Below are 247,201 nucleotides of genomic sequence, written 5' to 3' on the forward strand. Positions count from 1 at the left end.
TTATTCTCTATTTAATAAAACAATTTTTTTCTTTATTTATTTATTTATTTATGTATTACTTATTTTTCTTCTGTATTTAATAAATAAAACGCAGTTCTCAAACTCCAAACCCATTGCTGGAAGTAGCCTCGACCATCCTTTTGACAACCTCTTCATAGATTTGTTTTGCTATCCTCTCAGCTTCCACCAGCTCCAGCTTTAGGCCTTTTCTTTGGATTCGTTATATAAGCCTCTGAGTCCCACTTCTTATAAACCACCTCACTATCATTATCATGTATTGAAACAATAAATTTATGTATATACATTTTTAAATATATAAATAATATATTATCATGTAATTGAGTGATTTTGAATTAAAGATAAAATAATACCTAATCAAATAATGACTCATCATCTATATATTCTTTTATGTATTAAAAAATGTGTATATGTAACATTATTTATAAGGGAAATTAGGTTTTGTCATTCTCCAATGCCCTTCCATACTGTTAGAAGAGAGTGATTTCTTTGAGAATGTAAATGGTAAGCTTGTGACGGAAGATAGACATTTTTTGACATTGAATAGTCAGAGGATTCTATTCAAAAGTGGAGACGATGAGGGGGCGAGTGATTTGGAGACGAAATTATGTGCCAGAGAGTTTGTCTAAAAACAGAGGATGATGATGTCGCTTCGTTAGATTTGCCTACGCAATAAGAGCGTGGATTGGACACCACTTTGACTGGTGATTATATTTTCAAGTGTTATATGGTTTAATTGAACAAGTTTATGATTACAATCAAATTATACTACTCAAATTTAAGTAAGTATGTAAATAATATATTATCATATAAGTGATATTTAACTATATGATGATACATCATATATGAATCTATTTATATACATAAAAATTTGTACGTATAACATCGTCTTTGTGAATATTACACAAGCGTAATATTTATATGTAATAGTTGATGTTCAGCGTTTACCAACTAATTATATGTAATGGTTAATTTTCAATAACTCTCACTTGTTTTAACCTTTCAACTAAATATGTTTAGTTTAAATCTGGCCAAAGGACTAATTTCCATCCAAAGTTTGTTGATTTCTCAAGTTTTTTACCTTTTAACTATAAAAATCTTATTTATGCACTCATAAAAGGTTAAAGTTAACGAAACTCTAATTTTAAAATTTTTTTTTTCTAAACCCTAAAAACTAACAATTTTCTCTTAAACTAAGTTAAAAAAAAAAACTATATTTTCCCCCTTAAGGTTTACTTTTCAATTTCTAATAACATTTTTAGGGTCGTAGTCGACAACCTCTCTCTCCTGATATTTCCTTTTATTGGGTTTAGATCTATTCATAATGGGTCCATTGGACCCAGTTTTAATTAACTGCCAAGGGAGTTGGAAGACAATTGGATACTTATAAATTGTCCAAAAATAGCCTCCTCTCAATAATGATAACAATAATAATAATTTTCATTTTATGCACATGAAATAGAAGCCAGGTACACCCAAATTTAATGTTTACCGAATTTACATAATAATGATTTTGACATTTTTAATTGTTCCCAACGCCTCTTCCTTTGATAGTGTCTCTCTTGTCATCTCTCTCTTCTTCGATTGGCTATATAACCCGAAAAGAAAAAGATAAGGGATCTCGTTTTTATTTAAGAAGACGGTTGTCTTCCCAAAAAAAGATAGTTATTTGGAAGAAGAAGATGACTCATCTTCTTTTAAGAAGATGATTTGTTTTCCCAAACAAGTAATGCACGATCATTGGAGGGAGAAAATATAATGAGGCAGATCATCAAAGAAAGATGATTCATTGAGAGGGAGAAATCGCGAGAGGAACTGACTAGATATTGAAATTAAACCTTAAGAGAAGAAAATTGATTTTTTAAAATTTGATATAGGAGGAAAATTATTATTTTTTAAAATTTAAGAAAAGAAAAAGAGATAAAATTTTAGTTTTTTTTAATAATATAGATAAAATGATGATTTTATCATTAAAACTAATAAACTTAATAATATATGAATAGGTAAATAAAATTTTTAAAATTAAAGAATAAAAATTTGAAAAAATACTATTTTTTATGTGAGAATTAGTCCGGTGGACTTTATTTATGTTGTTGATTTGGGCTCTTCCCTAGTGGGCTCGTCTTTTGCGGGCTCTCATCGACTAAGCTCGCCTGAAATCAACTGAATGGTCACTTTAGTTGGCCCACCTAAAATGGCTTCACACAACTTAGAGACCCTTACCTATAATTCCTAACCTCACCTACTCAGACTTGCCCCACTATCCAGAGCCATAGGCCACGTCTCCCACCATAGACCTTTCCTTTCATTTGTCTCTTCAATTTTAATTCTTACGTAATAAAATAAAATAATATTATACATATAAATATCAGACATATTTTTAAATATAAATAATAATATATTATTATGTGATTAAATATTATTTTATTTTTATTTTAAAATTATTTAATTATATAATATTTAAATTTAAATTTATTATTGTATATATAGTTTTATAGAATAAAATAACATATGAAACAAATTGCCCTCCATAAAAAGAAACCACAATCTTATTTCATTTTTTTCAGCAAAATAAAACAAATCAAAAGAAATTCATAAACTATATTCCTACGTACTGCACATAAATCTGAATGGGTCAATCCCAAGATTAATTTGATAACTAACCTACTTTGTAGACTGGACCGGAGGGAGCCGCTCAAATGATCGATCACCATCATTATTATGACTTCTAACCCTGCAAGTTCGGTTCCGTGCACGTCACCTCATCACAAACATTTGGAATCCTAAAACCCCTGCGGCCAGACCGAGTTGACCGGTCGAACCGTTCGTAGTTTAAGGGCCCGAGTCTTCCACTTCCACTCCTAAACCCCCTCCTTGTACTCCTCTCTCTCGGAAGCACCACGCAGCTCTTGCTTCTTGTTAGATTCGAGTTCATTAACTCGTTTCTTACCTCCGCCGGTAATATTAGTGTAAACCTCTCACAATTTTCACCCGGTTGAACCAACGAGTGACCCGTCGAGTGTGATCGTGGAAATAAACCGGCCAGTCTCCAACCTGTTGATTTCGATTTTCGTGGCGGCCTATTTTGATTCATCAAATTCACCTCTTGAGATTCTACGTCTCTGCTATCCTCAACCCGGGAAATTCCCTCACGATCATTGGAACTCCATTCCGATTCACCCGAACCGTTATCCGTGTCAAATACTTGAATGATGCTGGACGCAATTTCACCGGGTTGATGGACCAAATTTGCGCGGCAAACGGGACACGTGTGATGCGAAGCTAGCCAAGCATCTATACAGTCAGTATGAAACACATGGCTACACTTGGGTATTAAACGCAGTGTTTCGTCGTCTTCAAATTCGTTTAGGCAAACGGCGCATTCTAAGGAGCCCTTGCCGATTTTAAGCCCTTTAACAGTGGAGTAGAGAAAGGTGGGAAACGTGTTGATAACGGATGCATCGAGTCCGCGTGTAATTCTACGGGAAAGGTAGTTGGTTCCTCTAAGAAAGACGGCATAAGGCTCGCCATCGCTACGGTGTGAACGCCGCTGGTAACACTGTCGGAAGTAAACAGAACAATATCCCATTAAAAAGAATACACTGATCAACACCACCATGACAATAGCCATTTTCGGGTTGAATGTGGGCCCCTGTGTGTTAAACTCGTCATCCGGTAGAGGACCGGGTGGCACAGTTCTGAATTGCGCAGTGACGTACGGCAAGCCATGGAGTGTAAAAAGCAGAAAGAATAAAATGCCATGATTGGAAATGGAAAGTCTGAAAATCCAAAGACTTCGATTCTTCTTTAGGACTGCCATAGCTCAAGTAAACTGCAGTTGCTGTTTTTTTTCATATCTGAGCTTTGCTCCAAAGTGAAGCAAGGCACATCCGAGAAAGCCTAAAAAGAGAAGAGGGGGCCAAAAAACAGGCAAAGTGTTGGCGCTAAATAAGAGCCTGATAGCTAGAGAGACGATGCAATCTGGTGTGAAATATAAAGAAAGTGGGTTTACGTGAATTGACGCGCAGGTGAACGCGCTTGGTAGAGAGTTAATCAAATTTGCTTTCTGACTTTTGAGAGAACTTTGGCCCCACAACTTTACAGAGGTATATATGTTTGGTTGACTAACGATGATTATGTGGCGGCCACGTAGTAGAGTAGAGAGAAATATCAAAGAGAAAGATAAAGATAATTCGATTTAACCAATAAGCTTCTGAAAATTAGAATCTGGTGGTTCCCACGACAATTGCCCAGTTGTAAAATGGATTTATATATGTATATATGTATGGACTGCCCTGGTTCGACGCCGAAATAGAATTATATTATAAAATTAGAAATGCTCCGGTTAACTTACATTGACCGGTTCTTAATCATTTCTTAGTGCTGCTCAACTACTAAACTTGATTTGGCATCGGATTTAAGCTATTAAATTAATAAAGAGGGCCAATAAATTGGTGATTCTGGACCAAAGATAATAGCAAAAGACTAGGAAGGTCTACGTCTTTGTCTTCATGTTTTTTTTATTAGAAAATCTATTCAAACTGAATTAACTTTTTTGAGATTGAATCAATTATACAAAATAACTAAATTTTTGAATCTAAACATTAATGAATTTCGAACCTAAACCCTTTTCACTTGAGAATTCCACAATTTGCCTTAGTGAAAGCTTGAGCTCATGAACGTAGTCAGCAATGCCTGTCTCTAACTATCAATCCCCATCGCCTCCATTTAACAATGAATCCAATCCGGGGAATTTATTTCCATTCAACAACGTCTTAATTGACACGGCAACCTGCAAGACAGATTTTTGATCTAATGAAGCAGGTTCTGCAGCAGTTTGTTAACATGCATGTCAACAATAACAAGACAAACTTCTTAGCCCAACTTGACCGCAAAGACAGCTGCTTAAAGTGGAAAAATCAATGTTTTAAGATGTGTTTTGCTGAGAAGGTAGCTCATTATGATTAGTTGACGTTTGAATTTCATCATCAGATAGGATTATTATTATAATAACATTAGGTATGCATCTCTGTTTTTCTAAAAACATAGCATCTTTTAATCAAAGTGGTTCAATTTACAATTCGGAAAACCATATCTAGGACTTCTGATTTTACATAATTGAATATGAAAATCATAGTATAATGTATATAGACAAATCTCATTTTTAGAAAATGGACAGTCTTATGAAATAGTTGTAAGGGGACGTTTGGTTAGAAGAGATTAAAGATTACTCTAGTAATTTATATTTTATTATTTATCTTATTTTATTTGGTTTATAAGTAATAATAATTTTTTATTATCAATTATGATGTGATAAGTAATAGAAAAGACAATTAGATTACTACTTTTATCTTAAGTATTAAAAAATTATTAATGTAATTTTGAATTTATTATAACTATATCTTTATTTATTTTTTTAGAGCAAAAATAATCTTATTTTCTATTAATATAACAAATAACATAAAAAATAATTTAGAATAACTATATCCAAAGATATTTTAAGTAAAATAATATACTAATATTTTTTTATTATTTTTAACCAAACACAATAATTATTTATACTAATCTAGTTTTATAAAGTTTTATCAAACATAATAATAAGTTATACCTAATAATCTTTAAAATAATTCTTTAATTTTAATAATAAAATATTCTTCAAACCAAATGCTTCTTAACTATCAATAATTTTTCTTCCCGTATAAGGTATTTTGCTCATATATAATATAGTCAATTGCTATAGGTAATTCATATAGCTAGTTGCCTTTCGGTAGTGGTGTCAATGGGCGTGGCCCGAGGCCTAAACAGTACTAGGCCTTTGAGTTGGGCTAGCCCATTGATATATAAAGGCCCGCCCATATAATATGGGCCAGACTTTAATAGGGCTGAGCCGGACCGGCCAATTTAATCATTTTTTTTTAAAAAAAATTTTAAACACAAATTATTTTTCAATTATTAAAATCGAGAACAGTATTTCGAATATTTTATTTATAATCTCTCACTTGTGGAGGAAAAATACTGTAATTACATGATGAAAAATATTTGAAATTGATAACATAGTATAAATTAATTAATTTACATATTGTATAAATTACAAAACATAAATAAAATATATCTACTATATAAAATTTATTTACTCATCTTCTATATCTAAATCTCTGAATTCTTCAAAGATAAAGAATTATTATTTGTGAATTCAGATATTTTATAATATTTTGTAATGATAAAATAAAAATAAAAATAAAAATAAAATTATAAATATAAAAAATTATTATTTACGAATTCAGATATTTTTTGAAAGAGAGTTAATGAGATTGAAAATATAATAAAATAATTGAGATTGAGGGATTAAAAGATTTGTAAATAAAAGTGAAAATGAAGGAAAATAGAATGAATTTATATAAGAAAATAAAGAAATTAAAAAATTTTAAAAAAATTAAGAAGAGGCCAACGACTTCTGCCACAAAAGAAAGAAGCAGATTCTGCGTCTGCCTTGCGGTTGAAGCAAGACACTTTGCTTCTCCAAGGCTGAAGTAAACAAATTTTTTTTTTAATTTTTATTTTTTATATACAGTATTGGGCCAGGTCGGGCTAGCCCATAGGCTTAATATTAAAACCCTAAACTTGACCCGATAGCCAATGAACCTAGCCTGACATGCTATAATACCGGGTTGAGTTTTCTTGTACTGGGCTCTTTTTTTGTGCTTTAAGCCGAATATTTATTTAATCTGGTCCAATTGATGTGTCTACTTTTCGGTATCAATTTTGTGAGTTTGAGTAAGAAACAGTCAGACCACACAACACTGTCCACTTTACCAAAATCAAACTGCGTGAATATTAGTATGTTTATGTAGCTACCGCCATTTACCATAGTAGAATATCATTGAGACGCGAGGAAACTAGAAACCAACAAACGGGCTTTGAGCTTTAAATTCAAACAAGAAAGCAGCAAATGTGGAACTATGATCAGGCATATAGAGTTTGAACAAGTCCTGGGTTTTTTAAGCTTGTTTTCTCAATTATTGACCGTTAGTGCACAATTTATTACTGTAAAGTCAACTAAATTGATGTGTCATTCTCATCTACCAACCACAAAGCAATCTTGTAAGATACATTTGGTTGATAAGCTTTATAATATATCGTCTGTTTAATCAGAAATTGCAGTTTCTAAGCATAACATATTGGGGTTCATTTGGACTAAAGTCCAATCCACTCCAACTATTACTGAGCCGGGGACATTTTCAATCGGCCCACCCAACTAGCCACCTCCGCTGCTGGCTTGTGTAGTGGACGAAATCTTAAACGATTGGTCATTTTATATGGCCCTCAAATGCACTAGTTTTCCTGTGAAAATTAATAATGTTATTACGTTTAGGTCATGTCTGGCTTATGAAATAGTTTTCTGCTTTGACCGTTATATGTATGATTATGATAAGTTAACACTTCTTCTTCGAACCTGTATTTACCTTGGAGGATATCTGTCTGGAGAGAATTATTACATTAGGATTATTCTTGTAATTTGGAGTGTAATAATATTTACTTAATGTTTATGAAAAAGCCAAAAGATTTGTTCCCACTCAAGCTTAAATGTAATTTTAAACTCATACCTTTTAACTTTAAAAAACTTAAACTCTCATTTGTGAATAAAATTCTGTTAAAAAACTTGGTCAACGTTAAGTGCAAAATCATTATTTAACAAAAAATTAAAAAAACTAAAGTTTTATTATAAATCTTTCCTCAATTTAAAAATCTAATAATTTTCTCCTACCGAAAGTTTGAAAAAGTGGCAATTTCACTCTTAGGGCTTTGAAACCATAGTAAAAAATGACAAATTTTACTTTCTCCGGTCGTGTCGACTCTCTTTTCCGACCTATCTCTTTCTACTGGCTTGTTTTTATTCATCAATGATAGTGATTTCTTTTGACAAAGACAAAATCATATTTGTCGAAATGTTTTCGCTTTAGACGAAGATGTCATAAAATAATGAGTTGTTCAATTGCACAACATGAGAGGGGGGGGGGGGGGATTTTTTTGAGGTTTAAAATAGATGTTTGTACGAAATAATTTAAAATTAATTATATATTTTATACGGAATATAACTTGTGCAGACTAAAAAGTAAAAACCTAATGAACAAAATAATATCAGATGTTAATCCTCTGGGAACATATTGCATACGCCCTTTATAATTTTGGCCTAAAAATAAAGCAAGGGAATTCGTACGATCTATTTTCTCTCACAAATATATTGATATTTAATATTTATTATCTAAAATAAAATATTATGTCAAAGTTGTCTTTTGGGATTTATCTGTTTACATTTATTGGAATTTATATTAGTTTAAAAAATTTCATAAATTCTTCCAACTATTAGAGAGCTTCATATTCATTGGAATAAGATCGATGTTGAAAGAGAAGATGAACATAAATGCCTTAACTATGATCCTGACCGTAGAGAAGCTAAGCCCCAAGGGAGAATCTGAAATTCAGAAAACAACAAAAAGAGACAGTGAGCAAGTTCCCAGAATTTGAGGTCCCCGTGCATATCGCGGTTTCTTGAACAAGTCAACAAAACTCAGTTGTCTCTACAACTTAACAACTCAATTAATAAAAACTCGCCTGAAATCAAATCACGATATAGCCGATAAATAAAAATAATTAAGCCGTACGTCCTATATTCTGGCCGCTCAAGCATGCAGGTTAGAATTTCTGATGGCGTGGTTTGCGCTTCAAGCACATGCTCTGATCACGTAACAGAATGATAGTTAAGTAGATGCTAATTAATCAGTAATCACAGACTACTTTTGATGTTTTTCCTAGACTGTGAGTAGAGATAACGGGATTTCTCAGTGGAAATAGGAAAAGGGATGAAAAAAATTTCTACAATTAAGGTAGAAGAAGATTTTTCTCGTGGATACGGGAAGAAGTGATATAAAACTTAAAAAAATCATATATCAAAAGTTAATTATTGAGATGAGAGAGTTTAAAATTATATAAACTCATATTAGTTATCTATATTTTTCAATATAGAATTCAAGTCTTATACTTTATACTTGAATTCTAATATATTACCATTCTCTGCAATCCCTACACCTAGTTTTTGAGGTGAGAGAGCCTAAAATTATGTAAACTCTATGGTAGTTGTTCATATTTTTTGACGTGAGATCCAAATCCCATATTTCTCTTGGTATGCTTGATTTTTAAATCACTGTTGAAAATGAGTTGTACGAAGAATAAAATTGTGAAGCGGTGACTGTCACGAGCATATTCAAAATAGTAAATTGATTACAACCCTTCGTAGTATGACGAGTAACATTGATAATATTTCAAACTAGCTTTCCAAGGAGACCTCAAGGAAGACAATGACTGGTTGAGAAATTACATGCACTTGCCAAATTGCCTTTGTTTTAAACAAGTTACAGTAAATAGGAATCTCATGATAAACTAAAATTTCGTTGATACATTCAAAGGAATGCCAATTGGCCATGGAATTTACTTCTTTCTAAATATTTACATTGATCTTTGTTCAAAGCACAAAAATAAAGCAATTCCCAAGCATAGAACGAGTTATTCTAAATTCCAAAACAACGGTATCCATGAAAGGAAAGAGGGGGGAAAACCGTCAGCTATCATTTATTGAGTGAAATATTGAGATGTATAATGAAACCAAATTACCAATGGCATCTCATTTTCTTATTGTAAAATATTGAGATGTAGATGAAAGACAATATTGGCCTTATATCAACAGACATTTAACCGGAAATATCGAAGGAGACGACTATGATTCCCTTAAAAATGGTGCTCATTTCAAGACATGGGATATGCCTGTGGACCTACCTACCTCTTTTTACTCTTGCTATTGTTATTTTCTCTTGAAATTTTTACTTTAGTTTGTTAACCTCGAGAGCTCTTCTTAATGGCAGTAGTTGTCAGTACTTTCTCCTATTGCTAAGAGAATCTCTCTCTGTATGGTCCGGTTACTTGTCTACCATGCAATTTCATGTTCACCACGCTGTAGATTTAATTTGTTTTTTAGATTAAACATCTTTAAAGTCGATATCATGAACTTCATAAAAAAGGCTAGTTTGTTTGGTCTTTTGGGATTGTAGAGGTTTTCCTTGTCCAGGACTTACATATTCAAGTTCATTTTCGTTTTCTTCCATTTCGCAAGGTTCTTTTTGAAGGAAAAAGGCCATTAAAGCTGATCTTTATTTTCTCTAGGGTGTCTTTCGACATGTCTGTCTGCTTCAAAGTACAAAGTATCTCCCAGAAAGAGAGAGGGACAACTCAAGAAAAAGTAATAAGAGTTGATAAAGAGATGGCATTAGAGGCAGTGGCTTACCCGCAGGACCGATTTGGTTACGCTTGCAAAGACTTGTGCTCTCTGGGAGCTGGAGCTTCCGGATTTCTTGATCAAAATACAGGTCTTCATGCAAATTGGGACTCCTCATCTCCTTCAATGATGCAACACGCAATGGATTGGGCTCCTAATTCTTCTCCTGAGGACTTCACAGTTGACCAATCTCCATCTGAAGGATTACTACCGGCAACAACGGCCGGTAGGCGGAAGCGAAGACGCACTAAGAACAGCAAAAACAAGGAAGAAATTGAGAATCAAAGAATGACTCACATTGCTGTTGAACGCAACCGCCGTAAACAGATGAACGAGTACCTAGCCGTGCTTCGGTCTCTTATGCCGTCTTCTTATGTTGAAAGGGCAAGTTATGACTATTTCTTCGCCGACGAAAAATAACATTTTTTCTTATTTTTCAAATACAATATTTGAGCTACGAGTCCAAATTTATTTGATCTCAACTGACAAGGCTTCTAGACCATTAGTTTTGTAATTTATTTGAATATTTTCATCAAATTATACTTTGTTTATTTTCCTAATATGCCTAGTATAATAATCAGGGTGACCAAGCATCGATAATCGGCGGCTCCATTAACTTTGTTAAAGTGTTAGAACAGCTTTTGCAGTCCATGGAGTCCCAGAAGAGGACTGCAAAAAAACCAGGCGATAATGGCGTCTCTTCCCCGTTTGCGGATTTCTTCAATTTCCCGCAATATGCATCACTTGCAAGTCAGCACGGCAGTTCATTTGACACGGCAAGTGATTCGAGTATGACGGATAACATTGCAGATATAGAAGTGAAATTGGTGAGGAGCCATGCCAACATTAAGATACTTACAAAGAGACAACCCAGGCAGCTCCAACAGATGGTGGCCAGGTTTCAACGTCTCCGGCTCAGCATTCTCCATCTCAATATCACAACTACTATAGATCAAATGGTGCTATATTCACTCAGTGTTAAGGTTAGCCATCACCGTATAATATATACACATATATATTGTAATTACTCACATTGATCTTCATTTTAAAGCTATATTTTTCTTTGTGTAAATTGGGATAGATTGAGGAAGGGTGTCACCTGAGCATGAGCACGGTGGATGAAATTGCAGGTGCTGTGAAAAAAACACTAGTGAATTGATGAAGAAGTTGCAGCTTTTCTTTAGATAATAGCTAATCAAAATGTGAATATAATTTTTTTTTTTTTAAATTCTGTAACTGGGGTTATCTATGTCTCTGATAATTGATGAGTTAAAGTGTCACTGGTACTGTCGCTTACTTTCGTTCTAGTTATCTGTCTTCTTCGGACCTTTGAGAATCCTGTGTGGTGTGTACAAAATTTGTCCTGACCGCCCACCGGCCCCCGGACTCCTAAAATCTTATGCCGTGGGCTTTTAAGCCATGTATGATCTGCTCCGGGTAAGCAACAGACACCACTTACTTCCAGTTGCATGCATCTTCTAAGTTTTATATTTAACCAGACAAAAATGTCCGAGTCACAAACACGACTTCCCTAGTTATGTTCATGCATGGTTTAAATGTTATCTCCAGTATTGAATTTCTTTTTATTTTGGGTAATGTGTATATATATACCTTCATGCTCGAAATTCATTTGGGTTCATATATATATCCGCTTCCTGAATTATCCTCAGTGCCATTCTCAATCTGAGCATTTTCCAGGAAGCTGCAAAGAGAATGAAAGTTTCCTTTCCGCCAATATGTGATGTTCTTTCCTTTGAAAAGGCATTGCTGCTTGCTGCCACTAGCTATAAGTTCTTAGCCTAAATTCACTTTCTGCATTAAATGATAGGCAAAACTGGCTTTAATTTAAACCCTTCTGCAATCAATGGGTTCCACATGCAAATCCAACATAATTCGAAGGACCTTTGTCTTTTGTTGAATGAATCTAGGTGAAGGTGATTATAGATTATGATTGATTAATTATACATATGAATGATGGCAGAAATTGCTTCTGGAAAATGAAAATTAGACAAATGTATATTAAAATAAATTATATCACTGATAACGATCCAGGAGATTCTTGTTAACACTTTAAGGGAAAAGGAGAAGCCATAAAAGACATAGGAATTACAAGAGCTAAAACTCGATTAACAATTGGCTTTATAATTGACACTTATGTTAATTACCCTTTCAGGATCCCACGTTCAATAAATAAAGCTTATTGATTTGGGCGATAGACGGGTTCCATTCTTGACAAAAGAAAAAGGTACACTGTCCAACCAAATGACAAAATTCTTTTTCGTGGAGTGGAAGTGCATGTGAGGTGGTAACGAAGAAGTTTCCTGATTGAAATGATTGCTCATTAGATAATCAGTATGATTTTGATGGCAATAACATCACTTTAATCCTTCATATGATTGATTGAAGTGTTGATTATGTTTATGGAAAGTAATTAAGAATGAACAGAAGTATTTCTTCAAGTGTAGAGAGACAAATCTTTCTAATCATTGATTTATTTTGATCTATTTTATGGAACTAATTAATAATTAAATTTCAAGGAGAATCAATTAACTGAGTGGTGTCCCTAGTCTTAAGCTTGTTATCTTTGATGATATCCCTTTCTATTAGATAGTGGTTGAAATGCTTAAGATAAGTTGAACGTGCTGTGTTCCAGTTCTAGATCTGTTAGCTAGAAACACGCAGACTCATGACAACCAAAATGCAAAGAAATCAAGTGACAGAAAGATGATCCAACCTCAAATTTTTATAAAAAACTATGTCTCTTTAACAATTCAGTTGTCGTCAAGAAAGTAGCACTGCAAATATTCATATTGAAAGATGATCCACCACTCTCTCTTTCATCATAATCTAATTTGTCATCAACAGTTTTTGAGTCAATCAAGTCAGAGTGAAAAGTCATCCACAACAACATGAAATTGCGATGAAAAAAGAGTTGTGAAGACTAAAAAAATGTATGACAGAGAGAAAAAAATATAGCGATAAGAGAGAGAAAATGAATTGAAAAGTTGATAGTGTGAGATTCTTTCTAAAGAAGGGGAGGTGGTGGGGGGCCAACTAAAGGAAAAATAAAAGAGTTTTTATATAATTAGGATATTTAAAGTTTTGTTAGATTAGAGTTATATTATAATTTTAAAAAATAAAATAAAGGGATGAAATGACAATTTCACCTCGTTCTATTCATTTAATATTAGTTTGATTTTAAATGTGAAAACATTTGTTATGACGTAAAGTGTTTCGTCAAACCTTAGGTGGGACAATGTAATTTACTCATTTGGTTATTATTTGCTTATGATTCTAAAATTCTTTAAATGTGTTATGCCCTTGTTCAAGCATTTCTACTGTGATAGTATGTGGTTGGACTTCAATTAAGCTTATCCAGTGGAATGCCAGACTTACGTGGTCCAACTCAATATTCAACCAATTGATCTAGGGCAGCAATTTTTCCATCTTTTCTGGCCTTAAGGCCCATCTTCTTCATCGTTATCGAGCCACTGATCCCATGTCTAAAAAGAAGAGATTAAGCAGGAAATCAAACAGAAACCGGATATATAGAACTTTTTATTATAAAAAATAATAATTTAGAAAAACCTCCTTGATTTCTGATGCTATTTTGTAAATATGCTATCAGCTAACATCCACTGGGGTGAAATAGTGAGGTGGCAAAAGAAATTTGTATTTAGTGAAGAGTAGAACATTTCAATAATTGTACTAAGATTTGACGACCACACAACCCCCATCTGTTTTACTTGAGACAACACTTGCATGTAGTTCGGGGCTCAGGCTACTGCATAACTTCCAGACAAAAATTGGAAGTCAGTTCAGTCATCGATGAATTTGCCATCACTACTGCAAGTCCTTAGCCACACGCAACGCTCATTAATTAAAGGCCAAACGACTATTTCCCACCCAAGGTATGCTGTAATGACAAGTTTCCACCCTTTAATTATGGAAACACCAAACACCCACCCATGATCGGTTAGATTTAACAAAACTCTAACGGTGATAAGGGTAAAATCGTCATTTTCTCTAGAATATTAAAAATAAACTAAAATAGAATATATTTTGCCCCTCTAAACTTTAAAAACTAAAATTCCCCCCCAGCCTAAGTTTTAAAAAATCGCAGTTTCACCCTCTCGAAGCATTGCCGACGGTCTCCGGCTCCATCGCCGACGATCTCTCCCTCCCGAAGCATCCTCACCTTCCGGAGATCTCTTTCCTCCCATTTGAACTTCCAATCGGAGTCGAAGAAGCTGTGGAAGACGAAGACGAGACGACTCGTCGTCCTCTGGGAAGACGAGTCGTCTTCATCTGGGAAGACGATTTCTCTTCCCAGACGGCTTCTCTCTGCATCGGATGCGTTGAGGTCGAGTTGAGAGGGGTCGTCGGTGGAAGAGAAGCCGTTGGGAGGGGAAGACAGCCGGTGATGGCGCCGGAGAAAGCGACGGAGAAGGGTTTGGAAATTGGAAGGGTTTGGAAATAAACCCTAGGGGGGGAAATGCAATCTTTTCAAACTTAGCTTAGGGAAAAGTGTTAGTTTTTAAACTTTTAGGGGGGAAAATGAGATTAAATTTACCACCGTTAGGGTTTTGTTAAATCTAACCGGCCATGGGTGGGTGTTTGGTATTTCCATAGTTAAAGGGGGGACATTTGAGAAAACGCTAAACCTTGGGTGGGAAATAGTCGTTTGGCCTTAATTAAATATGGGCATGGCATGTGGGCTGTTAATCAGTTGGGCGTGGGGGGTGGGGGTGGTTGTGTTGTTATTGTCATGGCGTGTAAAAAAAAATTCCTTGCTACAGTCATGGTGTGGCAAATTTTAGGTAACATATGTGGTCTATGACTATGAAGCGGGTAATTATATTTGAGGAAATGAAGTCATTGTTGCCTATTGATAGAAGGTAAGCCATCAAATCAAATGGTTGGGCGTGCTTAATCATCTTTTAGACTAAAGATGAGGAGTGTAAAAAGAAATACTTGATTGGTTGGACTCTAAATAAGGAAATACTAGTTGATTGGTGGGACTCTAAATAGTTGATTTTTTTTTTTTTCAAACGAGGATTTCATTCCAGTCGAATTGTCTTTATGAGTTAAATTAATTATACTGTTTAGATAAAACTTTTAACAATTTAGAATCTAATTTTTCTTTTTTAAAAATTCTATTTTTTTTATTATTCAAATTATTATTTGAAAACAATAAAAGAATGTTACGTTTTGCTAAATATGACCTAAAGTTATAAACAGATTCATTGCTCTCTATTACAAGGTTATGGAGTGAAAATTAACATGAAATCATCATCTTCCTCAAGGAAAAATTCAGAATACCCCAAATAATCCTAAACATTCTTAGTCTAACCAATTGTTTCATCCGTGTAGAAACATTTCTGACATAACACTGCAATCTAACTAGTCTTTGTTTTTCCTTTTAATTTTTGGCTTACATAACCTCTGAAAAAAGGATGACATATTGATATGGCAGGTATCCTTGAGTGGAAATGTTACCTTTTTTACTCCCAAGGCAGTGGTTTAATCTCCTCTGTATCACACATTCACACCAGTAAACAGAACTTATTCTTGTTTTACTTTAGAACTGAAGTTGGAGCCTTTGTTTGAACTTTATTCTTCTGAAGTAGCTTCACCTTCTCCACAATCCTCTACTATCCCATAGCTCATCATCTCAAGTCTTAGTTATGTACTTGGTGCAAAAAGCAGACTTAAATGGACTGCTTACACATAGATTGTGTTCATCTTTGCATTGCAAAAATAATCTCCTCTATAACCAAATATACCAAAGACTCAAATCCTTGAAGTCTTCATAAGGGTAGAATTGCATTCAAGCTCCTATTTCGTCTAGACGACAAAAACCTTCCACTACAAGAGAAGGATCTTTTCATGGACACAGGACCCTTATGCAGATATTGCGCAATTGAAGAACTACCCGTCAGTCGAGAGGTGCTTGATTGATCACCATCTTGATTCAAAACCATAGTTGAATGATATTTGTGTGCATCTTTTGTTTGATCAACCGAACAATCTCCTGATTCAACTGGGCAGAAATCAGCCAAACCAAGACATATGGTCTCCGCCAATGAAGAATCCAATGAAACAGACCTTCTGAAAGCCTGTATTTCACTCTTAAGAACCTGAATTCCACCTCCGGCAATATTATCTATTTCTAAAACACAAGTCTCATTAAAATTCTCACCATCCTTCAATACTCTTTCAGCACCAGGCTGCAGCATGTCATCCTCCTCTGTTCCTGTCCTGTTTTCGCAAAATTCCTCACCATTTCTCTCCCGATTCTCACCCAACTCACAATCAATCTCTGAATTCTCAGCAAGAGTGTGCTCAAGTAAGTTAGAATCCCCGGAATTCTGTTCCGCAGTTACCAAAGGAGAAGCACCGGTGTCGGAGACTATGAAGGCACGACACATGGGACAATTGATATGAGAACTTAACCAAGTATCAATGCAGGAAATATGAAAAGCATGATTGCACTTTGGCAATAGCCTAACAGTCTCATCTTCTTCGAATTCATTCAAGCAAACGGAACACTCAGTTCCTTCAATCAACCCCTCACCTTTCTTGTACTTACAGACGGTAATGGAATTTATAATGGACTGCTGCAACCCAGCGGTGGTGATGAACCATATGGGGTGATCAACTCTGTTTTCATCAAGAAACTCTTCGTCTCCACCTGGTTGTTGAGAGTCATTATTTGTGCGCTCACGACTCTTCACTATGATCGCATACAAAAAAATAAAAACGAAGAAGCTGGCTACTAAACAAATAAATATGATCAAATAAGGTGAAATTGTGCTTCTATGGTGGGGAGGAGGAGGAGGAGGAGTTGGCGGCGGGGGTGGGGGAAATTCAATAACTGGAAAAGGCACACAGTTAAAAGGGCAACCAGGATCACAATAATACGTGCAATCTATAGAACTGTTAGATGAATCCGGGAAGAGTTTTCTGTGTTTCATTGCCATTAACTGTTCAGGAAAACTGAGAGAGAATTTGGCAGGAAGATGATCGTGAGAAATTAATTGTCTTGTTTGAATTGAAAGAGAAGAAATCAAGAAACTTAAGCAATGCCGGAGTCAATTTCAAAAGTTAGTGAAAAATTGTTTGTTTTGTTTGGTATTAAAGCTAGAGACTCCAAGTCTGTGGTGGGGTCTCTAGTTTCCTTTTCCTTTCCAATAAATTACTTCATGGAATATAAAATAAATTATGCTCTAGACTTTGGTAAATTGTCATAATCAGGATGACTATCTTATACCTTATCAGTTGGTGAGTTGAACATTGTCTCTTGCGAAACGCCGTGGAGTCACAGTCCGGGTTAGTAATAGATTTTTCTACTGAAGCAGACTTCAGATCATATTATTGCTATGATTAATCTTCATATGTTAAAATATTATTAGGATGTTAAAACGGAGGATTAAACAAGATAATGACTTGCTAAATTATATATATATACATTCATATTGGGAGTATTTTCTTATCTAGAATATTTGGCTGAAGTTGAAAGTTGGTCTCTCTTGATGATCCATCTTCAGGAAATGCAAGTGATTCAGGGATGGAAACATGTGGGCTGCTATTCATTTGCAGTAATTGATGAAAGAAAAGAAGTGATAAATTAAGAAAAAAAGTGCCAAATGACTCTCAAATCTATTAAACATTCTAACTTAAATTATAAGTGGAGTTCAAGTTAGGTGAGTCGACCTAACAAAAGAGATTTAAAAACAATTCCAATCTTGAGTACCCAATACAAACCAGGCACAATATACAAGTACAGGTCTGCTAGGCCTGTGCTAAGATATGCACTTCAAAGGATCTTTTAAAGGCCAAAAAACTTATCCCCACCCAAGGTTTAGTGAAAACCCAACTCATAATTGTTAATTTTTGAAAATCTAAATACCCATATATTTATTAAATTTGATTGTTATGTAAAATTGTTATTTAAAAATTTTATTTAAACTTTAATTTTAACCCTAAACTTGGGTAGGAGAGAGAGAGCTGGCGGCCAAAGATGACGAATGGGCGCTAGAGATGAGATCTAAAAATTGAGGGAGAGTAAAAGGGTAAAATTAAAATTTTTTAGAAAACTAGGGGGGTGACTATGTGAGAAAAATATGAGAGTTTGTAATTCTAGACTTAGGGGTAAGGGGGAATCAGTTTTTAAATCTGAAAAATATGATATTAGAAGACATAAATATATATTTCATTACTTAATGTAATTTTAAAATATAAATTTAAATAAAATTTTTAAATAACAATTTTACCTCTTACAGTTTCAATAAAATTTTACAAATAGATAAGTATTTAAACTTTCGAAAACTAGCAGGTGTGAGTTATGCTTACACTAAACCTTGTGTGGGAATAAGTCTTTTGGCCTCCTTTAAATAAGATTAGCTATCTGAGGGAGGGTATTGTGAGTTATAAACCAGGAAAATATCATAAAAAAGGAGGCCGGGTTTAGTGTTGTACAAATGACTCACGTAAGCCCGTTTGATAAAATTTATTATATAAGCAGATACCCCAAAGTCAGTCCCTAGCTAGTCCGAAGATATATCGAACACTGATCGTTTTCAAAGTAATTTCCACCATTTGCAAATTACAAGCAAGCTCACTGTGAAGCTTCTGAAATTAGGCACTTATCACACCAGCCACCATTTTACAATTCAGAAGCCTAGCTTTAAGCTTTTGAATGCAAGTTATTTCTCCTATTTTCAATCTAATCCCTTCGTCAAAAAGAATAAAAGAAGTCGAAATTGCAAGTTTTGGCCACCTAACACATGCGAGGTATCTTATATGCATCCAAACACCAGGAAGAGTTTCCGCACAATGAAGATAAAATGTGTGCATATAATATAGGACATAATATAATTATAGTTATGTTTCTCATCGAACTATGAATCATTTTTTTCCAATCAAGTTTTTATTTTTATGGTAAGTAGGTATGAATAGATAATGAAAAAGACCTAACCGACCAATAGAGCCAAAGCTCGCCTAAGCCACAACCGGCATAGACAACACGTCAAGTTCTTATTTCTGTTCATGTATATACATAACAACTAAACAATTATTTTTGAAGGTTAAAATGAAAAAAAAAAGGCATTCAATGAGGCAGAAGGTGTGACATTAGAAAGCGCACATAATGTACATTCTTGTTGATGCCTTAAATAATGGGAAATCTTTACTCCGGCTAGCTTAATTGGCAGGTTTTCTGAGAGTTTGAAGGTATATAAAAGGTTGAATTATTTGTACAATTAATTACATAGATTCATACATAATATTATATGAAATTAATTGATTGAATCTCAAGATAAATATAGAACTTGATTGTATAGTAATTTATATAGAATCGTCTTTTAATTTGATCAATTATCGACCTATGAGAAATTATTCTTCCTTTCTAATGATGTGTAGTAACTCTAAAGATAGTGGGATTACGTCATTTTTGATAGTGAAAAACTGTCAAAAAATTGAATTTTCTTCTAATTCTTCTTTGAGTAGTCATCAAGGTTTCAAGTTGGTTTGGAAACCTAAAACTCATGCCAATAACTTGCTTATTAAGACAATATGTAGTACATTGATAGTGATTATTATCCTAGACACATCACTGGAAATAAATAATCACTTGTTGATATTTAACCACTTAATAATGGATGAATAACTTATAAAGATAAATATAATTTTATTAGTATAAGTCAATTATGTGATAATAATTATATGTGTCTTAAAAAGTATGAGGTGGAATGACAATTGTAATATGTTGATTAATCAATTTATTTGTCATAGTACTAAAATAGATCTAGTTGAATAGTAAAATTACAAGTTGGGTCATATAAATTTTAGAAAATCAAAAGAAGTTTGAAAGGTTTGTGGACCATGCCAACAAGGTAGGAAAACAAAATTTCAACATAAACCACAGTTGCATTTATCATGGATCCTCAAGTACTCTAGATCTTTTACATATAGATCTTATGGGTCTTATGCAATAAGAAAGCATTGGTAGAAACAGGTATGTATTTGTATGTTTTGATGATTTTTCAAAATATGCATTAATGGTTTTCCTTAGAGAAAAATTTGACACTTTCTTAGCTTTCAAAAATTGTTTTAATTAAATTACAAGTTGAAACAAATTGCAAAGTACGAAAATTTATGAGGATTAGGAGTGACCATGGGAAAAAGTATTAGAACTCCACTTTTCTAACTTTTGTAATATTCAAGATATTAAATTGATGAGGATTAGGAGTGACCATGGAAAAAGAAAATTTGACACATGACTCTCCTTGCTCCAATCCTTTCTCACCTTATCTTCAATGAGCTTTCCATGATAACTCATTCTCCTCCATAATCGCAGATGTCGTTATAACTTCTATCACTTAATATGATCTGTCCACATTTTTTGTTCCCTCTGACTCCTCTCTAAACACTTGCGTTTCATACGTTATTCTTTGCTCCTCTGGGAACACCTCATTCTTAGTTTCTTCACCACTAATTATCTTCATAAACTCGCCTTTAGAATTAAACTAGAAAGAAACCTTAGACCCAAATATTGAGTCATCAAACTCTTTGTTTCCATTGAGTGAGATCACTCATATGAAGCTCTTCAATAACACTTTTGTTGTAGTTCATGGCATCCAAAGCTACATCTTACCTCTCTCGTTGTTATCATGTGACGTGTTTTAGAATAGTCATCACTATCAAAATTAAATCATCCACAACAACTACTTGTTTCAAAACCATTCATCGATCATATGGTGGATATTACACATGTGATGCTCCACCCCTCTCATAGCCTTCGAGGTGAAGTATCCAAAGCTCGTCATGTTCAACCCAAAATTTGGATTTTACACAACAAAATTGTTTGCATGAACAGCATCAAGTGCACAAGACTAGAATCAAAACCAATTAAGTTTGTTTTAGGTAAGAAGTATTTTGACTTACCAATTGATCTTGTCTCACATGCTGTTACTATTATAAAAACTGATCCCAGCCCACTTGTTTTTTTATGGGAAAAAAACTGAATTTGTAATTTGATAGACAAACAAGCTGATTTTTTTCACCAGGTACAAGCTTCAAACCTGCTCTGTCTGTGGTATTTAATCGCCTAGTGGACTGTTATTAAAATTATGCAAAGGCAATTTAAAATTTTTTGGACAGCCCTCTTTTTCTTATTGTATTTGTGGCTTTTGTCGTTGGTCGGCAGTAGCATTAATTTTAAATGCATTTGAGACGATATAGTAATTAATGTCGAACATTTTGATTTATAAATGCAGGTGGAAGATGCAGAAAAGCAGGTCGAAACAGCGATGGATCAGGACATCGACCAAGCCAATGCGAAAACCAAAAATGAAGTCAACTTTCGGACAACACCACCACTTCAAGGCTTTCTATTTCTTTTACAATTTGTAAAACCAAATTAGAAGCATTAAATGGTCTTATTGTCACCAGCCTTCATGTTAAAAGTGATTATATTGGATAGAGTTGTCTTAAAAACTAAAAACAAACAATAACAGCCGTTTGGTTTTAATTAATAAAGATTATTTTGATAATTTTTTTATTATTTATATTATTTTATTTGTCAATAATAAAAAAATATAATAATATTTTATTACCAATGATAATATAAAAGATAATATAGATGATAACCTGATTATCACATTAATTTAGGTATTAAAAAATTATCAAAATAATATTGATTTTATTATAATTATATTCTTATTTATTAACTTTTTAGGATAATAATAACCTTATTTTTAATTAATATTAAAATATTTTAAAATTATATTTAAGGGTATTTAAGTAAATTAATTTATTAATATTCTTTTATTATATTTAACAAAACATAATAATTATTTATATTAACATTTTTTAATTATATTTTGTTAAATATAATAATTATTTATACTTAATAAATTTTTAAATAATTTATCTTTAAAATAATATTTTAATTTTGGACGTTTTATTAGACTTAAGTATTTTATTTATTATCGCGGATTAATAAATAACTTGTCCCGTTCATGGAAAAAGAAAGCTAGTTTGAAAACTCAATATCTTGAACATTCGTCGGAAGGAGACCCGACACAAAGGCCTCATGGACAATGATCCATCTAAACCAATATCCGCGTCGTTCCCTCAACCTAGAAATTGCTTATGTAAATGCTCAACTCAGGAGCCAGTCTCGTTGTTCTAGCATGTCTTGTTAAAGTGTTAATTATGATGTGAGTCTATATTGACAATGTGTGTGAGATTACACCAATATGGTAATGTAACTATTTAAATATGTTATGTAAAAGTTATAATAAAATTATCATAAAGAAGGTACATGTAAAAAAAAAACACATCGTGATTAAAAAAATAATGTAAGACAAAGTTTTTAAAATAGTTTAATTGTCTAAACAAAACTTACGTTCACTATTATGTTATTACTCTTTTTTTAATGTATTCACTTGGAACAATAATTTTGAAAGACTCTAAAAAGAATTTTAAAAAAAATATATTCAAAAATGTTTTTTCTTGCTTGGGTAAAGATTGAAAAGATGCAAAAAAGAGAGGAAATCCAATCTTTGTCTCTCTTTGTTTTTATACTTGGGGGGAGAAAGCATTATTGCCAGGGGCATGTAGTGTTTGGAGCTTTTTTCAAATTTGCATGTCTATTGCACTAAGGAGGTAAGTATACAACCAAGATCTGTACATGTTAAAAATAATTGGGTGTAGCGTCATTACTTTACATTTAATGTGATGTATGTTGCATTACTAACTCTATCACCTTGTATTTAATGGGTCACCAAAATGATACAATCACTTTGCATTGAATGTGATATAGTTTGTTTGATTGAAAGGTAATAATTACGTCTAGTTTTTTGTTTTCACAATTTGTATATCTCATTCTATACTGGACTTGTCATTACAATCAAATGGTACAGTTATGTTCTTACTAGGAAATATATAACTTTTCCATTACATCCAAGTAGGAATTTTCCTATTTGCATTGTATGAGTTATCTACAAGATTATAGCTATGTAACAAATCGCATAGAGGATAGATGCACCCCAAGTATTTGTCACATGATAGTTAAGTGTTGCTCAAGGTATGATAATTAAAGTGTAAGTTTTACGTTATAACTATTTCGTAGTTTTTAAAATGTAAGGAGAATTTCAAAAACTTTTTATCTCTGATGTGGATGGATAATATGTGTACAATCACGATTGATTTATATAACCAATGATGATGAGTATTGTAATGCTTTGACCTCGCACTTTATTGGGGTATGACCGTCAGGTTTGGTAATAGTGATAACGTCTCATGGCGCAGACCGATTAAAATACTTGATCGATCTCCCAAATGCGACCATAATTTGACCATGAACTGTGAGGATTTCTTTCCATTAAAAAGGCTTTTTGCTTATAAGCTGACATCTAGAATTGATTTCTATTTGGCTCGCATAAGCTTGCAAAGAAAACCCGAGCAAACTCGCCCACCGCCTGACTTCAAAGAGAACCCACAATCTCTAGCAAATGTCGGCTTCTAGCAACATTAGTTTTAAAAACCCTAATGACGGTCCAACCTATCCGACATGCTTGGATTCATCCTCTTCAGGCAGCCGGAGCCTAGTGTTTGGGAGGGGTGAAGCTACGATGCAAAGATCTAGAGGGTCGATGTAATGACTACATAGACTAGGAATGAGCCCAACGGGGCAGTATAGAGCGGGAGGAAGACACCAATGTCCCTCTCGCTGAGGATGATTCCGCCCCTAAGATCACAGGTTGGTCGGTCACAAACATCATCCCTGCCGTAAATATAAATGATATAGCTAGCCAAGTGTTACCACATTTTGCAACAGTGAGCTGTGCGAGCTAGGAGATATAAGTTGGACGACAACCTTTGAGGCTACCATATGGTGCGACGTTATGACATGCTGCACCCCTTCATTAAAGGGGTGTTACATCATTTCGACTTGGTACCCTTCTGACTGACACCGAATTTGTACCGATAAATAGTCGATCCATCCGTGAGCGAGTTGTTTTTCAGGTGAGTAGAGAACTAAATTTTTCTTCATCTGTTACTCGGGGAATGGAAAATTCAGGCCAACCAATAAGTGTTTTCCTCATATCCACATCGTTCTCAACCTGGGAAGCCACTTTAACCAACTGTTTCTTTCCTTTTGTAGTAATTACACCTGACCTCACCTGAATCGGGCCTCGACAGAGGGAGTTGCAATTTTTTACGACTTGCCAGAGACTTAAGTCTATTGTTGTAGTATTACTATTTTTACGCTGTGTTGATGGGAAACAATTACGAATAGTATTTATATAAAGACTCCTAGACATTTTTAAAATTCTAAACCAAATTCTTCAGGGAATGTTTTTCTTGGTTGGATACATACTGTTTTCATATTACAAGCAGAGGAAATTATCAAATAACAAGAAAATAGATGCGGTGACCCACCCAAACTATAGCTTTGAGAGTCAGAAGAGGGGTTAATTTTGAGTAGGCAATACCTGTTCTGCCCCTTCAAGTAGATCTTTTAACTTCTGTTAAAATAAAATATATCCCAATAGTAGTATTCAGGAATGAGGGCAAGTCATGAGGAAAATCGAAGAGCAAGGATAAAGGAAAACTTCAGTGCTGGAGATGTCAAGAATTCAGGAATCTAAAGAAGGATTGCAGAAACAAACTTGCGAAGGGGAAGTAGAAACCTCAAACAAGCAAACATGAACCAAATGGTGACTTTAGTCGATACTATTGGATTTATTTATTGCAAAACAAGACAAAAGCATTTGAAAATTTTCGTCAGTTCAAGGCTTTGGTAGAAAATCAATTTGATAAGAAGATCAAGATCTTGCAAACAAACAATAGGGGTGAATTTTGCTGACAAATTTGAGCAATTTTGAATGGTACAAAAATTGCAAGGCAAAGGACTACACCATACATGCTTCAACAGGATAAGATGGTTGAACGTCTCAATTGGTCAATCTAAAAGGCCAGATGTATGTTGAGTGTGACAAATTTGGGTCTAAATTTTGGGGAGAGCCTACAGTATGACATGTTATTCGAAGAATCACTCGCCAATAATAGAGAAGAAAGAAAGAGAAGAAGAAAGGATAATAAGAGTAATATAATAATTTAACTTTTTTATACACGTGTCATCAACTGTAAAAAGTACTTTTAGATCAATCTTTAAGTTAAAAATGTAATTACTCAATAAAATACGATATATGCAACCAATAAAAAGTCAGAAATAAATTCATGAAATGGCCAAAAGGCTTGTTTGGCCCAAGGTTTAGTTTATTCCTTTTTTTACCTACAAAGTTTAAAAATCTAAATATCTATAATTTTGTTAAAATTTTTGTTAGGATTAATAGTAAAATCATTATTTACAAAAATTATTAAAAAAATTAAAATTTTATCTTATGTTTCTCATTAGTTTTAAAAAATTAACAATTTTTTATACTCAAAATTTGAAAATTTATCATTTTCTATTAAAGTTTTCTTTCCTTCTCTGGTCGACAACCGACCCTTTCCACCTAGGCTTTCTCTCCTGGCAACAACCATTTGTCATCCAAATGAATGATTTGTCTCTAGAAGAATCATTCATCTTTTGGACAACAAATGGTTGTTATTGGGAGAGATGACCTAGGTGGGAAGGCTTGGAATGGGAAGATGGGTAGGAAATGCTAGCTATTAGTAGAAATGGAGGTAGTCGAAAAATGAAAGAAAACCTTAAAGAAAAAAAATGTTAAATTTTCAAACTTTGAATGAAGTGAAATTGTTAGTTTTTTAAATATAAAGAGAGAAAATAAAATAAAATTTTAATTTCTTAAATATTTTTTTATAAATAATGATTTCACTTTTAATCCTAACAGAAAATTTTAATAGAAGGGTGTATGTTTAGATTTTTGAAACTTTGTCTTCTGAAAATTTGAAATTACACCAAATAGTGGGTAGAAAAAGGCTTTTGGCCTTACAAAAGCTCTATAACGGCTAGCGAATAGCCCCTCTCTCTTTTCATTCAAATTGAATTCAAACAATACACAGAAAATATCACTTCGAATCTAGGGTTCTCATCTCCAATGGAACTTCCTCAAGGAATCGATAATTACATAAAAGAATCCATTGACAACACTCTTGGTCTCCCAATTTCCGAAGAAAATCTGCAATTAAAGCTGTTGGCCTCTGAAGAATCACTTCAACGCCTTCGGAATCAATACTCTCTTTTACTCACCAAAGTAAAAGAGAAGGATCAAATCATTGATCTTGCACGGGTTTGTAGTTCCTTCAATCTAATTTTTCGTATGTGATGTGTTATTTTCGAATGCTTTTAAATTTCTCTCTCTTTTTTTGGTGATTTTGTTAGGCGGAGGCGACTATGAACGCGCAGGCTGTGAAGAGGTTTGTGGAGGAAAACCAGAGGCTCGCGGAGGAGTGTAGGAGATTGTTAAGTGAGTGCAGTAGGTGGGAGAAAGAGTGTTCTTTGTACGATCATGATCGAGAGGCGTTGATGGATTTTGGAAACGAAGCAGATGAGAGGGCTAAAGAGGCTGAAACTAGGGTTCATGATTTGGAGGTCAAGTTGGCTCAGCTGTTGGATGAATTAGAATTTTACAAGCACCAGTATGAAACTCGTGGGGTAATATCTCTCGCTTTATAATTGTTTTACATAGCACTGAGTTTTGAGAATTTACAAATGTCAAATATTGGAAACGATCTGAGAATTAAATTGCTTTCAGATTCCATTAAATGTAGTTTTTCAATATGTTATGAATTATTAGAATTTGTTGTTTTCATGAATCTTATTATCTTCTCTTGCCCATGAATTTTACTTGTGGTGATTGGCAGTGAATTATGTTCAGTTAATTGCTTACTTTGGTCATTCTGAAAGTTAAATGCTAATCTATTGCTAACACATCAACTTATCTAACAGCTAAATGTATTTTCATTTTTTGTGATTCTAAATTTTATGGACCTTATAGCTTATAGGAACGCAGCTATTTTTTGTAACATGAATGAAGGTTTCACCACCTGTAAAAGAATATTTACATAATAATATTACTGGAGCAGGTTTTGGTTTAGGCTTGCTGTGCATTGCTGAGTAACTATTAATTAGAGACTTGTGTGGGTTTTTGTGCTTGTGATTGGTTAAGAACATTCTCACTGGATACTAGTTCTCCTTTATGTACTTTATTGCATTTTCTAGTTTTCTTTGAAAATATGAAATGGCTCAATTATATGGAGTAAAGTTTGACAAGCATAATGTTTTTCTTCTCAAAGGGTGATTCATCTGGTCAGGGCACTGCTATGGAGGATAATTTACTCGAGTCTGTTTTAGCAACATTAGTTAGTAAAGATGATGTTATGTCTGGTCATGCATTCTTGGAGGCAAATAGTGGACATGAAACATGTCAAACATTGCTGAAAATGTGGAAAAGGTGAGGAGCTTCTCCCTAGTATTTGATATTGCCATTATCTGGCTGTCCAGATTAATGAGATTTTGCTGTTAAGATATAAGAAATATATTTTAATTGTTTTCTGAAATCTTTTCTTTTTCTGTGGCAGCTTGAAGCCATCAAGTCAAAAGGTTCTATCACTAGCTGCTGTAGTTAAGACACTTGAGAAGGATAAAGAACATCTTAGGGTGAACCTTGATAGAGCTGAAGAAGAGGTGAGTCTTATTATTATTATTTTGTAATGCGTACTTGCTTGACTTCACATCTTCGGTGCTACTTACTTTGATCTGAAACATACAGGTGAAATTGCTGTATGAAGAAAACAAAATATTGAATGTGGAGAACAAAAAGTTATTGAGACAACTGCACAGAGAAAGGAACCTTAGTGATTCTGGTGGAAAGCATTGCAGCAGTGCATCTGCCAAGGTAAGAAGGGACAGCAGAACTATGTACGTGTGTTATTACGTTCAATAAATTACATCCATTAGTTACATATAATAGTTGAGATGCTTCCTTCTTCACAGTCAAACAAGCGAAAATCAAGTCCTAAAATGAGTAGCCCAGTTCAGAAGAAGATCGACTTTGATCTGGATCCAGCTGCAAGACAACCTCTGTCACCATTGCTGTATAACTCTCCAGACTCAAGAATGCATAAGAAGTGATAGCAGAGATCCGTAATGTTGCCCTAATTTCTTTTCCTCCTCCGGGGAAGTTGATTAGTTCTGGATGTCAAATTAGTCTCAAAGATAGCTTTTCTGAAGCTACAAAATTTGTACCTTTTGTAAGATGTCTCAAACTAACTTGCTGAGCGAAAGGATTTTTTCTTCTTTTCACCTTATATATATTTGTCTTCTATAGATTTGTCCAGATTACTCTGACTTTATGTAAAACAAAACAGTTTCAACTAGTGCAGTGATAAGAATTTTTCAATGTCCCAAGATCTCAGTATTATTAATGGAATTTTTCAATTCATTTTTGCAATCAGGAATTGCTACCATTCTATACCATAAACTGTTGTCTTAACTGTGGGCTTTGAAATTGATGACAGTGTTGTGCATAATCTTAAATTCTTAGGTTGATTTGAATTTTGCCTTTCGCAACAAATCCACACTTCGCACTCATTCACTCTGTGAATTCAAATGGGGTATGGCACTTCTTCGTCTTCACAATTTCCCTTGAACCAGTTACATCTCCACCGAACAACTACAACACCAGTTGTATGTAGCCTCTCCATACACCACCTATTCAGTTTAATTTCAGTATCTCTCTCTTTTCATGGTCTCCTGAAGCTCATACTTTTCTTATTAAACCCAAGAAAGTTGGGCATTTTTTGTTGTCCATTTCTCTGCCACCACACAGAAGCCAGCTCTTGATTATTCACTTAATGTCTCTACTGGAACCGCAAATACTGAACAAGAAGGAGAATTTTTCAAACCAGATTGCTTACTTAGAACGTACCTTGGACTTCCATGTTTGAAGACATTCCTTCTTCAATTGACAAGCATGGAAAAGTCATTGATGTTGAGGTCTTTATTCTTCCTTCTGTACTTTATTTTGGGGAATTATGTCAATTTTCTGATATCTGTTTTGGTTTTTGTGTTGTCTTTTGATGCATAATAAGACCAGGAACAGAGGTTTGGCTTTTGTTACAATTGGTTCTCCTGAGGACGCTGCTGTTGCTCTTACTAACTCGGATCATATGTAAGCATATAAAGCTTTACTCTTTTATGATTTTCTCCTACATCCTTGAAATTCTAAATTCCGTGGATATATATTGGAAAAAATTGTGGGAATTAAACTGTATTAAAGTTTAACAAACTGACTCTCACCTGTTGGGATACAAGGAATAAGGAAGCTACATAGTCAAGTTTATATCTGTGTATAGTTCACTTTTCTGTGTTTTATGAAATTGATAACATCAAAATTTGTATGATTTAAGATAAATTTGTCTTACCAGCTTTATTTTCTTAGCAAATAATGTGTAGGCATGGCGTATTCTGATGAGTTTTCTGATAGGAATTTGAGGGTCGATCTTCGAACATCAATTATGCAAAAGCAAAAAAGAAGGCCTTGCTATCTTTCTTTCCCAAGCCAGTCCCAACTTTTAACTTGCCTATAACAAGTCTGTCATTTGAAGCCCTCGTTACATTTCAAAATTAAACTCTTAACTTATTTGGTTGTAAGGCTGGTTTCACTTGCTATTGTAGGTTCTTGTTTCCCATATTTGATATTATTTACTGGACTATGCTATTCAAATCATATTATACTGTTTTGAAGCGACGAACATTCTAAGAAGTCATTTTCATGCAGATATTTATGAGAAGACCACTTCGATTAGCACCTAGTAGACAGCTCTGAAGCAGAGCAGTGAGAAACATCCAATGTAAACTGAAAATGAAAATTTTTGAGGCCTGTAAAATTTCTCCTTTCCCTTCAAGCAAACAAAATAGAATTTCACAGCGTAATATTGACACAAAAACATTGAAATATGGTTGATCAAGAAAATAAAATACGATAAGTTGCCATCAAAAAGCAATAAAATTCTTTAACATTCATTATTGCTGGAATAACTTATGCCGTTGCGGTTGTGCTTGTGGCATCTGTTGTTGTTGCTGCTGTGGTCTCTGAACACTGGAGGCATGACTGGACTTTCCTGATTTCAGCAGATAATCTTCCAGGTTTTTCACTGAATCTTGGCGGTGGCGGTGAGTTACTCCTAATAGGGAAGGAACTTACTGCCCTATTCAACAACAGCTTGTCAAGGAAATCTGTGCACCACTGTATCATTTGGCCTGATGATTCCATCTACAATAACAAAAATCCCATTAATCTGTTGGCCTTACTATATATTTTGAGATACGCTATTGAAATTTTTGAATAATCGAATTTCAAAAATTACACAAAAATCAGTTGTTGGTTTTTTTTTTTTTATAACCGGACTACTGATATTTGTTGAATAAATAAATACAAGATATGGTAATCGAATTCATAATTATTATACTAAATAAATTAAAGTTTCATAAGTATGAGAGAGTTATTAACAAGCAATTAACCATTTCTGTTTCCTTCATATGACCTCAACAACTGCATTTCCACAGCTCATCTTGTCCCTGTTCCATCGAAAGAATAAGTGGCATATATTATATACAACATCTTATAAGATTAAAAATTACACACGAATAAATCAGTAAAGAGAATCACACTAGGCAACGACTTTGATTGCTCGATGAAAAAGTCTGGTAAATCGCTGAGCCGATAAAGTTTAGACTCAAAATTTTAAATGAGCCTATTATCATATTCATTGGAAGAATTCTTGATACAGATGGATTTTTGGCTTTTAAAAGACTACACTTGTGTTTCACAATGAATATGAAATTGGGATTTCATAAATTATATAATATCAACTCAATGACATTATCCATCTAGACCTTGGAAAGCGACTTCTAGTCAAAAAGAAAAGACAGGAAGAAGGAAAAACTCAATAACATTAGCAGTCTGCGCCGTGAGACAGTGGGACAAGGAAGCAAATCCAACCTCATTAATACATAATCTGGCAGCTAGATCTTTTATTTAATACTTCCACGCAAAATAGGGTAGAATATCATATTTGTAATTAAGGATAAAAATGACAGTGGGTTGGATCGATCCGATATCTAATCCAGGCTCCTATTTTTCATTCAAGTCCACAGACAGCACAACCCATAAAATTACAAATCGTGTCTAAGCCTGAAAAACTAGACTCACAGACCAGCTTAATACGACCCATACTATAACAAGTGGAAATTTTGATCTAACGACGACCAGGCCAGTAGTCCAACCTTCTTATGGTGATGGTAACTCAACCTTTGTAATTAGTAATCAAATGAAGAAGGTTCATATGGGTAATGTCAAGTCATCTGTTCATCTTACTATAATTTTTTGCCTTTTTTTGATGTAAATAGTGTTATACTACATTAAAATGAGAGGTTGAACATAAAACTTTTAATGATTTTCATATCCCTCATGGGTGGTGTATTTAATTGGAGGATACACTTGATGAAATTGTCCCAAGTGTAGAGTAAGACCGATCTTATAAGACTATTTCTAGAACACTTAATAAATTACTAGGCAAACACACGACCTTTTTCCAAACAACAAATATGGGGAGGAAATGTAATTAATATGGTATTCATTTACAATAAAGAGTTTATAGTTTATAGATCTAATAACTTCATTGTAACTTTGTATGTTAAATCTTATTAGCCTAAGCTTTGATCATAGTCCAGCATGAATTTTTTTTTTTCTTTTGTAAACCTCTTTGAACTATATAGGGGATTGTTGTATATATCCATTGTGAAATATTTCTAAAAGGCTTGAGTCTCACATTATTTGGAAGTGTAATTCCATTGTTATTTATAAACATCTTTGCTTCGTAGACTTGAAAAAGGCTGAGTTAAAAAGGTTGGTATTCATATGTAAATCAATAAAACTATATATACCTATTTTTGATATATAATTTATGTACACAAATAAGGTGTTATCATGTGATTAAATATTTCTTTATCATATAATGATACATGTTTTAAAATCACTTAATTATATGATGATATATCACTGTATACATAAATTGTGTATCAAAAATGGGTATACATAATATTGTTCTATGTAAATTGGTCAATTTAACCGACCCTTTCAATTAATTTTTTTTATCTTTGCAAAATAAATACTTACCTTGAACCTCTAGATTCTCAGTTCCATGACAACGTTTACTATATTGAATTAAGTTTGAATAGTAAACATTAATTTTGTTAAATTATATTTTACAGACCGATTATAACTGTTTTTATTATGGGCAACGTTTATGTCATTCAATGGTCTTATTTATCAATTATGAAAAGCTCTACTAAGTAGTGATAAACCTTATAACTAGATAAATCAAGAGTTTGATTATGATTATTCAAGTTAATCTTTAGGATAGTTTTATCGACATGTTGGCTTTACATAAGCACAATATTTTGTTGTTTTTGTTCCTAGGTTTATTGAGTCACGAAAGATTGTTTTAAACATGATTTTTGTAATTTGATCGAATTAAACTATCACCCATTAGTAAAAATGGTTGTGATTTGCTTGAAAACTATTTTTGTAATTTGATCGAATTAGATTAGATTGAATTGAATAGTTTGAACTAAATAAAAAATAATAAATTTTGGTCAACATTAAAAAAAATTATTTCTCCAAAATTCATTGTTGATATTTGAACTTAAGATTTCAACTATTAATTTCGAATATATTTATTATCAAACTAAATTTATTTTAACATTATAATAATTTAAATTTTATATTTAAAAATAAATTATATAAAATTATTTTAAATATTTTTTTAAATAATTAACCGGTTAAATGGTCTCACCATAAGTTGAACCAGACCAGCCCTCAATAGATCAACATCTTTCTGCAAACAATATATGTTTTTCCACTGTCTTCTCCTCCTCAGCTCATATCCATTCCTCGGTGGTTGTTCTTCTGTTCTCGCAGGTTGCAGTGTCTCCATCTCTAACGCTTGCCTGCCAAATTTGCAATAAAATTCATACCCCTTTTCTCTTTTTTCTTTGTTTCTCGGAAACCTGTCATACGCTTCCAAAACAATATATACTATAACAATGTTACTTTCCTTGCTTTTTTATAAGCCACACAACATCCTTCAACCTAAAACCCAAACACTCTTCCAAAATCTCAGAAAAAGTCTCTCCAAGTTCAAGAACACCCATCAAATGTTTGATTACTAATACCATCCTCTTGTTCATTCTCTTACTCTTAAAATTGGACCATCTCAAAGTTGTAAACACCCTAGATTTTTATCATTTCCAATTGATCGTAACCAGAAAGACAATGTAAATAATAACAACAATAATATTAACATTAGCATTGCAAAACTCTTTAATATTGATCAATTTTTTTATGAAAATTTTATACGACGAGAAAAATGATAAAAAAAAGAAAAAAATAACAATTGACATCATAAACACTGTTTCATAATCTCTGATAGTTGTTATTACTTTTTCATACAAAAATAACTTCAATTATGTCAAACAAGCAAAAATATAATTTCTCAACACAACATTAAAACATAGAAATATTAAACGATAAAATTATATATACCCACTTTATATATACAGATGTGTACATATTTATATGTTTGATTAATTAAGAAAAAATAAAATATGATAAGGTGTCATAAAAAAGCAATAAACTTCTTTATTATTCATTATTGCAGATAAAAATATAATGAAGCTAAGACAATTCAAAATGGGACATAAAGCCATCATCAATGTTCTTGCAATGCAGATAAAAAATCATTCAGAATAAAGCCATAATCAACGTTCATGCAATTGAAGCCAAAAATCATTCAATGAATACGGCCATCTGTCAAGAGATGAATATCCTATCATTGATATGCTTGTTGCCGTCGTTGTTGTGCTTATGCCGTTGCGGCTGTGCTTGTGGAATCTGTTGTTGTTGCTGCCGTGGTGTTTGAAAACTGGAGGCAAGATTGGAATTTCCTGAGGAAGTGATGAACTGATTTCAGCAGATAATCTTACAGGCTTTTCAGGTGAATCTTGGTGGTGGCGGTCAGTTTCTCCTAACAAGGAAGGAACTTGTTGACCTACTTAACCCTTCCATTCCCATTGAGCAACAGCCTGAATCAGAAATCTGCACACCTTTTCCCCAGACGATTCCATCTACAACAACAAAAATTCCATAAATCTATTGGCTTTGTTATATATTTTGAAATATGCTGTTAAAAATTTCAAGATCAAGGGTCTCATATTTTAAGAAATGATAAAGAGTTACTAGCAAGCAACTTACCCTTTCAGTTTCCTTCATCTGACCTCAACAGCTGCATTTCCACAGCTCATTTTGTCCCTGTTCCATCGTAAGAATAAGTAGCATATATTATATACGACATCCTATTATAAGATTAAAAATTACACCCAAATAAATCAGTAAAGAGACATCATACTAGGCAATGGCTTCGATTGCTCGATGAAAAAATCTGGTAAATCGCTGAACCGATCAAAATTTTAATTGAGCTTGTTATCATATTCATGGGAATAATTCTTGATACTGATGGATTTTTGGCTTTTAGAAGACTACACTTGTGTCTCACAACGAATATGAAATTGGGTTTTGATAAAATATATTGTATCATCTCAATTACGTTATGCATCTAGACCTTGGAAGGCGACTTCTAGTCAAAAAGAAAAAGGAAGAAGGAATTCAGAACTCAATAACATGAGCACTTTGCGCCTTGAGATGGTGAGAAGTAATACTTGAGGCCACTATTTATAGTACAAGGAAGGAAATCTAATCTCATTATTGCAGAATCTGGATGCTAGATTTTTTTTTTAAGTACTCCGCGTAAGATTTGGTAGAATATCATATTAATAATAAAGGATAAAGATGACAAAGAGGTTGGTCTAGCCTGAGACATTTTCAGCCTAGCCCATACGTGACGTGGTTCACAAATTTGCCGATTGTGCAAAGCCCATGGGGTAAGCAAGTGGTACTTGGCCTGAAAATCAGGCCTGCAGGCCACCCTGGTAGGGCCTGTTATAGAAACAGGTGAAAAAAATTTCACCAGAATGGCAGAGGACAGCAACAACTCCTTGCCATTCTAATCCAATAGCTACCAGATCAGTAGCCCACCCAAACTTCTTATAGTGATGGTAACCTAACCTATGTGATTTGAGGTCCCATGAAGAAGGTTCATACGGGTAATAACAAGTCATCTGTTAATCTTGCTATAATTTTTTTCCCCTCTTATGGTGTAAATAGTGCCAGGCTGCATTAAAATGAGAGGTTGAGCATTAAGCCCTTAATGAATTTCATATCTCTTATAGGTATTGTATTTAATTGCAGGATAAAATTGATGAAATTGCTTATGTAAGTGTATAATGAGATTGATACTATGAATCTATCTCTAGAGTCCTTATGAATTACTGGGCAAACACATGATCTATTAGTGCAAAACCATGTTGAACAACAAATGTAGAAATGAAATGTGATTAATAAGGCTTTGATTTACAATAAAGAGTTTATGGTTCATAGAACCTAATAACTTCATTCCAATTCTATAAATTAAATCTTATTGATCTAAGCTCTTGTCATAGTCCAAAAGAAATTAGATGTAAAGCATTTTTGCTAGTGTAAAATCTAGAAAGAATATTTTTTTTTTCTTTTAAAAACCTTTTAAAATATACATGGGGGATTGATGCATATATAAATATCCTACTTTATAGACTTGTCAATGATTAATTAAAAAAAAAGTCACAATTGTTTTTTTTTCGTCTCACATGTAAAAAAAATAATCAAAAACTTAATTCATACTAAATCCGAGGATTTAACCGAACCCCTAATACGTTGCTTTTATATATAATTGTTTTTTCATTTATAAACCGAATTTAACCCGATTAATATTAAATATTTTTTTTCTATTTAAAAAATTATTATTGAGATTTGAATGTAAAATCTTATTTACTAATTTTAAATATAATTACCACAAAACTAAATTCATTTTAATATTAAAATAATTTAAATTATATAGTTTATGATATAACCAATAATTTATACGAGCTGTCCATGAAACATAGAGCTCGGCAAGTAGAGTCATTGCCAAAGGCGCTGTTTTAGTATGGGGAGGAACAGGGATCCGTGTTCTGTATTAATTGGCCACTGTGGTGCCGATACTGAGCTGTATTTGCCTTATCTGCTGTTGTCTTCCTGATCTGCTACTGTCTTACTCATTCGCTACTATTCCACTGTGTTCTGTGGTAAGTAGCATCAATGGGGGAGACAAAGTTATTGAGCAGATGGCATGAACTCTGTTTTCTGTTTTCTGATATTTCTTAATCTTGTAATTGAAGTTGAAATGGATATTTGAGCATTGCCGTGTTGCCAAATCTTGTAACCTACAACTTCAGCACTTTTTGTTGGCGAATTTCTTTGTTTCCCACATTGCATACACACCTTGTTGCTTGACTAATTGTTCGGAGAAGAATCTTAACAGGTCAAAGAAAATAAACCCATTTGATCCTCCATTTTTAAGAGTAGATATGAAACCGAGGATTCACTGGTTCTACTTTAAAATTATACTGCATATAACTGACTACCTTAAAAAGCTCAATAATATTCTTCTGTGGTTCATAATTCCAAATCTCTGATATTACCTCAAGTTGTAGAATGGAGAATTTTGGATACTGTCAAAATGTTAAATGATACGAAATTTGAGAGAACCATATCTCAAAAACTAGTTATTAAAATTAAAGAGCTCAAAATTATATAAATCTCACATCATAAATCCATATTTTTCAATATGGGATTCAAGTTTCATATTTTGTACTTAGGATCCTAACAACATGCATTTGCTTTTAGCTCTTAAACCTGTAATCTTCAACAAACTCGGTTCATTTCTGGATGGTTTCACCCAAGTTAGATTCAGTATTCATTTATTTTATGGAATGACTATCTTCATGACTCCCATACATGCCATTCAATTCTCAAAACCCTCTGTCACTGACTAAGATCTCACCGTTTTATGTTCGTATCTGCAATTTTAAATGTTATGTACCCCGTAAGGCTTCTAATTTACTCAATGAAAACTCTTCTAGAAATTAGACAGCTTGCTTTCATTGAGATTTTGATTCCTTTCTCCTTTTGCGGATAAGGTTTAGGAATTGCCAAGTGCTTATTTTGGTTATTGTCAAAAGATGAATAATTGGGATTTCACATTTTGATTATAGAGACGTTAGAAAATCCATTTGATGTTGAAATTCTGCCAAAGTATTAGGTATGCCCTTGAAATGAAGTTGTTCTTTAGTTTGGATTTGATGTGTGCCCACCTCAGCCTTCGGTTGCATATCCATCTCTGACTTGAGGGATTTCAAGACACTTCAACACTGAAGTAAACCGTTTCTCACTTAATACAACAATATGACTTCAAGTGTATGGTATAAGATTTGAATCATATATTAAAAAGTATAAACTTTAAGTGTAGAGTTTATATGGTCTTAAAGTTTTCAATCTCAACAACTAGTTTTTTAGGTACAATTCTCTTAAGGTTTGTATCATTTGATATTAGAGTCATCATTATATCTTTCAGTTACAATCGTGCAATATAAGATTGGATTTGAATTGAATCAAGTTCAAGCTTAATTGATTTTGAACTCGGCTTGATTACTATTGAAACGAGCCCAAGTTTGAGTTTAGGCTTAGCGAGCCAAACAATTCAATACTTGAACTCAGCTCACTCACTAGCCAAGTTGCTCGCAAGCTCGATTTGAGTAGGCTTAATGAGCCTGATCACAAGCCGAGCTTGGCGAGCTCAAACGAGCCTATTCGTAGTCCATATACTTTTGTCTTCTTTTTAATAACTCATCTAATAAAACCAAACTATAATAACTCATCTAATAAAACCGAACTACATAGATATCATTATTTCAATCAAAATTCCCTTTGATTTTCCTTGGAAATATTAACCTAGTGAAAGCATCCAAAAAGCCATTTCTAGGTCTTGGGATTTTAATTGCTGTTGAGTAAAAAGTTCCAACAGATTTAGATTTGTCTTCACATCTGCAGGCTTGTTACCTTTTTATCTTTATAATAAAAATAAAAGCACCATGCTTAATAATGTCAACAAATAAAATGGGTTCAGTAAGATAGGTGTGCTGTTTGTTTCTTGTGTCACATATGATCAAATTTTAATATGGGTTTACTTAGACTTCATTGACAAGCAAATCATAGTGCTTGAGTTTGAATATGGCTTATTATTAATATATATCAGGCTGGACTCGAGCCGAGCCAGCTCAAGCTCGAGCTCGGCTCAGCTCGGTTTGAGCCCGAAATGAGCTGGGCTTTACTCGGCTCGATCGAGCTCGAATTGGCTCGGATTGGCTCGATAGATTTTTTTTTATTTTTTATACAAAACGACGTCGTTTTGATCCATATATATACAAAATGATGTCGTTTTGATTTGAAAAACGAATCGAACAAAGCCGTAAATGAACCAAGCTGAAAACGAACCGAATTCGAACCGGCCATAAATAAACCGAGCCAAGCCCGAGCTGGCTGCGAGCCGAGCTCGGCTCGGCTTGAATCTAGCCTTAAATATATAACTTAGGGTCCTTTTCAGAAATGAATTTAACATAAAACAAATAAACAAATGGTGTCTTTGCTATCTAAATTTAAAAGAAAACCTTAAAATAAGTCTCTCATGAATCAAAGTAGAACCCAAAAATTTATATAAAAAATATTACCAAAATGTTGTGGCTTATGAAAGTCACTAGTGGAGGCCATAACACAGGGAGAGATGATTGAAAAAACAAACTGACAAAGACGAAGAATCAAGTCGCTGAAATGGCTGTGTGCATGGGCGAGCTGCCTTGGCTCGCGAGCTGAGTTGAGCTGTTCGGCTCAAAGCTCAAACTCGTTTTTTCAAGTATATAAAGCTTAAGCTCATTTACGTGTGACTTGTTTCCAACTCGTTAGAACCGATCTTGATTGGAATCTAGCCCTAGTGCAACACGTTTGATGATGTTGGCATTGCAATGTTTGTCTGAGGTTAGTAGGAAGATAGCACACAGTCAACTTACGCGAGTGTTGGGGCGATAGAGTTTGGTGGTATATTATGATCCCAAGAGCAAGGTATAAAACTTAAATATTACATTAAAAAATATAAATTTTTAGTGTGAGATTTATATAAGCTTAAACTCTCTAATCTCAATAGCTAGTTTTTTAAGTGAGATTCTTTTAATGTTCGTATCAATTTCTTATTCCAAGAATTACAATTACAAATTTTCATGATATTATACGAGGAATGGACGACATTTGTATGAAGAGTATCATACCACTCAACCACGTGTCACCATCTCAATTTTTAAATCTCATGAACTTGCAATTGTTGCTGAACTTGACTAGCAAAAGGTGGTTGTTTTCCTAAGTAATCTTTATTCCCATCTTTGACTGGGTATTAATTTCCTGCTATTTGAATGCAACCCACCATGTCTGTGTCTCCTAAGTTAGTATTAGGAGAAAGATATAAAAAAAAAAAAAAAGAAAGATAAATGATTACCAAACTAAATTATCTTTCAAGTAATTTACTTTCTTCGTTGTCATTATTGCACATTTACAAATTGTCTTTTAGATCTTCTAGATACACTTAACCAAAAATTGTTCCCTGTGTTTTATAACAAATCAAAAAGTCATAGATTAAAAGTACACTTAAGAATACATCTCATACAATTGCTTCTAAGTATATTTAGAAAAAGTGAACCTGAAGAGGAAATAGAATATATATGGCCAAAAGACGTATTCCCACCTAAGGTTGTGTGTAAATCTAAACTCATATCGGTTAATTTTTAAAAATTAAAAAAATTTATCATCTGCTAAAATTTTCATTTTATTTTCAAATTAGCTGCCCTCAGCTTTCAAAAAAATTTCAGTTTCACCATTATCACTCTCTTAGTTTCTAGTTCTCCTCTCCAATCATCGTTTGCTGTTTTCAGCTGTAGGCTCTCTTCCTCCTACCTTCTCTCTTCTTTTGGATCACTTTCTTTATCCTTTTATTAAAGGCAAAGACGAAATCGTTGGAGGAAGACCGCTTCTCTTGGGTGGGAATGACACGCTTCACTGTGTATACACACAGAGAATGACACGCTTCCCAAAAGGATAATAAAGCATATATTGGGGCCCTTTTTACAATAAGACAACAAATACAAAAGTAGTTGCAGGGTTGAACAGAACCAATTGCCCAGCCACTCGAAATGATTTATGGCTTTGTTGAGCTTTGTCTTGTAATGGTTAGGATCAGTGATTTTAAAATTGGGTGAGATCGATTGGTCAAGTCAGTTAAATTAAAAATTAATTTTAAGTTTAATCTGATTTATATAAAAAAAATTAATTTTGTTATCGAAACAGATCAAAAATTTGATTTAACCAAATTTGATTAAAATTTTAATTTGATAATAAATTGAATTAATTGATTCTACATTAAACAAACTGATCAAATTATGAACCAATAAAATAATTAATTCGATTATCAATCCACACCTTATCGTTTTATCTCTATAATTATGGAAAGGTTTAAAGTTAGGGTAATAATTAAAATAGTTTCTTTAGGGTTCTTTACAATATTGGCTAACATTTTATTAAATATATTTATATAGATAAAGAGAATAAGATAATATTGGTTTAACCTCATTTCTAACCTCTCGGAAATTTATCTTTTTCATCCACAATTTCATTTAAAATATACTTTAAAGGAAAACTCATGTGCATGTATTTAAGCATGAGAAGACCTCTACAAATGGTGGATAGAAGGGGCAACATTCTCGTACTTTTTCTGTATAGCTCACCTCATGGAATCCTGAATCAAATTTCACACTGAAACACCTCATGGTTAACAACTAAAAGCAACCAAATCATGTGCTAATATGAGAGGGTGATCCAAAACCACCTTCCTATTAAGTTCATGGTGAAGAAAATAATGTATTGTAATCTGACAACATTCTCATCTCTGCCTTTATTCCAAGAAAATTTGTCGGCTCAAATTAGTTGGCTCTTGACATCAACATACACGATTATATATTGGTCTATGACTAAACCTCAATCTTGTCATTATGATTAACTCAAACAAGTTAAAAATTGTTGAAAAATTTAAAGATTGTAGGTTAAGGTTTTTGGTAGGCAACATAGTGAAATTCGAATGAGTAAAAAAATGTCAAACCTCCTTTGTATATTATAATGATTTCAACAAATCTCATTTTTTTAATTTCTGATTTAGGGTTAATATCTTATAAACCCCTTGTAGTTAGACCATTTTAATTAATATCTATTAAAGTTAATCCATTCTGTCTTTTTTTTTTTTTTACCCAAAGTTGTCAGGATTTCATCACCACTTGCTCTGAAAGTAAAATCATGGCTTTGAAATACCTTTTAATCCCTTGTTGGTTGGTGGGTTTTGGATCTTAATTGCGACGTCTCAACCTACTCAACTCTTGATTTTCACTAAATTGACCACACGTCCAATTAATTAATTAGCATTTAAAGCTAAAACAAATGAGGCCAAAAGACTTTTTCCCACCCAAGGTATAATAAAATTGCAAAGTCTCATCCTTTAATTTTCAAAAACCTAAATGTCTCATTATAATCAAATTTCTATTAAAAATATCAGTTAGAGTTTTAAGTAAAACCGTTATTTATTAAAAAAAATTCTAAAAATTAAAATTTTATCATATTTTTATCTCCAAGTATAAAAATCTTATAATTCCCCTCAACCCAAAGTTTGAAAATTGATAAATATCCCCTAAGTTTGTTCCTCTTCTCTTCGACACTGATTCACCATCTTCGATCGTCGAATGTCGACCTTCTGCCCTCCCACCTTATCTCTTCTTCCAATCACTCTCCCTTCCCTCTTCGGCCATCATTAGTCATCTCAAATAAAGACAATCGATCTTCATCTAAGACGAAGACAAGTTGTCTTTGTCTTGACTGAAGACAGCCAAAGAGGGAAGAGAGAGTGATCGAAGAGAGAGATAAGGCAAGAGAAAGGACAACCGACCACCAAAGACAACAAGTCAATACCGGAGAAAAGAGGGACAAACCCTAGGAGATATTTATCAATTTCCAAACTTTGAGTTGAGAGGAAAATTGTAAGTTTTTTAAACTTACGAAAGAAAATATGATAAAATTTTAAATTTTTTAATAAATAACAGTTTCATCTTTAACCTTAATTAAAATTTTTAACATAAATTTGATTATAAATGAGTGTTTGAGTTTTTAAAAATTAGAGGGTTGGAGTTTGAGATTTCATTATGCCTTAGGTGGGAATAAGTCTTTGGCCAAACATATAATGATCCATTACCCTGTCAACTTAATTTGTCGGGAGATTTTTGTTAAAGCACTTGACAAAGGTTTGCTTACAGGGGACCCCTTGCGCACATGAAAGATTCAACCTTGCATATCAGGCGTATTGCGCCAAGACAAATGAATAAACAAAAAATAAATATACGCTGTCAACTAATATATATTTTTACTTTTTCATATTTCTTCCCTTGTTAATACATAGGTTTTGCAAGTGAGTTTATAAGAAAAAAATCCGAAACATTTGGATCTAATAATTAACCCTTACAAACACGATATTAAATAAGTTAAGAATTTGATTTTAATATATTATCAATTAACTTTGAATTCATATTCTCTTATTTGACTATTCATTTTTTATCATTCGAATTACCTTTTATTAGTATCTTTTTGTTTCTGACTTATAATTTTTACGAGTTTCCACATTATAGAAAAAAAAGAAAAAGACCCTTGATTTGTTGAGAACTATGTTTCTAACATCATGCCCATGAAAATTTTGTATCAAATAAAGTTGAAAGAGAAATTTAACTCTGAACTATAAAGAACATCTTAATGGCTTCATTTACAATTCATGTATGAAAGAGAGAAATAGGAGATCTTAAAGGCATATATAATAAGACATGCCTTTTTGGTACACCGTTATGCTTATATGAACTGGCATATTATATGCTATTTCGATTTACATCATCTGTACATTACAGGGAAGACTCTTTCCCAACAACCACTCCCAATACTAAGTGAAACAACTTCAATAAAACCCTTCAGTATGGACCCACTTTCTCTTGCATTAGGTATTGAGTCTAGTTCAAGTAATCTTCATGGATGAGCCCCTTTCACAATTAAGTGGACCAAATTATACTTCATTTGCTTTATTATCATTATATAAACAACCCCCCACTGCTTTCTGAACAAAACCATATACCATATTTTCTTCTTTGTTTCTGCATCTCTCTCTAATTTTATGAAAATGGCAGGAGTTGGTGCCCCTGTTGTTTATGTATTTTTAGTCTTTTGTATGGTAGTGGTGCCAAGCTTGGCCACAGTTTACACTGTGGGAGACTCCAGTGGCTGGACTATTGGTTCTGACTACAGCACCTGGACCAGTGGCAAAACCTTTACGGTTGGTGATAGCATTGGTAAGTGATAAATTTATATATTTGCATTAATGTTGATTCAAATTAAGATGACTGATCCATAAACTTTGAATTAACAGTGTTCAACTATGGAAGTGGGCACACTGTTGATGAAGTGAGCGCTAGTGACTATAACACTTGCACCACGGGGAATGCACTCACCACAGACAGTAGCGGCGCCACCACCATCACTCTGAAGACTGCCGGGGCTCATTACTTTATTTGCGGTGTGACTGGTCATTGTGGCAATGGTATGAAGCTTGCTGTGACTGTGACAGCAGGATCGCCCACTGCCCCATCTGGATCAACACCTTCTGGCACTACCACTTCAACCCCAACTACCCCAACAACTTCTGGCAGTAACACAACCATAACCAACACACATTATTTTCCTGAATCATCTTCTGGGACAGCCTTCTCACCATTTGTGGATGCAGTAATTACTTTTGTTACAGCCTTTGTGTGGCTTCTCTCATAATTAGTAACCAGGATAGAGGCAGTGCTTTCTTTCTTTCCCTCTCTTTTTACTCTGTATCTTGTTTGTACTCATGAGTTATCTATGAGTAGGTTTGTTTTCTTAGAAAAATCATGGTGCATCATTGAACATTAAATATCTTTCTCAACTGCACACACACACACACACACTGAATCCCTCTATGGTTCGTTCGGGAAAACTTATTTTTAAGGGGAAACAGAGAAAGGGTTTAATTATTGAAAGGTGTTAAATAGTTACAAAAGTGGTTAGGCTTGATTAGATGCTGAAACAGAGTGAGTTGGGGACGTTACAGGAGTCACTGTTGGTCCCTAAAATTTGGATGTGTTGTTGGGTTGTAAAGTTGTAATTAAGGTAAAGCTGAAAGATGACGTCTGGGCTTAATGGTTTAATCAAGAAAGGATCTTTTATTACATTTTTTTTTTTGGGAGGGTAATAAAACAGGAAAGGAAAGAGTGAATATACGAAGAAAAACATTATCTTCCCCTCCTAAGATAGTTTGAATGATAAAATAGAAAATTTTTATATAAGAGAACGTGAATTCAAATCTCTTCTGATGCATATCACAATGAAACTTTTAATTTACTTAGTTCAGTAGTTATGAAATCAATTACTAAATTTGAAATTTGTCATATTCAATATGATTGATTCAATCTCAACTGTAACAATCCAGTTCGAGTGAGATTTTTCATTTAAAAAAGATAATAATAACATTATCTTGTCATTAGAGTAGACTCTTCTAAGCAAACAAGGGACATTTCGTTTTCATATTTGATAACTTTCTTCCTCAGAAGGTGCCCTGTATCTGTATCTTTTAATTTCTAAATATTTGCTAGCATGTACATTGAAGTCTTTTTAATTTAGGAAATTAACACAATGACCGACTTTAGGGGTTACATTTAAAGTTAACCACATTTTTAGGCTATTTAACTTTATTACTCAAGCAATTATCTTCCCATTTTACCCTCGTCTTCGAGGGTTTACAACACAAAATCAATATTCTTCTTATACAAGCCCCTCTACGCAAGCAACCCAACCAAGGTTTCTTTTGTAACCTCACCTCGTAAATAATCCAATTATTCAAACCAATTTTTGAATGCTTAAAGGTAGGGTGAATGACCCCAATTATGTTCAAATGACGAGCTATTTTATTTAAAATTGAAAAATAATATTTTTCTATTTCATTAAAACTTAAATGTTTGTTTTGATAGTTAATTATTTTATTTTTAATTTAAAATTATTTAATAATATAATGAAATATTTAATATTTTTATATCTAATTATATTTTTATTATTTTATTATTTTTAAAATTTAAAAAGTAGGAAGTGTTGTTAAGACAAACGGAAACCGTCATTCTCTCTTCCTAAAATATTTATGTAATCTTTCATTTATTGACTCCCAGGCCCCGACTATAGCCCAACACATATATTTTGATTGATTTAGTCACAAGTCTAAGCAAATGATTAACATGGATTTTAAACTTTGTTTTTATGTAACAAAGAAGCCCAGTTGAGTCTATTAGAGTTAAATCAATTATACCGAATAAAATAAATTTCAGAGTTTGTGGTTAACTCTATAATTAGAGAATCATATAAGTCAATAGATTTATCTTATTTGGACTTTATAATTACTAAACTAGGTAAGTCAAGAAATTTATCTTATTCAATTTTTTATTAATAAGAGAAAATAAAATATTATGGAGTATTTGGTCTATCGTTTGACTTGTACTCTTATACCATATTAGAAATATATTATGTCTATAAGTGTAGGATTGAAACTCATATTACATAAAACCAATTGATTTATAATAAAATTCAATCTCTCACACTTATATACCATTCGTTTTATTAACTTTTATTATATATGAGAATTTAGTCTCTAACACCCTCTTTCAAGTGTAACCATAATAAGTTGTTAGGTCTGTCATTCGGTTGAGTCCATTTTTGGACAAGTGTGTTAACAAGTATTTGGTTTAAGTAATATTTTATTATCAAAATTAAAATATTAATTACTAAGTATAAATAATTATTATATTTAATTAAATTTGGTAAGTATAAATAATTATTCTATTTGATTAGAGGTAATAAAGAATATTGGTAAATTATTTTATTTAAATATCTTTAGATATAATTATTCTAAAATATTTTTTATATTATCTGTTATATTAATTGAAAATAAGATTATTATTGTCCTAAAAAATTAATAAATAAAAATATAATTATAATAAAATCAAGATTATCTTGGTAATCTTTAAATACCCAAGGTGAAAGTGACAATCAAATTACCATCTATACTACCTGTCACGTCCGCATTAGTAATAAAATATTACTGTAATATTTTATTACTGACAAACCAAATAAGGGAATAAAAAATAGAGTATCAATGTAATCTTTAAATTCTGGAACCAAACGACCCCTAATAAAGATTACCTTGGTAATCTATCTTTTATTCCCTTGTTTGGTTTGTCAGTAATAATAATCTTCTATTATCAATGCTGACGTGATATGTAATATATGTGGTAATCTGATTGTCACCTTCACCTTGGGTATTTAAAAGGACAATAATAATCTTATTTTTAATAAATATAATTGTAATAAAATCAAGATTATCTTGGTAATCTTTAAATACCCAAGGTAAAAGTGATAATCAGATTACCACCTATATTACCTGTCACGTCAGCATTGGTAATAGAAAATTGTTGTAATATTTTATTACTGACAAACTAAATAAGGGAATAAAATATAGATTACCAATGTAATCTTTAAATTCTGGAACCAAACGACCCCTAATAAAGATTACATTGGTAATCTATCTTTTATTCTTTTGTTTGGTTTGTTAGTAATAATAATCTTCTATTACCAATGCTGATGTGATAGGTAATATATGTGGTAATCTGATTGTCACATTTACCTTGGGTATTTAAAAATTACTAAGGTAATCTTGATTTTATTATAATTATATTATAATTTATTAATTTTTTGAGAAAAAATAAATTTATTTTTAATTAATATGAAAAATAATATAAAAAATATTTAAAAATAATTATATTCAAGGGCGTTTAAGTAAAATGATTTACTAATATTCTTTTATTATCTTTAACCAAACACAATAATTATTTTATCAAATATAGTAATCATTTATATCCAATAATCTTTTAAGTAATCTATTTTTAAGGTAATCTCGCCTCTTTAGTCATAAAATATTACTGTAATCTTTTAAGTAATAAAAAATAAATTACAAAGATAATCTTTATTTCTTAGGAACCAAATGACCTTTTTATGTAATCAATGGTAATACAATAGGTTTATATCAAATAATTTTTTAAATATTTTATATTAATAATATTTTATTTTTGATAATAAAATATTATAAAATCAAATGCTTTAAAGATAATACCTTTAAGGGGTGTTACTAAGATAATATTTAAAATACTCTAACCAAACGACTCCTTAATGATAAGGTATAACGACACATATCAATAGCCACACAAGAAGAATAAGTAACTTTGCCTAACTTTATGATTATCCAATTTATTATTTGACTGGTGCAAAAAATAAGATCAAATCAAATAACCTTAAACATTTAAAAATCCGAATCATATGATTCCTCATCTCAGTTGTGACCACCTGACACCTGTTAAAAAGCCTTTTACTCTCCTTCAAAGGCAAAATATATATAAATAAATAAATAAATATGTTAATCCCTCTCTCCCAAAACGACAACGCACCGCTCTGGAGAAACTACAATTAAAACACCATCATTTTAAAACGAACGATAGAATAAAATAATATCAGAAAAAGTTTCATAACCAGAAATAATAATCAACCGTCAAACAATCAATCATCCATATCAACCGTCCATCACCATCAACAAAAAAATAAAAGAACCGCTGAACAAAATAAGAGTTCAAAAAGAAAAAATTCTAAAACAAAGCAGCATATCGTCATGATCATCTGTAGACCTAGATAAACAAAGCAACCATAGCGGTGACTCCGCCTAAATATCCAGCAACAGCAACTCGATTCAATGCAGCGGTGCTTGGGGCAGGCGCAGGAGATTCATCGGGAGCACCACCAGAGTAACTGGGAGGCCTGGCAACTGGAGCATGTCGACAATGAGTTGGAGCCATTGGTGGTGGAGACCATGGGGAAGGAGTTAAGGTAGGCGGTGCGGCCTTTGGAGAAGGAGTTGGTGGAGTAGCCGGAGCCTTGGGCGTTGGAGCGGGGGCTGGTGAATGTGGCCAGTGTGCAGGAGCCTGAGGGATGGCTGAGGTAGCCAAAAGAGCCAAAAGCGTGAAGCAGACGAAGGTTGAAGAAGCCATTGGAAAAGAGAGATTGTTTTGTACAGTGAAGAAACGGAAGAGAGGGAGGGGGTATTTATGGAATGGATTATTGGAGGCAATTTACTTAGCTTCCTGGTTTCGTAATGAGTCAAATGAAAATAAAACTTACAGGTTGTCTATTATTATTTTGTTTCCTATTTTAGCTTAGGAATTCTCTAGTATTTTAGGTAAAAATTAATTAAATTTGATAATATTTGGAATAATTCATTTATTGTCCGAATCAGCCCCCTAATCCTTAAATATCAACATCAGCAGTCCGATGTGTGACAACTGGAAACTCTACCGTGCTGATTTTAAAAAGATTGATGATAGAACTTTGTGATTTGATTTGCGAGAAATTTTAAATTCAGTAACGGAACCAAGCAAGTCGAAAATCTGAACTAAATATGTCGTGAAGAAGTCAAATTCCAACTCTTTAATATGAAAAACTCATTTCTTTATCACCCAAATTACCTCTTAGAAATAAAAGTCTCGAATATTGATCAAAATAAAATTACTATTTTTTCAGAAAATGTAAACTTGCATTTCATTATCTAAAATGTGAAATAATGGAAAAGCAACCTCCATTTCAGAAAAATTACAAATTCGTAAAATGTTCTATATCGGGATGCCAATGCCATGCTGCCAGCCATCGTCCAGCGAAATTTGCTGGCAACAATTCACTGGGTACGCGGTTAATTTCCTGTCACATTATTAACACATAAATATCTTGCAAATTTAGTGATGGCAAAAGGTACAGTAAGAGACAAGGCCAATGTACTAATTTCCGTTCTCGTCCCGTCCTATTCTATTGCAAACACCAATTCAAAAAACTCTTGTCACCATAATAACACAACATCAAGAATGTAACTTTAAGATGTGACTGTTTTTAACACAACATCAAGAATGACAGTAACACAACATAAGGTATCATCAAGGCGTTAGGTACTGTTTTCAAGTGTAACTGTACCGTCTTCAATCTTTTTATTGAACATGTAACTGATAGAGATACCAAATTACATCTTATTCCATTGCTCCTAGTTGGAAATTCTAATGAGTCTTTCCTTCCCACTCCCAAATACACTATAACATGTCTTTTATGTTATTTGGAAGTAGTTCTATACTTTCATTACACTTCACAGGTCATTAGAGAACTGGATTCCACCATGTTTATGATTGGAGTAGTGATAAGGTCCTCAAGTTCTAACCACAATGTGGACACAAGGAACTTCGAACATTCAACCAAAACAAAAACCAGTAACCCATATCAGAATTTGCCTATTTAGGGAATGTTCGCTCTGCATGTACCTTCAAAGGCCTGTCATGATTTAGCTTCAAGAAGAATACTTGAATATGGGGCCATATTATATGTGCTTCCAACGCCTGGAACACCTTCAGGAACAAAGTCATCAGGGGAACTGAGATTTGTGTCCACCTGAAATTCAACAACTCTGACCTTAGGGCTGGAATTCATCAAGTAATATTTGCAAAAGATGAATCAGTGATGAAATTAACTACCATGTCTATCAAACTATCAATTGGAACATTTCATTAACTTTGATGATTAAAACCAAATCTAAGGTTACTTGGGTCATGCTCTAATTGTCAAGAAGGAAGCACAAAAAGAGAAATTCTTTAAAGCGATAAACGAGACTGATAGATCAGATGCTGCATAAGGTGAAAACAGATATAACAGATGCCACTGCTTCGTTGTTCTTCTCATTTCATTTTTCAACCAAATTGCTCAAAGTTATGTTATATCACTCAGTACCATGCAATATTATACATTTACAGGCAAGCAAATAAACACAACTTCTGGGCAGTAGATGATAAAATGTAGTCAGTTAAAAAATGGAGAGAACCAAGTCCAAGACATGTTGGCTCCATAAACAGGTGAATGATTGCATAACATTTGGAAGGAACTAATATTAAGTACCAGAGAAGCTAAGTAAAATAGCATGAAAACTTACAATTTCACATACATTATAATTTGCCAGTATCATGGTTCAGTGAACTAAGGGGACAATCTAATGATTTCAAACATCAAAGCTCAGATAAGCGAATGTAAGAATATGCTCATTTTTAATTGTTCAGTCAAAGCCATATTATTAATCAACAGTTGTACACATATGCAATTAATTTACTGAAACTAAAAGACAGCAGAGACTTCAATGCTGGAATGGTATGCATATTACTTCAGCAAACAAATAAGTCAAATCCCTATAGAATTCAGAGGAACTGTAATGAAAATTTTCATGTTCAGCAAGCAGAATGGGTAAACTTCACCAAATGTATAATTTTAAAAAAGAAAAACTAACCACACGAAACCAATGCCTCTTAGATGGTGCTGGGGGTATTGAAACATTGACAGAGAAATCGTGGGCATTAAATGCCAAATAGACATCTGCTCCATCATTATCATGAAGCCTGCAAAACAAATATCATATTAAAGTTGTGGGCATTAACATGTCTGGCATTGATTGTCATCTGTCAGAAATATCATTAACTGCTAAGAAAATGTTATCTCTTACGTAAATGCAAGGAATCTGCTTTTGTAGTTGTCCCAGTTATCCTCATGCCATGTTACATCATTCTGCACAAGTTAGTATTTCATGAGCTTGTCTGTAACCGATCGCCTGGATAGTAAAAATTTTACAAGATATCATTCTTCAACTTAAAAACCCAAGCAAAAGCATATTTACATTTTCAAGAAAGTTCTCATGACTAAAAACTCCATGGGATCGCCGAAATTTTATCATCTCTGAGAAAAACCTGAAATGAGTATTCTTCTGTGCAAACAACTGTAATAGTGAACGGTTAAAATCACTTAGGCATTATGGATTAAACCTATCAAATAATAGGAAGAACCTAAACGTTACCTGGGCCCACTGGAAATTGTTAATAGCAGTATCATGTCCATAACTGTTGTTATTTCCATAACGAGTATGGCCATACTCATCCCCCATTAGCATCATTGGGACTCCCTGGTCATTTTACTTATAAAGGTTTATATTGCCACTAATTGACAGGCAGTGTAAACAAACAATTGAAATATCACAGAGGAGGCCTTAAATGCAAAACATTACACTCAGTCAGAAAGGGGTAAAGGGGACTGTTAAAGCTAGAAATTGCATATCAGTTATAGGAAGAAATATGAGATGACTAACCCAAACATATACGAAAACCAAAATGCTCCAACTTTGAGCCATTCAAGCAATGAAAATGATATCATTCCCAAATAGAACAAAATATGTGGAATTATTATGTCATTTCCAAACAGAAACAAAGTATGTGGAATTAGAATGTTGAATATGAAAACTGAAACCGTTTCCAAAATGAACATCGTCTCAATCTCATTTTATGAACAGCAGTAGGTAAAATAATGTTTTGCTTCAAAAATCTATTGAAAATTATAATGGATATCAGAAACTTATACCTGAGATACCATTAACACCAACTGGAAGTTTTTCATTTGGCGTGAGCGCAAAGCTGTAATACTAGCATTGCTAGTTTCCCCTGTCCAATGAAAGAAATATGAACAGCAGATGGTTCATCAAGAAAGGAGATTCCTAGTTCCATCTTTTTGCATTATTTATATATTTTGAATTGAGATTTATATCTACAGTACCCTGTCTAACAGAATCAAGCCACCAAAAACTAAAAATCTGTGCTGACACTAACAGAAAATGAAGAAGGCATGCCAAAACATAGTAACATTCAAGGAAAAAAAGAAAAATCACCTTCAAAACCACAATTCCAGCTAAAATTATCATTGCTTCCATCGTTTCCGTTTTCTCCATTAGCTTCATTGTGCTATAAAACCAAATATTTCATGGAACTGCAGCCATATCCCATAGGATAATATCAAAAGTAAATTGATGGCCAGAAATTTTGTAGTACCTTGTTATTATAGGAGACAAGATCATAGAGTGTGAACCCATCATGAGCAATGACAAAATTAACACTATGATAAGGCTTGCGGTTATTCACCTATACGATGAGCAAAATTGATAAGCTAATGCACAAAAGTTAATTATTTACGACAAATTTTGCCATGGAAGAAGGATAAGTTGATGCACAATTTCACCTAAATCATTACCTTTCAGAAGAATGACAACATTAGCTTAGTGTAAATGCTTAAAAAAAAATTTGAAGTTCCAAAAAACTTTAACAAGTATCCAACCCCAATTAAAAACATCAGAGGATATGACGTCAATGATGCTTACTCTGTAAAGGTCTGCAGATCCAGAGACACGAGTAGCCAAAGTCCCCTTCATACCAGCGTCACCCTTAACATGCAGATTCAGAAATATAAAATCAGTAATTAAGAAACAGAAATAGATGATCATCTTTTCTACCCGAGAATAGTATCAGATAAAAAAAGGTAAAACTAAGAAGCTATTAATGACATGAAATGTGTGACTTTCACCAGGAAAAGATAGCAAAAATAAAAATAAGAAAAGAGCAGAGTATAAGATTTTCACCTTAATAAAATAAATTAACAAAATCTAAAGGTTCAAAATGACCAAAATTTTGAGCTAAAAGAAATACAATCGCCACTTGATTCATGATCATGTTTGTGTTGAAATGTTGATTTCTGTGTTATAGCATCACACAAGCCATTTCTAAATCATGGTTAACTCAACTATTCACCCATTTAAGAACATCAGCCCATTTTAGTCCTAGCTAGTTTAGGAACCTTTATAAATCTTCTTATGTCATCACGGTACTTCCCATTCCACTCAGCCCACCTGCATAAAAGGGATATCATAAGTAAAGGAGCTAGGATGACCATGCTTCCACAAGTTGTTTGTTGCATTCCAAACAAGAGATATCAAAACAAATGACAGGTAATTTACCGGTCCCAATTTGGAAAACTTCCAACAAGATAAAGGCCGCCACAGTCCCAAGGTTCTGCAATAACTTTACACCTAGATAGGGTAGCATCTTTGGCAATTGCCTAGCATATTAACAAAAAAAACATAAGTCACTTAGATCAAACTTCCCATCGCAACAGTTATTGCACTACCAAATTACATATTTGTATGAAACAAACAATACCTTTCTAACAATATACTAAATATAATACATTCATTTCAAATCCATAAAATGCAAAAATTTCAAATTTTGTTAGTTGCCAAATTGATGAACAGTTGAAATAATACAGCAACTAGAAAAATTGTGTGCTCCCTAAGTGCCCTTTTTTTAATTATCAAACCGAAAGCAAAAATACATCATAACCTCTTAAAGCTATATCTGAAAATATTAATTAGAATCCCACCTAACATAAACTAACAAAGATATTAGAAAGTAGTTTCTTACTTTTCCCACCAAATACCAAAAAGAAAAAAAGGAAACTGTGAAGTTGACATTTACAAAATAATAAAAGTGACTTCAATTATACATTTATTTACACTAATTAAAAATAGCAGCATTACACACTAATTATGTTTACAGCAATCATAAAATTTAAGATACATACAAATCTCTTACTCTAATAAGTGGTGGAGCACTAAGTGGAGAACCATCTGAATTTCGACAAAGTACACTGGCAAGGTCAAATCGGAATCCATCCACATGATACTCAACAACCCTGAAATTGAAAAAAAAATAAAGAGAAAGAAGAGAATAACAAATCATAATTAGAATGTATATAACACCTAAAAGTAACATAACCCTATTTTCAGAAAATCCCAGAAGTATCTTTTGTCAAAACAACAGTTACACAGCATAACATCCATAGTCCAGTAATATTAAAACAGATAGAACAAAGAAGGGTCAATTCTACTCAAAATATTATGCAAGAAAATAATCTTGGGTTTTCATCCAAATAATATACTAATTGACTTGAATCCAAATGATCAAATGCCTTTTGTTAGACGGCCCATATTATTAACTAATGGATGAATTGAACCAAAAAGATTCTTAAAGCCAAATAAATTGAATATTTTTTCTGATATCTAGTTAACATCAATAAGTAGACGCGTGAATATTCCAATAATTTGAATAATTATTAACATGGTTCTTGTTGAAATGTCAAGAAAGAGCTGACCTATTAATTCAATAAATATAGCACACTATATGTTTGATTTTTTATCGGGGATGGTGTAGCTTCAGTTACTTCTTAACAATAAGGTCACCCTTCAGTTTCTGGATGAATTGTATACTTACCAGTGTCTTAAGCTGTCCAGGATGAGTTCCATGACCACAGGGTGATTACAGTTTAAGGTGTTTCCTGAAGACAAAAGATGCTGTGTCTGAAAAACCTTTAGATGTCCATAATAACTACCTTCCATGGATAATAAATTCAACAAACATGCCTCTCTTACTTTCAGCTCAATATTCAGCTAAATTATAATCCCAGGCCTCATTAATATCAACATAAAGATCAATAATAGTAAATGATGATACCACAATATTGCTGATTCCTTGAGCAGAACCCCTTCTAAAAGTCAGCTTCACATCAAAAGTAAGAGGACAGGACTAAGAAATAGTAATTGACTTCAACATGGGCATGACTAACTCATGGCAATTTTATTCGGTTAGTTGAGAAAAGATGGTCATGCATCCACAATGGGAGAAGTTGAGTGGGAGTTGAACATTAATATACTCCTATTGATTAGATGTTTAAAGCTCTTATCTATAGCATATGTAACTCCCTGAATTAGACATCCTTAAATGAGGAATAATTAATTAATATAGCACATTTAACTATGGTATAAACGCAAGAAGAAACCAAGAAGCTGTTAAATAGCTATTGAAAAAGCACACAAGCTCATGTAATTTACAAAACTTATATATTAACATTGAGAGTGCCAACAATTTTTGAAGAAAGGTATGCAGAAGAAACAGCTTAAGGTAGCCCTGATATGACAAGAATGTTATAAGTTCCTCAACACACATGTACAAGTAAAAAGTCCTGGCGTAAAAGTAGCAAGAAAACAATTGATAAGATGCTAATTACCACAGCCAGAAAAATTCAGCAACTGGCCATTGCCGTCCACCATGTAATAAACCTGCAGAAAACCACATATAAACTTTACTTGAAGGCTTCCCCTTATTTCTCATTCAACTGACGAAATATTTTTATCTAAATCATAAATATAACATTCAACCAAGTGTCCAGACACAGAATATGGCCCTGCATGACTTACATGATCAAACATAACAACAAACTGCCAAAATCACCTTATTATCAATGCCACGAAATGAAGTGGTATAAGGGTAGTTATCATCTGCCTCATTAGTATGATTATATACAACATCCAAAATGACCTGTTGAAAATAAAGCTTCAGGGAACTTAGAATAAAATTCAGATATTTAGTGAGAAAAATATGAACACGAAATACTAGCAACTGATAAAAAAGCATTCCTAACCCCAAGGTCATAAATATATGATTCACCTCTATGCCAGCTCCATGCAAGGCTTTAACCATTTCTTTGAACTCCCATGAAGCCTTACAAGGTCCTCCACCTCCGCTAGCATAGCGACTCATAGGAGAAAAGAAATTTATTGTCGAGTAGCCCCATGTATTGATCTTTAAAATACAAAATAAAAACTAATTTTAGCTTAATCAGCATATAAAGCCATCTAAAACACATGGAAATGGAAGAAATTATCTGATAGATTATTTCAACCGACATAAAGAATTTCCAACTAATTTTCAAAAGGTACAACTACACAGAGTATGCACAGGCAAGCAACTATCTTGCCCAGCGGATTGACATGGATTATGTTATCACACAGGAAAAAAGGAATAAAATGAGGAAAAATTTAGAACTTATATTGTTCATTTTTAGATTCAATGGTCAAATTTCTCACATATAGATATCCGAAATGAGCCTATAATCCCTGGAATTATCAACTATGTCCACAAATGAACAACATATGTATTCACATTCAACAAAGAAGACATGCATGAGGGCAATCAAGTAACTTAAAGGTGGGATACTAATACTTCAATTAAAAAATAGAAATTTATAAATGAGTCACAGAAAAGTTCTAAAACTTCAATAATTCAGCAAGCTCAAATATTGAGAGCTTCCAATAGGAAATATTCATGTTTTGGAACAAGTAATGGAGAAATTTATCATATAAGACTCTACAATTCTGATGATCCAAATAGTCAAGAAAGATCGATGCAAGAAGGAACAGATACAAAAAATAAGCATTGAAAAGAAAAATTTATGTTGCAAAAGCTTTTTGAAAATTTCATAACAGGTACAAGAAAAGTTGAAGGCAAGCCACAATACACATAAAGAGAAAATCTCTGCTTTACCATGTGATCCCTAGGGTTTGGGCGCCTTTGAAACTCAAATTCATCAAACTCAAAGACTGGCAGCAACTCCACAGCATTGACACCAAGCTCCAAAAGATGTGGAATCTTAAAAAAATTTGGAACACATAAGATGTTTCAGAAACATTTAGAAGGACATACATCCAACTGCTACTCACCATAAAAAAGAAAATGCATTAATCATGGATTTCCACAGTTTATAGCATACAAATAGAAAGATAAGTTTTGCAAGCAAAGCTTTTGTAGCAGATATTACTTCCATACATATTGCCAGGAAATGAACAACCGCTACTCACCATAAAAAAGAAAATGCATTAATCATGGATTTCCACAGTTTATAACGTACAAATAGAAAGATAAGTTTTGCAAGCAAAGCTTTTGTAGCAGTTATTACTTCCATACATATTGCCAGGAAATGAACATCAGAAATTGAAATTTTTGAAGTTCAGTGGTTACTTGAACCCCCTCCTATCTCCATTACTTGATCAAAGATCTTTCAGCTTTGCAAAATTTGCTTCCTTCTTTCAGTGAAATTTTAAAATCTGGCGTCATCCAGATAGGAATTTCAAGGTCTTGGATACTCATAACCTTTCAGTCCAGAACTCAAATCATTGCAGGATCAAGTTCCCTTCTAGTTCCATTCTCATAACCCATTTCAGCTAATAGTTTGTATTTAGTCTCTGAACTAAATCCTATATCCACAATGAACACCCACACCAATGTGCCATCACTATATATACCTATTAGAATTTCAAAATTAGTCCTGCTGATTAAATATCTATTGGATATTGCTTAATTTATAGGGATTTTTTTTGAAAGAATCAAATTAGGAGATATAAAATTCCAAAACAGCATTCTTAGTCACATAATAGATGAAGTGCACAAAGGTCACCAATTGAAAACTGATTCAAAACAAAATTAGTACCTTCTCTATCAAACCTAGATAGGTGCCACGAATGTCTGAATCCAATCCACTAGATTCATCAGCTGTAAATGCACGAACATTCATTTCATATACAACAAGATCTTTCTGCAAATAATTTGAAATGTACACCATCAAAACATATATATGAGAAACAGAGAGAGAGGGAGACAGCTTTACTTTTCAAATTTTAATCTCAGAGAAAAATTTGTCAAAAAAAGAACCTTCACACCACTCAAGACCAATTCAATTGACCCAGGGTACCTCTGGTATATTTGGAAGCTTGTAGTTATCTCCCCAATCAAAGGGCAAGCTATCAAAATCATAAGTTCCAAGGACTTTTGATAATTTTTCACTGCTATCTCCAAAATATCGGCGACCCTCAACTAGCTTTGCATAAGGATCAATAAGGATAATGTTTTTGTCAAATCGATGTCCTTGATTCCAACCTTGAGGACCATCAATGCGATAACCATAGAGAACATTGCTACGAGGCAGATCCTACAATTACAGAATTATCACAATAGCATTAAAAATAACAGTAGAATAGGTGTTTGTAATTCAAACAATATGGTTCTTCCCAGTTATCTCCAGTTGGCCCTTAGAATTTTGTTGATCAAGTAACCTTTTGACGGTTGTATCACTTTTCAAACTTTATTGCAAACTCAATTCAAAACATTGCAATGAACTGAAGTTACTGAACAATATAAATGCCAATAAAAATTAATATAGCTGAAACCCAATCATTTTTTGTGGGCATGAAAAACGTTTGAACATTGAAAAGCATGATTAACAGAACCCATAAAAAACAGATGATCATGTAAGAAACCCAACAGCAAGGCTACCTTGATATGCATGTGCCAGATGTCTCCGGTTTTATTTGCAAGGGGATCCAAAGGTAGTTCAATCATTCCACCATCCGAACTGTCTCCCCTACAAAAATTATTTCACAAAACAACAATATTCAACACTGTAGAACTTTATATCCAGAAAGAAAAGGTCTAATGTTTTAAAAACCTTCTGGATCAGAGCAGTCCACCACAACTATAAAGAAAATATTAAAGAAGAAAAGAGATTGCCTACACATTTATCAAAAATCTTATAGTTAAGAAAAATCTCTCTACTCATTTACAGCCTCTCTCAATTTGTTTCATGACCATTCACTGCCATGGCAAGAAAACCACGAAATAGTTGTACTACCAAAGCGCAGATGTGCACATATTTATATATTTCACAGAAGGAAAATCAATGTCAAAGATGATTAATTATAAAATAATGTTTCCAAGTCATGCATAACCCACTTTTGCAATCTAACCAATAAATCAAAAAGGAAAAGGATTTCACCTATTGGGAAGTGATAAGCAAAGCGTAACTGCAGTAGCGTGCTGGGAAAAAATAGCAAAATTGATCCCATTGTCCACTTCTGACACCCCGAGAGGAGATGCCTGGCCCTGGGAAGTTTTCAACGACGGGGTTGTTTCTGTCATTTGTGAGGCTTCTTCCTAGATAGCATGCAGAGACAAAAAAAGATTTATTGAATACATCTAAGAATCAACTATATCTTTAAGCAAGCACCTAACAGCACAATGCAATATTAGCAAAGAGAGCAATTCATCACATTATGGAATACATAATTAACATGTATTTGTAAATGGTAATTTCTAAGTACCTCAAGAACACGTCCTTGAGCTCGCTGATCATAAGCGTTAGTTGTCTTATGATTGACACTGCCTCTTGTCTAACCTATGCCAAAATTTTAATCACATTTTTAAATAAAAAAAGCAGAACTCAGATATTCTAGACACTGTAGAAAGCTAGACATGCCTTACTGAAGCGCGCTGGATTGCTGCTTAACCTGATAGGTATTTTCTTAGACAATTTCAATCTAAACTTACGAAGAAAACGAAACCAATTAGTTGACCGATAACAACAGATCTTATAAAATGCACTCGCATTCAACAATGAAGAAATAATCACGTAAGATTATGAAATTCAAAGACATTTAAAAAAGAAAGAAGAGAGAAATAAATATACCCCATGTCATAAGCAGGAGAAGGATCAAAGGTGTGTGACAAAGCTGAAGCATTGATACGGAATTTAGAACAGTTGGAATACAAGGGAAGTGGATGCTTGAGCATCTTTGTTCCTTTAGGAGATAAATTAAGTGTGTCCATGAAGAAGTGGAAAGCGAAGATGCAAAGAGATTGAAAGGAAATGCAAAGTTAGATAAAGAGAAAAGGTTTACAGTTCCATAAGATTGACATCGAAGGGTGGCATCGAAGCGGGCTGGCTTGTTTTGTGTCTGCCACGTGAAGGGACAGCTTGAGTTTGGACATTGATAAGACACGTGTACCAAACTATCATTAATTGCAAGAAATATCTCAAGTTGAAGGGATTTATTTTCGCTTCAGCCTCGCTTTATTGTCATCATGTGATAAAGCAGTAGGAGAACATGGAGGTGGTATGGTATCACACAACAAAAGCGTTAAAAATTAATTAGATCTCCAGTGAAGAACGATAAGCAATTACCAAATTATTTTACGACGAACTGGGTATTGAATGAAACCTACTAGTGGGAATCTGAATCCAGCTGAATCGTGACCGATTTGTTCATTGATAGCCTTTGTGGATATGTTCGGCCATCTGTCAATTTGCCATTTTTTCTTCTTTCTTCAATCAGAGTCGTCGATGATACATAAAGAGGAGGGGCTAAAGAGGATTTCGATCAAATCCTGTCCTTGGAAAATCATGAAAATAAATTGCAAACGTCAGCAGAAGGGACATATATCAATTTAAATTTTTAGATTAAAAATAATATTAATTTTTAAAATTTATAAAAAAAAAAGATAAAATTTTAAAAAAATAAATTTTAATAATTTTAATCAACGAATAGATATTTAAATTTTTAAAAATTAGTAAAAAGAAAAAAAAAAAAGAGAGTAATTTTTAGAAAAGGGCAAGTTTTTGGCCAGAAAAATATGACCCTAGCGCCCAGAGACCAAACCAAGTGTGAGCTTACTGTCTATCCATAGTCCTCGCAAGCCACGACAACCATAATCTGGGTTTCGGTAGGACAGGCAAAGGCGGAATAAACTGAAATTTATCCATATGATTATCAAAATTTTCCGAAGGAAACAATTCAAAAAATGAAAAAATGCCCATTTCTTTGGTCGTGTAAATATACACACTTTAAAATACGTACTCTCTCTCCAAATAAAGTAAAAGAGGAGGAAAATAGCCTATATATAAACACCAACCCAAAAGTAACATGAAATTTTTAGATGGCATCATGTTAGGACCTTCTGCAAAAATGAATATGATTCCTTGCTTCCATGTACCATGTCCAACATTGATATCTATCCACAGACTATTATTTCTCTTCTTCTATTGTGCATTGCCAGTGGAGAGAAACCTTGATCAGACAGCCATGAACCAGTTAACAGCAGGAATGATTGCGAAAACTGGCCTGATTCAGAAATAGCTAATCTATAAGTGAAGAATTATTATTATTCAAGTCAAAGAAAAGAAGCAAAAGTGTAAGCAACTTTCCCGAGTGAAACTGAAATAACATTTTGGCCTCAGCACAAGGCTTAGCACAATCTTTCCATTGCTGAACTTTCTCCTTTGTCGATCTCATGGAGAGATTTGGTTTGATCTTTAGAAATGAGAAATTGATTTCAAATCGGTGGTAATTTTTCTAGCACATACTAAAAATCTCAGCGTTTACCTTGAGACAAGCCTGGGCTCATGGACAAAACCCAGTCCTAAAGATTAAGCGGCCCAGCCAAATTTAAGTAGAAGTGGTGGGAAGGATATGATAAGCTGACAATTACCTTTGTTAGTGTTGGATAAATCCTTGTATACACATCCAAGCAAAGACTGGAGGAATCCTATTTGGTAGCAGCAGATGCAGAGGCTGCAGCAGCCTCTGCTATTAAGGAAATTGGTTGGCTAGCCTGCAGGCAAGCACCTATGTCAAAGGGGTGCAACTCTGCACCATCAAAAAGAAGATTAACTCCAGGTAATGTTACTTCTCGGCTGTCGGCTTCATCAGGTTCAGTTTTTGCCGCACTTACTGATGAGTTTTCTCCAACAGGCCTTGTGGCAGCTACATACACAGGAGTCAGAGAATAAGATCTGCAAACAATGACATAATAATGGGTCAGCAGTGCTTTAATTTTTTTTCTTAAAAAAGCATGTTTAGTCGTAAGAATTTAAGTTCCTGAAACCACATCACAGCAGAAACAAATATTAATGGAAAAATATAGATTTAGATATAAATAAGTTCATCAGCTTCAGCCCCCCCAGTCTGACTGACATATCAGTTTAGAACTCCCATTTTCCTATTGAATATTCAACCCTCCCAAAATTTCCTAATTAATCAAACATCATTAAAGCAGTTTTTTTAAGTAGATGCTTATATGACCATGTTTTGTATCTTTTGACAATCTTGCATAGGACTTATATTTGAAAATTCAGCATTAAGCCCAAAGGGAATTCACTGAGTTGAAACTTAAGTCAAGGTAGGAAGTCAGGTGATGAAGTAAAGTTTACACAGAACCTCTCTCAGGCCACCAGAAAGCCCTAGTTAGTGCACTAGTGCTCAATGACAAACAGATGGGTTATATAGCATAATCCATGGAAAGAAGTTTCAAAATCTGGAGTTTTTAGAACAAGTATTTTATGGGGAAACACCAATATTTGGAAAAGAAAAACAATATGCTGAAGGAAGCCACCTAAAAAGCAAAACATAGTGTACTAATTAAGACAGACCTCAAAGTGTTACCATCAAAGCTCAAGACTTCAGTCCAACAACGCTGACGACTAACAAGTTTTGATCTCTGATCCTCACTCGTGGCTCCTGAGATGGGAGACGAAGGGTCTACAAGTGGATTCCATCTTCCACTAGCATAGTTCATGAGTTGTCGAGGTGAATCCTTAGATTGCTCTTTCTGGTATAGAAGTTTAGCAGCAGGACCTGTTGCCTGGTATTCTGCACAAACATCACGCAACCTTTTTCTAAGGCCTTGCATTGCATCATAATGCTCAGTGAGAGAATCTGCCTGAAGTAATTCTGATGAGACAACCCTTTCGCAAATATTGTTGCATAATTTTGGACTAAAAAGTGGAATCCCAAATTCCACACTCAATAGAACCCAATCATAATTCTCATCAGGTGAAAAGTTATTCGATTCTTTTTGTTTGAGAAGTTTTAATAGACGAATATAACCGACCGTCCACAATTCTATCTTATTTGTCAAATCAGTTAACAGAGTATTTAGTTTCAAACTCTCTTCTACACCAAGTCCCAATTCGTTTCCTATTTGACCAATTGAACCATCAGAGTTCATTAGGGGCAACGGTATATCCACAGTAACAACTCTTCCAGAATTATCAAGGTCATAACTACTTAGGGGCTGCACCATGACAGCTGAATACTTAAGAAGAGAGTTTAAACAGTGTAACAGTATACCTCCCTTCACTAAATTTCCTTCAAACTTACCTCCCAAACCTCCAATAGTAGATTCATCCCACGACCATATGAGGGCTTTCTCACAGCCAGCCAATGGAGCAGGAAGCATGCGTAGACATTGTCCTTTCGTAAGAACAACAGATACAGGGCCACTTGCCACAGATGAATAGAGTACCAATTTCATCCATGGTGTCATAGATGAATGAGAGGGGGGACCAAAATGAATAGGACCTCTTGGTCCAGGAAATACAGATGAATGAGGAAGAGGAATCATGGACACAACAATATCATAGTCACGAAGAAACAAGCGATCTAAAGTTGCTGGGGCCAGAGAAGCCAAGCTTTCACATCGCAGAATATCCACTCGATATTTCTTTTTCTTTCTTGAGGTATCTTTTCCAACATCAGACTCTTCAATTGGTATCAGCTTCTCATCACTCTGGAAAGTTGGGCCTGATTTAGAGACTTCACTGGATGAACTAGTGTCTTCTGATAAAGTAGGTGAAGTTATCTCATCACCAGTTTTTCCAGGAACAGAATCATCCAAAGCAGATTCATCATGAGGCCTAGAATTCATGGAATTATCAATACTAAGTCCAGCTTCATTTTTACCTGAGTCGTCAGTCAATGTAACATCAGTGCTTGAAGTTAACGGGCCCATCTTGTCATAATTTTCCTCTGTTCTGGCATCAGTGGAGTCTCCACCTGAAAGAAGGCATTCCAAGACACAACGAAGGCTGAACGCATGATTTGCAAATTCCTGCAATTCACCCTCAAATTTTGTTCCCTCTAATGTACTCAGATCCTTGCACAGATCTGCAATGCTACCGTGACCTAATTTTCCAGCTTCATACAATGTTACGGCATGAGATTTCAAGCCTGAAAAGGCAAATATGGACATAACAGACTATTCAGACAATTAAAGAGAGATACACATGCATCAACAACATAGGTTCAGACAAAATGGATAAAACACCACATGCCTTGCACATAAGTTGAAATGTTAGAGCTTAAATACTATTGTTGGGTACCTACTGACAGCTTAAGCTTTCAGGTTGTTTTGTAACTTCAAAATAACAACATACTATTTATACGAAGTATATAGCTCTTGCTTACACTAATGTCTTCTGGTATTAACTCTTCAAGGTCATTAAAATCTCACATTCCAGTCACATGACTGTTTTGCAGTGAAGTGGCCAGAAATTTAGTTGACAGAAACACCCTAGACAACGCCGATGAGGTAAAGCCAAAAATTTGGATAAAATACGACTATACTCCACTTTAAGTCTTTAACTAGTGCCAGGTACAAATGGACGGGTGGACCAGCTTGACCCTGGATTGACTCTTAGACCCTCTTGCTTCAGGAGGTGATTCACCTGGGAGTGAACTCAACCATGAAAGAAAATCTAAGAGGATCGTCAAGAGAGCTCCCAAGAAGAATTGATTTAAAGGCCTTCTTCAACCGGAGCTGCCAGACCTTCTAGTCATATTATTGTTTCGGAGGGAAACTTTATCCAGTGAAGACTTCTATTTCATAATAACAGATTCAAGAGAGAAGATTGGCTAATCAAGTGATCCCAGCTCAAAGAAGGAAACCTCTCTGTGTTGCTCATTCAAAATCCAAACAGATACATGTTAAAGACTCTCAGCCTATATCTATTTTCTCATGTATCATGAATCTTGGAGCTTTAGATTTCAGCCGAGTGGCTGGAAGGTACCACATTCTAGACAATGGAATATCACGACAGGAAAATGTAGAAATCTGATATTCGGAAGTAAAATGGAACAGAAAAGGAAGAAGAAAAACCTGGTGAAACAGAGCCCATCATAAGATATGATGTTATATTAGCATCAACAACAAAAGCTACACGGACAAGGCCAGAAAATGGTCCATGGCTTTCCATTCCTGTGACATCTCCTAGTTGACCAATATCGCCATCAGCTGACATGTTTGCTGAGCCCATACTAGCAAGAGAAGCCTCATCATCATCACTGAGAGTGACTCTTTGAGTGTTAGGCCCACTTGTATCCTGAAGAACCGATGCGGGGTCTATTACCTTTATTGCCCATCCCAATCGGCATACAAAAGATGCAGCGGCTTGCAGCTGAGAAATATCAGCCTGTAATGTTGCTGCCAATTCAGCAACAGTGGCATTCTCGCTTGAGACAACAAAAACTGCATACAGTAACCTGAACAATGCGTTTGATAGTAATGGGATGTTAGTTTAACATTAATTAAACAATTTTCCAATGATGAATAATATCATGCACTGAAATATCTCTCTTACTCCTCAATGGGGTCTTCATAAGACTGCTCTCTGTTGGAAACGAACCCTTCAAGCCTGGAAACTAAATCATCATAAACATTATAATTTAAACTCTATAGTCAAATTGCAAAACCAGAGCAAAAAAGAAAACTCCTCTCAGTTTATTCTTAAACCTGCCCTTTCATTTCATCATGCTGGTCCCCCAAAAAAAAAAAAACACAAATCCACCCCACCTAACCTCGAGCACAAAAATAAATTCTATTAAATAGACTGTTGTTGAGGATTAAAGGATTTATCCCTTGCTTCTAGCTCCAAAGCAAGAAGTGTACCCCCAATTAGGCTTTCCCCGTAGGACAATTTAAAATAAAGATTATATTTTTTATTTGTGTTTTAAAATTTAGAAAAAAAATGAAAGAAAGAAAGAAAGTGAAGCTAGGCTAAACACAGTATGAACTATGGGATTCTTCGCATGAGACTTGCACAGAGATTTTATCACAAGATATTTAAAAAAAAGAAACAAGTAGTTTGGATTGATCCATACCCACTATAAAATTTATGTTACAGGTTCAATGAAACCATCAAGTTAAAATTCTTCATCTATCCCTAAATAAAAAAAGGAGCATCAGCCAGAAAAAGACCAAAATTTTTCCAATAGAGATGTTAAAAGCTTTATTCTGTGAGACATTTCTTAACATATCCAACTTACCTTTAATGCGGTCATCAGGATAGACAGGGACATCAAAGTAGATCAATCCCCTACGATAAAGACCCTTCAAAATGTCACCATCAAACAGGATAAATGCATTAGCTTCCTCCTTACAGACTTTATCAATTGTTGCCATTTCTTCTTCTGTGAGTTTCTATCGAAAAGGAGAAAAAAAACAGTAAGTTCACATCAATCACACAAACCTTGACATAAAATTATGTAGATGCAATATCTGTTTATGTCTGAAATACATATGTGCATAGATCCAAATAATATGTGAACATTCTTTAAATCATGAGAGAAATGCATTATGAGAGATACCTTGAATTCTTCCAGTGTAAAATCGACAAGACAGACTCCCCACCATGGTTCAATTGTAAACTCCGCAGGTTGTGTAGGTAACAGTTCTTTGGCAATTGACTTGTTCAGCTTCCACATAATTTTCTGGATAGCTCCAGGTAAGTAAGAGGTTGGTAAGAAGCTATGAAGTTTATACCATCTCAAAAGATAAATTTCAAATAGCATTGAGGCACAATTAAGTTATATATACTCTCCAAAATATAGATTCATGAAAGAAAAAAAAAAAAAAAACCTTTTCGCAGCAATACCTGTCTTCGGCCAAAACGAAATTGGATAATAGAATTATGTCTAAGGGTAATGCCAACATATAAATTGTAAAGACTGAAATCATGTGGCTGTTTTAAATCAAAAACCATCTAACGATTCTCAAGAACTATCAAAATTCAGTCACTCTGTAAATTAAAATTCAACAGAATGATAATCAGAAAAAAAAAAAAAAACAGAATTTTGCTGTAAATTGAAACAACTCAGAACTTCAAACATAAAGTTTATCACCATGGTTTCTTTTCAAGTAAAGACCGTACTCAACTTGTCTGCAGTTGAGATCTTGTTTTAAAGTCAAGGGCTCAAACATCTAAGCTCCTTGTTGGAAATCAGATGTTTTAGCCCTTCAACTCAGCTCTTAGTGATTGTATAATCAATGTTTGAAATGGATGATAATTTGCTGACATGCAGGTGTTTGTAATGGTGCAAGCAATCAGTTTTACTCATATTCTTTAAGCAAACGGATTGTGTCATTGAGTACCTTAGATTTGCACTTGTTCATGATATCAATAAATTCATTTCTCCCTATTCCTGTAAGTCGTAAAGCATCAGCAGCACTGAAGTTTGGTATGCTGTCATATGGTTGTTCTGTCAACAATAAGACATCCAAGAGAAGAATTAGACCATCAAAGTTATTATCACATCAGTGGTTGACAATGGACCAAACTTAAATTTGGTTTCTTTGGATAAGGAAAATTATACCATTTCTCATAACCTCAAAGATCATATCACAGTAATATCTGAAAGGCGATAACCTCATCACACGACAAACATACTCTGCAAGGTGATAGGGAAATAACTGCAGGAACAGAAGCCGGCAAGAAGTTAAATGAAGGCAATACAGTTATGCGAAACATAAAAAACGGTATGGAGCTATAATGGGCAAAAGGGAAAATTGACAATTTAATCCTGTGACAGAATGAAAAGCCTTCTAATGCAGAAGACTTTATGTAATGAAGAACTTTTCAGACAGTTTATGCATTAACGCACCTCTAGATTTTTTCGTAAGTAACGCATCATCTCTTCATAATAATCACCTTCTTTGCTTACTTTGCGAGCAAAACACTTATTCCACTGGAGTCTTTTCTTAATGCAATGTTCAATGATCCTACATAATGTTCAAAAAGAGTAAGAAAGCAGTGATATCAACAGCAAGCTTAATCCTTTTAAAATTGTTTCAGCTATCCGGAACTGACTTAGCAATGAATCATGCATTAAAAAACTCAATTTGATTTTGTAAGATCAACTATATTGGAAATGATATGACACAAGCTATTAAATAAAAAGCGACTTTCTAACCTTCTGCACCACTCTTCTTTAGAAGTAAGAGTAGCTTGAAGTCTTTTTGGTAGATTCTCCCACGGACATTCTTCATGGACAGCTTTCCAAATCAACTGTTCCTCAATTGTATTCGGAATATGCTGCATTTTCACCAATCACTTGATCCACTCCCTGCGCACAGATCACTAACCATCATAACTAATAAGTTGCCGCTTTCGAACAACCCAAAACGATAACTACGAGCGGTTTAACGATCAAGTCAAAGTCAAGATTACAAAAAACACTAAATCGACGATTTCTGTAGAATTGAGAATGAGAGGATTGAAACAAAACAAACTTGATCAAAATTATGTAACAGAATAATGCTGATGAATAGAATTCGAGTGGATCAAACCTGAACAGCAAAAGGATAGATCGAGAAGCCTAATGTTGGTTCAGCGGTTAGAGTTTAAATCAGCTACGAGATCTGGTAATGATGAATTGCATGCATGGCTGATGGCTGTATCTGTATTACTTTTCATCCCCACGGGCCTGATCATTTCGTTATTGGCCTCTTTGTCCTCACTGTAGTTGGACCAGTAAGTGTTACAAAACCCGTCACCTTGATGACCCAGATCCACCAATTTTATTCCCTTTTCGTCTAATTTATTAAATTAACCATTTAAAAGATTATATTTATATATAACCATCAAAATTGGGTTGAACCGGCTTTAAATAAATTATACGTACTTATTTTGAGTATATAAATTGATAAATATTTATATATTTTATTATATGATTAAATTATTTTAAATTAAAGATAAAATAATATCAAAACATATGATAATATATTTAAGTGCATACCTATTTATATACTAAAAATATATAATATATATATATATATATAATATTACTTGAACCGTTTTGCCACTATTTATAAAGGAGTTACAACAAGCAAAATGATATTCAACTCATAAAAATGACAAATCCAAAGAAATTCCACCAAAAATCATGATTTTTAAAAATATTAAAACGCCTTTAAGTTTTGAAAATATTATGTTTTCGTAAGTTCATTATAAATATAACAGTTATTTTTTATATTATTAAAAAACATATTAAAATTTTAAAACTTTTTCATGTTTTTTAAACCTTTATATTTTCAAAAATTATAATTCCACTCCCTTAAACTTTTGAAAAGGAATAATAGAAAAAATATATATATATCTATACAGATTAATCTTTTTACTATTTCATTTAATAGAAACATTAACAAAAATAGATGATAAATGATAACATGACTTTTTGAAACTTGATGGATAGAAATCAATAACAGCAAACCTTAGATGGGAAATTTATTTTGACCTCTGATATTTAATTCTCTTTCGGTTGCAGCTTAACAAAAATATACACTCATCAAAAATTGAGGGAAGGTTTGCGTACAGCTTTGTTAAGATTTTCTCCTTTTCACCAGGGTTTCTTTTTTAGTCAGTGTGTTCTATAAAATCCTGGCTTCTCCTATAACAACTATTTAATGTTCTTCCCATTTCATTTTCAGGTTTGTGTGCAATTTTCAGCAGAAAGTGGTAACTGCAAATTGTATATTCTATTATTCTTTTGTCATAACTGAATCATGTAATTCATGTCTTCCTCTGGAGCAAATTATACAATGCCAATTCTGACTAGCTAGAGTTTGTGAAACTGCATATTTTTTCTCCAATCTTTCCTTAAATTTGACTGCAAATTGATATATATGTTCACACTATTTGATAAACAAACATATTTAATCACAAAATTACTATATCAGATAAGTTAAAAGTTTAATTTTTAAATATTATCAAAGAAATTTAAACCCTTACTCTTCCACTTAAAATTTCTCTTTTTACTTAAACTACCAATTAGAGGGAGGGGGTTGTGTGGTGTGGTGGGGTTGTGTCTGTGGTAAGGGCTAGATTTGACTATCAGCTAGCATAAAAAGACGAGTCATTGAAATGTCGCATGGTTGATATTAACTTAACTACAAGCTGTTGAACCTTGTGATGGTGATGTCCTTGAATGTGTCTGCAGGAGTGCAACTCCATGGAAGTTGCTGGATTTGATATCTCTTCCTGCTGTGCTCCATTTCCTTCATCGCAGGATTCAATGCAAATATTTACAGAAGGATTTACATTAGAGAGCTCTTACACTCGGGGTTCAAAGAATTTAGCATGGAAGGAGATTAAATTTACAGGTGACAACTCTGCACTGCAGCATAAGTTTTGTAGTCAGTATGCTGCAATAATCAGGAATTAAATCCCACTGAAAAATCTCTTGTTTGTATTTACAGGTCACAACTCTGTAGATCTCGAAATCAACATCTCCGGCTAAACCGGTATAAAGTCTCCATCAAAGAGTGTGAATTCTTGAATATGCAAGGCTTTTTTTTATCTCTTTTATTTTATTGGAACACAAAGTATAAATAGTTAGCCACTGTGATGTGAGTCTAAATTTCTATGGTGTAGGAAACCCTTTTTCACCTAACAATAACCAATCTTTGAAACATGTCAATCTACCTAAACCCAAAATTTGCAAACACTTGCACAATTATGTTATTTGATTAGATTGGAACTTGGAAGCCCTTTAAAATCAAGAAATATGGTATTCCCTTCCCTCTGCCTTCTAAACCTAGTCCAGGTGTAGCTCTCCCAAAGCTCTAGGATTAAAAAAAAAGAGTGATTTACATTTTCTCAGCCATAGTTGAGCCCTAATGCTCTGATGTAAATCTTATCCTAACATTATTAAACATATTATTTTAATATTTTAAATATTTGAAAACTTATAATTTAATTTTTATAATTCAAGTTTAGAAACTTTAATTATTACAATCACCATATATCTAAACTTAAAATCCATTAAATCATCACCCATAGAAACTCAAACCCATCAAAACCAACTTCAAGAAAAAAATGGTGAAAGTAAAAAAAAAAAAAAAAGGCAAAGGTGTTGAGGACAAATTTAATATGCAAATAGCTATGTTAAAATTTTGTTAATTTGAAGTTATAAGATCAATTTAAAAAATAAATAGTTAAGATATTATGATAATTTAATTGTATTCATAATTCTTTTTCATTAATAAAATTAAGTTGGGAATGAAAAATATGGTAAAAAAATATTAGAAAATGTAAATAGCTCAAAAAATAAATATATAAAACAAAAATATTATATATATATTTTTTAATACATAATTTGAGTATATAATTACATTATCATATGATTATTTATTATTTTATTTTTAATTTAAAATTATTTAATTATGTAATAATATATTATTTATATATTTAAATTATATATATAAAAAAAAAAATATGTAGCCTATCGGCACTGTTGCCACCGTCCCAATTTTCTCCCGTCTACAACACTCACAAGCGCAGTTCCCCACCTACCCAAAACACTATTGCACTTTCCTACAGTTTGATCTCTACGGGACTTTGGTGCATTTTCTACAATGCCTGTGAGCAACAAAAGAAAACAAATTATGCATCACTTTCCTACTTCAATTATGAAAGCAGCTCCTTGATGTTACCAGATAGCATGTTTGTTATCAATCAATTCCGGAAAAAAGGTAACTTGGCAATACCCTTCTCCAAGAATTGGACAACAAACTCTTGGCTAAACCCATGTGAAGCTACTCAAATTAACTACCATGATCTTCTTATGAGATTCGGAGGTTCAATGCCGTGGACTTTGCCTTTCCTTTTTAGTTAAAAGAAATGGACGCATACCTAACTAAAGCTCCCCATCTTGGTTTTTTCTTCACTTTGAACAAGATTCCAATTCTCATATCACTGAGATTACGAATTTACGAGAACCCATCTCACAGATCTCTGTCAACGTCGTGTATTGAATGAATTGAGCAGCTTTATGGGCTGTGAGAAATGTGGGTTGCTTTGGAGGGCTGGCTGGCTGGCTGGCCATTCTGTGCGTCACAGTTTGGTTGGCTTGACTGCCGACATGTTTGTAAGTCTCATATACACGCTTGGCCTTTATTTACCATCAAACCAAAGGTCGGTGGGTGTTGAAAGGCCGTCGCCATTTTCATCTTTTTAAACTAATTAAACACTTTCTGTAACAAAGCTAAATTACAAGATTGGGTAGAGTTTATTTCACTTCTGTTTTTCCTGGTCATAGTTTTTTCATGATTGGTAAGATCTTTTAAGTGAGTGGGTGGTTTTCTTTTTAGCTTTCTTCTTCTTATAACTAAGCAAAAAATGACATGCCACAATTGAGTTTCAGACGTGATGAGTCCTCCTGTCCTTGACTATCCAAAAAAAAAAAGGAGGAAGAAGAAAAAGATGTCTAAATTAATATATAATTCACATGAGAAGAAAATTCAGGAAATTTACCAACCAGGAGGTTTTTAAAGTCTCTTTGGTATCAAGGAAATCAAGGTCTCTTTTAAAGGGTTTTTTTCTCTTTTTCTTCCCAAGTTTTACTTCAACTATTATGTGACGATTGATGACTGCAGAATACTTTTATTTAATTATGCGGCTTTTAGTATGACAATTTCACAAAATAAACAAGCTGTTAAGTGTTGCCGAGCTTTCATTGAACTGTACGGACCTGGCAGATTAACCAATTATAAACAATGTTGGCATTGCCTATTATAAATAAAAATGAAATCACCTTTTTAACACTGACATCGCCTCAGCCCAGCGTGTATATGACTGCTCAGAAGCTCAGCATGAAGCAACCGTACTAGATTATTATTATTATTATTTAGATTATTATTATTATTATTATTATTATTATTATTATTATTATTCACAGCTCTATAAAGATAAGAGGCATTTGGTGAGGCTTTGGCGAAGCCCAAACTGATCAGCTAAGTCTTTGAAAGGCTGAGGAGCTTGAACACCGTGCTTCAGCCACAGAAGGGTCTCTCAGGGTCTTGCTTTGAATTATGAAGCGTTCCAGCTACACGGATTCTTTGGATGATTTGATCTCGGTCTGTCGTTCTAGAGGTAAACGTATGCAATCCAACCTTGATATCATAAATCTGCAGTAATTCACCATAAGACCCTGTAATTAGACTCTCCATTTGGTTGCTGGGTCTACTCTTAATTTCAAGAAAACTTAATGAAATTCTCACGGTGTGTATTCACTTAACATAAATTAGTTGCAGAGAAAAGTAGTCCCAAGAGCAAGCAAGTTTACAGTAGGGAGTTTCAGAAAATGATAGACAGCTTAGAAGAAGAAGACTACAGAGAGGAAGCCAGCCAGTCTATAGAAAAGAAAAGAAGATTAACTTCGGATCAAGTTAAGGCCTTGGAGAAGAATTTTGAGGTTGAAAACAAGCTAGAGCCAGACAAAAAAGCCAAATTGGCCGACGAATTAGGCCTGCAACCGCGACAGATTGCTGTCTGGTTTCAAAACCGCCGTGCCCGTTTGAAAACCAAGGAATTGGAGAGAGAATATTGTCTTCTGAAAGCCAATTATGATTCCCTGAAGATCGATTATAATAATCTTGAACAAGAAAACGAATCATTGGCAACTAAGGTATATCACTAATCACTCCTGTCGAATAAATTGAGTTTCTTTTTGTTGAAATATTATAGCACGTTGGTGTTTGATTTGCAGATAAGAGAGTTAAAAGCTAAACTTTGCCAAGAAAATGTTGAGAGCAGTGATGCCGTTAAAGAAGATGCCTCCATTTCACAACTGAGTAAAAACCATGGATTATGTGATAATGATAACGCTCAGCCTCTAATATCTCCAGCTTCTTCTTCCTCTCTACAATTCACTGGCTCTTCTTCATCTTCACATTCATCAATGAACTGGGTTCAGTTATCAGACCCCAGAAAAATGCTGGACAATGTCTTTCAACAGCCTTATTTTGTGAAAGTAGAAGAGCAAAGCTTGTTTAATTCAGAGGATTCCTGCAATATCTTCTCAGTTGATCAAGCTTCTACTCTGCACTGGTACTTCGCTGGGCAGTAAAACCAGTGAAGATGCAAAATTTTACATCTTTAGAGAAGGGTTTTCAAGTTTATTCTCGGCAATGGCGGGAACAGTAATAAGTCAGTTAACTTTCATAAATCATTTGAAAATTGCCATTAATTCCATTAAAGCTCATATTTTATATTATCATGCAAGTATGATGAAGAAATGATCTCATCTATTCTAGCTCCTTTCCTTTCCATGTGTAAATACTAAAATACAGAGTGTGCTACCCCAGGCTTATTCATTAAGCAGACATACACTCTTTGATTGAATTATTTGATTCTGGGAATCGAATATGCGTTTCTTTTTTAAAATCAAAATTGGAGCTGGCAATGCAACAACTGTATTGACTTAATAAACTATAAAGGTTCCTATCTTAATCAAGATACGTGAATTAAGACAGTTCAAATTTGGTTTGAAAAAACTGAGATTGGCGAAAGCTGTTTTCCATGGAATTTACCATCTTTCTTTTCTGTTCTTCATGGACACCTATCAAGAATCAACCCATGTGGTTGGTAGAAAGCAAATCCTGAGTCCAAGCCAAATTGAATGGAAGGCCATAGTTGGCCAAAAGAATCGTGGAAACTGTCAATAAGAGAAGATGTTGGCAATGGGCAGATCAGAAATACGATACTTTATACTATTATTGTCTCAAATAATGACTTATTAACAATTTTGGTAATTCCCCTTAATCAAACTGGTTTTTCTAAGTCTAATCAATCATATTAAAGTAAATTTTGATTTAATAATGACTCACATCTAAACAAAATAAATTAAAGGCCAAACGACTATTTCTCACCCAAAGTATGTTGTAATGTCAAGTTTTCACCCTTTACTTATAGAAATACTAAACACTCACCCATGATCGGTTAAATTTAACGAAACATTAACCCCTGAAAATTTAATCTCATTTTTTCCCCTAAAAGTTTAAAAACTAACATTTTTTATCTAAGTTAAGTTTGAAAAGATCGCATTTCCTGTCCTAGAGTTTAGTTTCTAAACCCTTTCAGTTTCTCCGACCGTCTCCCCCTCCTGACGGTTTCTCTTCCACCGACAGCCCCCTTCAACTCCATCCCAACTCATCCGACACAGAAAGACGTCGTCTAGGAAGAGAAATCATCTTCCTAGACGATGAAGACGAGATCGATCGATCTCGTCTTCGTCGTCTAGGAAGACGATCGTCTTCCCAGATGAAGACGACTCGTCTTCTCAGAGGACGACGAGTCGTCTCGTCTTCGTCTGGGAAGACGAAGACTTCGTCTTCCCCGATAAAGTTCTTCGTCTTTCACGGTTTCTCCGACGTCAATCGAGCATTCAAATGTGAAAGAGATCTTCGAAAGGAGAGGATGTTTCGGGAGGGAGAGACCGTCGACAATGGAGCTGGAGATTTCAAAATGAAACCCTAAAGTGAAACTGTGATTTTTTAAAACTTAGACTGGAGGAAAATTTTAGTTTTTAAAGTTTAGGGGGGTAAAAGTAGATTCTATTTTAATTTATTTTTAATATTATAGAGAAAATGACGATGTTTGATGTTTTATAGTTAAAGGGTGAAAACTTGAGATTGCAGCATACCTTTGGTGGGAAATAGTTGTTTGGCCTAAATTAAAATTTTAATTTTAGTACAGCACCAATGAGTCTAGATCTTAATTCCTTCCTCCACATCTTCTGTCATTCAACTACGATCGAGCATGTTTTTGAAGAGTCGCAGAATATGAAAGCATTGGTCAGAGAGTAAAGTGGGTGTGATGTTTCCGCATGGTAGAATGGAAGCTAAGCTAGAGTCCCCGTTTTCCACCCAAGTTATAGTCCCATTTTCCACCCAAGCTTAGGTATATTCTCAAACTCACATCCACAGGTTTGAAAAATAAAAAATTTCACCCATATGTTTAAAATTTCAATTAAGATTAGGAGTAAAATTGTTATTCAATTTAAAAATCTTATAATCTCTCTCCACTTAAAGTTTGAAAAATCAATATTTCCTCCTTAGAGTTTATAAACCATTATTGGAGACGGTCGTCTTCGGCCACAATAGCGCTCTCTCTTTGCTTAAATTTCTCTGTCGACCACATCCCAATCACCAACGAAACTTATTTCCTTAGATAAAAACGAAATCATCTTTGTCGGAATGTCTTCATCTCATACGAAAATAAAAGGTCTTAGACAAAGATAACGTGATCGTCTGAGACCTTCGATGATCATATTCATCCGAGATGAAGACAATCTTGATGAAGATGATTTTATCTTTGTCTGAGGAAATAAGTTTCACCAGTGGCTGAGATGTGGTCTACAAGGAGAGTTAAACCCGGAGGAAGAGCCAATGTGGTTAGAGACGGTAAAATTTGTCTTTTCTGGTGACAATTTGCAAATCTTAAGAGAAAAATATTAATTTTTCAAATTTTAGATAGAAAGAATTATGAAATTTTCAAATTGAGAAAGGTAAAAATAATAAAACTTTAATTTTTAATTTTTTTTGGTTAAATAATTTATTTATCCTTAATTTTAATTAAGATTTAAAATAGATGGATGAAAGTTTAACTTTTCAAACTATAGGATGTGACTTGGAAATTCACCTAAACTTGGGGGGAGTAATTTTTGGCCAAAGTTGGCGTGGTTAGCGATGGTTCTTGAACAAGTGGAGGTGAGATGGGCACGAGTCGCTCTCTTCTTTATGGGTTACGGAGCGGTGGTGGAAAAGTGACAGCAAGTGAAAGAAAGAGACACCTCAAAAAAGCTGCTGACACTCACAGCATACCTAGCTGGCTCCTTTTCCAAAGTCTCGCTAGTGTCAGAGTTGTGGCACCCACTTGTCATCCATCTTTGACTCTTATCGCTCATATGGGAATCTAGGTGCAGCCCCCTTACAATGACGTTTCTTTGCCTTCACAATCATCAACAGATCACTCATGGATTTACAGTCTTCATACGAACTTTTGTATAAATTTAACCCTGAAAATCTTTATACTCTGACCTTTCTGAAATGAGGGAACAATGACCCCCTTTTGGTTGCAGGCTCATCTACATGCCACCATCGAGTTGGCTTGTTTTTGCTTACACGGGATTTTACTTATCACCAAGGGAGATTTAAATTGATTAATAATTAAATATTTTTAAAAAACTGCGGAAGATAAACAAGAAGCTATTCTGGACCAACCAGAGCAACATTTATTTCTTTTGAAATGTCACTAATCAACATTGATGTCTTATTAAAAATAATAATAATAAAATAATATATATAATTTTATATATAAATAATAATATATTTTTATATAATTAGATATTATTTTATTTTAATTTTAAATTATTTAATTATACAATAAATATATTTATTTATACAACCAAACTGGCCCCGCAAAACACTACTACTGGGCTTTATAGAGGCTTTGCACCCAGGAAGTAGAATTAGAGGCCCACTGTTGTTGGGCTTTCTCCGGTCATGAATTATTATTGTCTTCTGGGTTTCCAATTCAAAGAACAGAAACCGGAAAAAACCCTTAAACCCCTCTTGCCTCAGAGCGCTATAGTTTGTCTTCGCCGTTGTGCCAAACCTTGGAAATTTCATTTTAGCTGTTAAAAGATTGATACAAAATTGGTTTCGATTTGATATAAGCTAATTCAAGCGTTGATCGAAGTGAATAGGGAAGAAAATGGCTTTGGGGCTTATAATAGGGATAGGAAGAGCGATGCGAAGGAAACGTACATCATCACTTGACATTCTCTCGTCGAAACGCGCCCCGCGAGATTATTACAAGGGAAAGAATTGCAAGCCAACTGGTTTCCATACTCGCAAAGGTTCGATTGTTTTATTCCCATTTCTGCTGAAATGTTTAGTTTTGATAATCCTGGGCTTTAGAAGAGTAATGATACTTGTTTGAGTTCAGTGGAACGTACTGAAAAGTTATGAATAGAAAAAAAAATTTTTTTTCTCTTATTTCCTGATAATTCAACTGTTTCATCAAAATTTATAATTTTACATGCTCACAACATTTGTAGTTTTGCACTCGTTGATTTAACTGGGCAATTAATGCAGGTGGGTACGTCGTGGTGCCAGAGAAACTGCCGAACTATGTGGTTCCTGATTTGACTGACTTCAAGGTTCTCGCATTCTGATTTTTTCTTTTTCTTTTTGTTTTTTATTTACCTGTTGCATTAAGATTTGTATGTGGTGTGGATTGACATGTATGAGTTTTTCCATAGGCTGTGTAACTCCTATTTAGTTTTAGAGCGAGAAATGCTTTGCAAAAGATGGTGTTAGTTCTCTTCAGTAATTCATAGCTGTAGAGATTCAGTTTCAATAGAGTTTGTGTTTGTAATCAAGAGGTTCATGCTTCAAGCATTGAGATTTACCTCGAATTTTGAATTAGGTATAGAATCTTTCTGAACACAGTTATTGAGGATTTTGAATTCTGATCACATGAAACACTACGGATTTTCCCTCACCCAAAATTCCTTAATGGATTGATTAAGGAATTTATGCCAATGGTGTTCTCTGTTAACAGTCAAATAGAAAAGTGTAGATTTCTGTGCCATCAATTCATCTTCTGGACTTCATTTTCTTGAAACTTTGAGCAATTATCAAACCAACCCATGGCATTCATTCATATAATGCATTGTGCAAATTAGTCTCTGTATTTATTAGGGAGCTCCAATTGACACACTTGGATCAATTACCTGGCTTTCTCTTGAGTTAGGTTTCTGAAGGTGGATCTAATCCGATTAGCATGACCTATTCTTGGAAGTAGAATTAGACATTTAAATTTGATCTTGTTCTTGATGGACCTCTAATCTAAGTATGGCCTGGAAATGGAAGTTGCATATTTGACACTGCTTACTTATACTTGGAAATGGCTTTTTTTTTTCCAGCACAAGATTTGAGGTCTCATGTTAGTAAGCTGTTGGATAATTACTTAATTGATTAAGTTTGTTCATGCAGCTCAAGCCATATGTATCTCAGTGCCCAACAGAAGTCAAAACGGCTGAGGCTGCTGAATCAGCAAAATAAGTGATTGATCTTTTCTATATTGCTGCATTCCTGTGCAAGGTATTCAAGTTAGCAATGACTCTGTGAGTTGAAACTTTAAGGGACACTTGGTAGTTTCCATGCTTCTCTCCTTGTTCCAGAAATCTGAACATTGTCAGTTATTTGTTTAATTATGATTGTTTAATATTAGCTTACTATAGTGGAAACAATATAAAGAAACTTCTTGAGTTCCATAGGTCATTACGTTCGACGACATGGATTAGATTGAAGGGTAGCTTGCAACTACTTTTCTCGTTAACATAATAGCTAAGTACTCCCAATCAATTTCGTTATTTCTTTTGTGATTTAGAAATCCATATTTTACACTTGCAATTTCTGCAAACGGTTGCAACGACGGCATGAGATAAGTATTGTGTGGGGGTTGGGATGAGACGGGAGGTCATTTTCCGATTGACATCAAAACAATAATGAAGCAGTTGCCTAGTTTTTACATGTGTGGATGGGGAAAGATGTGAGCTTTGGTTAGTGAGGGTTAGGCGGATACAGATACAGATGATAGGGCATGGAGAGTTTGTGGATTGTGGCAGGGAAGGAAAAAGAATGGTAGACCAGTAATAGTTGTTCCTACCAACTTTAATGGCTTTACATGCTCTTTTATGCTATATTTCCAACCGAAACCCCTTGATTTACGTTTGAAATTGGTGGCGATAATAGAGAAAGAATCAAAGCTGTCAGATTAAAATTCCATATCAAGACACACTTTTAAGTCATTCCGTGATGGGTTGCCAGCCTTCCTCAATATTTAAAAGGGTAAATTACATTTTCCTGCTCTTCAATTATATATGACACTTTTTCTTTTGACCAAAAAACAGGGTTTAAGATAAAATTGTAATTTCATCATCTATCATATTTGAAATAAAATTATAAATAATAATATTATAAACACAAACAATAATATATCATTATATGATTGTATATTATTTTATCTTTAATTTTTAATTATTTGATTACATAATGATACGTTGTTGTTTGTGTATATAATATTACTCAATTATAAAATAACTAATTTATAATTCATATTCAAACATTTTAAACATTATAATTTAGCCATTTAATAAGTATGAAAACTTGTATTTACATCCATGAAGCCATTGTCACAATTTAATTGTAATCTCACTATCATCGATGTTGAAGTCAACGTTGGATAGAGTGGAAAATATTAATATCAGTGGGATAAACTCTAAAAAGTTGCAATCGATATTAGAGGGGGTTGGAAAGGAGGAGATCAACACATGGAGAGAGTTATTATATTTCATCAATGTAAAATAAATAAACAAAAGATGAATAGATCAATGTTAGAATTTTTTATAGAGATCAAATCAATGTTAGGAATAATTTCAAAGAAGACAAAGATACGGGTGAAAGAAAACGAGGAGAAGATGGTTTCAATGTAAATTTAATATTTAAATTTTTTTAATATTATTAATTTGTGGTGACAGAATGATTTTTAAAAAATTATATAATTAAAGATAATATAATAATTTCATATCTCAAACACTATATAAAAGATCGAGTTTGATTTTGATCCTAAAAATTGTAATTTACTTTAGTCAAAAATTTTGAAGTTTCATAATTTAGATGTTCTACTTCTTTCACATTATTATTATTTTTTGTAACAACGAATTTTATCTGAACTGAATTATGATTTTTATAAAATTGAACTAATCACACTAAATACCGCAAATTTTACAATTGTAAACTAGGTTTAGTCAATTTTATCTAGTAATCCTACTATTTCATTTTTATTAAAAATTATCTCAAACATATTGAATTTGATTATAAAATAGACAAATTTTTAACCCAATTTAAATGGATTGGGATTGTATTCTATTGTCGTAAATATAATATATATTTTGGAATATAATATATATTTTACTACATCCAAAATATAATATATATTTTAAAAAATATACAATAAAATCATCTCTATTTTATTAAAATAATTTTTTTAAAAAAAAATAATTTTAACTTTTAGATTTCTTAATAATCCATTCTCAATTGCCCTAAAAGATGTATATAATTAACGTCTAAAATTAGTTAAGTAATTTAAATGTTTTAAAATATAAAATATGAAATCGACGTGGAAGTGACCGGAAATCCTCATCCATTAACTTCCCCGCGTTAACGTTCGGTTTTCAATTTTTTTATTTAAAAAGTTGAGCTTAAATTTATGTTCATCGTAGGAAAAATTCCTTTCTTCCGTCATTGAAATATTCGTGGCAAAATTTAGTTTGTCAAGGTAGGAAAAGACTTTTTTTTAATTGATTTTACTCTGCTATAGTGTAAAGAAATTTTAACAGGAGACTACGTGGCAAAATATTATTGGTTGCACCGAAAGAAACCAGCGCATGCACTTACGTTGGGGAGGACATATTCCTTATTCCCAGAGCTTTTGCCGTGAACCGACGTCCCGTTTTATACGTTTCCAACATGCTCTTCACTAAACGCAGTCGTTTAATGTCTTTACAGCGTCCACGCCTGCCCTTTGTCCTTGTGAATGCTTGATTTTCCACGCCGCCCAACAGAAAGCTTTGGTCCCATGCTCCCCATTCCACGTTTTATAATTTACTTTTACCATCAGAACCGCCAACTTAAATTATCAACTGAGCCCCACTCAACTCTCTTTCGAATCTCAACCGTTCGATTAATCTCTGCAACCAACTTGTCAAACTTTTACACTAACCGTCAAAATAGCAATTTAAATGAAAAACCAACGAAGCTCCCATGAACTATCGTGGAAAGGAGCCCTTTCCTCTGCTATATATACTCAAACACTTGACCAACCAAGCCAAAAGAAAATAAAAAATGTCGACCCTTATGAAGAAATCATCAAAGGATGTTACTGGCAAATCCAAGTCTGATATAATTCGCTGCAAAAAGCACCCTAAACACCAGCAATCACCTGGAGTTTGCTCGCTTTGTTTAATAGAAAAGCTCTCTAAGATATCAACTTCAAGCTCTTCTCGTGTTTATAGTTCTACAATGGAGTCTTCCTCATCTCCTTCTTCATTATCGTCTTATTATTCCTCTTCAGAAGCTTCTTCTTGTGCCTCTCCAATGCATCGGTATCGTTTCACAACTGAGGGGAAGAATAATATTTCTTTGCCCACTTTGCTATTTGGTAGCAAAAATGTTCTAAAAAAGAGTAGATCATTGGTTTTTGTTCAAGGTAAAGAGGGTGATCAGCATGACAAGAAGAAGAAGAAAGGTGGGTTCTTGTCCAAGTTACTTCGGCCAAGAAGTAAGAAGGTGGAAGCAGGAATTGCACATTCTAGGACTATAAGAGGGATCACTGTTACCAGCTAATTAAACCACGAATGGTGATCTCATCATGGAGTTCTCTTGTTTTTTTTTTTTTTTTGGTTTTCTTTGATCATTCTTTTTTATCTTGATAGATTAGAATGTAGTTATAAATTAAACTTGTACAACGAAGAAAGATAAAGAGTATGTATGGATATATAGAATTCTACAAACATGTAAAAAAAAGGTATGTTTTGTGTACAAAATATACGTAGTGATCTCTTGTGGGAATATGAAGAAGGCGTTTTCACAGTTCTTGTACCTCTCTGTTAACTTGTACCTGAGAAAATGAAAATGGATCATTTTGCTAATACCTTCTAAGATTTTTGTGGGTTACAGCTAGTCTGATTCAAACTGAGTAGGGTCAAATTCAAAAGTTGAATAATTGACTTAATTTAAATTTATTTAATTTAAATATAATTTGAGTTTAAATTAAAAAGTTCAATTCGTTTTAAAATTATGTTACACTTTAATTAGAAGGAATTTGGATTGTTTAACTTACGGGTTAGATTGATTGTTTAACTTAATTCATACTTAATTTGTAATTCAATTCTAATTATGTCAAGTAATTATTAAATGATATCATTTTATTAATAAGTAATAAATTCAAATTGAGAATCTAAGTTATGTATTCAAACTATAAATTTAAATTGAATTTAAATTAAATTATTTTTATTTGAACTAAACTTAAACCACTTTTAATATTACTTCAATAAATTTGAGTCAAACAATTTTTCAAATCAAACTTAAACCGAAAAATATTCAGATTCTATTTCATTCGTGCACACCCTTAGTAACAACAAATAACATTCTATCAATAATAATATTATATGTATAAATAATAATGTATTATAATATAATTAAATATTTTTATTTTTAATTTTTAATTATTTATTTATATAATAATATATCATTATTTATATAAAAAATGGTATATATAACATTTTTCTTTCTGTCAAATGCGCATGCACATTGCCTTGACCCCCGATCCAAGAAAGTTCTTTCAGATCAGCATTATAAGTTTCTAACTTTGAAGCAGTCTACTTTGATTATCTTGCACCGCTCTTGGAGACGAATGACTTGTTAAACTTGAAAAGCATGTATGGGACAGGTGGGTGAGAGACCCGGCATGCAGGGAACAAATTCCTAGCAACTTCCTGATGAGAGCTTAAGGCAAACTGTACAAGCTGGCACACGAAATTTGAAAAATCAATTCACAGCTAGAAAATTTTAATATAATATTATTCTAATGACCATTTATGTTCAAATCTCTAGGCTTAATTTTTTTAAAAAAAAAAAAAGAGTGAAGATTCAAGAAGTTCACATGACATGACATCTGATGCTCCGACGAGTGTAACATGTTCAATCTTTTGAATGATGAAAGAAGCCACGAGGAGGCTTCAAAGGTACTTCTGCCATTAATTTGCAACCCATCTCCATTATTCCCCTCTATTTATAAATATATATATAGAGTTGTCTCCACTAAAAGTAAAACTAGGTGAATTAAATCCTTTGATGGGTAGATGCCATGCCAGTGTGCAAAGATGCAGTTGTTAGCCTGTCATTCGCGTGACACCAGTGTCTCATCATTCATCAGCATGGCAGCGATGAAATTCATCATATATCTATCAACTTTAATTGTTTTCAATACTAAAAATATAAGCTGCAGGATAACCCTATTCTCAATAAAAATTCTAAGGGTTGATAAAACTCATAGATTCAAGGAGAAGATTTAAAATTATTCGTGAAACTTTAATTTAACTGATTTAATAATTAAAATTTTGATGATTATATTTTCAATTTATTTATTTAACTAATACGAATGATATCTGATAACCCAAATAAAAGAATTCCCCTACCACAATATAACTGCATATTTACTTAAAAGGTCTGTGTATAGTCCTGACAGTGTAGAGAGTACCATGCATGGAATATATTATGCTGTGTTTCCTTTCTTAACGTTCTAGACAATACAAGAGGTTTCATGCTTACCCATAGATTTTGCTTGGATATTGCAGAAGTCCCTTTCATCGATTCACTAAAGGTGTTAAGTGGCTTTAATTAATGGCTGCCCACCTAAACCTAGTATTAAATTCCAAGAGAATATTATAAAACTAGTCATTTGTCTCGGGTTTGGCTTCCAACACGTGATTTTCTATCGCCTTGTAGTCCAAGTTTTCCCTGGTTTTAATTACAATCAATTAATATATATAATTTTATATATAAATAATAATATATTATTATATAATTAAATATTATTTTAATAATCTAATTATATGAAAATATATCATTATTTATACATAAAAATTATATACATATAACTACACTATTAATTATATGGCTAGCCCATTGGAATGTGGCTATATTCTTTTCATCACTTCATCATAAAATCATAACCGAGCAAATGTCAACTTTACTTTCTTTATATTTTTTCTAATACATGCACCAAATTAACACATTCTATGATAATATAAAAAATTATAAGAGTAGCTCATTAAACTATCTATTTTTTCCTAGGATTGACCCCCTATAACCTTCTAATTCAAGTTTGATGAAAGTAGATTCATTTATAAACTTAATTTTTTTATCACTTTTCCATTCAAAAATCCATTTCAACTTCTTCGATTCTACTTTTGGCCAAAATTTGATGACATCCAATAAATCAACTTTTTCATTTTGAAGATAGATAGGAAATAAGTTATTTGTGATTGTTCCTACTTTACATTATACAAATTTTACGATAAATACTTTTGTCAATATCATTACTTGAGGTTCAAAGATTTTAAAAATGTTGTACTTTTAGGTGTATAGGTAATTTTTTTTGAAATTATAAAAAAACCCAATTGAGGGAAAATTAAAAAAAAAACTATAACTAAAGGAAATTATATTAACCCCTATTAGGAATAGTAATATTATGCATAATATTTTCCCTAATTATAGGGGGATATTGTTAGTTTCCATAGTTTTTGGGTTTTCCTCTTTTTATTCCTAGTTCTATGGTTTTTGTAATTTTACCCATTTTACACATACTCTTAAAATCAGGTTGTTACACAATTTGTCTAAAAATCAATTTTATATTATGCAAATACATTATTACTTTTTTCGGTCCTAACCACATTTATAACTAAATCACGAAAAAGCATGCAAATAAATCATCAAATTCCACCTGGAAACTTAAAATCATAACTTTTTTTTTTTTATTTTCAAATATTTTACTAATGTAAAATAACACATATTGCTTGATTTTATTTTAAGATTGATCTTAATTATTGGATTCAATGATTTTTTTTTTTTTTTGCATGATTTCATGTTTCAAGTCAAATACAGGCCAAACGACTATTTCCCACCCAAGGTTTAGCATTTTCACAAATGTCCCCCCTTTAACTATGGAAACATCAAACACCCATCTATAGCCGATTAGATTTAACAAAACCCAAACACCTGTAAGGGTAAAATCGTCATTTTCACTATAATATTAAAAATAAACTAAAATAGAATATAATTTTGCCCCCCTAAACTTTAAAAACTAAAATTTTTCCCCAGCCTAAATTTTAAAAAATCACAGTTTCACCCTAGGGTTTGGTTTTGAAATCTCCAGCGGCCTCTCCGGCTCCATTGCCGATGGCCTCTCCCTCCCGAAGCAACCTCTCCTTCCAACGATCTCTTTCCCCCCATTTGGAGGTCCGATCGACGCCGGAGATGCCTTGGGAGACGAAGAACCGACGAAGTTCTTCGTCTTCCTCGACGAAGTTCTTCGTCTCCCAAGGCGTCTTCGACGTCGATCGGACCTCCAAATGAGAGGAAAGAGATCGTCGGAAGGAGAGGTTGCTTCGGGAGGGAGAGGTCGTCTGCAATGGAGTCGGAGAGGCCGTCGGAGATTTCAAAACCAAACCCTAGGGTGAAACTGTAATTTTTTAAAACTTAAGCTGAGAAAAAATATTAGTTTTTAAAGTTTAGGGGGGCAAAAAGAGATAAAATTTTTAGGCGTTAGGGTTCTGTTAAATCTAACCGACCATGAGTGGGTGTTTGGTGTTTTCATAGTTAAAGGGAGGACATTTGAGAAAACACTAAACCTTGGGTGGGAAATAGTCGTTTGGCCTCAAATATATTGTCAATGAAACTTTGAGTTTCATAGGTTGAGATTTATGTCATAGTTTTTTTTTTTTTAACAAGTCTCATCCGAATTAAACTGTTTCTTTGGGATCAAACTAATCACACTAAACAGATAAATCTTGGGTTCAGTAACTAACCCTATAGTCACTAGATTGGGAATAACTAGTATTAAAAATACAATCAAATCAAGCTCAGCTCAATTATTTTTGAGCCAAGCTCGAAATCAAACAACTTGAGTATTTACTTAAGTCAAGTTTGAGTAGGTTGTTACTCAACTTGGTGAGCTCATGATGTAATCAAGAAATAAGGTTTAGAAATGGCAAAGTGAAGTAACAGTACAAGCCTTGGATCCATTTGCAAAAAATCTAAAGCTTTTGAAAGATTTTCCAATGCGTTCATATAGATATTATCAACTTTGAATTGGATACATCCGCTTAATGACAATAAATTAGTCCTTAAACTTTTAACCTCACAAACCATATTGCATTGCATGGTTCAATCCATGAAGCATAATCAAAACGTTTTTGTAAAAACAAGATGTGATTTTAGCATTGAAAAAGATTAAAGTCTTTTAATAAACAAGAAATAGAAGTTTTGATCAATTTTGGAGTGGATGAAACTCTGTGAAGTTCATTGAAGAATCACTTTCTTATACAGTCACCAAGGCTTCATCAATGGTGATTTTCTCCATGGTTTCATCACCAAACGAGAAAATAAAACCATCATTTGTGGGAAAATGATTTGGCTTCTTTGGTTCTAAATTTGATAATTGATTTTGAAAAAAGCATTTGCCACAAGGTTTCATGTGTTTGGGAAATGTTTTTGTGAGGGAGATTGAATGTATTGAATAGTTTATTGTATTTTTTAGTCAGGGAGATTATGAACTTGTCTAAGTTTAAGTTTAAAATCAAATGATATTTGACTCAATTTGTCCTAAAGTTTATAAAAGGACCACATATGGGTCAGCCCATATCCTTTGCCCAATTCGGATGAACAAAGTTTGTTACTGATAGGCCATAGCAAAGTTCAGCCCAAGAGTTTCTAATTCTAACACAACAATGCCAAAATCAGCGCTTAGTTGCCTAGTTGCTTTCTATTGGTATGTGTCATTGTTGTAGTTGTAGACCGCACAGCTAACGGGCTATTTCATCCTTGTCCGGTGTGTACTGTAAAGTTATCTTAGCACCTAGTGGACTGACTGAGATTGATCACCCAATGAGCATCAAGGTGTCTAGGCTGCACTGCAGCGTCCAAACAGAAAACATGTTTTGTTCAGCGAGCTAGCCTAGCCCTGGATATTTCTTGTTAAGCAGTCAGCATTATGATGAGTTGTACTTCACCATTTCATTTAAGATCAAAAAGAGAAAACAAAAGGAAACACAAATAAATAAATAAATATAAATAATGTTTTGGGGCGATATAATTTAAGAGCTAACAACCACCCTACTCATAAGTAAAGCTAAAGAACCTTCATTAAAGGTGATTGAACATCTACTACTTGCAGAAGAAAATAATGAGCTTTTGACATGCTACAACCATTAAAATGGCTTGGCAGCTCTCTATCATTTCATTTCATTTCATAAATGGGATTGGTTGGTCGCTCATAATCTCAGTCAGGGCAACTACTTTGAATTTTGTGTTCTTGTATTTCCGTTTCAATTTTCCTGCAATTTTAGAGCCAACAACCCATAACTCGCATGTAGTCGACTTGTTCACTGAATTTTATATTTTCATTCTAACTATTTTATAATATTTTTTTTATTTTTCTCATTTATTAACTGTTGAAAAACACTCATGGAAGCCAATAAACATGAAAGTAATGATCGATAAAATTAATATTTTTTTATGATTTCTCATCATCTCCGGTAACTTTGCTTGTCCTCTAATTTTTGTCTTAATTTTTTGACTTTCCATAATTTTTCAAGGGCTTTGAGTAAACATCATAGAAAAAATTTCACTAAATATCCTTTTTATTATAGTGGAAGTGGCAACTTCAATGCCTGAAATGTGAATTGTGGGTTGGAAGAGAAACAGGAGAACGTATTTTGCTAGAGCAAGTGCTTGTGATGGTGGAAAAAAGATCAAAGAGAGATAATTCATTAGTGTTGGAGAAGAAATTGATCGAGAAGGAGAAAATAGTGAGGTGATGATGATAGAAAAAAAGTGTAATAATTCATATAATCTACCAAAGGATGACATAAATAATAATACTATAGTAAATGTAATTTTGGTTAGGACAACTAAACTTATTAATAAAACTCATTCATCTTTTTTTTTTTAGAGTAATTAACAAATTCGAACCATTAAACTAAGTAAATTAAAATTAAAATTTTGATATTATTAAAACCAATTAAAATCTATATTTTTTATATATAAAATCTTACTTTTTATCATCTAAATTATCATTTAGAAATATTGGATAATTTTGTTTTTCACGGTCTATTTAATTTTGGTGGGTAATGAAGTCTAAGCCAATACGGTTTCTGAAAATAATAAATAAATAAATAAATAAATAAATATATATATATATATATATATATATATATATATATATATATATATATATGCACACACACACATATATCTGGATTTGAATGAGATAACGCAATTACGGACCCACCAACAAATCTTACGGTAAATCAATGGATTATGGCATTTTGTTTGTCTACTAACACAAAATCAAAGTCTCAACAGCGACAACGCCGCCTCGCTTTTAGCAGTAATCACTGAAAACGCATAATTAAGACACTCTACTACCTCCTCATTTTTGTTAATGGCTTCGCGTCGTCGTTTTGCACTCGCCAAGTTTTTTTAGACACAGTGAGTGAGTGTTTAAATAACAACACGAGATGCAAAGGCGAAGGAGAAGACTGGTAGTGGTACTTAGGAAGTTGATAATGTGCGCAGTATGCGTAATATCGCTGGTGGCTCTTCTGTCCGTACACGTCCGTGTTTTTCCTTCTTCTGAAGTTTTAGACTTCTCTGACCCTTACAAACTCCCAACTGTTACTCAGGTGTCTTTCTTTGTTAACTAGATCTTGTTTCTCTTTGCAAACTGTTCTCTGTTTTTTTTTTTTTATTTAATCAATTTGAATTTTAAGAAAAAAACCTAATTTCTATTTTTGCACTTTCTAGTATAGATATTGTGATTCGATTTGATATATTTGTCAATTTTGTTTTGCAAATTCTTGTAGCATACAGAGCAAAGCTGGACTCAAGAGTTTCCTGCACCTCATTTTTCCAAAGCTCCGTTACCTTCCCGCAAGGTTTCGATATTAATATTTAGTGTTATAGATTCAATATTCAGGTCGTTACGAGTTTTTTTTTGTTTAAACAAAACAGTGGAGCAAATGAATTTTGTCTTTATTTTTTTAGTTTGGGGCTATGGGCATTGACGGAATGAATATGATTAGTAGGATTGTATATAAATGATGCGAAGCAGTCATGTTTCTTTCATGTTTTCACTCCTTTAGACTTGACAGTTGGATGGTGCTAGTGGGAGTTCGGATTTTGGCAAATTATGGAAGTCTCCTCCCAATCGCGATTACGTGCATTGTGTAGACCCTAGCCCTAATTATACATGTAAGGAAGAGGTTTTATTTTAAATGGTCTATTAGACAACTGCAATCCTGTGTGCTTATTTAAAAATTTTCTTTTGTTTATCAGCTACTGCCCCGTCTCGTGGTTTTCTTCTGGTTCATACAAATGGTGGTCTCAATCAGATGCGCGCTGGGGTTTGTATTTTGTTCTTATCTATGCCTGAATCTTATAAACTGTTTAATACTTCCAAGTATATATTCCAGTAAATAGAAAATTCTTTGCTGTGATTAGTGAACTGAGAATTTGTAAAAGACACCACATGGAATGTTCTGGCGAAGAATTTTGTTTTAAGCTATTATAAAAGCATATGTAGAGTTATTTATGATTTTATTGTGTTTTGTTTTATTTTTCTCCTTTTTGAAATTAAATTGTGGTGGTAGAGTGTAGTAATGTATCTTATAATATTCTGTTGTGATCATTTTGATTTTGTTTATTGAAGTCATGCATGTCATCCCTTCATTGTATTGAGAAGCAACGTATGATTAAATTGATGTGGTAGTGAGCTTGGAAGTGGACTTTTCCATTGTGTGGGAAAAAAAACCCATTGTTAAAAGTATGGCCTCAATTGCTTCTTCATCTTCTTCTTCTCCTTTTTCCCTTCCAAATGTTATGAGATGGAGTGTGGAAGTCTTCTCTCTTTACATGCAGGGAGATATAATCCAACTAGTTTCTTACTGTGCTGTTAACCAGACTTAAATTTATAAGTTTTGGGTCACTGAGTACAGTTTAAATTCTGAGTTACAGATCTGTGACATGGTAGCTGTAGCCCGTATCATAAATGCTACTCTTGTAGTTCCAGAGCTTGATAAACAATCATTTTGGCAAGATTCAAGGTTCCTCCCTATCTTGTTATGATTAAAAGTTTGACTGTCTTTTGCTATATTAGTTTCATCATGATCAATAACATGGTTTGTTATTCTTTTCGCTGCAGCAACTTCTCTGATGTTTTTGATGAAGATTATTTCATTGATGCTTTGGCTAATGATGTAAAAGTCATAAAAAAGCTTCCCAAGGAATTTGCTACAGCTGCCATAGCAGTTAAGAATTTTAGAAGCTGGTCTGGTATGGATTACTACCAGGATGAGATAGCTAGCATGTGGGAGGATTATCAGGTGTGTCTCTCAAAATGATTCAGTCTGTTCTGCCTAGCGGTTTAACGGTGTTCTGGATGCAGTGATCTTGTTACAAAATTACTGTATAGGTTATTCGAGCTGCCAAATCTGACTCTCGCCTAGCAAATAATAATTTACCTCCAGATATTCAGAAGCTCCGTTGCCGTGCTTGCTATGATGCTCTTCGATTTGCAACTCAAATTGAAGCAATGGGAAAAGTAAATAATTACTTTGAACTTTTTAGTCCAGTTTTTGAAGTAGCTATATTTCTGTTGTGACCTATGCAATGATCACATTTGAAAACTTTTATTTCATTGATGCTGTAGTTGTTGGTGGATCGAATGAGATCTTATGGTCGTTACATTTCTCTACATCTTAGATATGAGAAGGACATGCTTGCCTTTAGTGGATGCACACATGATTTATCATCCATTGAAGCTGATGAACTACGGACAATAAGGTCTGAGATTTCACTGTGGGTGGATTTACAATGATCAGTTCAATGCTTCTTCATTTGATGATGTGTCATTTTTTCATTTAGTTTGATGACTGAGACATATTATTTGTATTACACCCGTATAACAATTTTTAGAGAAAATACTGCCTACTGGAAAGTGAAGGACATTGATTCGGAGGAACAGAGGTCCAAAGGTTATTGCCCCTTAACACCAAAGGAGGTTGGAATTTTTCTTACAGCTCTTGGGTACCCCTCAAACACCCCTATATATATTGCTGCTGGAGAGATATATGGGGGTGATTCTCATATGGCTGATCTGCAATCCCGCTACCCCATATTAATGAAAAAGGTATTGCTTGTATCTTTTGTGCTAATGTTTGACTTTGTTAAACCTTTGGAAGGCCTTAAGAGGTTGGTTGTGCACATTGATCCGTGACACCTTGAAACTTAAAAATAACTTGATGTAGAGTGTTGAATGTGCAACTGTTAAACATGATCTGCACAGTTGTGCATTCAAGATCATATCCAGATCATTAATGAGTTAACTAATAAATCATACAAGTTCCCAGGTAATGAATATTGCTCAATTATTCTACTAGGACAACTCAGAAATCAACTTCATTCCCGGGTAATAAAAATGAATTAAAATTAGGCTATGATATTTGGGAGTTCAGAATCACTCCTCCTCCAGTGGCAGACAAACGTTCTTCTCCCTTTCACAAACACACAATAATTGATGCAAGAAGAATTAGTTTTATCTCTAATATTTTCATTTGTTGATTTCTAGACGAAGCATTAAGAAGCTGAAATCTTAAAATGTTGAATATTTTCTGTTGTTGGTTAGCATTTTGGTTCATAGACATGATTGTTTTGCAGGAAAAATTGGCATCTGTTGAGGAGCTTCAACCATTTGTCAATCATGCATCTCAAATGGCTGCACTTGACTACATAGTATCAGTCAAAAGTGATGTGTTTATTCCAACATACTCTGGAAACATGGCGAGAGCAGTTGAAGGTCATCGTCGTTTTTTGGGACATAGGAAAACTATTTCTCCAGACAGGTTAGGTATAGAGAGCATGTCAAATTAACTTCTATTGCCATTCATGCGTTGTGTATTGAAGTCTGTTTGTGTTTGCTGTGTCAGGAAAGCACTTGTTCGTCTCTTTAATAAAATTGAGAAGGGAACTATGAAAGAAGGCAGAAATTTAGCTAATCGGATCATTGAAATTCATAAAAGACGGTATGTCATGAGTACTTTTTATGAGAGCATTAATATATTTATCTTTGGGTTGTTAATTAACTGGCTAGCTTTAGTTTCTTTAGGAGACTGCTTTGCATAAAATGATTATTAGGTGTTCTATGAAGACTTCCTTTTGTTGGTGCTTTGTTGGATTATCTACTGTTTTGTTTCTTAACTTTGGGTCACGGCCTATCATATGTTGGATTGAATCACTCATGATTATGAGTAGCTGCTAAAAACAAAGCTTTGGTGGTCTTATTTACATGGTTCCTTCTTGCTGAAGTTAATGTAGATTGGCTCTCTTGGTTTGCAAAATAAGGTGACTGACTATTGAAAATGATAACTTTTTTAATTGGAAAATTGGGAGAGGTCTTTTATAATTTGTATACGTGGAGCTAATTCAATCAGGTGATGTCACACTTTTGGTCCAAAAAGTCAGTGCTTAGTGGTATTGAGCCATTCATCATTTCATGGGACATGAGCTTGATTATGGAGCCAGTGTGCATGTCATATTATAATCAAGTATTGATGTGATCAAGATTATTTATTTTCATAATACTCTAGAGTTTACGTTATGATGAGTAACTCAAGCCTTTTTTTTGTTTTTTTGCTCTTTGTGTTGTTCTTGCAGGCAAGGATCCCCACGAAAAAGAAAGGGCCCTATCTCTGGAACAAAGGGCATGGATAGGTTTCGCTCAGAAGAAGCTTTTTATGTGAATCCCTTGCCGGATTGTTTATGTCAGAAGGAACTACCAAATGTTAACTCATTTTTTAAGTAGATTAGTGGCACCTGGACAATTCCTGCAAGAAAGATCCCCTAGCTGGTTGGTTGGCAATTGGAATGGATTATCTGGTCTTATAGTTTATTCAAGACCTGCTAGCTGATTGTGCCATTTTAGATGCTTGGGGTGCAGAATGTGTATATCCGGAGTTTAGATAGATTTTGTATATCCAATCAAACTATCTGTTTTTATATCAAGCGAAATGAACACAGCATTAGAGTACTGTGTAGCGATAGGAATTGGATCATTGAAGATATGATTCCATTAAATTACAAAGGCAATATTTATATTCTTGGTGTTGGAGAAGTTGGCTAAATGTCAAAAGAAGGATAAGGAATGCATGATGTAAAAATGCCTCAAGAAATAAAGTGCTCTTACACAACTATGTATTTTGTTTGTTTGTTTGTGGCCATTGAATGCTGCTACACTGATGAGTATGTTGCTTTCTTTCTGCATTTAAACAAAGGTGCCAAACAAATCTGGAGATCTGGATATCGTTATATAAAGGCCTTTAATCTATAAACCTTTGTTAAATAATTTAAACGTGAATGACTGATTATACACTATGGTTAGACTTGAATCGAGTTTGATCTTCTCCAGATTTGAGTGAAACGAAATGAGTTTATCTCAAAGGTGATTTTGAGAGAAATTGAGTTTTGAGTTTGATTTAAATTTGAGTTTTGAGCTCAATTTGATACTGTAATCAAATAAAAATAATTAAAACGATGTTTTTATATGTATTGATCAAAATTATGTCATTTTAATAGATTTGTATTAAAATTTTTAAGGCTTGTGAGTTTGATAGGTCGATTACATGTAAAACTCAAACTTAAAAATATATAACTCTTATACTTGAATTTGAACTTAAATAAATTCGATTTAAATCCACCCTTATTATACAGCATTTTCCTTGTCTCTTGAAGATAATAATTGCCTTAAATCTGTAATAAAAATCTTTTTTATAACCTTTTTGCATGGAATGATGTAGGATCCGACCCGGGCCCATGAACATTTTTGAAGAGGTGTCAAGTCCAATATAAAGAAAGAAATTTCAGGAACCGATCCGAGTCATCAAAGATAGGATAACACATATCATGCAGAGTCCACTCATATAATCCCATTGTAGGCCCACACTTTCCAATCCCTGCACTGCATTCGTAAACAAAGAGCTTTGCCTTGCATTACTTCTGAAAATTTGAAAGAAGAAAATCAAGAGACAATGAGTGTCTCCTTCCTCTCTACACTTCCTTCTCTGGTTCCCATTGTTTCTCTCAGCACTTCCATTTCCACTACCAGACTCTCTGCACATGCTGTAAGTTTCTGCATTTTTTTAACTTTTTGGTGATTGTAAATTCTAAGTGCCTCATTTAAGATGGTTCTCCATATCTAAAATGCTGCGATTTGGATGTTTGTTTTTGTTTTAATTAGAGTAATCAGGTTGTCATTCGTTGTCATAAACTAGAGACTGATGTTCGTGAGATTGGTTTCCACAGAAGAGATGTTCTCAAATACTTTGGTGCTACAATTGGCATGGTGAGATCAATCTTTCATTTCTTTCCTCTGTTTATTGCATTTGTCCCTTTTATTTATTGAATCACTGAAAAAAAGGTGGGAAGTATTGAATTTTGTGCTTCTTATTGGCTTATCACTCATCATTCCATTGCATGATACTGAGTTCGCTTTGTTTTTCTCCAAACAATGATCAAGACGGTTCAATGTCTAAAAGCAAATTCATAGAGTCATCTGCTAACATGATAAATTCATTGGTGTTTCTCTGTTTGCAGTAAATATTTAATAGCTTTTTTTTATATATATATATATATAAACTTTTGTTTTTATAGGAAAATCTGGAATGCATATTACTTGATACATGCTGGTAACATGGCTGTAGTTCTAATTGTGTAATTTACAAAGTAGTCATCTACAAATTTACAATTTCAGGTTTATACATCATCTTTAACAATTTTGTAACTTTATAATTAACATTGATGCGATGATGAGTTTGTGCCAGTTGTGGTCCCTCATTAGGAAATAGGAGCAAGCTCTGGATCATTCATTGAAATGGCAAGTGCTGCTGATTTGATACAACGGAGACAACGTTCTGAGTTTCTCTGTAAGTTCTAAACACACCTCTTCCCTTGCTTAAAGAAGTAGGAGTCTGGTTAACCAAATTTGTCACCTTGTTCTTAACAGCTAATGTTAAGGAGATCCTCCTAACTGCACTACAGGTTCGTTTATTGTTCATTTATGTGTACTGAATTAGTATTGGTAAATATATGCAAGGACCTCATATAGATGTGCTTTAGATTCCATCAATTGGTCAACGTCCATTGTTTTCACTTGTTTGTCTGTAAATATTTCAGGGGAAACAAGATCTTATCCCTTCAATTCTGACTTTGGCACTGAATGATGCCATGACATATGATAAGGTCAGACAAAGCCTATAATTATTTTAAATTTCTTGGATATAATAGAAATTCTTAGCCATGGATGGGGAAAGAAATAAACTGATGTCATGCTGTTAAGCATGTAGGCTGCAAAATCTGGAGGTGCAAATGGATCTATACGGTTCAGGTATTTGCTTTAAGTAGCATTGTCTCAAATAGTTTGCTAAGCTATTATTGATCAAGCGTTTTGCCATCTTAGAGGAACATATGAACGGAATAATATGTTTTTATGCTTTTCGTGATGATTTTTTGAAATAACATATTTTTTACAAAATTTGGGTTTTATGAATTTTCTGTTGCTTTATCAATCAAGCTTTCTCTTTCACTGCAATACAGCAACCCTAGTTGTGGCTTACTAAGTAGTTACCTTTTTCTCTTCTGGAATTTTCTTGCCTGAAGCTCAGAGATAAACAGACCTGAAAATAAGGGGCTTTCTGCTGCTCTGAATTTAATAGAAAAAGTGAAGAAGGAGATAGATTCATATTCCAAGGGTGGACCAATATCCTTCGCAGATCTGATTCAGTTTGCAGGTTATATATATTAGATATTACCAAGTTTGAGCTGAGCACCATGCTATGATTGTTTACTTCAGTTTCTGTGGTGTGCTTAGAGTGAAGGCTACTATCCCTGACTCAGTTTTCTTCATTATATGTAGCACAAAGTGCCCTTAAGGCTACATTTCTGGCAACTGCTATCCGTAAATGCGGAGGAAATGAAGAGAAAGGGAGGTTACTATACACTGCCTATGGTTCAAATGGACAGGTTAATTTATTCTTCTGTGTGTTGTACATTTATTTTCAACATCATTCCTCATATTATATGTAGTTAGTGAAGTCTCTCAATGTGATGCAAGAGATGGGTAAGGAATGTCCTACATTAGTTCATGCAAAATTTTGTTGCTCAAATCAGTCGCTTTTTATATAGGTATGTCCTGCATAAGTTTGTGTTGACAGTCTAAGCAGAGTTACAGTGATTAATGAAATTATGGTCTTCTTTGACCAGAAGATAATATATAGTTGTCAAATTTTCTGAACCACCTGATAGTTGAGTTTCTACTATGTCATGTTGCTGCAATTACTTTTTCTCAATTTTTTTTTTTTTCCTTTTTCAGTTGCTTTGTAAGGGCATTCATGCAAAGCCATGGCCATGGCTTCTCCTTTGGCCTTAAAGAAAAGAATCATTATATTTTATTCTGCTTTCCTTGCTAAGTTTTATTACTGATAATGTGTAAGCTGTTGTGCTACAGTGGGGCTTATTTGATAAGCAATTTGGAAGGACAGATACCCAGGAGCCAGATCCAGAGGGGAGGGTGCCCCAGTGGCAGAAAGCTTCTGTACAGGAAATGAAAGATAAGTTTTCAGCAGTCGGCTTTGGTCCTCGCCAGGTAGACTCTCTGTTAGTCACAGTTGCTCTTTTATGGTTGTGAATCATCATGAATGAACTTAGGCAAACACCCCCGGAAGACATTTGCTAAGTAAAATGTAATATAGTGCATCTACAATATCCAAATTTGAGAGGATTTCCTTATGTTTAATTTATGTTCAAATCACTCAAGAGATGTCTAATGCTATTCAAACAAGTTGTGGATAGAATTCATCAGTTGCCAGTATGGTTCATCAAATAGTCATGTCTGGAGTTATAGCATGTGATTTTAGTTAATTTTTTGGCTTACATTCCGCACTTAATATAAATCATAAAAGGGGCAAACTTGAAGGGTTGCAATAACATTGATTATACATTTTGGTAGAGGAATTCCTTAACAGGTGGATGACCATTTGTAAATGGCATGCTGAATTCACCATTCTAACGTTCATTCATCTGGCTCTTTGTAAATCCTGTCTTGGGCAGCTGGCTGTTATGTCAGCATTCTTGGGTCCTGATCAATTAGCAACAGAGGCCTTATTGGCGACTGATCCGGATGTTACTCCATGGGTTCAGAAATACCAACGTAGTCGAGAAACAGTTTCTGAGACAGATTACGAGGTAAGTTTGCAGATTTCACTATTCTTTTTTCTATTAATAAAACTATGTACACAAATAATGACACATCACTATATGATTGAGTGATTTTATATTAAAAATAACGTATCACCCAATCACATAATAGCATGTCATTATTAGCACACAAATTTGTTTTTATTATTTGTGTTAGTAGTGTTACTTTTTTTCTATAGTGGAACACTAATCATGAGGTGCTAAACATGCCAACCTCCTCTCTCACAGGACAAAATTTTGTTTTATCATGTATCTCTGTGACATTACTGGACTGACTTTAATTCCTCATCTCATTTGTGGGATTGATTATTCTACAGGTTGATCTGATAACAACTCTCACCAAATTAGGTAGTTTGGGCCAACAAATCAACTATGAGGCCTACACATATCCTGTTCAGAAAATTGAATTGAGCAAACTCAAATTATAGAGAAGCAGATGATGTTGTCAAGGCAGAAGCACCAATGCATTATTTGATTCCAACAACCATTTTTTTTCAGAGATATGTTCTACAAGCTCTCAATCCGTGTAACAGGTTGATTCAGTAGGTTTTAAAATCTGAACTTGGAATGTCAATAAATCTGGAACTTACCACTGCAGACTCAAAGAATGTATGATTTCTTGTTCTACCGAGTTTCCGGGTCTGATTGGAAAATATACAAAATATGAAGGGTTGTTTTAGCCTAAAGAAGGCCAAGAAATTCAAATTCACTACAACAATCCAGCTAGAATTGGGATTTTCTTTTTGTTGTGCGGTAAGGATTTAAATAATTCTCAATTATTATTTTACTTTTAAATACATAAATAAATATATATATATAAAAAAATATATTTTTATATGATTAAATATTATTTTATTTTTAATTTAAAATCATTTAATCAATTAATAACACATATCAAATATATATTTATTTGTATACTTAAAATAAACATTTATAATTTTATTATTATTAATTTTTTTATGATGCTGGTTTATCAGTCTCTGTGGTGACTACTAATGATTAATTTCATAAGTTTCTCTTGAACCATATTGATCCATTTCTATAATTGTACCATATTATAAAATATATATTATATCGTACAATACGTTTACCATATTATATTATATTATATGTTTATTGTATTATATTAATTTAATACATCTTATAATATGTATCATTTTTTATTTATATTATATCATATCATAAGATATCTGTCATGTATTATAGAACCTGATAACTATGAATCTCAGGATTATAAAATCAAATGCAATATATATGATGCATTACTAACCGTCAAGGACTGATCTCATTATTAGTTGCTACAAAGTAGCCTGAAACCATTACACAGCAAGCAGTCCGCCGCAGAAAAATTATGATGGGTAAAACCTTTACCACTTGGTAAGCAACGACCTCTGTGTGGAGCGATACATCTCGGTATTTAGACTTGAACTAGTTCTAATTGACAAGCCAAAAAAATTTTATTAACTCATTAAATTTTAGAAAACATCTCTGAGAATTCACTTTGATTCATAATCGCAACTCAGGTTCAACAGCAGGAAGCAAATGACATCCAGGCTCGCAAAAGAAGCACTGTCTACAGAGGACCGGGGAAGGTGCCATTCTCCCTTTGCTCATTCCATTTCTCAATCTGTAAACCATACATGAATACAAAGTCAGCAAAAGATATTATAGTAATAGAAAACAGCAAGAAGTTATAATATAAGGAGGTTTTTCAACCAAAAGATTACAACATCCTGAAACTAAGCCGCCAGACAAAGAGAACTGCTATCTTCACTATAAAGTTGAAGGTAAGTGGGCGAGGAAAAGCTTGAAAATGAAATAGTGATAAGGAAAATAATTTTAGTGGCTCTCCATTCCAGTAATAGTATGTACAACCAGTATTTATATTAAAATTTTCATATGCAAGACAATCACATCAGCAGAGGTGAACAATGCTGTTTTTTTTCCTTAGGAAGTAAATACAACTTCTAAAAAAAATGAACACAATTTCTCAAAACAGAGGGCTTGAAAAAGCACTAAGAGTATGGCTTGATCAAACTGGAAAATTTCTTGAAACAGAGGGTTAGAAAGCATTCAGATAAGTGTAATCAATACCATTCCATTCAAAGTACATAACTTAGCAAAATGCAAAAAGAATAACCCCGAGATATAATGCCAAAATAATGCCATTCATGCAGCAGTACTGTGTAGTTCCGCTAATATCATGTACTAAAGGCTTATATATTAGGAATTTATCTCATTATTTTCACATCCAAAATACCACTCTCATATGTCTTGAATATTCTTGTTGGTACTTTCACCATAGAAATTAATTAGATATTACTTGTGATAAAACATGAATTTAAAGTAAAAAATTCCACTGTATGGTGACAATAATAAGCTTGATCATATTAAGAGATTTTTTTTTCTTTAATGATATATCCATATTTCTCCTAACATCTGAATGGTTAAAAAATCAAAAATAAATTTGAGAAACAAAGGCATGAATAACTTTTTGGGCTTGCCATGTGCTGGTCATACATACCCATTCACCAGGGCAAAGAGAACGATAAAATTTTGCGAACTTATCACACTCTGTGGCACCTTCTCCCTTGGCAGCTACACACCTGCAAAGATCAAAATGATATGCAGAAACTTCTAATGCTAATGACTAGCTTCAGAGTTAATTGAAAAGAAAAGGTTAACTCACCGGTGATACTCAATATAACGGGTAAAGCAATGCCTTGTTTGATTAGTAGTTGGGAATCGGTAATCTGCAGGTGCTGTCTCCAACTATACACCAACCAGTAAATCAAAATAAACAAGTCAACAGAAAGACCACAAAAAAGCAACTAGCAAACACATCACATGGATATGTGGCCAGTGAGCAAATGACAGTTATCAGTAATGATCAACCTTTATCTCAGGTGTCTCTTCAGCAGCTTCCTCCTGATCACTCAAGTTTTCATCAGTTTTGCTGCTTCCCTCAGCAGCAGTTACAGCAGTTTTACCACTGTTTTCCTCAGAAGAAGGAGTGATTTCAGCACTTTCTTCAATAGTAGGAGCAGGGGTGACTTTTGGATTTTCTTCGACAGCAGTTGTTTCCTCAGCTATCTCAGTGACAAATTCCTTAGAATCAGCAGTCACTGGGGCCTCAACCTCTTTTACTTCCGCAGTTATAACAGTCACATCTTCCTTCCTGTCTTTTTCCTTCAACAAATATGCCTATACATCAAAGCACATTCCAAAAGAATTTCACAATAATTAGTTCAAAATATTATCAGGGAAGAATAAAAATGTTGAATGTGTTTGATGCTGAATCCAGAAGAAGAATTTGCACCCTTATCAACAAAAGAATTGTGGATGTGGTTAAAGGCCAAAGTTTGACTCACGCTTGACCCTAGAACATACAGCTTACTTGCGCTATTTCACTTCCATCAAACTGAGCCCAAGATTAAAAACCTGGCAGGCTATAAGCAAGTTTCTTAAAAGTTATCATTGGGATTTGAAGCAATGCTGGCAAAACTACAGAACATCTAAATCTAAAACCCACGAGCATCAGACATACCTACATCCAAATGCAGTTCTAAATTTTCAAATAATCAAGCTCGCAATTTAAGGTTCAGTCTTCAATTGATTCATAAAGAAACATCAATGGTTTATATATCCGTTGAGCAAACCTATGGAAGATCCTGGAACCTTAGTGAACCCCAATAGTCCACATTACAATTGAAATTAGGAACATCAGAAATCACCAAAACAAACTGCAATTTAAAGAACATTATCATGCATTAAATCAGACTTAAATCTAGAGAAGAAACAAAAACTAGTGTAGAGGGTTGACTTAAATTACACAAAATAAGTCAGTGCTATTTCATTCTGCGGCATCCGAAAAAGGAGAAATCTTGCTTCACATTGCAATAGCACAAAACTTCCCCCATATTTTATTACGCATGATCAGATGTCGATAGAACCCCCAATCAACAGCACCAATATGCCACAAACTAATTAATATAATTAAAATTGTAATTATATACTACCGCAAATTCCAGTAACCGATCTGTCCAAGTCAAATCAGCTACAAGAAACACGGATCGAACTAAAATGATAATGATTGTGAATTTGTTGGACCAATTAATTTTTATGTTGAAAAAAAATGAAAATCAGTACGACGAGAGAGAAAGGGCACCTCAGCTAGGGACGGAGTTTTGTCGTTTTGGGCTTCCGCCATTGATGGAGAAAAAAGCTATCCGTGTTCTTCAATTGGTAGTCGCTTATTTCAATAGGCGGCCGAAAGCATATTATTACGTTGTAAGAGACGAGGGTTGGTCAGGTTTGCCGAGTTTTACTTTTACTGTTTTACTTTGCAGCGGTTAAAAATGTTTTAATCGATTCTGCATCTGCCACGTTTCGGTTCTTTTAGGAGCTCCGTCAAATATGGCAACCTAACAGGGCAACATTTACAATCAAGAAACTGCGATAAATGGGTAGCTAGCTGGGCCGGGCTGGGCCAGAGTTGGAGTCCATTTTTCTAGGGTCTCTTAATCACTAGCCTACAAATTATAGTAATTATCATTTCCAAAAATATTGCCGTTATTGTATCATCTCGCAAGAGTAAACAATATTTTCTTAGAATTTTTTAACTTTAAATTAGTATAAATTATATTTTTTATTTAAAATCAAATTTTATCATAAAAATTAATAGTAAAAAATTAAAATAATAATTTTATTATCTATTAATTAAAAAAAACCATTTTCTCTTAAAAAATTTTTAAATTTTATATACTCCTAAATAATTAAATATAATACAATAAATTATTATTTAAAAATTATTTAGAGTATAATTATTGTTTTTTAAATTATAAGGGTTGATTATTATTTAAAATTTTTTTAAAAGAGCTCTAAATTTTTCTTGAATTTTCAATAACTTCTTAAAATTTTTAAAAATAGTTTTAATATTTTCAAAAATTATAATTTACCTTTTCATATGTGATTTTATGATAAAAACACTCCTATATATAAAAAGTGAAAAAAAAAAAATAGCAAGAGTAGAAGAAAATGAAAATAAAAGACTTATTGTATCATTTAAATATTTATAATGTGAATTTTAACTTAGGGTTGTATAAAAAATTTAAAAAGTTAAATCGTATAAGTAAAATAATAATTTAATTTCATAATATTGTTGTTTCATCAATAAAATTTAATTTTACATGAAAAATGTTATTTATATTTTATTTTAGATTGAAAAATAATTATTTATATCAATTAACTATGGATAAGTGTTTTAAGGTCAAACCTTGGTGGGAAAACGAAAATTATTATAATGTGATGACACAATGGTTTGAAAAATATCTAATTAATTGGGTGTATATATATATATATAAAATAACAAGGTGGTATAATATATAAAAATTTTATATATAAATAATAATATATTATTATATAATTCAATAATTAAAAATTAAAGATAAAATAATATTCAATTATATAATTATTTATTATTATTTATACACAAAATTATGTTAATAATTTTATTGATAATAACAATGGTATTGACGTTTTTGCCCAACTAATTATTTGAAAATTGCTCTCTTAGAAACGGGAAATGTGGCTTGCTGATATTATTATTTGAAAAAAAACGTTTGAGAAGTGACGAAAAACGTATCATACATATGCCCACTGAATGATTCATTACCTTCGACCACAGGTGAATAAAAACCAAACTGAGTTTGAATGTTTTGATTCAAATTTAATTTAAATTTGTTGAACTAATATTGAGGGTAGTTTAAATTTGATTCAAATGAAAATAATTTAATTCGAATTTAACTCAAATTTATAGTTTAAATCTGTCAGATTCATAATTTAAATCATGATTTATTGACAAAACGATATTATTTAACAGTTACTTAATATAATTTGAATTAAGTCATGAGTTAAATTCAAACTAAATTAAACCATTGACCTAGCTTAAATTTGATTCAATCTCAAAATGAGATGAACCTTCTAATTTAAACTCAATTTAAATTTGAATAAATCAAATTAAACTAAATCAATTTTTGAACCTGAACCAGTTCAATTTAGGTCCAGCTATACCTTTAACAATTAATAGCAACAACCAAAAAAATTAAAATAAAATGCAAATAATACATCAACTTTTCACAACGTAGAAGAAATTACCAAGCATAAAACAAGTTGAGTTTATAGGAAACAGGCAAGAGAAAGGGAGAGAGTTAACGGTCCATCCATATGATGCAACGGAGACTTTTCCCTTCCAAAAGCAACTCAAAGGCTTTGTTAATATCAATGAAACTCACTTGGTGGGTTATGAAATCATCCAGATGAAGTTCCTGTTATATACAGATCACCCCGTTAACAAACATAAACAGTAAAAAATAGATAAAATTATACGTATTTATTTTAAAAATCTAAATTGATGTATTTTTTTATGATATTCCTATTTATATACTTGAAGTGATCATATATAACATTGTCAAAAAAAAAAAAAAAAACCTTGTTTAGATATTTCTGGGCAAGAAGTGGGAGGTCAGTTTTGGGCTTCAACCCTCCGAACAAAGACCCACAAACACTTCTGCCTCTAAGAAGCTCAAAGCCGCTCAATGACAATGGCGTCCCAGGCATCACCATTCCCAGTATCACTGTCTTACCCCAACCCTGATCATAGTTGATTAATTAATTTAAAGACCGATAAATAGGTGAAGATAAAGATATCCTCTCATTCTCCAAAACGTACCTCTCTGCTACTGCTGAAAGCTTCTTCTATTACAGATGCTAAACCAATGCACTCAAAGCAATAGTCGGCACCCCCAGCTGTCATCTCCTTAATAACCTTATTTACCATTGGGAATCCATGAAGATAAGTAAATTTCTGCCTTTAATTAATTGGTATAGAGATAGTAGTACTAATAATAGTTAGAGACCCACCTGGCTGACTGTTTTGTCACCCAACGCTCCAGGGTTGATGAAATCAGTGACTCCGAATTTTTTCCCTGGAAAAAGCAGATGGTCAAACACTTGATCATGGAATAAAATGGTTACATTATTATTAAGTAAGACAGCCACACCTAGCTCAAATTTTTCTTCATTTATATCAATGCCTATTATCTTTGAAGCTTTGCATAACCTCGCTCCCTCTGCAACCTGGATTAAATAATCATTACCAAATCATAAGCTACTGTCTTAGTCTGTACATAGTTTTATTCGATGCATTGTTGGTTTCAAGAAAATACCGCAAGCCCAACAACCCCAAGGCCAAAGATTGCGACAGTGGAGCCCTCTTCCACTGCTGCCAACTTGTATGCTGCTCCAAACCCTGCCTCCACATAACAATAGTGTTCAAGAACATTAATTCACAAGGCTAATTCATTCACTTTCGCTCATACTCACCGGTTGACACTCCACAGCTGAGAAGGCAGGCCTTATCGACTGGCATTTCGTGATTTAATTTGACGACGTGCACGATGTCTACTACTGTGTATTCGGTGAAGCTGGACACAAAGAGAAAGCTATACACAGCCTCACCATTCTTGTCCCTAAACCTGCTTGTTCCATCCCTTGGCATGAATCCTTGGGGGATACCAGATTTTGAGCAAGTGTTGCTTTTTGTTGACTTACATTCTCCACATTCTCCGCAGTTTGCTCGAAACACAGGAACAACCAAGTCCCCTTCCCTCACTTCTTCTACATATTCTCCTATACTCTCCACAAGACTTGAACATCCCCATAATAAACCGAATCACATTACCAACACTTAGCACAAATGAATTAAAAAAAGAGAGGGTGGAGTTGAATTACTTACCCAACGGCTTCATGCCCATAAATTATGGGAAATTTTGCAGCAGGCCCCTGATGATCATCATCCCATTAAAAATATGGAGCATTTTGAGTTTTCAAAATCTGATTAACAAATGAAATGAACAACTTACTGTAGTAAATTTCCAGAAGGCAATATCAGTGTGGCAGACGGATGTGCATAAAATCTTGATTCGAACCTCCCCAGCTTTTGGAGGGTCAACTTCAATTTCCTCTATGGAGAGTGGTTCTCCAGGTTTTCTCCCAATAGCAGCTGCTTGACATATCATGAAACAAAATTAACAAAAAATCTTATAATGTAGAAATGATTTATTAACAAATATACAGAGACAAAACCTTTGCATCTTATAATTTTTCCTGCAGTTGATGATTCATTTTTGCTCTCCATAGCTCTATTGATGGAAGATGAATCTTTTCCTTCCTGTTTCTTTCAATTGTGTTGTTGATTGCATAAGGAATGGTAGATAAATGGGTTCAATCATTCAATGTTAAAGATGTCAACGCAAGAAGCCGATACTAAACACATAATTGCTTAAGAATTAAAGGAGTGGTAGATAATTTTCTAATACTTTAATTAGATAATTTGGATGGAGTGGCACACTTGTCACTGATACTCACAGCACAACCACTACTTTTTCTGTTCTTGAACAATAAAAGAAAATGCTTATTCTCTTCTTGAAGCCCGTCTAAATATCTATAAAAATAGAGTTTAAGAGAAGAGAAATTGTAGAAATTATAATTTCCATCTTTACAATCAAAGGAGAAGGCCTGATTAGGGGGAAAAAAAAAAAACTATACCAAAAAAAATATCAAGAAAACTACACAGAAATACAATAAAAGCACCAAATTATATGGTTTGTTGGTTGTTTGATTGAGACCCATTAAAGGTTTGTTAGAACATCACATTAATTGTTACATCAAATAATGTATAAATTGGATTACATTATGAATTCTATATTTTAACATGTCATTAAACATGAGTGAGGGGAAGAAGTCAAAATTAGTGTTTAATTACATATTAATATTTATTTGTTTGCAAATCTTTAAAATGGTTTAAGAATTAGATTTAGTCAACCACCTTTGAAAAAGATGCACTACGCTTACTTCCTTTCCATGCCAACCCTTCTATTATATTATATATAAACTTATTTAATCATCTTTAAGTTAGAAATTATCCAACAAATTCATTCTAGTATATTAAGTAAAATAAAATTTTTTTATCTCATATACTTATTGCATTTTCCTTGTAAAAGTGGTAAGAGACCGGTTTCGATATCCTTTTAAAGAAATTAAAAAAAATACTATTTACCATCTCCGCTTGTTAGTTCTCTCTCTCCCAATCACTCTCATTTCCCTTCCGATAAAGATTCAAATAAAGGAGAGAGAGAGTTGACAACCAAAAATGATGAACAGTTGATAGTAGGGGTGTTCAAAATCGGTTAACCGAACCGCTTTGCCAATATTTTGAACCGAACTGAATTTTCGGTTTGGAAAAAATCATGAACCGAAACCGAATCGATTTAAAGATTAACTGATTTTAAACCGAACTGAAAATATCAATTAACCGAACCAAAATTTCGATTAACCGATTTTTGAACCGAATTTCAAAAAATTATCATATTTTATTTTTTTTCCTAATTTTTTGAAAATATATTCAATATTTTATTATATTTTATAAAAACCGGTTCGGTTTGGTTAATTGGTTTTCAAAATTAGGCAAACCAGTAACCGAACCGAAAATTCATTTATATATATTTTTGAACCGGTATCCGAACTGATTTTTCAAATAACCTATTTTTCGGTTCGATTTTTGGTTTAAAAATCTGTTCGATTCGGTTATCGGATAATTTTGAACACCCCTAGTTGATAGAGAGAAGGAGAGTTTAAACTGAAGGAGAGAAAGGAGTGAAATTGAAATTTTTGAAGAAGCGAAGGGGTAGCTATATATGAAAAAAATGAGAGTTTGCAATCCTAGAGGGGAGAGTCAATTTTTAAATCCGAAAAATATAAGGTTATGGGATATAAATAAAAATTTCAAAACTTAAGGATAATTCTAAAATATGAGTTTAAATAAAATTTTAAAATGATAATTTTATCTCTTATAGTAATAATAAAATTTAAAAGGTAAGTGAATATTTAAATTTTTAAAAGTTAATAGATATAAGTTGGGATTTACACTAAACCATGGGAAGGAATAAGTCTTTTGGTCAAATAAAAAATATGATTCTAAGTCTGGTTCTCAAATTAGTTTCAATTTTTTAACTGAAACTGAAACCTTTGATTTCACAGAAACTAGAAATAAAACCTATATGGGATTTGGTAAATTCTGGCTGGATATTTGACGATTTGGGTTTTCAGGTGGGTAATTTAATTTACTCTTCCCTAAAAATTGGTGGTATCATAATTGTTTCCTTAGAATGTCGTCAACATTTTTTCTACAAATTGCTTTGGAAAATAGGTGATACTGACTGATAGAGTAGAATGGGCACAATTTTCTCTAATAAAATATCATTTGGTTACCGTTGTAATTGCTTAAAGAATTATTGACTGGTAATGTTGTCTTGTCGGGGACTATCAGATCCAGAGCCACGTTCTTTTGACTGGAATAGTAACTTTGAATTTGCACAGTGCATGCTTAGAAACTTCCATTCAAGTTATTGTGGGTTTTTGAGAAAGAGAAAAGAAAAAGGAAGAGGAAGGGAGTGAAGATTAATAATGAAGAAGAGAAAGTGCCAGCAAAAGCACTGTTGCAGCCTTGTCTTGTCTTGAGTGTAAAGAAGAGCACAAACACCAACTAAGGAAGGGTATGATTAGAGGGAGTTTGTTTAGATTTAAAATGAGTTTTATTTAAATAAATCCAAATATGAACTTGAGAGTACGAATGAAAACGGATCTAAACTTAAACTCAAATCTGAACAAGTGTCTTTTTCAGCTTGTATGACTCGATTTGTTAATAAATAAACTTTGAAACAACATCGTATAATTGAGTTTGTCGAGTTTGAGATGTAAGCCCAAAGTCGATTAGACTGAATTTGAGAAAAAAAAAAAACTCAAACTAAGTGTGAGTCAATCACGAATACTAAAATTATAAAACAAGCTGAACACGAATACATGTTCAACAAACTTGACAAGCCCAAACCTTAACTCACCGAAAATGAGTCGGGTCATGTTTGGGCTTAGCTCAGCTCATATCTAATCTTAACCACAAGACAAGATTTCACATTATAAGGACATGCCAATTTGACCGGCATTATTATATTATATCGGCCAAAGGGTTATTTTCCAGCCAAAGTTTTAGTACATTCTCAAAAATATATATGCAACATTTTAAAAAACTTAAATATTCGTTTATGAGTTAACTTCAATTAGAATTTTCTATTATAAATAAAGGTAAAATAGTCATTTTATCACTACACTCTAAAATCCTAAAAGTTAATATCATTCTCTCTTATATTTTAAAAACTAACAACTTTACTCTCACCTAAAGTTTGAAAAATTAATATTTCACCCTTTGGGTTTGTTTGCCTTCTCAGCCCACCATCCTTTCTACCGACGACAAAATTTTTTCACCTATCTTTCAAATTCGGCCAATAAGGATAATCACCTACCACCACAAACGATGACGAAATGTCATTCAGATCTGAAAGATATGATGAAGAACGATGAAACATCAACAAAGGACGACACAACAAAATATTGTTTAGACAACAAAGAGTCATCCTTCGTCGGAGAAGATTAGCGATCAAATTCTTTAAGCCGTTAGAGTTGAAACCTATAAATAAAGGAAAAAGTGAAATTTTCAAAACTTAATTTTGAGAGGAAAATATTAATTTTCTAAACTAAAATGAAAAATGATCTAAATTTTTAGAGTTTTAGAGTTTAGTTGTAAAGTGACGATTTTACTTTTAATAAAAAATTTTAACAAAAATTAATTTATATATAGATATTTGAGTTTTTAAAAACTCAAGAGTTTGTTTTCCAGATTTAGTTTAAATTTGGGTGAAATAATTATTTCGGTGTATTATAATATCCTAACAATAAAAATAAAATAAAATAAAGACAAAAAGAGAATTTGACTCCGTCACCTTGCAGTCATGTAAACTGGACAAAGCAATGTTGACGTAAACACACGTTAGTTAATCTCAAATTAACTTATAATTAATTAACACGTTTCTATATTTATGTTACAGTCTCTGTCACTGTCCCTACCAGCCAACCAACCCCCTTAAGGCCAGTCCGCCATAAGCATAGCTTCAACTGTACACTGTTAGATCAGATATTTATATCATTACATTTAGAGAGAGAGAGTGAGAACAGTTTGTGTTTTGTGATGGATAAAATCTGTCATTCTTCTTCAGGTGACTCCAGTAGCAACTCCATTTGCAGCAATAGAGATCAATATCTCAAACAGCTCCATAAGCTTTCTCATAAGATCTCTAAAACCAACGCAATCGCCGATCCCATCATCAAGAAACCCACTCCCACTTTCGACCCGAATCAAAATCAAAACCCCCAACATCAGCCACCGGTCTACAATATCAACAAGAACGATTTCAGAGATGTGGTTCAGAAACTCACTGGTTCACCCGCCCACGACCGCTTTTCAACTCCTCCGCCTATACAACAGCCTAAGCCTCCCAGTTCTCGTCTACAGCGCATCCGTCCTCCACCCCTCGCTCACGTTAGTAATCGGCCCCCTCCTATGCTACCCTGCGCACCTCCCCCGATTCAAGCACCCAACCCAAATGCCAGTAACAGCTTCATCCCACGGTCAACGGCCCCTTTATCGCCTCTCCCGCCTTTGCCAGCGGTGCACGCAGCGGCTGAATCTCCTGTTTCGGCTTACATGCGCTACCTGAAGAACTCGACTTCGACAGTCGATCCGAACTCCAAGCCACAACTCTCGGGATTCTCTCCTCTAGCTCCGTTAGTTTCGCCCCGATGGAACAACGTAACCGATACATCTCATCAGCAGGCGATCATTCCCCCGCCGACAGCGCAACAACAAATGCTACAATCACAGCCACAGCCGCAGTTTCAACTGCCATCTTCACCGCTACCATTCGGTTGCTTTAATTCACCGCGGTCACCCTATCCTTTACTCTCTCCTAGCTTGTTGTTCTCACCTACGTCGGGTCAGCTAAATTTTCCGCTTTCGCCGACGGTGCCCGTTCCCAGTCCTACAAGGAGAGGCCTTTGAGGTAAAAAAAAAAAAAAAAAGATAGGTAAAATAGTATCGGTATCGTTGTTAGGAGTTTAGGGTTCTATTCGTTACAAGTTGTTTTTTTTTTCCCTGTATATTTATCTTTGCCAAGAAGTTATATAAATATCTTTACCAATTGTTGAATTAGGAACCATTGATCTTTCACTGGTTATTTAGTTGGGGCTTGTTTTGTAAATGTTGTCATTTTAAGACGTGAAAAGAAGAAAGACTTGAAATTTTCTTGGCTTTTGTTGGATCAATATCATAAACTATGGCGGGATGCTCTTGTTATTTTGACTCAAATGTCTGTTTATTTGTTCTTATTATTATTGTCGATAAATTTTGTACTAAGTAGTTGTTTATTTAGTAACATAACTAATTTTAAGGACAGCGAATTCTTGGACAACTTCTACTTTGAACTTGCCAAAATATAACTTTAGTAAGTTCGAAATTTACCCTATTTATAGTTCTGAGTAATATTAGTATGACAGGCAAACAAGCCTGCAAGGATTGGATATCTTGCCAATACTAGCGATTGTGCTTAATTTTGGAGCTGAAAATTATTTACTTAGCATGATCAATCTGTTTTCTAAAGCAGGTACCATGTAAAGTTTCAACTTAGTTGGCTACCGTGTACTTTTACTAGACTTTATTTGGTGCAGTTGACTATTGGCGTCACTGGTGAACTTTTATAAATACAATAGGAAATGAGGGAAAATTTTACTAAACTTCAGGTTAGTTCAGGAAAATTTTGTCTTTTGGTGGGTGATAGGGTTTGGAAAGTTTGTTTCAACTTTGAAGCATATTCTGATTGAGAGGAGAATATGGAGTTTTAAGTCATCTGGTCTATCATGGTTGTGAGAATTTTCCTTTTTAATTTGAGGATTTTTTTTCTGAAATAATGACTCTTTACTCAGATGCTTCTGCCCTTAGAATTTCCCTGTTTCAAAAGTTATAGCCTCACAAAATGTCGACCCACTAGTTTTAGTCTTCCGGTTCTAATAAGAATAAGCATATTTTGATTTCTGTATATATTTAGGCATTCATTTATATTTTTAATTTTGATGTTCATACTCATTGTGATTGGCATGCTTGTATGCATTGGAAGATTACGAGAATCTAAGCAATGTTATATGCATACACTTTAAAGTATATAATTGGATACACAAATATTGTGTTATCATGTGTTTGAATGTTACTCTATTATTAATTCAAAATCGTCCAATTACATGATGACACAACATATATATATTTAATTGTGTATTTAAAAATGTGTACAGTAGTTGGCTTAAATTTGTTAAGTCTGCAAAATGTGTAATGCTAGTTGAGAAGTTATTAGGATTTGATTAAAATGGTATATTTTATAGGGATGTTATATTTGATTAGGATAATATATGAATTTGAAAATTAGGGTATTGGAACATAAGACTAGTTGGATTGAGGAGAGAGAGAGGAAAACATTGTCTTTGAGTTTAGGGCAATCTTTGGTTGATTGGGATGCTACATCCTTTGGAAAAGTTGACATCTTTTGTTGGTAGCATTAGCGTTGTTTTTAAGAAGTACTTAACAAATTTTTATTAGAGATGCTGTGATTTTGAGGATGGACAACTTTTATTAAAAATGTACTTAACAAATTGGTATAGAGATGTTGTGATTTTAAGGATAGACAAACTCGATTTTGTGAAGGATGAGAGTGGAAGATGTTTGTTGGTTTGGTGATTCATGAAAACAAAAGTTTGGGCTATGGGAGAGAAAAAGATTTGTCTCAGATGTTGGAGCGAATATAAATCAAATCATGAATGTAAATCCAAGTCATTGGCAGTCTTGCTGGTGGATGAGGACAGATCTAATGATGACGTCATCCTGATTGTGAGTGACGAGGAGCAAGAGAAGAGAGCAGTGGATTTGGTAATTTCAAACATGATGATGGCCCAAAATTGTAAATCGGTAGATTATGTTGAAAAATCTGCTAGTTTCAATTAAGTTATTAGCTGACGATGGACGAAGAAGGGAATCGACATTTGGTTAGGATACTATTTGAATTTGAAAATTAATATATTGGAAGTATAAATAAGAGTGTTTGGATTGAGGAGAGGGAGAGAAAAATATTTGTTTTAAATTTAGGGTAGCCTTTGGCTGACTGGGGATTAAAGAGATTGACATTTTGAAAAGTACTTCTGGGGAGATTTTACTTCTTGGAAGAGTGAAAGAAAGAATCAATAGAATGCCATCTGTTAATTGGATTAAGTTCTGAATGTTTGGGTGTTGAGCCTTGTCAATAGATTATCTCTTTAGCTAGAGCACAGATGTACAGTGATGCATTGTATCATTGTGAGCTAGAATTGTCCAGAGGCTGGTATAGAGCTACTATTGGCGATTTGTTCAAGTTGCTGAGTACTTCTTATTGAGTATTTTTATCTCAGTTCTGAACCTATGCCATTTTAACAACATTGGTAACCTACTGTGAGAGTTAAGAAAGAGGACTATTTGATTGAATTGTTCAACTTCATATAGTTTTTACTTTAAATGTCTGGGGCAAGCTTCAGTATTAATTGTTTGGGATACTTGTTTTCATGAGAGTCAAGTCGGGGTTTAATTGGGAGCTCATTGGCATAGATTCTAATAATTTTTCATACCAGATTGTTTTTGCCGTGAAATAATTATAACTTTCAAGGCTCCTGTAAAATTTGGGAAATGTATTTTTGGCAATGAAATGTTTGTAAAATAGTAATAATAGTTCATGTTTGTATTATCAGAGTTCCTACAAATATAAATTCGGTTCGAGAGGATTCTGATGGTATATCTTCATTAGCATTGTATTGAATTTGCGCTTCTAATTTTCAGAATGTTTCTGACTTGGCCATTGTTTGTTCATTATCATAGAATCAGATTTGTGCGTTAGCACCTGCAGTATACTTGAAATTGGTTGAGCTTTTCCATTGCACATGTTTTCGATTCTTGGTCTTGAATTATCCGCAGATGTGTTAAGTTTGGGGTGATTTAGGCAAAGGCTGAGAGAGAGTGGCTTCTTGCTTTGAATTTAATGGATGTTGTTGTTATTATTATTAGTGTTGTTTTTGTCATAATTATTTAGAAGTTTTAGGTAAACACCAAGTTAGGGGCAAAGTCATTCTTGTCTTTGGGGGAAGTCATTGTTATTGTTGCCGTTAAACCATTGCTTTACTGTCTTTCAAATTTAAGTAGTTTTTTTCCTGCTACAGAAGTTGACGTTAAAAGCTATGAGCACAGTTTATTTTTGCACTTCATACCGGCTGGCGAAAGAAGGGCATTTCATTTTTGAGGTATAATATGAGCAGAGCAAATGCGTAGTTAGGTTGGCAGGGTGGGTGGGATTCTGCTAGGGTTTGAAATTTCTAAGTCTCCCAAAAAGAACAAGCATGTACTGGGATATGGCGTAAAGTAAGCATAAATAAAAGCAAAAGAACAAAAGCGCCTACCCACTACAGATTAGACCCATAGGTTGGACTGGCATAACTCTTTGTGGCTGGATACAGTTGGCTGATTACCAAACTGAGAAAGGGGCATCCCTCTCTCTAGTTAAAACAAAGAGAGCATTTAACTAGTAGGTCAAGTCAAATATTACGTGTTTTCTTTATCTTATCTTTGGGTAGGCATGCCCAATCCATGATGCCAAGAATAATAGCCCAGAGCAACACCTGCTATTCATTTATTCACTCCAGATTAATAATTTAGGTCAATTCAATAACAGAGTATAGAAAAGATGTCATTAATTTAGTTTCTTACTACGTTCAATTGAATAAAACTCAATTTTTTTCTTTTTATAATTTGAATAAATACAAAGAAAGAAGCAAGGGGCAAACCATCTTATAAGCTCCAGAGCTCTCACCATATCTCACGCCCACTGTATGCGTCCTTCTGAGCTCTAGACGCACATAATTTATCTGTAGGCTGTTGTATTACCACTCAACAAAAGTCAGTAAAAGAGATTCAAGGACCCACATCGCTTACAGCCAACAAATTCGTTGCATACCATTCAAGAAAGAAACAACACTGCAAACTAACCACAAACCTGCAGCTGTTCTTATCAAGGCTTTTCAAATATATCAATATACAGCTGTTGCAGACATCAATTTCCTCTATGTCAAAGGAAGAAAATTAACAAGACCATGTAAACATATCATTCAATATCTTCACGAAAAATAAACATTCATAAACACATAATTTTATGTCAAAAACTTAAAAAAAGAACCTTAGTACATCCATGATTCGAATAAACAAGGCAAGAATGCCTAAAAACCCAAGTGCATAGAAGCTAACAACAAGCAACATCTCCCATTAAAAACACAGAGGAGAAGCTGACTGAATTCTCACTGCTGTTCACTGTCAGGCTTGGTGGCTTCTTTAATTTCATCAGCTCCATCATCCTGATCCAAAACAAGCATGAATTGTTCAACAGCAATACAAATAACTTGCAAACTCTATAAATATAGTTAAATGGTAAAGGGATCTGATCTAAGACCGGTATGTCGGATGTCCAGAGAGTGAGATTATCACGGAGTAGCTGCATGATCAGAGTGCTGTCCTTATATGACTCTTCACCAAGGGTATCTAACTCGGCAATTGCCTCGTCAAAAGCCTGCTCAATAAAAATCAAAAAATAATAACATCTTGATATCAAAGGATACTTTTTTAACAGTATAAAGCAGATAAAAATACATTGATTGAAGTTCTTTCAAATTATAAACTACGTAATGCATAAATAAATCAAACTGGAAACAGGCTAAATTTGGTTTGAACTCACCTGCTTGGCAAGATTGCAAGCGCGATCAGGAGAATTCAGAATCTCATAGTAGAACACAGAGAAGTTGAGAGCCAGTCCTAGACGAATTGGATGAGTGGGAGCCAGTTCTGCGTTTGCAATATCCTGCAACAACAATCAACCACAGTTCAAAACAATTATTGCCAATTTACACTTAACTGTAAAAAATTTCAGCATATATACAACATAAACTAGAAATTTAACAAAGCAACATTATTTAATCTAGCATATAATCACCTGAGCCGATTTGTAGGCAGTGAGAGTACTCTCAGCAGCTTCTTTTCGCTCGGCTCCGGTCTTGAACTCGGCCAAGTACCTATGGTAATCTCCTTTCATCTTCAAATAAAAAACTTTGGAGTCACCAGATGAAGCCGAGGGAATGAGCCGAGAGTCGAGCAGCTTCAAGATCCCGTCACAGATCGAGGACAGCTCGGTCTCGATCTTTGAACGGTAATCTCGGATCGTAGAGACGTGGCCTTCGTTTCCACGGCTCTCCTCTTTCTGTTCAATGGAGGATATTATACGCCATGAGGCTCTACGCGCCCCGATAACATTCTTGTAGGCAACGGAGAGGAGGTTACGTTCTTCTACGTTGAGCTCTTCAGAATTCTCAGAGGAAGCTGAAACCTTTTCCATGAACTCAACCATCTCCTCGTAACGCTCAGCTTGCTCAGCAAGCTTGGCCATGTAGACGTTCTCCTCGCGAGCTGAAGGAGTGGAAGCCATTGTCGTTCGTGAAATTGAAAGGGAAATCGTTTTAGATCTGAGATGAGATGAGAGAGAAGACAAAAGGAAGTTTGTTTTAACGAGGCTCAAGGAGGAGATTAATTTGCGTGGTGGAGAGAAATTGGAAGATACAATGCAAGGCGTTGGATTTGGGCGATGAGATTTGTCCAAATATATGGCGTAGATCGAAATTTGTGAACATATATTTACCCTGTAAATATAACAAAATTTATATTACACAAAAATTAACTGAATTATATTAAGTGGGATTTCTTTTATTATATTTATATATTATTTATTTATAATTTTTTTTTATTTTCATTATCTTTTCTTAATTGTAATTACTATAAATTATTATGTTTATCTTTTTGTTAAGTTTGTTTAGACAAATTTATTATCATTTATATTAAAAAATACTTTAAATTATTATTTCTGTAGTCTGATTTATGTTTTGATATTATATCAAAAATATATTAATCTTATAAGTATAAAAAATAAAATTTATATTATATAAAATTAATTAATATATGTTAAAGTTTAATATATTATATTTATATTTAATTTATTTATGTTGATTTTATTTTATATAATTTTTTTTTTAAGTCTAACAAAAATGGCCAGGGAAAAGGACCAACAAAGCAAGCTGGCAAGGAATTTGTTTTTTCATTGAGCATAAGAGAAAATAAAGTGAAAATTTGAATTTTGAAAGGCAGAGGGACGTCAACCAGTAAAGGTTGGGCCAAAGGACTTGCTCTCATTCAAACATTAGCGTTTTTTAAAAATTTCATCCATTAATTTTTCAAAAATTTCAAATCTTACTTATTTATTAATTTTTATAGTTAATATTAAAGGTAAAATTATTATTTAATAAAAATATTTAAAAAATTAAAAATTTATTACATTTTCTCACTTAAATTTAAAAATATAACAATTTTCTCTCACTCTTTCACCCAAGATTTGAAAAACCACCATCTTCCCTATAAGGTTTTGATCTCTTCTCTCCAATGATAATCCCTAATCCCATCGTCAAAGTTCTACCTTCCGGTCGATTTATCTCTTCCTTCTAGTCTTTCCATCGCCCTCCTTCAACAATCTTTATCTCCAACGAAGACGACATGGTTTTATCTTTCAGACAAAGACGATGAGCCCTTTTAGTATGAGACGAAGACAATAAGGAGATTATCGGGAGAGACTGGGAGGGAGAGAAAAAACCAACAACTGGAGAAAGGATTGTCATCAGAGAGAGGAGATCAAAACCCTAGAAAGGAAATCGTGATTTTTCAAACCTTGGGTGGGGGTGGAGGGAAATGCGACAAATTTTTAATTTTTTAAATATTTTTGTTAAATAACGATTTTACTTCTATCATTAACTATAAAAATTAACAGATGAGTGGGTGTTTAAGATTTTTAAAGTTAATGGGCAAGAATTTGGAAAAACGCTAATCTTTGAGTGAGAATAAGTCATTTGGCATTTTATTAACTTATTTTAAATAGTTGTAAAATTATACGTACCTACTTTTAATACACAAATTAGTATATATTATATGTGTTATTATGTGATTAGATGATTTTGAATTAATAACAAAATAACATCTAATTATATAATGACACATATAAATGTGTATCTATTTATATACTTAAAATAAATAGGTATAATATTTCTTTAATAATCGGGGACCCTACCTGTATTTATTGTGTACATATTATATGTATTATTATGTAATTAAATAATTTTGAATTAATAATAAAGTAACATCAAATCATATAATGATAAATATAAATGTATACCTATTTATATACTTAAAATGGATAGGTATAGTATTTTTTTTGATAATCGAGGACCCTAACAATAATCAGACTCATAATCACTACATAAGTTAAAGTTTCATAAATGTGACAGAGACTCTAACTCAGAGTTTCACCTTATAAATTTTAATATTTCATCAATTTTGTTAATCTTTAAAGTCTAATATGTATAATATTACATTTTAAATAGAGTTCTTTACATTGATGCACTTTCGCATCTTAATCACAATATACAATCATGTTATTTTATTTAAAATTTAATTCCATTTAAAGAAATTAATGTCAATATGGTAATTAATTCCTTTGATTGGTTTAGAAAAATGTATTTAAATTCTTACCATTCAAGTTTGTAAATTATAATTATTATTACTACCACCTAAGAGCAAGCAAAACACCCAATAAGAATTAGAATCTTGGAACACTCAACTTTCTATTATAATTTCTATTTAAAAATTGGTTTATACAACAAAATGGTATTGTTTTATTTTAATTATCATACCCTAACCACCCCATATTCTTAATATAACCCTAAGTCAAATTCAAGGAGAATTGAGGTCAAGAGATTGGGATACACGAATTTCATATTATAATGATGTTGATATTTGAATACTATGATGTGAATCAGAAGAATTGATTAGATACAAACAATTATTATCATGATTAATAATGGAAACCTATGTTATTATAATGATTAATAGTAGAAATCCCATGCTGAAATTATAATGAAATAATTTCCAAGTAGAGTCATTAGACTACTTTTCATATAATCATATTTTCAATTAATAATAAATGGTAATTTTTATTTTATATTATATATATAATTTAGATAATTGCTTTTAAAATGTTTGAATTGTAAGTAGGGGTTTAGTGCGTGTCAATCGATCATAAAGATTGTATATTCATATTCGATTATTGTTCTTAAAATGTCCGTAATTATGATGTTATCTTTATTAAAAACATATAATATAGTGAGAACTATAATAATATTAAATGATCTTATTGAAATGTGATAATAGATCTCAAATGTCAAAATTGTTCGTTGATAGCTGAATACAATATATGGATGTAAGTTATAGACATGTCTATTGGACATACCTATCATAAAGATTTCATATGGATAATTATTCTAATGTATATGAAATAAATCTTTTTAGTGAACAGTGATATATATGATCTTTATATTTGAGGTTACTAGATCGTTTTGTAGAATAATCGATATAGTTTAATATCAACCCAACGAGGTCCTTAATTATAAATGGTTGCAATAGTAATTATTCATATCAAGATATGTACGAAGATAATAATAGATCAACAAAATATTCATTACTCTTTCACACGAGAGTTAATATTTTTGATAAACCTATTAACAAATGACAGCAACCACTATAAATACATAATAATAAGAAACGAAGGGATCATCGAGATACACGTACAAATATTTAACAACATATGATACTATCAAAACTTAAGTTATATTTTGTGCATTCATTTCTACTTATTTTATGATCTCCTATCGTTTTTGTTGAACCACTCAAAAAACAATGTCTTCTATTTATACTATTGTGTCCACCCATATTCTTATACTGGACTCTTCCATATTTAATATGTTTTTTTTTTTCAATATTCAAGTCAAGTGCGTTATTTTTGCACTTGAAAATGCTTTTGTCTTGACCCAGCAATTAGTGTGAAACCAGCTTCTTTTGATGTCTAATTCTAGCGGACTCTTGATGAATCACCATTCTGAGCCACCTGATTAATTCTTATCCATGGTGGTGTGATTTTGTTTCAAGTCCATGGCTTTGACAGATTTCAAGTTACGAGTCATGTAGATTTCTCTAAATATGTGTGCAAACGATTGTTACAACCACGTTATGGTCTTTCTTTTACTGGGTCAGCACCGAAAATATTTTAAATTCTTTAGCCACAAAGCATGACTTTATTATTGGAAAAATAGGCCAAATGATAATTTTCCACCCGAATTTTTGAAGAGTCTATTTTTTCACTAATCCTATATTTCTTTACAAAAAACTCTTCAATTTTTATTACTAATCCAATTTCCTCCCTTTCTTTATCATTTTCTTTTCCATTACCACCATTAATGTCACTACTTTTACCAGAGGAATCATAACTATCTCCATAACCACCGTCATTGATGCCACTATTGTCAATTCTCAAATCATCAAATATAAATTCTTCACCTTTGAATTTGTCATTAGAAAATTTATATCAAAGGCTTTTTTGAAAACCAAAGTTATGAGTTTCTTCTCTCTAAGAAAAGACTCATGACCACTTGATTGGAAAGAAGGTTAATGAGATATGATTGGTTGAATTGAGAGAGATCATAAAAGTTGAATAATTACGAAATCATAGGGTTTTATATTGGAGCCTCAATTATGAAATAGAATTATTGATAAAATCGATATTTCATTTCATAATAACCAAGGTAAAAAAAAAATCTTTTTTACACTTGCTTTAAAACATGATATTTGGCTAAATATATAAAGAAGTTCATACACCTTGGAAAAATCCATCTTGTATGTTATTAGTTTTACTAGTAGTCCTATTTACCATCTACGATAGCAAGTACCCAAAAGCCATTATCTTTTCACTTTCTCCCTCTTTACTTCTCTCTCTTTTCCCTCGACATCATTATTTCAACTTCTATTATCTTTTGCTTAGGAGCCTTCTATGTAATTTTGTAAATAATGAAGATTCGCTCGAATCTTAGAAACTCTCTCAAATTTGATTGCACTTCAAATTTACCAAAAATGAAAAATAGTTTTGAGAAATTTGGAGAAAAAGAGCAGATTGATTAAGCAAAACAAATTAGTTGCAAGCCTATTAAAGAAACAAGGAAAAAAATCAAAATGATGGTGGAGATGCTAGATGCTAATTGAGAAGGAATGGTGGGGAGAGGTGTGGGGGAGATTAGATGGTTAAGACTTGTTATGTTTTTTTTTTCTTTTACATATATTACAATTTAGGTAATTTTAATTTTGAAACAGGGTATATAACTCATTGTAATGTTTATAAAAGGGGTTTAAAAGGTTGGAAAATAATTAATTTAACCTTTTTTTTTATCATACTAAAAAGTTTAACCCAATTTTTATGCATTATACAGATATAGTCACGTGTTTTATCCTCATCTGTAACTTTAGAACCTTACCCTTTCAAACTTATTTTCATTCATATTCTCATCTAAAAATCAATTCAAAAACGAGAGAATCCTGCATCAAAATCATCTTACTTCAAGTAAATAACATTTGATCATATTGTTTAATATTTTATTTGAAGATTCTAAACTGGAATTTTGAAATTTTTTTGCATAATGATAAATCATACTTTGTTAATTCGTAAGTTATTGTGGCTTTTGTTATTATTTTATAGTTGATTCAGTTATAAGAATTGTTTAATTTATTTATATCAAATTTATATTATAATAAAAGAATGTTTAATTTTTCATATCTAATTGGTGAAATATAAAATACTTAGATTCTTTTTAAATTCAAAATTTTAAACTATTTTAGTTTATTTCCAAACATACTGGAATGTATGTAGATTTTATGATATTTTATAAGATTTTATTATAATATACTTTATGATATTTCCATAAAATTCTTGGAAATATTTTATCTTTTAAAAAATATATATTATGGATAATCCAAAACAATTTAAAATTTTGAATCGTCTAACCCATGCTTACCCGTGTAATCAATTCTACTCACCTACTTGCCTAATCCATTCTTATTGATCGATTGTTTCTAAAAAAATCGAAATATTCTATTTTCTATTTTCACTTATTCAATAGACATTCTTTTATTCTAATGTAAACTAAATTAACTATAAAATATTAACAAAAACCATAGCAACTTACAAATCAACAAATTATAATTCATTACTATATAAAAGAATCTCAAACTTTCAATTTCATATTTTTAAACAAAATATCAAACAATGTGAGGAAATGTTATTTACTTGGATTAAAATAATTTGACGCAAAATTTTTTTGTTTTTAACTTATTTTTAGATGAAAATATGAATGAAAATAAGTCTGACAAACTGAGTTTATATGGTTAGAGATGAGGATAAAATGAGTATTCAGTTGGGGTCTTGACTATATCTATATATTATATAAAAAATATATTAAATTGATAGTTAAATTAGTTAATTTTCTTGAAAATTCAATTATTAGGGAAGAAATTAAAGGGATTTAGGATAAAATTATTTTTTAATCCTTTCAAGTAATAAATTTCACTACAAATTTATAAATACGTAAAAAAATGAAGTTTTCAAACTTAAAGGTGACATTTTTTATTTCATCAAAGTTCGGGTAGGAAGTGTATCTATGTATCCTTAAAAAGATTTGACGTTAGAAAACAGCGCTACTGGTTTGCGTCATCCTCCGCCCATTTTTATTTACAACCATAGGGCAATTCTTGTGCATATCTTTGTCATAAAGAATCCACGTAAACAGATTCCAATGACAATTACCGGAGAAGCCCATTGTAAGTTAAAAGTCAAATGGAAGCCCCCTGGTTTGGTTGATATACTCTTTTTATATAAACTTATAGTTATCTTCACTTCACTTGAAAGGAAAAAACTCCATTGATAATAAACCAACAGTGCATTGCACAATGGAGAGAAGCAAAGTGCAAGTGCTTTACGATGCCTGTAATGCTGTGTTTTCTCAGAAGAAACTTCCAAGTTTCCAACAGATTCAATGGCTGAAAAGCATCCTAGGTATATATAATCTTTTTGACTAATTTTATCAGCTTAACCTCTGGGTTCTTAGCTTCGTTGTAATTCAATTTATTTGTCTGCAGATTTATTTGAAGCTGTTGATGTTGGGATAGATGAATTTAGCTTGCATGGACGGAGCATCAAGGGACTGGTTTGTGGGCAAGCAGTCTCTGAAATTACATACATTCACATTCACGAGTGTGACAGTTTCTCTGTAAGTATAAAAATATTTCTCCGCATTCATGTATTTGCACTAAAACAACCAAAAAAATGGAGATTGGAGGCCATGATCTGTCAGAATATGATGTTTTCTTCTTATGAACTAAATAATTAATGAGAAGAATTTTGTGCAGGTAGGCGTTTTTTGCTTCCCAGCAGGTGTGACTTTTCCCCTTCATGATCACCCGGGCATGACTGTTCTAAGCAAACTTCTGTATGGATCCCTTTACATCAAAGCCTACGATTGGATGAAGGTGCAGAAATCAAGCTGCCGAATAAGTAAGCATAACTAATTGTGGTAGAATTGTATTTTGGAAACATCTAAGATTCATACAAATACAATACAAAACTGACCCTTATGGGGAATAATTGAAAATACAGATGGAATAGCAGGCATGGTGGTAGATGCAATATTGAATGCACCATGTGAACCATCTATCCTGTTTCCGAAAAGCGGTGGAAACATTCATTCGTTTACTGCCTTGACTCCCTGTGCAATATTGGATGTTTTATCTCCACCATACTCTGAAGAAAGGCCTTCCACTTACTTTTCTGACTTTCCGATTCCCTCTCTTCCCGGTACGTAATTGACCTGATCAATATTTTCCAAATAAAATTATACGTCGTATTTTAATTACATAAATAAATACACATAATTATTAAATATAAAATATCATCTAATTACGTACTTGTATATTTTAATTCAGGTTATGCAATACTTGAGGAAATAGATATACCCCAAGACCTAGTTGTTTCTGGAGCACCATACCTTGGCCCTCCAGTTGATTTCGGAGACGATGAAACCGAAATGTTGGTGTGAATATATAGAAGTTTTCTTCTTAGGAAATTCTTAGGAGGCCCTGTGATGGGCTGAATGATGAATCTTAGCGTTAGCATGTAGAATATATGTGGTGTGCGTACATATATACAGTGTAATACAGTGTCCTAAATGAATGTGAACAAGAAAGATGGTGAAGCATAATGTTTGTTCTGGTTTTCTATGGACCGAATGGGCTTTGACTGGGCTCCCTTATTAGTGTCATGGGGTGGACTTTGTGATTCCAATTGCTCGTGATTGTAATTTGGCAGTGTTTATCATAATTTCATTGGACCAACCGACGTCGGGTTCACACTAAAAACGTGCGGTAACGTGATAAAAAAAATATTGGAGATATTATTTTATTTAAATATTTATTATTATTATTATTATTTAAGGATATTTTTTATATTATTTATTATATTAATAAACCTAAAAATAATTATTTTAAAAAAGATATTAAATAAAGATAAAATTATAATAAAATTAAAATTATTTTATTAATTTTTTAATATTTAAATATTATTTATAAACTGAATAAAATAATATTAGTAATAAAATATACATTATTAAGATAAATACTCTAACCAAACGCCACTAATAATTTTTAAAATAATATTATATGTATATATTTTGAGTAAATAAAATAAATATATAAATAATATGTTATAATATAATTAGTTATTTTAAATTAATAATAAAATAACATTCAATCATATTATGACACATCATTTATATACTTATTTTATGTACTTAAAGTGTTTACACACAATGTTATTATAGCTATTAAACCCGAACAAGCAAAGTTGTAATTATTAATTAATACTATGAGTATGTACTTTTTATACACAATTGATGTGTCATCATATGATTATGTGTTACTTTATTATTAACTCAAAACTATCTAATCGCATGATGACATATCATTTGTGTACTTGTTAGAGACTCAAATAAAAAAAAAAAGAGTCTCACATCTAATAAACTTAAGTAAAATGAGTGATATATAAGTGTTATAGATTGAACCTTAACACAAGCCAATTAGTTTTGTGTAATATGAGTTTCAATTTTCACATTTATAAACCCAATATATATTTCTGATATGATATCAGAGCACGAGTCAAACAATGACTTTAACAGCTGAAGTATTTTTTAATACAAATGACAATACACCTAACCAAAAATCGACTGAGCCGAAAAACAAGTTTAAAACCCTAAGTGGTTGCACTTAAGTGAGAGTATTGGAAACTCAAATAAAAAAGAAAGAAAGAGAGTCTCACATATAATAAACTTAAGTAAAATGAGTGGTATATAAGTATTGTAGGTTGGATCTTAACACAAACCAATTGATTTTGTATAATATGAGTTTTGTGTAATATGAGTTTTAATCTTCACATTTGTAAACCCGACAATACTTAAATTGTGTATAATACATATACAATATTTTATAGGTAATTATTTATTTTTTTAATGCAATATATTGAACTCATTAGGTTTAATTTGATAAAAAAACTATATGTATCCATTTTAGATACATAAATATATACACACTTATATATGTTATCACGTGATTAAGTAATTTTGAATTTAAAATAAAATAATACTTACTTATATAATAATATATAAAAATATATATTTATATATTTAAAATAGATACATATAATATTACTCTTAATTCGAAGGTGATTGATTGAAATTTTATAACGAAAATCAGCTTCTCAATTGGGCAACCTTGTTCCCACGTTATTATGCATAAAAGTGTACATTATTAGATTGTTTTCCATTTCACGTGTTTCAAAATCTATGGATCAGAAAATAAAGACAATCGAGGGAAACACAAAAGCTACTTCAAATATTTATCTACAACTTTTGAATTAACATTTTTTTTTTTAAATACAAAATATCAATTACTTTTTTTATGATAATAATTTAATATTCTAAAGGCCAAACGACTATTTCCCCCCCAAGGTTTGATGTTTTCTCAAATGTCCTCCTTTTAATTATAAAAACACCAAACATCCATCTATGAACAGTTAAAATTAACGGTGGTAAGGGTAAAATCATCATTTTCTCTATAATATTAAAAAATAAATTAAAATATAATCTCTTTTTGTCCCCCTAAACTTTAAAAACTAAAATTTTCCCTCAGCCTAAGTTTTAAAAAATGGCAGTTTCACCCTAGGATTTTATTTTGAAATCTTCGGTGACATCTCCGACTCCATTGTCGATGGCCTCTCCCTCCCAAAGAATCCTCTCCTTCCGACGATCTTTTTCCTCCCATTTGGAGGCCCTATCAGCGTCGGAGACGAAGAACTTCGTGTTCCCCGACGAAGTTCTTCGTCTCCGACGCTGATAGGGCCTCCAAATGGGAGAAAAAAGATCGCCGGAAGGAGAGGATTCTTCGGGAGAGAGAGGCTGTCGGCAATGAAGTCGGAGATGTCGGCGAAGATTTCAAAACGAAACCCTAGGGTGAAACTGTCATTTTTTAAAACTTAGGCTGGGGGAAAATTTTAGTTTTTAAAGTTTAAAGGGGCAAAAAAAGATCAAATTTTCAAGCGTTAGAGTTCTGTTAAATTTAACCGATCATGGGTGGGTGTTTGGTGTTTCTATAATTAAAGAGGGGATATTTGAGAAAACATCAAACCTTGGGTGGGAAATAGTCGTTTGGCCTTATTTTTATTTGACATAATTGGATGTGTTGTCACTTAGAAATATATTGTTCTTATAAGTGTGAAAATCGAAACTCATATTATATAAAACTAATTAACTTGTGGTCAAATCTAATATATCATACTTATATATTATTTATTTATATTATTTTTATTTGATATAAAACTTTTTAATCTCTTATACATGTTATATTTATTTTAGGCCAAGAGACTATTCTCCACCTAAGTTTTAATGCTAAAACAAATACACATCCGTGGGGTTTGAAAAACTCAATGTCCACCATGCGTTAGCTTTTGTTAAAATCTTATATTAAAGATAAAGGTAAAATCGTCATTTTACTAGTAATATTAACAAAATATAAATTTCATTAAGCTTTTTTCTCTTAAGGTTTTAAAAATTAACAATTTCATCTATATTTAAAGTTTTCTAATTTTGAAAAGTAATATTTTTTCCCCTAAAACTAGGGTGTATTTCTTACCCTCTTCGACCACTATTTCTGGCCACTAGTAACGTTACTTTCGCTTGAGGATACATCAGCAAACATCTCTCACCCTCTTCGAAGCGTGATGAAGACACATATTTATCGATTCTAAACAAATCGACAAAGATGGGTCTATTTGGACGAATTGACAAAGTCTTGTCTCTTCATTGATTCCAGACGAATTATGAAGTAACAAGGCTTTGTCGATTTGTCTGATTTGATGAAGTCTCATTGCTTTTTCTCATGCTAGAGAGATAGTGATTAGTGTGTAGGTTCAAACATTATCGTTAGTATTTAGAGATGGTAAGAAAATAAACCCTAGATTTTGAAAGAGAAATATTATTTTTTAAAATTTTAAAAACTTTAGATAAATGTAAAACTGATATTTTTTAAAATCTAAAAAATAAAACTTAATGAAATATATATATTTTAAATATTATTAATAAAATAATAATTTTATTTTCATTTTTTATATAAAATTTTAAGAGCAGTTTGCCCATAAATAAGATTTTAGGTATTTTAACCTTTATAAATTTGTGTTTATATTGACGTTAAAACTTAATGTGAAATTATTTTATTTCTACCACGTTGGGACGAAAGAAATTTCTGCACCTTCTACATCACACCGTCTGATTTTCCTCCTAAATTGCTAAAGTATGATTTAAAATCCACCACCACATTTACACGTGTCAGACATTTGCCCCCTGTCCACCCATTGTGTTTTTACCTACCGTCAAACAACGTTGGTTTTCTTCTGCATCCGAGACTTTTCTGGTGATGATGATCATGATAGTAACTTGAAAGTCACAACTAGTCTTGCCTAAACTCCTGCAAGTTTGGTTTTTTTTAGATATCTTCTTGTTTATGCTACTGGGTTTAAGTTAAAGCCTGCAAAGAAGAAGAAGAAGAAAACATCAGAGAAATCTTGTAAAAACAGAGGGAGGATTGGAAATTTTGTAGGCTTCAGGGATTAAATTCTGAAAATTTTAAAAGTGATAAGAATGGATAGGTATGAGATTGTGAAAGATATTGGGTCTGGGAATTTTGGTGTGGCCAAGCTGGTCAGAGACAAGTGGACAAAAGAGCTTTTTGCTGTTAAGTTCATTGAACGAGGCCAAAAGGTTTCCTCCATTTCATCCTCCTCTTCAATCTTTAGCTACTTCTTTAGCTTAATTTATTTTGGAGGATTAAAATTTCTTGTTCTTTTCCTTCTATAGGATTTTTCTATCTTTCCTTTTTCGATTGATTGGATAGTTTTTTTTTTTTTGGTTTTACAGATTGATGAACATGTGCAAAGGGAAATCATCAACCATAGATCATTGAAGCATCCTAATATTATAAGATTCAAAGAGGTTTGAATTTAGCCTTGTCTACTGTCCTTTAATTCCTAAAATTTGGCATATAAATGTTGTGCGGATTATCAGCTAATGTTCTGTTTGCTTCAGTAAGACAGAACTTTGCAGGGTTTTTTAAACTGCTTTTTATTCTTATCTCATGGACCTAGTTGTCCACAGAATAACATCGACAAATTTAGCCTTCCATTTCTTCATGTGGAGTCTATAAATTTGGTATTTAGAACCCTCTTTAATTCATGTTTAAAGAACGGAGCCACATATGTTGTTAACAGAAAAATGAAATGTCTAAATGGATGGTTGCGTTGCTGTTTTCCCTTTATTTTCAGCATATGAAGGTTTAAATGATTGTTATTTATAAACACCATTTCTCAATCTGTGCTAGTTTCCAATAGCATCATGGAAGTGAAGGTTTATCTCTGCTTTTTCAGACAGATGTTTCGTTATATGATTTTTGATATACCCATTGCAGGTCCTATTGACCCCAACTCATCTAGCCATAGTCATGGAATATGCTGCGGGAGGAGAACTATTTGAAAGGATATGTAATGCTGGTAGATTTGGCGAGGATGAGGTGAAGCATAAGGAAAATATGAATCATATTTATATATTTTTAAGAGCTTATTTTTCAACTAAAGTTCAATCCATATGGTTTCTCTTTTTCATTTGCATCAGGCTAGGTTTTTCTTCCAGCAACTTATATCAGGAGTCAGTTACTGCCATTCCATGGTACTAAGTTTGATGCTACTTCATTGAGTGTCGAAGCCTTTCTATCCTTCTTTCGGTTTTATTTTTTGTGTATGATTTAAAGCAATCATGTCTTGCAGCAAATTTGTCATAGAGATCTCAAGCTTGAAAATACACTCTTGGACGGCAGTACAGCACCACGTGTTAAAATCTGTGATTTTGGGTACTCAAAGGTATTCACATTTATGGGCGCCAAAAGAACTACATCAAGCTATCAGGATTGATGAATTAATCACTAACAATGTTATAATTCAAATTTGTAGTCATCTGTGTTCCATTCTCAACCAAAGTCTACTGTAGGAACCCCTGCATACATTGCACCAGAAGTCCTATCTAGGAAGGAATATGATGGGAAGGTATAATACAGTTCTTTCTTTCTCCCTCATTCTGATTAAACTTTGCTTTAAAGAATCCTGATAATATATTTCTGTGCTACTCCTGAACTCTATATAGATTGCAGATGTTTGGTCCTGTGGGGTGACCTTATACGTGATGCTAGTTGGGGCATATCCCTTTGAAGATCCAACTAATCCAAAAGACTTTAGAAAGACCCTTGAGGTGAATATTTGCCTTGGTTGTTCACTGCATTCTTTAGGTCTCCTTCATTTGGATGGAGTTCCTACTAATATCTCATCACTCATGGCAGAGAATAGTCAGTGTCCACTACTCATTTCCAGATTATGTCCGAGTTTCCTTGGAGTGTAAGCATCTTCTATCTCGGATTTTTGTGGCAAACCCGGAGAAGGTAATTAATCCTTGTGAAACAGAAATTGTTTGATATTGGGATGATTCTTATGTTATAATACCTTTTGTTAATAGCTGAGTCTGGTTTAGGATGCACCATTTTTGTTGACTCATCCATCAAACATTTATGCATTTGGATTAAACTTTGGCTCTTTCTTTGTGTTTGGCTGTTTGCAGAGAATAACAATTCAAGAAATAAAAAACCATCCATGGTTCTTAACCAATTTGCCCATCGAACTGACAGAAGGAGGGAGCTGGCAGAGCAACGATGTAAATAACCCATCCCAGAGCATGGAAGAAGTACTAGCAATAATACAAGAGGCTAGTAAACCAGTTGAGGCATCCAGAAATGAAGGACATTTGCTTGGAACAAGTGTGGATCTGGATGATTTGGATGCTGATGATCTTGACGATGTTGAGACAAGTGGTGATTTTGTGTGTGCAATGTAATCAAAGTGTACAAAAAAGGCCCAACTTCCCAGATGTATGGGCATCAGAACTTTACTGCTGAACGATTAAGAAATTTCTCATCCCATGTATAATCCTTGTCCTGCCATCTGGGACATTTATGATGTTTGTGAATCACACTTTGTCTTATTTTATAGATATTAAGATACTATCAATCAATCTGTAAAACCTAATTATCTCCTGCTGGGAAAGGCACATCTGTGATGTAGGTAGACACTGTAGAATCTCCTAGAGCCACCATTCTTATTTATTTAAGTAAAAAATTGGTCTTCCACCTAAGGCATTACGATAGCAAACAATATTAATAATTGTCACTATTGTAGGTTAAAAGGTGGATAATGAACTTCACAGGATGCACCCGAAAAACAGAAAAAGGGTGAGTGAGGATGTAACGTGGTGTGGTAGGGAAGCCGTGCAAACTTGTCATTTATGTAACACAAAAACGGAAAAACAGAAATAAAAACGTAAAAACGTATTTTTTAAAAAATATAAAGAATGGAAACAGAAGAAAACTTATAAATATAAAAAATATAAAGGTTTTTTATAAATACTAATTTTTTTATAATAAAAATATATAAACTTGTATATCATAAAAATAAATAATAATAAAAAATTAAAAAATACTATAAAATAAAATAATAAAATCTATTATAAATTGTTTTTTAGTAAACACATGTAGATATTTAAGAAAAAATAATAATATACGTCAATTAATATAACATGTTAGGAAAGAGATGAGTAACACATCGAAAAGTGGAGAGGAGATGAATTCAATATGAAATTAAAAGGCATTTCAAGTTTGAAAATGTAAAAGATGTATATTTAATAGATTTCACGATTTTTCTTTTAAAAGAAACGCGTTTCAAAAATTTTCAAAAATTTCAAAATGACCTGAAATATTTCGTACAAGTTTCCGGTCATTTCAAAAACAGAAAAACATTTCCAAAATGTGGAAATGCACCCAATTGTGAGTTTCCTTGCTACTTTGCTTGTCATCTCCTGCTTCAGGCTTTCTTCTTAATAAAGGAAATTTACAGCTCTCTTAAAATTGCTTCAAAAGACCAGAATCCCCTCTAAAGACATCAAGTCATAAATAGGATCACCTGCAAAAAAAAAAAAAACTCAATGAGATAGATCAGTACGTAAAGTTGATTTGTCTGTCTGCATTACTTCAACTTTCACATTTTAATTGACTGATAATGACTACTTACAGAGTGAGGAAAAACAGAAAATCAAACTTGTTGACATTCTGCAAAGCAGAGGAACTGATGCATATTGTATGGATTGAAGGATTTCCCTTTTTTTTGTTTTGATAAGTAATTCAAATAAAGGTTTCATAAACATAACAGAGACTCAAACTTAAGTTTTTTCTTTAAAAGTTTTAATGTTTCATTAGTTTTGTTAACATTTGATTTCTATTAAGGATTTTCATTACATCAATGTAAATTAAACAGAAATATAGATAAAATTTCAAGTTTCCCCTAATGGCAAATTTAAGGTAGAAATATCTAGGTTAAGAGGAGTTCAGAAGAAACTCTAAGGCAACAGATATCTATGACAAAGACAAATACTCCTTCTAGCCTGATAATTTATATTTGTTATTTGCTGCTCATCAGAATCAGCAGGTTTTAAGTTTTATAGCTCATGTTCTGCCAGTCTGATATTTTGTAGCCTTTTCCTTTAATCTATGTACCTTTAGGCCTTTCAGTAGATTGGCTGCTGCTTTAGTTTTTTTTTTTTTCTTTCCAGGACAGAATCATGGTTACAGCTACATGGAATAGAAATCATCAGGAATGTCTTCATCAACTTTCTCTATTAGTGTTTTAGGAGTTGGATTGCCCCTAAAAATTGCAACTTAAGGATCTCAGAGGCAACGCACAGAACCTTTAAGTGTAAAACACATAAAACATGAAGCTCTAAATTCACATCAGTAGTAACAGAGACTGTCTAACGAAAAAATGTATCAACATAAGAGAAAAACAAATTAAAAGGAATTTCGTTTTATTTATTTAAGCACTTTCAAGTATTCAAAAGTTCGCATACCAGTTAGTCAAGCGGCTTGCAACATCCTTCTTCTCAGTAAGAGTTCTGATGAAAACTTCCCATTCCACTGGAATATGTGATTTACTAAGAAAATCCTTCATACAACCATTTTCACTTCCATTTTCTGTTTAAAACTTGATAAGGTTAAGTCATTGAAAGGTGGAAAGGCAAGAGATGAAATTAATGCAGCTGCTCTCCCAAGAAGGAAGCTAAGTTAGCATAGCTTCCCATGAGAGTGCATCTCCCTGCAAAAAGAATAAAAGTGAGGATTTTGTGTCTCTATATAGCACGGAAACTGAAATGCCGAAACTTGGAAACACGGAAACAGAAACGCTGAAAGGGAAACCGTCTTCACTGTGGTTCCATGAGAAAAGATTGCACTTGCCAATCACATCAGGCAGTCCTTTGCCATCCCAGGGCACAACTTTGTACGAACCATTTTCAAGATAAAGAATTCCGCTCGCCAATATCTCAGGAATGTGATTTAACAGAGGGGAGTTGGCAGTTCGCAGTAAACTATAAAATTCAAGCAGCAATCAAGTGAAGCTTTGAAGTGTAAATAATACGTTTGGATCCTTTTCTTCATCCTAAGTTTCTAGGACTAATGTTTCCAATGCATTCTCAAATCCAGTTTTGCTAGATGATCTTTTGTATATATTAAATAATACAAAATCCATAAATCAATCCTGAAGTGTGAGAAAAATAAAATGAAAACTAAATATGTGACAATAAAATAAATCTTAAAATTTAGTAGTTTATACACACAAAAAAAAAAGGGTGGAGAGTATTATCCAATAGCTAAAGATAGATTCGAATTGAGTTAAACTCCTCTAAAATTAGTTTAAGTAAAGTCAAATTCGAGTTCGATTATAAACTAAGTCAAAATTGATTAAAAATATTTTATTTTGATATGTATTAATCAAAACAATATTGTTTTAGCTTCGAATTAAAATTTTCAACATTCGTAATAAGCCGAACACTCTCTTATCTCAAGCTCGCACTCGCGCTCAACAGTTAAAAACCCTTAGAGTTGAGTTCAAACTTGTCTACACTAAGTTTATTTTAAACTTGTTCAAATCAAGTAAACAATCAAACTTCAGCCAGATTTGCTTGAAATCACCCCGACAAATAACCCCCTTTTTAATTAAATTATAACACCGCAAACTGGGCCTCTGCCGGGTTACAAGATTAATTTGTTGAAACCTAAGTGATATTTTTGGATCCATGTGGTAAGACACATAGAGTTTATACATAGTTGTTGGGACCTTTCCCACCAGATTCAATTTATAAAATTAATGGTACATAACACAGGGCACAATAGGTAAAGCGAATAGAAAAAAAAAAAAAAAAAAACTAGAAGTAAACTCAGTGCCCAAACCATGGAGTAAAGATTCCAACCCTCAACAAAAACCTTGACTACACAGTCAGCCATGAGATAAACCTGTCTTGAGGTGTCAATGGGCCGAGCTGGCTCAGGCTCGGCCCATCGGGCTAATCGGCCAGGTAGTGCCCAAAGCCCAAACAGTAATAGGTTTTTCGGATCGAACTGGTCCATTAATATATAAAAGCCTAAGGCTCGGCCCATATAAAATTGGGTCTTAAATGGGCCGGGCCGGGCTTTAAATATTTAAAAAAAAAAATTTAAAATTTTTAAACACAAATTATTTTTCAAATTATAAAACATAAATAAATATATACTATGATAATATTCAAATAGATTGAATTCATTTGATACTTGATCCATTTGTAATATTTTGTAATAATAAAATTAAAATAAAAATAAAATTATAAACACAAAGAATTATTATTTATGAATTCAAATATTTTCTAAAAGATAATTGATGAGGGAAAATGAGATTGAAAATATAATAAAATAATTGAGATTGAGAGATTTGTAAATGAAAGTGAAAATGAAAAAAAATTGAATAGGTTTATATAAAAATTAATTAATTAATTAATTTATAAAAAAAAAATGAAGGCCAAGGCTTCTACTAAGCCTTGCTTCTCTCTGCCTAACAAGACTTCTGTTGCAACGCAGAAGGATACACAAGGCAGAAGTCTTGCTTCTGTCAGCAAAAATTTTAAAAAATATATATTTTTAAACAATATCGAGCCCGATCAGGTTAACCTATGTGCTTAATATTAAAGTCTGAGGCCCGGCCCAATAAGCCCATGGGCTTAACCCAACATGCTACAGTATCATGTCGAGCTTTCTTGTGCCATGTTTTTTTTTTTGTGCTTCGTATCGAACCTCCTTTCGACCCCCCCTAATTGATGTGTCTAAACCTGTCAAAGCAAGATTAGACCAGCCGACCAACAAAAAATTCATTTGAATAAAGTAATCAAATTTATATCCTTTTTTGAAATTAAAGGCCAACAGACACAAACCAGACTCTTAACATTAATAGCATATTCCATCATGCCAAGTTACAATGAGAGAATATGCCAAAGTAATGGAAAGTCTAAAATCTTAGGATCTCCAATGCTTTGTTGATGGTAGTACCTATTTATGTATTCAAAATAGATATACATAATATTTGTTTTAATCCATATCCATTCTCATTCAAAGAAATTCAGCTTTGTGTAGCTCAAGTTAACCTCAACATAACCAAATTTGATGAGTGCAAAAATAAGAATTTTCAAACTTTAAAGGATGAAAAATCATCTTTTAATCCGAACACAGATGGTCTCATATCATCACTTCCACTTCTAGCATACACATACATACAATACATAACAGAAAATCAAATCAAATACAATCTCTATTTATAAAAGTAACATATTTGTGGGATCCCTTAATCCATTCATTCTACAGCACCGAAGGGGAAGATGAGGGGGAAGGGACAAGAGGTTGCTGTGAATTGATTCTTCTCTTTCGAAGGCGCTCAGCAATGATAAAGGCAAGCTCAAGTGATTGTGAAGCATTGAGTCTAGGGTCGCAATGGGTGTGGTAGCGTGAACTCAAGTCATCAAACGTCACTGTTCTTGATCCACCAATGCACTCTGTTACATTCTGGCCCGTCATCTCCAAGTGTACACCTCCTGGATGGCTTCCTTCTTGCTCATGCACATCAAAGAATGCTCTCACTTCGGCCTGGAAAAATGAAGTAGGATAAGTATTTGTATCAAAATGTCTGTTATGTATCTGCTGGCGCAACGATTTCTGTTTCAATGTGCAATACTTACCGAGGAAAAGAAAATTATATGGCAGCTGCCGCCTCAAACAATTCATACCCTTCTATCTTTTTAATGGGAAAAGAGTTCATTACTCCCACGAAAGCTACTGGGGAATGCAACTACCTACCTAACAAAGAATTGTCTAACTTAAATTATCGGATGCATGCTTAAAAAATCTAGAATGGCCATTTGGACACAAAAAAAAATATTATAAGTTGTCTCTTTCTCACCAACTAAAACTCAATGCTTACCTCAGAAGCATTATGATTTCTTCGAAACTACAATATGCCAATGCTCAATTTTATTGCGTATCTCACTATCTCTTTTACTAAAGAAAAAATTATGATTTCTTTGAAACCACAAAATACCAACACTCAGGATGATTGAGTATGCTGCCCACTTCAAAAATGAAGAAGAGATCAATCAAACATGCCTAAAGAAAAATCTCTAATTGCAAAAGCATGCTTATAGCTATGAGCAATGGTTGTTGAGTTTGACACATCTACGCTCAAACAGCTCTACATTATTTGTACAGAGTAACTCTTTTTGTCAGAGTTTGAGATGAACTTACTAGAGGAAGCCATTTAATTAACCATTATTCTCATTTATCAATCTCAAATTCGTATTATTTTCCCTGTAACCAATAAAATTTCGCCAAATTCCTAAAGGGTAAAATTTTAATAGAAATTAGGGAAAGCATGATGAATTAAATTTAAATTTATGCTGATCAAGAAATTCCTCAGAAATTTAATCTAATCTATTAAAAAAATGATGAGTATTTACCCTGATAGCATCAAACGGACGAGTTTTGAGACCACAGGGAGCCTTGATGGTGTTACCATGCATAGGATCACTGACCCACGTAACAATTTGGCCTGCCCGGCGAACTGCCCTGATCAGATGGGGAAGCTTCACTCTCATGTTCTCAGCACCCATTCTTGTGATAATTGTTATCCTCCCAGGTTTACCATGAGGATTTAAGATCTCAATGAGCTTAACTAGCTCATTTGGATCCATCTTATCGCTGACCTGGAGTAGAAGAGAAAATTCATCAGTAGAGTTTAAATTTATGTTTTACCAAATCATATTAAATTATAGAGACCTCATCCTTTATTTTGTACATAACATAATTGAATCAATGTAACTAGACATGATAAATGCATATATATTGTACCTTAATGCCTAGAGGGTTCGCAACACCTCTCAGAAACTCAACATGAGCACCGTCCAGCTGCCTGGTTCGTTCTCCAGCCCAAAGAAAATGAGCAGAGCAATCATAAAAAAGGCCAGAAGTTGAATCAAGCCTGGTAAGTGACTGCTCATATGGCAAGAGCAAGCACTCGTGTGATGTCCAGAACTCAGTTGTTGTCATGATAGGATGGTCAACTGTGAGGCCGGCAGCAGACATAAATCCAAGGGCCTCATCAACCCGGTGAGCAAGTTCACGGTACCTGCCATTTCAAGACACAGACAATTATCACTTCAAGTAACATATGATAGAAGTATTAGATAAAATACTTGTTACATAGCCACAAGATAAATTAATTTCATCATCATCCAATATGATTATGTTTATTTTTAAAGAAACATCATAATTAAGGTAAAAAATTCAAACACCAAAGAGTGGGATACTTAGGATATTCGGAATAACTGATTCCAATTATACATGTGATTATCCCACACAAGGATACATTTACAATCTGACTTCACAAAACACCAGACAAAATGGTATTATAGAATACAAACAAACATACTATCTTTTAGACAAGGCTAAAAATAAGTTGAGAAAAGGTATAAAGCATCCCAGATTAAGCCATTTTTAGACAATCCAAAAAACCCCAGCAATGATGGTGATGCATATGGCATATTCTGCGTGAAAAATGTTATCCAGTCTTTACAACATATACAATTGACCTCTGAGAAACACAAAAAACATGAAAAAAGCAAAGGTGAAAACGACCAAACTTTTCTAAAGCCACCGCCAAAATTTTACAATTTAATACTTACCGATCTAAGATCGAATCAAAACGGAGTCAATACAGTACAACCACCATAAAAAATTTTAAAAAATCCAATTAAGTCATGTTGGTAATCTAAGACTAAATCAATCAAAAAAATTAAGCAGGTTACCTATCTCCTTGCTCGCTGTGTTCGGTGAAATCCAAATTCCATTGTGTAACCCTCTGCATCGCAGCATAACCACCAGTAGCAAAAGCCCTGAGAAGATTCAACGTAGCTGCGGATTGACAATAAGCTCTAATCATTCTCTGTGGATCTGGAATCCTCGAATTCTCATCAAAAGCGTCTCCATTCACATTATCCCCTCTGTAACTCGGTAGCTTCACGCCACTCTTCTCCTCAAATGGTTCTGATCTCGGCTTGGCAAACTGCCCCGCCATTCTCCCCACCTATATTTTAAAATTAAAAAAAAAACCATCAACAAAACATATAACAAATCAAAAAAATTAAAAAAAACACAGTAACAAATTCCCCTAAAAAATACAAACCTTGATAACGGGCATTTGACCGCCGAACATCAACACGGCACCCATCTGAAGAAGGATTCTGAAAGTGTCACGAATGTTATTAGCATTAAACTCTTTGAAACTCTCAGCGCAGTCTCCTCCTTGAAGCAAAAAGGCTTTACCCATTGCGGCTTCACCGAGGCGCTCCTCCAAGCTCCTAGCTTCACCAGCGAACACAATCGGAGGGAAAGCGTCAAGAGTTTTAAGGACAGATTCCAGCTCTTCCTTGTTTGGGTACTCGGGCAACTGCAAAGCCTTCTTCGATTTCCAGCTTTCAACCGCCCATTTCCCGGTACCCGCATTCTGTGTCTTGGTGATTGGTTGAGCCGCCGGAGTTGTGGAGCTCTTCACAGAGGGTTTAGCAGAATCAGCGGCGTGGACCGCGGTGATGGGAAGGACATATGATCTGGTTTTGGAGATGAAGGGCGGAGTTTGAGGCTGAATAAAGGAAGATTTACTGGGAGCAATGGAAGTGCTTCCGCCAATGAGAGCCATAATGGGATATTTGTTTAGGTTCTGGTGGAAGTTAATTTACCAGTTCGGTTTATGACACCTGACAGGAACTAGAACCTGGAGAAAATCTTGAAACATGAGAAGGGTTTTTAAAAAGAACCGGCCTGCCTGTCTGGTGAACCTCTTTGTGTTAGGTAAGGGTGTTTTTGGTAATTACATGGTCTATTTTCAGTTTAATTATCTTTTTTAAGTTACCGATGAGGAAGTCTTTACTTACCACCCAATAATGTTAGAGGCGGCGGCGGCATGGAAGGAAACTGAGCCGAGTCGACATTAGTTTATGGCCTGTAATGTTAAAATAAAAAGAAAAATGTTTTTGCATAAATTAATGACATGAATTTACTATGATCATGGTTGGATATAAATTGAGTTGAATTTGAAGGTTTTTTATTTAAATTTAATTCGAATAAAAAATAATTTAATTCGAATAAAAAATAATTTTGTTCAAATTAAATGAGCTAAAATTAGAGATAGTTTGAGTTCAAACTTAAGAGTTTGATTCGATTTAATTTAAATTCAATTTGAGTTTATAATTTGAAATTCTGACTTGAGTTCATTGACTTATTAATAAAAAAATATTATTTTATTTAATAATAAACAAAATGATATCATTTTAATAATTATTTGATATAATTCGAATTTAATTAAGTATCATATTTAAACCGAATTGAACTATTATGACAATTTGGACTAAACCGAATTTTCTCTAACTCGAGTTTCATTTATTGTCAATCATCCTAATTCGAACTCAATTTAAATTTGAGTTCAAAAAATTTGAACTAAATTAAATTAAGCCAAATTAGTTTTCGAGACTAAGCTAACTTGTTTAGAGTTTAACCATATATTAAATAATTAACAAAATATTAATATTAAAAAATTTAATAATTTCTACTTCGAATACCACTTTTGCAAGAAAAAACATTAACATTTAACTGAAATCTTCCTCATGGGTGGATGGATTCAAGCTCGATTATTAGTTTGGTACAAATAAACTCAAAACAAGTTTAGTATAGAGGAGCTCAAGAAGCTTGGGGTGTTTCTGTTTGACTTGCTAAGCTTGCAATTTTAAAAAATTTTAACTTAAATAATTAAAATAATATCTTTTAATCAATACACATCAAAATAATATATTTTCGGTTAATTTCAATTCGGTGATAATATCGAGTCAAAGTTAAACTAGATTTCTCTTAAATTGAGTTTAACTCGAGTTAACTTAATACGAGTTTGACTCTTCTAAACTAAGTTGAATTTAAATTAATCTAAATTCAAATTTAATTTAATTTAATTCGAATCTACCCTAACTTATGCCAAAATAAACAAGAAATATGAAACTTTATAAACCCCCTATCAATATTTGTCTTTAATGTATATTATATTATAATACTAATAACACACATTTCTCTAATAATCCATATGCATCATCTTAATACCATTACATATATTGAGGAATTTTGAACTCCAAAGGCTCAGGCTAACAGGAAAACTCACCTAACCAAATTAATTAGGTGAGTTTTGTCAAGATTAAATGGGAGGACCCAATTACTGGAATTACAAATAAACCCTTGTAAATTTGGCTCAAGAAATTAAACCGACGTCTAACCCATTGCACCTACCCTCGCTCCACTAGTAACTCTACCGTCACCTAACCTAACTCATTGTCATTAAAATTCTCCTAAAACTATAAAATTCGATTTTTATTAAAATTAAAAATTAATTTAAATAACCTCAAAATGATGTAACTTATCGGATGAGTTAGATAAGTATCTCTCTCTCTCTCTCTCTCTCTTCCTCACCCAATTAATAATTTGCCAAAGGGTTATTTTCCACCCAAACTATGTTGAACTCTCAAAGTTTTCTCTATTAATTTTAAAAATATCATTTATTCACTAATAGTCAGTTAAATTTAATGGAACTCTAACTCTTAAAAATTTAATCTTATTTTCCCCCTAAAAGTTTAAAAACTAACATTTTATCCACTAAGTCAAATTTGAAAAGATAATATTTTTCCCCATAGGATTTAGTTCAAAATCCGTTCACTTTCTCTGACACCATCATCGGCCATATCTCCCTCCCAATGATTTCCCTTCCTCCGACGGTCCGCCTCAACTCCACCCCAATACATCCGACGTCGAGAGACGTCATTTGAGAAGAGAAATCGTCTTCCCAAAGAATGACTAGTAGTCTCATCTTCATCTGAGAAGATGATTTCTCTTTCCAGACGACCTCTCTCAGCGTCAGATGGGTTGGGGTGGAGTTCAAGAGGGTCGTCGGAGGAAGGAAAATTGTCGGGAGGGAGAGACGGTCGGTGATGGAGCCAAAGAAAGTAAACAAGTTTTGAAACTAAACCCTGGGGGGCAATATGATTTTTTCAAACTTGATTTAGGGGATAAAAATTAGTTTTTTAAATTTATGAGCGGAAATGAAATCATATTTAAGTTTATTTTTAATATTAAATATAAAATAACGATTTGACCCTTAAAATTAACAGATTTAAATGGGCATGGATGGATAAATAAAAATTTCAAAGTTAATGGGGAAAACTTTGAGAATTCAACATAGTTTGGATGGGAAATAGTCCTTTAGCCTTAATAATTATCTAAATTAGAAGGAAACACATTTAAGATTACTAAAATTTTTTTGTATTCATAAAAACTCTAACAGAGTTAAAAATTGGATATCAAATAAATATATTTGAATAAAAACATTTTAAGTTTATTCACTAAAATCTTATCGATATCAATAATGAAAAATTTAATAAATAATATCAATGTATAATAACTGAACAAATAGCCTAATTAATTCACATTAGAGAGAGCAAATTTTTAAAATAAGGAACATATTAAATGAAAGATATAATTTTTTTTTCTTAACTAGGTTTTGTCTAACTTTTCTGAATAAAATTTTTAATTGGGTAATTTAGTCACGTCCAATGTTATTTTACAAAACATTGCAAAAATTACTATTTTTTATTTAAAATTTTCATCTCACCAATTTTTTTCTTAAGAAAGTTAATATAAATGTTTTTTAGTGGTAAAAATATAATATGAAATGTGAAAATTTTATATTTTCAGTTTCAATTTTCTGAATTTCTGTTATCTAATTTCTTTTATTATACTTACACTACAAAATCACAACAAATACCACATAAATATAACTACGTGAAAATAATATAAAAAATGTTTTAAAATAATTATATAAAAAATTTAAATAAAATAATATCTTAGTATTATTTTATTATCTATACTTAAAACAATAATTATATATATCTATAAATATTTATTAGACATTTTTATTATTAGACATATTTTAAATAATTTATTAGTTTTTAATAAAAAATTATTCAAATCAAACGCTCCAAACTTGCTTTTACATATTCTCATGGACTTAAGTTACAAAATTTGAAACAGAACTTCGAATGTGAATTTCATTGAGAAATGTTTTATTATTAATAATTAGAGTAATTTACATTTATTCATACAATATTTGACCTAAAAACACTTTGTCATTCAAAATCATATTTTGTTAATGAAAAAAAAAACCCTAACACAATGCTAGGAATTGAAAATTTTATTTTATTTCAACTATTTTATTTTTAATATTACTATATAGTCATAAATTAGCAAAAATTAAAAAAAAAACCATTAAAATAAAAATTGTATGCTAACCCTCTTCTCTCTCTTTTTTAAACCCTCATAGGCCTCACCCTCTTCTCTGAAAACCTTACTATGGGTGACACTTTTTCATCTTTATCACAATCTCACCGTTGTTATTCCCCATTGCCTTCATAGTTGTCTCAATATGAGTTGTTATTGACAACAATTTTTCTTCTATAAATGATTTGAGCGAAGTTGTCACTAGCAACCACTCATATCGAGACATCAAATGAAGACAGTGAAAACTAACAATGATGAAATCATGGTGATAATGAATGAGTGATGTTGATAGCTAAAGTTTCAAAAATTTCAAAAATTGATTTGTAAGTTTTAAAACGTTTTTGTTTTATCTAAAAAAAAGTTTAGGTTGAACTATTACCTTAAAATCGTTTAAGTTTAACACATAAAAGTGTTAATTGTCAATTTTAAAAAAATTTATGGACAATAAACACTATTAATTTTGTTAACATAACTTGATTTATGAAGAAACAGTGTTATGTAGGATTAGGGTATCAATTGAAGGGGAATAAAACTAAATTGTGAGGCTGAATATTATACATGCTTAAGGGATATCATGAGGATATTCAGTAGTAGTTTTATGGCCAAAAGACTTATTCCCACCCAAAGTTTGATGAAAATTCAAACTCATATCTACTAATTTTAAAAAATGCAAATACTTATTTTTTTATTAAAATTTATTGTTAGAGTCACGGGTAAAAATGTTATTCTATTAAAAATATTTAAAAAATTAAAAATTTATCATATTACCCCTCTAGGTTTAAAAATCTAATAATTTTCTCATCTAAAATTTGAAAAGTAACAATTTTCTTCTTATAATGTACTTTTCTTCTCTAGCCACCTCTATTCTGAGTGATAGTCGGCCCTTATCACCCATCCCTCCTTCCCAACCCTTTGTCATTGGAAAATGAATAATTCATCTAGAGACGAATCATCTTTGTCTGAATACAAATCATCTTCATCTAGACAATTTGTCATTATCCAGGCGAAGATGAAGGGTCAGATGTCATCATGCAAATTTTCAACCCTTCATCTTCAATTGGACGATGACAAATCATCTAGACAAAGATGATTATTTGTTTATTATCCAAACAAACGATTTGTTTTTCCCACGATGAATTGCTAGGGTCGGGATGGAGGGATGGGTTGTAAGGGTTGGCTATCTACTGGAATAGAGATGGTAGAAGAGAGAAGAAAATCCTAAGGGAGATATTTTCATTTTTTAAACTTTAAATAAGAGTAATTATTAAAATTTTAAATTTAAAAGGAAAATATAATAAATTTTTAATTTTTTTCATAAAACAATATTTTTATCCTTGATGATCCTATCAATAAATTTTAACAAAAAAAATGGGTATTTAAAATTTTAAAAATTAATAAAACATAAGTTTAAGATTTCATCAAACCTTGGGTGGGAATAAGTTATTTGGCCTATTTTTATATTATTTTATTTAAAATATAATAGCAGGTTGCAATGCAAAACATATTTTGAGGGAAAATTTGTCTGAGCATTCGAAATGAATGGTAAAAAATTCCCACACATCTCAAGACAAACAAGTGCAAGATCCAAAGACAGCAGCCAGTCACATGCCATGTACATCTACTATACTAATTATAGATAAATTTTAATCAAATAGTAATTATTTTAATTAATAAAAATGATTAAAAGAGGATTATCGATGTGATTAACATCCCATGTTTGGTTTCAACAAAAGCTTTGAAGACCTACTGAATGTGACTTTGTATCTGACCACTTTCAATCACTAAAAAATTCTCTGCTTTTTCCAATGCATCCAATCCAAGCCATTTGTTCTCACGTGAAACTTTTGTTCAATTGTTTCTGTTAAAAATGAGACTTTGTGTGAGTAGGCAATTATTGTTGTAAACAAACACCCTCGACCGCCCTTGGGTTGGGGGGAAAGGTATTTTTTTTATTTATAAAAAAGATAACAGGGATTTTAATTATATTAATTAAATAGATAAATTATAATTATAATTATTATATCAAATAAAAAAAGATTTCACAAATATGAGAAATATTTAAATTTAAACTTTCTCCTCCAAGAGTAAGTTGCTTGACAAAAATTATAAAAATCCCCCTACAAGCTCAAGATATGGCATGGATTCAATGTCGGTTAACAATAGAATAAAATAAGACTCTTAAATTACCTCATACAAATTGCAAACTGGTTCGAATAAGGTTCTCACACTGCTTTTAGAAGAAATTTTAAATAACAAAAGAGTGAGATTTTGAATACGAGAATAAAAATTTGGATTCCCTTTAACTATATTTCAAGAGTAATCTCTTTTAAGACATGAAAAAACTTAAAAAAACCTCACACGACAGAAACCAGGACTAAGAAATTGAGTTTGCCAAAAAGAATAACAGAATAAAAAAAGCAATAAAGGAGGCGGATTGCTAGAAAATCCAGTCTGCAAAAGGGTTTTGCAGCATCTACTCCCCCTTTGACAGCAAGGGCCAAAAGAAAATACGCTGAAGTGAAGGAATTTGCCTTTCTTTAGGGAAAGAAAGAACCTGAGATGCCTAAACATAAAAGCTTAAAGTCAAGGCCTCCTTTAGAGTGGCATGTATTTTATCATATTAAATGCAAGAAATTTTATTATATTTTTCTCATGCAGGAGAAGTCAAATTCATCCACATACTTTTGGAGGTCCAATCTTGCAAAGTGGGTGGCAGGCTGGCGCCAGAGTCACCAATGATCTGACACTTCCTTCAGAAATATCAGTGCATGATTGTGGACCAACTCTAAACTCCCATATTGCAAAATCCAGTAAAACTTGTCACAAAATGAAAGATACTAATGCGGATCTATCTTATCTATTTCAACCTCACGGGCATTTGATTTCAAGTCAGATTGTAAATTACCAACCACAATACGCTTAGGAATATGCAGACTAGACTATACAAGGAGTCTTTCATTTTGGAACTTCAGATTATGCATGACAGAAAACAGATACAATGACAAACCACACAGGTCCACTCCTTTGGAAAGATATAACACATTTAGAGCATATAGCAGTTGTTCCAAGAAAGAAAACGGTTGAAACAGTAAACAAATTGACAGGGAAGAAGCACAAAAACTAAGGTGATTGAGGCCAACCGTAGACTCCAGCATCCTCAACAATTCCATTGTAGAACCTTAGCTCAAGCTCCTCCAGCCTGCCTTCATCATCCCACATTCCATCGTAGATTTCTTCATCATCATCATCATCATAATCACCCATTCCACCAGCTAGGAATTCCCAGGCCAAGTACTCAGAACCATCTGAGTAATCTGAGCAATCATCCCAATCATTAATCTCATAGCAATCCTTGACAATGGGTCCCAAGATCTTCAAGTTCGGAAACTTCACCTTGATGAACTTGTCATCAAGTTTGACATCCCAGCACCCTCTCAAATCTAAAAATTCTAGCTGAGAGCAGCTGCAAAGTATCTTTAAAACACTCTCAGTGCTAAGATCATGGTAAGCCATCTCAAGACGCCTGAGCTTAGGCATTGTTGCAGATATGGACTTAGCCTCATCATCTTGCGTGAGCTTCCCTGTAGCTAATGGGTGCATGTTCCGACACAATCCCACCAGCAATTTACAGTTCTTTCCTATGGCCTCTAAAGCACAAGCACCAATTTTATTGCAATAACTCAAATCCAAGAAAGTGATCGCTGAGAGCCTTCCAGCAATCTGTTCAGCAACAGAATCACTCATCTCACTTCTGGGTAGGCGCAATGTTTGAAGGGAACCCGCACTAGGAAAACAGGGAAAAGAAGACCAATATCAGCAAAAATGTGCTCACTGAGTTTTTAATGAAAGGTCATTTGAAGTGGTAAATATTTGAAAAAGGTTGCAAAATCCAGGAAACTGAAAGCTTTTGAAAAGGGACCTAAGATCGAATAGATATGACTGAGACATGATGCTGTTTTCATGAGTAAATTTTGCGAGCATGTTAAAAAATAAAGAGTTTCAACTAGGAAGACAAGTTCATCACATAACAGTCTAAAACACCAGCAACAAAAGACCAAAGCATATGAAAGAAGTATCAATGCATCAAAAAATAAAAAATTGAATGAGAATGGAACAAAAAGACATGGTTTATTACTTTTCTGCAATGAAGGTGAACATCATGTCATTGTGCAGGCCAGAAACGCAGAGCTTCCGAAGAGATCCAGAACTTCTAGTGATCAACATTTGAAGCATCCGATCAAGGTGCTCAGGTTGGCAACGATTGCTCCATTCTTCAATATCTATCTCCTGCCAACAATATGGTCCTGTTACTGCTTTTCCCCATGATTTGCAAACCCGAGGTATTACTGTTAGTACCTCCTGGAGTGATAGATGTTTAAAGATTAGTCCAAGAGCATCCGGTATTAGCTCATCCCAATTCCTAAAATCACTTTCGCCATCCATCCTGTCTTAACACAACAAACACACAAAAAATGAAAACAATCTCGATGTCAGCTTTCTTTTTAAGAAGGAAGGTAGGTTAAAAATTAGGAACATCCAGTAACCAAGAATCAGAGAGATGATACTAGCAAATATCTATATCACGTTCAAAGAGATAAACAGACAAATTCCATCAACAAATGGTGAAATACTACTCTTTGCTTGTCAAAAACGCATATAAAATTGATTGAAGGACCAAAAAAGGATGCATTTAGTACTTCCTCAAAAGGGTAATAGAGTAGATATGAAAAGGAAACGAATAATAAGAGAAAACGTTACAGATTAACAGGGAAATTTAGAAGAATTCGAGCAAACTGTATGAAAAATAACAAAGCAAGGACCAAATTCAGGGGAACCTGGATGAAAAATTAAGATTTGATAATCTGGACAAGAAAAACTGACAATGGAAAAAAATTATCGCATAAAAGACACAAATAAACCAGCTTTAAAGATCTAACCAAACCCACTGAACAAATTGCAGAAAAATATTGCGTATTAGAAGCAAATAAAAAATATATAAAAAACAAGAAACTTTATCAAAGAAGGAGAGCAAAGTCATAAAAAAGTAACTGCATGCAAATTACAGAGGAATTTAACTGTATTAGAACCTCAAAATATATCAATATATATAAAAGAACTATGTTTTGTACCCGAGAAAATGTAGTAAAAGAAAAGAAAATCATTACGTGAAGTAGAGATGTGGAATCGAATTTAGTACTATGAGTAGTTTATAAGTAGTTAAATCTCATATCCAGAAGATTAAGACAACAAGTGATAATCATCCTAGTTTCAGTTTCTGTTCTTTAGAAAACTCGAGAGTAAAGGCAAAAAGAAAATTACATACATCTAAACCAATAAGTGGGTTTTTGTTCAGAAGGTAGAAACTTTCTGGATTTGGATTATGCAAAAGAACTCACCGGTTTATCCGCCACAAATGCAGGGAAAATAAGAGAAATTAATAAAAAAAAACCTCAGAGAAACACTCAAACTGAGAGAAAGGTAAAATAAAGAGGAAAGAAAGAGGGACAGCTACAAAACTGGTCTTATCCATCCATCTAACCAAAGGCTATCAATGCAACCCACAATAAGAACAAACACAGAGTGAAAAGCAAGGTTATGCGGGTTAATAAGAAAAAGGGAAAATAAAAATTAAAGAATAAAGAAGAGAGAGAGAGAGAGAAAGGAAAAAAAACTCAAAAATGGCAACCATACTCTTCAGAGAATAAGAAGAAATGGGAAGGCGACAAAATAATGTACTTTTCAATACTGTGACAATTGAGTGTCATGTTGCCGTGTTAATGAAAATTTAATAAGGATTGGTATTTGGTACTGATGAAAGATAGGATCTTGCAGTTGCGTGAAAATAGCAGCACCGACAAGAGCCGGTGCTGGAGGTGGGTGGTGTGGTGAAACACTGTATTCTTGTGGAGGCCCATGTGGGGTGCCTGCAGTTTAATTCGAAAGTGCGGTTGTTTAAAATTTTTTGAAAAAGTTTATTTTAACCATTATGAACCAAATAGTTGATGTATGATGAATTCGTCTATGAATAAATATTAACTGTGGCTATCTGAGATCTGACAAACTTGGAGAATGGGCTCCTTGAAACATACTGAGTTTTGTTTACAGTGGTTTTAAGTTGAAGTACCATTAAAAGGGTGGCAGTGGCTCGGCTTCACGAGAGATGCAAAGGTCAGGCCTACGTTTTCAAGAGAGATTTGCAGTTGTTTATTAATTGAAATTGACTCACTTTATATTACTGTTTTTCGAAAACTCTTCATCTTCTTATACACGGAATCGTCTCGGTTGGGCAAGAACCTTTATGTCAACTAATGGGGAATTGGGTTTAGACTTTGGTACTGTAACGTGCAAGAGCAGGAACTAGTGTCATACTGTCATGTCTTCAGCCACATATAATTTCCTGCCATCATGAGGTGTCGTCCATGGGCAAATAAATCACTTTCACGTATGTCAGCATCATGTCACCGAAAGAGCCGACAACATGTGATCCAATTTTCAATTGCTGGATCTGATGTGATAATGGATTACCGCAACAAAGAGGAGTAAAATTGACTTGGAAAATGAATTGGTTAAAGAAGAAAGTACTCTCTATTTCCCAGTTTCACCTTCATCCTAATTAAAGGCAACTATTTGATGTAAAAAATCTATCACTTGGGAAAAAACAGTACACCAACTGCAAAAGTCAATGGCAAAAAAATATATATATGTCACTGATCCATATTCAATCAAAGAGATTCGTGGGCTGTTGTGCTTAAATCAGCTACTTGGGAACTTTGAAATTTGTGATTGTTGGAGTGTTAAAAGAGGGCATAATGTAATCGAGTGATCAGAGGTTGCTTCTTGTAAGCTTGGCAGTGATTCCAGACTTTATACAGTGATTCCTGATAGACAGTAACAGGTTACAGCAGCAGCTCAGCTGTCCTTTTATTCCATCTCCTTTTGGGAGCAAGCGAATGGATTACCATGAGTGGAGGAAAATGAAAGGGGCAATTTTTATTTACCTCGCGTAACAATGCATATTCCCTGGCGTAGTATTTGTACACAAGTAGAAATTTATGGTTTTACCCAGATTCAAATTTTTACCAGCTCATTGTGGTTCATTCTGCTTCGAAAAATGGTTCAATTCGGATAAGATTCCTCAAAAATATGCAGATTAAACACCTTTTCCAACTCATCTCAACCACACTCTGAGATGACTCATATACTGAGTTATTTCTCATCTCATAAGTCAGAACCACGGGGCCAAGGAAGCCAGCAAAACATCCTTGACACAACTTTCCACTGTCCATGCATGGCAGCAACAAATAATTTCTCAAATTTAATTTCCGAAAAAAAAAAAACATATGCAAAGGTACAAACTTCCAGCTACCGATATTCTTATATGCCATCATTTTCCAAAGAATCCAAATGTTCATTTTATTTTTTCAATTCACTAGTTTCAGACATGGATATAGTGGCTTTAAGTCAGCTACAATGCATAACAAGCTGAGTTTTAGGAGACCACAAGCTTAACCAAAGTTACGTATGAAACAATCATAAGACCGATCTGTCTATGAAAACTTGAGTGAACTCAGCTTGTGTCACCATATTAATGCAGTATATACAACACAGATTGTTTATATCTATCATGTAAGAGAGAAGTAGAGAACCACTATGGAATGCAGGACAGAAAATTCTATACTAGTTGCTCTAACACACCGCATATTTGATATTTGTAGACAAAAGTTTTCATTATATTATTCGTACAATATAAGGCTGCTGGTCTTCCATCAAATTCAAAATATGATCAACAAAAATTTATGGCAGCATACCGTTGCACTGCTAAAGCCAAGTAGCATGGCAAACAAAAAAAGAGGGAAAACTAAACAACTTCATACTCCCAAAAGTATCATACTCCGAATAAGTTTCTACATTGGCAACTGCACATCAAACTACTCCCTGAGTGAAAACAAAGCAGAAACAAATTAGCAGAGTTTTAAGGAAAAAATTACAATCAGCTTTTCTATGACACAAGAGCATGCAACACTTACAAGCTACACATCTGTTTGAACATACATATTTTAGTTGTCAAAACCAAGACAAGTTAAGAAAACAGAATTTTATGGACAGTTTCTCAAAATATAAGGATAAAAGCCATTGGCCACGCAAACATGTAGCAAAGCTGACCAATTTCTGTGATAGCCCACAATCCTGATTGCAAGAATATTGGCACTATATCACAGCCACATGTCTAATGAAAGAATCAATTATATTGAAAATTGTACTAATCAGAAGCATTCTTACATAAACACTATAATAGGGAAGGACTAATCAAATATAAACAAAAAGATAACAGTTTTATAAGAGTGCAAACTTAGTTTGATGCAACTATAAACCCTTGTAACAACCAAACCCACTCACCTCTCTTGTTTTCGAGTCATTCCTACATTTTTATTCCAAAAACCCTTACAATTATCTGCCTGAGGTCACCTTATAATCTTCATGTTAATGACAGTCAAATTAAAGATAGAAAATTCTGATAACAAAGGCAATGCCATTAGCCAACACATGGTTTTCCATTTTAAAAGTCAGAGCTGAGATCAAAAAGGAAAAATCTAAAGAGCAAGACTCACCTTATATAGACAACAAAAAAGGACACCACACGAGAAAGGAGAAAATCTAAAAAGATATAATTTGCACAAGGCACAGACAGGTAATAGCATTTTTTATGCAAGATCTCGGAAGTCGACATATGGGACAAGGCAGTGGCAGCACCCTCCCTATAGAATTATTTTGGTTTGTGAATCAGGACACCAATCAAAAATTTAATCTGATTGAGGTCGAACAGAGAAAAATATTTCATTAAAAGATTTTCTCTTTTTTGCTTTCTATTTACCATAATCATGGAAAAGGCCCCTTATTGAGAACAGTACTATAACTACTATGTGCGAAGATATTGATAAATGAGATCAGTATTTTTTATCTGGTCTCCTGCAACAAGTAACAAAACTGAAACCCAGCTTTAAGCCAAGCAGTGATGTACTGCATCCATTATGGATTGTATGAAAGAGCTAATTCCAAACAGAGCTCCAGCTATTATTAAACAACTTGGCTTGTTAACAGCAAAAAAAAAAAAGCCCTAATATTCCCATATCCCAACTCAAAATCATAATAAACCATATCCAAATGGTTGGTGTATGCTCTTAGCTAACTTAGTTTAATTATGCCTATTAGCAGCTTGTATGATTCAAAGCAACCAGCATAGAAGTAGTCCTCCAACATGGCTAATGCAGGCATCTATATTAAGCTATTACAAACTGAGCTGAAGTAATTCTGAAATAACAAGAAATTGTAAAAACAAAATTTCAACTCAGAATAGTGCGATAGTGTGTGTATATATATATATAGTCATCATGTCCATTTCATCCTATCCTTCCAACAACCAACTCAAGAATCAAGTGTACTACATAACAAACATATATGTAATTCCAGAAATCATCTGTTACACTCAATCCTAATTCAAGAAACAGCAAATGTAACATGTAATACCAAGAAATTCATAACCAAAAGCAACCAATTATCTGTTCGATAATTAAATTCACAAATGCGAAAATGGACCATACCACCTAATGAGCCATCCGAACAGAAAATGCTGCATAATGGGAACTTTCTCGAGCACCTCAGCCTTATACATTTTCAGCATCCCACTATTAACCTTATTCCAATTAGGCACACCACTGATATCATCCAACATAGGTGAGTGCTCAGCAAATATACCCTTCTTCACCTTCTTCACAAAAGCAATACAAGAAAGATACATATACTCATTGGAAAAATTTTCCAAAATATCTTGATTATGAATTGACTTCGGCTTCATGTACTTATGATCAATCAACTGCGAGGAACCAAATATAAATGGCAAGAAATGATAATCATCCAACCCCCAAACACCATGCGATCCCGCAGGCTCCAAACAATACACCAATTGCAATTTTCTCATTAACTCTAAGTACTTAACAAAAACCCTGGACACAACAGCTTGATAATCTTCTTCCTTAATAACTCCTAATCTAGCTAAGCAATATAACCAAGCAGCGAAATTAGTTTCATGACCAGTTCCGTAATCTATACGACTCGGATTACCGAAACTGTCATTAAAATACGGAACTATTTCCACAGAGGCAGCTTGAAGTTCGTCGGGCAAAAAACGCAGCATCATCGTATTGCCGTTTTCCGTTAAACGGCTATGCCAGGTTCGGTAAGAGACGTTACCATAACGAGAAGACTGATCAGCCGGAGGAATTACGTCAATCCATTGAATCAACTCGTCAATAATTGATGAAAAGGTGCGGATTGTTTGAGACTCGTGACATTGATCGGAGATTTTGTGTCCGCGAATGGACTCGGAGAGAGCGACGACGAAGCCGAGGAAATTCTTTCCGGAATCAGAGTCAATGAAGTGGCGGATGTCATCGGGGGATTGGATTCGTTTCGAAGGAGTTTGAAAATTATAAGGAGGGGAAATTGTGGGAACTTTTTGGGATTGGGGAACGGGAGCAAGAATTATGGCTTGAGAGTAGTTGTTTGGAGGGAGGTTAATGGCTGGCGCCCGGATGGGACGGTATGTGGGAGGTGGGGATATTTCAGAGTATGGCGGTTGTGGTGGTGGTGCGAAAGTGGTTGGACAGCCACATTTGGCGCAGCAGGATGTGATTTTTGTGGTAGGGGTAGAGGAGGGCGGGCTTTCGGGGGAGTGATCATGTTGATGCGATTCAGGTTCCATGTTTGGAGATCAAGGGAAACCGGTAGCGTCCAGAAGAATGTGTTGTTATGGGCCGAATCGCAGGGTAATGGGATGTCGTTGGTTATGTAAATTTACCAACGACATGTTGTTCATTTGTTCATTGGTTTGACTGACCTGCCGTTTATCAATAAATAGTCTTTTGAGTTGAAAATCTGGGTTTCATCTCTCATTTGACGTCAATGGGTTGGGCAACAATTGCCCCAACAAAAAGCATCTCACCGCTAGAAAGGCCGTTACAACAATCTAATGTTCCCGGAAGTTTTCAGGGAGATCAAATTTTCCCGGCCCGTCTGTATCAAGAGAAAAGTTCTCACCATTTATTAAAGTACCTTTCTTTTCAGTATAATTTTTTGAAATTAGTTAACTTTTATAAGAAATCTCTAATTTTTAAAAACTCGAAAAAATTAAAAAAATATATAAATCATCATTTTTTTTTTAATTTTAAAAATTAATAACCCTACTGTACTTAAAATTTTTTAATCTGAATTTTAAATGTAACTGGTATTATGATGGGTTTGAAATTGGAGTTGGAGTTTTCTTTTTTTTTTTTAATCTTCAATTAAAAATAGAAGTTTAAACAATAAATTTTGAAGTTGGTGAAAAAATCTTTGCACATTTTTATTATACATCAGAATTGCAACATATAGATCGAAACGATGCGTTTTGAAGTAGATTTATACATCTCTAATTTAAAAAGACTTATCTACACCCCGTAACTATTATATTACGCACTACATACACACATACATACGTGTATCGTTTGTGTTGTTTGTGCTGGTATCTGCGTCATTATTTTTCTTAATCACACGAGTGTTTTGCACGTGTTTGTTCGAGGGTCCCACATTGCAGGCACTAAATACTTGCGTCCATTTAACCCATTCGCATTGTAGCTAGCTCCGGTGGTTTTGTCCACCAACACCTGACCTGGATACCCCGGATACGCCCCTTTTCCAAATATTCCCGTGCACGCACTAACTGCCTCAAGAGGCGCGTCTGCTGGCCCCTGAAAGTACCCGTTATTGAACGGATTCGTCACCATTCCCGCCAAAACCGTGGCTAGATTGATGATCATCCCGTCAACTCCGACGTCTCCGTTTGGAGCAACTAATGGCGGAGTCTGTGGCCCGTAAATAGGTTGATGAAACGGCCACGCGCACTGACCTGGACACTGACTCATGGAGTTACCAACCCAAGCATAAGCAAATTTGCCCTTCTTGTTTTGACCAGAACCATGGGTCCCGCAACGACTCATGCAGAAACCATCAACAGCCACGTCAGCAGATGTCAACAAAACGTTAACTGCATTGTTAATACCTCCTGCTTTCGAAGACAAAGCTATGAGTTGTTCGGCTGTTAGTAATTTTCCCAGCGAGTATTTTTCATCAACAATCTGATTTCCCACAACGACGGAGCGTCGACCGCCTTTGTAAGCCTCAGTGGTTTGCCACCATGAAGAAACGGAAGGCTTTGGGGCTTTATCAGAGCTTAATGAATTAAGAAAGTCAACGATTACAGACCTTTGAGCTGGAGAGAAGTTGCCATACCAAACAAGATTAACGGAGACGTTGCCGTTCAGAAGTGGACCGTTGTGATACTGCAGAACAAGTGGTTGTTGCTCAACAAGAGCGGAGAGTGTTCTGGATGTGGCAAGGCAAGTGTTAAGCAGAGAAAGAGATAGTAAGAGAAGTGAAGAGAAGATGATGAAGAGATTTGAAACAGAAGCCATTGTGTGTGAGAAAACTGATATTTGTTTAATCGGAATAGTTTGAAAATGTTTGATGAGAAAGGGGAGGAGTGGATTACGGTTTTTATATGATAAAGAAAGACGGAAGATGCCAAGATGGTGGGTGCGAAGACAGCTGGCCAATAAAGAGATAAGTGCCTCATGGGTTGCAGTTGAATAAGAAAATCATAGTAATGAGGAATATAGGAGTGTTTAATAAGGAAGGCGTACGCAGTGAAGGGAAGAAATTAAAGAAGTTTGATCTTATCACCTGATACGGTTAACTTATTAACTGGTGGGCGTCCCAGACATGAATGCTTCTGGCTTCTCTGTGAAACCATTTGTGCGTGCACTGCGTTGGGGAAACAAAGTCAAAAGAGTTATCCAAATTGGGCTTTGCAGGGAAAATACTTGCGCGGTTTAGCTGTCCCATTATTATTTATTATGTCACCCTTCACAGCTGGTCCATGAGCAAACGAACCTATGGAATCGGGGTCGGTGGACACTAGATGCTTCGGTTTCATTATGTAATTAAAGCTAACTTCAATACATTTAGTTCTAGTCTCGAAGAATGGTTGAATTTAAATAAAATATATTCTAGTTTGAATTTAAATTTTGTTTGAACATGCTTAAAGAGTTTAAGTTCAACTATAAAAATTAAATATTTTTAAACTTACACTTAAACTCGAGTTTATGAGTGTTTATCTTGTCAAATTCTTAAGTTTAAAAACTTTTAATACAAATCGATTAAAATAACATCATTTTGATTAATATTTATTAAAATAATATTACTTTAATTATTTTTACTCAATTATATTATCAAATCAAATTTAAAATTTGATTCGAACTTAAACTAAGTTCAACTCTTTTCAATATTATAATCAAGCCCAAAACGAGACATATGATTGGGTAACGTTTCTCTTAACTTTTATCCTAAAACGATGTTGTTATTATGTTACAAAATATACATATCACAAAAACTTCTTGTTTCACTTTCACCCTACACACAAATTTGTTTTAGTTTTCTACAAACCCAAAAATTGATTTCTTGATTTTCGACTTGTCAAATTTTGCTAACCATGAACTTGATTTCTCAATTTTCCCCTAAACTCAATTTGCTGGAATTTTCATAATCTCTAAAATCAATTGCTTGATTTTTCCTTTAACTTCATTTCTGGGCTTTTCCCGTAAAGCCGAAACTCAATCTATTCGATTTTTCTATGATTGCTATAATCGATTTCTCAACTTTTCTGTAACCCAATACAATTTCCCGATTACTTTTTCCCATTGACCACTCTATTCCTTCATGTTTCAATTCTCTCAACTTTCTTATTTTACATGTTGTGTTTTATGGAACTTGTAGAATTGTTTCCTTACTTTTGGATTTTCATTAATGTTCTTTCCTTACTTTATTTAACTTGTAGAATTATTTGTTTTCTTTATTTTCTTTTGGTACTGCTTGGAAATTTGTCAGAATCATCCGCAGGGTGTTGTTTTGAAAAAATTTAAGGATACGAGGGATGCTCAGAAGAAGTGTATAAAATTGATGAATGGACTATGGTAATCCTTTACAACCTAAAATTTGTTTTTAGTTTGGTTTTGGTGATGAATGGACTAAGGTCATTAACAGTACTTGAAATGCATTACTCTTCAAACCTTTAAGATATTTCTCTGTATATTATTCCATTCCTAACATTGATACCATACCATACAGAAAGAATATAAAAATGGTGTGCATTTCTCTTTAATTTCAATGAAGAAATGAATGCAGTGGATGATTCCAATTATATTGAGGCCAACAGACTTTTTCCCAACCCAAGGTTAAGTGAAAATCTTTGTTTATATCCTTCAACTTTTAAAAATTCAAAAACCCACCAATTAACAAAATTTTATTTAAAAAATTCAATTAATATTAAAGACAAAATCATTATTTAATAAAATAATTTCAAAAAATAAAATTTTATTACATTTTTTCTTTCAATTTAAAAATTTAACAATTTTTTCTCACCCAAAATTTAAAAAATAGTAATTTTATCTTTAGGATTTTGGAATTATTGTCAAGGATGACGAAGTTCATCCTCTCCAGCCTTGTTGGCTCACCCTCCACTCTTATCTTCTCCTATTGAATTGTTCTCACCCACCAATAATAAGTATTTTCTCCTCCGATGAAGATAATTCAACGAAGATAGTTTTATTTTCGTCGGAGCTCATCGCTTTAATCGATGGGTGGGGAACAAGTCAACACAGAGAGATAACCTTGGTGGGAGGATGAGCATGGTCAGATAAGGTGAATTTTGTCGTTGTTGACTATAATTTTAAAAATCTATAGATGAAATTGTTATTTTTTAAACTTTAGGTGAGAAGAAAATCAGTTTGTAAACTGAGAAGAGAATATGTAATAAAATTTTAATTTTTAAAATTATTTTATTAAATTATAATTTTAGATTTAATTTTAATTAAGAATTTTAACAAAATTTGGTTGATGGGAGGATGTTCGAGTTTAAAAATTAGAGGGGTTCTCTGATAATATTTATAGTCCAGTTGTGCGTCCCAGCCTGTCTCACTAATTATGGTCCCTATGCTGTGAGCCCTTCTAGATAAATCCTGAAACGATGGAAGGGGCAGTGTCCCGCAGAGATTCTTTAATTAGGTTGGCGGAGTTGAACAATTGAACGAATCCGCCAGCCACGCTTTAAAAAATTCCAATAAGCTGCATACATTCAAATCATGTTTAATTAGTGGAAAAGCATTATTTATATTCTAAAGTGAATCATTAGTCAACTTTCAGGCTCGCAACATTATCCTATACTCATTACTTTGGAACTATTTTCAACTTTGTCTTTATTTTTTATGCGTTGGTGGATTTTTGATAAATGGTGGCTTTTCGGTGGTGTGGTCGGCCGCGAGTTCTTAATTATGGAAAAAAACTACACATAATCTAATTATTTTAAAAAGGCCGAAAAGCTTGTTCCCACCCAAGGTTAAATATAACCTTAAACTCTCATCGTTTAATTTTTAAAAATTTAAAATCTTATCTATAAACAAAATTTTAATTAAAAGTAAGAGTAAAATAATTATTTAACAGAAAATTTTAAAAATTAAATCTCTCAGTTTAAAATTTTAATAATTTTTTTTTATTAAAAATTTGAAAAATAATAATTTTATCTCTAAAATTTTGAAACCATCATCAAAGACAATAAAAATTATCATCTCCGGTCACATTTATTCTTCCATTGGGGTTCTCTCTTTGTTGATCAAACACATCCCTTTGATTAAAGCGATTACCTTCAAATTGTTTTCGTCATCGTGTAGGAACAACTCAATAGAAGAAAATAAGTTAAAAGAGGGAGTTAATGTAATCAGAAATGGTAAACTTTATCGTCTCCAACAATAATTTCAAAACCTTAGAAAAAAATTATCATTTTGAATGGAAAAAAATTATTAAAATTTTAAATTAAAAGAGAAAAATGTAATAAAACTTTAGTTTTTTAAATTTTTTTGTTAAACAATATTTTGTCCTTAACATCAACTAAAGTTTTTTAACAGAATTTTTCTCGTAGATGAGAGTTTAAATTTTTGAATATTAAAATATATAAGTTTAAGATTATAATAAACTTTGGGTGAGATGGAGTCTTTTGGCCTTTTGAAAAATATAATATTTACCATACGTATAAAGGTAGGAGCATAGAAGAGGAAAAAGAGGCTTCACTCTATAGTCGAATGGTCGGAAAGGTGAGGCACTAACACAAAACGAAATCTCAGGAAGTGGAATTTGCGAGATGAGGTCGGTGCTTACAAATTAATTAAGTTTGCGATGAAGTGCATTCGCATGTGAAGTCCAGCGGATAAATCGTGCCATGGGCGAACTTTGCGTCAAAGTCATGGCTCTTGCTTCAACCTGCTGCATGCCTATGGAACTGATGTGTGCATATACGCGTATGGTGATCCGTTAAATGTGTTGAGTGCGTAGACAAATTCGCAATTGCGGGCTTATTGTCAGCATTGGCGAGCCAAGACTATTGGAATACGTCAGTGTGCAATTTAGGTCACGGATATTGCTATATGCACTTGATTGCTGCTCTTGAATTTAATATCAATGCATATCATTACTTCAACAATACAAGTTTGAATTTGTTTATACAATTTTTTATTACGAACTAATATATGTAATTTAGAACCTTATACCAAACGGATGATACATCATACTGAATTTGGTTAGACCCAACATGTCACAAATATTACAGGTTTGATAACATTGTTGTCCAAACTATTATATCTAGTTACTATACTAACAAACAGAATATCTAGTGAATGTTATTTTTGAAGGTCGTCGGGAGATGTTGCCTATTGAGTACTATTTAGAACTTTGGGCTTGATGATGTAAGTCTAACCTCCTTTATAGTCAAAAGAGGGCCACGACAGATTGAGAAAAGTTTGATCCTTGATTTCTACAAGTGGAGATGCCTAACCTGACAAGGTGGGAGCATTAATTATCAACGCGTTGGTTTTGTTACTTAATGGTGCACGGCTACTCATGCCTTCAAAAGAATGTCATAAACATTACCGTGTATTGCCAACTAAGTAAGAAATAGGACAACGAGAAGCCAGCCGAATGGAGAGTGAAATCCATAATTTCGAATAGGCCAAATGATTTATATATATATATATATATTTTAAGGGCATATTCGAATGAATAATAATGGGCATTCTTTTGTAGTAAAGAGGTCCGGCAAGAAACTATTCTTCTTACAGTAAGTATACATGTTATGAAAAGTAATGATGTGTGAAAATTGTTGACACAAATTGCCGTTTGAAAGAAGCAAACCAAACCAATTTGCTCTTCTATTATTGTTAATCCGCAATAGCACAACAAATAAATAACGAATCAAAGAATTGAACTATCTCCAGCTATATAATTAACTATACATTCTATTAATAATTACTAGACTTTTCCCTTCTTAGACCAAAGTTGAGCAAGACGATGTAGAAGGATCATAGAGAGCAGGAAGCAAGTATTTCCTTCCATTGATACCATTTGCATTGTAACTAGCGCCAGTTGTAGAATCCACCAACAAGTTCCCTGCATAACCAGGATAAGCCCCATTGCCATATATACCAGGACAAGCTGATGCAGCTTCCAGTGGTGCCTCTTTTGGGCCCTGAAAGTAGCCATTCCCAAATGGGTTAGTGGCGGTTCCAGCCAAAAGGCTAGCCAAGTTGATCACCATTCCGTCGAGACCCACATCGTTGTTTGGTGCAACCAAAGGTGGATTCTGCGGTCCGTAGACCGGTTGGTGGAATGGCCATGCGCACTGACCGGGGCACTGAGTCTCGGAGTTACCAACCCAGATGTAGGCAAACTTGTAGTTCTTGCCCTTAATTTGGCCACTCTTGGATCCCGGAGCAGACCCATGAGTCCCACATCGGCTCATACAAAAACCATCAACGGTTACATCAGAAGACGTCAACACAACGTTTATGGCATCTTTTTGCTCACCCTTTGAGGCCAAAGCAACGAGCTGTTTGTTTGAGAGCGATTTTCCAAGCGAGTAATTCTCATCAACTATTTGTTTTCCAAGAGAGAGGGAAAGACTGCTTTTTTTGGAGCTTAGGTGGTAGTATATCTCAGTGGTTTTCCACCAAGTAGCAACTGAAGGCTGATTAGTTTTTGCCGATGAAGAAGAAGACAGTGAGGTTATGAAATCTGAGATGATGGCTTTCTGGGAAGGCTTGAACTTTCCGTACCAAATGAGATTAACAGAAATTTTTCCAGAAAGAAGAGGACCATTGTGGTATTGCAAGAGTTGAGACCCTTGATCTTGTACAAGCTCATTAAGAGTTCTTGCAGCCAAGGAGATTTGAAATAAAGAGATAAAAAGGAGTAGTTTAGAAACAAAAGAAGCCATTTCTTGAGGAGAAAAAAGCTTAAAGAAAACGAACGCTAGAAAGTTTGATGTTTTTTTGTGTGTTGAGATGAAGAGAAATGAGCAGTATATATATAGGTATTTTTAACGTGTTTTTTAAAAAGGAATGAATTGAAGGAAACTGCCAGGAAGAGACGGCTTCGCCATTTTCGAGTCTCGACCTAGCCAGTAAGATAAATAAGACCCCGGTCACCCCGCTAAACGCGTTCTAAACAAATAAATCCCACTGGCGCCTCTACCACCAAGGGAGCGTGAAAGTCAAGCCTCATTCTCTCCTCACTCTCTCATTTTCAACTCATAATCCTTCTCCAGCGCTACAGCTGAGTCATACTTTCCTAGAATAATGACAGTTAAATACAACTTGCTAGGAACGATGGGCAAATTGAAAAAAGAGAAATATGTAAAGATTTAGAACAGGCTGGATAAACATAACTACTGGGAAGTGTGAATTCAGATAGCTGGCAAAAAGCGAATGGGCAGAAGAGGATCATCGGGGTATCCAAGATGCACCATCCAAGAGCAGGCACCATGTATACTCATGCATCATAGATGTACACTCGTATATATCATAAAATACACCCATGTACCAAGATTAATGGAACCATGCATGTCCCCATAATAAATTTGGTGTCTTTTAGATGCGTCTAGTATGCTTGTGCATCTATGTTGTAAGTTTATCCACAAAGGTATATATAATTCGGTTCAAATCATAAAATTAAATCAAACTATTTAAAAATTATAATTTGGTTCGGTTTAAATTTTAAAATGGTTTGGTTTTGGTAAGAATTTTCTAAACTGTTTTTCAGTTCAGGTTATAGTTTAAATGATTTTCAAACTAAAATCAATCTATGAACTTATTTTTTCATATTTATTTTATCATTTTCTTCACATATATATTATAGATATATTTTATATTTATTTTACATATGTTTATTATATTTTAGAAAACTATAATTTGATTGATTTTATTAAATTATATATATATAAATGTTTTTAAAATATTCAAACTATGGTAGTTGAATCGTATGTTATATTGTATATTAAAAACTTAATTTATCATATTTTGTGATAGATTAAATGATATTTTTTTTAAAATTAAAATAATAAAATATTATAATTCACACGTTATTATTTTTTAAAAATATCACAAACACCTTAATATTTTAAAATTTTTTATATACACCCTTAATGTACTATCATTTTTTCTTAAAAAATATATCAATTCATATCAGTAATATATATCGTATTACAAGATATGTATTATATTATATGAGATATTTATTATATCGTATTAATTTGATACACCTTATAATACGTATTATTTTCTATCTATATCATATCACATTGTATCATAGGATATGATATGTATCATGTATTTTAAGATATTGATAACTATGATTCAAATTGTAATCCAAATTAGACTAAACCGTATTTTTTTAATTTGGTTTGAAAATTTTTCAAATTATTATTTTTTGTTTGATTTAAAAAATTTGCCAAATCACATCAAACATGACCGTGCATCAACTTGTACATATTCATTTCTTAGGGCAAAAACCCAACCATTCAAATTTTGTTCATACTCATCGTACACGAATCTAGATTTCTAGATAACTTAAGCATGAAAGGCTACAAACAACTGTGCATAGAAAATGCACGCTTGTATAGACATTTTGCATGCCCATGAAAGGTTGTAACTTCTTCCTTATGGGCGTGTTATACTAGGCAATCACATAAGGGTGTATCTACCATACCACATGCTTGTGTGTGCATTTCTAAATCCAAATGCTCGTTCTTCTTGCCCCTAACAGACGAGAGCTATTTCTAAACTAAGACAAACAAGCACGTTTGATACTTAATATGAGTGTATATCACACTTCTACAAATTTCTCCTTCTCTTGAATTTGCATTTTTCGACAAACAAACTTTAATATACATATACATAATAAGATATCAATGTATATAAAATTTAAGTATATAATTTATTGATATTAAATTAAAAATAGGCCAAACAACTATTTCCCACCCAAGGTATGTTGTAATGACAAGTTTCCACCCTTTAACTATAGAAATAACAAATATCCACCCACGACCGGTTAAATTTAACAGAACCCTAACGCCTGAAAATTTTATCTCTTTTTGCCCCCCTTAACTTTCAAAACTAAAATTTTCCCTCAACCTAAGTTTTGAAAAATGACAGTTTCACCCTAGGGTTTGGTTTTGAAATCTCCGGTGACCTCTCTGGCTCCGTTGCCGACGACCTCTCTCTCCCGAAGAGTCCTCTCCTTCCGGCGATCCCTTTCCTCTCATTTAGAGGTCCGATCTGCGTCGGAGACGTCTTGAGAGACGAAGAACTTCGTCAAAGAAGACGAAGATGAAGTCGTCGTCTTCCCAGAAGAAGACCTTTGGGAAGACGACCATCTTCCCAGACAAAGACGACGGCTTCGTCTTCGTCTGGGAAGACGAAGAACTTCGTCTTCCACAATGAAGTTCTTCGTCTCCCAAGACGTCTCCGACGTCGATTGGACCAAATGGGAGGAAAGAGATCACCGAAAGGAGAGGCCTCTTCGAGAGGGAGAGGTTGTCGGCAACGGAGCCGGAGAGATCGCTGAAGATTTCAAAACCAAACCCTAGGGTGAAACTACCATTTTTTAAAACTTAGACGGGGGAAAAATTTTTGTTTTCAAACTTTAGGGGGTAAAAAAAAAATTATATTTTAATTTATTTTTTAATATTATAAAAAAATGACAATTTTACCCTTATCCCCATTAATTTTAATTGCTTATGGGTGGGTGTTTAGTGTTTCTATAGTTAAAAGACATACATTTGAGAAAACATCAAACTTTGGGTGGGAAATAGTTGTTTGGCCTTAAAAATAACATAAAATTTATCTATACGATGAGATATTATTGTTTTTAAGTAAAAGGTTTTGTATTATCTCACCAATTTTTTAAATACACAGGTCCATCTTGCTGGGGATAAGTTTCTGCTGTTACCGAAGAATGGGCATATCTCTTTGTGAGTAGAGAATTCAGAATTGTGTGTCAGCATTGAGGAATGATGTGTGAAAACTGTTGACACGAACTGCCCTTTGAAAGAAGCAAACCAAACCAATTTGCTCTTCTATTATTAATCCGCAATAGCACAACAAATAAATAACGAATCAAAGAATTGAACTATCTCCAGCTATATAATTAACTATGCATTCTATTAATAATTGCTAGACTTTTCCCTTCTTAGACCAAAGTTGAGCAAGACGATGTAGAAGGATCATAAAGAGCAGGAAGCAAGTATTTCCTTCCATTGATACCATTTGCATTGTAACTAGCGCCAGTTGTAGAGTCCACCAACAAGTTCCCTGCATAACCAGGATAAGCCCCATTGCCATATATACCAGGACAAGCTGATGCAGCTTCCAGTGGTGCCTCTTTTGGGCCCTGAAAGTAGCCATTCCCAAATGGGTTAGTGGCGGTTCCAGCCAAAAGGCTAGCCAAGTTGATCACCATTCCGTCAAGACCCACATCGTTGTTTGGTGCAACCAAAGGTGGATTCTGCGGTCCGTAGACCGGTTGGTGGAATGGCCATGCGCACTGACCGGGGCACTGAGTCTCGGAGTTACCAACCCAGATGTAGGCAAACTTGTAGTTCTTGCCCTTAATTTGGCCACTCTTGGATCCCGGAGCAGACCCATGAGTCCCACATCGGCTCATACAAAAACCATCAACGGTTACATCAGAAGACGTCAACACAACGTTTATGGCATCTTTTTGCTCACCCTTTGAGGCCAAAGCAACGAGCTGTTTGTTTGAGAGCGATTTTCCAAGCGAGTAATTCTCATCAACTATTTGTTTTCCAAGAGAGAGGGAAAGACTGCTTTTTTTGGAGCTTAGGTGGTAGTATATCTCAGTGGTTTTCCACCAAGTAGCAACTGAAGGCTGATTAGTTTTTGCCGATGAAGAAGAAGACAGTGAGGTTATGAAATCTGAGACGATGGCTTTCTGGGAAGGCTTGAACTTTCCGTACCAAATGAGATTAACAGAAATTTTTCCAGAAAGAAGAGGACCATTGTGGTATTGCAAGAGTTGAGACCCTTGATCTTGTACAAGCTCATTAAGAGTTCTTGCAGCCAAGGAGATTTGAAATAAAGAGATAAAAAGGAGTAGTTTAGAAACAATAGCAGCCATTTTTTGAAGAAAAAATAGAAGCTTTAAGAGACGATGAAGCCTAGAAAGTTTGGTGTTTTTTGGTGTGTTGAAGTGAAGAGAAATCAGCAACATATATATAGGTATTTTTTAACGTGTTTCTTAGAAAGGAATGAATTGAAGGAACCTGCCAAGAAGAGATGGCTTCGCCATTTACGAGTCCCGACCTAGCCAGCAAGATCAGGAAGACCCACTAAACGCGTTCCTTAATCCAAAACAAACGAGTAGATCTCATCCCACTCACATCTCACTTAACGAAGGGAGCGTGAAGTCAAGCCTCGCATACCCCATTCAACTCGTAATCCTTCTCTGGCGCTACAGCTGAGTCATAGCTTGCTAGTATAATGACAGAAATATCCAACCTGTTAGGAAGGGCAAATTAAAAACGAATAACTAAAGGTGCAGGACAGGCTGGATCGAATAATGTGCATTGAGATAGCTGGCAAAAAGCGAATGGGCAGAAGGGAAGCAAAGGGGTATCCTAGATGCACTATGTAAGAACAAACGCCACGCATGTTCCTATATCTTTGATGCACGTTCGTACATTGTGTAGCGCACGAAGATGAGCGAGACCGCGCCTCTCCTGTATTCGATTATGTAATTTTGACCACTTCTAGATATTTCAAGTATTCTCGTACACTAATGTTATATCTGATAAATGAATAGGTGAATCACGTATGAATAAAATAAAAAAATACATAAAGATTAAAAATAAATTAATTTATAAGAGTAATAATTTTTAAAATTTGTATTTGATCTTATGGATAAATATTGATCTATCAGTTATTTGTTAATATTATTTTTTATTTATATTATTTTAATATATTTATTTTATAATTTTTAATATTTTTTTCAAATAGTCTATAAAGAGGATACCGTGAAATAATGAAAATCTACCTTAAATTATAAAAATGTTTTAGATAGATTCAAAGGATTTTAACATTGAACACAAAATGAATATATATAATAAAGTATTTAATGCTCAAATTCTATAAATTTGTTTTCAATATAACAAATTCTTTAATTTATAGTGGATTTGAGTTTATTTCTTATCAAAAGAATAAAATATGTAAAATTTATGTTAAGTTTGTTGTAAGTTTGATGTAAAAAAAAAAAGAAAAAGATGACTAGGAAATAGATCACGAGTTACCCGTGGGTACGATTTACCGATTTTGCATTCTTGTACATGTCCTTTTTCAAGCCATTCACAAGGAAGAGCTTCTCGTACATCAATACTCGCTCAATACTCAAGCAAGAGTTAACGAAACCAAAGTCAAAGCTTGATGCACATGCATGCACAAGAATGTTGCATGCCTGTGCATACACAAATATGAAGAATCAATGACAAAGCCTCTTGTACATCTTTATCGTGCTGAGTCCAAGTCAAATTTAAGCTCTTTATAGTCAAAGATCCATACGTGCCCTTGCTTTCAGTGTGTGCACGCATGTGCATCTTTATATAAAGAGTCACAAGGAGATAACCCCACACATGAAGCAATTGCGTATTGTAATAAATGTCAAAGTAAAGTAAATGCACGTTCGTTTAAAGATCCTGTATGCCCATACACAAAAATCCAACTGTTCAAGTTTTCGTTCGTACTCATTGTACACAACTTTGGATTTCTAAAAGACTTAAGCATTAAAGGTTGTGTATGATTGTGCATAGAAAATGTACAGTTGTGCCTAGGGCTAGATTTGAATCGAGTTTGGTTTGAATGAGTTTGAAACCAGTTAAGCTCAAACAAGCTCAAGCCAGAGCCTGAAAGTTCAAACATTTTCGAGCTCAAGCTCAATCTTTGAGGTGTTTGACTTGTCAAGTTCGTTAATTTAAAAAATTTGATACAAAACAACATCGTTTTAACTAATATTAAAACGACATTGTTTTAGTAACAAGTTAGTTAAATGTTCAATTGTAACTCGAATCGAACTTAGCTCTTTTGAAATGAGCTAAGCTCGAGCTCATTTGAAGTAAGCTCTACAAGCTTGAGCTCGAACTCAAACCCAATTCCATGCAAATTGAGTCGAACTCGAACTCAGTTTAACTCGATTTGAATCTAGCCTTAGTCGTGTCTATGCATGCTCATGTAGATATTTGGCACAAGAAAAAATTTGACCATTAGGAAGCTTAATTGAGGTTGACTTCATTTGAAAAGTGGGTTTTCTTGTGCATGAAGCACACATGCTTGTGCATCGTTGTATTTCAAGATAAATTCATCTATTTCAAATGTCAACATATACAAATTTTAACCCAACGAATCTTTTAATGTTTGTAACACCATTTGCCTATAAATTGGAGTCATTTCATTGTATTTCAAGAGAAATTCATCTACTTCAAACATCAACAAATACAAATTTCAACCTAACGAATCTTTTAATATTTGTAACACCATTTGCCTATAAATTAGAGCTATTATTGTATCAATCTATTCTTATTTTCTCAAAGCAAAACCTTCTCTTCTTCTCTCATTAAACTCATACTAATATTCTTGAGAGAAAATTTGTACTAATTTGTGTATTCAACCTTGTAGAGGCATTTTACGTTCAAAATCTTACTTTCAACTAGGCAAAATCCTAGATAAACTAGTATAAAAGTTTCATTGATTCTAGTGGAACTTTAAACAAATTGCTTGAGAAGGTGGATGTAAGAGATTTAGAAAAAAAAACTCAAAATCACAATAAATACTAAGCACTTTCTGAACCTTTTTTTCAATTTTTACTTATATTGTAACACCCACAAGTATGTTCAATGGTAAAATAGGTTTTTTTGTTTATGCTTTGAATTATCTTGACTGTGGTTTTGAAAATAGATTGGCATTAGACAAGAATATTCAATTTCAACCCATGCACAATTATACATGAGTCTATGTATGCACTTTAAGAGAATATCAAAAGTTACTGTAAATAATCAATTCAAACAAATGACATATGACACAAAATATAAGGTTAAAGGATTAGAAAATCAAACATATGATGTATAGTGACTTAACACAATCTGGCTTACATCTACTTCTCGAAGCTATCTCTCTTGAAGTATTATATTAATTTTTGTTTGATAAAACCTCAACCAAGTTTTTCTTTATAATACAATAATTTTTGAGATACTATTAATTTCTACACTTTATAGAGATTAAATTCTCTCACTAAAAATTTCTTTTGTCCTAACAAGAGTGAAACTCGTTATTTTACAACACAAATTTATACAAATTTGAAATAAAATCTTGTAATACCCTTAGATACGTCCTAAGGGTATTTATGTCTTTTAATCCTGTTTTGAGATATTTTTAATTTTAAATATATATGTTCAGATGTATGTGTGTGTGTGCATATATATATATATATATATATATTACAAAAAAATAAAGGTATATATATAGATATATATCCATATTAAAAAGTATGTATATATATAAAGAGAGAAGACAAAAAAGAACTTTATGCCTTTTTCCATCATCTTCTCCCATCTCTTCCAGAAGAAAACAACTTTCTTCATGCTTTTGCTTTGTTTTTGAAGAAAAGTGGATGATTTGAAAGGATTTTGGAAGACAAGTAAGGAAAGAAAAGAAGAGAAAACACTTTAGAAGTCTTGGTAACCAAAAGATCTTTTTTTTTTTTCTTTACCTATGTTTATATACATTGGATGCATGTTATATGAATATGTTAGTGTGTTTTGGTGTTGATTTAAGGTGGTTTTGATGATAAAAGAAGGAAGACAAAGAGGAGAGAGTCAACTTGACAAATATTGACTTGAAACAAGGTAAGTGGAATTATTCTGGGTATGTTTCATGTTTTATGCTTTTGGTTCCTTGACTTTATGTTATAAATGATGATTTTGAAGTTGAGAAATGTTGTTTTGTCATTTGGGGTATCGATGTGTGTGATTTTGTTTATGATAGAAAGTTTGATAATATTTACAATCTTGCTATTGATTTCATTCCACATTTTGACTGTCTTATCTGATGAATCATGAGTGCTATTATAACTTGTTGAAAAATTGTTTGAATCCTCTTTTCAATTATATATAGCTTATATGAATTAGAGAGCGTTTGAACTGTTAAATTGTATGAACAAAAAGACTGTCTAATCAAATGAATAGTCTAATGAACAGTAATTTACAGTTTTTGAAAAGAAAGAAAGAAAGAAAAGGAGGAGAAAAAGAAAAGGAAGAAAAAAAGAAAGGAAAGGAAAGAAAGGAGAGAAAAGGAATTTGAGGCTCAGGATTTAGGGGTTGTCCTAAGTGTATGGTTTGGTGGGTTGTGGATAGTTTTAAATGGTAGCAAAATTAGTAAGAGATAATGTACGCATGCATGCTGCGAACTATGAGGGGGCACTTTACACTACACTGCCCATAGTACGGTCCACTTGCAGTAGAACATACTTATAGTATGACACAATTCAGATTCAAAAATAGTGTAGTGAGAGAAAGAAAGAGAGCTCAAGTTTAAAAAAGTATCAAATCTTTATAGTTAGCTTCCATAAAGCATCCAATAGACATTAGATAGGACAAAGTGTGATCCAAATAGTAAACGATGAACTAGATTATCCTCTCGATTCTTTCAGGAGGTTATAATGTGAGATTGAGTCTAAAGGTGGATTTAGAACAAGAAATGAGATAGTTTACTTACTTCTTTCCCTTTATTAAGTATTCTTATCTCTCACTTCCTTTTCTTTTATGATTGCAGGTACAGGTGATTGAGGTAGTTACTAGGCAAAGTCAAGTCAGCGAACCAGAAAATATCCAATGGACATTAGATGAGACAAAGTGTGATCCAAATAGTAAAGGATGAACTAGATTATCCACTCGATTATTTGAAGAGGTTATAATGTGAGATTGAGTCTAAAGATGAATTTAGAACAAGAAATGAGATAGTTTACTTACTTTTTTCCCTTTACCAAATATTCTTATCTCTCACTTCCTTTTCTTTCATGATTGCAGGTACAGGTGATCGAGGTAGTTACCAAGCAAGGTCAGATCAGCGAAGATAGATCCAAGTTAGGGCATGTTATCTATGATTTTTGTTACATGCATATGATATTGTTACTTTTAGCCCTATTCAGATAGTTGTATAGTTATATCTAGGGGCATGTATATGATTATTCCATGATCTAAGATGAGTTTTCATATGGGATATATATATATCTTTTTATTCACTTCTAGATTTTTAGTTTTCTTAGAGTAATTTCAGAACGTTTTTAACGACGGGTTCATTTTAAAAATTTGTTTTAAAATAATCACTCTAGATATTAATTCGTAACATTTTTTCTTTGGAAGACAACACTTCTGGTGAGGGATGTTACAAATCTCTCTAAAAAAGTATTAGTAAAATTTGAAGTTTAATTCACCCTAGAGTAAAGAAAGTTGAAATATTTTGAAGTGAATAGTTTTTCTTTCAAATGGAATGAAAATTTATAAGAATTGTTATATATATAAATTTATTTATATAATTTGATTTGATAATATCTGATTTTGATATTTAAAAAAAAAAATCATATCTGCAGATCTTAAGTTTTCACCTTAGTAAGCTATATTTCTAGGCATAGTCTTAAAAATTTATGTCACTTAATGACGTTTTGGATGAGAATTCAATTGCTTTCCTAAGGATAAGGAATGCTCGTGGTCGCCTGTAAAGCGCAAGATAAATCGGTTGAATTTACGATAAACGGAAGCAAACTTTTAGATAAATAGCTTTCAGCAAATTTGGCTTAAGGTAATTGCCACAAGGTCATGACCCTCAATGATTTCGATTCTCTACATTAACTAAAAACAAATTATAAACAGGAAGTGTTGCCCCTGCAACTACATGAAGTGTTTAATTCAAAGACTAATAAATTTGCAGGAGTGATGCAGTGACAATTATTTCCAGACGGGTCCATTTGTTGGGTCCTTGGGGATCAAGTTTCTGCTTTTGCAGAAGAATGGGCATATCCCTTTATAGAGAGAGAATTGTCTATCAGTTGGTAGCCATAAATTAGTCAGATGTGGAATGATGTGAGGAAATTGTTGACAAAAATTTTTGTTTGAAAAAAGCGAACCCAACCAATTTGCTCTCATTATCGATCCGCAAAAGCATAAAAAATGAACAACAAATCAAAGAATTGAACTATCTCCAGCTATATAATTACATATACATTCTAGTAATAATTACTGGACGTTTCCATTCTTAAACCAAAGTTGAGCAAGACGATGTAGACGGATTATAGAGAGCAGGAAGCAAGTACTTCCTTCCATTGACACCATTTGCATTGTAGCTAGCGCCAGTTGTAGAGTCCACCAACAAGTTCCCTGCATAACCAGGATAAGCCCCATTGCCGTATATACCAGGACAAGCTGATGCAGCTTCCAGTGGTGCCTCTTTTGGGCCCTGAAAGTAGCCATTTCCAAATGGGTTAGTGGCGGTTCCAGCCAAAAGGCTAGCCAAATTGATCACCATTCCGTCAAGACCCACATCGTTGTTTGGTGCAATCAAAGGTAGGTTCTGCGGTCCGTAAATCGGTTGGTGGAATGGCCATGCGCATTGACCAGGGCACTGAGTCTCGGAGTTACCAACCCAGATGTAGGCAAACTTGTAGTTCTTGCCCTTAATTTGGCCACTCTTGGACCCCGGAGCAGACCCATGAGTCCCACATCGACTCATGCAAAACCCATCAACGGTTACATCAGAAGACGTCAACACTACGTTTATGGCATTTTTTTGCTCACCTTTTGAGGCCAAAGCTATGAGCTGTTTGTTTGAGAGTGATTTTCCAAGCGAGTAATTCTCGTCAACAATTTGTTTTCCGAGAGAGAGAGAAAGGCTGGATTTTCTGGAGCTTAGGTGGTAGTATATCTCAGTGGTTTTCCACCAAGTGGCGACTGAAGGCTTATTAATTCTAGCCGATGAAGAAGAAGACAGTGAGGTTATGAAATCTGAGATGATGGCTTTCTGGGAAGGCTTGAACTTTCCGTACCAAATGAGATTAACAGAAATTTTTCCAGAAAGAAGAGGACCATTGTGGTATTGCAAGAGTTGAGACCCTTGATCTTGTACAAGCTCATTAAGAGTTCTTGCAGCCAAGGAGACTTGAAATAAAGAGATAAAAAGGAGTAGTTTAGAAACAAAAGAAGTCATTTCTTGAAGAGAAAAAAGCTTAAGAGAAGATAAAGCTTAGGAAGTAAGATGCTTTCTGTGTGTTGAAACGAAGAGAAATGAGCAGTGTATATATAGGTAGTTTTAACGTGTTTTTCAAAAAGCAATGAATTGAAGGAACCTGCCAGGAAGAATGGCTTCGCCATTTTCGAGTCTCGACCTAGCCAGCAAGATAAAGAAGACCCACCCCCACCAAACGCGTTCTTTAACCCAAAACAAATAAATAAATCCCACTCGCATCTCTCTCACGAACTGAGCGTGACAGTCAAGCCTCACATACTCCATTCAAGTATTCAACCCCAGCGCTACAGCTGAGTCATACTTTGCCAGGATAATGACATAAAACAGATATCCAACCTGACGGGAAGGCTAAATTAAAAAGAGAAACACGGAGAGGTTTAGGACAGGCTGGATAAGAGAGCTATTGGGAAGTGTGAGTTTAGACAGCTGGCAAAAAGCGAATGGGCAGAAAAGGAACGTAGGGGGGTATCCTAGGCAGGTGACGCGCCTCTTTTGTAAATGGTACACAGCAAAGCTCGTGATTTGATAAACTCAGAATCCAGCTGGATCAAGCTATTGCACTTTGACCTGACAGGTGTTCAGCCAACCGTTCTGGTCCAGATCCAAATCAGTGTGTAATTCTCTTTCTAATTTTACTGTACGTTTAAATCTCTTCCGCGCTTTCAATGTAAAAACGGCAGATGAATGGAACAAGGCGGTGAGACTTGCTCCCACTCATGGTTGGAATTCGTATTCATTAATTTTTAAAAATTTAAAAATTTATATTTTAATAAAACTTATTATTTAAGTTAAGGGTAAAAGTTTATTTTATAATAAATATTTAAGATATTTAATTTAAATTTTTAATAACTTTTTTATTAAAATTTAAAAAATAATAATTTTTCTTTAAAATTTTCTTCTCTTCTTTGTTTACCTCTATTTTAAATAATAGTTTATTTTTACTACCCATCCCTTTTTTCCAACCCTTCTCAACTGATAATATAATTCAAATTTAACTGTTTATAATAGGCTAAATAACTATTTTTCACTCACTTATAAGTTTTTAAGTTTGGAATATAATTTCTCTATTTTTAATATTAATTTTTTTAGTTATTTTAAAATCTATAATAAAAAATAGAATTTTTTAATTAGAATACATTTTATCTTTAATTTTAATATTTATTCACAAATAGGATAAGAGATAAGAAGGTTATTAGGGATGGTAATGGTAAAATGAAAAAAAAAATCAAAATAATATAAAATAATGTTAATTTATTTATATTATTAGAGGTTTGAGTGATGTTAATTTTATTATATTTTGTAAAAAAAATTATGAAAAAAATCCTTTAATTGATAAAATTGAAAAATGACTTTAATGAATTTATTTAAAAGAACTAGTGTTTAATAAAAAATCAAGTGGGAAGGAGACATTTGGCCTATTTTGCAAAGCGACAGATGTACAAATAGTTGTACATAAGCATTAAACTTGCTTTGCAAGGACACACCCAAAAGTTTATGAAGAACTTTACTCGACTATACCAGATAAGTTAATATCTGATTTTAATACAGGTTCATTAAGTCTTGAATATAAACTCTCTTATTTGAGAATTTTACTTATTTTATCATTAAAACTACTCTTGGATGCAAAAGTTTAAGAACTTTAATAATATATTATTAGAGATGATAATTTCGATCTGATTATAAGGGTTTCAATCTTTTTTGACCCTAACAAGTATAAAGATAGAAATGGGAATGAAAATTATCTCTATAATCAAGAACGAGGATATATATCTCTTCTCTGTCTTGTCTCTTCCACGTCATTGTCTTTTTATATTAATATATTTTTATAGTTTTATATTATTTATGTTTTTATTGTACATATTAAAATAGTTAATATATTATATTTGTGATATTTAAAATAATTTATTGATTTTAATTTTATTTAATTTTGTTATTTAATAAATTTATATTACATTTAAAGAATATAAAGAAGAGATTTTTTTCTTAAGAGTATGAAAAAAAAAATTTCTCTGTAAAAACAAAGAAAAGATAAAGAGAAGATTTTTTTTTTTTACAAAAAAAATAAGAAGAAATTATTTTTATTCTATAATAGAGACAAAGATTAATATTTTTTACAAAAATGAAGATGAAAATTGGGATACCCTCTCTATTGCCAATCCCTGTGTATTACCTGCCATAGGGGATGTATTTGCAAAGGTGTCCACTTACAATGCCCTCCGTTACCGATACACGCAAATGCGCCTGGGGAGAAATCCAGCTTGTCTGATGAGTTCTTCCGTTTCATCACTGGATGTCAAGCTAAGCTGCCTTGTTTGTTTTACGTATACTTGCAACCACGTCCTTGTTCCCTCGGCTATAATATATAATATAATCTTTATTTAATTAATATTATTATATGCTTTTGTTCCTTTATCATGACTGTAACCAAGCCTAATTATATTGTAATTGTCTGTCTTAGACTAGCCACTGACATGGCGTCTAGCATTAGAAATTTGACTCAATTACTTGACCATCGTGCATGGATTCTCTTTGTCCAGGATCTCAATGGCTAATATACTTATGAATTGCTGTTGTTGTCTCTGTGTTTATCAACTTCTTTTTTCACTATGTATACATATATATGTGTGTGTGTGTATCCAAAGTATTAGGGTATATATTGTATTTCTAGTTATTAATTTTTCTTATATGGGGTATTATCTTACTCTACGTAAATAAGACTCAGACAAATATGTTAAAAGCTTGCTAAAGACCCAGAGGCATGACTTAGGGCATATGCCTTGTCTTGGGCCTTTCCGGACTATAGGTCGACACACCTTGGCCTTTGACCTCTTCATTTCTCCCTCGGTTTTTGGGTGTTTTGTCTACATAATAAGAAGACTTTGTGTAAAAAACTTCATATTTTGTATGTCGTGTCTTATATAATTTTAATAAAATTATATGCATAATTTTTATACATAAATTATTATATGTTTATATACGAGTTGATGTTAATTTATCTTTTATTTTTTACTATATAATTATATAGTGGTACATAATTATTTATACATATAACATTACTTAAATAATTTTTGCATAGAAACTGTCCTGAATGGGCGTGTACTCTTTGTGTATGGTCAATCATGACTATTTAACTAATTGGAGTTGTGCTACTGAGTCTCTGAGCCAAATTTAACTAGTTAAAGTTTTTTGTACTGAGTCTCTAAGCCAAATTTTCATTACTCTGATCCCTCTGGCTTTTGTTAAAGAATTTTTTATTAAATAAATTTTAATTATATTGTTAAAGCTAATTGTTTTAATTTAAACCCAAACACTAAGAAATTTTTTTTTTATTTTTTTTTAGAATAACCCACTCCATTCAAACACATTTTCTAAATTATTTTATATTCAAACGATGTTATGTAACTTCTCGTCTCCAAAATTATAATCATTCACAGACAATTTTGGCTTCCGATCCCCTGTGATAGTCTTGGATCATTTCTTTTCAATTATATTTTTATTTTTCTGTTTTAATTTTTAGATTTAATTTTATGGGTAAAATTATAAATTTAGTGTTTAATAGAAATAACATGTTATTTTCCTTTATTACATTCATTCCTGCTTATAAATTACATGTTAGATAGCTTTACAAAAGAACTGATATACATATAGATATATATTCACAAAAATTGTTTCATTCCATTCTTAACAGGAAGTATGACAATTTACTGATGCCACAACATAGTTTAATCTCTGGTTGATAAAATGTAATTATCTGCTTGATTCATTTAATCAGTCTTGCTTTTTATATATATTTTTTCTTTGGAGAATGTGAAACAGGCAGTCTTCAGTAACAGTGAACCGAGGAAATATAGTTAAGATTAATTTATAATTTTTAAATTAATAAAATTATATGCGTAATTTTTATATAAAAATAATAATATATTATTATTATTATTATTATTATTATTTGGCTGCATGTACATGACACAATTCATTAGATGCCCTTCTGTGTTGGTTGCCATTTAACCCAGCAGGGGAAATTATATGTTTTGGCTGCCTCCTTGACTCTCAGATGCAATTCCAACTCGGCAAACTTGTCTACAGGTTATTTAATTCCAGGAAGACGTACAGCTAAAGAGCAGAAACTAGATTTCCAGAATTTAGCTAGTGTCTGCTATGTGTATAATTGACTATTTATATATGGCTTCTTCTTTTGAAAATAAAATAATCTTGCAAGTAAGAAGAATGGTAGAATGCCTTTTCATTCACATGGTCACAAGATGCTATGCATTCTTAATATGGTTCCTACAGGCAACAGCTATATGACGACTATTTGACCGTAAGCCTCTCTGACACTCCTACAGGCATGGTGAAAATTGAATATAGATTTTTAAACCAACCATATCTTTTACCAAATTAAATGCCAAGATTCATATATAAATATATATATATATATATATATAGACACAAATAATACATAAAAAGGCAGCCCATAGAGATCGTGTTTGGTCTTCTCTGCCATGCTTCTAGTCAACCTAACCACCTGCCTCCTCCAGCAACTATTGTATCAGAATTCGCTGGAAACAACCTTTGTTGATAATGATATATCTCACAAAGTCAATAAGACTGGGGCCTGAGCTCATTTTCCTGGAAGGACACAGTTGAAGTAATTAATTGCCCAGAGACGCATTGTCAAACCTCAACTTCTCCACTTGGTGATTTCACAAGTCACAGATTTGTAATATTTCAAATGAATTCAGCCAATTTCACAAGTCACAGTTTTGTAACGTTATGCTTGGAAACATGTATAATAAATATGGCATATATTATTCCGTTGGCAACTCATTGAGTTTCCTTGGATGCCACCCGCTTCCAATTAAGTCGAGCATGGTCTCTCCTGCCAGCTTGTCTCGAGGCTTGAGACTTCAGTGCTGTTCCCATACTTGCAAACATGGCCACCCTTTGATTACTTCAAATTTGCACGAGGGGTGCTTTGAAATTTCGTATCCTTACATATATTTTAATTCCAGCAGTTTAGTTAAAATTCAAGTGGCAATTATAGTTTCCACTCAGCCGAATGAACCTTGTGGAAGATGAACCCACGTCCATCGGATTTACTGTGGAAGATACTGTTGAATTAAATGTTAATCACCCGAATTCTATCATATATATTCATGGAAGTAACCAGTCGAACCATGTAATTCATACACATATAAGTTATACAAACATTAAAAATTTTTGTGACTCAGATAACTTGATGCGTCATAGTTGATGCAAAATTGCCTTTGAATCCAATCGATTCTTGTGAAATTAGTCTTACTTCCCATATGCGCCCAAGATGATAATATTTTGGTGGATAATATTTCGTGCATTAATTGAAAAAAGGAACGTAACCTCCTTTTAAAATAGTTTATTGGGTTTTTTTATGAGAAGCCATAAATTTAATAGTTTATACTTACGTTGTTATAACAAAATCGATCATAGTATACCTACAAAATACAATTTGCTGAACTATATATTTAACTTAATTTTATTAAATTAAAACAATATTAACATCTGCCAACATTGGAGAAATTTTCTGAGAGATTCTGGCATGAATAGGCGTCTCTACAAGTTTCACAGTTTATGGATAGACTGAAAATTTTTAGTTAATGTATATGTATGGAGACCGTCCTTTATTGTACGTGAGCCACTGCTGATACAGGCATGGCTATAGTAACCCCACAAGCATGGGGAGGCTTGGAGTGCAGAGTTTAATTCTTATCAGCTGATCATCAAGTCTTGGAAGGAATCCCATACCTGATGATGAAGGGTAAGTGCAGTGAACTTTTTAGCCAAAAACCTCTATAATAAACCATGAACCTACACACCAGAAGGCCATACAGATTCTTTTTTAGAGCCTCCTAACGCCTAGAACAAAACAAATGCCCTTTTAAATATCACAGCGACCTTATCAATGACGGCATTTAAAGAATAATCGAACCCAACGACCTCCCCGATATTAAGATGTTGCACTTTTAGTTAATATATGTAAACATCGATCCAAGAAAAACTCTAAAATTGATGCAGCTCAATTGCAAAGCTACATTGAGAGAAGAATTAACACATGCAACCCATATAACTCCAGCCATTATCCATGAACATAAGAAAAATAAAAAAAGCTCCGAAAAAAAGATAGATTCTTTCTTACTTTTCGTTTCTTGCGATGAAGTCTTATCCTATCTTATTTTAAGTTCTCGTGATCTCTTTTTTTATTAAAGTACTGAGAAATTGCAAACAAAAACTAATTGGGATAGTTGCTAGTGAAAGCTACTGAACAGCCCCACTAGCTCAGTTCATGCATCTTCTCAGCTATATATACTGGCACAGTTAACTCTCTCTCTCACCACTAAAATACCTCTCTTCTCTCACAAACTCTCCAAATGGCTTTTTTTCAATTGTCCTGGAAATTGTCTCTTTTGCTTTTTCTTTTCAACTTGAATTTATTCAGCTTATGCCTAGGGGCAAGAAAGCTAACTTCTTTGTATCAGCCACCTCCCATGGCTATAAATTATCACAAGGGTACTTTGCTTGAAGGAAACCTTCCTGTCTCCATTCTCTGGTACGGTGAATTTTCTCCAGTTCAAAAATCTGTTGTCGTTGACCTTCTTCTTTCTCTCAACCCACAAAATCAAGAGTCTGCAACTCCCTCCGTGTCCAAATGGTGGCTTACCATCCAAACCTACTTAAAAAAAGCTGGGAAAAAGGCGGCTCATGTTGACCTGTCAAACCAATTCTCCGATAAAAATTGCTCTTTTGGAAAAATCTTGAAGAAACATCAGGTGTTTGGGTTGGCTCAAAAAGTTAACTCCAAACCAGGTGGGTTAACTCTCGTTTTAACTGCAAAAGACGTGGCTGTTGAGGGATTTTGCATGAGCAACTGTGGTTTTCATGACTCAAACCCAAAACGAAACTCGGCTTTCGTTTGGGTTGGCAATTCAGTGAGTCAGTGTCCCGGCCAATGTGCCTGGCCATTCCACCAACCAATCTACGGACCACAGACTGAACCACTGGGCGCACCAAATGGAGACGTTGGCGTGGATGGCATGATTATTAATATAGCCGCTCTTTTGGCTGGAACCGTGACCAACCCTTTCGGAAACGGCTATTTTCTCGGGTCAGCTGACGCGCCGCTCGAGGCGTCTTCTGCTTGCCCTGGGGTGTACGGTAAAGGGGCGTACCCCGGTTACGCCGGGGAAGTATTAACAGATCCTACCACTGGTGCCAGCTACAATGCGCAGGGGATTAATGGGAGGAAGTATCTGTTACCAGCCTTGATGGATCCTTCTACTTCTCAGTGTTCAACCCTTGTGTGAGCGCTCGTAGAAGCACCTGCACCAATATGGCACTGCATTTGTTGCTGCTGTTTCTGTACAAACTTGTGATTCCAGTGGATATGTAAATGGTTCGAATATATTTTCTTCAATTTCATTTTTAAGTTAACAAAAATCATATTATAATCATGAAATTGATCAATCAAGGTCAACTCAATTCAACGATCATGATTCATCCGGTCATCAAGACACCCTGAAAAGGCCAATACAATTTAATATTGTATATATAAGCTATCAACCTTGATAAAATTTAGTTCTACTACAAAGGCGAGTGGTATAAATTTGACCTAACACTCTTAACTGTAAAACTAGCTATATTTTACTTAGAAACTTGTTTATAAATTAAAATAAAATTATGCATAAAAATAAATTATACAAATTTATTTGTGTAATTTATTTATATACAGTGGTTTCAAATGTAACACTATAAGTATGTTGGGCTGATTTTATGCGACAATGAATCATGCTACGGCATGTGAAGCCCAACTAATCATTTGGACTCTTTTAAAGGGGTTTCAATTTTTTTTACCCCCCCAACTTAAGGGAGAAAAAGATGAGACATTCTCTCCAAAAAATTGTATGTGAAAAACAGGGGTGAGAGGAGAAGTTCTTGTACAGAACCACAATCAAATGATGGTAGACATTTTGATCATTGGGTCAAAATAAGTAAAAATCATAATGTTAATCTTCATTCTTTACTCCACTTTGGCACACACATTTTTGTAAAAATTTTCAAACACATGTAATAAATTGACGAGTTTTCATAAACTCTAATAGTTGCTATTATAACTTATTTTGCATAATATTATAAATTGCATACATCTCACACTCATACTTTGACAATCATGACAATGGCCATATTATAATTAGTGAAGTTCATAATAAAATCAGATACAGTGCAAGTGAAGTGACTGGCGGAACATTTGACAAAGGTGTGTTGCTGAGTTGGGATATAAGAACTTTAACGGGTGCCAAGCAAGATATCTTCATTGAATCACGCAGAGAGGCAACGCTAAGTTTAGACTGAATATCAGATGGAGGAATGTCTTCGGGGATGATCTTGAAACGGAAAGTGCAGATGCCGCTGAGAGACTCAGGGCCTTGGGACCTCAGTAGAAGACTGTCGCTAAACTCTGTGTTCACAAAAGTGATGTGGAAGCCTTTGTAGTACAAGTTTTGCTAGTCTAAGCATAGGATGTATGTGGCCTTGACCTGGGAATGGAACACAAACTGCACGAGGATGCTAACTTTCTGAACTCACCAGAGAAGCCATTTGTCAGTTAATTGAACTCTTTTTCTTCTTTGCTTATTAACTCGGTGCTTATCTATGATCCCCAAGGTTTAATACATAGATGGAACTTGGTCCTTAAACAAAGGTTTCGACAATTCCAATTTTGATAGCTAGATATCATTACGGTGGGCTGAAAAATGCTAACCAACTTAAACAAATCAACAAGCCAAACAAATAATTGCTTTAAAACGCAGCATGTTAATCAATAACTAGTATATTGGATCTAATATTCACTAATCTAATTTATATTAGGAGTTTAAAATATCTTTCTGCTCATAATTGTAACCAAATCAACAAGCTAAAAAGAGATCCAGTAGTTGCACCAAATGCATTTACGCCTTATTCTAGTGGTTTTTGAACATTGTTCACGCAAGTACTACGGAAGATGAAGCATTTTCAAGTACTACACCATCAGATGACGGAGGAAAAGGGCCATGGCCAGAGCCAAATGCTTTAATGTGGTCTTTGAGTGATCTCTTGTGTTTGAAATCTGACCCACAAACACAAAGCCAACGCTTGCCGCAATTCTTTTCATGAGTTCGCCAGTCGCCCTTCACAGCCAAGAATTTGCCACAGTTGCGACACATGAAAGGTTTGAGTCCATGCTTCCTCTTGTAGTGCGTTTGTAAAGTTCGAAAATCTTTTAGCGGCTTTGCCTTTGGGTGGTTTATGTTGTTCTTGCACCCTTCTGCACAACAATAGCATGGAATGCCTAATATAGCTCGTGGTTGAGTTCCCTTTAGCGATTCAGGCCCTTTCCGATATTGAGATCCATGACCCCACAAGTGCATCTGCCACAGAATTCTCATAGTTACAAAACAATCTCTATTAATTATTAAAACTGACAAAAGGTTGATATTGTCATTGCATGTACCTGAAGATTGTTATAGCGATTGAAGGTTTTGAAGCAAACATGGCAAGAAAAATGAGTAAAACCAATGAGTATTTGTTCAGGAGTCGGTATCCAGTATTGTTGAGCTGCAACATTTGCTTTTCCATTTAAGTTAAGATTATTGAAGCAGTGTGAATAATTAGGAAGGCCAATGTGCAAGGCCACTGTCACATCCTCTTTTTCTTCCCCATGTGCATTCTTCTTTTCCTGTAAAGACCCTAGCAATGGCTCAGAGTCGTAAGAATTTGGTGTTGCACTTGGAAAGAGATCAAGTGGCTCAAGGGGACTGGAGTAGCTTGAAATATCTGAAGGCTCCATGACACAAGTTTACTAAGCAAAGATTATAGAAAGAGATTTAAAGTTTTTTTATATAAGATATTGTGATGATTGGAAATAAATTAATGATAACAGAAAATTAAGGATGAGAGAAAGAGAGAGAGTAGATGTAGAGGGCATGGGCAGAGAATATTGTGGTTGAATGAAAACAACCTTAGTCAAGGGGCTCATAAATCTCATCTGTTTGTTCTGTTTATCAACTTTCGGAATGGAAAAGAAATACCTTAAATTCTGTGGCCCATGCTTTCTGATTTTGGCAACAATTTCACTGCAGAAGGCTGAGAATCTATGGAATATAGTGTTTATCTTCTGTTGGCAATCAATACTTTGACATTAGATTCACACCAGACACAAGCAGGAGAGAGAGATTGCATTGCAGTGGTGATATGATAAATTGCTACATAAGGATTGTGATGATGACTTCTCATTTATATCCATTTAATACAATAAAACTCTTCGAAGATTTGCATTCAAACAAGGAATAATATGGTAATTATTCAGAGGACTTGTATTACACAGAGAAATCACCACAGTAGAAGAAACAAGGATCCATGCTCTTTACTTGGATTTTCACTATAATATCCGTGATTACAGTAAAATGCATCAAGAGACCAAGTGCGGCAGCAGGCACTATGGTTAATTGGTAAGAAAACTGTGTCTAAATTTCTATACGCCACATGATGAGAAAAAATAACAAAACCAAAACTGAACAATAAAACAAAGATTGAACACCTTAACTTATAGTGGTTCGACTACCAATGAGATAGCCTACGTCCACTTCAGGGGGCAATTAGAAAACTCCATTTCATTAAGGTTTCAAGAACAACATAAAGGTACAGATCTAGAAGAACACTAGAGAATAACAATTACCCAAAGAAAAAAAAAAACTAGAGAATATCTCTCTACAGATCACTCAAGTTCTTGTTGGAATATGTCACGGACTCGAACTAATATGAATCGCAGCGTAAGTAAAATTTGAACTCTTTTTTGTACATACTATCCATCCATGAAATTAACCAAGATCAGTTTATAGGTTATAATATGCATAACATGCGTTTAACAATGAACTAGTGTGTGTTTCGCTCCCCAATCCAATGTAAGAGGTGATCCACACGGAGCATTCAAACACAAATAGACAATAGAGGGGCACTATAGGTCTGCTAAACCCCTTAAGAATGATAAATATATTTAAAGAGTATAAAAATGACAATAGTCTGAACAATTTGCAATACGTATGTTTGTACGCAAACTCAAGAACATACACTCCAAGAGGATGAATGCTTGTTACAGGTATGATACATTCGGGACAACTGTATGACATGTCATTCAAATTATCATTACTTAGTCATCCATGACTATTTTTGTGAATCTATAACAAATCCGCAAATTATCATCGGGATATGCAATAAAATATACATTGGATATGATCAACTAGAAATAAGGATTGGGCAATCATTCCATATGAGCGCTCGTTCATCTCACCTTACATTTATTTAATATTTAAATCTTCTTTCTCCAATTTTGATAAAGTGAGTTTTCTACTGTTTTATTCAAACCACTTTGATTTTGAAGGATGTTCATTATGGTTCATTAAGTTGTCAAAGTCACACTTAAGTCTAATAATTTTGTGGCTCTTCAAACCCTTGTTCTAAATTTCGAACACAAGTCACCCTACATAACCTAAGGTCTATAGATTTCGTGATTTACATTTTTCGTATGTGACCTATAAACTCTCCAGCATGTTGATTGTGAGCGGATTTATTATGAATCTACAATCTGTTAGTCATTTGTTCATTGACTAAAGTTGACCTCTAATAATACATCATAATCACTCAAGCAACAAAATGTTGGATATAGATAAAAAACCAGTCAACAATACGATCATTTCATCAACTAATATTTCATTGAGGTTGAAACACATAATTAGTGTCTACCTTATATAACTTTTTATTTGCATTGATTGACTTTTGTAACAAAGACCATATAGCATTTGGATCGAGCAATAACTCAATCTCATTTTTAGTTGTTGACATTCGTTAGTAAACCTAATGAAAATGCTAGCAGGGTACTTATGAGCATAGGGCTCATAGTCCTGTTTGATGCTCGACTCAACATGAACCTGCAATTGTTCCTCAAAGAAATAATAAGCATTGAGTATCTACCAAAAATAGTGACTCACGGATGCAATTTTTAGCATAAAAATGATCATCTATTTCTTAGATAAGATTGTCTACTCAATACTCCCAAAAAATTGATCTTGACAAGTTAGACAACCATTCTTGTTGAAGTCAAGATTAGCTTTGTAATACCACAAATATGTTTTAAGGGTATTTTAGTTTTTTTTTTTTTTTATGCTTTTAGTTTAGGAATGAAATATGATTTGTATAAGAGATTGAATTTTTGGTCTAATATATGGTTATATATAAAAGAATGCACGCCCGTATGTCATATGCAATGTGGACAATTAAGATTTTTGTCAAAAATTTATGAGATTAATGTGTATATGACTATGCATCAAGGTGATGCACACTCAAACAATCCATTACTGATATCTTCTATTTATCCGGCCTTATTCCATGATTTTGGCACACCGGCTCTTATCAAAACAAAACAAAACAAAATGTTAAACACCAATGTTTACGGTGGCTTGACTACCAAAGAGATAGCATGCGTCATTTGAGGGACCAACCAGAGAACTCAGTATCATCAAGGTCTCAACTCAAGAACAAGAAGAAGATACATAAGAAGATTAGAGAATATCACTCTACAAAACCACTCAATCTCTCTATTTTGTAACCTAGATAATAATAATAATAAAAATTTTAAAAAAACAACCCCCTCCGAAATAAATAGTTGGATTACATCTTCTCTGTCATCTCTCTCATCCAACAATCTTCGGGAATAATTTTATTGCCAGATATATGAAATTTCAGCTATGAGCCAAACCTTTCTAGAAGGTATATTCCCATCTAAAACGATTGCGTCCATGACTTCTTTAGCACTTTCTTCTTATTTCTTCTTTGACATTTCAACAACTGATATGGCATATAAATTTTGCATATATATATATATATGATGATTTGTGAAATTTCTCTATTAATTAATGGTTTAGTTTATTATATGATGAGCAACCTTCATGATTCAAAAGTAAGATAAATCCCAAACCTTCTTGATTTATCAAAATTTATTTTTTATTGAGGGAATGTAGTTCCCAAATTTTGTTCACAGATCATACAAAGTTTGTGAAAGATGTTAAATTCTTGTTCTTAGAGAATGAAGAACTGAAATGAACTTGGAATATAATAGAATAATAATCATTTGAAGAATTTTCGAAAAAGGGAAAATTCTGAATAAGGTTGGTGATTAGTCCATCTCTTGCTGCATGCCGTGGCTAAGGAGAACACAAAGTAGTAGCCCCTTGAAGCTGTAACCACCAAATGTTACAGCTTTGGACCCAAAAAATATATTAATGGTTGTGTATAGGAGTAATATAGAGTGATAAGAAGAGCATAAGCATATTAAGATTTTACAATTGAAACTTTCTCCCCCCAAAAAGGTTGAGTTCTTAGGTATTTGGATTTTCTGAAGTAACCACTTGGACTTCTGTTTCTGCAGATGTTTGCTGTGGAGCCTGTGAATCTGAAACCAGCGTGCAAACACAGTTACCAGAGAATTACGAATCTAATTATGAAAAGAAACTCTAAAGTTGTTTTTGAAATTAAGCAAAAGAATCCTCTAACTATGATGAAGATAATACAGGTGTGAACTGATGACAATTAGAATCATTCATTACTATTCTAACCATCATCATATTTCTTCCGGGAGAACATCACCAATAACAATGGAAAATTTATTTTTGATGCTTCTGGACAGGTTGGTTATGGCTAGCCTAGAAAATGTTGCAGTCTAGCTTTAAAGACAGCTCAACTACAGCCATAAATGGAATAGAAAAGTGCATTTTCAATTTTAATTATTTGTCTCCGTCAAAAAGAAAGACAAAAGTTGTATTATTTGGTACAGTCACTGTCAAACAAAGTGTATGTCGTGAAAATAATGATCATAAATTGACAACTATAAATGCAGCATATAAATATATTTATTATTGACTGAAGAAGAGGCTCTGCGATGAACTTGACCATATTGTAATTTATAGTCCTCCTATGAAATGCAGTATGAAATATATCTATCAGCATTATTATTGTTGTTGTTGTTGTTGTTGTTGTTGATATTTCTTTTTGTTTTCACCTAAAGCAATGACAAATACGGCAGTAGATAACATCGCAGTGGGCCATTTTCATGCTTGCATCTTCAGAATCAACCATCATCTAAATACTGAAACCACATGCAGTCACTATTAAATTACACTATGCTCTTCTGTCATGACTTTCCACTGGGTCATGGCAATAACCATACAGCTCACTCACATGGTTGAGGTTGCCCATGTGGCCCCCCATCCCCTTCCTACAACACTAGCATCCTAATAAGTAATCTCCCTCTCATATATAATTAATCATCCATACATGTGTCAGTGTGCACTTGTGGATAGAGTAATACAATGATAACAAGTTAAACTAATTATGTTAATGATGAAAGAAAGGTAAGTAGTAAAATTACCAGAAGAAATAAAGGGGAAGCGATGCCTCGGGATCTGAAGGGGAGGAGGAGGAGGAGGATAATTGGCTTCCATTTGAGTAGTCTGATAGTAAAGATAGGAAGGCGGCGTTAATCGCTGGGGCTGCGGCTGTGGCTGTGGCTGTGGCTGAGGCTGTAGAGTAGCAGAATATGTTCCCCTTGAAGATTGCAAAGAATAGCCATAATAATAGGGCGAACCCATTGTGGTTGAAGTTGCTCCGTACATTTGATGATAGTATTGTGGGTGTTGAAGTTGAAATTGTGGGTTATAGAGAGCCTGCATGCAGCCATGTGCGCATTCAATTATAATGTCAATTACTCAAATGTAAAAAAATAATTGACAGAGTGAAAAAACAGAACCACTAACCTGATGATGGTAGCCATAATCAGGAGTGTAAGTTGGGTACCTGACAAGAAGCAGATTTTAATGAATCAACTGCTTTTGGAAATAGAAAAGGATTAAATAACATAGGTTGAAGAACAAATCACTAATCACTGATCAAAATTATTGTAAAGCTTTTTCTGGGTCCTACCACGAGACCTATTGTTACTATCAATTATTTTCCCTATGCTTGTCACTACATTTTAGAAGCTTTATAATATATGAATTATAGGCCCTACGTTAATTCCTCAGCTTATTAAAGGCAATAGTTGGATAGTGTTTGACCCATGTCACCATCGTTCTCTCCTGGCAGTGTGACAATTAAAACCAAAGAAGAAGAAGAAACGAAGTTTAAATCTCAAGCAAGTACTCCAAATTCTTCTGAATAAAATATATATATTTACTATTATTTGTTCTTACCTAGGCAAAAAGAAAATTAAAAATGAATCGGATTTACATTGCATTTTTAAAGGGTATGGACCATTTCCGAAAGGTAATATGAACAATATTTTTGGAAAAGGAAAAAGCAACTAACCCATAAGGTGGATAAATGATCGGAGGTGGTGGCGGAGGCAATGGCGCTGCCACTCCACCATACGACGTTGATCCTCCCTGATAAACGTTGCCACCTTGATTTCTTATTCCTGTATTATCAAACATGTCTCATATTAATAATCGGCCGATGAAGAACAATGATATGATATGTATAAATCGACCTCGGGGTGGCGAAGGTCTAGGCCGTCCTAATGAAGCAATATTACAATTTGCTCTTCTTCCATCGATCACAGGATTTGGGTTCTCACAGGCCTTCCTCGCCGATTCCGGATCACGAAAAGTCACCTGAATAAAACAATAACCGTAGTATAATGATAATGAAATTAAGCTACAGACAGAACAGACATAGAAGAATGATTAATATATTCACGTATGAAATTTTGATTTACAAATCCGTATCCTTTAGATTTTCCAGTATTCTTATCAGTGATGATAACAGCTTCAAGAATATCTCCAAATTGCTCGAAATATCTACGCATTTCTTCAGTGGGGGTCTCCCAAGCTAATCCTCCAACAAAAACCTTTGTGAACGTCGTGTCACCGAACTGTGATCGGTAATGTGGAGAAGCCATGGCATCTAAATTATCATAAAAAAGAGAAATGGGGTCTTCTTGGCCTTCTTCTACTTCTTGCTGTAAAATATGCATGAACTTGGTCGATCAGATATAATAGTATTGACAATAAAAACAAACTAAACTGGGTATCTTTCTTTTTCAGCTTTTCGCTCCATCTGCGCCTCTATCTCCATTCTTTTAAACAAATCAACGAAGAGGGACGTCAGAGAAAGAGATGAAGTTAGTTTATGTTGTTGCAGCTGTTGTTATTATTTGATGGGTTGTTTCTGAACAAATGGAGTTGGTTAAGTGAAAAAGGGAGGGGATTTTGGGGTGTATTCAGAGAAGAAAGGTTGGTTTTGTAATATCGAATGACAGCTGCTTCGCTGCAAACTTGAATTTGTCCTCCCTGTTAAGCATTAATATAGCCTCCCACCGTCCAATCATTTATCCTTTCCCATCTCTTTACTTGGTTTTTTTGTGTTCTTCTCTATGTATTCTTTTGGCCTTTCCCTCTTGTTTAAACTTCTAATCTTAGTTTTCTATATAACTATTAGCTGTTTGTTTTCATTAATAAATTATAACATAATACTTTTCCACACCAACATTTGTTTACAAGAACATATATATATATATATATATATATCTACTACTACTACTGTAATTGTTCATATATATAAAATTGATCCTCAAGAAGATTCTTAAGAATGCTTGTGATAATTTCCACATGAACCCATGTTCCTCAGCTCCTCTAATCATGAGCTGTTTCAGAGCCAACTTCTAGACAACAGAAGAAACGAATAAAACAGATATACTAAGAATCAGTATAGATAGAAAATCATGTGCTACAAAGCCGTGGGCTGGGCGGCTGAGATTGAAACAAAACTGTAAACTGCAGAAACCGTAACCATCTCCATCTGTTAATCCTTTCTCTAATGATCCAGTCAACAACATTCATTAAACAAAAGTTCAACATCTTAATGACCCAATATTAAATGCATTCTTTATAGGTTAATGGAAACCCACAAAGCTCCCCATACGACTTTGAAGGATTCTGAATGCTCCCACTGCTGATTGGAAATACGTGTTTGTCATCTACATACGAAGACATAAACAACACACGCGGTGAAGAGAGAGAAATTCAAGAGGTGTAATTAAGCTTGTTGCCGGAGTTAGGGACGAGAAGACAGCTAGAAGGAGGTGTAATTTTATGAACTCCGTGAACTGGCAGTCCTTTGCACGTGGGGTCGTATCATTCTGTGAGAACAATGAGCTGGATTTCAAATATTTTCTTTTACACTCGACAGATTACAGTGTCTTTCTCTTTGCTCATTCCTATTATTGTGAGTGAGCCAGAGCCCACCCACTACCTCCTCCATCTGCCAACTACCTCCAATCAATATGTTTATTTAAAGCTGATTTTTTCTGTGTACCCCGAATCCTTTCTTTCCTCAATTCTAGCTGTTTTGTGGGAAAGAAAATACCTTTCTCTTTACATATTTCTTTCTTTCTTCTCAAACTCTCCCAATTATGGTATACCCCTACTCCAACACCATCACTGCCATAGTGATAGCTAGCTCTTTATATGATTTCTTTATAATTTCAGCTTTACGTTTCCGTTAATTACACCAAGAATGATTTCCTCTCATTATTGCAAATATCGGTAACTATGATTATCATATATTTAATATCCCGCTTAGTCCAAATAGCTCGGTTCATATTAAAATATTATTCATTTTGAATATAATCTATTATAATTTTATTTTTAAATTTTACAATTTAAAACGCATCTTTATAGTTTAAGAAATTTACTGACTATTGAATTACTCAAATTTTCTTATTTTTAACCGATGTGAGATACATAAATAAATTTAATATTTCTCTTAAATTTTTCTAACATAAGATTTCTCGATGATGTCAGAATATATGTAGCTCCTAAAACTTCCAACACAATTTTTACTTCAACTAAGTTGTTGGAGTAAAATTGATTACCCAGTTATGCGTGACAACCAGATTTAGTGAAGATGTAATAAATTAAAGAACCTTTTAATTACTAGTCTATTGCCAATCAAACCCATATATATGTTAATTTAATTTAATTTATTTACCAACTGTGATATATGATATGAAATCATGTCAAAGCCCCACAAAACAAGTAAATCTATGTATCTCTAACTATTTTAAATACATTTATATGTACATATTTATATGTATTATCACAAAATTTAGTATTATATTATTTTTAATTCAAAATTATATATTTATGTAATAATATACATTAAATGTGTATTTATTTATATAATTAAAATAAATATATATAATTTTATTAGTAAAAAATATGTCCCACTAGAATTCTGCCTTTGAAAGTTTATATATATTGCTTTTTCACAAATTTAGTTAAAGTATAGAGAAGGGCGGGGACCAATGAGTACGTGCCCAAAATCTTATGATAAGGTAAAATAGACAAATCCAAATGAAGATCAGGCATCAAGGGCCAGGTTTAGGTCAAGTCTCTATTCCCCTGGGCAGCTTCCAGTCCTTTAAAGGTCCAGCTTTGTATGGTAAATAGGGACATATCAAGTCATCTCATTTGAAAGCTCCAGTAGATTTTATGATCTTGCACTACCCTTTTGTCTCCTGGAAAGTTGAAGAGAACCGCCTTGCCATGCCTGGTTTTTTGTCTATTCATCCCATTTCATCAGTACACTGCTTTTTTTGGATCCTTCAATCATATATACATATGGGTGCTACATTGGAACTGTTTGGGCTAAATTATGATTTTTCTGTTTATTGGTTTTTGTTCTAGTTACATTTCAAGTATAAATTTGAACAGTGGCTGTTGTGTTTGAGAACATTGTTAAAGGGAGGCTATTAACTAAAATAACTATATTTTGAGAGATATGCAAAAATAACCAAGTGCGTAAGAATTAACCCTTATAATTAAACAACTTAATTGAGTGTAAGTTTCTTGTCATCCCTAACATTTAATCAAAGACCCTCAAATCTCTCAATTATAGCTGTTGTTTTTTTCTAACTTAAAGTTTATATTCAAAATCTCATACAAAAAATATGAATTCAAACAAGGAATATTGTTAGATCAAGGAAAGAGGATCAATATTTACTTTTTAGGCATTTTCCAAAAAGTTTAACATACATGTTAAACTTCAAACTGGATCATTAAACTTTGATTTGAGAGTATTAAAGCAAGATTTTTAACTGTGGGTACCAGCATTTGCCTGGGTGGGCTACAAAATATAGAAGTTAAAGATTATTTAGAGGTTAAAGTATACACTAGACTTCAAATTGAAATGCTAAACTTTGATTTGGGGGTAATAAATATTTTTTGAACTATCAGGGTATTTAGAAAAATTTCACCAACTTTTTCAAGGGTGTATACAAGAAGTATAGAAGTTGAAGATTTTTTTAAAACATAGTGCTCCCTCCCGCTTAACCTTTTATTGGAAGGATAGAATTTTGGATCTATTAGCGTTTTAATTTACACATATACCCCCACAACAAACTTTAAATACAAAGATATTAATAAATATATGATTTGTTTATATAATTTACACATACATCCCTGTATTATGCTCACGATTGCTGTTAGAGAAAATTAAAAGAAACCTCTTATCTTATATATCTATCAGTTATTTAGTGTATGTCATTTTATTTTAAAGCTTAATACAAAATCTGGGGGTGTTTCCAACATCATTATATCAAAATTTATTTGATCCCTTATTTTTATAAAATTTTCCATACACCCCCAAATTTATATATTCTACTATCACATGAAAAAATTTCTAAAACCCTCTAGCTTTTGTCTATATAACTAACTTCTTCATTTCAATGTTTGGCTTCTACCCCAAACTTTCTTCAAAGTTTGATGTACACGTTAAATTTCAAATTTTAGGCGAAATTTTATAGACCTAGGATGGGACTAAGCCTAAATCGATCACAGAAAAGGGCAAGCCAAGATTGGGAAGGGCCTAGGCTTGGGCCTTGTCCTTAAAGATTGAGCCTGAGGGATAATGGGTTTGTTACTCAGTCCAACTATTAAAAATAATAAAAATTAAAATTACCATAATACCTTTACAATTAAAATTTAAAAAATTTCCATAGGTCGAAAGACTATGTTGAAATTCGGTTGGGGAAAATGGGAATAAAAAAAAAATTCGCACCTTTCACCTCGTACCCAACAATTACAAACACAACTAAACCCCTATCATTTTATGCAAACATTATAATCTCACTTCTAGTATATGACCAAGAAGTATTTCAAATGGATATGTTGTATATAGGACTAGATTCGAGGCGAGCTTTTTCGGACTTGAACAAGCCCGAAACGAGCTTGTTATAAACGAGCACGAACACGAACACAAACACGAGCTTAAGCAAAAATCAGAAAACGAATACGAGCCCGAACCTGAACAGGGTAGTACTCGGCTCGGTCGACTCGGCGAGCTGAGTTGGGCTCGCTATTAAGCTGGCCTTCATTATGTTGAGTTGGGCTTCTATTATCCACAGTGATTGTTGTTGAAAAGTTAGCTTTTGATGGCCTTATATTGCATTAAAAAATGCCACCGTTTGAGACTAATTAAACTACACTAAACCCCAAAAGAACCTAACATTTTCTTCTCTTCTTCTTCCCATTTCTCTAGAACTGTTGCTGCCGTTCAGACTCTTACATTCGCTGACAGTTTAAACCGTTCAGCCACCACGATTGCAACACCGTTTAGCCGCCGACAGCTAAGGAAACTTCCTGATAGTTTTCTTCTCTTCTTCTAATTAAACCCCAAAAAAACCTAACATTTTCTTCTCTTCTTCTTCCCATTTCTCCAGAACTGTTGTCGTCGTTCAGACTCCTACATTCGCTGATAGTTTAAACCGTTCAACCACCACGATTGCAACACCGTTCAGCCGCCAACAGCTACGGAAACTTCCTGATAGTTTTTGTTTTCGGTTAATTTCTTAGCTGAATATTCTTTCATCTTTCTATTATTGAGTTGGTTTCTTCTTTGTTTCATTTTGAACTTTTTTTTAAAAGGTTAATAGTTGGTTGTGAAGTTGTTAAAACACTTAGAAATTGAGTAATATATGATCAATTCTGATTATAAAGTCTTCTGTTAATCTCCAGAGAAGGGGGTTTCAGTAAGGATTTAGCAAAATTTTTCTGGATCTTATGAAGTTCGTAATTCTCAATTTCTTTTTTATTTTCAATTTCTTTGTTGTTGCTGGTGTTTAATCTTTTTGTTGCGAGTTTGGTATTGGTTTTGATGTTTTTGCGGTTTTGATTTGATTTGCTAGTGGTAGAGAAGAGAAATAAAAGTTGCTACTGACTCGTTTGTCGTTCGTTGTGGTGTTTTAGTCTTTTTGTTTCCATGAGATTTAAGTTAAAGATGGAGTGTTGAAAAGTTCAAATCCTAACTAGAGAAACATTTTGCAAATCTCCTCTCCTCTGTTTTTCAAAGGTACTAGAATTTCCCATTCTATTTTGTATATTAACTGTTGACCAGCCTAGAACCCGAGCCTAAAAGCCGAGCCAAGTGAACCCGAGCTAGTAGATACGAATCCGAGTTAGGTGCGAGCCGAGCACGAACATTTAAATTATAAAGCGAGCCGAACACGAACATATATTTTGATGAGCTTGGCGAGCCCGAAAAGAGCCCGAGCTGAGCTTAATTGAAAACGAGCCGAAAATGAGCTCAACCATGTTCGGGCTCGGCTCGGCTCGTATCCACCCCTAGTTGTATATGACTAAAGAGAAACAAGAAATTGACATACTTTAATAGTGGAACTAAAATGCAATTTGATTCCCCATTGCAGCTTAAATGACATGTTACATTTTAATCATCCTAATTTTTATGATTGCGTCTGAATTAGCATTCTCAATTAGTGATCATGTCATAATAGATAGGAGATACTATTTGATCAATAAGTTGAGTGAAGTGATTACGTGTTTATGCAATTAAATTTATGACTACAATATCAATTTATATATTTGGAACTACTCAATTTATTTAATGACAATTTTGAAAGACAATGTCATGCTGATCAATGATAATACAACTTAGTTTATAATAAATTTAATTATTGTTTTTATTTTTTACTTGTAAATTAAAATTTGTAATTTGCATGAATTGTATTTCCTTATTATGAATAAAAAATAAACATAAATTATTTAGTTACATTATAACTTATATTAAATTTTTAATAATACTTATTAAATACATACATATAAATATAATTAATTTTACATTTTTGCAAATTACAATTAAATTTTTTAAAATTAAATAATAAACATAATATAATTATAAGTATCTTAATTTTAGTTTTCAATAGATAAATAATATTAAGATCTATAGGCCCAAAGGCTCGATCTTCGGATTGACTTGTCAAGACCCAAACCAAGGACAGGTCAAAGCCCTCCACATGGAGACAGGGTCCCAACCGGTCTTTGCCCCCAAGAACCCAAACGCTCCCCAGTGACTCGGATGGAGCCCTATTTGCCCACCTCTTATTTGCAATCGCAATCTCAAGTCTTTAATGTTCCTAACAAAGGGGCCTTTGGAGGGCATTTCTAGTGCTATTTGTGATTTCAAAATTCAGTGGTTTTTTTTTTTTTTTGGGGGGCCGGGGGGGGGGGGGGGGGGGGGGGGGTGTGGTAAATTTAACTTCTAAAAAGACCAAATAGTTTGCATAACAATTTATGTAGATTAAAATTCAATTGCATGAAAGCATACACATATTTATTTTAAATTACACAAAAATCGAACGGGGTGGTGGCGCAGTTGGCTAGCGCGTAGGTCTCATAGCTTAGAGTGATCCTGAGGTCGAGAGTTCGAGCCTCTCTCACCCCAACAACAACACCCTTTTTGAATCTCTTTCAGGTTAGTGATTTGCACTTTCTTTGTCAGATCATATTGATTGAGTTTGGCTTTCATTTCTTATTTTTATTAGTTTATGCAAATTTAGGCATTATTTTTATACTTTGTTCCTCAAGCATGTTTCACTGTTTCTTCTGTTTATGTGGAAAGTCTCTTTTTTTCATGTTTGTTAAATAATACATGTGGATTGTGTGCATATGTGTATCTTAATATACATATTTTTTCTATGGTTATTGTTGCTTTTCTTATATTGCTGTTGCCTTGGTTTATCTCATGCAATATTGTTCTTTTGTTGCCGAGCTGTATCCCTTGTAGAATTTACAGCTACAGAAAACAAAGCTTGAACATGAAGCCCCGTTGGTTATGAGGAATACAGCTTCAAAGATGAAATTGTCGGGGTGATATTAGCTGTGGTCTGTCCAAAGTTGCATCATAAAGTTAACTTGGAAGTACGATTGAGGGTGGCACTGAAAGCCACAGCTCTCTAAATGAATCGCATTGAAAATATATTGTACTTTGTAGTCATCTTGTGCCCATAGAATGGGTAACTCTGCATTCAGTGACAATCACATATTCATTTCTGAGATTTTGGCTTGTGGTTATCCACAACTGCAAGTCCCACCATTCCACATGGTGCCAAAAGGTTTAAATTATGCTTAAGTTCTTGGCCAAACGGCTTGTTCCCACCCAAAGATTAATGTTTGTTCAATTGTCATCCATTAATTTTGAAAAACTCAAACATCGACTCATTTGTTAATTTTTAGGGTTAGTGTTATGGGTAAAATTGTTATTAAATAAAAATCTTTAAAAAAACTAAATATTTAATCACATTTTCTCTCTATGTTTAAAAACTAATAATTTTCCCTTACCCTCACCTACGGTTTGAAAAATAATTATTTTCTCTTTAGGGTTTCGATGACAACTTTTCAATGATGATTTTTTTTCGACTATCAACATTTTCTCTCCTTCCTAGCTTCTCTCTCTTGATTGTCTCCCTATCGTCTTTGTCTTCATTATCAGAGAGTTGCCATCAAAACCTTAAAGAAAAAAAATAATGATTTTTTAAATCTTAGGTGGGAGAGGGGGAGGGGAGAGGGGAGAGGGGAGAGGGGGGAGGGGGAAGGGAATGTGATTAAATTTTTAGTTTTTTAAAATATTTTGTTAAATAATAATTTTGTCTCTGACACTAACTTTAACAATTAACAAGTAAATAGGTGTTTGAATTTTTCAAAATTAATGAATAAGAACATAAAAAAAACAGTAATCTTGAAATAAGAATAAGTCCTTTGATCTAAATTCTTATAAACTTGTGAACAAATACACTTTAAATGAAAATTGCTATGCTTTGTAATGTCTTAATAAGAAACAAGGCGATGTGGATAGGTCACATGCAAGTTAGTAATTGAAAATGAAGAGACATGGAGCCTCTGGCTTAGTCACCAAAGATAGAATGAATGAACCACCCACATTTAAACACATCACATGCAATATGGAAAGTGGAGGGGCCTTAGCTTGCCTTTGTTGACATCTTATTTCATCATTATTTTTGTATTGAATCGGAATCCTTTCATGCTTTGCCTTGATGGCGGTGGGGTGGGCACCCTTTCTGTCCAATCTCTCCTAACGTTAGTAGATTGAATGTTGCATCAGTCAGTATTGGTATAAAATTATGGGTAAACCCTAGTTAGTAAATATGAGAATAGAAAAAAAAAAGTATACAAATTATATAGGTATGAGACGGTGAATAGTTAAAAAATATGTTTATTAAAAAAAAATGATAAAATTTGGATACGAACAAAATATAAAACGTATATATATGAGTTACATATAATATCTTATGAATAATACATTGATAAAAATATGACAATATCAATAATAATTTTAGTATTTTTTACAGATCTCTCGATTAAAAACAATATTGAATGAACTATTAAAACCAATATAACATAATATATTATATTCAGCCGCTACACCACCATGTGAATATATAACAACATTAATAAAAAATTGGTGTCTCCAATTAGTCTAGATATCAAATATTAAAAGAATTACAAACATGATGAAGTTACAAATAAGTAAAAAAAATAATAATAACAAAAGTGAGTTTACGTTTTCGGAGAATAACAAAGACGAAGAGTTGACCCCAATAAAATGAAAATCACCAATCTAATGTAAAAATATTATGTGAAAAAATTTTGTTGTTGTAATGAATATAAACCTGATGTAATGAATCGAGAGGTTAGGGATTTGAAAAAAAAACTCTTTTTTGGTATTATGGTAATTAACTAAAAATTAAAAAGACACTTTTATACTTTAGATATGATTATTGAAACGATATCATTTTAGATTTATTTAAAAATTAAAAAACAAATAAAATAATCCTATAATACACATTTAACATGTTTTAGATTCAAAAATTTAAAATTTTGTATTTAATACATAAATTAAACAAAAACATAAATTAAATGTAAATTATTCACGTTTTTACCATTTACGATGCGGGCATATACAAAATAGGTGGCACGAAATGAAGTGGCGGAGGTTTGCCTGATCATCTGTCCATTCAGCAATGAGTTTCATGCCATGCTTTTCCCTCCAAGTTCTGCTAAGATCTTAATTAGTAATGTTTTTTCCATTGTAAAAGAATTGAACATGTTGGTAAACTGGTAGAGTAAGCAGGACTCGGTGGTAGACACATAGTGGGACATCTCTTTGAAATTAATCAGACATGCCAGTGGGAATATTATCCCAATTCGGTTAGAAGCAACAACTGGCCTTTCTTCTATTATTGTCTTGTTATACAGCCTAGGAACTTGTTAGGGAACCCATAAATGATTTTATCCGTATCTCAGTATATAGAGGTATTAATTAAAATAGATAAAACCGCATTCTTCCAAACTTTTTTGAATAAATTTCGAATAATTTTATTTTTTTAGGTAAATTTTATTTTATTAATTATATTAGATTTAATATTTTTTTCATAACTTTTCTTTTCAATGTATACTCTATGTTTAGTAAGTTATGATTCAAAAATTAAAAAATTTATTCAAAAAGTATCAACTTTTAGTATAATATAAATCGAAACAACAAAATAAATATAAATACAAAAAATGGATGCGAGTGTGAACAAGTAGGTATAAGTATGTGTGAGTGTGTAAAGATACGTACGATACACATAGATGCATACAAGTGTATACATCTGCAAGTGCGTGAAGTACCATATATATATGCTTGCGAGAAAGTGAGGGGCGCGCACTTTCTTATAATCCTATATTTATACTGCACATGTATTACTTTTCACGTACTCACACGCATATGTAACGTACGCATTTACACATATTCGCATATATCGTACACACCTGCACCCATCTGTTCGTATTCGAATCCATTTTTTGCACTTATATTTATTTTTTCATTCGGATTTATATTATATTAAAAATTGATCTATTTTCAAATAAATTTTTAAATCTTTGGATTATAACTTATCAAATATTGAGCATACTTTAGAAAGAAAAATTGTTGAAAAAAAATTATACTGAATATGATGTAATTAATAGAAAGGGGTATTATTGAAAACTATATAAAATTTGTTTAAAAAAATAAAATTACCCAAAATTTATCTAAAAAGATTTAGACGAAAACTTTTGTGCGTATTTTAATTAATACCCTTGGTATATATGGACCATTTTCAATAATGAAATTTTGAAGCTTTTGTTGGTTCATTAACTTTTTGTTTTTATCACACCAATCTTTACCAATTTCATCTGATTGATTTAGTCAGTGATGTTTGTTTCCGGGAAAATCCTTAAGAGGAAGTCCACGCCTTAGGCCAGTGGGCACGAAATGCCCTCCCTCTTACGGAACCCTGGGCCAGTCCATTTGCCTCTTTCTTCTCTTGGACACTAACTGCAAGTTGCATTTTCTGACTGTTTGTAACTTATATGAACAGAAGCAGAAAATACTTAAATAAAAATATGGGCAGACACTCACACACTCAAGTTAATTATGATTTATTAATGTTAAATTTAAAATTAAATGAAATAGTTTATAAAATGATATTAAATAATGGTTAAATTAAGCTGCATTTGGTTACAAGGAATAAAAAATTATTTGTTAATCTATTATTTGTTTGATTTGTTAAATAATAAAACGAAAAAGATAATCTAATTATTATTTTCTTCTTAAGTATTAAAATATTTTAAAAGTAATTTTGATTTTATTATAATTTTATATCTATTAATTAATTTTTTAAGAAAAAATAAAATATATTGATTTTCAATTAATATAATGAGTAATATAAAAATTTTAGAATAATTATATAAAAAAACATTTAAGTAAAATAAATATTTAATATTCTTTTATTATATTTAATCAAAAATATAATAATTATTTGCACATATCAATTTTTTACAACAATTATTACGCAATAATTTAAAAAGTATTCAATGTTTATAATAATTTTTTTGTGTTAATAAAAGGTTATTTAAACCACACATACTTAAAAGCTTTTAAATGAATAATTCCCAACCAATTAACAACAAATTATCTTTTTCTTTTTCAATATCAACTAATTGGTTACATTAGTTCGATTAAGGCTGTTGTCGCGATGAATCTTTGGATGCATTTTATTTGAATAATATTTTATTATCAAAATTGAAAAATTATCTTGAAAATAAGTTATTTAGAAAATTATTAAAATTTGATAAATATAAATAATTATTGTGTTTCGTTAAAAATAATAAAAAATACTAATATATTATTTTACTTAAATATTATTGAATATAATTATTCTAAAATATTTTTTATATTATTATATTAATTAAAAATAAAATTATTTTTACACTAAAAAATTAATAAACAAAAATATATTTATAATAAAATTAAGATTATTTAAATAATATTATAATACCTAAAATAGATATGATAATTAAATTATCATTATTAGTGATATAAAATTATTAAAATATTTTATTATTTTATAACTAAATAAAAATAATATTAATAATAAAAAATAAATTAGTAAAGGATCTTCTTTATACATAAAATTATTAAGATTCTGTTTGTGTGGTTAACCACACTGTGACCACGTTGTTTGGGGATTCTACAGGATTCGAATCGGTTCACACAATGCGTATCTGTAAAGGATTTGACTTTTGTGTCGGTGGGCCTATGACGATTCTAAGTCTTTAACGAATCATTTGAAAGAGACCAGCAACCAACATGGTCCTGCTTCTACACGATTATTTACCCCCCAAAATTATGCGCAATTTGCGTGCTTAATTATATTAACGACCGACTTAATTGACCCGTAAGCTATCCAGCCCGGCTTCATTTGCCTCTATTAATTACACTATAGTTTTCGGTAACTACCTTATCTTGCAGAAAGATTAAGAAATGGAGATTAACATTTAAAAAAGATTATGGCGATTATTAAATTACATTTTAAATTTGGAGATGCGCGGCATAAATGTTACTTGACAACGAATAATATTTCCAAATATATTCCATGAAAAACACGAGTAAGAAACAAATAAAAAAAGAAAATCATTAAAAAAAAACAAGCAGCAGCCGCTGCATTACACAAGCCGTGCAAAGACAAAGTTGGCAATGCAAATTGTCGGGTAGAAATTTGGGTGCGTCATCGTGGGTCCGTTTCTCCATTCAAATACAAATACGGGCTATTCTTATTATGTATTCCATCTCTGACATCACAAATACGTGTTGATGATTTCTTATGTTCGATTTTATTGCTTTAAAATGGGGAAATGATTTTAAAAGATTAATTTAATTTATAATTATCAACGAATAAGAGAGACTCGCATAACTAAAAAAAGAAATAAATTTTCGTAAGTTTGACTTGGAACCTTTTTAGTTGTAAACCCCAATTTAAAAAAATGATAATTAATTGAAAAGAAAAAGTCTATTCACAATCTTCCAGCTAAGTGTTGACCCGTCATAAAAACAATATGGTGGTGGGTCCCCAAATCATTTTCATCAAATCCGACATTAGTTAGATGGTTAGATAAACAATAAGCATTTAATTTCAATTAAATAGAGTATAAATCCTTTAAACATCATTTATTTTTTTAAATAATAAAATATAATAATCAGATTCACAATATAATTATCTATATTAAATACGTGAGAGTTTTGACTTGTATGATTTTACCGTTTAATCTTAATTTTCAAATTAATTAATTTAAGATTTTTTAAAAATGTGTGAATAAATTATTTGAATCTGATTTTTTCAAAATTATTTCGTTTAATCATTCCAACGAATTTTTGGGTTGCCCGTCATTCCTTCTAATAGATCAAAATTGAGGGAAAAAAACGTGAGGAGGCTTAATAATACCTATAATTTTTTTTTTTTAAAGTAAAAGTGAAATAAAAATTCATTTTATTGGTAAAATACAGAATGCCGAGCAAATTGTACTTGAGTGCCACGTATGCAAAGACCAGTGACTGCGTGTGAATGCTAGCGCTTCAAAGTGGTCCCGTGACAATGGACGCGGCAGGCATATCGATCCCGCGTTTGCGCCACCACCGAATGCAAACAAACAAGTCACGAGCCACCTTCAATCCAAACCTAATCTGATCCTCTGCATGATTGTTAATCCTACACTCTACATGTCTAGCTGACACCTCAGCATCATTATAGACAGATACAGAAAACGCGGCTAGATGGGCCCCTGTTTCACGCTTAGTAATCTAGAAACGTAAGTAGACAAGATTAGCTCTTTTAGCACAGCTTATGATGAACCAAAGAAAATGTGCCACGAAATACTACTCATGAGGATGACGAGCGCAAAGGAATCTCTCAATCAAAAGGGGTCCACTCCGCATGCAGATTAATCTTAAATAAATTGTATTCCAACCTTGGCTGGCCTAGAAATGATTACCCTCAGTAATTAAGGGTTAGCTTAAAAACAAATGGACAATTGCCGGTTTCCACCCAACTTTTACTCTTATCTCAAAATTATATCTATGACAGATAAAAAACTTAAACATCTATATATAATTTAATTATTATTCAAAATTTTAATTAAAAATAGAAGTAAAATAGTTATTTTATTTATAAATTTAAAACCTTAATATTTATATTATTTTCCCTCATTAGTTTAAAAAACTAATATTTATCTTTATGATTAAATTTTAAAAAATTCACTTTCTCCCTTTTTTAGATTTCATCTATAGTGGCTTAGGGTCGGTTGGTGATGGGGAAGAAATGACAGTCTTCTTAGACAAAAGCCAAGCCCTCATCACCCAAATCAAAAAGAAGCAATGACCAAAGACAACAAAACATCATTTGGGTGACATAACGAAAGAAGATGAAGAGTTGTCCTTTGTCATGTCTTCATGGGTGGTTATCCTTCTTTGTTTTTTGTGGCCGAATTTAAAAGAAAGGTGAAAAGTGTCGATCGTTGGTTGAAATATTGGTAGCCAAATAAAGAAAATAAATCCTAGAGGTGAAATCTAAATTCTTCATACTTTGAGAATTAGGTAAAATGTTAGTTTTTAAAATCTGAGTGAAGAATGAATAAATTTTTAAATTTTTAGAGTTTATAAAAAAAGAATGATTTTACCCTTATATCTAACTAAAAATTTGGATCATAATTAGTTGATAAATAAGTGTTTAAATTTTTTATTTATTATAAATATAATTTGGAGATTAGAGTAAAATTTGGATTAGAAATAGGCCCTTTCCCAAATCAAAATTTGGTTTAAAATATTAATGGTTGTTGAAAAGGCTGTCGTCTCTAAGATGAATAGATACGTGGGGGCATGCATTAATAATCATAACATATGCTAGTAATTAATTAATTAATTAATTAATGCTAACATTAGGATGGATTATGCATTGTTTATGTCTCTGCCAATATCGATCTTCATTAATCAACCCCTCTCTCTCTCCTTCTCTCTCTGGGTTCATGGTGGTGCATGCCGAGTAAATTCTCATCTTTCCTTGGGAGTAATGAGACATTAAAATTTCAACCTGAATTGAATGACAAACAAGTCTTTTTATTTAAAGTTAGAGTAAAAAGCTGTTACTGGGGAAAAATTACGCTGGGTTCAAGCCCTTTTGTTAGGGAGGGTGATATACAGCAGTAGTGGAAAGATTTATAGCGTTAATGGCTGCTTAAATTTGTGTTTGGCTTATTAATTATATTAAAATAAAATAAAAGAAAAGAAATAAAGATAATATAAAAAGGGAATTGGTATTCAGTTTTCACGAGTTCTGTCGTGATTGGATCGATACAACTTCTCAGTGCCGGAGAGGAATTGAGTTGGAGCGGAAGAGGAACAGGGAGAGTTAATCGGCGCTCAAATTTCAAGTAAAGACAACATCCACAAGCATTGTTGCGACGACAGCAACAAGGATGTTTAAGTAGCGTGACAAAACCATTTCATGAAGTTCTGCTGATTTTCTGCGCTTTTCTCTCTCGCTGTATTTTTTATCTTCACTTGAACAATATAGGAGGTAGTGTTTTGTTCTGTATTGGCTACTTCCAGTTTTCCACTTTCGCTAGATTTGTTTTGCTTAGTCTAATCGTTTCTTTATTTTGTTTTATTTTCTCGCTTTCATTGGATTTTCATTCTATTTTACCTACTACGGCGGTGGACTGATCTGAAATGAGCTGTTGGTTTGGATTTGGTTTATATTTTAGTTGTAAGTGCTACTTTTTATGTTAATTACGCTTGAGATGAGCTGACAGTGATTTCGATTGTCTTTTGGTTTGTTTTCCAGTGGACTTCTGTTACTGCATCCTGTTTTCTTCAAATCTAAATCTCACCCTTCTATCTTTTTCTAGGTTAGCTCTTAAATTGTTGAAAAGTTAGTATTTAGAATTCTGTATTGATGGGCTCCACTGGTGCTCTTTAATGGATCTATTATTATAGGACTGATCTTGTAGGACTAAAACCTTTTTGTGTGAATAACATTTCTGCGTTTAGGTTCAAGGAAAAACATTTCTGCGTTTAGCTCGTTTGCTTCAAAAAACTGTTGTGGAGATCATCGCTTCATTGGATTTTAATTTTACTTTTTATATGTATGGTTTTCTTTTGTTGTTCTAGACTTAAATTGTTATTTCTGCGATTTTTGGTTATAGGAAATGTCGAGGCCTACTCATAGAGGTTCACCCGGTGTCCGGATCCCTGCGAATAGCCATGGTTTATGGGATTCAGAAATTAAAGATGGAACAGAAAAAGAAGATTTGGAAAAATCTCACTCTTTTGATCAAAGCTATTTAGCCTCAAGGTTTCCTTTCCATGATACAAGTAATTCTCCTTCCAAATATGGTGTTATTAAAAATGGTTTTGCTTCTGATCCTTTCAGCACTGGAACTACGAGAAGCCGACACAACTTTATGATTCTATTTTTGAAGTTGAGCTTAGTTGTGATTGTAATTTTTGCTCTTACTGGATCGTTTTGGTGGGCAATTTCAATTTCAACCTCATCAAGAAGTCAGTTATCTCATAACTTCAGGAAGCTCCAAGAACAACTTGTATCAGATTTGTGGGATATTGGGGAGATATCTGTTGGTTCTCCGAGGTCAAAAGAATTGGATTTTTGTTCCCAGGATGCTGAGAATTATGTTCCATGCTTCAATCTATCGCAAAATCTTGCCTTGGGTTTTGCCGATGGTACTGAGTTGGATCGACACTGTGAAGGTGGGTCAAGGCAAAATTGTCTAGTTCTTCCACCTGTGAATTATAGGATTCCACTTAGGTGGCCAACTGGAAGAGATGTTATCTGGGTTGCAAATGTTAAAATTACTGCCCAGGAGGTACTTTCCTCTGGAAGCATGACCAAGAGGTGAGCAGTGACATCCTACTGGGAAATTCTCTCTTTGCACTCTAAATTTTAGTTCTTTTATTAATCTCATGTGGTTGCAGGATGATGATGTTGGATGAAGAGCAGATTTCCTTCCGCTCAGCCTCGCTAATGTTTGATGGCGTTGAAGACTACTCTCATCAAATAGCAGAAATGATTGGGCTGAGAAATGAATCTAACTTCATACAAGCTGGTGTAAGTGAATGGCCACTCAAAATTGAAAACCACTATGAAAAGTAGAAATTTGTTCTGTTTCAGTGTTGATACTTGCATATTAATTTCTCTAATTTTTCCACCTATATTTGACTTATTTAGCCTAGCTTAATTGATGCTATTTTGAATATATTGTATTCCTTCCATTGACTTGAAAAACTTTCCAGTAACTAATGTAGAAAAGAACAAGGTGTCTTTGCTATTGATCCTGTTAAATAATTTGCTTTTTTGCTTTTATATCAAATAAATAATGTGCTATAGATTCCTGATAATTCCAGCCATATATTAAAATTATGTCAAAACTAGTGTACCATTGCATCAATATCTTGCATCTGCTATAACTGTAACATGTGGCCACTGATTGCTTTCTCTTTTATAATGAGTATATATTAAAAATTAAAATTTGCAGGTTAGAACCATCCTGGATATAGGATGTGGTTATGGCAGCTTTGGAGCACATCTGTCTTCCAATCAGCTCCTGACCATGTGCATTGCAAATTATGAGGCCTCAGGAAGTCAAGTTCAACTAACCCTTGAAAGAGGACTTCCTGCAATGATTGGTGCTTTCACTTCAAAACAGTTGCCATATCCATCACTTTCCTTTGACATGGTGCATTGTGCTCGTTGTGGTATTGATTGGGACCAAAGAGGTAAATGTCAAATATGTGTGGGAATCAATAACTTGATGTAATCTGCTGCTTCGTGTTAAATTTGCACATCAGAACATATTCTATCCTCCCGCATCCAAGATGCATCACTCTGTGTAAATCCTGTTTTGAAGTTTTTTCATAACTTAAAATTGGATGGTGGACCTAAAGTGTTATTTATGATCCTGTCCTTTTGTGGTTTTTTACTGCTGAATTTACATTAGAGGGATGAGGAGCTTAACCTTCTATCACCATTAAGCAAAAGGAGGGTTGAAGTAATAAAAAATTATGTCTATCATATTACTTATTTGCTTAACCAAAAAGTGAATCAGAGATATTTGTCATATCTCATATAAACCTGCTGAAGGAGATTAATCTTCGGTTGATACTTTGCTCTTTAAGCCTGCTTGTTCAGATACTTGAATTGAGGTAATCTTTATTTACTCATGCTATGTGGGGCAGATGGTATTCTCTTAATTGAAGTTGACAGAGTTTTGAAGCCGGGTGGATACTTTGTTTGGACTTCGCCACTTACCAATCCTCATCGTTTTCTCCGTAACAAGGAGAATAAAAAAAGATGGAACTTTGTTCGTGATTTTGCAGAAAATCTCTGTTGGGAGCAGTTGTCACAGCAAGACGAAACTGTTGTATGGAAAAAAACTAGTAAAGCAAGTTGTTATAATTCTCGGTGAGGCTACAATCATGACGTTTTATTGACTTTCTGCGTTACATGATCTTTGAAATAAATTTATGCTGACCCAAATATATATCTCTATATCAAATGCATGTTGTTCCTTTGGTACCTAACAATACTAGGTTGTCCTAATTTTTGTACCAACTGGTTGTTGTATGTCTAGGAAGCCTGGCTCTGGCCCTTCTATCTGCAGTAAAGTCCATGATGTTGAATCTCCATATTATCTACCTCTCCAAGCCTGTATAAGTGGAACACGCAGCCGCAGATGGATTCCCATTGAAGAGAGGACCAATTGGCCCTCTAGGGCCCACTTCAACAAAAAGGAGCTTGCCATATATGGTAATTCTTGTGCTCTTACATAGAACTTTTGTGTCTCTTTTAAATGGTTAAATAGCACAAAAGAGAAAAATGTTCTGTGGTATTAAAAAATTTGTATAGAACTTTTGTGTCTCTTTTAGATGGTTAAATAGCACAAGAGAGAAAAATGTTCTCTGGCATTAAAAAATTTGTCCAAATATATTTATTTTCTCAATGTCATCTAACTCTAGTGTTTCTTTTTAACTATTTTATCAGGTGTAGGTCAAGAAGATTTGACCGAGGATACTGAAGATTGGAAATCAGCAGTCAGTAACTATTGGTCTCTTCTGTCCCCATTAATATTTTCGGATCATCCTAAGAGACCTGGTGATGAAGATCCTTCTCCACCTTATAACATGGTGAGAAATGTGCTGGACATGAACGCTCATTTTGGTGGCTTTAATTCTGCATTACTGGAAAAAGGGAAATCAGTGTGGGTCATGAATGTCGTCCCAACTATTGCAACCAACTATCTCCCAATGATTCTTGACAGAGGTTTTGTTGGTGTAATGCATAATTGGTAAATCAATCATCTTGACTGACCTAATTTGACCTTTTAATGAATTTTAATATAGCTCTGTTGTGCTATGGTTTATTCTGAACGTGTAATCAAAGACTTATCCTATCTCATGCATTCTTATTTTGTTGTTGCTGTTTCCTTATCATATATAATGTTAAGCAATGATATGGTATCAAACTTATTGAACTGGAGTATCTAGATATGGAAATTACTGATTTGCATGATTTGGAGGGATGAACATTCACTCTGAAAAAAGGCTATAAAAATAAACATGCAGTATTTTGATATTGGAGAATATTTGAGTTTTGAAAGAATAAATGAGTGCTGAACTTTGAAATCCATGTTTGCTTATAATTTCTAATTCCTTCAGGTGTGAAGCATTCCCAACGTACCCAAGAACTTATGACTTGGTGCATGCAGCAGGACTTTTTCCCCTTGTAGCAGATCAGCATAGGTGCTCCATGCTTGATATATTCACTGAGATAGATCGTATCCTTCGTCCAGAGGTACTTGAACCAAATAGTCTCTATTGTATTGATATTCAGTTGTCATCCATTTTTCTCCCAGTTCTCAAAATAAATAAAAAATTGTTATGGTAGAGATGACATGCATATGCCATATGATGGAATACTGTAAGTCCACATGGAATTACAACTAATTAGTTTAAAATTATACTATTTGCATGGCTAGGTACTTATGTCAGTTTGCTGGTGGGATTTAAATAATTGGCATGCCCACTTTATGCTTTGGTGTATTTAACAGATTTATACAAGAAAATATTTGCTGCTTATGTTTATATAATCAAATTTCAATGTCTATTTATTTCCTCTTAATTATTTAGGACAGTCTTGTTTTGAACCAATATTGGCATCTTTCATAGCAATAATACAAGTCTACTGTGTTTTGATGGTTTTCGTCTGGGCCAATGATGTTTCCTTTGTTGATAATGATATTTCCTGCAGGGTTGGGTGATAATTCGCGATGAAACTCATCTTGTTGAGTCAGTAAGAGCTCTAACAACTAAGCTGAAGTGGGATGCACGAGTCATAGAAATTGAGAGTAACAGCGACGAGAGACTTCTTATCTGCCAGAAACCATTATTTAAGAAACAAGCAAGCTAATTTTGAGTTCTCCAAGTGAAGCTCAAGAAGCTAAATCATGGTATTTATATTCATTTACTGAATATTATTGAATTACTATAAAGCTCCACCATACAAAGGGGAGACCAAAAATTTTGAAAGGACAGGAAGAAATCATAAACACAGAGGAGAGCCAAACAAAAATGAATCATGGTGGAACCAACCACACCTCCTGTGGAGCCGTAAGGCATACATAGGACCATGTAATTACTGAAATTCAGACGCCATGGAAGCGAGATAAGTACACAATTAGTTTCAAATTAAATCTTTCATGTCATGTCTCATTATAATTATACGACTACAGAATAAGGTTTATCTGCTGTAATTTATAAAAAAAAATTCAGATCGGTGCATTCATATGAAGAATTTTTTCTTCATTTCTTTCATTTTCCTGCTTTTGCAGTTTTTTTTTTTTTTTTAAATCTTTATTGAACGGTTCATCCCAAAGTTGGCTTTAGATTATTCGTTTCCTTCGCGAGAGCCTTCTGTAACAAGTATTTGAAATTTAATCCATCCAGCTTTTATTGTTTGAAGCTCGCTGGCATTCTGACATTAATGGTGACAAAAATTTCATTCGTGTGATGTGATCGGCGTTGCTGTGTGCTCGTGGAAATATCTTCCCACCAATTAAACTAAGCGTGGTATGAATATTATATTATATATTAATAATTTTAAATTAATATAATATATAAGAATTTATTTAAATATTCAGTTTTATAATATAAATATAATTATTATATTAAATCTATCAAGGTTTTACAGTAATTTTACTAACCCTTAATTTTTTTAGATAAAAGAAAATTTCATATAGTTTTTTATATGGAATAAGTTATTAAACAAATTATTATCTAGTTATAATGATGTATAGTCTAGCTGTGCCAACCGTCCTGGATAATATGAAATAAATTTATATCAGGACAAATATATATACAATAAAAAATTTAATAGCAGACCAATTACCTTTCACTCCCTAGTCAAAGTCAGTAAATCTAACGATCATCGCCTTTTCATCATATTTTGGCGTCCAACATCTGATCACCGTTGATTTTTGTAACTACACTACATATCGTCCCCAACACAAGGCCTCCCTCTCGACTGCTTACTGGAAAACTACACATTCATGGCCTGGCGCCTCTTTGTAAGCAAAACCCTAAACCTAATTTTCCCCCATTCCCTCCCAAACTCTAATTCACTTAAAATCTCCCCCTTCTCCACCTCATTTCTCGTCACTAAACTGCCCAAAAAGCTCCGAAAGAAAAGAAAAAAGCCTTCTCCCCGAACTAGGCCGATCCAAACTGACTCGGTGCGAGTTCCTCACTTTGAATCAATCCTTAATCGCGATTCTTACTTCAAATTCCTCATCAAAACCAAAGAATTCCTCTCCAAACAGCCAGAACGTATACTCCGCCTTGACGATGCCGGCAAGTTCCACCGTGAGTTGGGATTTCCTCGTGGCCGTAAAGTTATCAAGTCCATTCAACGGCATCCCCTAATATTTGAAGTTTATCGCCATACGGACAACAAAATGTGGCTTGGATTTACTGAATTTGCGGAGCAGCTGCTGGAAGAAGAGAGGTCAATGATGGACACTATGGAAATGGACAGGGTTAATAAGGTTCGAAAATTGTTGATGATTTCGAAAGAAAAGAAGATTCCCCTGAGTAAAATTTATCATAACAGGTTGTTATTTGGAATTCCTGAAGATTTCAGGGACCGGGTTGCCAAATACCCCGATTATTTTCGTACTGTTGTGGAAAATGATGGAAAAAGGGTTCTTGAATTGGTTAAGTGGGATCCGATCTTAGCTGTGAGTGAATTAGAGAGACAGTTTATTGGTAACGAGGATAAGGTTATGAAAGCATTTAAATTTCCTATAAAGTATGGGAAAGATTTGGGTTTTGATGAAATTGATACGAGAAAGCTTAACTTGCTGAACACTTTGCCTTTGGTATCGCCATATAGCGACGGGTGGAAGTTGGATATGTGGAGTTTGGAGGCTGAGAAGTATAGGTTAGGGATTGCGCATGAATTTTTGAGTTTGACATTGGAGAAAAGGGCAAGTATACATCATATTGTGGAGTTCAAGGAGGAGTTTAGCTTGACTAGGCGAACATACGAGATGCTAAAGAAGCAGCCTCGGACATTTTATTTGGCGGGGACAGAGATGAATTGGGCGGTGTTTTTGAAGGATGCTTATGATGAAAATGGAGCTTTGATTGATAAGGATCCACAGTTGGTTTTTAATGAGAAGTTGTTTAAGTTTGCACAAATGCAGGAAGGGGAAGTAGTTTCTGGCGCTGGTGAGAAATAATGTGAATATTGACATTTTCAGAATTGAAAGGAAAGAGAGAGCTTTGATTGATAAGGATCCACGGTTGGTTCTTAATGAGAATTTGTTTAAGTTTGCACAAATGCAGAAAGGGAAAGCGGTTCCTGGCGCTGGTGAGAAATAATGTGAATGTTGACATTTTCAGAAGTGAAAGAAGAGAGATTTAAGTGAATCAAGGTCAGTCCTCTGTTGTCACAAGTGATTTCAACAGAGCAATTCTGGTACTTTGCTACCAACTGGCTAGTTTGTTCAGAAATGGCCCTTGATATTGAAAACAAAATGAGTTCATTCTAGAACCCGCATTGGGTACTGTGATTATCCATATGTGTCTTCCTTTTTTCTAGTGCAATGTGATAGCAGCAGTCACTTGCGGTTGTTACTGATGATTGCATTGTGAGGTGCAGTCGCATCATGTATGTGAAGAAATTCATGAAGCTTTTGTGGGTATTTTTGAAGATCATTGTATTTGGATTCGTCTTGTTTTTTTATCAATCGTTGTATCTTTTACTCCTGGTTTCACTCACATCCAACATGAGGGTCCATTCGGTAGATCCATGACTGAGTGGCCGATCCTTAAAGAATTTCAATCAGTTCACCCCTGCTGCAAAGAGCATGGAACTTTACTCTGTTCAAGGTGTTAAGGCAAGAACTTTCTATTGAATGGTTTCAGAATAGAAAACAGAAACATTCGCAACCGGTGATAAAATTTTAGGTATTTGAAGTTCATTGTTTTAGTATTACTGGAATAATCCCAATCTTTTCTTAATGTTTACCCAACATATTTCAAAGGAATCATGCACTCGTCCATGCTACATAAGTATACAATCAATATAAAAATGAGAGAAGACAGTTACACAAAATAGTTTGGACTTCATGCCATTGCCATCTATCCATGGCTAAGTCAAGTATGCCTGCTTAGCCAAGTTTCTTAGGCTTCACACGTTAAGGGTCTAACAAGCCTCCTTCGTTTGAAGGACTCAACGTCCTCATTGAGAGTGTTTGTACCTATTCTAGTTCTTCCCAACTTGGATCAGTATCATATTCATGATCCAATCATAATCAATTTTGAGTAAAAACTACAACCAATACTAACACCTTGTTTTGCATCGATTCGACCATTCAAAGAAGTTGCCGACACAACTGGTTAGCATAAGGAACCTCTCATGTGGCAAAGCACTGTCACTTCCTTAAGCAGCAGATAGTACCCAAAATTTCCTTTTCTTCAACAACATAGGCCTCCTTAAACTGTCTCAAATTCCATCTCTTTAATGCCACTGGGTATATAAAGTGCCATTTATTTAGTTAGCTTTAGTGTTTACATGCACTTCAAATGTCAATTCTTCCATGCCATCTGCCATCATTTGTTTGATTCATTACCATTAAAGAACTAAACATAGTCACTTGTTTTGATGATTACTACCTAGCTGAAACATCTTCTATATAGTCTGCGACTTGTTTCTCAAACTGCCATAATCTCTGGTTTTCCCTTCCATAAAACGAAAAATTATGTTCTTCGGTTCTTCTTACTTTACCCCAATGTAAATTGATCTAAGATCTTCTTGGACTCCTGATCAAATTGCTTTCGTATGGCAAGACTTTCTTCAATTTGCTTCTTGTTGGATCATCACTGTCCCTCATGCAATTTTCTTATGAAGCTAACATGATATAACACGTCTCTCTACACTAATACCTTGCGAAGAGAACATGCATCTGGAAAGACTGTTTACTTACTTTATATAAGCCATGTAAATAAAATCTTGATGCAAGGGAAAACAACTCATCATAATGAATATTAAACATAAATAAAACTTAAAAGAATAAGCAATAAACATATGATTTAAAGCTTTTGACTAATTTGGAAGTTGATCCCCTTAAAGTAATTAAATTGGAGGTCGATCTCTTCGAAGTGATCAAATCCTTAGCTTTTTTCTTAGTTCTCTTTTCAGTTTTCCAATTTTCTTTGATAAAATCTTAGGATTTTATTAGTGTTCTTACATAAACTCAAATAATGTAAATATGAAAATAGTAAATGCGTTAATACAACAGAACACAAATAAACATAAAATCAGAATATGAAATTAAATCAATCCCTCATGCATCCACTCAAATTGACTCTCACTTCTCTCGCAACTTTGCAAATCTCCTACCTACAAAACAACCATAAGAAATGCATGAATGCTAAACATTCCATAAATAAGTGACTTATACAATACCCTAACTTGCACATAGCTCATCAATAAACATTTTGTCATTCCTTTTTACATGATCTACCTTATTATTACACACAACTGAAGTCATTAAAGTTTTTCTCTCATCCCTTCTCAAGATAAGATAACTCATCACTTACTCATGAAACCATAACAACTCATTTCTATCTCAAGCGCTTCACATCACTTACTAATTTACTTAGCTTTGCTGGCCAGACTAGATTGCAAATACATAGACATTTGGGCTACAAGTGTCATTGATTTGAATTTAAAAGAGTTATCAGATTGATATTGGCTAATTAAGCTCTAAGTTGATTAAAAAAGAAATTAGGCTAAAAATAATTTAACTTTGGATTTGTCCAAACTAATTCGAATTTAATTCGTTTTAACTGAGTTTGAACTCATTTTATCATAACCCTAATTTGAGCTTCGATTTAATCCAGCCCTAGCCTGCAGCATAGAGCAACAAACATTTAAAATGTGCAATAAGATTTGCTAGTGACTTCTGTGTTGAAGTTCAAAATGAAAAATCACTAGTGCTGTTAAGCCAATGAAAATTTTTTATCAATTTATTCATGTTACTAAGAGCTCCCGACAACATCGATTTCTTTCGTCCTTTACTGCCCATAATCAATCTGTATGGATTTAAAAAAGAGGCCCTTTCTTGCGGTCGATCTGTACAATAAGAATCCATGCATGTCGCTTCTTTACCTGCACCATTAATATATTGAGGTTCAGCATCGAGGAAACCACAAGTTGATCTTGACTCTTTATCAATGATATTACTTGTGAACCTTGACTAATTTGAATACCGGTGTCATAAATTTCCTAGAGTAAGTTTGCCCTTTCCATAAAGGAATATAATTATTATTGTCTAGTTTCAATGATACAAAATTGACTCTATTTTAATGGAGGATACTGCCATTGTGATGAGATGAGGGAGGGTTTCTGTTCTTGATTCTTATTTAACTTCTCAATCCAAAAGCTATCTCAAAGGGTGAAGGCTTCAGATGGAACTTCTCAATTTTGGCTTCTGGTTGCATGAGTTTGATTTTGAACTTCTATACTTTCATCCACTCATCTACTCTTTCGAATGAAGGTGATTCTGCTGTAAAGGCAACCCATTGGTTAAGTGGCCACAAGGCAGAAATTCCATTATCAAAACTATCCCTGCTGCAGTTGTGGTTATTGTAATTGCCACTCCAACCTTTGTTGAAAGATTCTCTGTAAATGATCCCGGGTATTCAATGTTTCCAGGATTCATAGCTCTATTTGTTTTAAGCGTATCTGAAGAATATACCCACCCTGCTGCTTTAGAGCAGCTACAATAAGACCGGTGTGGTGTTGAAATCCAGGGTTTGTGAAGACTCCTATGGCTCCACAGGAACAATTTCCACCGCAACTTTCTAAAACTCTCAGGATCAAATTCCGCCTCAACTTTGAAGCACGTTCCTGCATCGTCACAAGACTCAGATTTTGAAGGAGGCGATTGATCTTCCATCTTTCTCAGCACTACCCTTGTTTCCAGATTGAAGCACGAGCCCTTAAGCTTTGATGAAGCCCAGAACTCAGCTCTCCAATCCATGGATCACTAGCATGTCCACTCTGGATCATATTAACGTCCTTTTCTTAATCATTCTCTGCTTTGTTTTGATTTCCATTCACAGCTTTATCAAATGAATCAAAGCAACCCGACTTATCGGTTCCTGGGATCAACCTCTTCTATGCATATCATCACATGGAGAAGTTGACACCATTCTGGTTACCTATCCTTTTCCACTTCTCCTTTCATGTTCCAATATCAGAAAAAAAAAACTTATTTTTTGATTTTCATGACCATGACATTCACACCTTTAATTCTTCTTGGTTGTTGTTGATAAAAGCCGAAGCTTCACATTCCCAAAATAGTGTAAGATGTTATAAATAAATCAACGTCACTTAATTTATAAGGCTAATGTACTTGAAATCATCAAGTCAATCAATATCCCAAATTACTTAATTAATTTTCAAACATAATTAGTAAGATTAAAAATAGATATTCGTTTTCGTTCGAAATGAAAATGATTTAATCTTTATTGTCGAAGAAGATGGGGAAGGGAGAGAAAATCGCTGGAGAGAGAAGATTAAAGAAAATTCACTGAAAAATACAAAATTTAGTAAAAAGAATTTGATTTTTTAAAATTTAATTAAAAAAATTTATAATTTTTTAAATTTAAATTTAAGAGAGACATAATAATATTTTATTATTTTTAATATATTATTAATTAAATAATAATTTTATTTTTAAAACTAATTATTATTTTTATTAATTTTAATATTTTATAGATAAAATTTTAAATTTTTAATATTTAACTGATTTCATTTTGGATTCGCAATAAACTTTATACGTGAATACGTCTTTTGGCCTTTTGTTTATAATTCATGTTCCTTTGTGCTGTCATCAAAGAGAGGGGAAAATCTTACGGGAAAAGTTTTTGAAAATTTTTAAGGGATAATGACTGATTGAATGTTGTGTGCATGTATGTTTGGTACTCACAATATCCGGACAAATCTAATAAAAAAGATGTTTTCAATAGAAAATGACACGTGCCAACATCATACCTGAATCTCATCCCAGGCTGCAGCACACCAACTCCTCAGCAAAAGCAGATCCATCGTCTCTTCTCTTGTCCCTGCCTCTCCTAATCCGGAACAGTTTCACTCCAATCTCTCTATGCCATGGCCACCACCACCGTGGATCGCCACCACCTTCACCTCGACTCCGTCCCTCTAATCGATCTCAGCCTCCTCTCTCAATCCGAACTCTTTTTTCTTTCTCACTGCTCTTCCCGCACCACAAGCGCTACCACCGCCGCTCAAAACGATGATGAAGACGAAGTTTCAAATCCCAAAATTGATCGCTCCGTCTTTAACGAATCTGCCGGCAGCCGCAAACAGACCTTCTCACGGTTCCGTCTGGTCCCTCGTAATTCCTTCCAAATTCTTGCACAATTTCCTTCTGTAGATCCGTCCGAAACCCTTGATGAAGATAACCCTGAAATTATTTCACTCCTGAAGTCTCTCTTCAAAATTCAGTCTCTATCCTCATATACGGTCGGTAACAACGGGCAGTTGATTCCTGTGCAGGTTAACTATAAAGACTACTTGAATGCTACCCGGGATTTGAATGAAAACAAGGGTTTGCATGATGTCCCGGTAGATGTGGTTAGTTTTAGTGTAAAGAAAAGGAAGAGAGGGCGGCCGAGGAAGGATGAGAATCGTGGTAGTGATAGTTTTTGGCTGATTGAGAGTGGAGTTAAGGTCAATGATAACAAGGTAAGCATTCCTGTCAACTTTGATTCTTGTGAGAGTATAAAGAGAAGACCAGGGCGGCCAAGGAAGGATGAGGATAGGAATAGACATGAATATAGGGTTATTGAGAGTGAGAGTAAATTGAATGAAAGCAAGGGTGAGAGTACTGAGGCTACGGTGACTGTCGCTAATTTTGAGAGCTTACAAAATATCCCTGTTAATGTTTTTGCCTGTGAGAGTGGAAAGAGGAGACCAGGGCGGCCTAAGAAGGATGAGAATAGGAATAGACATGAATATAGGGTTATCGAGAGTGAGAGTCAGGTGAATGAAAGCAAGGGTGAGAGTAGTGAGGCTAAGGGGACCTGTGCAGGTTTTGAGAGCTTACAAAATATCCCTGTTAATGTTTTTGCCTGTGAGAGTGGAAAGAGGAGACCAGGGCGGCCTAAGAAGGATGAGAATAGGAATAGACATGAATATAGGGTTATCGAGAGTGAGAGTCAGGTGAATGAAAGCAAGGGTGAGAGTAATGAGGCTAAGGGGACCTGTGCAGGTTTTGAGAGCTTACAAAACGTTCCTGTTAATGTTTTTTCTTGTGGGAGTGGAAAGAGAAGACCTGGGCGACCAAAGAAGGATGAAAATAGGATTAGAAATGAATATAGAGTTATTGAGACTGACAGTATGGTGAAGGAGAACAAGGGTGAGAATAATGAGTTCAAGGTGACTTTGAGCAATGTTGAGAGCTCAGGTAACATTCCTATAAATGTAGCTTCATCTGAGACTATAAAGAAAAAACGAGGGCGGCCTAGGAAGGATGAGTGTAGGAATCAAAATCAGTATTGGGTAGTTGGAAGTGGGAATAAGGTGGTTCAAAGTGTGCCTAAGAATAAGGAGGAGATCACTGTTATTGAGAATAAGGAGGACAAGAAGGAAACAAAAATGGTAATGGAGAATAGGGATGGTGTGGTTGTGGATTTGTTTACCTTGGGGACTCTGAAGGATCCATTTGCAGAGGAGTTGAAGCGGAGGACGGCAGGGATTGAGAAGCAGGGAGATTTGTTAGGGTATTTGAGTGGGTTAAAGGGAGATTGGGTGAGTAGGAGGCAGAAGAGTAAGATTGTTGATGCATGCGAGTATGGGGATGCATTGCCAAGGGGGTGGAAACTTATGCTTTGTATCAAGAAGAAAGTGGGGCATGAGTGGTTAGCTTGCCAACGATATATAAGGTTTTTCTATTATATTTTTTTGCAATAATGTGTTCAATTTTGTATTAATTAAATGCTGCACTAATTCCAGAATTATATATTTCACTGTTTATGTTTACTTTCCACGTATGGAATTAAATTTGAAAAGGGAAAAATCTGAGAAGTAATTGTTCAAGCCACTGAATTTCCATTGCCTTATTTATGGTGAAAACGAAGCTATTTGTAGTTAATAAACAGTATTCTATTGTGATCTATAACATACTAAAAAGAAGGAAAAGTTGGTGACATGTATAGTTATGAAAAAATAGATCAGATGTAATAATACAAACCAGGGAAAAAAGGAGAGAACTATTCAAAATTTGCAGTCTGTGCCACAAAAAAGAAAATAATTATGTTTTCCGCATAAAATAGTTATCTTGTTCTTCAAATGATGCTTGAATGTAAGGCATTAGTTGTTCTAATCCCTTTTATGAAGTTATTGTGCCAAATAATATGATTTCAAGGTAAGTGCCACTTCCATCTGACAATGAGAAGTTCTGGGCACTATCGTGATAACTCAAGAAGTCCAAGAAGTGCCATTTTCTTGTAATTTGTTTGTTCGGTTTACTCCTTTCTCTTATAGTAAATTTTAAAAAAGAAAAAGGATATAGATTGTGCCTAGAAAAGGAAGCACAAGTATTTGTCTTGACAAGTTACTGGTATATAAACTGACTCCACCTTTCTTGGACTTACTTTCAGTCCTAAAGAATATTATAATTTTTGTTTCTTATGGTCCCTGAAGCCAAACCTAATTACCTTAGAGATCAAATTCTATCTTGTCAAGACTCTGCAATCTGCATCATTTTATCCAAAGCTACCATAAACTGTTGTTACTGTTTGATCCAAGCCCTAATTACTACAGAAGTGCTGACCTAAGATTCCGAGTCACAACAATTCCTGTATGAGAGTTTGACATTCAAAATTAATGTTATCAGTACATTTCCTACTCCTCAGACCTTTTACGGAGTTTCTCATCATTTAGGAGTGTGAAAAGATTAGGTTTGATCATCGACAAAGAAACCAGTGTTGTTGATAAGTTACGCTAAGAGACTAGGCATAAACTTTCTGAGCTGTTTCTAACAGCTGTGTGGAACAATGTGCTATCATCTAAGAAGTGTTATTAGCATAGCAGTCTTCATGTGCATACAAGTTGATGATATATATATTCCTTTCAAGAATGTTATTCTCTCTCTTACTATTTTAGAAAAGGAGTGTTACAAAATTTTACAAATTTTATCACTAATATATTCTGTTTGTCAATTATCCTAAAATGCAAGTGGTTTTATTTTGTGAGCTTATTGCATTAAGGCGTGTTTGTTATGACCTCTGTAACCTCGAAATTTAGGCTATTCCTATAATTCTTTTGAGTTCTTCAAAGTTATAAATATGAAAGACGCTCTGTTATTATATAACATCCTTGTTTGGTAAGTTATTACTACAAAGCATTTACTGTTTTATCCACCAAATGACTAGCAACTATTTGGTTAAAGCTCTTTTTTAATAAGCTTTACTTGAAGAAGTTGTACCAAATGGACCTTTAATTGGAATTATTATTATCTGAGTGCTAAGCAGTTGTTTCTTATGGTCTAAAATATTATTCTCAAGATATGGCATAGCTTTCGCAGCATTTATTCCACGATTTAATTTGGGATTGTGTTTTTGCTTTTTCAACACTGCCTTGTTCATTTAATGTTGATTAGAGGTTGTAATGTAAAATACTTGACTTTTATGGATATTTTATTGTCATATTATCACTTGTGTGGTTCTTACTCACTGTCTTCTCTCATTTGTTACCATCCAGCCCGAATGGTCAGCAGTTTGCAACTTGCAAGGAAGTTTCTTCATATTTGCTCTCCTTTTTCAGACTTAAAGCTGCAAGTCAGTCAAATGCTGGTCATACTGGCGATGGTGTTCAGTTGGATGACAAACTGACTTCTGGAAATGTAACTCAGCTATTCTTATACTTGTTTTATAAATTTCAAGTTTATGTTGTAGTTTCTATTTACTATTTTTATGCTACAGGCTACAGGTTGCATGCACAAGGGTGACAAAAATGGAGCTGACCTTGTGTTCTGTTTGCCGCATCCGTGTACTTCTCAATCTACTGAGCATGAGAAGCAAGCCACCTTACTGGAGACAAAGAGTCCTGAGGAAGTCAGAAGACAGGAAACACTAAATTGCCATAAGTGCTCCATGGTTTTTCGTGAGCAGGATGATTTATTGCACCACCTGTTAACTTCTCACCAGACGACGACGAAGAGGTCTAGATGTAGTACATCAATCAGTGAGGGGGTAATCATTAAAGATGGAAAATATGAATGCCAGTTATGCCACAAACTATTTGAAGAAAGACATAGTTACAATGGCCATCTAGGGGGCCACATGAAAAACTATGTGAAGCGATTTGGTGGAGTATTAATGACACAGAAAAATAATGAACCTGTAGCTGTTGGAATTTCTTCTGAATTCTTGGAGAGACAAAAAGCAGTTGGAATTGACCGGGTTTCTTTTGCAGAAAAATCTTCCAATTGCGGAGGCAACAATGAAACAAGTTCTGCTTTACCTCATAGTAAACCAAAAGCTGATGGTACCATTAAACCTCATTCTGACAAATACGTTCATGACGATCTGGTCATGATGTCAAACAGAAACTTTCAAACTTTAGTTGAGAAAAATTGCAGTAAACAGGATACAGCTTTTGGCATAACTAATGATGAAGCGGATAAGCTGAAGGTAGCTACTGATGTAAGTGCTGCTAAACCTGATGTGTGTTTGGGTGTTGGTACGGTCTTGTCTACTGATCAGAGAAATATATCATGTGTATTTCCCAGTGAAATGAATGTTCCCAAGAGCAACAGTGGTGGTATCAATAGTTATGGTTGGCAGGGTCGAAGTCCTCAGAATTGGTCCCTTGCTCTTGCTGGAAGTAATCAACCACATTTTGTTGACTACAGGACGAAAGATGTTCCCACCAGCTCAATGGAGAAGCGGAGAAAAGAGGTAGGTTCTGAAAGTAGCTATTTTTCTTCAAACAGCAAGGATAAATTAGTTAGTTGTGAAAATCTTGAGGAAAGGCATTTTACTATCATGGAAAGTGGGGAACTGTATAGGAATAAATATGCAAGAAATGAGGCAATATCTAGATCTGATTATCAGGGCATTGGGTTGGAGAATGCTGTGACTAATATCAAAGAGCAAGGAAGTTTTAAAGGTCGTTTGCCTATTCCATTGGAGCAAAGATGTGGTTCTCAAAGTAATATGAATGGGGTTTCTACTTCCATGTTAACAGAGGCCTGGCAGGAAAGAGGTCCCGTGAGTGGTTTACCCAGTTCATCTGGAAACAAGCCTACATATGTTGTCAACAATTATTTGAATAGTGTTTCTACTACCATGTTAAATCAGCCCAAATTTGATGATGTCAGCAGATCTGAGGATTATGGACTATCCTTTGGGTTTGGCAACAAACACACTATAAGTAAACCCCGGCAGGAAGAGGATTCTGAAGTTGGTTTGCTTAATTTATTTGGAAGTGGAAAATTCTTTGGGTTTGATAACAGTTTGACTAAGGATACTGCTGGGACAACAGATTTCCCCAAACTTGATCAAGTCAGGAACACCAATGAACGAGTACATGGTGTTGAAAATAATTATAGGGTTTACACAAACACTGTTCAGCGGGAATCAAGGTTAGAGAATTCAGAAAATGCTAGAAACAATGAATTTGCGCCTGCTTTTAGTAATCATGCTCGATCTGGTGTGGATGCCGTGGCAGAGTTTTTGTGGAGAACTGATGAAGAAAACATCCTGCTCAGTGGGTTGGCTGATACATCATCTCGACTGTTGCAATCATCAGGCTGTTTTCCTGCATTTGGTACAATGTCAGATAAGGTATGTGGCATGTGCATTCTTTTAAGTTGCAGTGTGTTCACAGGAAAAAGAAGGGTACTCTGTGGTGCATTGTGTTGCTATACTCACTTTAGGAAGTTCTTCAAACTGTTATGATGGGGACTTTTTTGAAAAAAAATAATGAACACCATATATAGGCTTCTTTCATGGTAGCTAGTGCTGTCATATATTTGTATTTTCAATATTGCTAGACATACGACTGTTCTAATTATTTGTAGAAAATATTCAGGCTGTTTTCTTAGAGGGAACTAGAAGTCCTTGTTAGTGATGGGTTTTGTGAATAAACTCTTTATAGGTTACATAATTGATGACCCCACCTTAACTGCAAAAACAATACATTCCATTGTATTAAATTCTAGTTATAACAGAATGTTGCAGTTAGTTCAGTGAAATTTATTTTGTTGATGGACAGGGTGGAAATGAACTCTTTAGCGTTGGTGAGAAGTATGACAGCATATCAGGATTTGAAGGGCTGAGATCAGGTAGTATGGAACACATGGAATATGATTTTCTGACCACTCAAACAAGCTCTCAGTCGCAGGTCCCAAAGGCCTTTTCATATGATGCGGAGATTTCCCGGGGGTTTGATTCACCAGTCTGGCTTGAGAAAGAAGCATTGCCTTTGTTGCCAAAGATAGGTAGCAGGTATCAGGTTGCTACTGTTTGTGCATGGTGCAGAAATGAGTTTCATCATGAACCTGTTGAGAGAGCAGCAGAAACAGGAGCTGTGGGTTTTATGTGTCCAACCTGCAAGGCCAAATTCTCTGGGAACCACAATTCATTGTAGAATGAACGGTTTACTTACAACAACTCAGGATCTGGTGATAGATTGCTTCATATTTGCTGAGTTTCATATCCTGGATAATCTGTGATGAGGTAGATTTGCCCTCATGAAGGATGACCATTTTTGGTCAGAAATATGTTTCGGAGGACAGCTGGGATCCTATGACATTCCTTTTTTTTTTAAAGTGACATTACTTAGATTGCTCTCTCTCTCTTCTAATTGTTTTAACATACAAAGATTAATGGAGGTGGTTCCCATCATAGTAACCAATGTTTAACTGTTAATGGAGTTGTTTGGTCTTTTGATTTGTTTGGATTGTGAGATGGAGTTTTTGGCAAGCCAAGCAGATTTTCTATGCATCTTCTTGCTGTAGTCAATGATAAAAAGAGGCCATTAAAATCTCATCAACTCTTCTTATATGTTTTTTTTAAATTATAATATTACCTATGTATATCTTATTCTAGCTTAAAGAGTTTTTCGTATTTTCAATAATTTTATTAAAAATTCATCAGGTAGGAAAATGGTTTTTCAAATCTGAAAGGGTGAAAATCAATATTTCATGGTTTACAAATTGTGCAAATTATAGCTCAAATAGTATCTCCTTTTTTCAAAAGGGCAAAAGACTCTTTTTCACCTAATGTTTGGTATGTTCGCAAACTTTTATGTGTTAATATTTAAAAATTTAAATATCTAATTTTTTGACAAATTTAATTGTCATTATTAAAGATAATAATAACAACAATATTTTAAAATTATTCTTAAATTTTGAAATTTATTTTTACTTTTTAACCTTATATTTTTTAGATTTAAAAATTGAATTTTTCTTTTCCAAATTTAAGGTTATAAACTATTATCTTTCTCTCATATATAGTTGTATTTTTAGCTTTTTGAAAAATTTTAGTTTCACCATTATTTAACTTTAGTTTTCAAATTTTTATCTCCGACGATTTTTCTCTTATTAGCATAACATTTATCTTTGGTGATGTCTCTTACAATCGACGTTTTTCTTTCTCTCTTCAGTTATTGTTATTTAAGATGAAAATAAGTGGAAAAGAAAAAGAGACAGATTAGGAGAGAGAGAAAGTTGACGGTTGGAGATAACAAATGATCATTAGAGAGAGGACGAGAAAAAATTTTAATTTTCAAACTTCGATTGAAAAAAATTTTAAATTTTTAAATTAAGGAAAAAATGATAAAATTTTAATTTTTTTAACTAAATAATAATTTTATTTTTTATAATAACAATAAAATTTAATAGACAAGCGAATATTTAGATTTTTTAAAATTAATAAATAAAAGTTTAAAAATAAATTAAACTTTGGGGGGAAATAAGTTCTGCGCCCTTTTATTAAAATATATGAAATTAGACTAAATTATTTTAAATAAAATTAATTTATAATTTTTTATCAATAAAACTATATATATAATTTTTATGTATAAATAATAATTTATTATTAATTTTCAAAATTTTAATTATATAATAATATATTAATATTTGTGCATACAGTGGTGTTATCAAGAACCATAGGAAGAACCCGACCCGAAAACGACATGGTTGACAAGCCATCCGTGCGCACTGCACTCGTTTTCGTTATCTTCACCTTCCCCTCCCCTCCTTTCTCTCAGAGTCTCTCATGTCATGTACGAAGGCCGGTTCTTCCTTAAACAGTTGGACTTGCTTTCGAGCACTTAATTCAATCATAATTTCTTTTTCCTAAAATGCGCTACTCTCCCACTTTTGTCCTCTTATTATTCTTGAATTTTTTATTTTTTGCATTTTGAAGTAAAACATATTTGTGCAGTTTTCTGATTTTGTGCTGGGTCTCGATGGGGATGAGAGTCTGGGAGACGGGGATCTTGATTTTGTTGCTCTTGGTGAGGTTAGCTGCGGCCGTCGAGACAGTCAGACATCCGTTATGTCCAATCGAATCCATTACGGATTCCATCTTAGGGTTTCGAAATTTCAACTGTCCGGTTTATACCAGTTTTCAATCTCACGATGTCGTCGCTGTTATCGAGGTACGTACATAACTTCATCATAATTGAATTGAATCCAAATAGGAGTGTCCAAAATTGTGATATTTGAAATGTCAATTCGAAAATTAATCTGTGTTTTATCATAATCTGAATCTCTCTGGATATCAAACAGGGGAATTGATTATGTATTGCTAGAGCTTCTGAAATTTAAACTTTTAAAGATGTAGTCTTTGTTGGTCTAATTATCTATATTACCTTTGTTGCTTTTTACAGAAACATTTGCCATTTTCTTCTAAGCAGCTAAACTTCGTTTTCACATGTCAAAAGAAGTCATATATTTTGATAGGACTCCCAGCAAACTTATTACTGTTTCCAGAAATTTTGATAGGGCCTAGTTAATGATTTACATATTGGCAAAGAACTTTAATGAAGTTTGGGAAAATCTTCCTTTAACTGATAATTAGGAATAATGCAGTTTTTAACTTGTCGGCCTGAGGATTGATAGGATATAATTTTTCTTCTATTTGTAGTTTTGAAGTGTTGATTTGATTGTTGGCTTAAGCCCATTATTATTTTAATGAAATGTTCATATTGTTTATGTTTTACTGAAGGGTGACGAGGTTTCATTGCAAAGGGCTCTGAATATGGTTCACAAGAATAGTCATGAATTTGTAGCTGTTCTTTTCTATGCATCTTGGTGTCCTTTTTCTCGTAATTTTAGGCCTAGTTTCTCTATCCTTTCTTCTTTATATCCTTCCATTTCCCATTTTGCAATCGAAGAATCTGCCATCAGACCAAGGTAGGTAAAGGAATATTGTTTTGTGTAGATTTACCCTTTTTGTATGTTTCCGTTGGCAGTTGGGTAACATTTTGGTTGATTTTTGCAGTATACTTTCTAAGTATGGGGTTCATGGGTTTCCCACCCTTTTTCTGTTAAATTCGTCAATGCGTGTTCGTTATCATGGCTCCCGGACTCTCATTTCACTTGTCGCGTTCTACAGTGATGTCACCGGTACATCCTCTTGTCATTAGTGCTACTTTTTTTGGGATATTATAATCTGTAAAGTACTTTCTCATGTTACTGATTAGTTATCAAAGGGATTTCCTCTTTTGCAAATGAATGTCTCCCTTTTTTTAATTCAAAAGTGAACTACCTGTCAACTATGTATATACAAATGGTATGTTGTCTTTTGTTTTTAAAAATACTCTGTCTCAACTTTCAATTTTATTTCTATTTATAGTCCCATAATTTTAGTATTCTCTTGAGTGTGTACCCACTTTCACAAAGACAATGTGCACACATGTATAGCAGGAGAGTAAGACTTTAAAGAGTTGGTTAAATTGAATATTTTTTGTCTGTTTTGTGGACTGTAAATGTTGATATCTTCTTGTATCAGTTTCTTCTATCTTAAAGAATATTTGTTGCTTTCTCCATATTATATTATATGATCATATTGAAGAGAGTTTCTCTAATAGCATCTAATAAATTTCATTTATATTTGTAGGCATTGATTCTGCATCATTGGATAAAATATCCCTGGACAAAGTTGGGCACCTATCAAATCACGAGAGGCACGATAATGTGGACAATGAAAGCTGCCCATTCTCATGGGCAAGATCACCAGAGAATTTGCTTCGGCAGGAGACATATTTGGCCCTGGCTACCTCATTTGTTCTGTTGAGATTGCTTTACTTATTCTTTCCAAGTCTGCTTGTAATAGCTCAACTTACTTGGATAAGGCTCATCCGAAATGTTAAATTGGGGAGCTTGTTTGATCATCCTCAGACCTATCTGAATCGAGCAATACAGATATTTAATTCTCTAAAAGATCCTTGCAAGAAAAGTAACTTACAGGAAGGAGCATTGAATGCCAGGGCTTGGGCTTCCAAGTCCCTTGCCACTGTTTCAATTGGTGATGCAAGCACCAGCCATGTTGCATGTGGGAGCGAATGCCACTGACCTTTAACTAGCTATGCGATACAGATAATTGGGTATTCAAATGAAAGGTTTGGCTGCCCTCTTATTTGGTGTCAGGATCATCTTGATGCTTGGATTAGGTAAAATGTTGTATGACATAAGTGAAATATGATTCTGTCTCTTGACTTCGTCATAGGCCATTTACCAATTTGTTATATATGATTTAGAATTCAATTTATTTGGAATTTTTTGGTCAATTGTTATTTGGCATTCCAAAAGCATGATTAAGACTGTAGTTTGTGAATTTACCCTATCATGTGTACGAGTTAATTGTTTTTCTGTCCAAGTTGAGTTACTAGAAATTTTTTACCGAGATTGGAAAAATAAAAGTTTGGTTTTTCTCTGATAATTTCCCATGTCTGGTCAGCCTAATTTTTTCTTGAACAATAGCTTATCTGGTCTACTCTATTCACCTTCAAGGCATCACATTAGTACAGAATATCAGGTTGTCCTTTAAAACATCCATTTCTTAACTATCTAAATACAATTAATAAAATACAAAGTCCACTGCAGCGATCTACATATATTCAAGCTTCGAAATAGGACTGGTAATTCAGCTGCCGCCTCCCCTCATTGGCTTAGAAAGGTTATCAACCACGAACTCCTATACCCTATATACCAGCCTTCTCAAGAGTCCAAAAACTTCAAAATCCCAAGTCTGCAAAATGATAGTGAACGTCTTAATCTGAACTTCTCCAGAAATCAAACCAAATATCATTTAACAACCATTGAACTTTCAAAACATACCTCCATTAAGGAAAATTAGCAGGACATTAGTCAGCATAATGGACAACATTGTGGTCTACATTTACAAACTGTAAACCAGAAATTTCCTTCATATCAGTAAGTTGCAGCAAAAATTTAATCTCGTAATCGTATATCAAAACAAACTTTTAAGGTCATCCTAAAGTTGCTTTTTCTCTGTAACTTACCAAGGAGCTTCTAGGGCAATCATAAAGATGAACTCTTATCCAACCTAATATTGTATCATGAAGAGTGTGTAACTCATATCTCAGTGCAACTTTGTGAAAGCAATCCAACATTAATGTTAGAGTGAAATGTTTATGGCTGTTATGCTGGTTCTATGAAATAACTGAGAATGTTCCCCGCCAATTTCTTTTACCATAAGAAAACTATTGATTGCAAGCTGAATAATGTTTTTAGTGTTTTGATGTACATATGCAAGTGCAGTCCCTAAACCTAGGCATTTGAGATTATGCACATGCGGTAGCAATAGGTTCCTCTAGCAGCCACATATTTCATGAGTACATCTATCAGAGTTTTATATTAATGAAAAAAATGTCACCAAATAGAAGTAACATACTGAAACAAACTGAGAATTGACTCTGTAGATGTGAGAATATAAGGCCATAAGCATGACACAAAAAGGCTACAGAAATTCTTATCTCTAGCCTATACCTGTGATATGTATTCTTTTATTTTCTCTCTAACAGGTCCATCTAGAGCTCTCTCAGCAAGCTCATAAAATACGGTATTACCTTCAGGGCCATTCACTTTGTCCTTCTGCAAATATCTACAAAATTAAAGGAGTATGTATGACTGCTTAGACTCTGTACAGAGAAATCAGTTGTTGCAGATAAAGGCACGGCAAATACATAGTTCATCCCATCAGGCAATACTAACCTTTGCTGGACTAGTGTCTCCAATGCCTGCTTGATATTTCCAAACACCGGATGGTTTACATCATTTTCGAACAATCCCATGCGCTTTAAATGATGCCAAAGATTTTCTGCATAATAAGAATAATATGATTTATCTTACAGAAGAATGAAAGCATTGTGCAACGCAGGCTCACAAATCCTGGTAAAAGTAAAAAATCTCTTCTTCTTGTGATAATAAACATGGGATATGTTGCTCTTTGATCAATAAGTTTTCCAAAATGATATGTAGAGCAGTCCAGCAAAACAAATGGATTAACAACTACATGAAACCACATGAATCCAACATTTCTATCATTCATCTTGACCCTTGGCTTTAACTATACTTCTACCAATGAAATCATGGTTACTAAGCAACAATACCAAAAAAGTACCTTCTGGGATTTTGCCGCCAGCTAGATGGACAATACTAACTATAACAAAGGTAAAACCAGTTAAATGCGCTGTATTTACATCTTCAACATATTTCTTGTACACCTCTGGCGGTAGCTGACTTACAAGAATATACGATTTAGGGTCGGCAACACCTGGAAAGTGCATCATCACAGCTACGGTTATAACCAAAATTAAAATAATAAACAAACAGAGAATAGATGCCAGAAAAATGCAGATAGCTTCATATAATATAAACTATAACATCCGGATAACTGGTTTCTAACTTTTCCAAATTGTAATATATGAAAATAACTCTCATCTGAGAGAAAGTATCAAAGATTGAACTTTCCAATTACCTTTTACGCTAATTTTAAACAGAAAAATAAAGATTGACGAACAAAGGACCAATTCTGAGAGTATCATGCATGAATTTCAAGTGGAAATAGCGGCCAAAAGTATCTTAATTGAATGCCATATACCCACCGGACACAAGGTGGCGATGAGGCCAGCTCATGCATTTTTTAAGTAAAACCATGGGCTACTACTGTGACAGAGTGGAGGATAATCAGCCTTGTATCACCACCATTTGCAGCAACCAACAGGTGGAACCAATGATCCACTAGCTCACTACCCAATCAATGAGATTCACCAGCACTCTTTGTCTCTTTGAAGGATGAAAGTAGATTACTGATCAGTAATAGGTCTTTCATTACTCACAAATGAAAACTTATGTGGAAAGATATGTCCCAAAAAAAAAAAAAACACAACCATATGGTAATTGTACTGTATTCAAAGTAGAATAAGCAAACTGAAATTTAACAGAAAAAGAAAAATGAAGCTAACAAATTTCTTGAAAAGCCAACATAAACTAAATCTACTCCAAGCAGCAGGCTGTGATAGTATAATAATAAGGTTAAAAAGGCAATAAATTCTCACTGTTTTGAGAAGAACGGCCGAGATTTGCCAAGGCAGGACGTGACCTTTGAAGCTCTCTCAATTCATAGCCAAAAACGCTTGAGAGCTTCTCTTTGGCCGCATTAATCACAAAAGCAGGAAGATTACGCTGAGAATAGTTTTTTGTAACCAAGTGAACAAGCTCCTCTCTCTTAATCGGACATCCCAAGTTCTGATGAGTTTTGAAAATGACATAGCGCACCACTTCCGCAACGAGCTTCTCTATTTCCTACACCAGTGATTTATAATTCGTATCATAACAATGCACCCCAGGAAATTTATCTTAATTTTTGTTCAATAGTGAAATTTTAAAAAAAAAAAGTCTGATAATCACCTCTTTCGATATATCAAATTGAGAGAAATCTTCGCCGCCGTTGGCCATCCGCAGCCCAAATTAGTTTAACAATAGTAAGTATTATTTTTAAAAAAAGGCAAATGATGGCCTTGCAATAGGACTGAGGAAGAGTTAATTGCTGGTGTGGTTAGTTTGGTAGGAGAAGAAAAGAGGCTTTACAAACCCTAACAGAAGAAAAAGGGAGGAAGATGTGATCTTGTGGCGGGAAATTACCATTTAAAAAATAACTAGAATTTTAAGAAAATTGATTCAGCGTGGAACGTACACAATTTTTAATATACAAAATAATTAAAATATATATATATTTTTAGTATATAATTTAAATATACAGAGCATATATTATCATATAATTAGATAATTCTAAATTAAAGATAAAATAATATTCAATCGCATAATGACACATTATCTATGTATCCAATTATATACTAAAAGTATATATATATATATATATATATATATATATATATATATATATATATATAAAATATTAGAAAAATTATAATAAATATCCAAAATTAGAGGGTGTTAAGAAAATTGTCTAAAACTCCAAGGTTTAAGTAAAAATGCTCTCAATTTTGGAAATGACCAAACTGCTTTTATATATAAACCTTACATTTCCCATAGTTTTACTGTTCAAAATCAGAGAAAATTTTGAATCTCCCACAAGTCAACGGGTTTTCGCATTTTTCATCGACTTTTTGTGTTTTTCGACAATTGAAAATGACAAATAAGGATAGTACATCATCTAAACTTCTTGTTTGAACCAATTTATTGTTAGAATTATTGAGATTTGAAGGAGATTTTGAGGTTTGAATATTTAGAGTTTTGATTTTGAATAATGCACAAAATATTTTGATTTTTGGTTGTTTTGTTTTAATTTTTTGAGGGGTTTTATATTATTGGATGTGTAGATTTGATTGGTGTTAAAATTAGAGGCTAAAATGCCAATTTTTGGTCAAAAAATGGGTTAGATTTATCGGCGTTGTGATAACTTCCACGGGTGCCTATTGGGGGGGGGGGGGGGGGGGGGGGGGGAATTTAATGTTTTCAAATTTTTAGGGTGAGGGGAAATAGGGGAGATCCACAGGGGTCCGTGGGGAATTTTACACTGAATCATGGGGCAGTCCATGAAACTGTGGGTTGGGTGGAAATTAACATTTTTAAAATTATAGAGTCTATATGAGACAGACTTTGAACAACCATAACTTTTGATCCAGGAGGAGTTACGAGGCCTGTAATATATCAACGTGAAACTCGTTTCAAGCTCTATAACAACAACCAACTTTGCTGGTTGAACCAAATTTGGAGGCCAAAATAAAACTGTTTTAATATGTATTATACAGTTTTTTTGTTTTATTAAATTTAAGATTTTCGGTTTTTATGATTTTGAGTTTGTTTGTGACCGGGCTAGACTTTTTTAATATGTAATTTTCAAATTTGATATTTGTAATTATGATGTGTTTTTTTAGACATGTTTTATGATATAATTATGAAATTTTTGATCGATTTTTCGGTTTTCTCGTTTATAAGCTATTTGAACGTGTAATTTTCAAAATTCAGATATGTTTTCAAATTTTTAGGGTGAGGGGAAATAGGGGAGATCCACAGGGGTCCGTGGGGAATTTTACACTGAACCATGGGGCAGTCCATGAAACTGTGGGTTGGGTGGAAATTAACATTTTTAAAATTATAGAGTCTATATGAGACAGACTTTGAACGACCATAACTTTTGATCCAGGAGGAGTTACGAGGCCTGTAATATATCAACGTGAAGCTCGTTTCAAGCTCTATAACAACAACCAACTTTGCTGGTTGCACCAAATTTGGAGGCCAAAATAAAACTGTTTTAATATGTATTATACAGTTTTTTTGTTTTATTAAATTTAAGATTTTCGGTTTTTATGATTTTGAGTTTGTTTGTGACCGGGCTAGACTTTTTTGATATGTAATTTTCAAATTTGATATTTGTAATTATGATGTGCTTTTTTAGACATGTTTTATGATATAATTATGAAATTTTTGATCGATTTTTCGGTTTTCTCGTTTATAAGCTATTTGAACGTGTAATTTTCAAAATTCAGATATGTTTTTTTAGATTTTCGAGTAATTTTTTGATTATTGACATTCTTGAGTATTTCAATATATCTATTTATTCATAACATGTTATTTTTAATATAATTTTCACGAATTAATTTTTTTCGATTCGAATTCAAAAATACAAATTTCTTCTTTTCGAACGAACCCGTAGTAATTGATATTAAGTAAAAATGAAAGTAAAAATGAGTATTTAAGTGATATAAGAAATGTATGTAATGAGAGTGAGAGTGGGGGAGTTTATATAAATGTGATGAAGAGTAATTTTGGTATTTAAAAAAAAATTAGAGTGTTTTTGTTAGAAATAGTGAAATTGGGTATTTTTGCTTAATGGAGGGGTAATTTGGCCATTTATTATAATTTCCCATAATATTATCATGAATATTTAATTTAAAACAATTTTAATATATTGTGACACATCATCAGTATACTTATTTATATACTCAGAATATATATATAGTTTTATCCTTTGTAGAATAATTTAAAATAGAATATTGATATTTTTACCTAAAAAATCTACTTTATATATAAAATTACTATAAATATAAACGTTTAAACATTTTTATCATAAATTGGAAAAAATTTTGAAAACACTTCTCGTTTGACCAACTATTGCGAATTTTAACCTTGCTATTATTCAATTACACAAAATTTCTGTATTTTTATCATATTCTATGAGTATTTTCTTTTATCCATGCAAAGATATAAAAAATGAATTCAAATATTGAATTATTAATTGTTGATTGGATGAATTTTTTAGTTAAATCTAGGATTTAATAAGTGATTATAAAATGTTTTTAATTAAAAATTTAAATTTGGAATTGTATATTTATTAAAAAAATTAACAAAAAGATATATTCACAATAAAAATAATTTTTATATTATATTATTTTTGTAATATAAATCTTTAGCGTCTGTAAAATATGAATGATTTGTATAAACAAACCAAGTTAAGAGTAAAATTTTCAATATCCTATTTTAAGTTGAGATTTTTATTTTGTACAGAAAAACCTGACGAATTGAAAGCTTCGAATGCAAGCGGATGTTTTTATTAAAACGACGGCCAGTGGTCTAGCCTTTCCAGTCAGCATCAGCATCACCAGCACCCATGTGCGTCTCTGATCAATTTCCATCCAATGGCCACATATTTATCAAATCCAAATACTCCTTTCTCAGACCCCAAAACTCCTTTCTAACCATCCATCCTCAATCTCCACCAATATCTAAAAACGGCAGTTAATAAGCAAAAGCAACGCAAACAACAGAAAAGCTTAGAGAGAAGAGAGAGAGATGGAGAAGGAGAGAGAGAACCTTGTTTACTTGGCTAGACTTGCTGAGCAAGCCGAAAGATATGATGGTGTGGTTTTAAATTTTAATTAATGTTTTTAACATGATTAATTATTTATGATTTTTTTTTTCACTTTTTAAGTTTCTGATCTGTGAATATATAGTGGTAATTACTCAGTAATTTGTCCATTAATTGTTTGATAGAAGCAATTGATCTGTTTCGCTGTGCCAGTATTTTGTATTTTCAGTTTATTTGCCGTATTTTTTGAATTCTAAGCTCATTTGTTATTCACGGTTTAGAGTGACTAAAATGCGAGCTCTGTTTTCAAATTGGTAGCTGATTTAAAAAATCTATCATGAGTGTTAAGGCTTATCTTATGTAAGATCGGACTAGTTCACTTGCCTAACACTGAATTTAAAATTGGTGATGCCATTTAAAACTGTATTTGCTTTTATGCTGTTTTTGGTGTGTAACGTGATTGAGATCTTTGATTCAGTGTACCAAATAGCTATTTTAAGTTTGATTTTAGTTGATCTATGTTAGCAATCGTGCAATTGCCTAAGTGAATTTTTTAATAAAGAACACTTTCACATACTGAGGTGCAACTAACATATAAATTAGATCACGTAATAGAAACTTATTAGAAGAGCAAAAATGTGAAATGTAAAGTTTTTTTCTGTGACTTCTTTGCAATTTGATTAATAATATCTGTACCTATGATTTTGGTGTATTTGAGTTTTTTGTGGGTTTATCTCATTCAACATTCATACTTTAGAGATGATTGAAGTCATGAAGAAAGTTGCCAAGTTAGATGTTGAACTGACTGTGGAAGAGAGGAATCTGGTGTCTGTGGGATATAAGAATGTGATTGGGGCTAGGAGGGCCTCATGGCGGATTTTGTCTTCCATCGAACAGAAGGAGGAGGCCAAGGGGAATGAACAAAATACGAAGAGGATTAAGGATTACAGGCAGAGGGTTGAAGATGAGCTTGCAAAGATATGCAACGACATCCTGTCAGTCATTGACAAGCACCTCATACCGTCATCTACCACTGGTGAATCTACTGTTTTTTACTATAAGATGTGAGTATTGTTATATAGCCTTCATTTCCATGTAGTTTGAGTGCTACTTTAAAAAGAAATACTTGATTCTGATGTGGAAAAGAAAAATAATCATTTGTAGACTCTTAACTTTCGAGAATAAACTTCCAATTAACTTAGCTTTTGGTGAAATTGGATAACCATTCTTTGAAAGTTATTTTTATCAATATAGCTTCTGTATAAGGGGGATTTTGATTTGCTACCATGCTTGGGTTCTCATGCTGTTGTGTCTAATTGAGTTTCCTTGTCCTACTCTTAGTTAAATACTTGTATTGGGGTATAGTGCTCAAGATTTTCTGTGTCCTTTTTCCAATGTAATATGGTGCCTTTTAGATCCATATTCTTTACCTTTTTGTAATAGGAAGGGAGATCATTATCGTTACTTAGCTGAGTTCAAATCTGGGGAGGATCGTAAAGAAGTTGCAAATCAGTCACTTAAGGCTTATGAGGTATGTTAAATCCTTCTCTCCCCTCTCTTCATATTTTGATTTAATTATTTTGTTATAGAATATAAATGTTGAGTGTTGCTTTTGTTCTTTGTTTTACATAGGCTGCCACATCTACTGCCAGCTCAGAATTGCCTCCTACTCATCCAATCAGACTTGGCCTGGCTCTGAACTTTTCTGTTTTCTACTATGAGATTTTGAATTCACCTGAGAGGTTAACATGCACCTCTCTCTCCCTCCCTTTTTTAGACACACCTATACTGAGGAGTTTGTTCATGAGGATGATGATGCTAAGTTTTTTCATTTTGATCGTGCTATTAAATATTGGGCCCCTTGTTTACATATTCTTAGACAAACCTAAGCATCGTATATGCCATTCTCGCTGTAGCTGCTGCTAATTTATGTTAACTATGTTCATGTTTAACAGGGCTTGCCACCTGGCTAAACAAGCATTTGATGAGGCTATTGCAGAACTTGATAGCCTCAATGAAGAATCCAATAAGGATAGCACACTTATCGTGCAGCTTCTGAGGGACAATCTCACTCTATGGACCTCAGATCTGCCTGACGATGGAGGTAAATAATTTGATTTCTTGCTTTCTCCTTTCCTCTCTCACTAGTGTGCAGAGCCTTGTCTCGACTTCAAAATTGCCTTTTTCTGGTTTTTGAGTGCATTTTTTAATTTTCAGTTCACTACTTTAATTCATAGAGATTTTTTTTACTTTTATGGAAGAATCAAATATAAAGGAAACAAAAGACATGGGCATATAGAAATATAAATTTGTGCTGGAATTTAATTTTTCTACAAACTAATTTTTGTTCTAGAAATTATATTTATCTGGTCACTTGCAGTGCAGATGGTCTTGCCAACTGTTGACAGTATATCAAACTCTTTGCTTTTCTTATTTGTAATTGTAGATTGCATATATATATATATATATATATATATATATATATCTATGTGTACACACCTCTGAGTACACATAGCATTACTCTCTTTATATATATATATGGCGGATGTATATAAAAAATAATGATGCATTCCTTTTGTTTTGTTATTGATTTTGTTAGGTGAGCAAGCTAGAGGTTACGACGAAGTTCAAGCTGAGGTGACGAAGTTCAAATGGAGTTTAAATCTCGGTGATTTTTAGGTTAAAAAATATTTAACCCATTGATTTCAAGTTTGGGCCTCTTCCGAGGGCATCTTAGTTTTAAAATGTTACCTATGAATGATTAGATTCAAATTTTCCAGATATTTTATTTTTCTTATAAATCTATGAACAGCTAAACAATTATTAAGTAGCATTGAACTTCTTCTGGAAGTCAGTAAAATGCAGGATGCCTGAAAAATATGTTGGATGAACTCAATAAAACACTATATCTAGAAGCCTCACAGGAATAAACAGGAGGTCATTCCTGATAATAAAACTCAAAAAATAAATCAAAGGTTTCAACAGGCAGTGCCAAAAGAGTTGAAATGCAGGCAGTGAAAAATACGTTTAATAGATTGCAGATGTTTCAGTTATGCACTGCCACTAAACTTTACGAACAATATTTTACATACTTATTTTTAATATATAATCAGACAAGTCAATGATATAAATGTTTATATATTTATGTATATAAAATGAATAAATATATAGTTTTATTCAAACTTTATACAGTTCAAATGCAGCCATTTGGGTGATAATGCTGAGCTAGAAGTAATCCATTATGCTGGGCATGCTTTCTATCCGCCCATAACCTTCAACAAATGAATTTAAGCCATTTATTGTTGCACTTTTGTGCAATTTACGTGGGAATGATTTGAATATTCCCTAGGATTGCCAACTGCCCAAAATAATACAGGTGCCCAAAAGACAAAGACTGTTTACCAGTCGTGATATCTTAAAAACAATTTTTTCATAAACAACAATCTGATAATACCCATTAAAAATTTTGGGCTATAAAAGCATGCCTGCAAGTCAATCTTTGAGCAATGCGCTTATGTTTTAACAAGTTTTGCACATAAAAATTGCAAGTACTGGAACAGAAACTGCATATAGTTAAGTATAATAATGGAAAAAAATAAAAATGTTCCAAAGAGAGGGGAGCAGAGAAGCAAAAGTGCCAATAGTCTGGTTAAAATGATCCCCTAAACCCTCTGGATTTAATATATGCCTCCAGAACAAAGCCATCAAGAAATAGATCAACAGATCTCAGCCCTTGCAGCCGAAAGGAGAGGCAATCATAATACATTAAAAACTTCTAAAAAATACAGAAGCAGCTATCTAATTCAGATCGTGAGATAAACAGACATTGAAAGCTCCCGAGGAAGAACCAGGACTCCTCGGGAGTTACAGGACTGGTGGCCTATAAATATATATAGAGAGAAAACTGCTACTGACCTAAACCCTAAAACTGGTGGCAAGTTGGGCTGGACTAAAAATAGTTAAAGAAATACAATTTATTTTATAAAATAGAGTAATTGATTTAAATGATTCAATATTAGGGGAGGTTTACAGGAAATTGATATATTATTTGGAGGTTATTAGGATATAATTAAAACCCAAATTTAAATACCAAAATACTCTTACCCTCTATTATATAAATCATAAAAGTGATATTACGTGCATAAATAATTTGCATAAATAATGAATGTTATCATATAATTAGATAATTTTAAGTTAGAGATAAAACAATACTCACTCATATGATAACAAATTATTATTTATACGTAAAACTATACATATTATTTATACACATAATTTTATTGAAACTGTAATGCTTTATACAAACCAACATCCCAGTCAAATCCTACAAACTTTAAAAGGTCTCACCCTCAACAATGGGGTTGTTGAATATTAAGACGGTAGTGTTTAAATACTAAATTCAAATTTGATAGCTCAACAAAGTCAAGAGTTTTGCTCAAATAATGAAAATACACTAGAGCTATGAATGAGTGGTTCCACAATTGACAAGTGAAAGTGAAAGGCATCACATGGTTGGGCTAATTAGTTCGATTTGGACTTTTTTCACCTGATGAAAAATGAGAATGCCTCCCAACATCATGTGAACATCACGTAGGAACTGATCAACCTTCAAACAGAAAACAAAAGAAAGCAGCCCATCCCTTAATGGGATTTGAGCTGAAATGAACTACACTATCAAAAGTTTTGCTCCAATGACAATCAAAACCACTTTCTTCCATCCACTTAAAGACTCTGGTGTTTTTTGTGCAAACCGAAAGATAATATACATCAGATTCCTAATTCACCATAACGAATAAATCAAACAATATCAAACTCCAAACCTAATCAATAAAATGAATATACAGATGGGAACCTTTATTTTTTTTTAAACTCATTCCTCTAGCAAATTCCATCTCTGCAGATATCTACGGATTAAACCATACTGGTTGTGGGTTTTTTTTCAGGGTTTGTCTACTCACAATTTGGCATCCTCTGTCAAGAAACTTTTATTTCGGGTATATACTGCATTTAGCAGGAATATGGTTTCAAAGATTTAATCACCTAAATCTAATGACGACACAAGATATGTCATCTTTACTGTCTCTTTTCAATGCTTCAGCTGTTAATTGTTTGGCTGCCTTCCGGGGGTCTCTGATCTTTCTTGCAATATCAACAGCCCCTTGATTACTCATCACCGGGATTATCACATAAAATAAGGAAAAATAACTTAGAATTATTATTCACAATGCAAGCATCAACTACACTACAGTTTCATTGACACAAGGAAGGAAAAGTAAGTTGACATAAACAAGTTTACCTTCCAAAGACCATCACTTGCAAGGATTAGAATGTCAGTACAGACGTCTATAGTGATGTCTTGTATGTCGGGATCTGATCGCAAATGTGATTTGAGGCTCTTGTCTCCAAAGGCACGAGAAACTGCCAGCTGCCCATTAACTCTTGGGACATCTCCTGATAATGAGATAATAATAACATTAGATTTAATACTTAATATTAGCTCAATTGTGTACCTTATTTGATCGATTCAAAAACACCAACAAAGAATTCAGTTTCTCAAATTCAACATGGGGGGAGAAGCTAATCTAGCTACAGGGTTCCCTTAAATTCAGTTGTGATTATCAAGCAGAAAATTGCTTAGGCTTAACATATGCACTACCAAACAAGAGAAAACAGAACTCAAATATCATAAAAAGGTTTGGTATCTTCCAAAGTTTGATGTAAAGTTTAGGTTATGTATGGATATCCTACAGAACTTGAGGAACACAATGTCAAAAATCAAACTCGTCTAGAATTTGTCCATGATAAAATTTGAAGTATTTACCATCATATAATCACAATTGCTCCAGTCAAAGGAAACATCAAATTCCTATTTCCTAATAAAAAATGGAAATTCAGACAGGCAAGAACCTCAATAAATCCTAAAATAGAGCCTGAAAAATATTACTTGAGTACAAAGGCCACCTACCAGAAATCACTTGAGTACAATCTATCCAAGAAATCTGTCTAAAAACCAACTCTACAAATTAGATCATGGTAATATATATTATTGAAGACTACCACAATTGCAATGGCCACATCCAACATAGCAAATCTTTTGTTTTATCCATGTAAAAGGCATAATCAATCATAAAAATAGGACTTCCAGAACAAAGTCCAGAAGACAGCACTGACATGATGGGGTAGTGAGAGAAAGGTGCATATTACAACATTCGGATAACATTCTTGGTAGAAGAAAAATAATGCACCCATGATGTAGACAGAAACTGTAACACCCCAAAACTATAATAAAACATATGATTTCAAAAGACTTCATAAATCCCTTAAATAAAGTCAAATCTTGAATACAAAGTTTTTCAACCACAAAAAGCATGAAAAACAAAAATCTTTCAAACAAAACATACAATCAAATAGTTACTAAACTAATTTATTATTTTTTTTTCTCTTAGCCAATCTTCCCAGCTAACTTCTTTTATTCTTTATTCCCCAAAGCTAAACAGAAACTCACACTTTATGACATCTTTAATCTGCAAAAATGTTAATGATGAGGGGTAAGCCGTCAACTCAGTAAGCAGAAGCTAAACGTTATATATGCATACTTAAACATTTAATTTAAACATTAATAAAGAAAATCAAATAAAAGAAGGTCAAACAGAAAACCAAGTGCTTACACATATAAAACCACAAATAAATAAATAAATAAATTATTTCAGAACCTTTCAAACTATCAAACTTAAGTCAAAATTTATTTTAAACTCTTGTCACGTAGTGTCACCTGTACTCCCGGTGACCCGGCCAGAATTTCAGAATCAAATGTCACCTGTAATCCCGGTGACTTGGCCAGAATTTCAGAAATGTGCACAACAGAACAAATAATCCAGCTGGACCAAACTTATAGTTTCAGAGTTCAGAGACTACGGACAATGAGTCAAAACCGTATATATATAAACAAAATTTCAAATCATAAATGTACCGTAAATAATTTTATTGAATCAATGTCTAAGTAATTAAAATTTAAGTGGAACAAAAAGTATACGAAAATATTTTATAACTTACAAAAGTCATTTCATACAAACAGGATGAAATATCATTTATATAACTTACAACCCATGTATATGAACAAAACAATCATATATATATATATTATATAGCGTACGAAAACCAAAATTTTCAGATTTGATTATCATTTCCAAACATATAACATTTATATGCATATAAAAAGAATAGTTTCTACTTACCTCGACTACCAGCAAAAGTCTACACAAACCCTTATACGATCCAAGCTATCACGTACAACCTATTCGGATCCTAGCCAAAACCAATGAATTCAAATTGTAATAATACTCTTAGTAATATCCTTAAATCCCGCTGAAAATCCTCAATTCCAAAACTAATTTTACAAATTCTAAGAGTGTCTAAGGTGAATAATCTTAGACTTAACTAACACATATTTATACTGTATAACCTTTGTTCTATGAATCTTATAAATTTTTACACAAATTAAAATGTTACAAAACTTTAAAGGGACAAAGAAGACATATAGATGGTTTACCCAAAAATTATTCAGCTAAAAAAAAATAAATATAAACTTCTAAAAAAATTACTTCCGTCCACAGCTCCTAATCACAACAACAGTTTTCAAGTTTGACAGTTCATGCTTCCAGCAATTTTATAAAATTCTGTATAACTCGAAAATTCACGAAATTTTGCAAATATAAACTTAACATATTGACGTTTTTATCAAAAAAAATATAAACCTAAAAATATTTTAAAAATCATGCAAAACGAAATTTTTAACACAAACCATTAACACTGTTAAAAATATTCCAGATTAAACATATACTTTTATAAAATTTTAGTAGATAACATAAAATTTACAAAATTTTGAAAACTTCCAGAATTAAACTATATATGCTAATTTACTTATAAAAAATTATTCGAGTCAAAATCAATTCAAAAAGAAACTGAAAATTATATTTCTTTATTGGTCACAAATTCTGTCAAATAAATTTCAGGTTTAACACTCAATACTTTAATAATTTTAATAAATTGTATTAAATAGATAAAATTATGAAAATTTTCAGAACATAACTAGACATATTGATTTATGTTAAAAAAATATTTAAATTGAAAACGATGAAAAAATATATATATAAATAAATAAATCTTTTACCAAATTAAGATATCAACAAATTGCTAAAAATTTGTATTATTATTATTTTTTCTTTCTTTTCATAAAACGAAATTAATATATAAAATAAAAATAGAATTAAAGGTACATAATTTCCTTTTGTTTTTAGTAAATTTACAAACTAATATAAAACTATCATGAAACAAACAATTTACAATACAAAATTGAGTCGAATCCTAAAAAAAACCCTAATCTTCAAATCATAAAACACCTATATATCAAAATAATAAAATATTGAGACATACCTTAATGAAATAAAACAACACTATTTCCTTGCTTTAGTCTCCTACTCACAATTCTTCTCTTCCTACAATCATTACTCCAAACCTTGCTCTTTGTTTTGAAAAATAAGAAAATTCTCTCTCTCCCTTTATTAATAATGATTTTATTTTTCTTTAAAGAAAAAATAAGTTTTGAAATAAATCCACATTTATCACCAATAAAATATCTCATCTCTTAATGGAAAGATTTAACTATTATCTAGATTTTACCTAATAAAATATTTTTAAAAATTAAACTCACCTTATCCCCTAAAATTTAAATTTTATCCTATTTAAAAAATAATAATAATAATAATAATAATAATGATAATAATAATAATACGAATGATAATAATAATTAAAAGGTGAATATTACATAAACCTACAAAAGCTAACAGATATTGGTACCTGTCAGGCCTGAAAAATTAAAGACAACTGAAAAGCTTAGAGTGAAGTGGAATTGTGATACATATATATTAATTGAAAAAAAAATCACTACAGGAAGATCCTACAATCAATACTTGCCAGAATGCAAAGGAGGAAATGGATGCCATTCACATCTACCATAAGCTATTCAAATGCCAATATGAAAGGCTCATTTATTTAATGGGGTAATCTTGAATATTTCATCAGCAACTTCTACCACACCTAGTGACCCTAAATCTTCACCAAACTATTCCTCAATATTCTGCACTTGATCTTTATATAGAATTATGTTATGATCCAAAATGTAAGGTATGAAACTTGAATTCTACGTCAAAAAGTATGTGCTTCTAGTGTGGGGTTTATATGTCTTTGAGCTCTCCAATATCAAATAGTTAGACTTTGGAGTGTAATTTGTTCAAGGTTCATTTCATTTGGTATCAGAGCCACCATTATGTTTCTCAGTTGCAATAGTGTACTGTAGATGGTGATGGTCTGACATCCACTCAAGATGTAGAGCATGATGGTATCTTATGATTCCAAATGCAATCGAAGTGTTAGCTCAAAACTAACTTTCGTATCAAATTATACAAGACTTCATAAATCTAAAAAAGAAAAAGAGCTAGAAGCTTGGATTTCCATCCAATTTCTCAAAATGTCATTTACTCTCTTCAATACTCTAGATATTGAAGCTCGAACTTCAACAAATGAATCAAATCCACATGTGAACGTTTCTCATACTTGTAAGTGACAAGAAAAAAACAAGTTCTTTGTATAAAAAAATTTATTGTTAAAGTAGCTATAAGTCAGAGAAGGAACACACAAATATATTTGTGATAAGCAAATATTATGCTCATTAAAACCACAGATTAGTACTAGAAATTTCAACCTCATACAAGAGGTTAGATGTCTTCCATGAGCCCTTCTGCTGATGGCAGATGCAGTGACAGCTGTCCATCACCAAAACTTTAAAGTACGGTAATGTGTTCAAAACTTTCTGACAATGAGGATCATATGTGAAATTTTCCTTATATTTATTTAAATTTCTACACTATACAGAGTTGTCCTTACGACTTGGAATTTAATCAAGCCAGATTCTTTCTTAGCAATTCTACTAAAATTCAAAAGCAGTGACTCCCCTTCAACCTCTTAAGATTTATCACTCCAGAAGACTTTCAAGGATTTTTGTTCTCAAACTCCAAAATTTACACCAACATAAGAGGGAAGAGTCAGAAATTGAGGGGAAAACAGCAGCAAAATAATGCTGAATGTAGAAGTTGCAAGACAATAAAGCTACATCTCAAGACACAGAAATTATTACTTCAGAACCCAAAATATTAATCAAAAAGCCCAAAAATTTCACACCAGACATGCTGTGAAACACAGCAAATATATTGTCCTTTCTTCCTTGGAAGTTAATGTTGAAGTATTTATAAAGTGAATGGACTGCCACAAATCTCCTATCAACTAATCCAATCAGAATGCCACATCAAATCTTGGTAAGCAGATAACTCATTGAAGGTAAGAGAGACTTTTAGGAAGACGGAAATGGGAATATAAAAAATTTGGAATTATTCTACGTCCAGATAGACTAGACCAATATAAAATGTTTCATAAACTGGAAACTGAGTCAATAATATTTGCAGATGATTAACAATAAATGGCCAATCAATTCTATTTGTTTTAGAACATCAGTTCTGTACATATTAGACCATGAGTATAGTTTATTTTAATGAACTTCTTAATAATTTCTTCTACAAAGATGAAAAGATTATCAAAACAATGAACTGTGTAAGAGAAGGCTGCATTTCAAAACCTGGCATGTTTGAAACAAAGCCACCCTTATTCTCAATGATGCCTCGTTCAGTGTTGGGCTCATGGTCTGTAGTCATCTGTACTGCCTGGCCTCCACTTGATAGAACAGCTCGAGAATCTCCAACATTGGCTACCCATAACCTTTGACCATTTATCAAAATTGCAGTTACAGCAGTGGATCCACCCCGCCCCAAGACAGAACTCTGTAAAAGAATTGCTTGGTCTGTCTTCTCATAGGCTTTAGAGATAGATCTACGGGGGTCAGCCCAAAACTCTTCCTAGAATGTTCATAAGTGAAGATTTAGAATAAAACATTCCAAAATTAAGGTACAACTAAATCTAGACTAAAATGCATAGTTATTCTTTATAACTGAAAGCAAGATCCTACCTCCTTTAGGATATTAGAAAACAGATTCCTCTGTAGGTAGGCAGGCACACTTTCACCCAGATGGCCATCATAAATTGCAAACAGCCCCAATTCATGTCCTTGACTCTGCATGAACTTTGCAACATGATAATCCTCCATAGGGTGATTAGCTTTTCCTTTTACTAAGTTGAAACCAAACTTGATTAAATCTTCATGGTTTCTTCCCTTACCAGCAGACGACGAGCGTCCTCCCACAAGCTACACAGAAAACATACAAATAAGAAGATCTTAAAAGACTGTAGAAGCATATATACAAACAGAAGATAGCAAAAAGCACTGCCAATTTCATTATTACTTGCACAAGACAGCAGCAAAAGCATTATACACACAACGGAGTTAGAGAAGCGTCAAATACAAGAATGTAAGCATGAAGAATTGGATTTTACTCACTCTCTATGTTTCTTAAAGGCCGGACTTTGCTGCCACTATTCTGGGAAGACTGGAGAAAGTTTGGGCAGAAAAAAATAAAAGAAAAATATAAGATTGTGGACACCACTCCTATAGATTGTTTACACTCACCATTAACTAATGGATTTTGCTGGCTGGAAACATTCTGTAGGTTCACCTAAATTAACCGAGGGATTCTCTTAAATTAATATAATGATTATAACACAGCTACTTCGACCTCTGAACATCAAAAAGCTGAAAGTCATTCAATCATCATAATAATAAACAAAGGTTCACCCAACTCCTTTCCCATCCAACGCCTTACACAACATATGAATGATCAAATTCCCTGGACAAGCAAAAGAGGTGATAATTTCCTCTCAATTAAATCCAGCAATGGAATTTGTAGCCAACCAGAGGTTTCCGAATCCCTGATAAATTCAGCCCACCAAAAAAAACATCACAAAATTAGCCCACCAATCAATTAAACACCGTTTTTCATCAAACTATTAGTTAAGCAAGCTTTGATAAAACAGAACATACTAATAAATTAGAAAAAGTACGAGAGAATAATAATAATAATAATAGAAAGTGGTACGAGGAAACATGTTTGACCTTGGAGTAGGAAGAATTAAAACAGCATAACCTACCCATAGAATAAAATTTTTAGAGCACGTTCAACTACTATTTCCACATCCAAACCCAGCTCCCAAAATTCACAATCTGCCACATCAAAATCAAAACCAGATCATTAAATAAAACCTTTAAAGTAAAGCCCCCGAGACCGCATTAGCAAGTCGAAAACTTAATATAGGAAAATTACCTCTTGTTGGTCAAATAAAAGTTCAAAATGAACTTTAGCTTATTCTTCTTCTACCCGTTGTTTGGTGGGGTTTTGGCGTTTGTTCTTCTTGTCTTTATTGTTTTGATTAGTTTGTGCAAGCAAACGAATAAAGAAATGATGATAAAGATAGAAGTCAGGAAAGGAGAGAGAAAGAGAACAGATGAAACCTTTTGTAAGTAGAGAAAATATATAAAGAAAACGATTGCGTGTTGAGAGAGAAGGAATCGAGAGATTTGAGTTAACTATGATGATATGCAGAACCGTGTAGTCTTTGCTGTTGCAGTAAAAAAAAAATCTGTACCTTAAAAAAAAGCTGCCACAATAGTACTCTCATTCTTCTTTCCTATTGACTTTGCTGTGTTTGTACTTCCTATATTTAGCCCCTTTCTTTTTCTTTACTTCCTCCTATTCACATTACCTTTATCACTTTCTTTTCTGCAATTTCTAACTAAAGAAACCAGATTTAAATTCAAATAATCTTCAATTTAAACAGTGCAGAACAATGCATTTGATTTTCCACTGTAGTTTGTCATTTTACCAACTGGGTTGAAACAGGTTTAAATTGTTGTCCGTTGTCCGCCTACCTTGGCTTGAAAATTTTTGTGTTGGAAAATTAAAAATTGCATAAAAAAGGGATATTTTTGAACAGGACCATAGCGTGCTTATGAAAAGGGAAAACTTTCTTTGCCAACTGCAAAAATATGACAGAGTAACTTCATCAGGGAATGACCCTGCAAGCAAGCCCTTGTACATGTTTCCATAATTTGTTTCACCATTACCTTACATTTATTTAGAATTTGATGAGTCACGTCTAATTTGACTACGACCTAACAAACTTCGTTGCCTGCCATGGTTAAGACCACAATCAGAATCCTTTCAGTATGTCCCCGTATGACAAACCAACTCTAATAAAATGACAATTTTCCAACCATTTTTGTTTAAAAGTTTATTATGTTTATCCAGTTTGAGTATCTAAATAGTTTATTATGTTTATCCAATTTAAATATTTAAATAGATACATGTTTGATGGTTAATACTGAGAATGGCAGGACGATCCTTGCCGTTTTTGTTTTGTAGAGTATGCTTAGTAAGACTAGTCATTATTTACCCACGTGTATAACAAGACAGATAATTTATCATGTTCATCACCATCCAATGAAATGCTTAACCAAGAGACCTTTCTGATTGGATTACGGATTTTTTCATGAGTGTCTTTAGCCCTGTTTGGCTTATTATATTTGAAATGAAAAGTAATGATCTTTTTATGTGTAAATGTACTCTGTTTGCACAGCCAACAGTCACAGGCTAGTCTTTCAATACTGCTGCTCCGCTTGAGCTGCTCTCTTGTTTTGCAAAAAAATGACAACCGTTTGCTTTTATCTCTTTACTCTTTAAAGTCAAAAAACACTCCCCTTCCCACATGGGTTATGACTACTGATAAAACATAAAGGCAATTCTTGGAAGAGACAGTCCCTTTAATTTAAGTTTGTTCTGTTTCTGCCTGTACTAATATTCACTTTGAAACCCGTTAGAAGAGAAAGTCGAGGCTGTACTACTCATCCATTAATTTTTTTTCATTTTTCAGGTTTT

The 247,201-nt window shown here is 33.4% G+C and overlaps 37 protein-coding genes, 2 long non-coding RNA genes and 1 other non-coding gene across 77 annotated transcripts; 18 read left to right on the forward strand and 22 right to left on the reverse strand.

Annotated features, from left to right (window-relative positions):
- Positions 1 to 2,551: 2,551 nt before the first annotated feature.
- LOC123229148 (RING-H2 finger protein ATL11-like) lies at positions 2,552 to 4,006 on the reverse strand. Its single transcript, XM_044654760.1, has one exon. The coding sequence runs from the start codon at positions 3,836 to 3,838 to the stop codon at positions 2,747 to 2,749; it is 1,092 nt and encodes a 363-aa protein (XP_044510695.1). The 5' UTR covers positions 3,839 to 4,006; the 3' UTR covers positions 2,552 to 2,746.
- A 6,155-nt stretch (positions 4,007 to 10,161) lies between these two features.
- Positions 10,162 to 11,836, forward strand: LOC123230113 (transcription factor bHLH94-like). The gene is made up of 3 exons (XM_044656234.1): positions 10,162 to 10,729; positions 10,927 to 11,328; positions 11,427 to 11,836. Exons 1-3 carry the CDS (start codon positions 10,247 to 10,249, stop codon positions 11,502 to 11,504), a joined length of 963 nt encoding a protein of 320 aa, XP_044512169.1. The 5' UTR covers positions 10,162 to 10,246; the 3' UTR covers positions 11,505 to 11,836.
- Positions 11,837 to 15,544: 3,708 nt separating this feature from the next.
- On the reverse strand, positions 15,545 to 17,455 carry LOC123229087 (RING-H2 finger protein ATL54-like). The gene has a single exon (XM_044654667.1). The coding sequence runs from the start codon at positions 17,326 to 17,328 to the stop codon at positions 16,156 to 16,158; it is 1,173 nt and encodes a 390-aa protein (XP_044510602.1). The 5' UTR covers positions 17,329 to 17,455; the 3' UTR covers positions 15,545 to 16,155.
- An 8,906-nt stretch (positions 17,456 to 26,361) lies between these two features.
- On the forward strand, positions 26,362 to 28,776 carry LOC123230008. 2 transcript variants are annotated; one of them, XM_044656096.1, is made up of 6 exons: positions 26,362 to 26,613; positions 26,706 to 26,978; positions 27,620 to 27,777; positions 27,905 to 28,010; positions 28,096 to 28,221; positions 28,320 to 28,776. In XM_044656096.1, exons 1-6 carry the CDS (start codon positions 26,422 to 26,424, stop codon positions 28,455 to 28,457), a joined length of 993 nt encoding a protein of 330 aa, XP_044512031.1. In that variant the 5' UTR covers positions 26,362 to 26,421; the 3' UTR covers positions 28,458 to 28,776. The 2 variants fall into 2 exon arrangements, with proteins under 2 accessions (XP_044512031.1, XP_044512032.1); XM_044656097.1 differs by having other exon boundaries at positions 27,638 to 27,777.
- A 1,514-nt stretch (positions 28,777 to 30,290) lies between these two features.
- Positions 30,291 to 31,236, reverse strand: LOC123228565. The gene is made up of 2 exons (XR_006504729.1): positions 30,849 to 31,236; positions 30,291 to 30,600 (listed from the first exon to the last, which is right to left on the reverse strand). It is a non-coding gene; the product is annotated as an uncharacterized LOC123228565 (long non-coding RNA).
- A 2,775-nt stretch (positions 31,237 to 34,011) lies between these two features.
- Positions 34,012 to 35,170, reverse strand: LOC123230210. The gene is made up of 3 exons (XR_006505034.1): positions 34,796 to 35,170; positions 34,642 to 34,698; positions 34,012 to 34,514 (listed from the first exon to the last, which is right to left on the reverse strand). It is a non-coding gene; the product is annotated as an uncharacterized LOC123230210 (long non-coding RNA).
- An 8,416-nt stretch (positions 35,171 to 43,586) lies between these two features.
- LOC123229158 (blue copper protein-like) lies at positions 43,587 to 44,409 on the forward strand. The gene is made up of 2 exons (XM_044654775.1): positions 43,587 to 43,826; positions 43,904 to 44,409. Exons 1-2 carry the CDS (start codon positions 43,652 to 43,654, stop codon positions 44,299 to 44,301), a joined length of 573 nt encoding a protein of 190 aa, XP_044510710.1. The 5' UTR covers positions 43,587 to 43,651; the 3' UTR covers positions 44,302 to 44,409.
- A 3,869-nt stretch (positions 44,410 to 48,278) lies between these two features.
- On the reverse strand, positions 48,279 to 48,638 carry LOC123229643 (extensin-like). The gene has a single exon (XM_044655564.1). The coding sequence runs from the start codon at positions 48,636 to 48,638 to the stop codon at positions 48,279 to 48,281; it is 360 nt and encodes a 119-aa protein (XP_044511499.1).
- An 848-nt stretch (positions 48,639 to 49,486) lies between these two features.
- LOC123229390 (isoamylase 3, chloroplastic-like) lies at positions 49,487 to 60,170 on the reverse strand. Of its 3 annotated transcripts, XM_044655170.1 has the most exons (24): positions 59,893 to 60,170; positions 59,683 to 59,743; positions 59,528 to 59,596; positions 59,203 to 59,360; positions 58,704 to 58,791; positions 58,123 to 58,359; positions 57,862 to 57,966; positions 56,919 to 57,023; positions 56,043 to 56,177; positions 55,827 to 55,913; positions 55,603 to 55,654; positions 54,810 to 54,873; positions 54,132 to 54,231; positions 53,498 to 53,598; positions 53,338 to 53,389; positions 52,865 to 52,927; positions 52,539 to 52,628; positions 52,379 to 52,451; positions 52,075 to 52,154; positions 51,518 to 51,622; positions 51,341 to 51,439; positions 51,170 to 51,231; positions 50,957 to 51,065; positions 49,487 to 50,073 (listed from the first exon to the last, which is right to left on the reverse strand). In XM_044655170.1, exons 1-24 carry the CDS (start codon positions 60,030 to 60,032, stop codon positions 49,960 to 49,962), a joined length of 2,349 nt encoding a protein of 782 aa, XP_044511105.1. In that variant the 5' UTR covers positions 60,033 to 60,170; the 3' UTR covers positions 49,487 to 49,959. The 3 variants fall into 3 exon arrangements, 1 of the variants encoding a protein (XP_044511105.1); XR_006504868.1 differs by lacking the exon at positions 51,341 to 51,439 and having other exon boundaries at positions 51,170 to 51,274; XR_006504869.1 differs by lacking the exons at positions 49,487 to 50,073; positions 50,957 to 51,065 and having other exon boundaries at positions 51,169 to 51,231; positions 51,341 to 51,399.
- A 206-nt stretch (positions 60,171 to 60,376) lies between these two features.
- LOC123229644 (protein FAM91A1-like) lies at positions 60,377 to 65,783 on the reverse strand. Its single transcript, XM_044655565.1, has 7 exons — positions 65,772 to 65,783; positions 65,620 to 65,711; positions 65,139 to 65,521; positions 62,632 to 64,210; positions 61,586 to 61,995; positions 61,158 to 61,513; positions 60,377 to 60,590 (listed from the first exon to the last, which is right to left on the reverse strand). The coding sequence occupies exons 1-5, from the start codon at positions 65,781 to 65,783 to the stop codon at positions 61,749 to 61,751; spliced, it is 2,313 nt and encodes a 770-aa protein (XP_044511500.1). The 3' UTR covers positions 60,377 to 60,590; positions 61,158 to 61,513; positions 61,586 to 61,748.
- Positions 65,784 to 67,367: 1,584 nt separating this feature from the next.
- On the reverse strand, positions 67,368 to 68,355 carry LOC123229645 (protein FAM91A1-like). The gene is made up of 4 exons (XM_044655566.1): positions 68,228 to 68,355; positions 67,919 to 68,036; positions 67,631 to 67,727; positions 67,368 to 67,516 (listed from the first exon to the last, which is right to left on the reverse strand). Exons 1-4 carry the CDS (start codon positions 68,353 to 68,355, stop codon positions 67,368 to 67,370), a joined length of 492 nt encoding a protein of 163 aa, XP_044511501.1.
- A 4,654-nt stretch (positions 68,356 to 73,009) lies between these two features.
- Positions 73,010 to 74,308, forward strand: LOC123228836 (homeobox-leucine zipper protein ATHB-6-like). 4 transcript variants are annotated; one of them, XM_044654301.1, is made up of 3 exons: positions 73,010 to 73,191; positions 73,341 to 73,720; positions 73,802 to 74,308. In XM_044654301.1, exons 1-3 carry the CDS (start codon positions 73,125 to 73,127, stop codon positions 74,159 to 74,161), a joined length of 807 nt encoding a protein of 268 aa, XP_044510236.1. In that variant the 5' UTR covers positions 73,010 to 73,124; the 3' UTR covers positions 74,162 to 74,308. The 4 variants fall into 4 exon arrangements, with proteins under 4 accessions (XP_044510236.1, XP_044510238.1, XP_044510239.1 ...); XM_044654303.1 differs by having other exon boundaries at positions 73,347 to 73,720; XM_044654304.1 differs by having other exon boundaries at positions 73,010 to 73,185; positions 73,347 to 73,720.
- A 3,310-nt stretch (positions 74,309 to 77,618) lies between these two features.
- Positions 77,619 to 79,474, forward strand: LOC123229107 (39S ribosomal protein L41-A, mitochondrial-like). Its single transcript, XM_044654690.1, has 3 exons — positions 77,619 to 77,953; positions 78,192 to 78,256; positions 79,095 to 79,474. Exons 1-3 carry the CDS (start codon positions 77,809 to 77,811, stop codon positions 79,161 to 79,163), a joined length of 279 nt encoding a protein of 92 aa, XP_044510625.1. The 5' UTR covers positions 77,619 to 77,808; the 3' UTR covers positions 79,164 to 79,474.
- Positions 79,475 to 81,998: 2,524 nt separating this feature from the next.
- Positions 81,999 to 82,825, forward strand: LOC123229691. The gene has a single exon (XM_044655607.1). The coding sequence runs from the start codon at positions 82,008 to 82,010 to the stop codon at positions 82,506 to 82,508; it is 501 nt and encodes a 166-aa protein (XP_044511542.1). The 5' UTR covers positions 81,999 to 82,007; the 3' UTR covers positions 82,509 to 82,825.
- Positions 82,826 to 89,285: 6,460 nt separating this feature from the next.
- Positions 89,286 to 94,189, forward strand: LOC123229693 (O-fucosyltransferase 7-like). 2 transcript variants are annotated; one of them, XM_044655609.1, is made up of 12 exons: positions 89,286 to 89,629; positions 89,810 to 89,881; positions 90,098 to 90,197; positions 90,282 to 90,349; positions 90,960 to 91,048; positions 91,147 to 91,327; positions 91,417 to 91,545; positions 91,654 to 91,787; positions 91,920 to 92,133; positions 92,661 to 92,850; positions 92,930 to 93,025; positions 93,657 to 94,189. In XM_044655609.1, exons 1-11 carry the CDS (start codon positions 89,465 to 89,467, stop codon positions 92,974 to 92,976), a joined length of 1,389 nt encoding a protein of 462 aa, XP_044511544.1. In that variant the 5' UTR covers positions 89,286 to 89,464; the 3' UTR covers positions 92,977 to 93,025; positions 93,657 to 94,189. The 2 variants fall into 2 exon arrangements, with proteins under 2 accessions (XP_044511544.1, XP_044511543.1); XM_044655608.1 differs by having other exon boundaries at positions 89,294 to 89,629; positions 92,661 to 92,845.
- A 730-nt stretch (positions 94,190 to 94,919) lies between these two features.
- Positions 94,920 to 98,876, forward strand: LOC123229694 (thylakoid lumenal 29 kDa protein, chloroplastic-like). 2 transcript variants are annotated; one of them, XM_044655610.1, is made up of 11 exons: positions 94,920 to 95,119; positions 95,236 to 95,340; positions 95,836 to 95,920; positions 96,001 to 96,035; positions 96,171 to 96,236; positions 96,341 to 96,381; positions 96,654 to 96,784; positions 96,910 to 97,016; positions 97,501 to 97,638; positions 98,103 to 98,237; positions 98,567 to 98,876. In XM_044655610.1, exons 1-11 carry the CDS (start codon positions 95,027 to 95,029, stop codon positions 98,675 to 98,677), a joined length of 1,047 nt encoding a protein of 348 aa, XP_044511545.1. In that variant the 5' UTR covers positions 94,920 to 95,026; the 3' UTR covers positions 98,678 to 98,876. The 2 variants fall into 2 exon arrangements, with proteins under 2 accessions (XP_044511545.1, XP_044511546.1); XM_044655611.1 differs by having other exon boundaries at positions 95,101 to 95,119; positions 95,819 to 95,920.
- A 639-nt stretch (positions 98,877 to 99,515) lies between these two features.
- On the reverse strand, positions 99,516 to 102,574 carry LOC123228822 (cytochrome c oxidase subunit 6b-1-like). The gene is made up of 5 exons (XM_044654282.1): positions 102,418 to 102,574; positions 101,145 to 101,453; positions 100,939 to 101,021; positions 100,774 to 100,855; positions 99,516 to 99,876 (listed from the first exon to the last, which is right to left on the reverse strand). Exons 1-5 carry the CDS (start codon positions 102,457 to 102,459, stop codon positions 99,823 to 99,825), a joined length of 570 nt encoding a protein of 189 aa, XP_044510217.1. The 5' UTR covers positions 102,460 to 102,574; the 3' UTR covers positions 99,516 to 99,822.
- Positions 102,575 to 104,246: 1,672 nt separating this feature from the next.
- Positions 104,247 to 106,577, reverse strand: LOC123229060 (alcohol dehydrogenase-like 2). Its single transcript, XM_044654629.1, has 10 exons — positions 106,395 to 106,577; positions 106,172 to 106,311; positions 106,045 to 106,091; positions 105,633 to 105,955; positions 105,476 to 105,558; positions 105,311 to 105,386; positions 105,171 to 105,235; positions 104,980 to 105,075; positions 104,739 to 104,900; positions 104,247 to 104,575 (listed from the first exon to the last, which is right to left on the reverse strand). The coding sequence occupies exons 1-10, from the start codon at positions 106,444 to 106,446 to the stop codon at positions 104,459 to 104,461; spliced, it is 1,161 nt and encodes a 386-aa protein (XP_044510564.1). The 5' UTR covers positions 106,447 to 106,577; the 3' UTR covers positions 104,247 to 104,458.
- Positions 106,578 to 110,314: 3,737 nt separating this feature from the next.
- On the forward strand, positions 110,315 to 111,564 carry LOC123229492 (VQ motif-containing protein 9-like). Its single transcript, XM_044655339.1, has one exon. It carries the CDS (start codon positions 110,389 to 110,391, stop codon positions 111,256 to 111,258), a length of 870 nt encoding a protein of 289 aa, XP_044511274.1. The 5' UTR covers positions 110,315 to 110,388; the 3' UTR covers positions 111,259 to 111,564.
- Positions 111,565 to 115,398: 3,834 nt separating this feature from the next.
- On the reverse strand, positions 115,399 to 116,928 carry LOC123229493 (14-3-3-like protein B). Its single transcript, XM_044655340.1, has 4 exons — positions 116,300 to 116,928; positions 116,045 to 116,167; positions 115,763 to 115,879; positions 115,399 to 115,667 (listed from the first exon to the last, which is right to left on the reverse strand). Exons 1-4 carry the CDS (start codon positions 116,786 to 116,788, stop codon positions 115,611 to 115,613), a joined length of 786 nt encoding a protein of 261 aa, XP_044511275.1. The 5' UTR covers positions 116,789 to 116,928; the 3' UTR covers positions 115,399 to 115,610.
- A 6,260-nt stretch (positions 116,929 to 123,188) lies between these two features.
- On the forward strand, positions 123,189 to 124,615 carry LOC123230152 (plant cysteine oxidase 1-like). Its single transcript, XM_044656285.1, has 5 exons — positions 123,189 to 123,334; positions 123,418 to 123,548; positions 123,688 to 123,832; positions 123,935 to 124,132; positions 124,261 to 124,615. Exons 1-5 carry the CDS (start codon positions 123,229 to 123,231, stop codon positions 124,371 to 124,373), a joined length of 693 nt encoding a protein of 230 aa, XP_044512220.1. The 5' UTR covers positions 123,189 to 123,228; the 3' UTR covers positions 124,374 to 124,615.
- A 3,590-nt stretch (positions 124,616 to 128,205) lies between these two features.
- On the forward strand, positions 128,206 to 130,984 carry LOC123228950 (serine/threonine-protein kinase SAPK2-like). Its single transcript, XM_044654472.1, has 9 exons — positions 128,206 to 128,639; positions 128,796 to 128,870; positions 129,343 to 129,444; positions 129,546 to 129,599; positions 129,698 to 129,790; positions 129,881 to 129,973; positions 130,071 to 130,175; positions 130,264 to 130,362; positions 130,539 to 130,984. Exons 1-9 carry the CDS (start codon positions 128,520 to 128,522, stop codon positions 130,809 to 130,811), a joined length of 1,014 nt encoding a protein of 337 aa, XP_044510407.1. The 5' UTR covers positions 128,206 to 128,519; the 3' UTR covers positions 130,812 to 130,984.
- A 4,506-nt stretch (positions 130,985 to 135,490) lies between these two features.
- Positions 135,491 to 139,148, reverse strand: LOC123228803 (phospho-2-dehydro-3-deoxyheptonate aldolase 1, chloroplastic-like). The gene is made up of 5 exons (XM_044654249.1): positions 138,557 to 139,148; positions 138,180 to 138,457; positions 137,224 to 137,500; positions 136,833 to 137,078; positions 135,491 to 135,966 (listed from the first exon to the last, which is right to left on the reverse strand). The coding sequence occupies exons 1-5, from the start codon at positions 139,067 to 139,069 to the stop codon at positions 135,682 to 135,684; spliced, it is 1,599 nt and encodes a 532-aa protein (XP_044510184.1). The 5' UTR covers positions 139,070 to 139,148; the 3' UTR covers positions 135,491 to 135,681.
- A 6,520-nt stretch (positions 139,149 to 145,668) lies between these two features.
- LOC123230173 (F-box protein FBW2-like) lies at positions 145,669 to 148,520 on the reverse strand. 12 transcript variants are annotated; one of them, XM_044656322.1, is made up of 4 exons: positions 148,432 to 148,520; positions 147,097 to 147,184; positions 146,876 to 147,027; positions 145,669 to 146,524 (listed from the first exon to the last, which is right to left on the reverse strand). In XM_044656322.1, the coding sequence occupies exons 1-4, from the start codon at positions 148,503 to 148,505 to the stop codon at positions 145,861 to 145,863; spliced, it is 978 nt and encodes a 325-aa protein (XP_044512257.1). In that variant the 5' UTR covers positions 148,506 to 148,520; the 3' UTR covers positions 145,669 to 145,860. The 12 variants fall into 12 exon arrangements, with proteins under 12 accessions (XP_044512257.1, XP_044512265.1, XP_044512264.1 ...); XM_044656330.1 differs by lacking the exon at positions 148,432 to 148,520 and adding an exon at positions 148,137 to 148,424; XM_044656329.1 differs by lacking the exon at positions 148,432 to 148,520 and adding an exon at positions 148,137 to 148,424 and having other exon boundaries at positions 147,097 to 147,188.
- A 1,901-nt stretch (positions 148,521 to 150,421) lies between these two features.
- Positions 150,422 to 153,793, reverse strand: LOC123228559 (serine/threonine-protein phosphatase 2A activator-like). 2 transcript variants are annotated; one of them, XM_044653963.1, is made up of 2 exons: positions 152,343 to 153,793; positions 150,422 to 150,675 (listed from the first exon to the last, which is right to left on the reverse strand). In XM_044653963.1, the coding sequence occupies exons 1-2, from the start codon at positions 153,497 to 153,499 to the stop codon at positions 150,669 to 150,671; spliced, it is 1,164 nt and encodes a 387-aa protein (XP_044509898.1). In that variant the 5' UTR covers positions 153,500 to 153,793; the 3' UTR covers positions 150,422 to 150,668. The 2 variants fall into 2 exon arrangements, with proteins under 2 accessions (XP_044509898.1, XP_044509897.1); XM_044653962.1 differs by having other exon boundaries at positions 152,340 to 153,792.
- Positions 153,794 to 154,113: 320 nt separating this feature from the next.
- Positions 154,114 to 155,457, reverse strand: LOC123229090 (protein EXORDIUM-like 2). Its single transcript, XM_044654670.1, has one exon. The coding sequence runs from the start codon at positions 155,244 to 155,246 to the stop codon at positions 154,323 to 154,325; it is 924 nt and encodes a 307-aa protein (XP_044510605.1). The 5' UTR covers positions 155,247 to 155,457; the 3' UTR covers positions 154,114 to 154,322.
- A 4,589-nt stretch (positions 155,458 to 160,046) lies between these two features.
- On the reverse strand, positions 160,047 to 161,216 carry LOC123229451 (protein PHOSPHATE-INDUCED 1-like). The gene has a single exon (XM_044655261.1). It carries the CDS (start codon positions 161,147 to 161,149, stop codon positions 160,202 to 160,204), a length of 948 nt encoding a protein of 315 aa, XP_044511196.1. The 5' UTR covers positions 161,150 to 161,216; the 3' UTR covers positions 160,047 to 160,201.
- A 3,038-nt stretch (positions 161,217 to 164,254) lies between these two features.
- LOC123229449 (protein PHOSPHATE-INDUCED 1-like) lies at positions 164,255 to 165,433 on the reverse strand. The gene has a single exon (XM_044655259.1). It carries the CDS (start codon positions 165,346 to 165,348, stop codon positions 164,401 to 164,403), a length of 948 nt encoding a protein of 315 aa, XP_044511194.1. The 5' UTR covers positions 165,349 to 165,433; the 3' UTR covers positions 164,255 to 164,400.
- Positions 165,434 to 171,374: 5,941 nt separating this feature from the next.
- On the reverse strand, positions 171,375 to 172,555 carry LOC123229450 (protein PHOSPHATE-INDUCED 1-like). Its single transcript, XM_044655260.1, has one exon. The coding sequence runs from the start codon at positions 172,470 to 172,472 to the stop codon at positions 171,525 to 171,527; it is 948 nt and encodes a 315-aa protein (XP_044511195.1). The 5' UTR covers positions 172,473 to 172,555; the 3' UTR covers positions 171,375 to 171,524.
- A 6,308-nt stretch (positions 172,556 to 178,863) lies between these two features.
- Positions 178,864 to 179,992, forward strand: LOC123229232 (protein PHOSPHATE-INDUCED 1-like). Its single transcript, XM_044654893.1, has one exon. The coding sequence runs from the start codon at positions 178,913 to 178,915 to the stop codon at positions 179,843 to 179,845; it is 933 nt and encodes a 310-aa protein (XP_044510828.1). The 5' UTR covers positions 178,864 to 178,912; the 3' UTR covers positions 179,846 to 179,992.
- A 1,527-nt stretch (positions 179,993 to 181,519) lies between these two features.
- On the reverse strand, positions 181,520 to 182,364 carry LOC123229647 (protein TRANSPARENT TESTA 1-like). The gene is made up of 2 exons (XM_044655567.1): positions 182,029 to 182,364; positions 181,520 to 181,945 (listed from the first exon to the last, which is right to left on the reverse strand). The coding sequence occupies exons 1-2, from the start codon at positions 182,362 to 182,364 to the stop codon at positions 181,520 to 181,522; spliced, it is 762 nt and encodes a 253-aa protein (XP_044511502.1).
- Positions 182,365 to 185,664: 3,300 nt separating this feature from the next.
- Positions 185,665 to 189,109, reverse strand: LOC123229169 (RNA-binding protein 24-like). Its single transcript, XM_044654806.1, has 6 exons — positions 188,341 to 189,109; positions 188,113 to 188,236; positions 187,932 to 188,040; positions 187,382 to 187,421; positions 186,997 to 187,291; positions 185,665 to 186,021 (listed from the first exon to the last, which is right to left on the reverse strand). Exons 1-6 carry the CDS (start codon positions 188,596 to 188,598, stop codon positions 185,948 to 185,950), a joined length of 900 nt encoding a protein of 299 aa, XP_044510741.1. The 5' UTR covers positions 188,599 to 189,109; the 3' UTR covers positions 185,665 to 185,947.
- Positions 189,110 to 195,278: 6,169 nt separating this feature from the next.
- TRNAM-CAU lies at positions 195,279 to 195,362 on the forward strand. Its single transcript is given in 2 exon segments — positions 195,279 to 195,316; positions 195,327 to 195,362. It is a non-coding gene; the product is annotated as a tRNA-Met (tRNA).
- Positions 195,363 to 203,284: 7,922 nt separating this feature from the next.
- On the forward strand, positions 203,285 to 209,177 carry LOC123229638 (probable pectin methyltransferase QUA2). 7 transcript variants are annotated; one of them, XM_044655558.1, is made up of 10 exons: positions 203,285 to 203,868; positions 204,056 to 204,057; positions 204,497 to 205,203; positions 205,284 to 205,416; positions 205,844 to 206,084; positions 206,544 to 206,769; positions 206,939 to 207,114; positions 207,349 to 207,652; positions 208,023 to 208,158; positions 208,615 to 209,177. In XM_044655558.1, the coding sequence occupies exons 3-10, from the start codon at positions 204,500 to 204,502 to the stop codon at positions 208,771 to 208,773; spliced, it is 2,079 nt and encodes a 692-aa protein (XP_044511493.1). In that variant the 5' UTR covers positions 203,285 to 203,868; positions 204,056 to 204,057; positions 204,497 to 204,499; the 3' UTR covers positions 208,774 to 209,177. The 7 variants fall into 7 exon arrangements, with proteins under 7 accessions (XP_044511493.1, XP_044511494.1, XP_044511490.1 ...); XM_044655559.1 differs by lacking the exon at positions 204,056 to 204,057 and adding an exon at positions 204,136 to 204,199; XM_044655560.1 differs by lacking the exon at positions 204,056 to 204,057 and having other exon boundaries at positions 203,286 to 203,868; positions 204,497 to 204,645; positions 204,724 to 205,203.
- A 498-nt stretch (positions 209,178 to 209,675) lies between these two features.
- LOC123229033 (protein WHAT'S THIS FACTOR 1 homolog, chloroplastic-like) lies at positions 209,676 to 211,753 on the forward strand. Its single transcript, XM_044654591.1, has one exon. It carries the CDS (start codon positions 209,912 to 209,914, stop codon positions 211,100 to 211,102), a length of 1,191 nt encoding a protein of 396 aa, XP_044510526.1. The 5' UTR covers positions 209,676 to 209,911; the 3' UTR covers positions 211,103 to 211,753.
- A 4,151-nt stretch (positions 211,754 to 215,904) lies between these two features.
- Positions 215,905 to 222,856, forward strand: LOC123229536. Its single transcript, XM_044655415.1, has 4 exons — positions 215,905 to 217,841; positions 219,661 to 219,802; positions 219,882 to 221,747; positions 222,178 to 222,856. Exons 1-4 carry the CDS (start codon positions 216,046 to 216,048, stop codon positions 222,550 to 222,552), a joined length of 4,179 nt encoding a protein of 1,392 aa, XP_044511350.1. The 5' UTR covers positions 215,905 to 216,045; the 3' UTR covers positions 222,553 to 222,856.
- Positions 222,857 to 224,060: 1,204 nt separating this feature from the next.
- LOC123229494 (5'-adenylylsulfate reductase-like 4) lies at positions 224,061 to 226,853 on the forward strand. 2 transcript variants are annotated; one of them, XM_044655342.1, is made up of 5 exons: positions 224,061 to 224,190; positions 224,352 to 224,568; positions 225,138 to 225,325; positions 225,414 to 225,538; positions 226,032 to 226,853. In XM_044655342.1, exons 2-5 carry the CDS (start codon positions 224,377 to 224,379, stop codon positions 226,484 to 226,486), a joined length of 960 nt encoding a protein of 319 aa, XP_044511277.1. In that variant the 5' UTR covers positions 224,061 to 224,190; positions 224,352 to 224,376; the 3' UTR covers positions 226,487 to 226,853. The 2 variants fall into 2 exon arrangements, with proteins under 2 accessions (XP_044511277.1, XP_044511276.1); XM_044655341.1 differs by having other exon boundaries at positions 224,082 to 224,217.
- LOC123229496 (melanoma-associated antigen 8-like) lies at positions 226,820 to 230,024 on the reverse strand. Of its 4 annotated transcripts, XM_044655346.1 has the most exons (7): positions 229,847 to 230,024; positions 229,495 to 229,741; positions 228,558 to 228,710; positions 228,149 to 228,254; positions 227,924 to 228,038; positions 227,252 to 227,319; positions 226,820 to 227,162 (listed from the first exon to the last, which is right to left on the reverse strand). In XM_044655346.1, exons 1-6 carry the CDS (start codon positions 229,892 to 229,894, stop codon positions 227,278 to 227,280), a joined length of 711 nt encoding a protein of 236 aa, XP_044511281.1. In that variant the 5' UTR covers positions 229,895 to 230,024; the 3' UTR covers positions 226,820 to 227,162; positions 227,252 to 227,277. The 4 variants fall into 4 exon arrangements, 3 of the variants coding, with proteins under 3 accessions (XP_044511281.1, XP_044511280.1, XP_044511282.1); XM_044655345.1 differs by lacking the exon at positions 227,252 to 227,319; XR_006504888.1 differs by lacking the exon at positions 227,924 to 228,038 and having other exon boundaries at positions 227,121 to 227,162.
- A 2,954-nt stretch (positions 230,025 to 232,978) lies between these two features.
- On the forward strand, positions 232,979 to 236,145 carry LOC123229495 (14-3-3 protein 7-like). 2 transcript variants are annotated; one of them, XM_044655344.1, is made up of 6 exons: positions 232,979 to 233,318; positions 234,014 to 234,331; positions 234,711 to 234,798; positions 234,900 to 235,009; positions 235,223 to 235,371; positions 235,867 to 236,145. In XM_044655344.1, the coding sequence occupies exons 2-6, from the start codon at positions 234,027 to 234,029 to the stop codon at positions 235,944 to 235,946; spliced, it is 732 nt and encodes a 243-aa protein (XP_044511279.1). In that variant the 5' UTR covers positions 232,979 to 233,318; positions 234,014 to 234,026; the 3' UTR covers positions 235,947 to 236,145. The 2 variants fall into 2 exon arrangements, with proteins under 2 accessions (XP_044511279.1, XP_044511278.1); XM_044655343.1 differs by having other exon boundaries at positions 232,984 to 233,318; positions 234,025 to 234,331.
- A 1,381-nt stretch (positions 236,146 to 237,526) lies between these two features.
- LOC123228851 (probable protein phosphatase 2C 10) lies at positions 237,527 to 245,877 on the reverse strand. 7 transcript variants are annotated; one of them, XM_044654328.1, is made up of 6 exons: positions 245,591 to 245,876; positions 245,418 to 245,490; positions 244,900 to 245,198; positions 244,342 to 244,578; positions 243,955 to 244,231; positions 237,527 to 238,718 (listed from the first exon to the last, which is right to left on the reverse strand). In XM_044654328.1, exons 3-6 carry the CDS (start codon positions 244,900 to 244,902, stop codon positions 238,510 to 238,512), a joined length of 726 nt encoding a protein of 241 aa, XP_044510263.1. In that variant the 5' UTR covers positions 244,903 to 245,198; positions 245,418 to 245,490; positions 245,591 to 245,876; the 3' UTR covers positions 237,527 to 238,509. The 7 variants fall into 7 exon arrangements, with proteins under 7 accessions (XP_044510263.1, XP_044510264.1, XP_044510262.1 ...); XM_044654329.1 differs by lacking the exon at positions 244,900 to 245,198 and having other exon boundaries at positions 237,527 to 238,442; positions 238,566 to 238,718; positions 245,383 to 245,490; XM_044654327.1 differs by having other exon boundaries at positions 245,383 to 245,490.
- Between the last annotated feature and the right edge of the window lie 1,324 nt (positions 245,878 to 247,201).

The sequence above is a fragment of the Mangifera indica genome, chromosome 11 (genome assembly GCF_011075055.1).
Source record: "Mangifera indica cultivar Alphonso chromosome 11, CATAS_Mindica_2.1, whole genome shotgun sequence".
NCBI classification, from domain to species: domain Eukaryota; kingdom Viridiplantae; phylum Streptophyta; class Magnoliopsida; order Sapindales; family Anacardiaceae; genus Mangifera; species Mangifera indica.

What these genes read in the sequence shown, in the direction of transcription:
- LOC123230152 (XM_044656285.1), top strand. Translation starts at nt 123,229, where the DNA reads ATGGAGAGAAGCAAAGTGCAAGTGCTTTACGATGCCTGTAATGCTGTG. An exon ending in ACGAGTGTGACAGTTTCTCT is followed by an intron (nt 123,549 to 123,687) that starts GTAAGTATAAAA and finishes AATTTTGTGCAG; the next exon opens with GTAGGCGTTTTTTGCTTCCC. An exon ending in TCCGATTCCCTCTCTTCCCG is followed by an intron (nt 124,133 to 124,260) that starts GTACGTAATTGA and finishes ATTTTAATTCAG; the next exon opens with GTTATGCAATACTTGAGGAA.
- LOC123229494 (XM_044655341.1), top strand. Translation starts at nt 224,189, where the DNA reads ATGTACGAAGGCCGGTTCTTCCTTAAACA. An exon ending in ATGTCGTCGCTGTTATCGAG is followed by an intron (nt 224,569 to 225,137) that starts GTACGTACATAA and finishes GTTTTACTGAAG; the next exon opens with GGTGACGAGGTTTCATTGCA. An exon ending in GAATCTGCCATCAGACCAAG is followed by an intron (nt 225,326 to 225,413) that starts GTAGGTAAAGGA and finishes TGATTTTTGCAG; the next exon opens with TATACTTTCTAAGTATGGGG.
- LOC123228851 (XM_044654326.1), bottom strand. Translation starts at nt 245,421, where the DNA reads ATGGGTAGGTTATGCTGTTTTAATTCTTCCTACTCCAAG. An exon ending in TTAATTCTTCCTACTCCAAG is followed by an intron (nt 244,579 to 245,382) that starts GTCAAACATGTT and finishes TTTTCTGTGTAG; the next exon opens with CTTGTGGGAGGACGCTCGTC. An exon ending in CTTTGTTTCAAACATGCCAG is followed by an intron (nt 238,719 to 243,954) that starts GTTTTGAAATGC and finishes TCTCATTATCAG; the next exon opens with GAGATGTCCCAAGAGTTAAT.
- LOC123229450 (XM_044655260.1), bottom strand. Translation starts at nt 172,472, where the DNA reads ATGACTTCTTTTGTTTCTAAACTACTCCTTTTTATCTCTTTATTTCAA.
- LOC123228822 (XM_044654282.1), bottom strand. Translation starts at nt 102,459, where the DNA reads ATGGCGGAAGCCCAAAACGACAAAACTCCGTCCCTAGCTGAG. An exon ending in AAACTCCGTCCCTAGCTGAG is followed by an intron (nt 101,454 to 102,417) that starts GTGCCCTTTCTC and finishes TTTGATGTATAG; the next exon opens with GCATATTTGTTGAAGGAAAA. An exon ending in CGTTATATTGAGTATCACCG is followed by an intron (nt 100,856 to 100,938) that starts GTGAGTTAACCT and finishes TGATCTTTGCAG; the next exon opens with GTGTGTAGCTGCCAAGGGAG.
- LOC123229107 (XM_044654690.1), top strand. Translation starts at nt 77,809, where the DNA reads ATGGCTTTGGGGCTTATAATAGGGATAGGAAGAGCGATGCGAAGGAAA. An exon ending in TGGTTTCCATACTCGCAAAG is followed by an intron (nt 77,954 to 78,191) that starts GTTCGATTGTTT and finishes CAATTAATGCAG; the next exon opens with GTGGGTACGTCGTGGTGCCA. An exon ending in CTGATTTGACTGACTTCAAG is followed by an intron (nt 78,257 to 79,094) that starts GTTCTCGCATTC and finishes TTGTTCATGCAG; the next exon opens with CTCAAGCCATATGTATCTCA.
- LOC123229645 (XM_044655566.1), bottom strand. Translation starts at nt 68,355, where the DNA reads ATGCAGCATATTCCGAATACAATTGAGGAACAGTTGATTTGGAAAGCT. An exon ending in AAAGAAGAGTGGTGCAGAAG is followed by an intron (nt 68,037 to 68,227) that starts GTTAGAAAGTCG and finishes AACATTATGTAG; the next exon opens with GATCATTGAACATTGCATTA. An exon ending in CTTTGAGGTTATGAGAAATG is followed by an intron (nt 67,517 to 67,630) that starts GTATAATTTTCC and finishes TATTGTTGACAG; the next exon opens with AACAACCATATGACAGCATA.
- LOC123229390 (XM_044655170.1), bottom strand. Translation starts at nt 60,032, where the DNA reads ATGGACACACTTAATTTATCTCCTAAAGGAACAAAGATGCTCAAGCAT. An exon ending in TGCTTATCACTTCCCAATAG is followed by an intron (nt 58,792 to 59,202) that starts GTGAAATCCTTT and finishes TAATTTTTGTAG; the next exon opens with GGGAGACAGTTCGGATGGTG. An exon ending in CTGGAATTGTGGTTTTGAAG is followed by an intron (nt 52,155 to 52,378) that starts GTGATTTTTCTT and finishes TTCATTGGACAG; the next exon opens with GGGAAACTAGCAATGCTAGT.
- LOC123229493 (XM_044655340.1), bottom strand. Translation starts at nt 116,788, where the DNA reads ATGGCTTCCACTCCTTCAGCTCGCGAGGAGAACGTCTACATGGCCAAG. An exon ending in CTTGCAATCTTGCCAAGCAG is followed by an intron (nt 115,880 to 116,044) that starts GTGAGTTCAAAC and finishes TTTATTGAGCAG; the next exon opens with GCTTTTGACGAGGCAATTGC. An exon ending in TCTGGACATCCGACATACCG is followed by an intron (nt 115,668 to 115,762) that starts GTCTTAGATCAG and finishes GTTTTGGATCAG; the next exon opens with GATGATGGAGCTGATGAAAT.
- LOC123228950 (XM_044654472.1), top strand. Translation starts at nt 128,520, where the DNA reads ATGGATAGGTATGAGATTGTGAAAGATATTGGGTCTGGGAATTTTGGT. An exon ending in TCATTGAACGAGGCCAAAAG is followed by an intron (nt 128,640 to 128,795) that starts GTTTCCTCCATT and finishes TTGGTTTTACAG; the next exon opens with ATTGATGAACATGTGCAAAG. An exon ending in GGAAGGAATATGATGGGAAG is followed by an intron (nt 129,974 to 130,070) that starts GTATAATACAGT and finishes AACTCTATATAG; the next exon opens with ATTGCAGATGTTTGGTCCTG.
- LOC123229148 (XM_044654760.1), bottom strand. Translation starts at nt 3,838, where the DNA reads ATGGCAGTCCTAAAGAAGAATCGAAGTCTTTGGATTTTCAGACTTTCC.
- LOC123230173 (XM_044656320.1), bottom strand. Translation starts at nt 148,505, where the DNA reads ATGACACTCAATTGTCACAGTATTGAAAAGTACATTATTTTGTCGCCT. An exon ending in TTCTTCTTATTCTCTGAAGA is followed by an intron (nt 147,185 to 148,431) that starts GTATGGTTGCCA and finishes GTGTTAAGACAG; the next exon opens with GATGGATGGCGAAAGTGATT. An exon ending in TTCACCTTCATTGCAGAAAA is followed by an intron (nt 146,525 to 146,875) that starts GTAATAAACCAT and finishes CTGTTTTCCTAG; the next exon opens with TGCGGGTTCCCTTCAAACAT.
- LOC123229644 (XM_044655565.1), bottom strand. An exon ending in TATGAAGACCCCATTGAGGA is followed by an intron (nt 65,522 to 65,619) that starts GTAAGAGAGATA and finishes CGCATTGTTCAG; the next exon opens with GTTACTGTATGCAGTTTTTG. An exon ending in GATGGGCTCTGTTTCACCAG is followed by an intron (nt 64,211 to 65,138) that starts GTTTTTCTTCTT and finishes TTGCCTTTTCAG; the next exon opens with GCTTGAAATCTCATGCCGTA.
- LOC123229232 (XM_044654893.1), top strand. Translation starts at nt 178,913, where the DNA reads ATGGCTTTTTTTCAATTGTCCTGGAAATTGTCTCTTTTGCTTTTTCTT.
- LOC123230008 (XM_044656096.1), top strand. Translation starts at nt 26,422, where the DNA reads ATGGAACTTCCTCAAGGAATCGATAATTACATAAAAGAATCCATTGAC. An exon ending in ACCAGTATGAAACTCGTGGG is followed by an intron (nt 26,979 to 27,619) that starts GTAATATCTCTC and finishes TTCTTCTCAAAG; the next exon opens with GGTGATTCATCTGGTCAGGG. An exon ending in TTGATAGAGCTGAAGAAGAG is followed by an intron (nt 28,011 to 28,095) that starts GTGAGTCTTATT and finishes TGAAACATACAG; the next exon opens with GTGAAATTGCTGTATGAAGA.
- LOC123229495 (XM_044655343.1), top strand. Translation starts at nt 233,252, where the DNA reads ATGGAGAAGGAGAGAGAGAACCTTGTTTACTTGGCTAGACTTGCTGAG. An exon ending in ACTGTTTTTTACTATAAGAT is followed by an intron (nt 234,332 to 234,710) that starts GTGAGTATTGTT and finishes TTTTTGTAATAG; the next exon opens with GAAGGGAGATCATTATCGTT. An exon ending in ATTTTGAATTCACCTGAGAG is followed by an intron (nt 235,010 to 235,222) that starts GTTAACATGCAC and finishes CATGTTTAACAG; the next exon opens with GGCTTGCCACCTGGCTAAAC.
- LOC123229694 (XM_044655610.1), top strand. Translation starts at nt 95,027, where the DNA reads ATGAGTGTCTCCTTCCTCTCTACACTTCCTTCTCTGGTTCCCATTGTT. An exon ending in AATGGATCTATACGGTTCAG is followed by an intron (nt 96,382 to 96,653) that starts GTATTTGCTTTA and finishes TCTTGCCTGAAG; the next exon opens with CTCAGAGATAAACAGACCTG. An exon ending in TTTCTGAGACAGATTACGAG is followed by an intron (nt 98,238 to 98,566) that starts GTAAGTTTGCAG and finishes ATTATTCTACAG; the next exon opens with GTTGATCTGATAACAACTCT.
- LOC123229060 (XM_044654629.1), bottom strand. Translation starts at nt 106,446, where the DNA reads ATGGAGAGCAAAAATGAATCATCAACTGCAGGAAAAATTATAAGATGC. An exon ending in CAGCTGTGGAGTGTCAACCG is followed by an intron (nt 105,559 to 105,632) that starts GTGAGTATGAGC and finishes ATGTGGAGGCAG; the next exon opens with GGTTTGGAGCAGCATACAAG. An exon ending in GTGACAAAACAGTCAGCCAG is followed by an intron (nt 105,076 to 105,170) that starts GTGGGTCTCTAA and finishes ATGGTAAATAAG; the next exon opens with GTTATTAAGGAGATGACAGC.
- LOC123229638 (XM_044655558.1), top strand. Translation starts at nt 204,500, where the DNA reads ATGTCGAGGCCTACTCATAGAGGTTCACCCGGTGTCCGGATCCCTGCG. An exon ending in TATTGATTGGGACCAAAGAG is followed by an intron (nt 206,085 to 206,543) that starts GTAAATGTCAAA and finishes TATGTGGGGCAG; the next exon opens with ATGGTATTCTCTTAATTGAA. An exon ending in ATCGTATCCTTCGTCCAGAG is followed by an intron (nt 208,159 to 208,614) that starts GTACTTGAACCA and finishes TATTTCCTGCAG; the next exon opens with GGTTGGGTGATAATTCGCGA.
- LOC123229496 (XM_044655345.1), bottom strand. Translation starts at nt 229,894, where the DNA reads ATGGCCAACGGCGGCGAAGATTTCTCTCAATTTGATATATCGAAAGAG. An exon ending in AATTTGATATATCGAAAGAG is followed by an intron (nt 229,742 to 229,846) that starts GTGATTATCAGA and finishes TCACTGGTGTAG; the next exon opens with GAAATAGAGAAGCTCGTTGC. An exon ending in TAAAAGAATACATATCACAG is followed by an intron (nt 227,163 to 227,923) that starts GTATAGGCTAGA and finishes ATCATTTTGCAG; the next exon opens with ACTTGGGATTTTGAAGTTTT.
- LOC123229087 (XM_044654667.1), bottom strand. Translation starts at nt 17,328, where the DNA reads ATGGCAATGAAACACAGAAAACTCTTCCCGGATTCATCTAACAGTTCT.
- LOC123229033 (XM_044654591.1), top strand. Translation starts at nt 209,912, where the DNA reads ATGGCCTGGCGCCTCTTTGTAAGCAAAACCCTAAACCTAATTTTCCCC.
- LOC123229090 (XM_044654670.1), bottom strand. Translation starts at nt 155,246, where the DNA reads ATGGCTTCTGTTTCAAATCTCTTCATCATCTTCTCTTCACTTCTCTTA.
- LOC123229691 (XM_044655607.1), top strand. Translation starts at nt 82,008, where the DNA reads ATGTCGACCCTTATGAAGAAATCATCAAAGGATGTTACTGGCAAATCC.
- LOC123229449 (XM_044655259.1), bottom strand. Translation starts at nt 165,348, where the DNA reads ATGGCTGCTATTGTTTCTAAACTACTCCTTTTTATCTCTTTATTTCAA.
- LOC123229169 (XM_044654806.1), bottom strand. Translation starts at nt 188,598, where the DNA reads ATGCATATTTTACAGCAAGAAGTAGAAGAAGGCCAAGAAGACCCCATT. An exon ending in ATTATGGCTACCATCATCAG is followed by an intron (nt 187,292 to 187,381) that starts GTTAGTGGTTCT and finishes GGCTGCATGCAG; the next exon opens with GCTCTCTATAACCCACAATT. An exon ending in CTTCCCCTTTATTTCTTCTG is followed by an intron (nt 186,022 to 186,996) that starts GTAATTTTACTA and finishes CGCTGGTTTCAG; the next exon opens with ATTCACAGGCTCCACAGCAA.
- LOC123229536 (XM_044655415.1), top strand. Translation starts at nt 216,046, where the DNA reads ATGGCCACCACCACCGTGGATCGCCACCACCTTCACCTCGACTCCGTC. An exon ending in GCTTGCCAACGATATATAAG is followed by an intron (nt 217,842 to 219,660) that starts GTTTTTCTATTA and finishes GTTACCATCCAG; the next exon opens with CCCGAATGGTCAGCAGTTTG. An exon ending in TTGGTACAATGTCAGATAAG is followed by an intron (nt 221,748 to 222,177) that starts GTATGTGGCATG and finishes GTTGATGGACAG; the next exon opens with GGTGGAAATGAACTCTTTAG.
- LOC123229492 (XM_044655339.1), top strand. Translation starts at nt 110,389, where the DNA reads ATGGATAAAATCTGTCATTCTTCTTCAGGTGACTCCAGTAGCAACTCC.
- LOC123229158 (XM_044654775.1), top strand. Translation starts at nt 43,652, where the DNA reads ATGAAAATGGCAGGAGTTGGTGCCCCTGTTGTTTATGTATTTTTAGTC. An exon ending in TACGGTTGGTGATAGCATTG is followed by an intron (nt 43,827 to 43,903) that starts GTAAGTGATAAA and finishes TTGAATTAACAG; the next exon opens with TGTTCAACTATGGAAGTGGG.
- LOC123228836 (XM_044654301.1), top strand. Translation starts at nt 73,125, where the DNA reads ATGAAGCGTTCCAGCTACACGGATTCTTTGGATGATTTGATCTCGGTC. An exon ending in CTGTCGTTCTAGAGGTAAAC is followed by an intron (nt 73,192 to 73,340) that starts GTATGCAATCCA and finishes AACATAAATTAG; the next exon opens with TTGCAGAGAAAAGTAGTCCC. An exon ending in ACGAATCATTGGCAACTAAG is followed by an intron (nt 73,721 to 73,801) that starts GTATATCACTAA and finishes TTTGATTTGCAG; the next exon opens with ATAAGAGAGTTAAAAGCTAA.
- LOC123229693 (XM_044655608.1), top strand. Translation starts at nt 89,465, where the DNA reads ATGCAAAGGCGAAGGAGAAGACTGGTAGTGGTACTTAGGAAGTTGATA. An exon ending in GCATGTGGGAGGATTATCAG is followed by an intron (nt 91,328 to 91,416) that starts GTGTGTCTCTCA and finishes ATTACTGTATAG; the next exon opens with GTTATTCGAGCTGCCAAATC. An exon ending in AAATTGAAGCAATGGGAAAA is followed by an intron (nt 91,546 to 91,653) that starts GTAAATAATTAC and finishes TTGATGCTGTAG; the next exon opens with TTGTTGGTGGATCGAATGAG.
- LOC123228803 (XM_044654249.1), bottom strand. Translation starts at nt 139,069, where the DNA reads ATGGCTCTCATTGGCGGAAGCACTTCCATTGCTCCCAGTAAATCTTCC. An exon ending in GTCAAATGCCCGTTATCAAG is followed by an intron (nt 138,458 to 138,556) that starts GTTTGTATTTTT and finishes TTTAAAATATAG; the next exon opens with GTGGGGAGAATGGCGGGGCA. An exon ending in CACAGCGAGCAAGGAGATAG is followed by an intron (nt 137,501 to 138,179) that starts GTAACCTGCTTA and finishes TTGAAATGGCAG; the next exon opens with GTACCGTGAACTTGCTCACC.
- LOC123228559 (XM_044653962.1), bottom strand. Translation starts at nt 153,499, where the DNA reads ATGGAACCTGAATCGCATCAACATGATCACTCCCCCGAAAGCCCGCCC.
- LOC123229643 (XM_044655564.1), bottom strand. Translation starts at nt 48,638, where the DNA reads ATGGCTTCTTCAACCTTCGTCTGCTTCACGCTTTTGGCTCTTTTGGCT.
- LOC123230113 (XM_044656234.1), top strand. Translation starts at nt 10,247, where the DNA reads ATGTCTGTCTGCTTCAAAGTACAAAGTATCTCCCAGAAAGAGAGAGGG. An exon ending in CGTCTTCTTATGTTGAAAGG is followed by an intron (nt 10,730 to 10,926) that starts GCAAGTTATGAC and finishes TATAATAATCAG; the next exon opens with GGTGACCAAGCATCGATAAT. An exon ending in TATATTCACTCAGTGTTAAG is followed by an intron (nt 11,329 to 11,426) that starts GTTAGCCATCAC and finishes AAATTGGGATAG; the next exon opens with ATTGAGGAAGGGTGTCACCT.
- LOC123229647 (XM_044655567.1), bottom strand. Translation starts at nt 182,364, where the DNA reads ATGGAGCCTTCAGATATTTCAAGCTACTCCAGTCCCCTTGAGCCACTT. An exon ending in ATCGCTATAACAATCTTCAG is followed by an intron (nt 181,946 to 182,028) that starts GTACATGCAATG and finishes ATTCTGTGGCAG; the next exon opens with ATGCACTTGTGGGGTCATGG.
- LOC123229451 (XM_044655261.1), bottom strand. Translation starts at nt 161,149, where the DNA reads ATGGCTTCTTTTGTTTCTAAACTACTCCTTTTTATCTCTTTATTTCAA.